This window comes from Geotrypetes seraphini, chromosome 3 (assembly GCF_902459505.1).
Source record: "Geotrypetes seraphini chromosome 3, aGeoSer1.1, whole genome shotgun sequence".
Classification (NCBI taxonomy): Eukaryota; Metazoa; Chordata; class Amphibia; order Gymnophiona; family Dermophiidae; genus Geotrypetes; species Geotrypetes seraphini.
The window spans coordinates 293,797,596-294,025,002 of record NC_047086.1 but is presented as its reverse complement, the minus strand read 5'-3'; the positions used below and the strand labels follow the sequence as shown (position 1 = coordinate 294,025,002).

The 227,407-nt window shown below is 43.8% G+C and overlaps 2 protein-coding genes across 9 annotated transcripts; one reads left to right on the top strand and one right to left on the bottom strand.

Moving 5' to 3' along the window:
- Positions 1-23,879: 23,879 nt before the first annotated feature.
- Positions 23,880-126,227, bottom strand: ERMARD (ER membrane associated RNA degradation). 7 transcript variants are annotated; one of them, XM_033937460.1, is made up of 19 exons: positions 126,129-126,227; positions 118,609-118,774; positions 115,711-115,794; positions 112,006-112,151; positions 101,843-101,944; positions 96,608-96,697; positions 88,805-88,902; positions 87,735-87,871; positions 70,867-70,981; positions 67,787-67,889; positions 56,421-56,450; positions 55,034-55,102; positions 52,701-52,871; positions 45,846-45,929; positions 45,689-45,768; positions 41,643-41,771; positions 38,654-38,872; positions 30,364-30,477; positions 23,880-25,755 (listed from the first exon to the last, which is right to left on the bottom strand). In XM_033937460.1, exons 1-19 carry the CDS (start codon positions 126,132-126,134, stop codon positions 25,611-25,613), a joined length of 2,088 nt encoding a protein of 695 aa, XP_033793351.1. In that variant the 5' UTR covers positions 126,135-126,227; the 3' UTR covers positions 23,880-25,610. The 7 variants fall into 7 exon arrangements, with proteins under 7 accessions (XP_033793351.1, XP_033793353.1, XP_033793352.1 ...); XM_033937462.1 differs by having other exon boundaries at positions 38,681-38,872; XM_033937461.1 differs by lacking the exon at positions 126,129-126,227 and adding an exon at positions 125,684-125,756.
- An 8-nt stretch (positions 126,228-126,235) lies between these two features.
- On the top strand, positions 126,236-223,418 carry TCTE3 (t-complex-associated-testis-expressed 3). 2 transcript variants are annotated; one of them, XM_033937458.1, is made up of 4 exons: positions 126,236-126,495; positions 139,176-139,400; positions 178,567-178,725; positions 222,801-223,418. In XM_033937458.1, the coding sequence occupies exons 1-4, from the start codon at positions 126,424-126,426 to the stop codon at positions 222,918-222,920; spliced, it is 576 nt and encodes a 191-aa protein (XP_033793349.1). In that variant the 5' UTR covers positions 126,236-126,423; the 3' UTR covers positions 222,921-223,418. The 2 variants fall into 2 exon arrangements, with proteins under 2 accessions (XP_033793349.1, XP_033793350.1); XM_033937459.1 differs by lacking the exon at positions 222,801-223,418 and adding an exon at positions 189,390-189,632.
- The last annotated feature ends 3,989 nt before the right edge of the window (positions 223,419-227,407 follow it).

The window sequence follows — 227,407 nt, the reverse complement described above, 5'->3', positions numbered from 1 at the left end:
AGCAACTGCTCCGGTACAGTGTTAAAACTCTAGTACAGGGCTGCCCAAGTCCGGTCCTCGAGATCTACTGGCAAGCCAGGTTTTCAGGATATCCACAATGAATATGCATGAGAGAGATTTGCCTGCACTGCCTTCTTGGTATGCATATCTCTCTCATGCATATTCATTGTGGATATCCTGAAAACATGGCCTGCCAGTAGATCTCGAGGACCTGCTCTAGTAAATGCTGTCTCTCATTTCCCTCAAGTACCGGAGCAGTTGCTGAGGAGTCACAGCCCGACCACCGCTAAAGATAAGCTCTACAGAAGAGATGGACTACACCTTAGCACAGCTGGGACGAGGATGCTGGCACGCAACGTCCAGAACGTCATAGACTTGGCTTTAAACTGAAGAGAAGGGGAAAGCCGATAGTCGAACTGACCTCGACACATCGGACTTCAGTACCTGACAAGGATACTGACCTGGGACATTGGGAAGGAAAGCTTGGGACTGAGTGTGTATGTTTTGAAAAAGGACCTAAGGACGCATTGCAGGGACCGAGGGCACAAATGGAACTCGTAAGAGACACCAACATGGAACAACAGGAGCCAGAGGAGCAAGGACCTTGTGAAATAGAGACTAGAACTGAGAGAAAATTACGACAACAAGTGGTGCAGGGGAAACAGGCTGAGGATGTCACAGACACACAGCAGCAGGAGGAGGATGAAGCTCGGGGGCTGGCAAACCATGAGGAGGACTGCAGGAGTACCAAAACACGAGGAGAACAAAAAGAGAGGGCAAAAAACTGGGTCTTAAACTGCCTGTACACAAATGCTAGGAGCCTGAGGGCCAAAATGGGAGAACTAGAAATCACTGCTAGCAAAAAGGACCTAGACATAATTGGAGTCACAGAAACTTGGTGGACTGAGGAAAATCAATGGGATGTGGCCATACCAGGGTACAAACTATACAGGAGAGACAGGGCACATAAAAAGGGTGGAGGAATAGCGCTGTACGTAAAAGACTCCATACCCTCAACCAGGATGGAAACAACAGTACAGGCGGATGGCTTGGAATCAATATGGGTTAAGCTACAGGGAGGAACTGGGGCAGACATTAAAATGGGTCTGTACTACCGCCCACCAGGACAACCTGAAGAAATCGACCAGGACCTGGAGGCAGAACTGAGGCAGGTATGCAGAAGCGGAAAGGTGATGGTGATGGGGGACTTCAACTATCCAGGGATAGACTGGAGTATTGGGCACTCAAACTGCGCAAGGGAGACCAAATTCCTAGAGGTCATGAGGGACTGCTTCATGGAGCAACTGGTCACGGAACCAACACGGGGTGACGCCACTCTTGACCTAATCTTCAACGGACTAGAGGGGCCAGCAAAGGAGGTGACAGTATTAGCCCCGCTAGGTAACAGTGATCACAACACGATCCAGTGCAGGCTAGAAATTGGATCATCAAAGGGGAAAAGAACCACAACGACGGCACTCAATTTCAAAAAAGGAAATTATGATGCCATGAGGGAAATGGTGGGAAAAAAACTCAAAGGTAACATAGGGAAGATGGATTCCGTAGAAAAAGCCTGGACCTTACTCAAGGGAACTGTGCACGAAGCGCAAAACCTGTGCATCCCCAAGTTCAGGAAAGGGTGCAAAAAAAATAGAACAAAAAACCCAGTGTGGATAACAAATGCAGTGAAGAAGGCGATAAGCGACAAGAAAGCATCGTTCAGAAAATGGAAAAAAGACAAAACAGAGGAGAACCAAAAAGTGCACAAAGAACACCAGAAGGAGTGTCACCGAGCGGTTAGAAAAGCAAAAAGAGAATATGAAGAGAGACTGGCAGAGGAAGCAACAAACTTCAAGTCGTTCTTCAGATACGTCAAGGGGAAGCAACCGGCAAGAGAAGAAGTGGGACCATTGGATGATGGAGACAGGAAGGGAGTGGTAAAGGAAGAGAAAGAAATAGCTGACAGGTTAAATGAGTTCTTCACGTCAGTTTTCACGAGGGAAGATATAACCAACATCCCAGAACCTGAAGAGAGCGTAAAAGGAGACCAAGATGTAAAACTGGTCAATTTAGAGGTAAGCCAAGAAGATGTACTCAAGCAGATAGACAGACTAAAGAGTGACAAATCTCCAGGTCCGGACGGCATTCACCCAAGGGTACTCAAGGAACTAAAAAACGAAATAGCGGAGCCACTTCGACAAATATACAGCCTATCCTTAAAAACCGGAGAGATCCCGAAGGACTGGAAAATAGCAAATGTCACGCCCATCTTCAAGAAGGGCTCAAGGGGAGACCCAGGAAACTACAGGCCAGTGAGCCTGACCTCAGTCCCAGGAAAGATGATGGAGGCACTGATTAAGGACAGCATCTGTGAACACATCGAAAACAATGAGCAGCTAAAACCGAGTCAGCATGGCTTCTGCAAGGGTAGGTCATGCCTCACAAACTTATTGCACTTCTTCGAGGGGGTAAACAGCCAGGTGGATAAAGGGGAATCTATAGACATCATTTACCTTGACTTCCAAAAAGCCTTCGACAAGGTACCACACGAAAGGCTGCTTAAGAAGATATGGAACCACGGGGTACAAGGGGTGATCCACCGATGGATCAAAAACTGGCTGGCGAACAGGGAACAGAGGGTTGGCGTAAAGGGCCATTACTCAGACTGGAAAGGGGTCACGAGCGGAGTTCCGCAGGGGTCGGTGCTGGGACCGCTCCTGTTCAATATCTACATAAACGACCTAGAGGCGGGAACCAAGTGTGAGGTTATTAAATTTGCAGATGACACCAAACTATACAGCAGGGCTCAAACCAGGGGAGACTGCGAAAATCTCCAAAAGGATCTAACGCAGCTGGAAAAGTGGGCCGAAAAATGGCAAATGAGCTTCAACATAGGGAAATGCAAGGTCATGCACGTGGGGAAAAAGAACCCGATGTTCACATACAGAATGGGGGGAACACCGCTAGGGGTCAGTAACCTGGAGAGAGACCTGGGAGTGATGGTAGACGCAACACTGAAGGCATCAGCGCAGTGCGCTACAGCCTCAAAGAAAGCTAACAGAATGTTGGGTATCATTAAGAAGGGTATTACGACCAGGACGAAGGAAGTCATCATACCGCTGTATCGTGCAATGGTGCGGCCGCATCTGGAGTACTGTGTCCAGTACTGGTCGCCGTACCTCAAGAAGGACATGGCAGTACTTGAGGGAGTACAGAGAAGAGCAACTAAACTGATAAAGGGAATGGAAAATCTCCCATATACCGACAGGTTGAAGCAGTTGGGACTTTTCTCACTGGAAAAGCGGAGACTTAGAGGAGACATGATAGAAACCTTCAAGATCCTGAAGGGCATAGAAAAAGTAGACAGGGACAGATTTTTCAAATTAAGGACCACCACAAGTACAAGGGGGCACTCGGAGAAATTGAAAGGGGACAGGTTTAGAACAAACGCTAGGAAGTTCTTTTTCACTCAGAGGGTGGTGGATACATGGAACGTGCTTCCAGAGGCTGTTGTAGACAAGAAAACATTAAATGGTTTCAAAGAAAGTTTGGATAGATTCCTAGAAGAAAAAGGGATTGAAGGGTATAGATAGGTATAGACCACTACTCAGGCAATGGGCCTGATGGGCCGCCGCGGGAGCGGACCGCTGGGCAGGATGGACCTATGGTCTGCCTCAGCGGAGGCAACTTCTTATGTTCTTATGTTCTTATGTTCTTAAGTACTATGCCAGTGGTTCCCAAACCTGTCCTGGGGGACCCCCAGCCAGTCAGGTTTTCAAGATATCCCTATTTAATATGCATGAGAGAGATTTGCATACCTATCACTTCCATTATATGCAAATCTCTCTCATGCATATTCATTAGGGTTATCTTGAAAACCTGACTGGCTAGCAGTTTCTAGCACGGGCCATTTAGCGTGGCTCTTGCTAAAAACTGCTAACACAGTTTAATAGAAGAGGGAGTAAGTCTTAATAATAATATTGTCATTTATAGCTAGAGAGACATATGATCAAGAAACTGTTTAATTTTATGTTTGTGATTATGATAAACATACCGAGGGCCTCAAAATAATACCTGGCGGGTCGCATGTGGCCCCTGGGCTGCGAGTTTAAGACCACTGCAATAGTTGAACCACCACACATGCACAAATTTGCTGAAGTAGTGTGCCTTGTTTCCACATAATGTGCACTATTTGCAAAGAATACACAACTGTTATTGACAACTGACAAAATAGCCAAATAAAATCAAATAAACTGAAAATTCCCATAAACAACATGTGAAATGACATGAAATTAAAATTTTATTTTAGAGAGAAAGAGAGGGTAGAGAGGAAGATTCTGGGCTACAAGTCATATGGACATAAGAGTAGCCTTACTGGGTCAGACCAATGGTCTATCAAGCCCAGTTGCTCGTTCTCACAGTGGCCAGTTCAGGTCACTAGTACCTGGCCAAAACCCAAGGAGTAGCAATATTCCATGCTACCGATCCAGGGAGCAGAGAGAGGGCGGATAGAGAGATGGACTATAAGTGTGAATGGAGAGAGACAGAGGAGATGCTGGGCATTTTGGGAGATGCTGGGCATTTTTAAACAATGTGAGGGAGGTCATGGTAGGTTGTCAAGGAGATCAGGAGATTGATTTAAGGCAAATGACAAAAAGTGGTGCAGGACTGGGCATGCGAAGATAATTCAGGCACACACACAAAAAACAGACAGCCATTCAATAACTTAAAAGATAAAATTCTACGTGCACTTCTATGGGCAAGCAATGCAAGGTCTTCAGAAATTATGTTAGTATCATATTTAGATTTCTTCAAATTTGTTCTTGCAGCTGAACTTTGTAGAAGCTGTAGTCTGATTACAAAAGATATTGAATCTCTCAAATAGGAACTCTGGAACAACCTCTCATCCCCGCTCAGAAATTCAAGCTCCTTCCAATCCTTCCGCAAACACTTGAAAACTTGGCTCTTTTCAAAAATCTAATCACCTCCCGTTCTCCAGTATCCTGTCCCTCTCTATCTCCTTAGTCCCTCTCCTATATCCCCTCATTATAGTTCCTTTCCTCTTAACTCTGTAAACCGTACCGAGCTCTGCGCTGCGGAGATGGCGCGGTATACAAACCCAAGGTTTAGTTTAGTTTAGGAGTACAAAAATCCACACTGAATACAAGAAACTACATGACATATCTGAGATTCACCTTCCAAATTAGAATCATTTCAAATACCCAAGCTTCGCACTTTAGACAGGAAGGGGGCATAAACACCACTTAATATTAGATAATCAAAAGGCACAGGGTTGGATTTACCTCCCACCCAAAATATAGTTGTCTTTTCAGTATTCAATTTAAGTAGGTGGTGAATCTCCCTGTGCACTTGAAACAGATGTTCATGAAATCTGCAGTTTTATTCACTGAGGAAAGTATGGGAAACCAGATTTGAACATAATCAACATAAATAAAGAATCAAACCCAAAACAACAAAGAAAGATATTCAACAGGATAGGGAGAGTAGTGAACCTTATGGGTCCCCACATCTTAGGGACCTTGACCTGGAAATTGCATTCTGCATTTTCACTGAATAGCTGTGGTTCCTCAGAAAGTTGGAAGTCAGAAGACTAGGATCAGACCGGACCTGTTATTCTTATGTGGTCCAATTTGAATAATAATAAGTCACAGTTCACTATACTGAAAGCTGCTGATAAATCTAGTCACATCAAAAAAGCTGAAATACCCTTTTCTACTAGCAGCCTCAGTTCTGAAACAAATAAGACAGGTTTCTGTAGTTTTTATGAAACAAATAGAAATTACTATCATTCTTAAGTCTGGTTCCTGGGTTATTGGGCTGGTTCCTAAATTCTAAGATTTTATGGTAGATATCTTGCAAACAGGATGGTTGGATAGGTTGGAGTGAGCTTGGATGGCAACTTCAGCATTTGGAACCTAGGACAATACCAGGTGGACTTTACAGTCTATGACCCAGAAATATCACAGAAGAGACAAGTTAATTTAATCATGTATTTTTAATGGGTATAACTAATGGGCAGACTGGATGGGCCGTTCAGGTCCTTTATTTGCCGTCATTTACTATGTTACTAAAAGAGCTTCTGGGGCTACATTATCAGTTCCTAGGGGAGACCCAGAGATTTAATGAGGGTGGAACCACATCCTCTCCACATTTAGATCCTTCTCAGCACCAGAATCGCCTCTCAAATCCCATTTTAACACAAGAGTATCTCCCACCAACAGTCCCCAATGGTAGCCTATAAAGTTCACTCAAAAATGGGTACTGAAACAAATTGGCACTAAGGCCCGGATTCTCTATACGTCACCAATATCGGCGACCACCTATAAAGCTGCTGCCAATCACATGTCGATCACAAGACGGTGCCGCATAAAGAATCGTGCCTCAGGGAAAGATAGGTGTCGGAAATGTAGGCCAGGGTTTTCTAGGCCTACGTTTCTGGTGCCTATCTTTGCCATGAATCGTGCTTACGGAGGTACCTTTTGACACCTGATGCCACTTCCAGCATTAGCCACACCCATAATGGCATTAAGCAGCAATAGGTGCCTCTGGAGACACAATTCCAGCACCTTTTTATTATTAATTGCTTTTTCAAATGGCATTTTGCAATTAACTTAGGCACTGGTAGGATGCCTAAGTTTAGGTGTCATTTATAGAATTACCCTCTCAGTGCTACTCTATAAAGGGCATGCTTGTTGATTCGGTGTCAGGTCAAAAGCGCGCCGGGACAAAGGCGCACCCAGACAATTGAGAGCAGCGTGTGCCGCCGCACCGCTCTAAATTACTGTTTTTAGTGCTCTGACGGGGGGGCGTGGGGGGGAACCCCCCCACTTTACTTAATAGACATTGCGCTGCGTTGTGGGGGCGTTGTGGGGGGTGTGGGGGGTTGTAACCCCCCACATTTTACTGAAAACTTCACTTTTTCCCTGTTTTTAGGGAAAAAGTTCAGTTTACAGTAAAATGTGGAGGGTTACAACCCCCCAAACCCCCCATAACGCCGGTGCGATGTCTATTAAGTAAACTGGGGGGGTTCCCCAACAAAACCCCCCCGTCGGAGCCCCTAAAAACTGTAATTTAGAGTGGTGCGGCAGTGCACGCTGTGCTCAATTGTCGGCGCGCGCTTTTGTCTTTCGCGCCGTTGTCTATGAACCGTTGATTCTTGTGTCCCAATTTTGGGTGCCAGACTTATACCTGCTGACACCTTCCAGAAGAAATTCAGTAAAAAGTTTCTGTATTCCCTCCAAAAGGAAAGGAGCTGGATATAAAACAGCAATTCTATGCCACAATATTTTAAAATTATCGTTTATTACTGTACTTACACCTGACACCCTGAAAAAGAGATTGGATGAGCGCCACCACCATTTCTGCAACTTTCCTTTAATTTTATCTAGGATTCCCTCCTAGTTCTGGCAAACAGCAGCATTTTAAAGCCTGCTGTATTCCATTTAAGTCCAAGTTTCAAGTTTTATTGAAATTTTGATGTATCGCAATATCGTGAATTCAAAGCGATTTACAATTAAAAACAGGGTTTTAGTTATTAACTACAACAGACATACGAATATTGCAGACTGATACATAAGGGAAGTGGGGAGAACTGCAATAGGCATAGTAAAGAAAACATGTAAAGTAAGTACAAAAGGAGGGTAAAAATTTTAAACGTATAATCAAGATTAAAAAGGAAAATTAAAAGTTTTTTAAAAAAAATTTTGGGGGGGAAACCTAAGACAGAGGAAACATGAGTTTCTATGGTGAATGGGGTCAAAAGAAAATCTGAAGATTAGGTCTCAAAGGCGTCCTTGAACATATTCTGATTGACTTTACTGTGGAGTCAAAAAGCAGTGTACTGTATACTCTGGCTTTCCCTAGTCACTCTCAAACTCTGCTGTGGGCCAGAGATTAGCCTGATTCTCTAGCCTCATTAAGCTGTTGTCCAATCAGGCAGATCAGTGAGCTGTACATTTTTCGAGTCTCAGTGCAGAAGTATTTCACATTTCTCCCAGTTTATTTGAGTGGAAAACTTTTTTTTCCAAAGATAATGAGATTCTGTTAAAAATAAGAAAGATGTAAAGCTTCTAAACAAACACTGTAACATTATCAGCATTTACTGGCACCTTCAAAATATTGTGCATTTGGATTACAATTGTTCCATAGATATCTGAGATCATTATCATTTATGATCGAGTATAGTAGGTAAGGCTCCAAATGATTCCTGTAATCTGAGACCAAGTATATTTGTACTTGCTATCCAATCTATATATCAAGGTGAGTAATAATCACAAATCTAAAAATAAAGACAGGGAAAGGAGATACCTAAAAATGGAATAAAGGAAATAATAGAGAGAACTAAGACAATAAAGTCCCACTGGCCTTGAGAAATATCCAAGTGCAGTAACAACAGCCCTATCTAGCAAACTAAAAGCCAGGTTTTGACATACAGGTTCTAGCCTCATGTAAAGCAACATGGCATTACAAAGAAAAGGGATCACAAATAAGAAGGTACCATGTCTGGTAGTATCCTTTCTAGCTCTTGATATGGATGGAACAGACAGATTGCACCAAGATTACCTACATGACAGGTTATGGCAAGTAGGGACTGTTATGGTTCACAATAGAGAGTGGAACGCCTGATGATGGTAGACAAGTAATGTTCAAAATCTTGAACTGAGAGGAGATAGAAAGCCAATGCTATTCCCTTAGTAATAGGATAACTATAATATCTGGGACCAACTTCCATGAAGTAATTCACACACAAAACAAAATACAGCTGGCTTACAAACACTGAAGTAATAAAATATTACTGATTAGGGGACAGTCATTTATCACAATTATAAACGTAGCCTCAAAGACTCATCGAGAACTGATCCAACTCAAAGTTGCCACAGCGGTGCTCTAATAGAATACAGCAACATTATCATTGGCCGGGTTAGACCAGAAAAAAACCCATGAGCAAAAAACAAATTTTGGGAGCAGCACTTGCCGAACTGGGCACTGTATTTATTGAATTTTGATTATTATTCATTGTCATGTCTTTTTTACATGCATATGTTAAGCGCACATGCAGTGAATTCCTGTGATGGTGTGACACTATCCCTGTAGGAAGGTTCTGCCTATTGGATACCTTTGGGGTTGTAGACTGCATTGGAGCTATTCTCTCATGGGACTAGTTCTCCTGTTTACAATATATCTCTCACTGAGGATTCATTTTACATTATAATATATTTCTGATATAAGATATTCATTTGCCCTATGCTCAGCAAGTGCATCTCTCTAAATATTGTGTTGGTGTCTTTCAAGTAATATATATTTTGGGGCTCTGCATTGTGTATAGTTAAGGTTATTGACATGTTTTTTGTTTTATATTATCAAGGCATATTTGTGTTTTTAAATTATGGATATATCAATTGTGAACCATTTAGAAATTTTGGATTTGCGGTATATCAGTATTAAAAGCATCTGAAAACTAGGCTATTCTCAAAAATGTAAATCTTGCTGTCCTCTTTATAATCACTAACTCATATTATGTTTTTCCTTCCTTATATTAAAGTTCCTGTAAACCGTGCCGAGCTCCATCTCTATGGAGAGGATGTGGTATATAAACTTAAGGTTTTGTTTAGTTTAAAATCAAATTACTGTAAATCAATCCTGTGCCTAACTTTATATGCATAAATTTAAAGTAAAACCAATTCGTACTGATAATTGCTTGTTAGTGCTAATTGGCTCATTATTCAATTGTTACAAATTGAGCATCCCCCCCAAAAAAATTTGTCCATGTAATTCAAAGCACCATTTTAAGAATTCAAGGGATAGTGATTTATATGGAGTTATTTAGACAAAACCAAAATATACATAGTTTTAAAATAGCATAGGCAGAAATTTTGATTTTTTGTTTTCCCACAGAATTCCCGTAGGAGTAATAAGGATAGGTAAGGACATTAGAACAGCCATACTGCGTCAGACCTATGGTCCATCTGGCCCAGTTTACTGTTTTCAACAATGGCCAATCCAGGTCACAAGCAGTGTCGTAGTAAGGGGGTGCGGACTGTCCCAGATTCTGTCTTGGTGTGGGCACTGACACCTCTCCTCATCTCCACCCCCTGGTCCTTCCCTGTCCCTCCCCCACTACACGCGTGCCTTTCCTTCCCATTGTACTTCTAACTCTTCACTGCCTGCTGCTCATGCTGGCTTTGGCTCTCTTTCTGAAGTCACTTCCTGGTCCCCATCCCCATAGGCTGTCTCCATGCCTGCTCTGTCCCCACAAGCTCTGTCCCTGACCCTGCTCCATCCTCATCTGCACAAGTCTCAAATACTTATGATTTTATATTTAAATCTTTTTATTAAAGTATAAAAAGGGACAATATTCCATACAACTGTTGTTTCTAAATCACAGAGACTTCCATTTTGATTTGGTTTTGGTAAAACCTTCCCAAAGATTCGGTTGCCTATATTTTTACATCATCTAGGAAGATAATTGGATTGTCTTTCAGATGTGGATGTAAAAGAGAACTAACACTGTGTAGTGGATGAACAGAAAAATAAGTGTCTATTAAATATTAGAAATGCTCCTTGATACTGATGGATGAATCTGTTGCAGTAAAAGATGCTTGAGCAACTGGGCACATGATGGAAAGATGCTGCAGATAGTAGAAGTCTGATCAGCAGACATGACTCTTGTTGCCACATCAAAGGCAGACCAGACACAAATAATGTCATTTAACAGTGCTTCATTTAAATCCAAAAGCAGTTGCTGCAGTTTTTTTAATCATTGAATTCAGTTGCCAGTAGTCTAAGATGTGTTAAGTTTTTATATATTGATACTAGCATTTTATAGATTCTGTTCCATTTAGTCGGAACACCCTGTTTAGGCTAGTCTTAAGGTTTTAGAGAATGGCACTGGGACAAGGTTTGTCCCCCATCCCTGCCTCATCCCTGTGGAGTTTGTCTCTGCCCCTTACTCATAGGTTCTGTCTCTCTCCCCATCCCCACAATTAACTGCAGGACCTCATCCCTATGCAATTCTCTATGGCTACAGGATAGTTTTATCAGTGACTTGAATGTATAGGATAGCATTTTAAGCAGATGCTTTTAAAATTATCCAGAATATATACACATTAAAGTAGGTGCTCAGAAGATAGAGAATTAATTTTTATACTATATGGAAGTAATTCTATAAGGGGACCTAAATTTAGGTATCAAAATGTCTCTATTTAGAACTTACAGTATTCTAAGGCCCTGATTCTATAAAGGGGCGCCAAAATCATATGTAATGCTGAGTGTGATTTAAATGGTTCATTATCCACTTATTTTGGACACCTAACAAGCAATAATTGACACTTAGGCATTCAAAGGACATGGATGCCGCTTTATAGACACTTCCAGAATTTTATAGACGCCCATGTTTAAAACTCACACCTAACTCAATAGGTGTGGGTGTGGTTTGGGCGAGGCTTCAATCTAGACGTCCTTTGATTCATTTACATAATGCTGAGTGACCTAGGGTGTCTATATCATGCCTATATTGTAGGCAAATGAAAACCAGGTCTACTTTTGAGCATAGTTTGGGCTTCAAAGAGATCTAATTTTAGATGCACTTTGCAGAATCAGGGCCTAGGTGCCTATCAGAAAGTAGGCATGGTTAGGGGCAAATTTTGGATGTGGTTTGACTTAGGCCAAGAAAACCTTAGCATAAATGGGAATGCATCTAAAGTTTCAACACCTACTGGTGCCTAAGACCACTTAGGAGCCACTAGCAGCGATTATATAAATGATGTCTAGTGAATGATTGAGAATTTTGCTCCTCAGTGCCTAGAAATTAGGCAGTTTACAGAATCAGGGCCTAAGGGAATCCATACTAATTGTAAATGGTCTTAACATGTGGTAAGGAACATTTCAGTATAGGAACTGCAAAGGATATGCAGGGCATATCCCCAACACTTACCACCACTGGTGTAGTAAGAAGGGGAGCAAGGGGGGTGCAGGCGCCATGTTGGTGGGGGTACCAACACCCCTCCTCCTCTCCATCCCTTCTGCCTCTTCACACTCCTCCCCTCCCACGTGCACACACCCCTTCCCTTCCCCGTTCATAAAATTGTGGAAGTGTTTATAAAGTGGCGCCCATGTCCTTTGGACACCTAAGTGCCAATTATTGCTTAAGGCTTTTAAATGATTCATTATCCACTTACTTTGGACGCCAAAGTCACACTCAACGTTAGGCGTGATTTAGGCACCCTTTATAGAATTAGGGCCCTAGAGTAGTGGTAAGCACCTATCGAGATAGGTGCCTAACAACTAATTAATTTTGTTAAATTATTTTATAATGGAGCTTTTCAATTAATGGTACGGATTAAGCCTAACTGAATAATTAAGTTAGGCAACTAGATTGGATAGGCATGCCGATCTAAGTGCCTAACTTTAGGCATCATTTATAGAATCAGGGCCTTATTGCATCCTCTTGAGGAGGTAGGAAAGTGACAGCATATAACTCACTCAATTCCCACCCCTAACAGAGCATGCAGAATGCATAAATTAGCATGTGCTTGTACAGTAACAGCATGCGCAGTGGTGTAGCTAGGATTGAAAGGCCCCAGGTGGAAAAATTAAGATGGGTCCCTATAACACCATCTCTCCCAGAACTCCAGGAAACAGATACTGTAAAAATCAAGACCATTTCAGATGGTACAGTAGCAAATAGAAACTGAAAAGCAAGATATTAGGAGATACACATTTCACAAAGCTGTCATATTACAATTAATTCAGAGAACAAAAGTCTTCCTTGTCTGAGCATATTCTACAGATGTTATTTCATAAATACAAAACCAAATCACCACAAACCCTTTATAATTATATTTAATGAGAAAATATTTGTGTGGTACCTGCTCATTCCTATCAACCCACCTGTAAATGCCTTCTTGGCTGTATGAAATGTTTGTTCCAATTTTGCAGCAGCATTTTCATCATTCAAACTATTGGAATATCTTCCAGGGAAGATTTCAGAGTTTTTGCGTTAAGGCAAAAGTTTGATATGTCTGCCCCTTAGTGGTCCATTTTTTAAATGTGTGGAAGGTTTACTTTTTTTCCCTGAATTTGCAAAGAATAGGCCTCTCAGCATTCACTTGTGGTAGTAAGATAACTCTGTTATTTTAAATTGAAATAAATGTTTTGCTCTTCTTGAATTGGTCCAATTCCTGTAATTACCTTCCTCTGGAGTAGCTCCAAACAAAATTTATATCAGCTCCTTTGCTATGGCTTATTGTTAAATGATTAATTGCAGAAAGAAGAACAGTCAAAATCTAGTCAAAATCTAGTAATCTAGTAATAAAGAACAGTCAAAATCTAGTAATAAAATCTAGTAACAGTCAAAATCTAGTCAAAATCTACAATCAGTCCAGATTGTAGACAAAGCAAACTTTGTGTTTTGGTCCAATATCTACCTCCTTCTTCTATTGGCCCTTTTACTAAGCTGCAATAGAACATGGGCATAGGGCTAGATTCACTAAGGCCATGGATCGGATCCAATCCATGAGCGATCTGATCCATTGCCAGGGAGCTGATTCACAAATCACCTTCATTCAAATGAGGGCGATCAGAATCACGCCCCCAACCGACTGCACGGATCGCTCTCCAGTAATCCTGATGCATGCACATACCATCTATAGATGGTCTGTGCATGCGCTAGTCTTCCATGCCCGGCAGAGCTGGAAAGAAAACTTTAATGTCAGCTCTACTGCTACTAATTTCTATAGTGGTACCAGATGTACGCAGCACTGCACAGAGCCCTGCTACCCTAAAAGAAAACGCACGTGCAGAGGGGGAACAGTTAAGAAGTCTAAATCGACAGCTGTTTGTTTGTTTTTAATTCGGTGCTCTAAAATTCTTATATGTAATAATTGCAAAGTCTGAATCCCCAGGAGCTGACGAGGGCCGATGCTTACTCACCCTCGCTACCAGTTACAACATTCCTCAGTGACAACGGAGTCTAGATGAGAACTCACTGAACAGCCAGTCAAACTTGCAGGCAGCACAGGAGGCAAACTAGTCTTTTCCTGCTTACAGATCTAGTCGTACACACCATGGACTCGCAGCTGCCAACCCGTTGCCACACTTTTTTGTTTTTTACTTTTTCACGAACCTGTGGTTTTAACCCATGGATTAAAACCACGGGCTTGCACTGCAGGAAAGGCGAGGAGAGTCGGGGGCAGAAGCAAGGTGGCGATCGGGGCAGAGAGCAGGAGATGCAGTCGGCAAGGATGTGAGCTTCTGGTCCCCAGCAGTTGCTTGTTTCTTGATTGGCCAGCCCAGTCAGTGTTTAAGTGTTTTGTTAGTAAATTGCTGCCTGCCTACTTTACATGCGCGGATCGGATTGGAGGATGATCAGCCACGAGGTTAGTGGTCGGGACATGATCAATGTCCTTAGTGAATCTAGCCCTTAGTGTTTTAATGTTGGACATTCCTGCGTGCTAAACCCATTGCTAATGGGGCAGCATTGCAAGCATCAGAATAGCCATACTGGGTCAGACCAATGGTCCATCTAGCCCAGTATCCTGTTTCCACAGTGGCCAATTTAGGTCAAATGTACCTAGCAAAATCTCAAATAGTAGCAACATTCCATTCTTCAGACCCCAGGAGAAGCTTTGGCCTCCACCATGTCTATCTCAACAGCAGACCATGGACCTCTCCTCCAGGAACCTGTCCAAACCTTTTTTAAACCCATCTAGGTTAATCGCTGTTGCCACATCCTCTAACAATGTGTTCCAGAGCTTAACTATTCTCTGAATGAAAAAAATATTTTCTCCTATTGGTTTTAAAAGAATTTCCCAACTTCAAGTGTCCCCCTAGTCTTTGTCATTTTTGATGGAATAAAACATTGATTCACTTCTACCAGTTCTACACATTAGCAAGTGTTACCTGGAAAAAGTTAACATGGGAGTACCTCATATTAAGGAGGTGCTAAGTGCTCCTGCATTAACTCTATACTACCCAGTTAGCATGTACTAACATGAACGTGCTAGCTGGTTAACACTTACATGCCCATCTTCTGCCCATTACCCTCTCCCATCAAAAACTATTGGAAAAAAAACCCTATTAATATGCTAGTTAGAGTGTGCTGAGACAAACTACTGCAAAATGCTGTTATGTATTTTGCAGTAAGCCTTTTTTCTTGTATTAAACTTCTTAGAGCTTAACATGATGTAGTAAAAATGCTAAACCACTTAGGCTATAAGTGGTATATAAATACTTAAATTAAATAAATAAATGGGCCCATTAATTAATTAAAGCGTGTCCTAATTTATACCTTGTAACTTTCTATTTGCAACTATTCAAGAGTTTTGCTTCCTTGTTCTCTTTATTCTTCCACCTTGCCAGATCTTCTTTTGGGTACATCCAATTTGCTGAAAAAAGTATAGGGCTGTCCTTAAGTCTTCTGCTTTAGGCCCAATCTTTGTCTATAGATTGCAAGGTTGCTGGTTTGAAGCCAGTCAGCCAAACTCCAAGAAAGTTGGGGTAAAAGCCTGCATTAGTCGGTTCTTTTTCTCTTCAGGTGTTTGTTTGTTTTTTCTTATTTTATTTCCCATATACCGCCTGCATATTTCTATCGCTGGAGGGCTCACAATCTGTATTGTATTTTAATTATGTATGTGTTGCTGTGATCTGCTTTGAACAAAAGCCAAAATAATAAACTAGAAACTATAATCTGAGTTTGTACCTGGGGCAATGGAGGGTTAAGTGACTTGCCTAAGGACCGCTGAAAATCATTATAGGCAAAGACTACCCCAGAAAGAGTGGTAGATACATCTTTAAAAGCCCTGAATGATGTCTGTAAAGAAAAGCATTATGAAGATAAAGCAAGGTGACTTGACACAAGCATTTCTTTCACTATACAGCCTCCTTAAATGTTCATTAAATTCAGTGAAAAAAACTTGAGGTTCAATAATACTGAAATGGATTGAGGCCGCTCTGTAGTTTAAACTTAGGGCTATCTGTCTCTGAAGAAGTGTTATGAACACAAGCAAGATGACGACGTATTTTTTTCTATCTACTTGAGATAAAATTGTTATATAGCTCCCTCCTAAAATGTTAGCGATATTCAATGGAAAAGACTTACATGGCTTTAAATGTGTTAATCATTCTTATGGTTCATTAATATTACATTACATTAGTGACTTTTATTTCGCCATTACCTTGCGGTTCAAGGCAGATTACATAAGAGGTTATCTGGACATTTCCAGAAGAGTTACATAGTTGAGCCTATCTGGGGACTGATAGGTTTCCTGTGGAGTTAGTCTTGATGGATTTTTGAATAGCAGGGTTTTTATTTATTTTCTGAAAGTTTTGTAGTCTGGTGTCATGATCAGTAGATTGGATAGTTGGTGGTCAAGTTTCGCTGCCTTTGTGGCAAGTAGGCCATCGTGCATTTTTTTGCATTTGAAGCCTCTGATTGGAGGGTGCGTGAATGGTGTTTGGGTTCTCTTTTGTCTGGTTGTGGTAGTTCGGATAAGGCGGTTGTTGAAGTAGGCTGGGCTGTCTGCATTCATGGTTTTAAATAGTAGACAGTAAAATTTGAAAAGTATTCTTGCTTGTATTGGGAGCCAGTGTGAGTCGAGGTATGCGGCGGTGATGTGGTCGTATTTCTTCAGCGGAATGGATTGAGGATCAGTAGTAGACCTGTTAACTATAAATCACTGAAAAAGCTTTTGCTATGAGGAAGCTTTACCTACATACCAGGATGTGAATCTTGATCTGAAGTCAAATGCTATGCTGTTGATTTCTGCTCCCAACATAAACATGTTAATTTATTTCTGAATGGATTATCCTGTATTGCACAGCTAAAATCCTGATGCTCACACAAAGGGCTACCCATAAGTCTTCTCCTTTGGAGATACAATTTTTGTCTCTGGAACACAGAATTGCTGTTTTGAATCCCAGCCATGTGTGTGTGTATTTTGTATTTGGGAGGAATGTGAAGGGTTGCTTGGTTTTTCTTATTACCTATTATTGGAAAATATGCTTGGATGGCCTCAGGAACTACACTAAGAAATATAATTTCTTCACAAACATTTGGAAGGGATGCAAGGAACAGCTTCCATCCAGTCAAAACAGAAACAGACCAGTAGATAATCAGCCCACAATAGTCAGTCTATCCTCTTGTTTGGCAACATGTTTTCATAATAAGATTGATAATTTGAGATCTTTATGGCAAGATGTTTAGAGTCTGATCAATATGGTTCATAGACAACCCCGCGAAAGACAAAGGTGCGCGCCGACAACTGAGCTCAAGACGGAGGCGCGTGCTGAAGAAAATTACAGTTTTAGGGGCTCCGACGGGGGGTTTTGTTGGGGAGCCCCCCCAGTTTACTTAATAGAGATCGCGCCGGCGTTGTGGGGGGTTTGGGGGGTTGTAACCCTCCACATTTTACTGTAAACTTAACTTTTTCCCTAAAAACAGGGAAAAAGTGAAGTTTTCAGTAAAATGTGGGGGGTTACAACCCCACACACCCCCACAACGCCGGCGCGATCTCTATTAAGTAAAGTGGGGGGGTTCCCCCCATGCCCCCCCGTCGTAGCCGTAAAAACTGTAATTTTCTTCGGCGCGCGCCTCCGCGCTGCGCTCAATTGTCTGCTATAATGATGGTAACATATGGCAATAAAACTTTTAACTTTGAAAATCCGGCAAAATTACAGGAATTCCTAGAAAACTGTGAACAACCAATGTCTTCATGAGCGTATATAATATTAGCCATCAATTTTTATATTTGGGTTTGTTATAAAGAAAAAGATCAAACAATATTTGTGCCTTTTATTTTGGCTTATTTTATTTTTCATATTTTATTCAATTGAAAATTTGATGATATCCCTATGTTACACATTTGGAACTAATTTAAATTAACTGTTTCAAACTGTTTTATTCAGAACGCAGTCTTTAGATTGTTTAGGTTATATGCAAATATTTATGATGTCTGACAAGAAGAATGGAATTGACGTTTGAAAGTCAGCCTGGTTATTCTATAACCATTAGAGGGCAGTGTCCTGTCAGTGTTTAATACAGGATAGAAAGCACCTTCTCTTGTGGTTATGTTGAGTTATTCCTACAGCTGGCGTTATACGTAAAGTGCGTTTTATCATTTTCCAATGTTTCCCTGCCACTGTCATTTCAAAGGATCAAAACATTGTATAGGTTTTTTCTGTGCGATCTCTTAACTGGATGCTTCGTATCTTGAAGAGAGTTGGATGTCAGATTTGTTGCAAAAGACTTGAATAGATCGGAGCATTGAGAAGTAATTTTCGTTCAATTCTCAGTGCCCGTGAGTGGATGTCAGTGATTTTGAATTTAGGTTATTAGCTATGAACAACTGTCATGACGATCCAAGTATGGGAATCGATATCTGACTATAGGATTCGAGGCACCAGATGGACTATGAAGAGGGATTGGTACTCAGCTTAAGCAGCGAATTCAAGAGGATCTCCGATAGTGCGTTTCTATTTACAACAGGACCTTGTATTTTAGAATACTAATACGTTGGGACTGGTGTCCTAGTTTGTAAGGAATTGAGAAAGGAAGATGGAAAACTGAGTCTAAAGTGATATAAATTACAGGTCTTCAGGAATTTAAGTAGACTGGACTTGTACTTTTAGCCATATAGGGTTACTGCCTAGTGGAAAAATTTGATATTTATCCTTTTAGAATGAATTTAAGGGAAAGGAAATTATAATTCATAATTTATCTGATTCTTAACAAGATTTATTTATTAAGTAGTTTATGAAGAGTCAGAAGTAAAAAAAAAAATTATTTTTAGAATGCATATACAAGTAATATGAACAAGTGAATGATTATAATATTATTAATTTAAGATATATGTTTTAAAGTGTAATGATAAAAATTGGATATTAATTATAGTGGTATAAGATTTATGGATTTCATAAGAATTTAAGATTTCTTTTTATTCCTGTGATTAATCTTAATTATAACTCAAGAATTATATAAGATCCATATTAAATATATAATTTAGGGTATATGATTTTAGATATTGTTTCATAATATGTATATTGTTTTTATTATTACTTTATGTAAATGAAATTCTCCAGATTCTTTTAAAAGTATGATTTTATTAGTTGATTTAATATTTTCATCATAGATATAAATAGATTTGGATAGCTTAAGATAGTTTCATGAGATTATGTTTTATTTTTATCCTGTTGGGGGGTTTTCATGACCTGAATCCATATGTGCATTTCCAAGTTTTCATCATTATCCAGGGAGGGATGGGTAAGGGTGGTTATAATGTTTTGGGGTGGGAGGATAGAAGGGGTAGAGAAAGAAAGGATTGAAAAGGGGAAATTTGTTTTCTTAAATTGTATAAACAGTGTAATGGTGTCTAATCATATTACTTTACCTAATTTGAAATATTATTGTTGGATTATCTATTTGGAATTAGATGGAGATTAAAATTTTTTCATTGAATGTCAATGGTCTAAACCAGGGATCTCAAAGTCCCTCCTTGAGGGCCGCAATCCAGTCAGGTTTTCAGGATTTCCCCAATGAATATGCATTGAAAGCAGTGCATGCACATAGATCTCATGCATATTCATTGGGGAAATCCTGAAAACCCGACTGGATTGCGGCCCTCAAGGAGGGACTTTGAGACCCCTGGTCTAAACCATCAAATAAAAAGAAAAAATAATGTTAGTTTTCCTGAAACAACATGCTGATTTATATTTTATTCAAGAGACACATCTATCAATGGTGGAGTCAGAAAAACTGGAAGGGGGTTGGATAAGGCAGAATTTTTTTGCCCCTGCAGTTGGCAAAAAAGCTGGGATTGCTATATTAATAAATAAAAAAAATATACAGCTAATTTTCAGTTGATTGATTCGGATCCTTTGGGTAGATGGGTACATGTGAGAATGAGCATGGGAAATAATACCCTGGAACTGTTTAATGTGTATGCCCCAAATACAAATCAAATGGGATTTTTAAAGAAATTACAACAACTACTTCTCCCACTGGCTACTTCTAATTTAATAGTGGTTGGAGATTTCAATGCTGTAATGGATCCATTATTTGATTTAAAAAAAACCGAGTAAAGTTATGAAGTCTGTAGGGTTAGATAATTTGGCACAATCTTGTAATTTAATAGATATATGGCGTATACTTCATTTTGATGATCGGGAATTTTATTTTTGTTCACAAGTCCATTAATCTTTTTCAAGAATAGATTATATTTTTGTCTCTAATCAAATAAGGTGGGAAGTTTATTGGCAAATTATCTTAAAGCAAAGAAAAGAACAAAAATTATTGCAATAAAGAATGAGAATGGAGAGAGACATACTAAAATTGGAAATATTTTAAGTCAATTTCTAAATTTTTATAAAGACCTTCTGAGCCTTATAGAGATAAGGAAAAAGATAGTTTAGCATTTTTTAATTTAATTATTGGACCGAAGGTTCCTGATCATATAAAAAGAAGTTTGGAAGAGCCTATATCACTAAAAGAATTAGAAACAGCATTGAAATCTCTTAGGAGTTGGATCCGCTTCAGGTGGTGATGGTTTCACAGTAGAGTTTTATAAATCATTTCAAAATACCCTATTACCTTATTTATTACATTTATATCAGTCCCAACTAACTAAAGATTGCATTACAGGTACTATGGCTGAATCATTAACAATCGTTTTGCCAAAGTCAAATAAAGATCCCACTTTGGTTTCAACCTACAGGCCTATCTCGCTAATCAATGTTGATGGAAAACTTTTAGCTAAGACATTAGCTTTACGCTTAGCTAAAGCTCTCCCTTTTATTATTGATATGCACCAAACGGGTTTTGTTATTAAGAGACATTCCTCTAATAATACCAGATTGGCTTTTCATATGTTAAATTTAACAAAAGCCATGAATGATCCTGCCTTCTCTGTCTCCTTGGATGCGGAGGAAGCCTTTGATTGGGTTGAGTGGACTTTCATGTATCAAGCTTTAGATTGATTTGGTATAGGTTCAGGATTTATACGAATGATTCAGACATTGTATAGCTTCCCTGCTGCTAGATTGTATATTAATAATAATTTATCAGAGCGTTTTACTTTGCAGAGGGGGGTTAGACAAGGCTGTCCACTATCTTCTTTGCTTTTTGATATTGTATTAGAACCCTTGTTATTAGCCATTCAACAAGCCATTCCTCATACAGATTGGGAATATAAAGTCTCTGCATATGCAGATGATATACTGCTTTATTTGAGAAATCCAGAAACTACCATCCCATGCTTGCTAGAGTTGATAGAGAAATTTGGAAAATTTTCAGGATATAAGATTAATTGGAGCAAATCAGAAATTCTTCCACTTAATGTACATTGTACTAAAGGCTTATTTGATTCATTCTCATTTGTATGAAAGGAAGATGGATTAAAGTATTTAGGTATTAGGATAAAAAATACACTGGAAGACACAATGGAGAATGAAAATTTTTTATTAAAAAAATAACAGAAATGTGTGAGCAATGGAATCCTTTACATCTTTCTTGTTGGGGGAGAGCCCAAACAATTAAAATGATGATATTGCCTGTGGTTTGTTATCAAATGAGTATGATACCAGTTTTTTTTCAAGGGTCCTTTTATAAAAAATTAAATGATATTCTCACAAAATTTGTTTGGCTGGGTAAAATACCTAGAATTGCTTTAGTATCTTTACAAAAACCAATTGTGGAGGGTGGGGTAAATTTTCCAAACTTTTATAGGTATCATCAAGCCTATATTTTACACCAGGGTATTGGGTCCTCCCAGAGCTCATGGAAAATACCCCAGATTGGTTGTATTTGGAATGGAAACTCATATTTCCTATAAATTTATCTCATGTTCTTAGTGTCAAGATGCCTAGAAAATATAAAGATAACAGAATATTGATGGACACATGGAAAACATTGCGTTATGTTAGTAATTTAAGTCCTAACCCAATACACAAATCAACAAATCAATCTTTATGGCTAAGCTCCAAGATTCAAATTGGCGGATTTAAAATCGTATGGAAGCATTGGATTATTGCAGGTATACAGACTTTAGGTGATGTTATTTTAAATGGTAAACTGCTTGATTTTTCACAGTTGCAACATAAATATGGTCTTAACAAATCACAAAGCTTTAAATGGTTGCAGCTGAAGCAGGCTATTCAGGAAGGGTTCCCTGAATGGAAAAATCTTAATGATCAATATAGTCTGGAGTTCTTATGCTTTCAGGCGGATTTCTTGGGACACCAGGCCACTCAGTGGTATAAATTGATATCTGGATTCATGAATAAAAACCCAAAGACTGGACTTAGAGACATTTGGAGCATTGAGATTAAGCATCAAATTTCTGCATCTCAATGGCCACGAATTTGGTCTTGGAGAATGAGATGTAGTGTCTGCATCTATGAGACAAACTTGGTTCTTTTTATTACATAGAGCATTCTGGATTCCAATTAGATTACAAAAGTTGGATAGTTCTAAGTCTAATAGATGCTGGCACTGTAATCTGGAAGCAGGGACTTTGGATCACTTAATATTCTATTGTCCCTACATCATGTTTTTTTGGAAATCAATATGGTCTCAAGTTAATTGTTTATTAGAGAACTATGTAGCTCTATCATATGATACAATTCTATTTGAGACGTCAATGAGAATAAAAAGTCAATTTTCATCAAGAAATAACAAATTTTTATTGATAATGACAGGAGTCGCCATTCAACATATCACCAAGAATTGGAAAAATTATACTAGACTTAATTACATCTTCTGGTGGAATTCGTTGTGCCATATATACAAAATGGAAAGAACAATTACCATACAAAAAGGAAATGATAATAATTTTAAAAAGATTTGGGGACCATTGATAACTTTTTGTAATGATTAGATGCCTTTTTACACTGAAAGTACATTTATAATTAGGGGAAGGGGGTGGTATATAGTTATATTAAGGATTTAATCAATAAGTATGAATGTAATGTTTACACTTCCCCTTCCCCATTCGTGGTTTCCCTACTCGAGATTTCACATAATCGCGATTTTTTTTTTTGGGGGGGAGGAGGAAAACCCCCCACATATTTTTGTCTTCCCCCCAGCATCCCGGCCTTACCTGGTGGTCTAGCTGGTTTTCGGGGCAGGAGCAATCTTCCTATGCTCCTGCCCCGTGCAGATAGCCATTAGGAAATGGCTGTGGGGAGTTCCTATAGTCGCTCAAGAGATTACGGGAACTCCCCACAGCCATTTCCTAATGGCTATCTGCACGGGGCAGGAGCGTAGGAAGATCGCTCCAGCCCCGAAAACCAGCTAGACCACCAGGTAAGGCCGGGATGCCAGGGGAAGACGAAAGGGAGGCGGGGTGGGTCAGAGCCGGATATTCGCGGTTTTTCGGTCCGGTCCGGCTCTGCCCGTATCCCCCGCGATTAAGGAGGGAGAAGTGTATATGTTATTATTTAATTACAATATCTGTGAGATGAGAGTGGTGGAGGGAGTAAATTTATGTTTTTAAGATAATAGGAAAAATTCAAGTGATGTTGTATAAATTAAATTGATGTAATATTGTTTACTTGATGTATGATGAAAAAATGAATAAAGAATTGGAAAAAAAAAATTTAAGCAATCACTCTCAGCAGCTAAGCTTGAAGCTTGGGAGGTATTCAAGTGGTTAGTGGAAAACTTCCTGGGCAACCACAAGTCTCCTTCATACAAGGAAGGAGTTCAGAATCTCCTTGACTCATATCAGAAACTTGGCTGTCTCATGTAATTAAAAATACACTTTTTTGCACTTACATCTTGACTTTTTTCCGTAAAATCTTGGTATGGTGAGTGACGAGCAAGAATATTTTCACCAGGACATTCAGTTAATGGAGCGTCGCTACCAAGGTTTCTGGAATGAGAGTATGATGGCTGACTACTGCTGGATGTTGTGCCGCGACAATCCAGACACAACTCATAAAAGAAATCATTTTTGAAGCATTTTTGAAGAAATATTGGTTGCTAAGTGACACAGTTCAGTATAATTATGTTATCCTGTGTGCTTATTTGACTTTGGACCGAAGATACTGCAACATTTCTTTAAGTTGATGCTGCAATTCTTAAAACCCTATATGCTAAAACGCTATAAACTAACATTAGTCATTACTTTAAAAGTTTATGTGACTGAAAAAACTAATAGCAGATCTGAAATCCATGAGAAAAACTGATTTAGAAAAATGTGCTCTGTTGTCAGATTTCAAAAAAAAAATTTTTGTTGCTTTGTTTTATTAGTCTCATAAATTTATTAAATAAAACTATATGTCAGTATTACCTAACCCCCCATTTAGGACGCTGTGGTAAGCCTTTTTTTTATCGCTGACAACAGCACTTACAGCATTTACAATATATCTGGATTTTCAGCATCCAACTAGTGATGCTGAAAATCGACAGAGAGATGCCTAGTACCATTATCCAGGTATCAATTACATGCAGCATCAGTATCTTGATAAATATCCTGTTAACTTAGGAAAGCAAAAAGGAACAAAATATTGCTGATAGCTGGATAAAATATGGCTCTGCCCTGGCACCACCCAGAGCGTTCTGGGGTGATCACATAAAATTCGCAGTGACATCATCTAAATAATGCTGCTGAAAATATAGGTGTGACCCTAGTAAGAAAGACTTAACCAGTAGAATATTAGGACCCAAATTTTAAACACTAGAGAGCACAACTGCCACCTCAACCATTTTTCCAAAGTCCAGGTTTAAACACTTAGCTGACACACAAGATTTGATAATTAATTTTTTTCAAAACATGTGTATTCTCATTGTAAAATAGGAAATATAAGTACATTTTTAAATTTTGTTCAAGCCGCTTGGAAATCTATTCATAAAATGGGGAATATACATGTAAAATACATTCTTTTCTAAAACTTATTTACATGTACATGTCCATTCACATGTGTAAATCAGATTCTTATATATGCAAATGGTGCTTAACCTTCCTAAATCACTTCTATAGACTCCCAGATTACTTCTAAATTGATAACCTTAACCATAGTCATCAAAAAATTCTGGCGGCTACTGCAGAGATTAGGTTGTTACTCTAAAGTGGGTCCCTCAAACACTGATAGGCATTTCATTGCCTTCCGTCACCTCCTAACCAAACTGCTGCTTTCCAAAATGGGCTCAGACATGTTCTTCCAGCTCCATGGTATCTTCTTAGGAACTCATCAGTGTCTTGCCCACTATGATGTGTAAACTCTTAGGTCCTACAAACTCACTGGTACTGATGCTATCTGCCATGAGGAGGTACAACTCGCAACTCTCTCCACAAGCCAGCTTCTAGAGAAAAGCACAATACCTAGAGCTAAATGTAGCATCGGAATCAGGGGATAATGGCAACATAGCTTCTCCTACCACAATTCCCAGTGACTGCGATCCTGAAGTTGGACAGCTGGCATTGCAAGACAGACAACATGGGCATCCACTGGTCTGAGCTGCGATGAATGGAAAGACTGAGCCAGATAAGCTTTGGGAAATCTTCATTGTATTACAAACCCTGGCTATCTGCCAGCCATTTGAGTTCATATGTTGTTTTGACATCATTTATGAGGTATGTAATTTGCATGGCAGATTTTCAACATATCTGCCTCTTCTCATTATATAACTTAATTTTTATTAATGCTCTTCGGGAAAGATCCAAGGTTTCGTCCCACTTGTTTTTTTCAGGACTAGTGTAAGTTGCTAGATTTTCAGTATATTGCAAAATGGACTTTAGGTACCTGTAAGGAAAGAGAGCATTAAACACAACTGGCTTCTTCTCTATTACAAATTAGTTCATCCTCAGGTCCTGAAAGAGGCATTACAGGCAATTTAGACAGACTGCTTTCAAGTTCAGTCTTCTAAAATCTGGCTTCTAGATGACATATTTCCATTTGTTTTTTAAACAAAGTAGTGCAGTCACTATTAGTTCAGTTAAATGCATGGAGACAAACCAGTCAATATTCAAAGGTACTCATTCAGCTTGCAGATGCTGATAACCAGACAAGTGCCAGTCAATAGAATATTCAGCAGCACTAACTGGGGAGGTTTGTGAGCAAAGCCAGAGATAATCTGGATGGCAGCAATATTCAGACTGCAACCAAATAAATGGTGGCTTTTACAAAGTCGCAGTAGGGGTTTTAACTAGGAACCAATGAGGTAAATGCTCCGATGTTCATAGAATTCCTTTGAGCATCGGAGCATTTATCTTGCTGGCTGGCAGGAGAAACCTCTACTGCAGTTTAGTAAAAGGAACCCAAAGTTAGGACAGCAAAAAGGCTGGATATTCCTGGATAGTCAGCATCCTGGTAACGGGACATCAGCACTGAATATCCAGTCATTTGATATTCTTAAAATACTGACTGCCAGAAGCTGATTATTAGCCCCATACATTATTAAATATAAAAAATGATATATGATACTACTATTATTTCTATATTGCTACCAGACGTACGCAGTGCTGTACAGAATCACAAACAAGATGGTCCCTTCTTGAAAGAGCTTACAAACTAAACAGACAAGTCAAACAAGCAGGATGTGATGGATACAGATAAAGGAAATGGTTAATCTGCTGGCTGGATTGGAGGGCAGTGGGAGTAGGGTTTGGATTGAAGGCTATATCAAAAAGGTGGGTTTTCAGTCTGCTTTTAAACAAGGTGAGGGAAGGGGCTTGGTGGACAAACTCAGGTAATTTATTCCAGGCATAGGGGGCAGCTAGATGAAAGGAATGAAAACTGGAATTAGCACTGGAGGAGAAAGGTACAGCTAAGAGCAGCTTATCTGAGGAACGGAGTTCTCTGGCAGGTGTGAGAGAAGAGAGGAGAGATATTGAGGGGCAACAGAATGGTCACAGATGAGCAATAGGAGCTTGAACTGTATGCAAAGGCGGATAGGAAGGCCAGTGAAATGATTTAAGGAAAGGTGTGACATGAGTGTAGCGAGGTTGGTAGAAAATGAGCCATGCAAGCAGAGTTTTGCATAGATTGCAGAGGGCAGAAGCGACATTGCAGGATTGCAGTAATCTAAGTGTGAGGTTATAAGAGTGTGGACAAGGGTCCGAATAGTGTGCTCAGAAAGGAAGGGGTGAATTTTGGAGATGTTGTAGAGATAGAAGTGACAGGCCTTAGCAGTTTGTTGGATGTTCGTAGAAAATAAGAGATCAGAATTGAAGAAAAACTTCAAAGTTGTGAGCAGAAGAGACTGGAAAGATAACAGTATTGGAGGAGAATGGAGAATGGAGGAGGAGGAGGAGCAAAGGGTTTAGGAGGAAAGAGGAGCAGTTCATTCTTGGACGTTTAGTTTCAGATGATGGCAGGCCATCCAGGCAGCGCAACGTCAACCAAACAGGCAGAGACTTTTTCTTGGACTTTAGGTGAAATTTCAGGTGTGATACCTTCTTAATAGATTAAATACATTTCAGGCTAGATTCCATTAAACGGTGCCTAGGTTAGGTGCTGCTAGGCACCTGTGGTAATTGACCACACCATTATAAGCTCATTAAAAAATTTTAAAAACAAGGATTGGCTCCATAAATTACAAGATTTAGCAGAGCTGGAGAAGTTGACGGGCAAACATCTTGATTGGTATGACCCTACACAGGAAATATGGACTCAATTAGACTTGATTTTGAATCATTGAGATAAAGGTATGTGGCTGAGTAATCATTCATGGAGTTTTTTTCTTACATGGCATCTATGGATATTTGAATACACTTTCTTTGAAACTCTGCACTTCTGCCAGATGGATGGATAGGGAGTACCTGGTGTGTGTGTGGGGGGGGAGGGAGAGGGTGTTTCTATTATGTTGCTCATTATTTTGAATATATTGTTTGTTTCTTTGTTGTTCCGGAATTTATGGAAAAATGATGAAACACTTTTTCAATAAAAATTTATTGATACTAAAAAAAACCCCGAAAACATAAAAACAATTAAATTATGTGTTCTGTGTGGAACTCAGAGCGGCGCGTACCGACACCTAAGTCAAGATGCCTACCAGTGCCTACACCACCTACCTCAAAAGTGGACATGGTTAGGGAAGGAGAATAGGCATCATTAGGTGTCTGCGTTAGGTACCGGTAAAATAGGCCAGGAAAATCCAGGCCTAATATACCATGCTTAATATTAGGACATCTAGCAGGGCCTAAGTTGAATTAGGGCTAGTAGGTGCAATTCTGTAAATGGTGCCTAGCAGCTGATTGACAACCATGCCAATTGGTGCCTAAGAAATAGGCGCTATTTATAGAATCAGACCCTTCTCGTCTAGTTTTTGGAAGCTAGCACTCTTTCATTTCGGTCAAACAGAATAAGCAGATTACAAGAAGCTTATAAATAGCCCGAGAAATATCAGTACAGCAAGCAATGGTTAGAAACAGCTCTTTGACCAACGAGCTTGGGGTGCTCTGATCTCAAAGGGGAACAGAGTATTACTCCAGGATAATACAGAGGTTGGAGAAATATGAAATAAGCAGGAAGAGATTCCATACAAGTTTATCCACGAATATGAACTTGAAGGAATTATAAAATAAGAGCTCCAAAAGGATTGTATAAGGTTGTACATTGAGATAATTTAAAGGTATTTATTTATCTGATGTTGAATAATACTGAAAATTATGTTTCTATAGGAGATGCTAACAGTAGATACACAGGAAGTAGGTACTTACTAGCTCACACAAAGACATCAGATTAATTGGGATCTATGGTACTCCAGCAGAAATGAAAGTGGGTCTTACACAGTTGCTTGTGGGCTGGCATCACTCGGTGATTCTTGGTAGAGAATGACACGGGGAAAAAATCTGTCCCTGTCACCGGACCACAGTCCCCTTCACCGCCCCATCCCCGAACCCGCCGTGTCCCTGCAGCATCCTCCCTTCCCTCTCACCACCCTTCAGCGGCCCGAGAATCTCCCTCCCTCTCCCTTACCTTCATGGTGTAAAGAAACTTAAGGGAGAGAAGGAGCGCAGTCACCGAACGCGCGTGCAGCCCCCTTCTTTCCCTTCCTAACTCCGGCCAAATCTATCTCCCTCCCTCCTTCCCTCCCCCTTACCTTCGCACCACTTTAGAAAAGAAACTGATGCCGGCAAAGCCTGCCTGTGCCGCCCTGGAGTCGCGTGTGTGTGGGTGGAAGCTTCTCTGACAATTGTCATTTTATAAACACAAATAAAACAGAGCAAGGTTTAACAAAAACCCATCTCCCCTCCCTTTCACAAATATCTCCTTCACTACTGTGAAAGCTGAACAAACCAAATTACTACAGAATGCTACATAGAAAAATTAAGCTAAACAAAGGAATACTTTAGTCACACATGGCAAGAATAATGTTAGGGGTGTGCAACTAGGGCAACTGCCCCCTGGTCAGAGAGAGAGCCCTAAGCCAGCTGGAAGCTAAAGAAGCACAGCCTGGACTTTGCGGTCCCCAGTTATGTCTAATACCAGCTCTAGCAGGATACATATTTCAAATCTGAAATATTCTAATCATAAAATATAAAATAATAATTATTTTTTTTTCTTTTTGTTGTCTAGTAATTTTATTCTTCAAATCAAATTGGTCTCAGGCTTTGGTTTTAGGTTCCTTCTGTCTTCATCATGGCATGGCTGGCTCCTGAAGCTAAAATAGGCGCAAGAGAAGCTGGGGAGAAGTTGCAGAGTGACACAGGCGCAATTTTTTTACCACAGGAGTAAGACTTTTCACCGCTCCCATGGGGCGGTAAAAGGTCTTGTCCCCATTCCTGCGGTACACCAGTTGCAAATGTCTCCATTCCTCTGGATTTACTGCGGTGACCCCGCGGTTTACCGTGGTAATCGGTCCCCGTGTCATTCTCTAATTCTTGGTCTACCCCTCTGCTGGTAGGAGGGCACATATCCACTTGTCTGTGAGAAACTCCCTAACACCCATTTGTCCCAATTGTCTGTATTGATTAGATTTAAGCTCTGTCGAGCAGGGTTTGTCTCTTGCATGTTTAATGTACAGCGCTGTGTATGTCTAGTGGAAAATTATGTATCATGTTTTTGATGGTTCATTTTTGCCAGTGGGTATGCGCATAGGCAAAGCGCTCAATATGCATGTAAAGTATAGTACAGAGTGCCCACAAAAACACTTCTTGATTTTAAATGGTTATAAAATCAAAACTTATTGGAATATGTTTATAAATAAGATGACAGCAAATACAAGTCTGAAAAAGCATGGTTACAAAGATCTTACACAATTGCTTGCACTTTCACCCTTATAAGCTGCAATTGGTGCAGAAGTTACAACTTTCATACAATGCAACATGAGAAAATGACCAGATGTTCCTCAAGTGGCCCTCGATATCACCGGACATTACTGTTTGTAACCTTCCAACAGACACTTACTTTAGATATTGCTGATATTCATAAGTTGTTTTCTCGCAGACAGTGAACAGGCTGATCCGATCTAGGGCAACCACCAGTAAAAGAAGTCTCAGCACAGGTGACAGAAATGTAATACTAGAAAAGTAGAAGAAATCTGCATCAGTGCTGCATTGTTTGCATCCCTTGATAGCCCAAGATGCAAACATGAATACAATTCACAATTGCTATTGATCCGTTCTAGAAGAGATTTTGAGGGGCAGTCATCAAAAGTGCTTTTTGACATAATATAGCAACACAGTTCCAGGAAACTACAATGTTCTAGTTTGATAAGTACTACAGTACAATCCCATTATACTGGACTCGCTTATAACGGAACCTCGCATATAGTGGACGAGGTACGCTGGTCCCGGCCGAGCGCCATTATAAACATACAGAAAATCATTGGATATAGTGGACTCGCATATAACGGACTTTTGGATATACCGGACAACTATTTTAGTCCCCTTTAGCTATAGTTTTATTTGGCTATAATGGACATGCAGGCTCCGCCTACAAGGCACGTGGCATGCCGGTAATATAGTATCAAAATGCATCCCAGAAAAAAAATGACAGAGTATTTTTCTTTCCAGTACAGAGTTCTGGTTTGCAATCATTTCGTGCCATACCAATATTTTGCTGAGTTTTGTTATTGATGTTGCTGATATGCTTCTGCAGTGACTGTTGTTCATCGATTTACGTTGTTTCAAGTTGCCATAAATAAAGTTTTTTTAAAAATGCAACTCTGGATATAACGGACTCTGGATATAACGGACTGGTTTTCCAGGTCCCTTGAAGTCCGTTATACTGGGATTATACTGTATTTTCTTTTTTTACTTTCTACAGTTCCACTGCTGTTACCCAATTCCTCACAGCACCTTCTCTGTAAATATTGCTCTTTCCTTCTGGATTGCACATTTTGTCATGCAGAGAGACCTCCCAAGCTGTCAGCATTCCCTAGCCACTTCTCCACATTTATTCAATCAATTTTCTAAACTCCTCTCCCAAGGGAGCTCAGAACGGTTTACACAAATTTATTCAGATACTTAAGCATTTTTCCTTGTCTCGGTGGGCTCACTATCTAATGTACCTGGGGCAATGGGGAGGGGGGGATTGAATGACTTGCTCTGGGTCACAAGGAGCAGTGTGGGTTTGAACCATAACCAACCCTCAGGGTGCTGAGGCTGTAGCTTTAACCACTGCGCCACACAAATTGTGCAATGGCAGCTTGCATGACATCATGATGCTACACCAGACAGGATAGAATCTTACCACTCTCATTGGGCCAGTCTATATAGTAAAGGAAAGCTGGTGATTAACTGTCCATCTGTTTTAGTACACAGTGGATTTTACTTTAGTAACACTTGCAAAGCAAATCCCATATAAGCAGGAGTCCTCAGCCTTTACAACACTTTAGGATTATAATCCTAAAACAAAAATAAAGGGCTCCAGAAACTTTATCCTTATTAATTTTTTTGATTCACATTTTGCAATTTCTTTCCTACCTTTAGCCCACTACTCTTTGGTTATGTTTCTGCAATCTCTTAAGAACATACTGCTACATTTCATCAGATCTTCTTCATTACATAAGCGCCTCCATCTTCACAATTTCCCTTCCTTTTGCCTCAAAGCTACATCTTTCGCATGTCCTTTCTTGTCAAGATCTTTTTAAAAGGATGAACAAAAAACTATAAAAGGTTGCCCAAAAACAGGTGCAGATCCCAGATTTGCACACAAAATAATTACTAAATAAGCTCCAATGATTTAATTATTGGAGTTAACAAGCACTTAATTGTCACTAATGTTTTGTGTGCAGATCTGGCCATGCACTATTCTAGAACAATGAGTGCCTAAACCAGTAGTCTCAAACTCAAACCCTTAGTGGGGCCACATTTTGGATTTGTAGGTACTTGGAGGGCCACAGAAAAAAATAGTTAATGTCTTATTAAAGAAATGACAACTTTGCATGAGGTAAAACTCTTTATAGTTTATAAATCTTTCCTTTAACAGTTAAAGGAAAGATTTATAAACTATAAAGAGTTTTACCTTATGCAAAATTGTCATTTCTGCGGCCCTCCAAGTACCCTATTTTTTCTGCAGCCCTCACATTTAAAGTTTAATATCTTTCCTTTCTCAAAACTGACACATTTCAATCACTATATTGAAAATAAAATCATTTTCCCTACCTTTGTTGTCTGGTGACTTTATTTTTCTGTGCATTTAACTATGTTTCCAGGGTCTTCTTGTCCTTTGACTGGTTTTCTCTCCGTCTCCATTTTCTGCCTTGCATCCATCTTTGATGAAAAATAAAGACTGACTGCATTGGTAATAAATATCAGCGGTAAGAGGGCTGATGACAACTTAGAAAAACGCTCAGAAAAAGTGAAACTCTGAGGGGGGTGAATACCTCCCCTTGGGCAAGAGTTTACAATCCAATCATTGCATTTGCTGTTTGAAGCATCACTCTCTGACCGCTGGTAAAGCTTAATCAATTCAATAATTTTGGTTGACAAAATTTTTGTTCAAAAATCTATCATACACGAACTCTCTTGCTCTTTAAACGATACTGTACACTTATCTGTGCAAGCTTGTAAGGATTATGGTAGTAAGGGCTCTAGGGGTCTCAACGTGGCAAAATTTTTGAACAAAAATTTTGTCAACCAAAATTATTGAATTGATTAAGCTTTACCAGCGGTCAGAGAGTGATGCTTCAAACAGCAAATGCAATGATTGGATTGTAAACTCTTGCCCAAGGGGAGGTATTCACCCCCCTCAGAGTTTCACTTTTTCTGAGCGTTTTTCTAAGTTGTCATCAGCCCTCTTACCGCTGATATTTATTACCAATGCAGTCAGTCTTTATTTTTCATCATAATCATCTTTACTGACTTGGACCTTTATATATTAGTCCCTGTATTTTTTCTTTAACGTTGCATCCATCTTTGGCATTAACTTAATATTCAATTTTTCTGCTTTCTTTTCAAAATCTACATTTCCATGTCTTACCTTCCCTTATATCTCTCTTCTTCTGTCCCTATTTCCATGGTCTGACATCTCTTTCTTTCCTTTCTCTCTCTCCCTCCTTCCTTTCTCCTGGTCTGGCATCTGTCTCCTTCCCTCCCCCAACATTTTATTTCTTTCACCCTCCCCCTTCTTTCTTTCTCTCTCTATGCATGCCCCCTTTCTTTCTATATGTCTGTCTTTCTCTCTCTCCGTGCCCCCTTTCTTTCTCCATGCCCGTCCTTTCTTTCTGTCTTTCTCTCTCCATGCCCCTTTCTGTCTGCGTCCCATCTCCCTTTTTTCTTTCTGTCTCCCTGTCCCCCTTTCTTTCTTTCTTTATTTCTCCCTGCCCTCCCCCAAGCCACCACCACTGGGGAACAGGCCGCCACCGCCACAATCGGAGAACAGGCCGCCGCCGCTGCAATCGGGGAACAGGCCAGCGCCACGATCTTAACTCTCCCTGCTTATCTTCCCCAGCGCGGGGCCGACCAATTCTCGCCACCCGACGTCAATTCTAACGTATTGACTGGCTGGCAATTGGCAATACCCGGAATTGGCTGGCCCGGAACTTTCTCCCCGACGTTAGAATTGACGTCGGGTGGCGAGAATTGGTCGGCTCCAAGCTGGGGAAGATAAACAGGGAGAGGTAAGACCTCGGGCGCTGGCCTGTTCCCCGATTGCGGTGGCTTGGGGGAGGGCAGTGGGAAGGAAAGCAGATTGGAGACCCCTGCTTTAGGCGAGGACAGATTACGGGCTGCAAAATAGTCCTGGGGGGGGGGCCGCATGCGGGTTGCGGGCCACGTATTTGAGACCACTGGCCTAAACTGAATCATGTGTAACTCTAAAACACAATCGGTGTTGAGGTAGTACCAGCAGTGGATAGTTTGAAATTTTTTTTCACACATTTGGCTCATTATTTTGTTGGAGAAAAGGGACACCACTATAGGCTCCTTTTACTAAGGTGTGTTAGGACCTTAACACGCAGAATAGTGTGCGCTAAATTGCCACGCACTAGACCTTAACGCCAGCATTGAGCTGGCATTATTCTAGAAGCGTACCGCGCGGTAATTTCATGCGTGCACTAAAAATGCTAGTGCACCTTAGTAAAAGGAGCCCTATGTTTTAAGCACTTGGGGATTGTCTGGCAGCAGTGACTTGAGTAATGGATCATCATCTCATTTGCCTAAAGGATTTTCTTCAAGACAGCTAAACAGATAAGTGTGATCACATTTTTTTTTTTGCAGAAATGGTTTCTGTATATGATTTTTGAGCTGACATTTAATATGTTAATAATAGATCATGGTAGGCAGGTGGGTGCTATGATGTTTATATTAACACCTTCATAGGACACTGCTGCTGCTGTGAGATTGGTGTTTTGAACTGAGCACTTTAGTTAATTTCATATAATTGGTGTGTTTGTTCACATATATTTATCATTTTTTAAATTCTCATATTTTTGATTAAACGTTAGAATTCCTATCTGATTAGTTGTGTTAACTCTAAAAGGGGGCATGGCAGGGTCAAGAGTGTGGAGCTGACAAATTTTCAGGTAGGTGTCGTTAGGGATTGGAGGGTGCCTCGTCTTAGGCATTGCTAGACTCCATGTGGATATCCGCACGCAACTCTATTTACCAATTAAAATATATTTTAATAATTTTTTAATGGCATGGTCAATTACCATGCCATTTAACCAATTTTAAAAAAATTAAGTTACACGCAAATTTAGGTTAGACATACACGATTAGGGTGCCTAGCTGCACCTCACCTAGGTGCTATTTATAGAATCTGGCATTAGCTGCATGTTATAGAATCTGTATATTAGCCGAATTTTAGTCTCTGTGTCTTTATAAAATAGTCTCAAAATAGTCACACATGGAGGGGCATTTTCAATAGGATGTCTAAGTCTGACCTTGGACATTTCCCACAAGATGTCCAAAGACGGGGGTGGAGAAACAGCCATTTTTGAAACCAGCAAAACTGCTAGACATTAAAAATATTTTTTTTTAGAAAATTGCCTATTTGGATTTCTTGGCCATCAGGACATCCACCCCTAGGATAATTAACTTTATTCGCCATTTTCAACCAATGGATTGGCCACAGAGACATACCAACAAAGCAGTGGGGCATTTTAGAGGGCACTGCTATGAACGTCACATAAGGCATGCCAGATGTAGATCTCACCATAAACCCCTTAAAATGTACAGTAAGCCCTCCAAACTCCCCCCCTAACCTACTATCCACACTTGTCTACCACTCCAATAGCCCTTATGGCTGCAGGTGGCAAATATATGACAGTATAATATTATTTTGATGGGCTCACACTTTCCACCATAAATGTAGTGGTTAGAGTGGCTTATGTGCCTGGGTCCTCCTCTCTATGGTTCACTAGCCCACCCACCAGGTTATTTAAGACACCTGTATGCTACTCTACTAGGCTTTCCCATACCAGGTGCTACTGTTCTAGAGACAGGTACCATATAAACTGTTTTATTCAGAAATTTGGGGGGTAGGAAGGGGTCAGTGACCACTGGGGAACTGTGAGGGGGTCAGGCTTACTTACCTCCAGTAGTAAGTTCCATCTATACATCTTGCAAAAAGGTTAAATTATCCCTGCAAGATGTCCCCAGTCTAAGCCTGCCCAAAACATGCCTCTTACACACCCCTTTAAAATTTAGACATCCTGGACGGCAAACATCCTGCAAGACACCTAGTTTTACAAATCAGCACTTGGACATTTTGATGAGAAAAACAAGCCCCTAAAGGTCTCTCAACCTGGCAACCTGTTATAAAATTATCTTACAAATAACCACATAAAATGAGGGAACACACTTAAATTTAGCAATTATATAAAGCAACTAGTGTGGTATTTTATTCTTTTCATTTCCTGCTGAATGTGTGACACACATTTATAACAATATAGAAGAATCAGCCTCAAAGACTCAACAAGCATAGAGAGCAGGACAACTGCCTAAATGAATTATGCTTTTCTGGAGCACTGGCTGATGTTGCCAGAAAAAAAAGAGCACAACTAAAAACCTACTTTCTTGTAGGAAAAAAACAGGGTGCTCTAAAAACAAAACAAAACAAAACAAAAAACAAAACAAAACCTGGAAGCATTATTTAAGTAGTTTGTTTTTTCTGGCAACACCAGCCAGTAAGAGTTTTCTGTGCTCCAGAAAAGCATAGTTCATTTAGGCAGTTGTCTTGCTCTCTATGCTTGTTGAGTTTTTGAGGCTGGTTCTTCTATATTGTTATAAATGTGTGCCACACCTTCAGTAGGAAATGTAAAGAATAAAATACACACTACCGTGTTTCCCCCAAAATAAGACTTACCCTGAAAATAAGCCCTAGCATGATGCTTGAGGTAGGTCTTAATATAAGCCCTACCCCAAAAATAAGCCTTAGTCCCTGGATTTGCCAGCAGAAGCATTTCCCTCTGCCCCCGCTGCGCAGCCAAACCCCCACTGACTCTCCCATCTTTCCATCTCTCCCTCCTGTCTGAACCCCACTGACCCTCCAACCGTGAGACCTACTACCTCCCTCCACAGAAGAGCACTCTAAACATGCTGTTTTGCAGCCTTCTCCTACTGAGGCATTCCCTCTGCTGCATCACTGATGATGTCATCAGCAACGCGGCACACGGAAGGCCCCAGCGGAAGAAGGCTGCGAAGCAGCCTGTTTAGAGTGCTGCTGAAACTGCTCTGTGGAGGGAGATAGTAGGTCTTGCAGTCGGCAGGGTTTGGATGGGAGAGATGGAAGGATGGGACGGTCATCAGGGGTTCTACTGTGTGGCGGCGGTGGGAGGGGACTGCTCAAGGGTTCTGCTGCAGCTGAACGGAAGAGAGGGATAGAAGCTGGGCAAGGGTTATGCTGCACAGGGAGATGGGAGGAAGGGATAGAAAGATTCTGTGGAGAGAAGGCACAAGGGGATGGGTGAGAGGGGAGGAAAGATGCTGCACATGTGGGGGAGAGAAAGGAAAGAGGAAGAATTGGGGTGGAGAGGAAGGGAGAGAAGATGCTGCACATGTGGGGGAGAGAAAGGAAAGAGGAAGAATTGGAGAACAGAGGAAGGGAGAGATGATCATTATACATGAAAAAAATAAGACATACCTCAAAAATAAGACCTAGTGTGTTTTTGGGCCCAAAATTAATATAAGACACTGTTTTATTTTCGGGGAAACACGGTAGTTGCTTTATATAAAATTATCTTCCACATGTCCACGTTAGCAGTTGCCTGAAACCCATGTTAACTAGTTGTTTGTCTCTGGGCCAGATGAATTGGGTTATAACCTCTTCCCACAGTGGTCCCCTCCCAAATAACATACCCTTCCTAAGTATAAAAGGGAGTTCCTGAAATCTTTCACCCCCTTCCACAGTGCATATCACCGCACTCCGTTTCTCCTTGGTGTGTAATAGGTCTCTACAGCACAAATCACCATGCTCCCTTTCTCCTTGGTGTATAATAGGTCTCTCTCCCCCTTGAGCTGGGCTTTTCCCCACCAGAGGTTTCTCAACAAGAAGATATAACCTCCTGTACAAATCTCCAGAACCAGGACTTGCAATTTCAGGGCAGCAGTATATTCACAGGCAGGAGGGTAGTAAAGTCCCTCTGTCAGCACTGGAATGAAGCAATTCACAGTGGAAAAGTGGGAGAATCATAGCAATGAAATCTTGCTGCTTTAGTGGAGAACAGCTAACTACATAGAACAGTAATCTTAAGAGACTTGTGCAGAAATTAAAGCAAGAGGAAGGTGGGGACAGGATGGGAAGAACATTAGGTAATGGAAATATGTTCATTCATAACAAAATCACAATTTTACAAACAAAATATAACAGGCAAAATAGCACAAACTATTTCAGCAAAATTGTGTTTCTGGTTTGGGACTGAGTTCCCTGGTATCATTTTAATGTAGAATGTTTGAATTATTCATTTAAAACGTGTTACTTCATAACACCCCATAAGCTTATAGTGAGGACAAAATCCCTGCATCTCTCAAAGGTAGCATGCCGATCTGTACTGTGGGAAAGTGTGTGGAAAGGAAGCAATTCCTGTTTGGCAGGAGAGAAAAAGGGATGGCTAGCATATTTTGAGATTAACTGTATATAATAAAATTTAATAACCGGATTGTGGCAGGTTAATTCTTTCAATGATAGGGGAACTTAGCTCCACTTTACTTCAAAGGATGACCCCTTTCATTTGTAGCAAACAAAGCTATCCTTTATTGTATGAAAACTCTTCCTCTATCCAATTATAACAGTGGTGCTCTACTGTACAAACCTCTTCAGCATTCGTATGTAGTTATACCTCTGGCGGGAGCGCAGTGCTTTGTCCACCCACTGTTGGTATCTAAGCTCTGCACTTACAATGATTTGCTCAGACACTAGGTGGCACTGTGCTGTTATTTTCCGGAGCACAGCTACAGCTTCAAGGACAGGTCGTGGGCAATACAGTGTGAGCATGGGTATGGTGCATAAGTTAGTCAGTAGTGATAACCACCTGCAAATATAAGGGAGGTCCACAAAATAATTATAATTCTAATAACTGAGCAAAATAAAGTTAAAATTATGAGCAGTGGCGCAAATTGTCAAGGCTTCAACAATACGTGCTTTCCATTTGCTCATTTTTCATATACTGTACATTCAAAATTAAATTATCTTAAGTGATCTACAAAAAATGTTTGAGAGAGTACATTCACATATCCCATACTTGGATCAGAAACGGATGTGTGTTCTGGTTTAAATATAAACTTGTTAACAGGTTTGTTGAGAGATGCTGATGACTAAAGAGGACAGGAAAGCAGGACTAAAAAGAAGCTAATTTTAAAAAGCAGCTGGGATACTGATTTGTAGGTTGAGGGTAAAAATCATTTACAAAATACAGCAAAAGGCTTACATGGTCTTTAATCCTGTCACAATCCCCATTTATTCCCTAAACAAACTTCAAACCTTGTTTAATTCTTTTAGGCTGACCACATTTTTCAATCGCTAATTCGTATCCATCAGATGACCAGAAATATGTTGTGATAGAGACATATCTGTTCACCAAGAATTGCTATTAGCTTCAAAGTGACCCAACTCATCACTGTTCTATTTGGCTAGAGACCAGTAACCAGTTCAACAAACAGAGGCAACTTTACTGTTTTTATAGGCTATATTCACTGAACAGAAATATTTAAGATGAAATGATCCACTGTTTGCATGACAAGGTTTGCATCAGCAAACTCCTGTTCCAGGTTTTCCTGTTTCATTTGGTTTACTGAAGAATCATCACTTACACCTTACTTCTGCTTGAACTTTTAACTACAAGCATCAGATGTAAGTAGGTAAAAGTAGTAAAAATTGGTGAAATTATTAGTTCAGTAAAAGTAACTAATGTCATCTTTTACTTCTTTACAAGTTAAAATAACAAAACTTTTACTTAAATGCATTAATTAGTTACATTTACTTAGTTACTATACAACACTGTTTAATAAGACCGTAAAAAACATCCTAAAAACTTTCACCTAGCGTCCATCTCCAGTCCTTTGGATCTGTTTTCTACCCTTTGCCTGTTTTTTCCCATTTTTTTCTACCTCTCCCTATTTCTCTTCGGCTTGTCTCCATCTGTCACCTTTTCTTTTCCTATCCTCACACAAAAGCAGGTAGCACAAAGGCTTCAGCTCTTCCTAGCTATGGGTCAAGGGGAAGGGTCAAGATTCCTGCTCCCCCTGCAGCGATAGTGAGAGAAAGAAGGAAGAGTATTCTTCATTCCTCTGGGATGACAAATGCCTATAATGTAAGAAGGAAGATGCTGACCACCCCTCCCCTCACTACAAGAGGATGGAAAAAGAACATAAGAATTGCAGCTGCTGGGTCAGATCAGTGGTCCATCGTGCCCAGCAGTCCACTCCCGCGACAGCCCCTAGGTCAAAGGACAGTACCCTGAGACCAGCCCTACCTGCATACGTTCCGGTTCAGCAGGAACTTGTCTAACTTTGTCTTGAATCCCTGGAGAGTGTTTTCCCCTATAACAGCCTCCGGAAGAGCGTTCCAGTTTTCCAACACTCTCTGAGTGAAGAAGAACTTCCTTACATTTCTATGGAATCTATCCCCTTTTAACTTCAGAGAGTGCCCTCTCGTTCTCCCTACCTTGGAGAGGGTGAACAATCTGTCTTTATCTGCTAAGTCTAGTCCCTTCAGTATTTTGAATGTTTCGATCATGTCCCCTCTCCTCTTTTTAAGGGAGAAGAGGCCCAGTTTCTCCAGTCTCTCACTCCAGCATTTCCTCCAGCCCCTTAACCATTTTAGTCACTCTTCTCTGGACCCTTTTGAGTAGTACCATGTCCTTCTTCATGTATGGCAACCAGTGCTGGACGCAGTACTCCAGGTGAGGGCGCACCATGACCTGGTACAGCGGCATGATAACCTTCTACGATATGTTCGTGATCCACTTTATCATTCCTAGCATTTTGTTCTCCCTTTTCGCCGCCACCATGCATTGCGTGTATGGCTTCATCGGCTTGTCCATCAGAACTCCCAAGTCTCTTTCCTGGAAGGTCTCTCCAAGTACCGCCCCAGACATCCTGTATTCATGCATGAGATTTTTGTTACTGACATGCATCACTTTACACTTATACACGTTGAACCTCATTTGCCATGTCGATGCCCATTTCTTGAGCTTGATTATGTCACGTTGCAGATCTTCGCAATCCCCGTGTCTTCACTACTCTGAATAACTTCATATTGTCTGCAAAATTAATCACCTCACTCATCATACCAACGTCCAGATCGTTTATAAAGATGTTGAAGAGCACGGGTCCAAGCACCGAGCCCTACGGCACTCTTCTGGTGACGCTCTTCCAGTCCGAGTATTGTCTATTTACCCCCACTCTCTGTTTTCTATGCTCCAGCCAGGTGGTGAAGTAGTCATATTCTATAACTTACATGTGCAACTAGCATCCAACTTTAGGCGACTTGCTACAGAATGAGGGGGTATACCTACTTAGGAACAAACATACACAGATATTTTACATACGTGCATAAATCACAACTCCACTCACAATCTGCTCAAATACCTTTTCTGAACATACGTACTATACATTCATTTACAAATATGCATCTAATTATACCATGAATGCTTTTAAGTGTGAGGTAATTTTATAAAAACCCTTTTATGGCATAAGAGTTTTCAGCACAAAAATAGTTTATAAAATTACCTACTATGTGTTCTAGTATAGACACAATGTTAATTTATCTCCTTCATTCATAATATCTATTCAAACACATACCTATCTGTTAGAAAAATATGTCCTATATCCTCCTGAAAGCAGTAATCTGGAGGCATGCGGTGCTTTAATAGAGACAGGACCTCCAAAGCTTCAGGGATGCTAGCACCAGATGCTACAACTCCTGTTGACCTTTAATAAAGAAATATAATCATTGTATTACTTTCAGCATTTGGAAAAAGAGGAGAAGGCAAATTTTCTTACCTGAGGTTTTTCTCCATGACAGCAGGATAAAATCAGCCACATAAAATGGGTGATGTCATCTGAGGCATCAGCATGGAACAGCGCTCTCAGAAATGAGAAAGATCCAGAAATCTTTCTGAGCAAGCATAGAATTTCCTGCATGCTACTCTTCAATAGGATATAAAAGCGTAAAGACCCCAACTCCTGCATGGTAGAATTGTATAGCTGATTGATCCTACTCTTACAGAAAATCTGTTACATTAGAGTAAATTTGCTTTCTCCATGGGTGTGCAGAGTAAATCAACTACTTGTTAGAAAACCAAACCCAAACTATTTGATGAGAAAATACAACCAACAATAAGTGCCCTAATTTTTAATTATGATGGCGAGTATGGCTGCCTTTCTCATGGACATAATTAACCCACACTGGATAACCTATAAAAGATAGAAGCCTATATTAACTAAACTTACCGATCCTTTAACGATGGTTGCAAAACCAGCTTTACTGGTTTTGCGATCGTTCCTGTTCCCCGACCTGATTCACTAAACTACTGTCCGATGAATCTCTGATCCGATCTACCCATGCAAATTAGTAAAACTCCATGTAAAATAGCTAAGCGATTGATTCACTAACAATTGCTTGGCTATTTTGAATCGTGTTTTACTATCCTAAAACCCAACTGCTGCAGACCTGTTGGTAACTGTGTTACCAACTGGTCTGCCTGTTGTTTTTTTTAAAATGGCACTGATATTTTACGTGTATTACACATAAGAACATAAGAAGTTGCCTCTGCCGGGTCTGACCTGGGGTCCATCGCGCCCAGCAGTCCGCTCCCGCAGCGGCCCATCAGGTCTGTGACCTGTAATTGATCCTATGTCTAAAACCCTTTAATCCCCATTTTTCTTCTATATATACCCTTTCATGGTCCTATCTCTACCTCTATCTATATCCCTCAATCCCCGTATCCTTCAGGAACTTGTCCAATCCTTCTTTGAATCCCCTTAATGTACTCTGTCCTATCACATCCTCCGGAAGCGCATTCCAGGTGTCCACCACCCTCTGAGTGAAGAAAAATTTCCTAGCATTGGTTCTAAACCTGTCCCCTTTCAACTTCTCCGAGTGCCCCCTTGTTTTTGTAGTTCCCAATAGGCTGAAGAATCTGTCCCTTTCTACCTTCTCTATGCCCTTCATGATCTTGTAAGTCTCTATCATGTCTCCTCTGAGTCTTTGCTTCTCCAGGGTGAAGAGCCCCAGCCTTTCTAACCTCTCTGCATATGAAAAGTTTTCCATACCTTTTATCATTCTTGTCGCTCTTCTCTGAACCCTCTCAAGTATCTCCATATCCTTCTTTAGGTACGGCAACCAATATTGGACACAGTACTCCAGATGTGGCCGTACCATCGCGCGGTATAGCGGCATGATGACTTCCTTCGTTCTGGTTGTAATACCCTTCTTAATAATACCCAGCATTCTGTTTGCCTTCTTCGAGGCTGCTGCGCATTGTGCCGTTGACTTCATTGTTGTGTCCACCAGTACACCCAAGTTTCTTTCAAGGTTACTTCCCTCTAGTACTACTAATCCCCCCATTTGGTAGCTGAACATCGGGTTCTTTTTCCCTATATGCATGACCTTGCATTTCCCTACATTGAAGTTCATCTGCCATTTATTCACCCACTCCTCCAGTTTGTTCAGGTCCCTTTGTAGGTCCTCGCATTCTTCCGCAGTTCTAACCCTGCTACAGAGTTTAGTGTCATCCGCAAATTATATAACACATGCTGAAACTGAGAGAAGACTGAGGTATATAGGGAGGACAGCTATTATGTACTATACCAAAGTTTGGTCTCAGTCTCCACCTGCTGGGCATGATGAGCTATTACCCATCAGTAAAGAACTGTACTGGTCTACCAGGCACTACAGAAATATAGAGGTTTTTTTTTTTATTGCAACATACATATCCAAAATAAAGCACCCCCTTTGCATAGCCTTGGGGTCTCTCTTCTTTAGCATACAGTTTTCTTACATCATCACAAAAGTATCTGCCCTCACAGCTTTAGAGTTATATTCTTTAACTCAAATATACCAGCACAAAAAGCCTTTATATTATTCTAGCTTCCCTTGAACATTCCCCAAGAGGATGCTACTTATCCTGGCATATTTTATGCTGAATTCTAACTAGTATCCCCATTCTCCTTTTTTACCAGCAGTTATGGCTCCATCTACTATGTTACTATGTAGAGATATCTTGATTTGCCATAGGTTACACTCCAAACCAGGTCTTAAGTGCCACACTAGCTTGAACTGTAGTTAGCAAAGTAGCTGGCCTTTGCATTGCAGACCCAGCTCCTTTTCCCCTAACCTAATACTTTCAAAGTTTTTCTTTCAACACAACATAGCCAAAACAGAAGCTAATCTTAAAAACACGGACACCTTTTCCCTACAATATACATTATTTTGCAGTTTATTTGCACGTGGCAATCCAGTCCACAGGGTGTGCACTTAAGTAGTATCGACTGTAGATGATATGTACGTCACATACACAAGAGTCAGTCAATGTTATGAGTGTCTGTATGTGTAAGGATACAACTGCCCAGACAAGCATCATTCTTTGATGTGATTGGTCCTTGAAAACTAACGGAAAGTAATTTTATTTTTATTTTTTATGCAGTACCTATCCTAACTTGAGCAACAAAGCAATCAAGGTTTTCTTACTATTTGGATCTTATCTTTGCGACCTTGGATTTTCAGCTCTAACAAATTAAATTAAAAAAAAAAAAGAACGACTGCAGATGATTGATGATGAAATGTGTGTTTGCTTGTCGACTATTGAGCCTCATTTTGAGTTAATTTTCACTGAAAAACAAGCACATCCATCGCATTGATTAGCAATTCTATTCTATCTACTTTAGTTTCACTGTTGTTAAAATTAATATGTTTATTTATTTGCAACGGCTTAATATACTGCCACACTATGAGTGCTGAATGGCTAATAGGAAAAAGGAGGTGAAAGTGCTGTTGGATAAGTCTTTGTTGAGGCCCCATTTGGAATATAGTGTGGAATTCTGGAGACCGCAACTTCAAAAAGACAAATAGGATGGAGTCAATCCAAAATTGCTACAAAATTGGTTAGTGGTATTTGGTCATAAAGAAAAGGGAAAGGGATTGGGACTTGTATACCGCCTTTTTGTAGTTTTACAAACACACTCAAAATGGTTTACATGCAGGTACTTCAAGCATTTTACCTATCTGTCACCTTGGGCTCACAATCTATCTAATGTACTGTACATGGGCAGTGGAGGATTAAGTGACTTGTCCAGGGTCACATGGAGATATTTAAATATCTCTGTGCTATTAATGTACAGGAGGTGAGCCTTTTGCAAATGAAGGAAAACTCTGGAATGAAAGGGCATAAGATGAAGTTAAGAGGAATCTAGGAAAATACTTTTTTATAGAAAGGGTGGCAGATGCATTGAATAGTCTTCCTGTAGAGGTGGTGGAGACAAAAACTATCTGAATTCAAGAAAGTGTGGAACAGGCATGTGCGATCTCTTTGGGAGAGGAGGAGATAGTGAATGCTGCGGATGGATAGACTGAATGAACCATTTGGCCTTTATCTGCCATCATATTTCTATGTTTCTAATAACTCAATGAAATAGGAGGTCAAAAAGAAATACTAGAGGCAAGGAGAAGGAGAGCAAGAGATGTAAATCCTATAAAAGGAGGATGGGGAGGGACAGGGATTGAGAATTATTTAACATGGAGACTAAACAAGCAGAAATTTATCAATTGCCCTAGGTTGTCTACCCTCTCTATTCAACCAGACAATTTCTTATTAAACTTTCTCATAAGACACTGGATTTAAACTCACCCTTTCAATTCCTGCATCTGCTCCAGGGAAGGTACAGAAAGATGAGTCCACCTATTAATGCTGCTCATACAGTCAAGCACCTAAAAGATTAATACAGACTTTACCATTGCTGTTAGAAGAACAACTGATTCACCTTACCAACACTGTAAATATATACCTGTTTTCCAAGACGGGCAACTGGATGAAACTGAGATTGATAGCAAACAGAACAGCTAATCAGTGGATCTATCAATGGATTGTCCTGGTGAGAACATAACAGACCTCATTAAGTTTCATTTGAACATATCTCTTCTGAAAAACTCAGAGCTATGAAAGAAATATGCAGATTTAATGGTCTATAGCACAGAGTATGAAATATTCCCTGAATCAGCTTGAATGTTGTTTCTGTAGTACCGGTATATAGAGTATAATAAAATAAAAAACCAGAGCTGAATTGGGTCAGAGTTGCAAAACTAGGCTCTGAAACCACCCACAGAGTCTACATCATAAGGAGAGAAGAGAAATAACTCCAGACTTGCCTGAAAAATGCAAATGGAAAAGCACTGCCTGTGTAATAATATTAGTATGTAAATTTAAACAAAGAAACAGCAGCAAAACAAATTAAAAGGCCCTTTTATTAAACCAAACTAGAAAATGGGCTTAGTGCATCCTAACACAGGACTTTCCTGCGCTCTAAGCCCATTTTTAGCTCAGCTATAAATTAAGCCTTTTTCAATCATTTCATTTTCTGTGAAATGTGGCCACTATAAAAAAAATTGTGAGACCACTTACTGCTTTATATATCAAGCAAGGTTTATATAATTTCTAAAAAATTTTGTGTCAAAATGAAGTCTACTCTCTTCTGGGGAGAGGCTGGGAACACACACACAATACTGGAAAAAATCAAAAACTGGTGGAGAAAAAGGCCTCAGTTAAGTCAATCAATGACTGGGGAGTGCTCCTATTCTTATAAACATAAAACAGACAATCCCATAACTATCATGGACCAAAATTATTATTATTATTATTATTATTATTATTATTAGGTTCTTATATCCCGCCATACCCAGAGAGTTCTAGGCGGTTTACATTCGTTACATTAGGATCCGGTCTGAACCCGGATTTACAAAAATTTTATCGGAATTGCAGGTAGCGCGGAAGGAGTCACAGGTTTATCGTAGTTGGGTTAGAGGATAAAATGGAGGGAGTGGGAAATCAGAAGAGGGGGGAGAGAGGGAGGTGGGGGTGGGGGGGGTTGGAGTGTATGCGGGGAGTAAGGACTAAGGGTCTTGTTCGCGGAAGAGGTGTGTTTTGAGAAGTTTTCTGAAGTCTAGGTAGGTCGGGGCCTCTAGCATCATTTGGGCTAGCCAAGGGTTCAGCTTGGCCGCCTGGAAGGCGAAAGTTTTGTCGATGAATCTTTTGAGCTGGCATGATTTTATGGAGGGGAAGGTAAACAACTGGATTCTGCGGGATTTCTTGTTGGTGCAATACATATTGAAATGTGGGGAGAGGTATTTTGGTGAGAGACCAAATACTGTCTTGTAACAGATGCAGGCGAACTTGAAGAGGACTCGGGAATCGAAGGGTAGCCAGTGCAGTTGGTGGTAGAAGGGGGTGATGTGTTCCCATTTGTTCAGGCCGAAAATGAGGCGGACAGCTGTGTTTTGAATCAGTTTTAGTCTTCTGGTGATTTTCTTTGTGGAGCTTAGGTAAATGATATTGCAGTAATCCAGTATGCTGAGGATAGAGGATTGAACTAATAGTCGAAATGCAGTGTCATCGAAATATTTCTTTATGGTACGGAGTTTCCAGAGTGCTGAAAGGCCTTTCTTGACAATGAGGTCGGTGTGGTTTTCTAGGGATAGATGTTTGTCAAGCGTGACTCCTAGTATTTTTAATGTTTGTTCGAGTGGGAAAACCAATCCTTTCACCTGGATTGTGGTGTCTTTGATTTTGTCTTTGGGGGTGGCTAGAAAGAATTTTGTTTTGTCTGGGTTGAGCTTTAGTTTGAAGGAGAGCATCCAGAGTTCTATCTGGCTGAGTATGCTAGTTATGTAGTTGAGAAGATCCTGGGATAGACTGGTTAGAGGGATGACAATTGTGATGTCATCTGCATAGATGAAGAATTTTAGCTTAAGTTTGTGAAGGAGGTTACTGAGGGAGGCGAGGTAGATATTGAACAGGGTGGGGGATAAGGGGGAGCCTTGTGGTACACCGCAGGAGTTCACCCAGCTGTAGGAGAAGTTGTCCTTTTTGTGTACCCTGTAGGATCTGTTTCGTATTTTCTTATTTGTGTTGAGTTACACCTCGCCAACCATAGGAAATGTAGAGACAAATTCAAATTAGAGTAGATCACACGTAGAAGCATAGAAAAACAGCACAGAAAAAAAAACTTTTAGCAAAAGTAAACTGCCACTTATCTTAGTGCTTCTTCAATCTGGCTGCCAAAAATGAGGACCTCTCTTAAATCCCAACAGGAGAACCCCATTTCGCCACAAGCATTTTCAGGAGAAGAAGTTGTATACATTCAGGTCTCAAATGCTCAGCATACAGCAGAAAAGTAAAAAATTTTGTGCTCATAATCGATTGAAATGATCACAGGTAGGACACCCCCAATCAGTCTCTATGTACACTTTTAATCACAGCACAGTTGAAAGTCACTGCATTTTTTTATATAAAACTCATCATCATCCAAAACACTGCTTATGTATCAAAAGTGAATCAACTTTATCTTTGTAGGGCCCTCAACGAGGACTGTGTTTCACGACTACTACTTCAGGAGGCCACAAATACCCAAATGGCCTATCCAATCTGCCCATCCACAGCATCCACTATCTTCTCCTCTCTCTAAGAGATCTCACTGTCTGTCCCATGCTTTCTTGAATTCAGACACGATCTTTGTCTCCACCATCTCTACCAGGAGACTATTCCATGAATCTACCACCCTCTACATAAAAAAATATTTCCTTAGATTACTCCTGAGCCTATCTTTCACCTCTTAGCTTCATCTTATTATGCCCTCTCATTCCGCAGCTTCCTTTCAAAGAATCGTCTCATGCATATTTATTTATGCCACGTAGATATTTAAACATTTCCATCATATCTCACCTGTCCCGCTTTCCTCCAAAGTATACATATTGAGATAATTAAGTCTTTCCCCATATGCTTTATGATGAAGAAAACAACCATTTTAGTAGCCTTCCTCTGGACTGACTCCATGCTGATTATACCTTTTTGAAGGTCTCCAGAATTGGACACAATATTCTAAATGAGATCTCATCAGAATTTATACAGGGACATCAATACCTCCTTTTTCCTACTGGCCATACCTCTCCCTATATACTCTAGCATCCTTCTAGCTTTCGCCATCAACTTTTCAACCTCAATAATCTTTATTCTTGTAGAAGTGTCTAGTAGTTCTGAATGCTATGGTTATGCATCTGAAACCACAAGTTGCTTGCAGAATACTGTCAATCATTTTTCAATTATCTCCTTCCCAGAGAGCTGCTCCTCCCCTCAGTTTGTACCAAAGCAATCAAGCAGCTCTGTAATGGAAGACAGAACTGGAAGGAGGGAAATGGGTAAAAAAATTCCCCAACACTACAATTCTGTTCTACTCTGTAACAAACATACCAATTAACATTATAATATTTAGTTAACATGATCAAAACAGATACAAAAACTGTGCAACCAGCATTAATATTTATAGACCTCCTAGCTACTCACATGTCCTGCTATCAAATAGAGACTCAGACCTAACTTACTTGCTTGAGTGAGGGTTTTTTTTCTCATTCAGCTTATCTGAGTCACAGAGAATTCTCTAAATCCAGACTGATCTTAAAGCAGAAGGAAGGCAAAGCCCTTGTATAGGGCAGGGCTTCAGGACTATTGGACACATTTACATGAAAAAAGATTATTGAGGTAAGAACCTAATCTTTATTTCTAGTGCAATGTGTCTAGTAGTCCTGAACACTAGGGACATACCAAAGCAGACTCCTGATTCTGGGGGTAGGGGGATCCACTGAGCATGTCTTCAATACAGGGGACCCAAAAGCAGCATCTTTCCTGGCTGCTTCGTCAAACCTGGTATAAGTATGAAGGGTAGGCCATGTAGCTGTACTACAGATATCCTTGGGCGAGAAAGACTGAGTCTCCATCCATTAGGTAGCAACTCCTCTGGTGGAATGTGCTTTCAATGCGATCAGTAGCTGCTTACCGCAGCCCACATAAAACGGAGGTAATTGCCATTTTAATCTATCTAAAAAAATTGAGGCCTTTAGTCACCAGCCTCCCTTTCTTAGCATGACTGATTAGATCTATTTTTGCCTATAGTCCCTCTAACATGAAATTCTCTTCAGTCTTTTGTTTCAAGGAATTCTCAGAAGTACAAACTTTCATTTCCTTCAGTGAAAGGGATAAAACTTGTTGGAACACTACCCCCTCCGAATCTGCGGTTTCAAAATCTGCAGATTCGGTTATTTGTGTTTTTTTGGCTATGGACCCCCCCCTAGTAAATGGCTCCGTCCCCGACCTTACCTGGTGGTCTAGCGGTGATGCGGGGCGGAAGCGATCTTTCTACACTCCTGCCCCGTGCAGAGCTATCATCAAAAATGGCTGCTGTGAGTTCCTATGGTCTCATGAGATTACAACAGGAACTCACGGCAACCATTTTTAATGAAGGCTCTGCATGGGACAGGCTTTCAGGAAGATCACTCCTGCCCCGTGTCATCGCTAGACCACCAGGTAAGGTCCGGGAGGCAAGAGGGAGGCGGGGATGGGTCAGAGTCGGCCCAAAAGTTATTCTCAAATTTTCCATATTTGCGGGCCGGCTCTGTCCCTAACCCCCACAAATATGGAGGGAGGAGTGTAATATCTCTTGCTCCTTTTCATATAGGTTTACAACGATTTGCAATTAAATTCCTAATTACATCAGATCTCTTTTCACTCTCCAGATTTCTCATAAATCGATGAAAACAATGCTATTTCAACAGTTTTTGGGAAATGGTACTAAGGAGTGTTAATTGTCTTTTGTTTAGTAATTCACATGCTAGTTAACCCAATTTCCCCATTTATTGAAGTCTTATGTAAAACGAGTCGAGCCCCTATTTCAGGAGATAATACGGTATATAAATCCAAAGCTTAGATTAGATTAGAACAAAAAGGTGATCCGATACATGAAACTTATTGGTAACTTCAAGGTACATCCAGGAAGTGCAACATTTTATCCTTGTTCTTCAACTCTGTAGAAAGAAAAGTGGACAAATGGATTTCCTGATTGATATGGAAGGCAGAGACTACTTTATGTAAGGAAAGCCCTGCTTCCATAATCTTTAGGAACGGTTCTCTACAGGATAAAGCTAGTAACTCAAGAGACTTGTCTTGTCAATGTAACCACTACCAGAAACACTGTAAGGGCTCATACGAAGTTCTACTGAAACTTTGCAATATGGTGTTAAGATTCTAGGATGGGAACGGGAGACACATTGGAGGGTGCAACCGAAGAACCCCTTTAAAGAACCGGGTGACATCTGGGTGAAGGCCAGAGACTGTCTTTCCCTCCCGAGCATGGAAACAGGAGAGGCCTGCTATCTGCACTTGACCCTTTTGAAATCCTTCTTGCAAAAAAATCTAAGACTACTGAAATCACGGCTTGTAAGGGATCTACACCAGTACTGAGAGGACTTCAGGTCTTAGCAAAGGCTGCCTTTGTCGACAGCTTTATAGCTATAAGCAGAGTGTGGTGACAACCATGTCCGAGTAATCTTTGCTCATCAGGGAAGCCTGCTCAAGAGCCATGCCCTTCAGAGAAAAAATTCTAGACAAATTCAGTAATAGTTTTTCTACAGTTTCACAGTAGCTCAACTCATTATACTGCATTTTGGCCCTGATTCTCCAAAGTGCGTCCCGATTTTAGGCAGCTGTAAGCGTCCTACAGCTGTCTAATCAGCCAATCGCGATGCACGTTTTTTAAAAAAATGCTCCCCAGGCAGGCCGCCTATATTGAAGGCGCCTCCGGGAGCCTAGGGAGACCCGCAAGACGCCTAAGCTCGCCTAAAGGCCTTAGGCGAACCTAGGCGGCCCTACGCGTCTCCCTAGTAGAGGAAGAGACGCTTAAAATGTAGGCCAGCAAAATGCTGGTCTACATTGTAAGTAGACGCGGCCACTATACTTATGGCAGCAAGGGATCTCCCTGCTGCAATAAGTATAGCGGCCGCGGTTGCGGCCGCCTGTCCCATCGCCGACAGGAGGATGCCCAATCCTCCTGCTGGAACCCCCCTCCCCCCCCAAACTGGTAATCGCCGACAGGAGGATGCCCAATCATCCTGCCGGAACCCCCCTGGATCCCCCCTCCCCCCAAACTGGTAATCGCGGGCAGGAGGATGCCCAATCCTCCTGCCGGAAAGCCTGACGACCCCCCCCCCAAAAAAAAAAACTAACCTCCCTCCCCCAACTAACCTTTACATGTTGGTCGGCTGGACGGGTCTTGCTGCCATCCAGCCGACGGGCCCGCCTCATGGAAATGAGACAGGCCCGCCCCTTCCCGGCCCATCCCCGCTAAATCTAAGGTCTGATTGGCTTCTAGAGCCTAGGCCAATCAGGCCTTAGATTTAGTGGGGATGGGCCGGGAAGGGGCGGGCCCGTCTCATTTCCACGAGGCGGGCCCGTCGGCTGGATGGCAGCAAGACCCGTCCAGCCGACCAACATGTAAAGGTTAGTTGGGGGAGGGAGGTTAGTTTTTGGGGGGGGGTCGTCGGGCTTTCCGGCAGGAGGATTGGGCATCCTCCTGTCGGTGATGGGACAGGCAGCCGCGGCCACGGCCGCTATACATATTGCAGCAGGGAGATCCCTTGCTGCCATAAGTATAGCGGCCGCGTCTAATTTAACCCGATTCTCTAACCGGCGTCTGTACCATGGACGCCGGTTACAGAATCGGGGTTTAGTGTAGGACCGATTCTGTATAGGACACCTCTCCTGGGCGTCTTATACAGAATCAGGGCCTTTATGTTTAAATCAAGCTCAACTTGAACAATACCTTAAGGGCCGTGTGCTCATCTCCAAGGAATCTGTGCAAAAGTACAATAGAAAATGCAAGCATTTGATTGGCCATTTCTTTTGGAAAAGCACCAAGATTAATTTCTCCATGGCTTAGATGATCTCGGACCCGTGGTCCTTCTTGATAGCTCAGGAAATCCCACAGAAACTCCTGCCACAAAGCACAAAATACAAACATTATGTAGTTTCCCAGAAACATGACCTGTATGATTATATATAGTGTCCTTTAAATGAAAGTAGAATACAAACAAACATATTACCAACACTGTTAACCTCTCCTAACCAAAAATAAAATTCTGAAGTCCTGCTGTTCTGTATAACACAGTACTATATATACTTCTGTGTGTGTTTGTTTCGCTATAGGGATGGTAGATTTCAAAGTAATTCCAACAGGCAGAAAGCATTTTATCAATGTACACTCTACATGTGCCCAGTGCAACAGCATGTGTACTCTAATCCACATTTAGGAGCCATTTCTATGGACAGGGATAGAAACTGAACAAAAACATGTATGTGGTGGCTTGGGAGCCTCAACAAATGCAGCAGCACAGGGATTTGAAGGTAAAACAAAACACTTCGGGGCAGATTCTCAAAATTAAAAACTGCCTTTAACATGCTCTCTAAACCAGTTCTAGCCGGTTTAACGTGCATGTATTTTAGCAGCAGATTATCAAAACAGTTTACAGAGAGTTTTCTAGCGGTCTCTGATATTGCCATGCAAATGTAGTACAATTAATACTAAAATGATCACTCTGAGTGATTCTCTAACCTCGTTGTACCACATTTGCAGCCAAATTTTCCGACAGGTCTGAGTTGTCATTGCCTTGCTTTCTGATCAGTGCCTGAGCGCTGATTGGCTCAGGCACTGACAGAAAAGTAAGGCTTGACCACTCAGACCCCCCCCAATGCAAATTAAAATAATAATAATAAACCAAAAACAATTGAAGATTGGCAGGAGAGATGTCCACTCTCTCCTGCCGCATCGCACATCACCTGACACTAACAACCTACCGGCTTCCCCCACAGCAGGAAAGATGCCAAGCAACCCCCCTCCCGACATACCCCCCAGGCAGCGGGAGAAATGCCCACTCCCCTCTGTGCCTCCGACAACCTCCGCCCCCTCACCTTACTTACAATGGATGGCTGGCTGGAGGGATGTCTACTCCCTCCAGCCAGATGGCCTGCTTCTTCAAAATGGGGGGCCTTCCCTTCCCTGGGAGGTACCAGGGAGGAGCCTGAGGCTCTGATTGGCCCACAGGAGGGGCCTTAAACAACTTGGGCCAATCAGAGCCTCAGGCTCCTCCCCGGTGCATCTCAGGATGCCATTTTGAAGAGGTGGGTTTACTGGCCGGAAGGAGTAGACATCGCTTCGGCCAGCCATCAACAGCGGCCCATTGGTTTTTAAACACAGACTTTTGAGAATCTAGCCCTTTATTACCATTTTCAAATAGGCAAAGAAGCTTTTTACTTCTCAGGCTGAATACTGTGACGATGAAGTCTCTTTCCCAATCACAGAGAACTATTTTATTAGGGCTGGTTTCTGGCTATGCCCAAATGCAATATGTAATTCCAAACCACTCACAAATAAACCCAGGCTGGTCTCCACTTGGACACCCAGGACCAGGGTTTTCACAGATAAATCAAAGGAACTTCCTACCCTGGCAATCTCCAAGACTGTGGAAACTAGGCTTGAGGCTGGTCTTCTCTTCCTTGAAACCCCTTCCTGGTACTGCAGCTAGCTTGGAGGATTCCTTCCTTGGGGCCTCGCTCTTCTGTTACCACTCTGGGATTTTAACTTCCTCCCTGCCTGAGCCCCCACTCTTCAGGCTAAGCAGGCTGGAGGTTGAATCTGGTAAGTCATTGGTTCTGTGCTTCATTAAATAAACCATACAACGTTTTTACCCGGAGGCCAATCTGGAAGACCATTGTCTCATCCTTACTTTATGTGTTGGTATTTTAATATTAGAAATGTGTAAATTGTCTACAGTGTATTTTGGATAGGCAATCTATAAATTGTGATAACCAAAGTAATTTAACTGACTCAAAATATTTCTGTCCTAATTTGACCTTAGAGTATTTACACTTGGGGTGGGTGGGAGAAAATGATTGGTTATGTATAATTATAAATTGAATGTGCGTATTATATGTTATATATTCATGTATTGCACTATTGAAGTAAGGAAAATCAATAAAGAATTACAAAAAAAAAGAAAGAAAGATTTTTTAAAAAATTTTCCACACAATGTAGTAACAGACTGCAAAGTACACTGACTAAGACAGCCTTCATTGTTAAACATTAAAATAAGATACTACCATTGCTGGCTCTCCAATGGTTAAAGGAAGCTGATTGAGTTCTTCATCATTTAAATATTTTGCTAATATCTGCAAAAGCAAAGAAATATTTTTAAGAAACAATATTTCTCTCTATTATATTAAATAAAGATTTAGGGTAGCTGTGTTAATCCACTTTTAAAGAAAAAAACAAAACAAAGAAAATAAGATGATGCCTTTTTTATTGGACTAATTTCTGAACTGAAGAAGGGTTACCTTTGAAAGCTCATCACAAAATGTATTTATTTATTGGGATTTATTAAACACAGAGATTTGCCCAAACCAGTAGTACATCAAGCACAATTCAACAAAAAACTTACAATTTTGATAGCAGCATAACAAAAGAAAAAAATATATGGAAATTGAAATTTAATAATCAGACTACCATGAAACAGTTTAAAAAATATACTTAACAGCACTGAAATTCAAATAAGAGAAATATAATACAATCTCAACATAATACTTATGAAAACACCTAATAAACACACATCAGAACATTCAAATAACAGATTTGATGCTAAACTAAACTAAACCTTAAGTTTGTATACCGCATCATCTCCATAAAGATAGAGCTCGACACGGTTTACAGGTATTTCAATAAATGAGGGAAGGACATAATAAGAAATAAGAGGTTATGAAGAGGATAACTAGCTTTACATTTTAAATAGATAGCTTTACGTTTTGGAGAAAAGCAAGGTTTTCAGATGCTTTTGGAATAATTGGAATGAGCCTTTTTCTACAGTACAGCTTATCATAGGGGACAAGATGGGTGGTACAGAGTCTGTTGAGATAAACAGATGGGAGGCTAAACGCAAGGCAAGTTGTTTGTACTCGTACAGATAAACACGATATAAGGAACTGATTTAGTTACAGTGTGTGGCAAGCTAGTCCTGGTGCAGAATGAGTGTATAGTGAATCACCCTATACATTAAAGCAGCATTTCTCAACTTTCTCAAGCCAAGTACCCCCCAAGTCTTTGGCGGAGGGAGGCTGGAGGAAGCAGGGTGGGAGACCCATGCTGTGTACCCCCACATAAGCGGTTCGAGTACCCCTAGAAGTATGCATAACGCGTGTTGATAAACACTGCATTAGGATTAGGGGAAGAGCCTGGCTTATTATTTAGTCCAATAAAAATATATATTTTCTTTTCTTTTTTTTTTGTCTATTTATTACCTTATATTAAATAGAAGCTGATATTCAAACACATGGGGCCATTATTCTAAACCTTTATGCATTATAGAATTGACCCCTATGGGGTATATTTTGACAGAGGCCAGCATGTACTGGCACAAGAACTACATGTTTGTTGCCTCCTTCTGTCCAGAAACAATGTTCAGTCGCATTGGATTTTACTTTAGAAGCAACCTACCTCATCAAAAGTGGTATAAAAAGCTGTGGACTTGAAAAGAAGACAAATTAAAACCTTCATCAATCAAGATCATTTTTCCCCTAAAAGAAAACAATTTACTTAAGTAAATTAAGTTTAAAACCCTTTCTGTTTTCACTAAACAAATACATTAGAAAAGCAAAAGATAATCTTCCAATGTATACAGATTCTACTGTACAGGATGGTATTATAATCTCTAGTATGACCGAAAAGGCAAAGCTATTTCTATCTATCTATCTAGGCCATGTTATATATAGATCGTTTAAATGAAAAAAATAAAATAAAAATATAATTTAAAAATAACAATCTTTCAGTTTTAAACTGTAGAACAAGCCAAAAATAGCGGGCAGTTGAAATAAGTACTTATAACATTGTTGCCTATACTGAATTTGCTTTAGGGCTGAGCCCTCTGTTACTATTTAACGTATAACATCTGTTTGCTGATCATTTACATAATTTTCAATAAGTATGGAGGTCAATATTCAGCCATAAGGAGAATGTATAATGAAAGATTAGGTTCTTACCTTTGCTAATCTTCTTTCTTATAAGTCCACGCTCTATTCCTGGACAAGTGGGTTATGCACCTGCAGTCACGAGAAACTGATTGTAGGAAGTCTCATTTACATAATTTTTTAGATCCTCCCCTCTTACCTCAGGACTGCCTTCATGTATTCAGTTCATAGAAAAGCAGACAATCACCTGTAAAAGATAGACAAAAGGGAAGAGTACAGGGAAACTCCCTGATAAATAAGTCTAATCTGCTCATAACATGAAACTTCATAACAACCATAAAAAACTGAAACAGGTTATTAAACAGCATAGACCTGAAATAAACCATGTTATATGGAGACACAGCCTGCACTAATGGAAGAGAGCGCTAGAACTAGGAACCCCCAAGGCAAAGTGTAAAACATATTCAGATGGTACCCTTAGAAAGGCCGGTCAGGAAACCAGAAGTCCAGCTTACTAGTACTCATTAAGGCAGACAATTGGCGAATCAGCAACTCCCAGGGTAGGTTCCAGGAATACTGTGTGGATTTAATAGAAAAAATTATTAGTAAAGGTAAGGGTGATGGGATAATCGCGCGCCAGACACCAGCACGCCGACAATTCGGTGCAAGAAAGAAGTGCGCCGCGGGAAAACTTAGTTTTAAAGAGCTCAGATGGGGGTGTGGGGGGGAACCCCCCCCCACTTTACTGCATAGTGTTTGCGCTGCCGTTGGGGGAGTGGTGTGGGGGGTGCAACCCCCCACATTATAGCGAAAACGGAACTTTTCCCGAAAAAAAAATCGGAAAAAGTTCCGTTTCCCCCAACAGCAGCGCGAACACTATGCAGTAAAGTGGGGGGTTTCCCCACTCACACCCCACTTTAGAGCTCTTTAAAACTAAGTTTTCCCGTGGTGCGCTTCTTTCTTGCGCTGGATTGTCGGCGCGCTGGTATCTTGCGCGCAATTGACTATGAACCAAGGTAAGAATCTAATCTTTCATTCTTGTACAATCCCACTCTATTCCTGGACAAGTGGGATGTAACAGAACAGTTCCGTAGAGTCAGGATGGGACTGAACCTGCTGCCAAAACAGAGGATTCAAAAGCAGCATCCTTCCTGTCTGCTACATCGATCCAGTAAAACTTGGTAAAAGTATGCAAGGAGGACCATGTAGCAGCCCTGGAAATCTCCTCCAAAGAGATCACCGATAACTCTGTCCAAGAGGAAGAAACACCTATAGTAGAATGAGCCCTCACAGAAAGAGGGGGGGGGGCTTCTTTCCAGCAGCAATATAGGCAGAAGACAGCCATATGGATCCATCTCAAAAAGGTGGTATTTGAAGCTGGCCTGCCCTTATGGGCAAGGACCCACAGGTACGGGCAGGTGATGGAGACCTAAAACTTGTTTATAACCTTCAAGTACCGCAACAAAATCCTGTATACATCCAGCAACCGCAACACCTAGTCCTACTCCTTCGAACCAGGACCCGAAGGTACTGCCAGGCAGGTGGGACTGGAGTTTCTAGAAAGTCCCGGATTAAATGGCTAAGCTTCTCCCGGTGCGAGATGGGCAGGAACACCTTCTTCTGACCTGTGGCAAAACGAATCTCCAGGCACTTCAAGTCCTGCATCGGCTTGAGGTGACTCTAAAGCTGAGTGATCAACTTCCGAAAGACGCTGAAGTAGATAGACAACTTGGTGAACTGACTAACGCCCCTGGGACTTCGACAGAGCCCTGATTAACCAGTTATCCAGACACAGGTGGACCAGAATTCTGAGTGTTTGCAGGTGAGCTGCCACCACCACCCTGGTGAAGATCCGTTGCCAACCCAAAGGGTTGTGCCGCAAATTGGTAATGCTGCTGCAGAACGTGGAACCTCAGGTATCTCCTGTGTTCTAGAAAGATGGGAATATGGAGAAAGGCCTCCGATAGGTCCAGTGAAGCCAAGAACTCCCCCAGAGCCACCAAGGTGATCACCGAGCACATGTTTCCATCCTGAAGTGGGGACCTTTGAGGGCCAAATTGACCACCTTGAGGTCCAGGATCAGTCCCCAGTCTTTGGAGTCTCACTTTGGCATAATGAAGTATATCGAGTATCTGTCCAAGCCAGAGTCGAACTGGGGAATGGGCTCGATAGCCATGCTGCTCAGCAGACTGTGGACCGTGGCCTCCACCTGGGCCACCTTCTCTGGTCTCCCCACAAGGAAGTCCAGAAAAAACTCTGCCAGAGGCTGAAGAAACTTGGAGTTTGTAGCCATCCCAAAGAACACCAGCAGTCAGATGTGATGGCCTTCCATTCTGCCATAAAGTCCAAGAGCCCCCCCCCCCCACCAATCTGCAGGGGAGCAGCCAGGGGCCTGGCACCAGAATTGTTTCTTAGAGGTCAAAGCTGAGCTGCTCCCTGTCGACTGCTGGCATCGGGAACCACTGATCCTCTGTTTCACTGGTTGAGAACGCTGCCCTGATGAGCCCCCATAGTACTGACGGGAATGTCTGAAGGGATGAAAGCTACAGCGCCCCAAACTCTTTGGAGGCCGGAGCCTATTTTCTGGCAAGGACTTGGGCTTACAGTCCTGTACAGTAGCTATAAGGTCATCCAGACCTTTACCGAACAGCAACTGCCCTCTGAAAGAGAACCTGATCAAAGTCGCCTTCGAGGATGAGTCACCGGACCACTTTCGAATCCACACCATCCTATGCATCGAAATGGAGTACGCCGTTAGCTTGCTGAATACTCTGAAGATATCATACAAGGTGTCCGCCATATAATTCACACCCAAAATTAGAAAGGGAATATTCTGGATCACGATAGATTCAGTATCATGGCGGAACATAGAATGACAGACTCTGGCCACAAAGGAAGCAGCTGCCGCCACTTTCAGCCCGGGCAGCCGCAGTCAAAAAGGCTTTTGAGGACAAAATCTACTCTATGGTCCTGTGCATTCTTTAGTAACACCCCACCCACCCCCAATCACTAGGGAGAAAAGTATGCTTAGTGACCTGTGCCACCAAGGAATCTACTTTTGGAGATGCAAAATACTGGTTAAAAGCATCTGCCATTGGGTAGAGCTTGGACATGGCTCTAGTCCATATCAAGGGACCCTCAGGTGCCTCCCAGTGATTCGTGAGCATCTTAATGTCCAGATGATCAGGGAAAGATACAGACTGTGGTTTCTCACAGCTCAAAGAGAATTCCACAGCAGCTGACTGCCCAACCTCCAACTCCTGTAGATCAAAGCGACCAAAGCCGGAGGTTTGAAAAATCTCCACACTGTAGGGTCCTCACCTAGATCCAAAATCTCATGAAGATCTGGATCCTGGAGATCCGCGAGCACCACAACATCCCCCGCGGTGGTAGTACCAGCCTGAGTAAACAAAGGTATGGTCAGGTTATCCTTGTCGTCTGTGTCATTAGCCAGCGAAGCATCCCTGGCAATTCAGGGAGACTGGACTTAAGGCCCATGTGTTGGGAAGGGGGAACCCCTGTTGCCAGCGAGGACGCCAGAGGAAGTGCAGAAGGCACCTTTTTCTTAACTAAATAAGCCTGATAGAGCATATTAATAAATTTCGGGGAAAACCCATTTTCTGAGGTAGCCGCTAGAGAATGACACGGGGAAAAAATCTGTCCCCGCCACCGCCCCGTCCCACCATCCTCTGCACCGCCCCATCACCGCCGTTCCCTTCACCACCCCATCACTGTCACCGCCATCCCTTTCATCGCCCCGTCACCGCCACTGCCATCCCATTCACCGCCCCGTCACCGTCCCCGCTGCATCCATATAAGCCTTAGTACTGTAATATTTAGCTTATTCCTTTCTTATAAATCAAAGTTCCTGCTGCTGAACTAGAGAAAGAGATGTTCAGCTGGCAGGGCTTTGTTTATAAATTTTTATCAACACAACTAATATACTACTTTATCCTAAAGCAAAAAATAAATAAATATAATTTTTTTTCTACCTTTGTTGTCTGGTTTCTGCTTTCCACATCTTCTCATTCAATTCCTTCCATCCACTGTGTGTCTTCTCTCTGCGTCTTCCATTTGCTGTTACTGTGCCTTTCCCTTCACCCCCCCCCAATTGGTCTAGCACCCATCTTCTTCCCTCCGCTCCCCATAGTCTGGCATCTATCCCATTCTGTCTTCCACATTTCCCTTCAGGGTCTGTTCCTCTCCACCCTCCTTCAATGGATCAAAAACTGGCTGGCAAACAGGAAGCAGAGGGTTGGCGTAAAGGGCCATTATTCAGACTGGAAAGGGGTCACGAGCGGAGTTCCGCAGGGGTCGGTGCTAGGACCGCTCCTGTTCAATATCTACATAAACGACCTAGAGGCGGGAACCAAGTGTGAGGTCATTAAATTTGCAGATGACACCAAACTATACAGCAGGGCTCAAACCAGGGAAGACTGCGAAGATCTCCAAAAGGATCTAACGCAGCTGGAAAAGTGGGCCGAAAAATGGCAAATGAGCTTCAACATAGGGAAATGCAAGGTCATGCACGTGGGGAAAAAGAACACGATGTTCACATACAAAATGGGGGGAACACCACTAGGGGTCAGTAACCTGGAGAGAGACCTGGGAGTGATGGTAGACGCAACACTGAAGGCATCGGCGCAGTGTGCCACAGCCTCAAGGAAAGCAAACAGAATGTTGGGTATCATTAAGAATGGTATTACGACCAGGACGAAGGAAGTCATCATGCCGCTGTATCGTGCAATGGTGCGGCCACATCTGGAGTACTGTGTCCAGTACTGGTCGCCGTACCTCAAGAAGGACATGGCAGTACTTGAGGGAGTACAGAGAAGAGCAACTAAACTGATAAAGGGAATGGAAAATCTCCCATATACTGACAGATTGAAGCAGTTGGGACTTTTCTCCCTGGAAAAGCGGAGACTTAGAGGAGACATGATAGAAACCTTCAAGATCCTGAAGGGCATAGAAAAAGTAAACAGGGACAGATTTTTCAAATTAAAGGGCACCACAAGTACAAGGGGGCACTCGGAGAAATTGAAAGGGGACAGGTTTAGAACAAACGCTAGGAAGTTCTTTTTCACTCAGAGGGTGGTGGATACATGGAACGCGCTTCCAGAGGCTGTTGTAGACAAGAAAACATTAAATGGTTTCAAAGAAGGTTTGGAAAGATTCCTAGAAGAAAAAGGGATTGAAGGGTATAGATAGGTATAGACCACTACTCAGGCAATGGGCCTGATGGGCCGCCGCGGGAGCGGACCGCTGGGCAGGATGGACCTATGGTCTGCCTCAGCGGAGGCAACTTCTTATGTTCTTATGTCTGTCCTATTCCTTTCCACCACCACCCTTCCCTCCCTCCTTTACCATCTGTTCCTTTCTACCACCCTTCAGCTCCTCTCGCGTGGACTATCTATCTACCTTCCTCCCTCTTATTTTCATGTAATTTGTGCAAGCCACTGGAGCCTGCGAACTCGGTCCCTGTCCCATCCCCACAAACCATCTCGCTTCTGTGCTCCTATTTTCCCCATTTCTAATATCTCCCCTATGTATCTGCCATTGCCCCCCCCTGTGTCCATATACCATCCCCATGACATGTCCCCTTTATGTCTCTGTCCCTATGCCCCATGCACATAATTTCCCCTCTTTCTGTTACCTTCCTGTGTCCAGATTTCCCCTATCTTCCTCTTCCATACCATTGTGTCTCTTCTTTTCAACCCCATCTAGCTTTTTTCCCTCTTTCTTCCCCCACCCCTGCTTCTAGCATCTGGCTCACCTGCCTGTCCTTCCCTTTCTTTCCTGCTGTGGGTTTTTCTTTCCGTTTTCATCCCCTTGGCCCAGAATCCTTTTCCCTTTCACTCCCTCCTTCTAGTTTGAGCCGGGAACACGGGAGATCGCACGGTCCTTGCAGCCCCCACCCGCCTGCCCAATCGATCGTAGTGATTAGCCAGCTCTCTCCCTTCTCCTCACCTTAGTTTGCAGGCTTTCTTTTTCGGCAACCTGCACGCTTTCCCAAAGAGCCCCCACCCGCCTGCCCAATCGATCGTAGTGATTAGCCAGCTCTCTCCCTTCTCCTCACCTTAGTTTGCAGGCTTTCTTTTTCGGCAACCTGCACGCTTTCCCAAAGAGCCGCGCACGCGCGGCTACTCAGTGTTCAATCTTCTGCTCTGCTGCAACTTCCTGTTTCCGGTTGCATCAGAACAGAAGATCGAAACTGAGCAGCAGCGGGTGCGCGGCTCTTTGATAGCATGCGGGTCGCCGAAAAAGAAAACCTACAAACTAAGGTGAGGAGAAGGGAGAGAGCTGGCTAATCACTAGGATCGCTTGGGCAGGCGGGTGTGGGCTGCGGGGACCGCGCGATCCTTCATGCCTCACTGCGGGGACAAGACCATTCACCGCTCCACGGGGCGGTGAATGGCCTTGTCCCCGTCCCCGCAGCGACTGCTAGTTTTCGTTCCCCGTTTTGGCGGGTTACCCGCGGCTAAATGCGGTGGCCGCGGGTAAACCGCCACCGTGCCATTCTCTAGTAGCCGCTATCTCCTAGGAATCCCTCTTACAACTTTTGGAGGACTTGTGCGCCTTAAATGGTGAATCATGGCTGTGTTTCAGTGGGGTCACCAGGGCGCTGTCTACGGGGCCAGCATTTGACTTTTTGGCTGCCCGCAGCTGGAGAGAGTGGCAGGACCCCCTTCAAGGGACAAAGGAATTTGGGCCAATGAGATCTCACCCTTTTCCCGTGCCACAATGCACATGGAACATGGCTGCTTGCCAGACAGTCATCCACCACAAAGAAAGCATGAATCCAAAAAATCCTGCCCTAAGGCGTCTGAGTGATTTTCTTGCAAAAACCAAGTTTGTTGAGGAAAAAAATAACTTTAAATTCAAGATAGCCACCATAGGTGTAATTTTCAGAAAAAAAACAGCCCAGGAAAAGCACAGAACCCCCAAAACACAGTGATTTTAGGGGAGGGGGACTAGGGCTATCTCTCAAATTGCCTAAAACTCACTTTTCAAGACCCCCTAAATCACTGAAATAGGCTGTCAGCCCTCTACTCACAGTGCAATGATGTGCAGGAAGCTGTAGGAAAGGAAGCTGTAACAGCTTACATGGAGATCCTCTGCCTCAACAAGCCTTGCAACTGAACTGTTGGTCTTCTGACTGCCCCTCTGGCCCAAATCCCACAATCAGGGACCTCTGCCACCCATGGAGCATTCCGCACATGCGACCTGGTGAGGAACGCAATTGGCCCTCAACCCAGACACACCTCCATGAAGCTATGCAGCCTGTACTCAAACCCACTAGTGGATGAGCTAGATCCCAAGGGAATGGTCCCTGAGCTTTGACCAGAGGGTGTCCAGAGGGTGCACTGTCAGGTAGCCAACCCCCTGGAAACAGACTTTTCCTCAAAGTCTGCAATCTCTCACAGCCAGAGCTGTCCCCAAGTGGAACCTCTGCAGCACAAAAGCATTAAGCATGAAAAAAAGACTAAAGAAAAATAAACAAGAGCAGAAAAGACTAGTTCCTACCGTCGCACTTGTAGGAAAGCAACTGAATACCTCAGGAGGGCAGTCCTGAGGTAAGAGGGGAGAGTCTAAAAAATTATGTAAATGAGGCTTCCTACAAGCAGTCTCACGACTGGAGATCCATAAACCACTTTTCCATGAAGACAGCAGGATTGTACAAGAATTTGCAATGTCCAACACAGACTGTTTCAAATCATATATATAATTCAGTGGTGTTACCCATCTAGGTGGTACAACGGAACAGTCATGTACAATATGAAAAGTTAAGCTACTAAGAAAACCATCTTGTCAGGTACTTCATAAAACAGATTCGAGTGAGGGAATTCTATTCAATTGTGCTACTTTTTGAGGAATGAGCTCCTTTATAAACTGCAGGGATAGTAAAATTATATGCAGCTTCGTAAGTGTGACAAGGTTATTTAATAGATCATATGGGTTATGATGCGGGGATAAATTGATGGGCAATTGTGTTGGGATAAATCTGATTTTTTTAACTTGATATTTTATGTTGTATTTTTCATAAGGTGAATTTATAGATTAATAAAATTTTCTACAATTAATTAGAGCAGGTGACACTGATACAGCATTAGTACCAATTGTGCAGCCTCAGGTAACATGATCCATAATTTGGGGACAATTCTATAAAAAGGTGCCTCCATTTAGGTGCTCCAATACTGTGTGGGGAGTGTCTTCTATAACCACATTTGGGTACCAACTCCATTAAAAAATACTAGCATAAAGCTATATTGGTACACCTAAATTTAGGTATGACCATTCACACCAGGTCACTGGCAGACATAAATGGATGAACCTGAGTGCTTCATGCAACACACATAGTTTACAGCATTCTATAAGTTGCACACGTAAATTGAAGACATGCTTATGCCTCCATGCAGTGGCGCAGTAAGGGGGGCAGTGGAATGCCCTGGGAGTCATCTTGATAGGGGACGCTGGCACCTCTCCACATGCTATGCTCACACTCTCCCTTCCTCACCCCCACACCTCTTTAAATATTTGCTAGCGCGAGCAACTTCTCCGGCTTGCTGCTTGCGTCGGCCTGGCTCCCCTCTAAAATCACTTCCTGGTTCCGAGGCCAGGAAGTGACATCAAAGGGAAAGCCAATGCCAGCGTGAGCAGCAGGCTGGAAAAGTTGCTTGTGCTGGCGAAGATTTAAAGAGGTATGGAGGGAAGGCAGAACACGAGTGTGGTGTGAAAGGAGCAGAGTAAAGAGAAGGATGTGTGGGGGGGAGGCACTACCACCCCAGACACCTCCTACCCTTGCTATGCCACTGCCCCCATGTAGTTATGAATTATGGCACTTTCATGCCAGCTTCTAGAATAGCAAGGCACTCTAACTACATAAATCCAGTTATAGATTTGCCTTTTTTACCTTTTCAATATTCAAAGAAAATTTCTTTAGGTAAGCAAATCTATTTTACAGTCCATATCCTCAGGTTACCACATTTTTGGAACTCTACAAGTGCTTTCACCAGTCTTGATGACCCACTGTAAACCTGACACATGGAGCAAGATTAGGATCCTAAGACAGCTCTTCAGGCAATATCAATAAACTAGTGTTTAAACCCGTTACATTAACGGATGCTAGAATATATGTCTGTCTTTCTTTCTGCGTCTCTCCCTGCCCGTCTCTTTCTTTCTTTCTTTCTTTCTATCTCTCTCCCTGCGGCTGTCTGTCTTTCTTTCTGTCTCTCTCTCCCTGGCCCTCTGTCTGTCTTTCTTTCTTTCTGTCTCTCTCCCTGCTGCTGTCATTCTGTGTGTCTGTCTTAAGTTCTCATGCGCTGCCTGCCTGTCTTTCTGTCTCTCTCCATGGCCCCCTTCTGTCTCCCACCCCCACAAAGCAAACCAAGATTGCTCCCTGGCCCCCTTTCCCTCTCCCCCCCCCACTTCCCTGTGCAGCAGCAGCAGCATTGGCCCCCCCTTCCCTGTGCAGCAGCAGCATTCCCCCACTTCCTGCGCTGCAGCAGCAGCATTCCCCCTTCCCTGTGCAGCAGCTGCATTCCCCCCTTCCCTGTGCAGCAGTAGCATTACCCCCATTTCCCTATGCAGCAGCAGCAGCATTCACCCCCAACTTCCCTGTGCAGCAGCAGCATCCCCCCCCACACTTTCCTGTGCAGCAGCAGCATTTCCCCCCCCCCCTTCCCTGTGCAGCAGGGTAGCAGCATTTCTGTTCCTCAATCCTGGCCGGCTCCCTTGCCGAAGTTATTTTTTAGTTTAAAGCTGCCACTGCGGTTCCTCTCACGATCAGCTCCTGCGTCGGAAACCTTCTCTCTGACGTGACATCAGGAAGGCTTCTGATGCAGGTGCAGCTCGTGAGAGGAGCCACAGAGGTGGCAACGGACTCAAGAATAATGTCAATAAGGGAGCCGGCCAGACCGCAGGCCATGGCCAGACCTGGGGGATCTGTGTTAGACGGAGTGAAGGCGGGAGGGGGGAGTTGCCGCCGTGGTCACCGCCTCCGTGGTACCACTGCTGGCTCCTTCTACTGCGCATGTCTGATACGGAAGCACATGGCGTTGTAAGTACGCATGCGCGGTTAGGGTTTTATTATAGAGGATATAGTCAAGATATGTACTACCTGAGGTCAGAGCTATGTCACCTATTACTATATAATGGCAACCATATTGGACAATTCTCAATCTCCCTTTCACAGTGCTCCAACAACAGCTGGTAACATTTGAACTCTGAAAACTGTAAACAGACAAATCTTTTTAAGCTAGTATTCAGGCCCTGGTGTTCCAATATGCCTTGCTTTCCTATGGCACCGCTACATACAAATATAAACAGACTTCAAACTCAAACTTTACCAAACCCAACAGTGACCCTTTAAAAGAGATGCAAGTGTTACCACATAAGATTTGCAATATATGCACAGGAAAATAATCTTATACTCAGTAATGTAATATCACTGCTGGGAAAGTCTGTTATGAAAAGAGTGCTACAAAGTTAATCATTGTGACAAAGGCAGATTTCTGTTTAAAATGATACTGTTGCCAACAGGATAGATCATGAAACCAACTCACATACAAAAGTTAAAACCATCATAGTTTTAAGGTGAAATTTATAAACATTAAAAAATAAAAATGAATTAAACCTTTCCAGAACAAATACATTATGGTCTTGTTATAAGCCTTCCAATAATTCTCAACATGTCAAAGCTTTACAAAATAAAATTGACTAGAAAGGAAAATAACACCAATCATCATGGCAGGAAAGCATTGACAAAGTCAGAGAATGATAAATTCTAGACTGATTTCTGACTGTTCATCCATCATTTTACGTGAATAATCACAAAAACAATATTGAATAGCATCCTCTGCAGTCATCACTACCTAACTGACAAGAAAACAGCTCTACCTCAGCCGTGAGAAGCCTGCTGGGACACTTGTTCACCCTGGTAAAGACAAGACGAAGTCCAGTTTCCAGCTGAGAGAGTAACAAGATCACGCAGTCAGCATACCTACAAAACCCAAACAAAAAGGCATTTTGCAAATTAAAGCTCCGTGAAATGTAATTTAACAGCGATAGGTCTTGATTAAGCTGGAAAAAAGCAAGAGGAAACTGTAGAGCCAGAATACAAACCCTAACACAAAATGTGCCACATAAAAGGAGAACATATTCCTCAAATTCTTTTTACTACAAAATCCACAAGATACATTAGTGAGGGCTTATTTTCCTAACTTTGAAAGTTAGGCTCCTGAATTAGCCCTTTTAAAAATTTACTAGAGTTGTGTTTCTAAATTTATGCTCAAAATTTCACTAAACTCCTACATATAAAAGCCTAAAAAGTATAAGAAGTGGGTGGTAACTGGGTGGATTTAGGATTGAGGATAAAATTATGCTCTTAGCACTTATTTTCTGTACTAGGCACCTAAATTGGGCAAATAAATGATTTTTTTAAGCTCCTAAATTTAAGTAGATTTTCAGCAGAGAATTTAAGCTATGCTTGACAGTCCTCCATGGAGTATGCCCTCATTTGTAAACATGGTTTTCTGTTGGGTGTTGTTTTTGTAGTGTTCTTTGTTTAATAAAAAAAAGGATTTCACGTAAGCTATGTTTGACTGAAAATAGGGGCAAACTTAGAGGTCCTTTTACTAAGCTGTAGCAAAAATAGGCCTTAGCACACCCTTACCTGGGTCTCTCTCATGTGGTAAGGAAATTTTTACCATGGCCATAAAAATTTTTTCTTTCATTTTTTGCATTAATGGCCATGCACTAATGCTGACTTTGGTGCATAGCCATTTTTTTTTTTTTTTAACATTACTGAAGGAACACTTATTTACACCTACTTTGTAAGTGGTAAGGGATCCTGCATTCAGTTGCTCGTCTTTGCACAAAGTGATGCCCAATTTGAATTGCAAATTGATACTGCTAGAAAACTGGTTGAGAGAAACATGATTTGATTTTAAATGTTGATAAATCTGTTGCTATGTGGCTATCTCAAAAACTAGGCCACTTCTTACTCAGCCAATTTTAATTTATTTATTCATTTGTATTTATTTCTAGGCTTATTATACTGCCTTTAACTGTTGAAACAGGACAAGGCAATGTACAGACTAATAATAGTATAGAAAGGAAGAGTGACCAAGATGTTAAAGGGGATGGGACTCCTCTCGTATGATGAAAGACTAAAATGGTTAGGGCTCTTCAGCTTGGAAAAGAGACGGCCGAGGGGAGATATGATTGACGTGAATAGAAAGGATACAAGTGGATCAATTTTTCACTCTGTAAAAAATTACAAAGACTAGGGGACGCTCAAAGTTACCGAGAAATACTTTGAAAACCAGTAGGAGGAAATTTTTTTTCACTCAGAGAATAGTTAAGCTCTAGAACGCGTTGCCAGAGGATGTGGTAAGAACGGATAGCGTAGCTGGTTTTAAGAAAGGTTTGGACAAGTTCCTGGAGGAAAAGTCCATAGTCTGTTATTGAGAAAGACAAGGGGAAGCCACTGTTTACCTTGAATCGGTAGTATGGAATATTGCTACTCCTTGGGTTTTGGCAAGGTACTAGTGACCTGGATTGGCTACCGTGAGAACGGGCTACTGGGCTTGATGGACCATTGGTCTGACCCAGTAAGGATTTTCTTATGTTCTTATGAATTACAATGGTTGATAAGAAAGAATTAAAAACTCACATAAGTGACAAGAGGATAAGAGTTCAAAGGTAGGAAAGGAGTAGGTACTGGCACAGTAAAACCCACATAGACAACCCAAAATCAGCTCGAGTATGCCTACTCAAAAAGCCATCTTAATATCTGCCTTAAAAAGTTTAAGACAGTTTATTCCCATGCACCCCCACCCCCGAATTGTAATTAGGAGCGAGTTCCATAAAGCAGAGCGGTAAAGAAAAATGTACAAGGAAGAGAAGACTCATCATGGGCCCACCAAGGGTTGGGTAGTAAAACCCAGTGATCATTAAGGCCCCCTTTTACAAAGCTGTGGTAGAGGTTTCTACCACAGACTGTTGAGGTAAATGCTCCGATGCTCATAGGAATTCTATGAATGTCAAGAGCATTTACCTCCCTAGCCCACTGTAGAAACCTTTACCACAGTTTTGTATGAGCCAACATAATTGAGCAGTGTTTATAGGAGGGTGTATGTATAATCAACAAAATGTAAATATGAGTACAGTGGGGTTTCTAATCATAAAGCCTTGAAAGCTAAGAGCAACATTTTGTTATTTAATCCTAAATGAAACAGGTAACCAGTGGTGATCTTTGAGCAGTGGCGTAACACGAGTTGTGATGCAACAAGAATGCCCCAAATCTCACCTCCTCTTAGGGTTGATAATTTTGCTCATACAGTATATCAATTTACATATCCTGAATGTTCTGTTCAAGTAGGCTGGATTTTTTTTTTGTTTTTTTTAAGATCTTATGCCATCAGTGCTAGTACCAATGACAAAAATGCTTTTGAATATCACCCACAATGTTGTAAAAATTTGCAGTTTTAGAGTAGAAACTAAAGATATCAGACTTGGGATCTTTGAGATTATTATTAGAATATATCATTCATTTATAACAATTAACCATTTATAAAGAAATATCAAAGTGGAAGAATAGCCTGATGGCTAGTGCATTGGGCTGAGACTGGGGAACTAGATTTGATTCCCACTGCAGCTCCTTCTGACTCTAGGCAAGTCATTTACCCTCCGTTGCCCCAGGTACAAAATAACTGCAGTAAGTATCAGATTATAATATGTGAATCGCTTTGATTGTAACCACAGAAAGGCAGTATATCAAATCCCTTCTCCTTTTCTATCAAAGCCAGTCAACTCAGGAAAATAAGCAAAGATAAGCCAAGCACATAAGTCTAATATGTGATAATCCAAAGACAGGCCAATTCTTCCAATATTACCCCCACAGTGTATGCTTTAAAAAAATAAAAAAGACAAGAAAAGCAGTGCCCAGAGCTGAAAATCTTTAGGGACCCTATTACCTGCATTCCTTAAACGCTGTTATTGATGCCCTCCAAAATGGTAACATGGGTTTTATGACAAAGCCGGATTTTTCTATCAATTCTTCAGTTACAGAAAGCATTTCAAGAGTAATATCTGTAAAATCATCAAACATTTTGCTCTTTAGAAAGTAATACACCAAGGCACACCATTCAAATAATTGTCAAGCAGAGACTGTCTCATAGGTCTAGTAGCACTATAGAAATAAGTGGCAGTAGCAGCAATACTACTGTTTAAAGCATATCTTTTTAACTGAAAATAAATCATCAATGAATAAAGGAAAGAGAACTGATGATATATTGGAATGGCTAGACTGCTCTAATCCTGCCACTTGGGATTCTATGATGTGGAGCAAAGCATGTAAGTACAGTGGTACCTTGGTTTGCGAGCATAATTCATTCCAGAAGCATGCTCGTAATCCAAAATGCTCATATATCTAAGCAAAGTTCCCCATAAAAAATAATGGCAATTGGATGATACGTTCCACTGACAATACAGTACATCTCTCCTCCTGACCCGACCCATATCCCTTCCAACACTTCTCCCACTGCTATCCTCTACTTTTGACACCCCCCGAAGCCACCCTGGGAACCGGCTTCCCCGAGGCCACCGGCACTGCTCCCTCCCTTCGCGACCATCAGTGCTGCTGTCCACCTCCTCCCCCACTGACCGGCCCTGTGCTTACCCGTGCGCCAATGCTGAAAGTGCCTGCCGCTGGTTCCATGCTGGGCTGCTGTGGGGCCTTGAGCATCTGCACATGCTCATGGCCTTCTGGCTCACACCCTCTCCGAGATTCTCACGAGATGGATCTGATGAGAATCTTGGAGAGGGTGGAACAGCGGCAGGCACTTTCAGCACCGGTGCACGGGTAAGCACAGCATTGGTGGCCTCAGGGAAGAAGCGAAGCCAGTTCTCGGGGTGACATGGTGGCAGCTCACTTATCGAGTCAATGCTCGGTTTGCAAGTTAAAGTTTGCTCGAGTGTTTTGCTCGTCTTGCAAAACACTCACAAATCGAGGACTGACTGCACTGCCCAGGGATGATCCTGTGGTTGGAGAGCAGCCTCTTGGTAGGATTACAGAAGTTGCCTTGTTTGCCAAACAGAACCTCTTCCAATAGGCACAGAGGGATTTAGCTCTGGGAAATGCTCCTTGGGGAAGGTAGTGTTTGGAATTTTGGTAGCACCACCACTACTGTCTCATTACATGTAAGCCTGAAACACTGAGGCTTATGATACAACTTATAATTTTAGGACCCTGTCTCCAGCCCCCTCCAATACATTCTTTAAATTACCACCTAAACCTGAGGGAGGAGATCTATAGAACACTATATACTAGGAACTGGGATGTGTGGCATGCTACACAACAAAACTGGTATTGTAGATAAGAACTTTAAGGTATAGAGTAGGTAGAAGGGATGGATGGGCCCATGGACAACAGGTCATTGTGAGCAGACTCCAATTTAATTCTTAATCTATTTTGATTAACAAAGAGACTGATTATCTTAATTCAGTGATGCCTAGGTAAAGGGAAAGGACTTGGCCAGCTGAATATAGAAAAAGAGCAGAGTCAAACATCAGCAGAAGTATAATAATAATAATTTTATTTTTTATATACCACCAAAGCCATGATAGTTCGAGGCGGTTTACAACAAGAGGTGCTGGACAATCAGCGAAGTGGTTACAATACAAAGTCATTGAATATAAGGTACAGGTTGGGAGTAGTGACACACTATAAGATTCTTAGGTTACAATCGATTAAACAAATTCATTTTTATTGATTTTTTAAAATTGAAGTAGGATGAGGAATGCATTATAATGTTACCCAGCCAGTCGTTCCATTTACCTGCCTGGGAGGCAAGAGTTCTGTCCAGGAATCTTTTGTAGCGGCAGTCCTTTAAAGATGGATAGGTGAACATATGAAATCTGCGTGTGGGCCTAATAGAACTGTCCAGATTAAATTGAGAAACCAGGTACATAGGGACCAGGCCAAAAATTGATTTATAACAAAGGCAAAATAATTTAAATAAAACTCAGACTTCCAGGGGCAGCCAGTGAAGTTTTTGATAATAGGGACTAAAGTGTTCCCATTTTTTCAACTCAAAAATCAGTCGAACTGCCGAATTTTGAATGACTCGGAGTCTTTGGAGGTTTTTTTTGAAGGTTCCCAAATAAATGATGTTACGGTAGTCAAGTATGCTTAGAATGGAAGATTGAACCACTAAGCGGAATGATACTGCATCAAAATATTTTCTGATGGTTCTGAGTTTCCATAATATCGAGAAGCATTTCCTAACCAATAAATCCGTGTGTACATTAGAGTAAGGTGTCTGTCCAGAGTCCAGTGTCTGTTCAGGTGCCTTTATGGCAAGGGGGATGAAAACAAAGGATCCAGCAACCATCATATTATTTCTCTACCCCCCCCCCTCCCCTGAGCATGGGTACGGGGACGCCAGCGCACTCATTAAGCAGCAGTGTGTAAAATAAAAAATATATGGAAATGACACATGACACAAGTTCTATATCAAAATTATAATTATTGCTTTTATTTTTCCATCATGGGACTTAAAAGATTAATTGTGTCATCGGAAGCTCCTTCCAGTGCCAAAATGCTGGCTTTCTGACAAAGAGCTCCACTTGATAATTCGTTGTTCTCTAATATATACCTTTTGTCCTACATGACATCATTGGCTGTCAGCCAATCCACTAACAGAGGCTGTCCTGAAATTAGGACAAAGAATTTTTCTTTAACATAGAATAAAAGTTCCAGAAATCTTTTTTTTTTTTTTTTTTTACATTCATTTCTGAATATACATTAACATTTTATTACAAATCCAATATTCTTTTTGTCCTTTTCAAAAAGGTATATTAAGACAACCTGCATTTGTTAAAAAGTGCTGAGAAATTCTCAGATCTCTCTTGCTCAAACTGTTAGTGTTAAATTAAATTAAATTAAGTTAGGGGCACGGGCAGTGTGTCTGGGAGGGAATGCATGGATGGGAGAACATCGCAGGGGAGGAGACATAGGCATCCTGGGACTGTCTGCCAAGTCTCTTCCCTGAAGAAGCCCTTTCTGGAAACGTCAATCGCTCCTCCTAAACTTACTTGCTCCACTTCATCACTGATGCTGAAACCGTGGATTGAAGACAAAGTTTTATTTTATTTTTCTTTCCAGCTTATGATTTATCTTTAATCTTATCTATTGTTTTGCCTTTTGTCTTTCTTTTGTTCTATTTCTATCATTTAAATTTCTCCAGAATTCTACTGTTCAACGGCTCCCCCTCCTGCTTCTATTCCTTTCTCTCCTCTCTTCTACCTTCCAAAGTATTTAGATCAATGCTGTCTTGTTAAAATGTTTATTTTATTTTTATTTTTCCTCTAACTCTACTTTTCACTTCTCTATTACCCTCCAGGTACTTTAGTTAGATTGTGAGCCTTCGGGACAGTAAGGGAATTTTTCAAGTACCTTTCTTATTTCTAATCTTAATGTATATTTTCTGTAAACCGCTTAGAACCTAACGGATGTAGCGGTATATAAGAAATAAATTACATTACATTACATTAAATTTCACTGATATACTTTCCTCAGGGTGGGCTTCATGTGCCCCCCCCCTTTCCTATGCTGGAGACTGCTACAGGTCTCTGATTCTAACTTAACTATTTCCAGATGTTGCTTTAGGATTTTTCCTTAGTGTTCCTTATATAAAACATTTCACTTTAAGTACAAATTCTTTTATATATAGCTTTCATATATCCATTCATTTGTCCGTTCGGTCGGGGCCCCTTTCATCTACATCCATACCATGTATTTCATTCATATTTAATGCAAGAAAATTTTCTCTATTATGCCCAGTATACCCAGCTCAAGCCCATCTGGTATCAATTAGACCACGAGGGAAGCTCAAGGTGGGCAAAAACCTGAACAAAGACTAGGGATATAGGCTGAACACAAAATGGAGTAAAGCCAAGCAGAAGATACAGAAAAACAGAGAACAAAATGGAGTCACTACCTCAAGATGGAGTTCATGTATATCCTGATTTCCTCTATGATCTAGCTTAATAGCAAAGTAAAAAGAATATTATTATTCTTTTCCTTAATATTAATCTGTAGTGTGTTTTTCTGGCCTTGGCTACATCCATATTCAGATTTTTATTCACCAACTTTTTGTACGCTTCTATTGGGCATGGCCTTAATTAACACATATGCTTGTATCTAACTAGAGTTACCCAGAATCATATGAAAAGCAGGCATTTTTGTAGAAAAACTCCACAAAATACTGCACCAATCATGTCCTGACATCCATTCCATTACCATCCCATAGACATCGTCCCCTACTGGCTACGAGCCACTATTCCTCACCCCAATTCAGTGGTGGACAAGAAGTGCTGATGCCATATATTGTAGTAAATGACAAAGGTGAAAAACATTGAGCAGCACCCCCAGCTGCAGGTTTACTCATGGTTACCAATTGTCTGCAATTATCTAAGAATATTTTAAAACTGTTTGAAACTGGTAGCTGAAATAGTTAGTATTTGGCCTGGTCTTCTGAGGAGGGGGTGGTTAGAGTGGCACAGATTGTAATGTGTGCTGACCCTGTAAAGAAGGGTTAGAGCAGTCATACCCAACCCAGTTCTCAGGATATACCAGCCCTATTGAGTTTTCAGGATATCCACAATGAATATGAATAAGATAATTTTGTGCAAATCTAAGGCAGTGCAAAATACTGATCGATAGCATCAATGACATCATCATTCAAAGAAAAGTTCTTCTCACCAAGGCAAATTTTTAAGTTCGGGAACAGGAAAAAGTCAGACAGGGCCAAGTCCAGGGAATAGGGAGGATGAGGAATCAATTCAAAACTCAATTAGTGCAATTTGACATTGTGACAGTTGACGTTTGGAACAGCACTTTTTTGTGTTCTAATCATGGCTGTTTTTACTTCACCTTTCAAACGATCCAACAATGCTGCATAATAGGCTCCTTTATTTGTAATCCTTTTCTAAGTATGTCAATCAGGATTACTCCTTGGAAATCCTTAAAAACAGTGGCCATCACTTTCCCAGCTTACAAAACAGTCTTTGCTTTCTTTGACATAATTTCACCAGTCACTGTCCATTTCTTTGACTCGGGTGTGTAGTGGTGGATCCAAGTTTCGCCCACAGTCCCAAATTGACACAAAAATTCTTGTGGATTGCATTAAACATTTCTAAACTCTCTACTGAAATGTCCTTTTGCATGAATTTCTGGTCAACAATCTTAGCACCCATCGCACACACAGCTTTTTCATTTGCAATTTTTCATGCAGGATTTTGTGCATTCATTCACTTGAGATGCCTACAGTCTCAGCAATCTTGTGCACTTTCACTTGGTGTTTGTGGTGACTCAACTAGGAGTCCAGAGCACGCTTCATCTTCAGTGCATGTACAGCTACGTTTAAACTCATTTATCCAGAAATTAATAGTCTTCATCGCTGGTGCAGAGTCCCCATGAACTCAGCTCTGATCTTAAAATAAAAATGTTTTATCATTGCATTGTTTTATCTTTTCCATTTTTGTTATAAATGCAAATGTGATTGACATATTTTGGATTAACACTGGCCTTTAACAAAGCAGAATTTTCAGAATGCAACAATATTTTAGGCTGATAAGTAATCATCTTACTCTTAAAATACCCTGGAATTGTACCATACAAAATCTGATGACAAATCATTGCAATCTTTCCAGTATCCTGCATGCCTGTTTCAGAGATAGTAGATCGTCTGTGCACCAGGGGTGTCTCTTCTGTTTGATATTTTCTTTATTATTTTTGGGTCTATTTTATTTAGTACTTCCTTCACATCTTCATACCATTTGTTGATGGCTAGCTAGTGTTCCGTCTTGCACATGCAGTACTTCAGTTTTTGCCAGAATAAAATTTTATCTATTTTTCCTCTTGGTTCTTTGGTGATTTTGTTGCCTTTCTTCAGTTTCTTCTGGTATTTTGGCTAGTAGATGGTAAAATGAGATAGGTAATGGTCTGACCATATTACTGGGGACCAATTTTGTTCTACTACCTACAGATCATTTTTTTGTTACTTATTAAGATGTCAATTTGATTACCTTTGTTGTGGGGTTTTTTTTTTTTTGTAAAACAAAACTAATAATTCTACTAAGAAAGAGAGAAATTCTATGGTATATTTGTCTTCTCTCTTATCCAGGTGTATAGTCAAGCCTCCCACTAGGAGGATAGTGTTGTCCTGTAGCATTAGATTAGTCAGGAAGGTATAGAAGTCTTTAGTTTCTGCCCATTTCCCAGGTGGGCTGTAGCAGATGATGTAGTTTAGCAAATCTTTGAGAGAGGAACCTTTTATTTCACAAGTTATGATCTCCAGTGATTTCTTAATTGTATCTTCTATCTTACAATTAAAAAATATAATTGTAAAAAAAAGTATGCTAGCTATATTATTTTGCTAAAAGTATGTTCATATCATTTCCAAAAACTTTCAGTACAGTTCTACATTTTAGAAGCAAGTTGGACTACAAACAATGCAATTCTACCATTCTGTCTGTATTTAAAAAATCAAAGGTAGTACAGGATAGATATATTCAGTATTCAGATGAGACTCCTACCTGCTTAAACCACACTTAGTTAGCTGGCCTCTGATATTCTGCATCAATTAAATAGTTACAGGGCAGTCCAAAAAATTATTTGGGCATTGGTGATATTCAATGCCAGTACCCATAAACCTAACCAGGTAAGTAGAGACATGTAAATAGCATACTTTGCCTGTTTAAATATGTAGGTATGGCACTCCTTACCACCTCATATTAGGGCCGAACAAAATTTAGATAAATTTAAGGGAAATCTAAAATGCTTCTTCTTCCAAGACGCATATGATAGCTGAATAGGTTTAGCAACTACCTGGGTTGTTTAATTATCTGATCTCCTTAACCTCCCTACTGTTGTTTTACCTTCTATGTCTTCTTTACTTTAAAATTGTAGTTCTCCCAACTTTCCTTTTTTTATGTCTGTCAAGTATTGTCTAGTCCAGGGGTGGGCAACTCCAGTCCTCAAGGGACGGAATTCAGCCGGAATTCAGGATTTCCCCACTGAATATCCATTGAAAGCAGTGCATGCAAATAGATCTCATGCATATTCACTGGGGAAATCCTAAAAACCCGACTGGATTCCGGCTCTCGAGGACCGGAATTGCCCACCCCTGGTCTAGTCGGTACTTATCTGTTCAATGTAAAACGCTTAGAATTTATGATTAGCGTTTTATCAAAATTTTATTAAATTTGAAATATTCTCTGTACTGTGTAACTTTCATGTATTGCTACAAATATGGCTATTCAACGTTGGCACTTGGATATGCCCTGGTATTGAATAACTGGTTCTATTTTATTTAATATCAGTCAGTATTCAAAATAACACTCATTGTCACAAGTGAAAAAGTGAAGAGTATGTTCATTTCCTGCTGTGTACTTGCTGAAATCTCCTGCTGAAGCATCCAGCCTGTACCTAAGAAAACCTTGACATGACAACAATATTGCTTTTTTATTCAGCTTTGAGACTTCTGCCTTTTTCAGCTGCATTCCATCTCTTAACACTGAAGACACTAGGGGGCTCATAATCAAAACAAAAATACATCTAAAAACCGGCCTAAATCAGCACTTGGACGATCAGTAACACAAGTCGTCCAACTGCCGATAATCGAACCGGGTTTTAGACGTATCTAAAAATGACTTAGGCCTCCACAGTGCTGCAGTAGGCCCAGAGCTAAAAGGGGCATTTCAGGAGGAGTGTCGAGGGTGGGATTTGGGCGGGACGTGAGCTGTCCTAGACTTAAGTCGTACTGCACGTATAACCGAAAGTTTTACAACATTGCCTTGACGGAACTTGGACATTGTGACTTAGGCCATCTAAAACCAGGTCTAAGTCACAAGAAGGTATCCAAAGTGACCAGATAACTACTGCAGACACAAAGTACAGACCCCCACACACTGCCCTAGTGATCACTGACCCCACCCCCATAAAAATCGTAACAACTTTACATATCTGCCTCCAGAACATCAGTACCTGGCAGCCTGGCATAGGAAAGCCTAGTAGAGCTGCACAGAGGTGGCTTAAGTGGTCTTGGGGTGGGTTAGTGAACCATGGAGAGGAGGACCCACTCTAATCACTGCATTCATGGTGAAGCATGTGCACCCCAAAACCCTTTTGTACTGCCATATAAGTGGCACCTACAGCCATAAGGGCTATTGGGATGGTAGATAGGTAGGTCTAGTAGGCTCTGTGGGTGTTTTGGGGGGCTCACCATGAACTATAAGGGAGTTGTGGCACCCTATTTGTGAAGTTCACAGCAGTTCCCTGTAAGGCACCCCACTACTCTGGTGCCATGTCTGGGTGTCCAGTCCCTCACTTTTCTGGCCCTTCCCATGCCCGAAAGTTCTTTTTCTAGGCGTTTTTGAATTGGACGAACTTTTGGTCAAAAATGGGGTATAAAGATGGACGACTTAGCGGTCTGGACGATCAGACGGCTGGACATACAGTTAGACCATTTTCGGAAAAAAAAAAAAATGTTGGACGTATTTTTCGAAAATGGACATTTTCGCATGTCTGACTTTTGTCCGACTTTGGATGACTTGCGACTTAGGCCCAAAACGGACTTAGACTTTTCTTTTGATTATGCCCCTCCACACATTTGACTTCTAGATGATATCTATGCCTGTTAACAGGGAGCTCCAATCTCATCAAACACAAAGACTGATTCCCGAGTTCAGGCATTGTTTGCACACAGCAATGAAAACAGAAAAATTACTAATTGTCTACAGACACAACCACTTTCCTTTTTTGCAATATTTATTTCTTGAGACTTGTCTTCCACAGGTTTTTCATCTTGTCCTGCCATCCCAGGCAACATAAACAAGCCTTTCAGATTTTACCACAAACTGGATTGTGTTTACTTATCCCTCTTTATGCCAAAAATGGGGCTCTCCAACTGAAGGATTGGGTTGGTTAGAGCTAATGTTATTAGATTTGATTCATCTTTCTTGTTTTTTTTTTAAATTCTTTATTCATTTTTATATTCTTACAACAAGTGAATTTCACATAATCAAACAATTTTCATATATCACTTGTATATACATTCAAATATTCCATTCTAATATAATAAGTACCCCCCTTTTTTCCAAGAATCTTTCTCCATATAATAAATATTCCCATCCCAACCACACCCCACATATATTCCCCATGTGCTAAGATATCTGATCATTAGAGTAATTAGTCAATGGTCCCCATATTTTCTTGAAATTATGAATATTCCCTTGTTGTAACGCTATCATCTTTTCCATCTTATATATGTGACAAACTGAATTCCACCAAAATGTATAATTTAATTTTGTATAATCTTTCCAATTCTGAGTAATTTGTTGCATGGCGACCCCTGTCAATATTAATAATAACTTGTTATTATTTGCAGAAATCGGACTCTGAGTTCTCATTGCTGTACCAAATAATATAGTGTCATATGAGAGTCCAACATGATTTTCTAATAATTTATTAATTTGGGGCCAAATTAGTTTCCAGAAAGCATTTATACAGGGACAGAAAAAAATCAAATGATCTAACGTCCCAACTTCTAATCTACAATGCCAGCATCTATTGGATCTAGAGCTATCTAACTTTTGTAAACGTGTAGGGGTCCATAAAACTCGATGTAACAAAAACATCCACGTTTGACTCATAGATGCTGATTTTGTAGACCTTAATCTCCAGGACCAAAATCGTTGCCATTGAGATGCAGAAATCGTCTGTCCAATCTTAATACTCCAAATGTCCCTAAGTCCAGTTTTCTTTTTTTTATTTAAAAATCCATATACTGTAATAATTTATACCATTTTGCGGCTTGGTGTCCCAAAAAATCTGCCTGAAAGCAGAGGACCTGCAAACTTTATTGAGTATTAAGACCTTTCCATTCAGGGAACCCTACCTGAATGGCCTGCTTCAATTGCAACCATTTAAAATATTGTGTTTTATTTAATCCAAATTTATGTTGCAAATGTGAAAAACTAAGCAGTGATCCATCTGAAATAACATCATTCAATGTCCTTATACCTGCAATTATCCACTGCTTCCAGACGATCTTAAACCCACCAATCTTGATCTTGGAGTTAACCCAAATGGATTGACTTAATGATTTTGCAATTGGATCTGGTGACAAATTACTAATAAATCTCAAGGTCTTCCAAGTATCAAGTAAAATTCTATTATCTTTGTATTTCCTAGGTAGTTTTATACTAACTACATGCTCTAAATGTAATGGGAACAGGAGCCGCCATTCTAAATATAACCAATCAGGTACATTCTCCATGAGATCTGGAAGGATCCAATACATACCCTGTCTTAGAATATAGGCTTGATGGTACCTATAAAAATTTGGAAAATTTACCCCACCCTCCATAATTGTTCTTTGTAATGATGCTAAAACAATTCTGGGTCTTTTCCCAAACCAAACAAATTTTGTAAGAACCTTGTTTAACTTTTTATAAAATGACCCCTGAAAAAATATTGGTATCATACTCATTTGATAGCAAACCACAGGCAGTATCATCATTTTAATTGTTTGAACTCTTCCCCATCAAGAGAGATGTAAAGGATTCCATTGCTCACGCATTTCTGTTATCTTTCTTAATAAAAGTTTTTCATTTTCTTTCACTGTGTCATCAATTGTATTTTTTATAATAATACCTAAGTATTTTAAACCTTCATCTTTCCAAATAAATGAATATGAATCAAATAATCCTCTGGTACAATGAACATTAATTGGAAGAACTTCAGATTTACTCCAATTAATTTTATATCCAGAAAATTTCCCAAACTTTCCTAGAAGATTAAGTAAACATGGAATGGTATTTCCCGGTTCTCTTAAATACAATAATATATCATCTGCATATGCAGAAAGTTTAAATTCCCAGTTAGAGTATGGGATTCCTTTTATCCCCTTAGTTTGATTAATTGCAATTAATAAGGGTTCAAGAACAACATCAAAAAGTAAGGGGGATAATGGACAACCTTGTCTAACCCCCCTTAGCAAGTTAAATCTATCTGATAAATTATTATTAATATATATTCTTGCACCAGGAGAGCTATACAATGTCTGAATCATTTTAATAAAACCGGGGCCTATACCAAACCATTCTAAAGCTTGGTACATAAAATTCCATTCCACTCTATCAAATGCTTTTTCTGCATCAAGAGACACTAGAAAAGCTGGCTCATTAATATTTTTTGCTAAATTTAAAGAGTGAAATGCTAATCTAGTATTATTTGACGAATGCCTTTTAGCAATAAATCCTGTTTGGTGAACATCAATAATAAAAGGAAGATCTTTTGCCAATCTTAATGCTAATACTTTAGCAACCAATTTACCATCTACATTTATCAAAGAGATAGGCCTGTAGTTTGAAACCAAAGTAGGATCCCTGTTTGGTTTTGGCAAGATGATAACTACAGAATCAGCCATAGTAACTGATATATTCCCATTATTCATTTGATACTGATATAAATTTAATAGATATGGTAAAATAATATTTTGAAATGATTTATAAAATACAACAGTATATCCATCACTACCTGGAGCGGATCCAACTCTAAGAGACTTCAATGCTGTTTCTACTTCTTTCAAAGATATAGGTTCTTCTAAACTTCTTTTTATATGATCCGGAACATTTGGTCCATTAAATGACTTTAAAAAATCTATCCCATCTTGTTCTTTATTTTCATAAGTATCAGAGGAATATAGATCCTTATAAAAAAATCAAGAAACTGCATTAAAATATCCTTAGTGTTAGTGTGTGTATTGCCTTGCACATCTTTAATTGCAATAATCTTAGATTTCCTTTTTTTTTGCTTTAAGAAAATTTGCTAATAATCTACCAGCCTTATTTGAATTACCATAATACTGAACTTGCCGAGAGAACATATCCTTCATCACCATTTGAGAAGAGATCGCATTATACTTAGCTTTTACTTTTAATAATTTTTGTAATATATCATATTCCCATTTCTCAATTAATTTCTTTTCTAATACTTTAATCTCTTTTTTCAAATCAACAAATTGCTTTTTAGTTTGTTTTTTAATAAATGCTGAATATGAAATAATATTTCCTCTCATTGTTGCTTTAAAAGCATCCCATAAAATCTCAATATTTATATTATCTGAATTATTAATTTGAAAAAATTCATTCATCTTTACATTAAGATCTTCCAAAAAGTTCGAATCCGCAAGTAAGGCATTATCAAATCTCCAAATTGATTTAGAATATACTAAATCGTCATACTGAAAGTCAATCCACACACCAGCATGATCCGAAATTACTATAGGATCAATAATTGCTTTCATCACACGCTGTGCTATCTTATTAGAAGCAAATATATAGTCAATACGTGAAAAAGACTTATGGACCTGAGAACAAAAAGAAAATTCCTGATCATTAAAATGAAGAATACGCCATACATCAACTAAATCACAAGATTGTACCAAATTATCTAAACCTAACGATTTCATAATTCTACTTGGTTTCTTATCCAAAATTGGATCCATTACAGCATTAAAATCTCCAGCTACCACTAAATTAGAGGCAGCCAGTGGTAACAAAATTTGTTGAATTTGTTTAAAAAACTCCATTTGATTCGAATTAGGAGCATACAAATTAAATAAATCCAGGGTTGTATTTCCCAGAACCATTTTGACATGCACCCATCTTCCTAATGGATCAGAGTTTACTAATTGAAAATCATCACTACATTTCCTATTTACAAGAACAGCTATTCCAGCTTTTTTCCCTACAGCAGGTGCAAACAAACATTTAGACACCCAACCCCCTGATAGCTTCTTAGATTCAATCCCTGAGAGATGCGTCTCTTGAATGAAATATACATCCGCATTCTGTTTATGTAGAAAAGCTAACATTTTTTTCCTTTTAATAGGGTGATTTAGACCATTGACATTAATAGAAAAAATTTTAATATCCATCTAATTTCCTGATTAAATTTTGACGTAAATCTCTATTATACCTTTTATGATCAGACATCAGCACAACTTTAACAAATATTCTCTTTTTTATTAATAGTGTCCCACTGAAACCCTTAAATTCCCCTCCCCACCTCCCAATCCCACCCCTATCCCTCCCCCCCAACATATATTAATTGTGTAAACTTGGCAACACACATATTAGATCAGGCCATAATAAGCTCCAGAAAGATCATCTTAAATCAACTTCTAATTTAAATCATAGGAATAATTATAACATTTACCTCCTTTTTCAATTTATATATTTAAGATGTAATTTTAATCCTATTCCTCTTTAATCACCTTTTACCCTTGAATTCCACATCCCAAGTTCTACTAGAATAAAAATCTAATATTTTCCTACCAATCTTAGTTTTAGTATAACACAAATTAAAATCATTTCAATATATATAAAATTTTTGAACCTATCCCATGTTCTTTTCTAAGAATCAAATTAATCCCCCCAAAATCATCATCACCATTAGATTATCCCAAACACCTCCCTTCTATTTCTTTAATTACATTTGTAATTACACATGTAATAAATAATTTTTAAAATCATATCACATCCTTTAAATTCAAATTATATAATATCACTCTCCTTTATATATAATTTTCCAGAATCCCCTATTAATATCAACCTTAAAACTTTGTAAATTAACTGATATTATAATGATCTAAGATATTTATTCAATCTTAGCTCTCTTTTTTTTTATATATATTTTCTTTTCTTTAAAACCACCAAGCTTTATATTATTACAATGTAAAATCTCATTGAAATAATAGTACTTGTATAACTAGATAGCCAAAGTATGCAGTATGAATATTATCAGAAAAAATGAAATATTTTCCTTAATCCTCCATATCTTATTGTCCTTTCCTTTTTCCATTCCGATTAACTAGGTATTCAATTTCCAGTCCAACTTCCCTTTAGATGTTCACTTTTACCGTCCATTCCTCTTCACCCGATGGCCATATAATCATCACTTCAGCAATACACAATAGTCCAAAAAAACCTTGTCCTTAAGTTCCATAACATCCGCACTCCTCTTCACCCGATGGCATTTTCAGTTTCCTCTTTTTTTTTAATAAATCCATTCTAAATTAGTTACGCACTAATTTATTGCCATGGTAACCAACTCGCTTCCCGGAACTGCGTAGTTCTTAATAATTCAGTTCCTCTCCTAGATACTTCTGGGAAAACGAGTACTCCATGTCACACAGTCATTCCTTTGCCACAGTTCTTCATATTGATCCTTTCCATCCTCACATCCAACTTGACATCCATGCAATTCTTTTCCTTTTGATTGGCACATCAACCCAAATTGCTGAAGAATCATACCAACTTGCAATAATCTCCACCATTGCGAAGTTAAGCATACTCTCATGTCCATGTATCCTCCTTAGCATCTGTCCATCACATAAAGTGAATTCCCCAGATTCTAGTCATTAGCTTCCACTTTAGAATGTTTATTCTCGCTTTATATTCTGTTTACCAGGACCGTTAAGATGTCCATTTTGAATAACTTTGAAGTGTTCTATCTCGTTATTTTGCAGTTCAATAAACATACTTCATTTGTAATCATATCACATTCCTTCAGCTATCAAATATATCAAAAAATTAACTCTTTTCACCCTTTTTTTTTTTTCCATAGTTCAACACTATTTAATTTCTCCCTCCAGGATTATGATGACATTGGCTGTTCTTGTTCATTAATGAATTTTGTTAATTCCTCTGGTTCACTGAAAGTGAAAGATTTATTACCCACAGTAACTTTCATTATCGCCAGGTAAACTAACCCAAATTTAGCTCCCATCTCTCTCAATTGGGGTCTTAGCTCCAGAAACCTTTTCCTTTTTAATGCAGTGTTTCTTGCAAAGTCTGGCACCAGATGTATTTGAGCGTCTTGATACTTTAAACTTTTATTTTGTTGAGCCAATTGAAACACTTCTATAACCCGTTGGTGTCTTAACAGTTTAAAAATTAGTGGCCGAGGTCCCCTTTGCTTTTCTAATCTTCTCGTAGGGACTCTATGCGCCCTTTCCACTTCAACCAGAAACTTTGATTTCAACTAAAGTAATTTAGGCAATAAATTTTCTATAAAGGAGACCGCATTTCCTTTTTCCGCCCCTTCCGGTAATCCTAGCAAACGCAAGTTACTCCTCCTCTGGCGGTTTGCACAATCTTCCAGTTCTCTGGTAAGTAATTCAATTTTTTTTCTGTCCGTTCTCCCAAGGCTAACTTCTGATTCCACCTCAACCATTCTCTCTTCAATATTATGTGCCTTCAATTCCAACATTTCCATTTTTTTATTTAATGTTGAAACCTCTACCGTCAAATTATTAACCTTTTTTTCTGTATTCAATACAATCTCCTTGATCTCCTTCAACTCCCTCATTACCTCACTATCACCATTCTTGGCAACCAACTCTTGATCCGTCTTCGCTCTTTTACTACTTCCCGGTAGCAAAAAGTCATTTTTATTTTGTTTTCCCGTCGCCATCACTTCTTCTTTTTACTTATACGCTATTAACTGTTCAATTTTAACAAATTTCCTATGACTTTTAAATCTTTCAAATTCTTTCACCATGGAGCTCCTTTACTACCCGACCTTTCTCATGTGTGCCCAAGCCACGCCCCTCATTCATCTTTCTTGTTGAAAAGACCTTCCTGGAATGTATTAGACAGCATACTTCTGCACCCGGAGGACTGTAGAACCTGGATTATGCAATACTATAAATTTTATCTACCTGTCCTACCTAGAAATTGCAACCACTCAGATGCAGTATTGATTGGTGGTATGTTAAGTGTATAATAAAGTTAGCATATAAGAAAGTAAGAGCAGTCATACTGGGTCAGATCAATGGTCCATCTAGCCCAGTATCCTGTTTCCACAGTGGCCAATCCAGCTTACAAGTACCTAGCAGAAACTCTCAACAGTAGCTACATTTCATGCTAACAATCCCAGGGCAAGCAGTGGCTTCCTCCATGTCTGTCTCAAAAGCAGATTGTGGAATTTTCCTCAAGGAACCTGTCCAAACCTTTTTTAAACTAAACTAAGTTAACCAGTTCTAAAGCTTAACTATTCTTTAAGTGAAAAATTTTCTCCTATTTGTTTTAAAGGTATTTCCATGTGATTTCACTGGATTGTTCCCTAGTTTGTGTACTTTTTGAAAGAGTAAAAAAATTGATTCACTTGCACCCACATTCTACACCACTTGGGATTTTGCAGACCTCAATCTTATCTCCCCTCAGCTGTCTCTTTTCCAAGCTGAAGAACTCTAACCTCTTTAGCCTTTCCTCATAGGAAATATCATCTTCCAGAAAGGATGTATGGTTGTTATTTAATTCTTCCTAGAACAGTATTAGAAATATTTTCCTTTGTTTTGTGAAGTTTGAATCAAGCTATCTTAGCTAGCTTTACATCCATGGCAGCATATTTCAATACAACCAGTGTTGCAGCAGGAGATTAACGCACTATTGTGCATATCAAACCAGCTTTTACCCTCATTTACACAATTTTATATGGTGCAGCACAGGATACAAGAACTACTGAGGAAAGTATAGGCTGCCAAAACTCGAACTGTGTTGGTCCTTAGTCATCTGAATTTTGCGGCTTTGTTTTTTATAGTATCTTTGATAAAGTGATTTAATTTTGAACTTCTGCTCTCATCCTGGTAATTTGTGACTTTTCCAATCTTTGCATGTTTGGTTTGATTTTTGTGGTTCGCTACCCCTTTGTTAAATTTTTGAGTGATATAGCAAACAAACAGGAAGACATCTCACTCTACAGACCTACCTGGAAACACGCTCAACTCCTTTAAGTTATTAAAAGTCACATAGGGTCGATGGGCCAATGTAATATTCATTTCCGAAAGGTAAGTCTTCAATAACTGCCCTAGTCCTGCAGTTAACAACAGAAGCATAGAGCAGTACCTGACAAAAAAAAATTATGCAGAACTATTTTAAAATTAAGACCCATTATAATATATATATATATATATATATATATATATATATATATATATATACACACACACACACACACAGTCAAACCTCGGTTTGCGAGTAATGTGGTTTGCGAGTGTTTTGCAAAATGAGCAAAACACTCCAGCAAACTATAACTCACAAACCGAGCATTGACTCAATTTGTGAGCCCCCACTTGACCCTACTCCACCCCCAGGAACCGGCTTCGTTGCTCCCCCAAGGCACCAGTGCTGCTCCTGCCCTTCGCGATCGTCTCCTCCCACCCACCCCCCACTGACCGGCCCTGTCCTTACCCGTGCGCCACTGGTATTAGAAAGTGCCTGCCGGCAGTTTTCTGCTGGGCTGCTTCTGGGCCTTGAGCATCTGTGCATGCTCAAGGCCTTCTGGCTCTCACCCTCTCTGAGATTCTCATGAGATCTCGAGTCTCCCTCCTTCTTCCCCCCCACCCTGGACAGTGATGACCCAACCCCCTCCTGTACCCAGTGGCAGGACCCCCAGGCCCACTGTGCTTCCATGGTGGTCTAGGGGGGACATTGGGGCAGAAGCAATTCTTACTCGCTCCTGCCTGTACTCTCACCATGGAGTGGAGGATACAAGACAAACCAGGGGAGGGTGTGAAGTACTAGAGGACGTGCTTTTTTAAAAGTGCCTATCTAATAAATACCAATTTGATTGTTGTTTTTTGGGAGGGGGGTTGCACACTGGGCATGTTTTATTGGAGTTTATTAATTAAATAAAATCAGAAGCTCTATGTATAAGTCATCTAGAATCACATAAAAAGGTATCACCTACAAATTGTCTGAATTTTAGTGGTATAATGCAGGAACCAGACTTTTTCCAGATAATGAAGAAATGGTAAAAACATGGAGTGCCTTCCTTACTTTGTGGGAATTTCCTGAGGTGATGCAAAACCATGCCATAAGATATTGCGAAGATTTAGACTTCTGGGAGATCCAAGAAACACTTTCAGCACATCCATCTAGTTCAGAGAGAAAAATCAGAGTATGCTCTAATTACCCATAACTGCACTGGAAATTGAGTGTCAGCTGATGGTCAGCTTCCACCAAACTTGCTTCCTATGTTAAGTCTTCAGTATCTTAAAAACAATTCAAATCAATTTAAAAGCATTTTGACATATGGAAGGTGTAAAATATGCAGATGCACATTCTTCTATTTGTATCTCTTTCACATACACATTGAGGGCCATTTTCGAAAAGGACGTCTAAGTCTGACCTGGATATTTCCTGCAAAACATCCAAATCAAAAGAACAGAAACATCCATTTTCAAAAGCCAACCTTCTAGACCAGTGGTTCCCAACCCTGTCCTGGAGGACCACCAGCCAGTCAGGTTTTCAGGCTAGCCCTAATAAATACGCATGAGGCAGATTTGAATGCTTGTCACCTCCATTATATGTAAATCTTTCTCATACATATTCATTAGGGCTAGCCTGAAAACCTGACTGGGTGGTGTTGGGAACCACTGTGTTACTCGTCCAAAAAATATATATATATTTTGAAAATCATCTACTTGGATGTTTTAGCCAACAGGATGTCCATCCCTTAGGATGCCTAACTTTATCCCCATTTTTGACCACAGAAACATCCAGACCATTTGGACATAGGAGTGGTCATTATGATGGACTGACCACATAGACATGCCAACAGAGCAGTAAAACACCTTAAAGCAGGGGTGCTCAATCTTTTGGCTTCCCTGGGCTGCACTGGAAGAAGAAAATTTGTCTGGGGTCGCACAAACACTAACACTAGCTGATGAGCAGAAAAAAAGGTCAAGAAGGTCCCAAATTTGCAATCACTAATATAGGAGATGTATGTATCTAATAATAAACCTTCATTAAAGGGACACTGTGGAGAGGAATCCAAAAAAGCAGTACTACTTACCCTGAGAGATCCTCCAAATGCGCCGCTGACAGTGGAAACCTGGTTCTCCCATTCACTTCTATTACACCTACAGTGAGCCTCTTCAGAGGTGAGCCTCATCAGAGCGGGGATGCTGAAGCAGTTGTCAGCAGCACACTTGGAGGATCGCTCAGTCAGGGTAAGTATTACTGCTTTTTTGGGGTTCCTCTCCACAGTGTCCCTTTAAAATCATCTTAGATATTTTTTACTTTTTTTTTTAAGTAACATCTCTTTTAAAAATAGATTTAACATACATAACTGAGGTCATTTATAATAAAAAGTCATTTCATAATAAAAAAATCTCCTGCAGTTGATTGTGATTTGTGATGGGGCAGTTCTGCGGATGAGGGGTAGATATTTTTTCCGCGAGATTAAGGGCTCCTTCTATCAAGCCGCACTAGCGGGGTTAACGCGCGTGACTTTTCATCACGCGTTAACCCCCGCGCTGGCCTAAAAACTACCGCCTTTGTAAAAGGAGCCCTAAGATTTTTATTTATTCTTTTACAAATTTGTAAATAAACAACAGCCTACTAGATATTCAGTAACACTAGAGCCATCATCATGCTGACCTTCAGCATTTTAATGAATATCTCATTGAAAAAAAATCTACTCCTCACCTGTATAACTGTCTTATCACAAATCACAATCAGCTGCAAGAGGTTTTTTTTTGGGTTTTTTTTAATTATAAATGACTTTTTTGCACTTTATTGGGTGTTTGGTTCACCAAGGCTCTCCAAACTCAGCCCTCACACCCTCTTAAAATCTTAATAAATTACCCTGGCCTAATAGGCCACACACCACAGGCCGCATAAGCGCAGTACAGGCAGTCCCCGGGTTAAGAATGTGTTCCAGTTTTTAAACTGTTCTTAAATTGGATTATGTAACTCAGATCCTAGTATTCTTCCCACCTTCTCCACCTCCTTGAGGCCCCTCTTGCATCCTTTTCCATCTATCCTACTGTTCCCTCTCCACCACCACATCCATTACTCGTTCTAATCTCTCACTTCCCCTTGCTTCTCTACCTCACTCCTCTCTCACTACCATGTCCAATAATTCTCTCTCCCTCCCTATGCCCAACAATTCACTTCTTTCTTTATTTCCCCATTTGCCCCATCTCTCTTTCCCTCTCTCAGACACCCAATTTTCCCTTTCTATTCTCTCCCTCACACCCTCCATTCTTCCATCCTATGGCTCATGCTCCCCTCCCTCCTTCCTTTCATTCTGTGTCCCAAGTTCATCCCCCTCCCTTCCATCATTTGTCCAAAGTTTGTACTCCCTCCCTTTCGAGTTCTGACACACACTTCTCCCTCCCTCCAATCTGTGCCTCAAGTACGTGCTTCCCTCTGGCGGGTGTTTACCTTGTGGCTGGCTCCCTCCTCCTCACTGCCACAATATTTTCTCTGCACAAAGCCAAGGACGGCGGCTCCTATGCACAAGCCGCAGCTGAGCCTGAAGTCTTCTCTTCAATAAGAAGGGGGAGCCCCAGTTGTCCAAAAGGATCTCTTTTTTTGCCCAACATACCCAGCTTTCTCATAAATTGATGGGGGCCTCAAGAAGGAAGGTGAAACACCTCATACTTATCCAACAATAATCCTGCCACCAAGAGTGGCAGGGAGCAGTGAAACAGATCTTCCGCAAATTGCAGAAGTCCACTCCAAAAATGCTTAACTTTCAGGCAGGACCAAAACGCATGGAAGAAAGAAAGAAAGAATGTGCTTTCTGGGAACATTTTTGACAATCCAAAGAAACAGCATAGCCTGAATGGTAGAGCTGCACCTGTGTAAAATATGCTTGATGTATAGTTTGAAATTGGCATTCTCGGAGGTCAGCACTTACAGAAATCCCCAGAATCCACTTAATTAAAGCTAAACGGTCTACAGATTCAAGAGGTATCCCCAAATCCCGGCTCTAGCGGGATCGCAATGCATCTCTGTCCGCCTGCCCCAGCAGTCATTGGAAACCCTTATACAATCCAGAAACCGTAAAACCATCTCCAAATACAGTTCCAGAAAGTCTTGTAATTTAACTTCAAATCGGAAATTGTAAATCAGCACGTGGCAGGGACTCAACATAGAAATCTCCCACTACTAAGTTACATTGCTACCTGAGGGCAGCCCATGAAGTCAGAGAGCCATCCTCATACAGCACATGGGAACTGTTGTGAATATGTAAAGCATGGACAACACTATTACCTCGACAGCATCAATGGGAAAATGGGATGAGTTAAGTAACTTGCCCAGAGACACAAGGAGCTGCAGTAGGAATCGAACTAGATTCTCCTGGTTCTTGGGTCTTTGAACTGACCATTAGACTTGAGATATTTACACTTTTCCATTGCTCTAGCTCAATCCAAACATTTTTTTTAAAAAGGAAGTAACTGGCTGTATAAATTCCCTGAGCAAGCTGTTAAATGTACTCTTAAATATTTGGCAGGCACTCTAGCTTACTGGAAGGGATAATAGCTGCTTAAATGCCTCTGAAGCCTTAAAAGCCTCTGAAGCTTTTCATGCGAAGTACCAAATGTCATCCAGGCGGCACTCTGATTATTACAAATGTAGGTGGACTTGATAGCTGCCTTGATCCACCTAGCAATGAAGGCTTTGGAAACCACCTGACCCTTCCAAGGGCTATGGAAAAGAAAGATTATCAGAGAGATGAAATTCAATCTCCTTCAGTAGTGCAGCAACGCCCTGTGGATGTCCAGCTTGTACAGTCTCCAGGCCAAGGCTATGGAACCCTTGTCCATGAAGGAAGGCAAACATACTTTCTGGTTTGCATAGAACAGAGAAATCACCTTAGAAAGAAAGGAGGGAACCTTGTGAATGGACACAAAATCCATAAGAAAGGTACAGATCCCCGCAAGACGGAGTCTGCGGCTCCAACATTCTTTGGGCTGAGGCAATTGTTAACAAAAAACTCCATCTTCAATTTGAGGTCCTTAATTGAAGGTCACAATCAACAGCTCAAAAGGAGTACCGAACAACACTTAACCAAATTCTGATACCATGAGGGAAAGGAGGGCCTAACCGAAGGGTGCACATGCACAACTCCCTTCAAAAACTGGTCCATATCCCCATGCGCAACCAGTAAGAGGTCCAGAATCTTGTCTTGAAAGCTGGAGAGCAGTCACCTGCTCCAGACCTTATTGCAAAAAGACAAGGATGGTAGGAACCTTTGTCCTCCAGGGGTACAGTGACCATTCAGCATACCAGCTCTCAAATACCTTCCATATCTGCATATAGATCAGGGATGTAGAGAATGATGCGGAAACAAATTTTTCCCATCCCTCAGAACTCATTTTCCTGTCCAGGCCCCGTTCCTGCAAGCTCTGTCCTCATCTGCACAAGCCTCAAACACTTTAAAAGCATAAGTGTTCGAGGCTTGTGCAGTTAAGGCAGAGCTTACAGGAATGGGGCAGGGACAGCAACAAAACTCACGGGGACGGGATGGGGAAATTGAGTTCCTGCGGGGATGGGGAAAAATTTGTCCCATGTCAGTCTCTAATGTAGAGGATTGTGGGACTGGGACAATGTAGAAATAATAGCAGGCAAACACCCCCATTAAGCGCCTCTTCTCAAGGGTAAGCTAGAATGGATTTGGGGGTCTTCCGTTTCCTGTCATAGGACACTGTGGCTTCTGGCAGGAGAAACAGATTGGCCACCACCTGCTGCACCAGGTCTGTTTACTACAGTTGATGGGGCGAGTCCAGAGCCACTAAAAACACTAGGTACAATCCTACAGACAGCCTATTAAGGGCCATAGCAGAGAAACATACCGAGATTCCTCCAGCAGTCAGGGCTGCACCAGGGCACCTAAACCCTGGAAGACCTGCTCTCTTCTGTGGCTGAAAATAAAATACAGTCAAACCTCGGTTTGCGAGTAACCCGGTTTGCGAGTGTTTTGCAAAACGAGCAAAACATTCTCGCAAAACTTGTCTCGCAAACCGAGTGTTGACTCGATTTGCGAGCCCCCCTCCCCGAGAACCGGCATCGCTCCCCCCACGCTTGCAAAGGCCCCCCCCTCGAACCAGCACCCCCTCAAACAACTTGAACTTACCCCTCCGTCTGGCACTGGCATGCAGCCCGCAGGATGTGCTGGTGCCACTTGAAGAACTTCCTACCTCTGCCGGGCCTTGAGCATGCATCTGCGCATGCTCAAGGCCTTCTAATTCCCCCTCTCGCCGAGAATCTTGGTGAAAGGGAGAATTAGAAGGCCTTGAGCATGCGCAGATGCATGCTCAAGGCCCAGCAGAGGCAGGAAGTTCTTCAAGCGGCACCGGCACATCCTGTGGGCTGCGTGCCGGTGCCAGACGGGGGGGGGGGGGGTAAGTTCAAGTTGTTCGGGCGGGGGGTGCTGGTTCGCGTGGGGGGGGCACATATCAAAGCAAGTTTCCATTATTTCCTATGGGGAAACTCGCTTTGATATATGAGTATTTTGGTTTACGAGCATACTTCTGGAATAAATTATGCTTGTAAACCAAGGTTCCACTGTACAGTACTCTGCTTTTAACAATGGAGCTTGTCACCATCAGGTAGAACACCTAAAGGCTTCATTAGTCCTGAACAGGCTGAAAGGCCACCGGCCCAAGCTTCCATTCCCCCGGATCCAAAATAGAGCAGCTGAGGAAGTCCACCTCAACATTGTCCTAGCCTGCTTTATGAATCACCAAAATGGCTTGCAGATGATAGTCACCTCCAGTGCCACTGCCTGTCACCTCATGCCGCTTTGCTTGTTGATGTAGGCTACTGCAGTCATTATCTAGTATCGCTCAAAGCAGGGGAAGAACTCTAGCAAGGTCATGTACAACTTGAGTCTCCAGGTGGTTTATGGACCAAGAAACCTCTCCAGAGGACACAAAATCCTTTGTACCACCCAACCCAGGTAGTGGGTGCCCCATTATTGTTCAGATAGGCTAGGGAAAATCCAGCGCTTGTATCTAAAATAAGAAGTGTAAAATCTGTTTTATTCTTTGTTATGCCTATGGCCAGGGGCCATATGCTGGAACTCAGCATACTACGTGACATGTCTCCTCAAGTCTGCTTATTTGCTATCATCCTAACCCATGTGAACTTTGTTACCAAGAGCATACTGTGGGTGCTGTTTCCTGTCTGTCCTTGACCTGGCTAAACCCATCAGCCGGGTGCACCCATCTGCTGGACTGCTGTCCTCAACCTTGTTTACCCTGAGACAACTTACTTCAGCATCTTGGTGTGTGTACTGTGATAAGAGCCCACCTGTGTGTAACAACTTAAGCATCTTGGTGTGTGTAAGGAATAAAGGTCAAACAGCAGTTAACCTCCCAGCTGGAAGATAAGAGGGACACGTGCTGTTTTTTGCAGAGACAGCAATGAGACAGGGCAAAGGTAGTGTGGGAAAAAAAGGTATATAAGAAACACTGGGAAAGTACCAAAATGGATCTTGCTGCAGCCTTGGGAGCTGTGTCTGTATCTTTCCCTTGATCGCCCTAGATTCCCCAATCAGTATTGGAGAGGAACCTGGCAGGCATGGTGTAGTATTCTATTTGGTGTATATAGATATTTTCTGCTTCTATCTTGTATATGCTCTGATGTTTATCTGCATTATTTGGTATTATCTGATGTTTATGAAAAAAACAAAACATATTACTCTGAAGCTTTGTTGGAAGTGACTTCTACATACCCTTGTTAGATAAATATGTGGCAGTATACTCTCTTGGGATCTTACCAGATATTTGTGACCTGAATTGGTTACTGTTGGAAACAGAATACTGGGCTTGATGGACCTTCAGTTTGTCCCAGTAGGGCAAAGCTGATGTTCTTATGAGGAGACTCACATTGGTAGTCATCACCACCCACTTTGGTGAGTCCAGCAAGACTCCCTGAAGGAGATGACTAGGCCAGACTGGACCTGGCCCTGGTTGAAGCAATTGACAACTGCACTCCTGAGAGACCACAGCCCTATGAGAGAAGAGGAATATTGAAGAGGGCCATATGTGCACCCAGGTATAAGATACTACCTCCAGAGTTGCTGCCATGGAGCCCAAGAGCTGCAGATAATCCCACACTCTCAGGACTGGCAGATCACATTGCATGCACTTCTGGGTGTGCATCTTGGCAGCCCGGTCCTCCAGAAGGGAAACAATCCCCCACGCCATGTCGAATCGAACTCTCAGGTCCTTTAGAACTTGGCTAGGAACAAGGTGACTCTTGAGGTGATTCAATACCTAACCAAGGGAAACTACAGAAGGGACATGATCTGAAGAGTCATCAAGTTGGCCTCCAATCTCTATTTTTTTCTAAATTTATAACCCATCCCTCTCTGAAAGGTCATAGGGCAGTATTCTATCAGTACAAAATATTTACAAATTCCACATAATAAAATACAGCTCCAATTTAATAAAACTTATACCCCAAAATGACAAGAAATCCCTGCAAAGGCTATTTAAAAAAATATAGGTTTTGAATATTTGAAGGAGACAGGTCCACTGATCAGTTGTGTGAGATCTATTAACACCTTTTTAGGCCCAAGAATGAAAAAAAAGGTTTCCTGACTGGCCTCATTGTACCCTAATGTAGTGTTTCTCAATTCGGTCCTTGCCAGTTAGGTTTTCAAGATATCCACAATGAATATGCATGAAAGAAGTTTGAATATAATGGAGGCAGTGTATGCAAATCAAGTTTATACAAATTCAATGTTGATATCCTGAAAACTTGACTGGCAAGGGGGTATTCCAGGACCGAGTTGAGAAACACTGCCCTAATGTACCCATTGCAGAGCAGTAAACTCACCACAGATTGCCCGAAGACTGTAGCCAGCTCCAATGATGCTAGCAAGTCTCTTAGAAGAAAGGGGCATACTTTGCCAACTAGCAAATATACCTAAAATAAAAGCAGAGTTTGAAATTACAACATGTTGCTGCACCCTATACTGTCTTGTTTTTGTAAATTCTTTGAACAAAAGCTTAAATAAAAAAGGAATGGGATACAAAAATATATATTCTCTTCCTATAAACAACAAATATACTGGGAGATCACCATCAAGAATGAATGCCAAACAAACAATAATAGTGAATGTTTACATCAATAAATTAATTAAATTATGGTGATGGGTCCTCATTTTACACAACTCACAATCAGGACCAGCCTATAATATGAAGTTGAGAGAGTGTAACCCAATAGGAGGAGAATATATATTTTTGTTTTTGTAAATGCCAGAGTAAGAAAACCTATTACTAGACAGAAGATGAAGGAAGAGGGTGAAGAAGGGGATCAAGAAGTGGGGGAAAAGAGGAGGAGGAGAAGAAATTGGAGAAGGAGAAAAAAAAGGTAAAAGAACGGATTTTAAAGAGCATATAGTGGAAAACAAAAAGAGAGGAAATGCAGGGGTCGCAGGAAAGAGAAAAAGGGGAAGGATATGTTACAGGGCAGAGGGTGGAGGAAGAAAGAAAAAACAAACAGAGAAGTTGTTGCAGAGTGGGCACGGTAAAGAGGAAAGGAGGGAAGTGAAATGATTGGGGTGGATAAAGAGGAATCAGGGAGTACCAGTAACCAAACTGCTCTTCTACTGTTAAACAATTATATAGTACTACACAGAAGGGACATTTCCTTGTCAGTGGAGGGCTGATGGACAGTAAGGATAAAATATTCATCTTGAAGTGTAGCCAGAATTTTAAAAAAATGTAAATATTTATCTATTTACATTCTAATGGAGTATCACAAAATGAGTCCTCATGCTGATTACTTCAATGCTATGATACTGCTCTATATACACATTCAGTTGGGCAGATTAACAAACCCCTGGTAAAGATGACCGATGAAAAGCAATGGCAAATCACCTTGCTAAGAGTCTGCCAAAAAATCATCATACAAATGGCAGCTCCCCCAAAAATTATTTAGTTGTGTCTTAGTAGTTACATAGAGAGGTCTACCTTTACCTTTCATTATAACAGTACAATTTTAAAATCCATTAATGTGCAAGATACAGCTTGGTTAATATAAGGAAATGGTTCCTTTTAAAAAACTGTCTGGACTATGACCTGGAAGCACTAAAGATACCAACTGTATCGCTGTTGACCGATTCCGGACGAGTGAGCAATTGACAGCTGCGCAGAGCCCTAACATCAGTGACAGGGGAAGTAGCCTCCTGTCACTGCTGTTAGGGCTTCTTTATTTTTAATGGCACAGATGTTGTGCATGTGTTGCACACGAACAACCTGCCCCATTAAAAAAACAGAAAAAAAGCCCCCTGCGCTGATGACTTTCCCCAACGACCCCCCCCCACCCCGAACTGGCACTGCAACACCCCCTCCCCAACAGCAGCAAAAAATGGCAGGAGGGATGCCTACTCCCTCCTACCTGGCTGAATACCCCGAACCATATCCCAGTCTTGGACACCCCCCATGCCATCAAACCCCCCCACAAACAGCCATCCCCTACCCTACCCCCTTCTTCTGGAAAAAAAAGGCAGGAGGAATTCCTGGTCCCATCGGTGATGGGAGACTTTTTTCTTTTGCATGTATAACACACGCTAAATATCTGTGCCATTGGAAAAAACCAGGCAGACCTATCAGTTTTTCCGATAGCTAAAACCCTTTTTTTTTTTGAATAGCCAAGGGATTTTAGTGTTTCGATTGCTTGGCTACTTTGCATAGCCAGATCAGAAAATGGGTGATCAAGGGGAAAAACACACAGTGGGCTGTTTTGTGCATCGGGTCGGTAAAAGCAATCGTCGCTAAAGCTGTGAAAACAGGTTTAGTGACTATCGCTAACTTTAGTGCATCTAACCTATATGCAAGTAAAAGTATAAGCAGGGCAGGATTAATCCTTTGTTAAGCCCTAAGCACACAAGTACACTGGGCTCCCTGGCTCCATCCCTCCCATAGGAGTTATTCATCTATGCTCGCAAGCATATTGCAGAAGGCAATAAATGGTGGGGCCGTAATGATATTTCCTATGAATGATATTTCCTATGAATTTCAAAAGAAACTCCCTTAAGCATAATTCAAATACTACAGTGAGCATCAGTAGTTAAATTTGAGAGACTAAGATCACACTCCACATGTCTTGGCTTAGAAGTGAAATTCACTATCACTACTGTCTAGGTATGCACAAAATTAAGAAATAACACTGCTAATTTCAATAATAGGATAACTGACAAGCTATCAAAACATATTGTAAAACTATTTAAATCAACAATCTTCTCTATACTTGAACACCAACTAGACACCAGTAACATTAATATCCTTTTGGAACTTCAAAAACTTCGCTTTAATTATAACTCAATTTTACGGAATAACGCGGCTCATTCTGTCTTCATTGCAGATGCTAATTACTACGCTGAGAACAACAAATCAGGTCATCTTCTAGCAACCTACTTGCAGAAGAAAAGCGAAAAAAAAATATCAATCGATAAAACTTATTACTTCTTTAGGGGATATCATTGCCACAACCACTGAGATCTTAAATGAATTTTAAAAATACTATGGAAATTTATACTCCTCGGAGTTGGATGACAACACAACCTTGCACACCTTTCTAGATGAAATTGACCTTCCACTATTACCCATTGAGGATCAAGACCAACTTTCCTCATCTAATACGCAAAGTGAGATCCTAGATTCAATTTCTGAAATGGCAAAAAACAAATCACCTGGTCCGGATAAATTCACAGTCAAGTTTTATCAGGCTTTCCAAAATACATTAGTACTATACATGCAACAATTTTTTGCTCATTTGATAATGCAAGGATCCGCTTCTGGAACGTTTACAGAAGCAACCATCATTGCAGGGAAGGATCCTTTGCACGTTACTAACTACAGGCCGCTATCTATGATTAACATGGATGCTAAAATATTTGCCAAGATACTTGCAACCAGACTAAAACGCGTTCTCTCACATTTGATCACTACGGATCAAACTGGATTTATCAATGGCAGGCACTCCTTCAATAATACCTGTACTCTACTGAACATAATTGCAGCATGCCAATTCTCTGGTTGTAGACTTGTACTTCTAGGATTAGATGCTGAAAAAGCATTTGATAAGGTTGAATGGCCTTTTATCTTTGCTACTCTAAGCAAGTTTGATATTCCTACACAAATTTACTAATATGATTTCTATATTATATTCTGAGTTGACCCAACTACACGAATATCTATTAGGAAAGATGCCAGACCTCCGGGGGAGAGAAGGGAAATGGAAGGGGAGGACAGAGATAGAAGATGGATGATTAGCACGGAGAAAGAAGAAAGAAGGAGACCCTGACAAGCAAGTTATCAAAAGACAACCAGAGCCTGGGACCAACAAGATTTGAATAATGACCATGCTGATTCATGCTAAATTAGAGAAACTAGAGAATTCTATAACAGCTAAAAACCTTCGTTTATTAAATTTTCCTATTACACATTACTTGTCTTCGTTAGAACTCTTGAAAATGAACTTGAGGGACATATTACATTATACTGAAGTGGATACCCTTGAATTAGATAACCTCTATTACATTTCAAGAGCTTCTAAAGAAATAGCTGGAGAAGGTGAAATGGATAAACTTGTTTCACCTGATAGTTTGAATGTATCACAGTTAATCGAATCTTCCAAAGATATAATAAATAAACAAGCAACTCTTCTTGCGGTCTTCAAAACAGAGTTGGAAAAACAAGCTATTTTGAAATTATATTTCTTGAAAAAACAAGACCTGTTTTGTGGACAACGTGTGACAATTTTTCCGGATGTCTCTAGACATACCTAGTTTAAAAGGAAGCAATTTCTCCAACTGAAGCCTAAGGTTTTGGCGGTTGGAGCTACCTTCTTTTAAAAATTTCCATGCAAGTGCCTGATCTCGTATGGAAGTGATAAATATATTTTTTTTGATCCAGCCCAGTTACAAGATTTTATTAAAGAAAAACTTTTGCTGAAAGTTTAATTTCTATTATTGACAATTTTATATTAGGAGGGTGTATGATTTATATAGTATAGCCAACCATGCCTGCCTACGATGATAGATAGATAGATGATAGATAGATAGATTTAATTTCCTATTTAAAATACTGGTGACCATTATAATGTGGACTATATCATGGTTGATTAATTACCTTTTTATGTTACAATGTATTTTATATACAGAATTTTGTGGATATTTGTTATTCATGTAATGAATAATCAAATAAAGAATTAAAGAATAACAACAAAAAAAAGATTACAATATGTCAGATATAAAATATGTATCCTGCCAGAGCTGACGTTAGGCTCCGCAAACGTGAATTGGGATTTAACAGAGAGAGGAAAAGTCTTTTTTGTTTATTTACACCACAGTACCAGTGTGGTTAGGAGAAGGCAAAGGGGGTGAAGAGGCTATAAAATAAACCCACCAGGATGTTTGAAAAAGTTGGGCAGGAAAATAGAAACAAAAAATTGATTCAATAGGCTGAATAGAATCTAATTTTTTTCCCCTGAATCGGGCAGGACTAGTAGACACATCTAATGGTAGGCATCCAGCTCCAAGGTATCCAACCAGCCAGCCCCCATCACCTTTTTTTTCCATCCCGGCTCCCAGCGCAATTTCTAAACTCCTGCTTCGGTTCCTCTGCTCTCTTCCAGTAGCGGCAGATGAGGCAGGCATACACTTTTTGCATGTCTGCTTGGTCCCGCACTACACTCCGAATGGCTGCCATCAGTTCTCACCCCAAGGCAGCCAGCCAGCCAACCCCCAGCTAGCTTCCCCATACCTTTTTTTTTCATCCCTGCTCCCAGCGCACTTTCCGCGCTCTTTCCTCATTTCCCCTGCTCTCTTCCGGCAGCGAGGCAGGAGCGCGGAAAGTGCGCTGGGAGCCGGATGGGAAAAAGAAGGTACAGGGGTTTTGGGTTTTTGGGGGGTATATTCCTTAAGATGCACCCTTATTTCCACCCCCTTTTTGGGGGTGGAAAAATGTGTTTTATGGAGTGAAAAATATTGGATTAAAATTTTCCCAAGTTGTTAAGTGCTAGAGATGTCTAAACCACAATTCTGGACATATTCTTAGTACTTACATTACCCAAGGCTCGCTCCACACATGACATTAACTTCATTAAGCCAAGTGCAATTGCTACAGTTTGTAAATTCTTCAGTATGTCAAAAGTTTCAATATATACCTAAAGAAAATATAAAAGAAAAGAGTAGCGATTACATACAAATTACAGTCAACTTAATTATGTTCTTACATTTGTAACTTGCAAAATCCTCATATCAGAGAAATATCAATTTTAAAAAGCAAAAACACAGCATAAAAACTATTACAAATAAAACAATATGTGACAGATAATAGAAAACCAAATAAACAGAGAAAATAAATCACATTAAACAACAATATCCAACTCAGTTAAAATGAGAACCACCATGCTTGGAGTATATATCACAAATGAGGCAATTTTATAACTTGGTGCTTAGATTCCATTACTACCTTTACGAAAACATTCCCGTGCTGGCCATCTCCTCCCTTACCAGGCTTATAAATTCTGCTTTACTATCGGGCCTGTTCTCCACAGAAATGGAACACATTGCCTTGTCCCCTCTTCTGAAAAAAGCCGATCTCGACCCTTCCTTACCATCTAACTACCGCCCAATAGCAAATATCCCTCTCCTAACTAAACTGCTAGAGGCCATAGTCGCCACCCAGCTCTCTTCTTACCTATAGAGATTCTCCATTGTCCATCCCTACCAATATAGAAACATAGAAACATAGAAAGATGACGGCAGAAAAGGGCTACAGCCCATCAAGTCTGCCCACTCTACTGACCCACCCAATTTAGTCTGTGTGCTAATGACCCAATTCTTTAACTTGATCTTCGTAGTGATCCTACGTAGGTGTCCCATTTATTCTTAAAGTCAGGTACGCTGGTGGCCTCAACCACTTGCACCGGAAGCTTGTTCCAGCGATCTATCACTCTTTCCGTGAAGAAGTACTCCATCCCTACCAATATGGCTTCAGCACTGAATCTCTCCTAGTTTCCCTAATTTCTAAGGTGCAACAACTACATTCTCGTAACAAATTCGCTGTCCTATTACAATTTGATCTCTCTGTAGCTTTCGATGTCATCCACCACGACATACTACTTTATCAACTTTCCGAGATAGGAATTGACTCCACCGTCCTAAAATTAGCATAGAATGGAAAATTTGCTTGTAGTGGAGGTATTTTGTGGATGGCAGGTTTAGTTGAATTCTGTTAAGGATTCTTCTTGATGTCGACCAAACAGTAGAGAATAGTTGAATGAGAGGGGCTGCTGAGTTTCCATACAAAATCTGGTGTAGGACACATGAAGTTTTGAAAGTTATTCAGGATGATATTAGGAGCCAGTGTAGTTGCCTGATGAAGGTTGTGATTTAGTCATATTTCTTTAATTTGTAGATTAGTCTAACGGCTGTGTTCTGGACTTCTCTTTTAGGAAATTATCTAAGGAAGCTCTGGATTGAGAGGGAATAGGATGAAGTTATGAGGTGATAGGCTCAGGAATAATCAAAGGAAATACTTTTTTACAGAAAGGGTGGTAGATGCGTAGAACAGTCTCCCAGAAGAGATGGTGGAGACAGAGACCGTGTCTGATTTCAAGAAAGCCTAGGATAGTCACGTGGGATTTCTTAGAAAAAGGAAAATATAATGGGCTGACTGGATAGGCCATTTGGCCTTTATCTTCCATCATGTTTCTATGTTTCTAAAACAAATGAGAGAAAATATATACAGTGGTGCCTCGCATAACGGACGCCTCGCACAGCGAACGCTGCGCACAACGAACTTTATGTCTTGATTCGTACAACGAACTTCGTTTCACACAACGAAGTCGCCCGAGCTGCATCCTTCCGCGCAGGCACTGCGCTTAACTGCCCTCTCTCCGCCTGGCTCCCTCTTGCCCCCCCGACTCCCCGACACGATCGGGGCAAGAGGGAGCTCAAGCCCTCTTGCCCCCCCGACTCCCCGACACGATCGGGGCAAGAGGGAGCCCAAGCCCTCTTGCCCCCCCGACTCCCCGACACGATCGGGGCAAGAGGGAGCTCAAGCCCTCTTGCCCCCCCGACTCCCCGACACGATCGGGGCAAGAGGGAGCCCAAGCCCTCTTGCCCCCCCCGACTCCCCGACACGATCGGGCCAGGAGGGAGCCCAAGTCCTCCTGGCCACGGCGACCCCCTAACCCCACCCTGCACTACATTACGGGCAGGAGGGATCCCAGGCCCTCCTGCCCTCGACGCAAACCCCCCCTCCCCCCAACGACCGCCCCCCCCAAGAACCTCCGACCGCCCCCCAGCCGACCCGCGACCCCCCTGGCCGACCCCCACGACACCCCCAACCCCCTTCCCCGTACCTTTCTGTAGTTGGCCGGACAGACAGGAGCCAAACCCGCCTGTCCGGCAGGCAGCCAACGACGGAATGAGGCCGGATTGGCCCATCCGTCCCAAAGCTCCGCCTACTGGTGGGGCCTAAGGCGCCTGGGCCAATCAGAATAGGCCCGGGAGCCTTAGGTCCCTCCTGGGGGCGGGGCCTGAGGCACATGGGCCCAACCCGACCATGTGCCTCAGGCCCTGCCCCCAGGAGGGACCTAAGGCTCCCGGGCCTATTCTGATTGGCCCAGGCGCCTTAGGCCCCACCAGTAGGCGGAGCTTTGGGACGGATGGGCCAATCCGGCCTCATTCCGTCGTTGGCTGCCTGCCGGACAGGCGGGTTTGGCTCCCGTCTGTCCGGCCAACTACAGAAAGGTACGGGGAAGGGGGTTGGGGGTGTCGTGGGGGTCGGCCAGGGGGGTCGCGGGTCGGCTGGGGGGCGGTCGGAGGTTCTTGGGGGGGCGGTCGTTGGGGGGAGGGGGGGTTTGCGTCGAGGGCAGGAGGGCCTGGGATCCCTCCTGCCCGTAATGTAGTGCAGGGTGGGGTTAGGGGGTCGCCGTGGCCAGGAGGACTTGGGCTCCCTCCTGGCCCGATCGTGTCGGGGAGTTGGGGAATCGGCGGGGCAAGAGGGCTTGGGCTCCCTCTTGCCCCGATCGTGTCGGGGAGTCGGGGGGGGGCAAGAGGGCTTGGGCTCCCTCTTGCCGCTATCGTGTCGGGGAGTCGGGGGGGCAAGAGGGCTTGGGCTCCCTCTTGCCCCGATCGTGTCAGGGAGTCGGGGGGCAAGAGGGCTTGGGCTCCCTCTTGCCCCGATCGTGTCGGGGAGTCGGGGGGGGCAAGAGGGCTTGGGCTCCCTCTTGCCCCGATCGTGTCGGGGAGTCGGGGGGCAAGAGGGCTTGGGCTCCCTCTTGCCCCGATCGTGTCGGGGAGTCGGGGGGGCAAGAGGGCTTGAGCTCCCTCTTGCCCCGATCGTGTCGGGGGTGCCAGGGACCACACGGAGTCACCCACCGTACCACCCGATTCGGGTAAGCGCAGGTATCGGTGGGTGGCTTATTTGCGGGGGGGTGCCTTATTTTACATTTTTTTCTAAAAAGGGGGGGCTGTCTTATTTGATGGCCCTGCCTTATCATCGGGGAAACACGGTAGAAAAAAAAAAAAAAATGAACAGTTAAGTCCCAGTTTTTGCCGCTGAGACTCTGCCCTCTCTCACTGTAAAATTAGACTCTACTTAGTCTGTCTTTAAATTTAAAAAATGTGTGTTGTTTTAAAAAACAATTATGTTTTTAGATGTATCTAAATAAAAATAATAACCAAAAATTTATCTTTTTTTATGTCATCTTAGCATATTTTATGCTGCAGAACGAATTATTTTTTTTTACATGTATTCTTATGGGAAAACGCGTTTCACATAACGAACGTTTCGCATAACAAACTTGCTCCTGGAACCAATTAAGTTCGTTGTGTGAGGCACCACTGTATATATATTTTTTTAACTCAATGCATAGTTGAGCTCTTGAACTCATTTTCTGAGGATATGGTAAAAGCAGTAAGTAGAGCAGTATTTGAAAAAGGTTTGGACAAATTCCTGCAATAAAGTCCATAAACCATTACTAAATGGTTTATTTCATTTGAAATATTACTCTTCCTTTAAGCAATAAGAGCAATACACAATACTTATTAGACTTGTTAAAAGCCAGTTATTCCTCCAGTGATAAGCAGCATAGAATTGTGTTACTTTTAGGGAGTCTTCCAAATACTTGTGATCTGGATTTGACACTATTAGAAACAGGAAACTGGGCTACAAGTGTCTTTGGGCTGACCGAGTAATGCAATTCTTGTGTCCTTATTTACACATTTGTAAAATTCAAAGCAATCCAGATAAGTCCTAGTATGTAGAGGTACAAAATTCCAAAAGACAGGCTCCAAACTGGTAAAAGACCACCTGAGCTTTAAAACAAACAAAAAAAGATGCCTATGATGACCAAACAGTACCAGTAGGCAAATATATCATCAGTGACTAAATAATCCAGCCAGTGCCTTTATATATCTAATATAATAAAACGGTAAGCCGCGCATGCGCACTTCCTATGCGTGCGTCCGTTTTCCGTGAGCTGTAGCTAGGAAGTGCGCATGCGCGGCTTACGGTCTGCCCTGCTCCCTGATGAAAGACACAGTGGTGGCTCTCACGATCCCCGCCTGCGTTCCCTCCCTCACTTCCTGTAAGTTGCACGTCCCCGCAGCCGTCGTTGCCTTGCGCACTGTACTCTCTCCGCTCTCTCGCTTCCTCCCCCTCCCCCCCGAGGCAGATGTACTCCGCGGCGGCCCGAGTCGGATGTCGGCTGCGGCGGCCTGAGTCGGACGTTGGCCGCCGCCGCGGCAGCTGGCCGCAGCAGCCAAACCAGGAAAACATTTTAACATGGAGTTCAGGAAGAAGGTAGGGGGGGAGGAAAATACTGCACAGGGGTGGGAGGGAAATGCTGCAACACACGGAAATGGAGGGGCAGAAAAGGGGTTGATGGACAGGGGAAGAGATGCTGATGAACAGGGAGGGGGCAGAAAAATGAAGACAGGCCTACTGCTGGACAGGGGGAGCAGGAAGGAGGTGATGATGGACAGGGGGAGGTAAAACAAAGGGAGAAGGGCTTCTGCTGAATAAGGTGAGCAGTGATGGGGTGGTGGAGGACACAGGGGAGGTAAAAGGAAGGGAGAATGGACAGGGGGAGCAGGCAAGGGGTGGTAGTGGACAGCCAAGGAAATAAAAAAAATGACAGACAGAAATACAGAAAGCGGCTAAGGAGAGAGAAAAAAAAATAAAGACAGACACACACACATATTCTAGCACCCGTTAATGTAACGGGCTATAAGACTAGTATTTGCATAACAAGCAGCAATCTTAGAAATCACTCACTGATTTATTAGTAACAAATGAAGGGTGTTGCGTAAAAAAAATAGTAAGGCCCTCTTTTACAAAGGCGAACTAAGCGTTTTAGTGTGGATTTAGCGCATGCTAAATCAACACGTGCGCTAACCGCTAATACGTCCATAGGATAACATTCACACATTAGCGTTTAGTGCCCACTAATATTTAGCGCACCTTTATAAATGAGGGGGTTAGTGAACCAATTTGAGAGTGCTTCTGAGATAGCTTCGTTTTTCCAGCAAAGTTTAGAATTAAATTCAAGACAATAATTTATAAACCATACAAGCTAAAAGGCTAAAATTCAGATAGCTTGGTAAAGCTTTGTGTATATTTAAATAATTGCACCAGTCCCATTCTGCACAAATCTAACTCTGGCATTTCCGAGTTCGAGGTGTTAGATTGAAGAAATGGCTTTGCGCTCTTCTGATTTGTGCGTTCACACTGAGGACACCTTTCGCATTGATGTATTTGTTTTGTCGTGGGTGATGAAATTGTGGTTTGTTGAGCCGGTCACTCTAGTTCATTGCATTTTATGTGGAGAACTTTCAGCCATGACACAAATATAGGGCTCTCTTTGCGAAGGTGCGTTAGGGCCTTAACGCATGAAATAGCGCGCGCTAAATTGAGCAGGTGGTAGATTTTCAGCTAGCATGCGCATGCTAATCCGGTGCATGCGCTAAAATGCTTGGCGCACCTTCGTAAAGGGAGCCCAGTGTTCTCATTGGGGTTTTTTTTTGTATTGATACTTCTCAGTGCCGACATTTTAGCACCATGTATAGAATCAGACCTTTATTGCCTTCTATTTAGGCAGAATTAAGTGAGCTCATGCTAACTACTGAGCTGCTGATTAGTACACGATGAGGTCCTTTTACAAACTACCTTAAGCACTAGCCTGCTCTTACTACAGCTTAAAATGGTATACCATAGTGTGCGCTGAGGCACCTGGAATTCGCTTCTGGAGGTTGTGATAGGACAGAGTACACTACGGGATTCCAAAGAAGGATTGGATAAATTCCTGAAGGATACGGGGATTGAGGGATACAGATACAGGTAGAGATAGGTTATGATAGGGTATATATAGAAAGATAAAGGGGACTAAAGGGTTTTAGACAAGGATCACCTTACAGGTCATGGACCTGATGGGCTGCCGCGGGAGCGGACTGCTGGGCGTGATGGACCTCTGGTCTGACCCAGCGGAGGCAACTTCTTATGTTCTTTTCTTTTTTTTTTTTAGTTTGAAAGGGGTTAGATTGACAAAAATTGCCTGGAACAATCTTTTAGGTATTTAAGTTAAGAATACATTGCCTGTTCAAATTAGAAGATCTAGTTCCTATTTACTATTTCAGAGAAATCTACATGCATATTTGTTCACTGTAAAAAGTATGGAATAGTTTGAAGTTTCCTATTGGTGTAAGTTGTAATATAATTCATATGTAGGCGGTTCTTATTTTAATCTGTGTGGAATCTTAAACAGAAAAATGCAGAATATAAGATATTTTGTATAGTATAATATAATATACGTAGTATAGTCCACTTTAGGGACAAACACATTTTCTTACTGATACATTCTTTCATAGGGCTGTTCATTATCTACTTATTTATTTTTGCTGAAAAATATATCAAGTCCTCGTATTAGAAAAACTCACACTACAGCGATCTACTTAAAAAAAAAAACCATTCGGTTTGGTTCACTGCCAAAAACTGTTTTCCAAGTCTGTAAATTTAAAAAACCCACAAAACAACCTTCAAAAAACAAAACAAAAAACCATCCACAAAATAAACTAAAAACATGGAGGAAAATAACCTCAGTATAAAATTTTCATAACCTTGGCTTCCAGCTCTAAGACTGCAAATTTTTTAATCATTGGTTAGAAAATAACTCTATTTTTCAAATATGTAGATTCAAATTTAGCAGTGTCCCAAAACATTTTTATATTTTCAGTATCCAACTACCAATCATATCTTTATATGTGTGTGTGTGTGTGTGTATATATATATATATATATAAGTATTTAATAACTAAGAAAATATATATCATTTGTGTAAAAGTGCAACTTATCTTGCTTATTTTTCAATAGTGCCAATTTCTATAGAACTCCCTGACAGGAGTACTTCCTATTTCACTATAGCTGCATCAGGAGATTTCGTCAGACTGCTTCCTTTCTGATAATGGCTAGTAAACAGGGGTGGAGGGAATGGACAGATCCCTTAAGGCCTGGCATTCATTTGCCTACTTTACGAACCTAGAACTGCAAATCAGTGCTAAGCTCATAACTTTCTTCCCCACTCTAATGCAGTCCCTTTTGCTACCCACGTTTTATGAGTTTATTGAGCATTTTAAGTATAAGGTTATATATTCAGCTGTAGTAAACTTTCAAAAAGGTCATCTTTATGAGCATAACTCTCAAATCCCCCCCCTTTTTACAAAACTGTAGCGCAGTTTTTAGTGCCGGCTGTGACGGTAACAGCTCCGACACTCATAGGAATTCTACAGTTTTGTAAAAAGGGGGGGGGGGTTGTTAGGCACATAAAACCTTTGAATGTCAAGCCCAACATTAACACCCCTTTAGCATAAAACAGATCATAACAATAAATAAAACAACAACAAAATAAAGTCAACAGATCATTCAAGCTTGAAGTCCAACTTTATCAAGTACAATGAGCACTGTCTTCAAGATAGCTAGAAGTAAACTACTAACTATTTATTTAAATGGGTCCATGTCCATCATTCCTAAGTACAGGGTTATATCTTGACTAGCAAAAACCAAGGAGGAAGGGAGTCACCAGGAGTCACCTCTGGATTTTGACTAGTAACACAAGAAATCAAAGTCTAGATCAGTCTCTCTCAAACCTTTTTAGCTCTGGCATACTAAATGAAGCAAAACCAACAAAAACTTAAATTTGAGAGTTATTTACTTAAAGTTCTTTAAGCTATATATGGGCAATTGTAACAACAGTTAAACTAAAGTAGGTAGAATAGAATCGCTAATCAATGAGATGATGTGCTTGTTTTTTTAGTGCAAATTAACTCAAAATGTGGCTCAATAGTTGACAAGTAAAAACGCATTTCGTCATCAACCATCTGCAGTCATTCTCTTTTTTACAATTTAATTTCTGTCAGAGCTGAAAATCCAAGTTTGCAAAAATAAGAAGATCCAAACGGTAATAAAGCCTTGATTGCTTTGTTGCTCAAGTTAACTACTACATAAAAAATAAAATTACTTCCCATTAGTTTTCAAAGACCAATCACATAAAAAAATGATGCTTGTCTGGGTGGTTGTATCCTTATGCATGCAGACACTGACAGACTTTTGCATATGTGATGTACATGTCATCTATTCTAGTGTATACTTATGAATGGAATTTTTAAAAATAAAGTAAAATTCTGGAATCTCTCGTGGCACACCAGGAATCTCTTCAGGGCACACCACTATGCCTTGGCACACAGTTTGAGAGACACTGGTCTAGATCCTGTCAGATCTGCTAGAGATTGCTGGATAAAGTTTGAGTTAATACTTCAGAGGGAGTATACTCATAAGAAAATTTAAAAAACCCCACAAAAAAACAAAACTCTTACAGCCTGAGCAGTAATTTATAACAACACTTTTGCCAGATCTATAGAATTTCAAGTTCCTGGATACAGAAGGTCCTTGAGGCCAAGCCTTTTTTAAAATAGCTCCTAGATTAGGTGCTCCACTGAGCCCTCACATGCTCTGAAGCTTCAAATTAGACTTTTCCATCTTCCACCGGTCATTAGTAAACCAATAGCAAAAATAGAATGCATAGTTTATTTGAGGATCAGCTCACTGGCCACCCTATTCTTCATTTAGTTCTACAGATTCATTGTCTCCTCAAATTAAAATGCCCTGGTCTATTTAAATGTTCAGGTCTAGCAATCAACAAAAATGAATCATGAATCTATTGTACATTGATACTTAAATTCTGGAGATCCATTTGGGATCAAGTGAATAAATTATTGGAAAATCCAGTGGCATTGATGTATGATACCGTGCTATTTGGCATGTTATTGAGGGTCAAAAGCCAACTATCTTCCCATAATAATAAACTTCTCTGTATTATAATAGGGATTGCCATACAGCTTATTTTGAGGAATTGGAAAAACTGGGATCGGTTAAATGATACTTTCTGGTGGGAATTTCTATGCCACATTTTTAAAAATGTAGCATATGATGGCCATACAACAGGGACATTATAAGAAATTTATGGATGTTTGGGAGCCATTGATAGAATTCTGTAAGGAGTGATTGTTGATTTTGCCCTATGATCATACACGTCCAGGGAGGGTGGGTGGGAGGGGGTGGGGAGTTACTTTTAATTAGAGTGCAATTGTTGGATATGTATAAAGAGGGGATGATATATGTATTTGTTATAAATATAATTTGATAGAATTTAAGTGTTGTTAAAGTGTAAAATGTCTGTAAAATATGTTGCACTTATTTTTGGCTTAAAATGAATAAAGATATTTAAAAAAAAAGAATCATAACACTCTAAAATTTAAACTATGAGCTTCTCAATGGCACCTCAAGTACTAGAGTGGATAATAAAAGATCATCAAACTGTGAAAAGCTTACATGCAAAGGTGCCTTTAATGGACAGTAAGACACCTATTCTATCAGACAGTGCTTAAGTGCCATTGCACCTAACTGCAAGGGGGGGCATACACATGGATAGGCCATTGACATCACTTGGCACACTAACATATACCTGCTACTGGCATGACATAAGAGGGTATGCCTAAAACATGAGCATGCCAATGCCAGCTAATGCTAGTAATCTACAACAGAATCTTGGCACCAAGATGTCATAGCACCAATTCTAAGTGCACCCTTTTGTAGTGCCTAAATTGAAGCACAACGTTATAGAACTGTCTCCTATATATACACACACACACAATTCCCATACCTCTGTATTATTTGTCCACTGGAACCATGGGCCATACATTTCTTCAAACTGTCTCCTGGTCAGTGACAGTAAGTGCAAATGAACAGCTTCACACAGCGGACCAAGAGATCTCACACTTGCTACGTAATCCACATCTTGTCCCTCACCTACACAGAAGGCAAGGGTTAGTCTTTCTAACACCATAGCTTAACAGTCTCGAACTCCAAATAAACAAAGCATTTTTCAGAATCATGCATCTTCAAATAAAGCTGATGCCACAGCTCTTTCCTTTTTATTCAAGCATTCTACATTCTCTTTTGTATTTCCTTTATCCGTCCTTGCTGCTTTATTCACTTCTCTATGGGGTCCTTTTACTAAGGCACGCTAGTGCATCTTAGCGCACGCTAAATGCTAATGCATGGCAACGTGTCCATAGGATATAATGGATGCGTTGCCACACATTAGCATTTAGCACACGCTAAGATGCACTAGCTCGCCTTAGTAAAAGGACCCCTATATTACTTAACAGATATGCCAAGAGTATTTATAGAAGTTGCTAGCACACATTATTGTCCACTCAACAGCTGGACAGTTTGGGCAATTAGTACAGCTATGAAGCATCTATTTTGTACATCAATGTCTAACAGTTTGAAAAACATTACATGAAAAATGTGTTACAATGCCAGTACACTGCTAGTATTGAAGATATGTTGACACCATGGGCTTGCCTAGCTGCTATTAATTAAAACTGAAAAATAAATTAAAACTGAAAAATTAAAGCATGCCTGGGCTGGGCCTTGAGCATCTGCGCATGCTCAAGAAGGCCTTGAGCATGCGCAGAACTCAAGGCCCGGCCCAGGCAAGAGGCAGGAGTTTGCTTTCACTCTTACAACCAGCAGAAGGGGTAAGGAGCGTGTCTGAGAGGAAGGGCGGGCGGATGCCGCTTTCAGCACAGGGGTGCGATGCGGTTCACACGGGGGGGTGTTTGCGGGGGGAGGGGGTGCGATGCCGGTTAGAGCAGGGGGGAGGTGCTCGCATATCGGAATATGCTTGGTTTGCGAGGCAAAAGTTTGCTGAGTGTTTTGCTCATCTTGCAAAACACTCACAAACCGGGTTACTCGCAAACCAAGGTTCCACTGTATATATATATAAATGTGTTGTTTACTGATTTGTTATCATTAATTCAGGATTGTAAGCTTTAACATAATAAACCCAAAGTATACCATCATTAAAAGGATAATAAAAACAGTGTACCATGTTTAAAAGGATATTTATAATATATTAGTTTCAGTGGGAGTTGATCTGGGAACATCAGTGTGCATATTAGAAAAATGTGACATGCTTACATGCCAACCTTTATTCTAATCCGCTGCACTAGACAATCAGCCATACAATAATAGCAATTCTGACTTGATTATACTACTCCTTATAGGTAATGCATGGCAGTTAATTCTGCCCTGTTCTCACTGCCCTGTTCTCTTCTTTTTCTTCATTATTTCAAAATTGTATACTTCAACAGTATAAAAACAAAAAAAGTAACAATGTATGCCATGTTTAAAAGGATAAGTATAAGATTACTTTTTGACTGAGATGTACTGATTGGGAGTTGAACTGGAAACATCAACGTAGAAGGGTGAAAGCTTCACTCCTGTGCTACACAGAAACTTGTATAGTAATGGTATAATTAGCTCCTATAAGATGTGTAAAGCATAGGGCTTTGAGCATCGTATAGGCTTTAGATAGGTGTGGTTTAAGCTCCAGAAAGGCTTTAGCAGGATACATGCTATTTAGGCAACCTAGGTCATCCAATGAACTTTCTCTGGCATCCCACAGATGTTATTTGAGAGATGTTTTTAGAAGTGATTCCTTGCTTTAAATAACACTCTCTTTCTCATTAAACATTGCTACAATCAGCTCATTCTTCAAAGCAAAGAGAAAGCCCAAAAACTTCATTAGGCCAAGCTTAAAAACAGAATAAAACACAGAACAGACCTGAATGTGGCTTCTAGTTCACTGCAAAGGGAGGTGTGCAGATGCACAATGCTAACCTCATTGTGACATCATCAAGGTGCACTTGCAAGGTAGAATGCCACAAGTAAAAGACAGGCCAGGAGTTGAACTCACAACTCTGCAAGATCAGTATAGCGCTTTTACTCATTTAGATACATCACCTTCCACTCCAGTTTCTCTGATTCCCCTGTCATATCATAGCTTACTGACATGCCTATGTATCATCTGCTTAGCTATCATATCACAGTTAGCTGAGACAAAAGACTGGTAGCTCACTGGCTTAAAGCACTGCTTTCATTGTCCCAAAAGCCAGAATCTCAAGTATAGTTCAATAAATGTGACATGGAGTCAAATACTGCTGTTTTTATCAAATGCAAATTCCACTTTTTTAATAGATTGCTTCTACTATTGCTAATGTTGTGCTATTTGAGATGAAAATTAGATGTGATTGATCTGTAGCTTGTAATTTTTATTAAAATGAGTACTGTGTCAGCTGAAGGACATGAGGGAGTCGAACCCAGACCAGGCTCACACCCCCAACCTTCATTCTAACCGCTGTGCTACACAATAAGCCATAAAATCATAGCAATTCTAGTTTGATTGTACTGTTCCGTTTATGCGTCGTTTGGGCTGTAGTTTCGGCATGCTTACAGTTCCATAACAGAGCACCCGAAGCATGCTGAAACAGCTGCAGTTAAGCATATCTCAAGTTGTCAGGGTAGGAAACCTCTCCCCTGACTGAAAGAAGACACCAAGGGCTCCTTTTACAAAGCTGCGTTAGCGGTTTTAGCGCACGCAGCTTTTTAATGCATGCTAAACCCGCGCTACGCGGCTAGAACTAACGCCAGCTCAATGCTGGCATTAGCGTCTAATGCAGCCGGCAGTTTAGCGCATGCTATTATGCGCGTTAAACCGCTAACGCGGCTTCATAAAAGAAGCCCCAAGTTAAGGCACCTTGTTCATCCTCTCCAACTCTCATATAATCTCATTTTCTCAAATATGCTGGTTGCAGGCTGTGAGGCAGGAGACATGCCAGCTACCCTGTTTGCCACCCCCCCCTCTTCTTTGCAGCCTGGACCTCATGGAACACTAGATAAGACAAAGGTCAATGTGACGAAGTAGCTGAAGTGATGCTTATTAAGGAAACATTAATGCCCAGCTACTACTCAATGTTAATAAGCACAAGGTGAAAAATGGTTTAAGATTTTTATTGCACAGTCCAGGAAAGCAGCATGCAAGTGTAATATCAGGCAACTGCAGTTCGATGAGATGGATGACAGGTCTGCAGACTCCTAAGTCCAAGTTGTTATTGTGGCAGAATTGTTAAGATCCCATAATCTGCTCCTGGTAGGAGAAGGCAGGCTAAAGAAAAAGGAAGATGGATTGAGACAAATTAAGAGTTTATTGGTGAGTTTTAGGATCTCTTTTATAAAGGTACGCTAAATCAACGTATGCACTAACTGCTAACGCTGCCACTTAAGAGCGTGGTAAATGTTAACGCGCGCATGTTATCCTATGCACGCGTTAATAGTGCACGCTTTGATTTAGCACACCTTTGTAAAAGAGAGCCTAAAACTCACCAATTTACTGTTTTCTCAGAAAATCATCAATAACTACATCCGTCAAAATGAAAAAAAGTGTGAAACATGTTAGTATTGTGAAAATGTATATAATTAATCACAAGGGTAAACAAAGGTTGCAGTACATCATTCTCACCTATTCTTTCTGTTTTGTTATTTGAGCTTTGGCCCGGTGCAAGCTGGTAAGCTGAACTCAGTTTGGACAGACCTGCTCTGGCCTCTGGGAAACACAAGGGGAGTCATTAGCCACTCTGGGAACCTGAAATCAGGGGGAAAAGGGGGAAATCTTAGACATTTGTGGCAAAAATAAGAAGCAGAAGTCTTGGGAGAATATGTCACAGCACAGTGTCAGAATAACATCTAGAATGAACAGAAGCATAAACACTGTTTCTTTTTTATAATAAGGATGCCTAACAATTATGACTCTCAAAAGAATTACCTTTAGCTCTATGAGTAAAAGCACTGCTTCCATCTTCCCAACATCATAGGTTCCACATATTCATGCAACTTGCATATTCAAGTTTATTCAATTTTTGTTATGTACGCAATATCAAAAGCTTCAAAAGCGTATAACATTTTCAAAATGGGGGATAGAAAAAACTCTTTAACATAATTACAATCAAATTCTATCCATTCTTATACATAACTGATACAGAAGCTGAAAGGGATGGCCTCCAGCGACCATAACATGGTTTGGCTCAACCTTCGGAAGGGTTTCTCCAGATCGACCACAACAACAAAGGTCCTAAATTTTCGTGGCACTGACTTCAAACGCATGGGAGACTTCGTCCATCGGGCACTGCAAGACCATGCCGAAACCAATAATGTAGAGGCTATGTGGGCAAACCTGAAATCTACCCTACATGAAGCAATAAATCGCTATATAAAAACAACAAGCAAATGACGGAGGAATAACAGACCCCAGTGGTTCACTACAGAAATCTCGGACCTCGTTAAGAAAAAGAAAAAAGCATTTGTTTCCTACAAACATTCAGGAAGAGGAGCAGTAAAAGAAGACTATTTGGCCAAGTCCAAAGCTGTCAAAACGGCAGTCAGAGAGGCCAAGCTTCAGATAGAAGAGAATCTAGCAAAGGACATTAAGAAAAGGGATAAATCCTTCTTCAGGTACCTCAGTGATAGGAAAAGAAACACAAATGGGATAGTACGCCTTAGGAAAGCAGACGGGACTTATGCAGAATCAGATTCCGATAAAGCCGAACTACTAAACGAATACTTCTGCTCAGTCTTTACCTGCGAGGCGCCAGGGTCCGGTCCACAGTTGCAAGCAAGGCATAGCTCAGATGACCCGTTCTGGAATTTCGAGTTTACACCCAGCAGCGTCTACTGCGAACTATCAAGACTCAAAGTGAACAAAGCCATGGGACCGGACAATCTACACCCCAGGGTGCTTAGAGAGCTGTGTGATGTCCTGGCAGAGCCATTGTCTGTGCTCTTCAATCTTTCCTTGAAGGCGGGAAAAGTCCCCTTGGACTGGAAAACAGCCAATGTAATCCCACTCCACAAAAAGGGCTGCAGGACAGAGGCTGAGAATTACAGACCGGTGAGTCTCACATCCATAGTGAGTAAACTCATGGAAACACTAATTAAGCATAAATTAGATACAATCCTAGACGAGAAGAATCTACGGGATCCCCGCCAACATGGATTTACCAGAGGCAGGTCCTGCCAATCCAATCTGATTAGTTTCTTTGACTGGATAACAAGGAAACTGGATGTGGGTGAGTCCCTGGACGTCGTTTACTTGGACTTTAGTAAAGCTTTTGATAGCGTTCCGCTCCGCAGACTATTGAACAAGATGAAATCAATGGGACTGGGAGAGACGTTATCTACATGGGTCGGTGATTGGCTAAACAGTAGACTTCAGAGAGTGGTGGTAAATGGTGCCCCTTCAAAAACGTCGGAGGTGATCAGTGGAGTGCCTCAGGGCTCGGTCTTGGGCCCGATCCTCTTCAACATATTTGTGGGAGATCTGACTCAGGGGCTTCAGGGTAAAATCACATTATTCGCCGATGACACCAAACTATGCAACATAGTAAGTGAGAACACTTTACCAGACAGTATGACGCAGGACCTACTTCTATTGGAACATTGGTCCTCGACTTGGCAGCTAAACTTCAATGCTAGAAAATGTAAGGTCATGCACCTCGGCAGCAGGAATCCATGCAAAACTTACACACTAAATGGTGAAACCTTAGTTAGGACCAAGGCGGAACGTGATTTGGGGGTGATCATTAGCGAAGACATGAAGACTGCCAATCAAGTGGAGAAGGCTTCATCAAAGGCAAGACAAATGATGGGTTGCATCCGAAGAAGTTTTATCAGCCGGAAGCCCGAAGTTATAATGCCATTGTACAGATCCATGGTGAGGCCTCATCTGGAGTATTGTGTACAATTCTGGAGGCCACATTACCAAAAGGATGTGCTGAGAGTTGAGTCGGTTCAAAGAATGGCCACCAAAATGGTCTCGGGACTCAAAGACCTCCCGTATGAAGAAAGGCTGAATAAATTGCAGCTATATTCACTTGAAGAACGTAGAGAGAGAGAAGACATGATAGAGACGTTTAAATATATCACCGGCCGTATTGAGGTGGAGGATGATATCTTCTTTTTTAAAGACCCCTCTGCCACAAGAGGCCATCCGCTGAAAATCAGGGGTGGGAAATTTCATGGCGACACCAGGAAGTTCTTCTTCACCGAAAGGGTGGTCGATCGTTGGAATGAACTTCCACCTCAGGTGATTCAGGCCAGCAGCGTGAAGGATTTTAAAAGGAAATGGGATACACATGTGGGATCTCTAGGGGGGTAAATTCAAGGGGGTAGGGTTGTTGGAGTGGGCAGACTTGATGGGCTGTGGCCCTTTTCTGCCGTCATCTTCTATGTTTCTATGTAAATAGGAATTTTTTTTGAGGATACTCTTACTTCAGCCAGTCAAACTGCTTCTGGTGGAAAAAATCATTCTAATTAGTTAACATTACTTTGCATTGGCATTTACTGGTCCAGTACAAATGCTGACCTGATTGCTCATAATGCAGGTGCTTTGTGATGGTCCTCCAGCAGATTTTACTCTCTTCACATACAATACTGTTAATGTCATGGCTTGCGTCATTCTCAAAACCAAGGTAACAAATCATGTTATGCACTGTCGGAGACAGACAGGTTATAGCTGGTTTAGCAACCATCTGAAACACAAAATGTTTGCATTTAATGTCAGAACAAAAGATGCATTTGAAAAAAATGAAACACTGGGTTATCTCCTCGCCACTTTCTACATCTTCCTAATTGGCCTTATTAAATTATATAGCTCAGATGCTTACTCTTAACTTATGCCTCCATTCTTGGTTCTTTCCTCTTGTGGACTATAATATATATTTGGTTTCTTATGAAAATTATTTCTGTTTTCTATGGGAATATTTCTGAATTTCCATTTCAAAGTTTATCTTTTGAGTGTAAAATATGAAATGCAAATTTAAAAAAAGAAAGAAAATACATGAAACACTGATGAAGCCCAGATATTTTAAATATTTTTCTGTTCCCTTTTTTCCCCCAAGAAAAAAAAGAATTGAAGGAGGGTGTAGAGTGCTATAAAAACAACCATTTGGCTTTTTTTAATGCTATTTTCTTTATGATATTTTCTTTCAGCTCTCTGACACCTTCTCTGTTTCAGCTAGTTGACCTATTTGTGTTTTCCTATTAACGTTCTCTTCTCTGTCCAAGGTAAAAGGCAATTGTAAGATGAAATGATTTTTAAGCAAAAGCTACATATATTCAGAAGTGCTCACATACCAACCCTTCCTTTTTAGTGCAACTGTTTGATTTGGCCTTATTCATATGGCGGGGGGAGGGTAAAGAGCCGGGGCATAACAGAAAGTACATAGGTAGGAAGAGAGAAACAGGAGGGCAAACACTGGAAAGAAAATGGGCGGAGGGGAGAGAGGACTAAAGAACCAGGTTAGATTAGGATCCATACCACACAAACCCCCTCTTTTACTAATGTATGATAATCGAATTAGCGAGCACTAAACACTAACGCATCCATAGACTAACATGGAACACTCCTAGATGCTGTGAGAAAAGGGAGATTGAAAACTTGATAGTAGTAAGAATAAATGAAATCTGACTAGATAGGCAAAAAAATAGAAAAATACCAGTGTTAGAGACGGATATAGTGGAGGAAGTGAAAAAACAAGAGAAGAGAGAAGAATAATGAATGAACAGGAGACCCTAGAAAACAATCTAAGGGCTCCTTTTATCAAAAAACATAAAACATTTTATCGCAGACCATCAAGGTAAATGCTCCAACACTCACTCAATTCCTGTGAGTGTTGGAGCATTTGACTCGATGGCCTATGGTGAAAAGCTGTACTGCAGTTTGATAAAATCCAGCGTAAGAGAAGAGAGGAAAGTAGTAACCAGAGACAATTAGAAACAAATAAAATGGTTCAGACAAAAAAGGTAGAGAGAATAATTTTATTTTTAATTTAGGGCGAAGAAGTGTTGTAGCATTGTTAGTCCTGTTTAAAAGGTTAATAAATTTAAATAAAACAAAAAAGCAGAATATAAGGTGGAATAATTCAATATCTTTTTGACTAGTTTTCAGATGACAAATCCATCTTCCTCTGGTCAGATTTTGGTCTCTGAAAGCCAGTAAAAAAATGTTTTGAATTAGTACAATGAAAAGGTATCACCTTATTTTCTATTTTTTGTTTTAGTTTGTAATGTAGTAATTGGAACGTGTCAGACTTTTAAAGTTACATCAGTTGTCTTTATATTCTTAACAGAATGCCATTGGATTTTCACTTTAAAATCATTGGCTCCGTATGGGCTTTATGACACGATAGATTGGTCTGCCTTCTATTGATAGAATTTCATTCATTTCTTTTTGTATAGTCAATAAGAACATAAGGTATCTTCACAATTAAGTTTAAATTCACTCTTATTGGTTCTTGAAAATTATGATGCAATTCAAATGCCCGCCAGACTCTACCCCCAATCAGGTTTGCGCATGTGCTACTTAATAGAATCCTGCTCCTTAGTTCGCTCCTTCGTTCGCCTCTCGAGGGCGCCCTCATTAACCTCCATTCCAACACTTTGTCAATGCCTTTTATATCCAATTTTTTGCGAGCTACTTACATACTTTTGGCATTTCTTTTTCTCTTTTCACACTCCCTAAATATATTCATAAAGATAAATGCTAGCATGGACTTGAACCACCAAAACATCCCAGTTCAATTAAATAATAGACTTACCATTTATAGATCCCCTAGATCAGCACCATGCACACTTTTACCAATAACTACCCTTACCTCTCAATTAAACGACTCAGTACCAAATACTACTTTATCACTTCAAACATTCATTACTTCTAAATCTTTGAATCTAAGATTAGGCTTAATCAACTCAAGATCCCTTAAATCCAAATACCACCTTTTAAAAGACGCCATTCTCCAACAAAACTTACACATCCTTTGTATCACCGAAACCTGGCTCTCCGAAGGTGAGGAAGCCTACCTTTCCTTTTGTTGCCCCCCTAATTATGATTTTTTATGGAACCACCGTCATAACCGTAAAGGTGGAGGATTAGCCATAATTTTTCTAAAAAACTTAATTAAACCTCAAGATCAATCCATCAATAACTCTATAATTGAATATCTTCATATTAAAATTAACCTAAAACAAAAAATTGATCTTCTCTTATTATACATCCCCCCTCCAATTGAATACTCAAAATTAACACTATTTCATAATCTGCTTTTCGACTTCTGTTCAACTGCCAATTGCCCAATCATAATGGGAGATTTCAATATTCATTTCGATAATGTTAATAACCCAAATACCTCAGACACTATAAAGCTTTTCAAAGACTTAAATCTGAAAACATTAATCCATGAACCCACGCACCAAGCTCAACACATACTAGATATGATCTTGATACCTATTTCTCAATCAATCTCCCACTCAGCTCCGAATATTCTTTCAGTTCCATGGTCTGATCATAATCTGATCTCTGTAAATTTTTATCTTACAGAACTTTTTACCCCAAATCTTCATTCAGAAAATAAAACATTTTCATACAGAGACTTTTCCAAATTGGAGAACTCTGATATTACACCATATTTCAGTCCTTCCATAAACATTCAAAAATTTAAAACCATGAAGAACAACTTCAATTCTGGAACTCAACCCTAGAATCCATTGTAAATACCAAAATACCATTAATTACTAAAACAGTATCCACTCGAAAATATAATAACCCATGGTATTCTAAAGAACTATCTCAACTAAAAACACAACTTCGGGCCTCAGAAAGGAAGTGGCGTTCCTCTAAAACTCCTATTAACCTCCAAAGATTTAAAGATAAAGCTATTCATTATAAAAATAAAATTATCCAGGCGAAAAAAATCCTATTACAATAATAAGATTCAAAAAGCAAAAAAACACTTCGGTCTTATTTAATATTTTAAAATCTTTTAATCCAGATAAAAAAAAGAATCTATCTACTCAAAAATCTACCCTAACAGCACAAGAACTAGCTGATTATTTCTGCCAAAAGATCATTATGATTAGACAAAACTTCAAAAATAATACAACAATCTCACCTGCATTGGAAAATTCAAACACAAATACTTTCATTTCAACAGCCAAATGTACTAATCTCAGAATACCATCCTTAAAGGAACTTGAAGGACATCTAAAATCAATCAATCTAAAAGGCTCTCCTTTAGAATTTTTTCCACCGTTCTATTTAAAGAAATTTTTTCATTACTTCGGTCCTTTTATTCTTTCCCTTATCCAAAACAGTTTTTCTTCTGTAACCGTCCCCATCTCGTGGAAAACCTCTATCGTTACTCCAATTATAAAAAACTTCAAAACCAGTCAAGACAACATATCCAACTACCGCCCCATTTCCAACCTACCTTTCTTAATGAAACTCTCCGAAAAACTTGTCTTTGAACAACTTTCAGAATTCATTGAATCATCCAATGCACTACATCCTAACCAAACCGGCTTTCGCAAACATCACAGCACAGAACATTCTATGATCGACCTCATAACAAATATCCACTATTATCTCGACCACCACAAATCCGTAGCTCTCTTTTCTTTAGACCTATCCGCTGCATTAGACACAATTGATCACGGACTCCTACTTAATCGAATGCAATCATTAGGCATAGAAGGCCAAATTCTTAATTGGTTAACTTCTTTTCTATCAGACCGTACTTCTAGAGTTAAATTTAATGACGTTTATTCTGCAAATTTCACCTCATCATATGGAGTACCACAAGGGTCAATACTATCTCCTCTTCTATTCAATATTTTTTAATCCCCTCTTATTACTATCTCACAGTCACTAGGTTTTACAGCCTTTTCCTACGCAGATGACATTCAACTCATTCAACCTCTCAACCCAGAAAACGCGGAAGAAATAAAAATTATCAATGAAAAACTAGAACTAATAAAAAACTGGCTAAGCAATAATAAACTAGCCCTGAATACTCAAAAATCAAAAACAATGCTTTTTACTTGGAAAGGAAACATAACTTCAAAAACACCATTCATATTAGACAATACTCCTCTTGAATCTGTACCCCAATTGAAAATTCTTGGAGTAATAATTGATATAGATCTTTCATTTCATAGCCATATTAGCGAAATAGTTAAATCTTGCTTTTACAGACTACGGCTTCTTCGTTCAATTTCCTCCTTTTTAGATCCCAAATCAATTAATATTCTAGTTCATTCTCTAATCATCTCAAAATTAGACTACTGTAATTCCCTTTTAATCAACATAACCCAGAAAGAAAAGAGACGGCTCAAAATTATCCAAAACACTGCAATTAAACTAATTCACAAAGCAAAAAAATATGATCATGTTACCCCATTATTTATTAAATCACATTGGCTTCCCATCTCTCATCGAATCACTTTCAAAGTTATATTTCTGGTTTATAAAACATTAATCTTTAACGAACCCCAATTTATATCAAAAATGATTGTCCCATACAACTCCTCTCGCTCTCTAAGATCATCCTCATCGAACTTGCTTTCAATAACCTCGTTGAGAATTATCGGCACAAGACGAAATGATATGTTCTCCGTGGTGGCCCCTTCATTGTGGAACGCCCTTCCAAATTTTATTAAAAACGAAAAAGACATTACTTCTTTTAAAAAAAATTTAAAAACATATTTATTTCAAGACGCATTTGATTTATGACAGATCTATTCTAAATTCTCGCATTCTTCTAATAATTAATCAAATTTCTACCTTACCTCACCCCATTTTTACCTAATGTGTTTTCCTTTTTATGTAAATTTTAACAAATATCATAATTGTAACTTTTCCCCTCTTTCCTACTCATTCATGTCTGTCCAAATTGTCTGTCTATTGTCTAGCCCATTTAAATTATATGTATTACCACAATCTGTTGGTTTTTAAACTGTACATCGCTTAGATATTGTAATAAGCGATTCATCAAATGTAATTAAACTTGAAACTTGAAATGTTGGCGTCCTCAGTTGACGGCACCATTTTGAAAGAATTTTTTGAGCCATGTAGTAACTCATGCTCCGTAAGTAGTTGTTCAGTTTATTTAGCACTAATTTTTAAAGTTTGTGATAAACAGTATATTACTGCAAGTTAAAATTGCAGTATTTCTAACATTTAGGTACTGCTAAAATACTATCCCCTGACGAAGCCTATCGAGGTGAAACAGAGGCCCCGTCGGGTTTCAGAGAGCAGTGCTGTAACTTTTCAGCGGCGTTTACAAAGATAAGTGCATTTTTAAAGTATAGGCACTATCTTTGAATGATTAATGATGCAAATTTAAATATTTATAAAACATATTTATATACAAAAAAGTTAAAATGTTAAAAATTTTTAAAAAACAATATATATTGAGTTGATTTGGGGCCAATGATTGAGACATAGACCTGCAAGTACATCTAGCAGTCCACTGCCTGACATTCAGGTCTCTGAGGCACATTCCTAGTGTCAAGTAAGATCTTTTTGGTGCATGATTCTAATCTATAGGGTGTGTTTTGGCTTCTGACAGACTTAAAGATCTCAATCTGTATACTTTGGAGGAAAGGCGGGAGAAGGGAGATACAGTATATGATAGAGACGTTTAAATACCTACATAATGTAAATGCACATGAGTTGAATCTCTTTCATTTGAAAGGAAATTCTACAATGAGAGGGCATAGGATGAAGTTAAGAGGTGATAGGCTCCGGAGTAATCTAAGGAAATACTTTTTTACAGAAAGGGTGATAAAAGCATGGAACAGTCTCCCGGAAGAGGTGGTAGAGGCAGAGACTGTGTCCGAATTTAAGAGGGCCTTGGATAGGCATAAGGGATCTCTCAGAGAGAGAAAGAGATAATGGTTACTGCAGATGGGCAGACTAGATGGGCCATTTGGACTTTATCTGCCATCATGTTTCTATATTTCTTGAGGTATTATTGTCTTTCTTGGATTATTCTTCTCAATCATTGCTTTGTCAGTTTCTTTTGTAATCATGGTAGAATCAGTGGCATAATGAGGGTGAGTGGGAGAACAGACTGCCCTAGGTGCCATCTTTACGTGGGGCACTGGCACCTCAACAACTCTCTGCCCTCCCTCTGCATACCTCTTTAAATGTTCCCCAGCTTGAGCAGAAACTTCCACCTGCTGCTCGCATCGGCATCAGCTCCCTTCTGACATCACTTCTTAGGCTCTGCATCTTTCCCTGCCATTTCTTGACAGGTGAAATAATATATATATTTTTTTTTTGTTGTTGGGGTTTTTTTTTTTGGGGGGGGGGGTTCTTGTTAGTGGCCCACAAATATGTTTGCCTAGAGTCCAATATAGTGTTAATCCAGCCCTATTCACAGCATGAGATTCTCCAGGAGAATCCCCTGCTCTAAAGAGAGAAAAAAAATCAAGTGGATGTAAACAAAGAATTAAATAAGCAAGGAAGCATGCACATAAATAAATGGAGGTGTGGACAGAGCTAAGAGCGGGGCCAGGGAGAAGGCAGGAGCAGAGGGTCCAATGTGCTCGTACTTGTGCCCCTAGGGCCCACAGAAGAATTAATCCTGCCCTGTTCATACCCTATGAGTTTATCTTGTTGGACAGATTGAATAGACTATACAGATCTTCCACCTGCCGTCATCTGCTATGTTACTATGTTAAGAAGATAGGAATGCACAAGAAGGGAAACATTTGCAAAAAAAAAAAAAAAGGGGGTGGAGGAAATCCCCCACTTGCTTTTTTAGCTCTTTTTTTCTGTAGCAGGCAGAGATTCGGAAAGCCTGCTTGCATTAACCCAAGCCATCTCTCCGAGGGTTCCCACCTACGGGAAAGCAGGAAGTTACCTCAGGGAGAAGAGGGAGGAGTTGACGAGAGCAGGTACAGTAGTCCGAAAAGGTTTGTTTCTTTTTTTTTTTTAGTACATTAACGTCGTTATCAAACGCAACATATAGCAAACAACAGTAAGAAAAAGACCAACCCCCCAAAAAGAAGCTTATATACATAGCACTGCCACAGATTTCCTACCTCCATACTTTCCTTCTGACCCGCCCCTGGATTACGTTGCTTGACGTGATAACCAAACTAGAGGCGTGTCTAGGCAGAATGTGGGAACTAGAAGGACGTATCTTGGCGGGGCGGGGTCTTGCTCATGGAGGGTGTGACCCAGCACTGATGAAGGCGTGTCTCGAGGAGAGAGGCGGGGCGCAGCTGGCGGCTTGTTTGAGTCAGTCTCGAGGCAGGGTTTACCGTTGCTGGTAATCATTTGGTGTAGTTGTGGGGCGGCAGGTGATTTTTATTACTCAGCTTTAGGAACCCAGACATGGAGAATGAGGAAACCACAGGCCGAGTGTCGCCGGCTAAGCGCAGGCCCAGCATGTTTGAGGTGGACGCGGTAAGTCGGGGACCCGCTATTCTTACCATGATGACTTCTGTTAAACATGATTGAGCAGCTTTGAAAGTTTTTGGTTTAATTTTTAGATGTAATTACTGTACTCGTCGGTGATGTGCTCCAACAAGATTTATTGTGTTAATCGGGCTTTTTATTTTCAAAGTATTTTTAAAATTGGTAAAATTTTAAGAAGCAGCTCCCCAAACTTTCCTCTGTCTTCCCCCAAATTATTTTCTCCTTTATCAACCCACACATTGCCATCGTATTCGTGCTTAGTTTATTTATCTTTGAGAAAACATTCATGCAGGGCAGCCTAAAACAGTAACATAGTAGATGACAGCAGATGAAGGACTTGAACGGTCCATCCAGTCTGCCCAATAGTTACTATCTGTGGACCTCTTTGTCAGTGGAGTGGTATAACTACCTCTAGATTTAAGTTGGTGCAAGTATCACGGTACCTAGCAGGGTTCCCAAATAACTCCACGCAACCAATGAATTCAACAAGAAAAGAAGTATAAAATGTATTGAGCAAAATTGGGAATGGGTAAAACACGGACCTCACGGATCTCGCGGATCTAAAACCGCAGGTCCTTAAAAATCCAAGATCCGCGCCACTTTTAGTCCCTGGCTCTGACAGAGCTCTATGACAAATTAACTCTGACGGATCCTAATGCTTTTCCCTCCCTATGCTAGGATCCGTCAGAGTTAAATTGTCATAGAGCTCTGTCAGAGCCAGGGATTGAAAGTGGCATGGACCTCAAAAGTGGCGCGGACCTCGGATTTTTAAGGATGTGACGTGCAGTTCAGATCTGTGAGGTCCGCAAGGGAGCCTGAGGCCTGAGCTGGGCTGCAGGGAAAGCGAAGGCGGACTTGTCAATGCACGGACCTCGGATTTTTAAGGACGTGCGGTTTTAGATCCGCGAGGTCTGTAAGGTCCGTGAGGTCAGCGTTTTACCCCTTCCCAGCAAAATTTTTGTGACAAGTGCTATGTAAGCTCTTCAGGGTAGCTATCAATTTTTAAGGCTGGATGGCATTCAGCGATTGGTTAGTAAGCTTACAAAGATAAACAAGATGTTGTATTTAATATTTAAAGTTCATTGAAACACAATGAACACAAACTATATCACCAGTATGGCTACTGAAACCCAGTGTTTCAACTGACCACATTTGGGGTTTCTATCTTCAGATAAGTTAAAGTTCCCCTTTTCATGTGCTGGTCACCCCTACACGCTTGGACAATGGTCCCCTGTCCACAAATACCCTCAATCACCCCCCTACAGGTGTAAGCAAATTCACATTCCACAGGTATCCCTTAGGACAGATGCACTTCAGATCTATGTATTTAAGTTAATGATAATGTATCTTGCTAGGATGAATGTGGCCTAGTACTACTACTATTTATCATTTCTATAGCACTGAAAGCCGTACGCAATGCTGTACACTTAACATACAATAGATGGTCTCTGCTCAGAAGAGTTGAAATCTAATTTTGACACAACAATAAGGCAGAAATAGTCAAAAAGGTTCACAAAGGGGGCGCTCAGGATCAAAACTGTGCACATCACGCAAACCGCGTGAAAACTAACAAGATAATTTCAAATTTTAAGGGTGCTCTCAGTGTGAACAAGCAGCAATGGGAGACAAGCTCCGACACTTCGTAACTTGAGGCAGTCTCTACCTGTGGGGCAATTTCTTAGGATTCGTCGCATGTGCTCCACGCTGCCCGAGTTTAAGGCTCAAGCTAAATTGCTGACTCAACGCTTTAAGGCTCGTAGTTACCCTGAGTGGACCATCAAGCGTGCGTATCGTAGAGCATGCTATGCTAATCCCGAGCTCTTGCTGACCCCTGCGGCTAGGGCCCCTATGGACCATCCAAGTGTGCGTGATCTCTTTCTCCAGTCAAGCCCACCAAATTGCTAAGATTGTCAAAAAACACTGGCATGTTTTAGACCACCATACAGTTTTCAAGGAAGCTCCGTGCATAGCTTTCTCCCGGCCCAGGAATTTAAAGGACCTATTATCTACCAAGAGTCGGGTCCGCTCTGGGGGCAGTCATAAACCCTGTGGCCACTGTGAAATGTGCAACCTGTCTCTGGCCATCTCATGTTGGCAACACCCTCGTACCCAACGCATTTACCAACTTAGGGACCATACTTCATGTGACTCTGAATGGGTGATTTACATCATCATTTGCCCTTGCGCATTGATCTACGTTGGACGTACCAGCAGAAGGATCGGAACTAGGTTGCAGGAACACAAGAGCCGGATTCATACTGTCACCTACTCTGCTCCCCTTGTACCTCATTGTGTGGAACATGGACACAAGTTTGTTGATCTATCGTGGTTTGTGCTTGAGCAAGTACCTAGGGATTTCAGGGGTGACAGACAGGCCCATTTGAATCTTCGAGAACAATATTGGATCTTTCAATTGCAGTCCGTTTTTCCTAATGGGCTCAATGAGAGTGTCAAATGGCATACTATAATTTAGCCTTATTCGTTTGGTTTTTTCTGTACTTACCCCTTCCCTTTTTGTCATTCTATGGTGTGATTGGTGTTTGTGAATCTGTGTGATTGGTGGATGTGTGCATGACGGTTGCTTGCTGTCTGCTTTTTAGCGTGGGTGCATTGCTCCTCGGCCGCCCCGCCCTCCAGCCTCCCTCATTTTTTTTTTTCGTCAGGTTCATGGGTTCCTGAAGAAGGGTTCTTCCCCGAAACCAGCTCGGTTGAACCTGTTATCCGGATGCGCTTTAATTTTGTGCTTCAGAGATGAGTTTCTTCTTTATTCTTCATTCTTCAGTTAAGTTATCGTTTTTCTGATTTTTGATTTTTTTGCTGGGGTTTTGGCTGGTAGGGTTCATTTAGGGGTCGCTCAGGTCTCACCTGTTACTCACTTTAGTTGATTCACTCGTTTTTGATTTGTGAACGTTTTCACCTTGATTTATTGCACACCCTGGGTGCTCAGTGATGGTGTGCGGGTGGGGGTATATTACCTCTACCTGAGTTACGAAGTGTCGGAGCTTGTCTCCCGTTGTTGCTTGTTCACACTGAGAGCACCCTTAAAGTTTGAAATTATCTCGTTAGTTTTCACGCGGTTTGCATGGTGTGCACAGTTTTGATCCTGAGCGCCCCCTTTGTGAACCTTTTTGACTATTTCTGCCTTATTGTTGTATCTAGTTTAGGTTGTGGCAGTAGTTTTTGGAGTGTGTGTTGTATCTAATTTTGACAGACAGGACATCTCAGGGTTGGGGAGATTCTGGTAGAAGAAATGATAGAATGGGTAAAGGTATCTGACAGCAGTGAGTGGGAGTTAAGAGTTGAAAGCAGTTTTTAAGTGGGCTTTTAGCTTGGATTTGAATACTGCTAGGGATGGAGCATAACATATTGATTCAGGCAGCCTGTTCCAGGCATAAGAAGCGGCAAGAAATAAGGAACAGAGTCTAGAGTTGGCAGAGGAGAAGAAGGGCCCAGATAAGAGGGGCTTGCCTGATGAACGAAGTTCACAGGGAGGAGCATAGGGGGAGATAAGTGATGAGAAATATTGGGGGGGGCTTCAGAGTAAATGCACTTGTAAGTCAGTAAGAGGAGTTTGAACTGTATTCGGAAATGGATGAGGAGCCAATGAAGTGACTTAAGGAGAGGGGTAATGTGCAGCTCTCACAGAATATGAGTCATGCTGCAGCATTTTGAACGGATTGAAGAGGCGAGAGATGGGTGCGTGGGAGGCCTGAGAGAAGTACATTACAGTAGTCTAAGCGTGAGGTGATTGTGGATAAGGGTTTTGGTAGTGTGTTCAGAGAGGAGAGGACAAATTTTGGTTATATTATATAGGAGAAAGTGGCAGGTTTTGGCAGTTTGTTGGATCTGCGCAGAGAAGGAGAGAGAGGACTCAAAGAGCACCCCAAGGTTGTGAACAGACAAGACAGGGAGGAGGATAGTGTTTTCCACACAAATAGAGAACATTGAGAGGGGGGAATTGAGTTTAGGTGGAAAGATAAAGAGTTCAGGTTTAGCCATATTCGTTTGAGATGGCAGTGAGACATCTAAATGGCAATGTCGGACAGGCAGGCTGCGATTCGGACCTGAATTCCTATAGAGATATCTGGTGTGGAGAGGTAGATCTGGGAGTCATCAGCATAGAGGTGATATTGAAAATCATGAGAGGAGATCAGTGTACCAAGAGAGGGGGTATATACGGAAAAGAGGAGAAAGTACGATGGGAGAGATAGGAAGAAAACCAGGTGAGAACAGAATCCTACTGCGGACAGCAGGTCGAGAAGGAGGTGGTGATCAACAGTGTCGAAGGCAGCAGACAGATCGAGAAGAATGAGGATAGAGTCTGAAAAGGATTCAGGTCCCAATTCCTGCCCCATACTTTCTCTGTCTCTGTCATTTGCAAGTCAGTTTTTTTTTTTTTTTTTTTTTTTTTTTTTTTTTCCAGCTCTCTCTTCTGCAGCCCCTGCTTCCAGCTGAGCTCTTTCTCTCCTCCCCTCCTCACTCCCCCCCCCCCCCCTAGCACAGTATCCCAGCAGCTGGGCTCTCTCTGTCTCCAATAGGCCCTCTCTACCTTCAGCTTCTCCAAAGGCTCACCTCTTGCAATAGCAGCTCCCCCTTTTTTTTTTTAAAGTCTGCAGCTTCTCTTCATTTCAGCCCGTGGCTCTTCTGTTTCCAGCTTGACTGCTTCTCTCCCACTTGCCTGGGTTGGTCCTTCTCATTCCATGCTGTTTGCTGATCTCTCAGGGCCTGCCTGCTCCCTCTCTCTCCAGACGCATGGCTCCTCACTGTCCTGATCCCTTCTCAGTCTCCTGCACCTCTGATTGGTGCAGGTTATTGTTACTAGGCAGTAGCATCTTTTCTTCAATTTGCTCAAATTTCACGCTGGTCTGAGTGACTGGCTGTCTGTCTCCTCTCCTATTGATTTCCTCTTCTGGCAAGCCCGCCTTGTCTCCTGATTGACCAGCTCCTCCTTCAGCACTGCCTTTTTCTTCTGCTGGACCCCTGAATTATAAAATCATGATTAAATTGAGTCATCTATTTTCTTTGATATTTTTGGGCCATAGATCATAGAAGTTCATTCGGTACTGTCCTTAGGTTCCAACTACAACAGTTGCTGTCAAAGCTCAGTACCTTAGGTTCCAATTACTAGAGTTAACGTCAAAGCTCCCTCTACCCTATTCAAACCATCTCATCATTTGCCTGATACAGACTAATGGGCTGCCTGCCATTGTCCTTGTGTTCCAAATTAATGGAGTTCCTGTCAAAGCCCTCCCTCAACTCATCCTAAACCAAATTGTCAAATAGGGGGCATAGACCATGCTGATATTAAAGGGAAGTCTTCTGAGTCAGCCTCAGACAGCATGTAGAAACCACTGCTTGCAGCTTTGTGAAGTGTGGCTGGAAGGAGGGAGCAGGCCAGAACAGGTAAACACCCACAGGAGGGAGGCACAAACTTGGGACACAGAATAGAGTGAGTGAAGGACGAAGAGGGGCGCACTGGGACACAGAAGGGAGAAGCAGGATCCTGGTTTGTAAGTATGAGTTTGACGCAAGTCAAAAGTTCTTAACCCAGGAACTGCCTGTATAATATATTCACTGTTGAGTGGGGTAACAGGAATATAGGCTTATCCAAGGTACAAGATCCATTATCTAAAATTCTTGGGCCCAGGTTTATTTCGAGTTTTGGAATGGTAATGTTAGTCAGAAAAAGACGTACCATAAAACAATACAATTGCCACCAAACCAGTTTTTTATTTCAAAATAAGGCAAACATTAAACATTTCAAGCACTTCAAACACAAAATTGTTCACTAAAATTGTTCACCAAAGAGCTTGCGTTGGTTGACATGTCCCTGCCTCAAATGTTCATGTATGACAGATAAAAAGAAAAAGACAAGACCATAAAATTGCCATCAAACCTTGGCAAGCATTAAAGTTAACACTTTAAGCACTTCAGACACAAACATGTTCCAAACTATGGGACTGGGGCATTACCTTCAAACATAAATTAAGTAATAATAATAATAATAACTTTATTTTTGTATACCGCAATACCACAAAAAAGTTCAGAGCGGTTTACAGGAGAAGAGACTGTACATATACAGCGAAGTTACAGAGTATCAGAAAACAGTTCAGAGTAGTTTACAGGAGATAAGAACTGTATTTATCCCAGGACAAGCAGGAAGCATATTCTCACATGTGGGTGATGTGGGAGCCCCGATGCGGACAGCTTTTCAAGCAAACTTGATTGAAGATTTAAAGTTTGCTAGTGCTGCACCACGCATGTGTGTGCCTTCCTGATCCATTAGAGGGCGCATCCCCTCCTCATGGTCTTCAGTTCTTAGTTTTCCGCGGAGCTAGAAAGCCCTGTCTCTCTTCTCTGCGTTCTTATAAGTGCCTTTCTAGCACTGCGGCTTCTTTATTTTGTTAGGGAGTCGCTGTGCGTTTCTTGATTGATCATGTATTTCTTTGTTTCAAAAAGAAAAAAGGACTTTATTGTGTTTCTGCTGGTTCCACCGGCAGGCCCTTCTTGGGCCTCAGCCATGCGGCTAGGCCTCATTTGGCTGCAGCTGTATTTTCTTCTTCCCTGGCCTCTCTCTGGGCTCACCTCGTGTGAGCAGGATGGCCAGGACCATTTTTCCTTCGTTGGAATCGGACTGAGTAGCTTCGATCCCCGGTAAGTCTTCTTTCTTTCTTTCTGTTCTTCTAGCTGCATTACCTCGGTAATGCCACCGGCTGAGTCTCAGGCATTCCAGGCATAGAGTGCGGTCTTGCCCGCCTCTACGAGACCTTCGAAGCGTGCCTCCTTTAATGGGAATACTCATCTCGAGGTTGCCCTTTATGGAGCGCACTGCTGCACCTTTATTACCAGTTTCATTGGTCGGTGCTGACTTCTGAATCTCGAGGTGCCTCGCCGTCGACTGGGGCTTCGTGCCTCGCCGTCGACTGGGGCTTCGTGCCTCGCCCTCGACTGGGGCTTGGTGCCTCGCCCTCGACTGGGGCTTGGTGCCTCGCCCTCGACTGGGGCTTGGTGCCTCGCCCTCGACTGGGGCTTGGTGCCTCGCCCTCGACTGGGGCTTGGTGCCTCGCCCTCGACTGGGACTTGGTGCCTCGCCCTCGACTGGGGCTTGGTGCCTCGCCCTCGACTGGGGCTTGGTGCCTCGCCCTCGACTGGGGCTTGGTGCCTCGCCCTCGACTGGGGCTTGGTGCCTCGCCCTCGACTGGGGCTTGGTGCCTCGCCCTCGACTGGGGCTTGGTGCCTCGCCCTCGACTGGGGCTTGGTGCCTCGCCCTCGACTGGGGCTTGGTGCCTCGCCCTCGACTGGGGCTTGGTGCCTCGCCCTCGACTGGGGCTTGGTGCCTCGCCCTCGACTGGGGCCCGGTGCCTCGCCCTCGACTGGGGCCCGGTGCCTCGCCCTCGACTGGGGCCCGGTGCCTCGCCCTCGACTGGGGCCCGGTGCCTCGCCCTCGACTGGGGCCCGGTGCCTCGCCCTCGACTGGGGCCCGGTGCCTCGCCCTCGACTGGGGCCCGGTGCCTCGCCCTCGACTGGGGCCCGGTGCCTCGCCCTCGACTGGGGCCCGGTGCCTCGCCCTCGACTGGGGCCCGGTGCCTCGCCCTCGACTGGGGCCCGGTGCCTCGCCCTCGACTGGGGCCCGGTGCCTCGCCCTCGACTGGGGCCCTGTGCCTCGCCCTCGACTGGGGCCCGGTGCCTCGCCCTCGACTGGGGCCCGGTGCCTCGCCCTCGACTGGGGCCCTGTGCCTCGACGTCGACTGGGGCCCTGTGCCTCGACGTCGACTGGGGCCCTGTGCCTCGACGTCGACTGGGGCCCTGTGCCTCGACGTCGACTGGGGCCCTGTGCCTCGACGTCGACTGGGGCCCTGTGCCTCGACGTCGACTGGGGCCCTGTGCCTCGACGTCGACTGGGGCCCTGTGCCTCGACGTCGACTGGGGCCCTGTGCCTCGACGTCGACTGAGGCCCTGTGCCTCGACGTAGGAGGCGGCTTGGTGCCTTGACGTCGTCTAAGGCTTTGTGCTTCGACTTTCTGCCTCGATGTCGACTGGGGCTGGGTGTCTCGACGTCGACGGAGGCTTTGTACCTTCGACGTCGGATGCGGCCGTGTGCTCCGCGTCACTTGACGTTTGTGCTTCAGCGGCGCCTGAGGCTTGTGCCTCGACGTCGACTGAGGCTGGGGGCCTCATTGTCGGCTGGAGATCCGTGCCTCGTCGTTGCCGAGGCTTCGTGTCTCGCCGTCAACTGGAGCTTTGTGACTTGACGTCGCTTGGGGCTTTGCCCTTTGGTTGGCGGTGGCCTTGTGTCTCGATGTCGACTGTGGCTTGGTGCCGCAACGTCGCTGGGGGCTTTATATCTCGGCAGCGGCTGAGGCTTTGGGCCTCGGCGTCGACTGCGGGTTTGCGCTCCGTTATCGACGGGGGCTTAGTGTCTCGACGTCGTCTGGGGCTCTGTGCCTCAGCGTCTCCGGCTCCTGTTCGAAAGGGTTCCCCGCTTTCTCTTCGGTTCATTCCGGGCAGCCGTGACGGAATCTTGTAGTATGGAGTTTGGTTGCCTGGAGGAGACTCTCTCCCTGCTCCGGCTCTATTGCTCCTGCCATGCGTTATCTCGCTTGGCGCAGAGTGTGGCTGAGGATCCGAACCTCCAGGATCGTCTCGCCACTTTTACTTGCGTGAGTTCTGCGCTTCTTGAGGTCTCTCTTGCGGTGGCCACTAACCGGCTCTCAGAACGCGACCGGTCCTTCGCCTATCGGGACGCCTTCAGCTGAATCCCGTCTGCCTTGGTGGTTTGGACTCCTTCTCCGGAGGGGCCCTCCGGATACCTTTCTTGTGTTCTCGGCCTCCTTCGCAGCAGCCGCAATAGCTGCAGCAGCGCCGGGTTATGGTCCAGTCGCCGGCTTCGGCAACTCCTGGCCGTCTTTTTGACTATTCTCGCATAGCCTCCGGGCTGCTCTCCTTCTGGGATTCCTCCCCTCCCTTCGGGAGGGGTGTCTCCGTGTCTACGCACCGGGAGTATAGCCTCGCTTCTGTCGGTTGGGCATTCCCATCCTCCCATCTGCGTCTGGTCCAGGCCCTTCGTGACCTGCACTAGTTCTAGTCCGGGAGTGGTTCAGACTCTGCCCGCCCCAGTCTCGGGAGTCCGTCGGGGCGGACCTGGACCCAGTTTGTCTGCGCTCCTTCTTGTCTCGGCCTCAGGGGGTGGCCCTTGTTTGTTTATGCCGGAAGGTGGCCCCTCTGTCCTCGGTCCGCCTCCGGTCTTTTCTGCCTCGGCAGGCCGCCTGTCTGCGCTTGAGTCAGCTGGTGTCTCCGCAGTCTTCGGCCTCGGCCGAGCTGATGCTGATCCTTTTGGGATCATGGGTCTCCACGGTTCATGTCCCGATGTTTGCCTGGTTTCATCTTCGTGTCCCCGCTGGACCCGAGCATCTCAGTGGTGGCAGGATCGGGATCCCGCTTCCAAGCACATTGTGGTGCCTCCCTCTTTGACACGCTTGTTTCGTTGGTGTGCCACCTCTTCGTATCCCCGCATCAGAAGGTTCTGCCGATGGACTCCTCGGCATAGGCTTAGGGGTGCACCTCGACGGCCTTCAGACTCAGGGTCTTTGGTCGGGTGCGGGCCGTCTCAGCCGCATCAATCTGCTGGAGCTCCGGGCCATTTATAATGCCGGGGTGGATTTTTGTTATTGGTTGCAAGATTGCGGGGTCCTGGTGCGTCCCGACATCCCGGTGGCGATGTATTCTGTGACCAAGCCAGGGTGTACAGGTTCCCTGTTACTTTGCAGGGGAGCCCTTCGTCATTGGCAGGGGGCGTTACTCCACTACTTATTTCTTTGGGCGGTGTATTTCCGGGGCGAGCAGCATTGTCTGGTGGACACGTTGAGTCGCCCTTCTCGGCCGCATGAATGGTCGCTCCATTCTCAGACTCTGCGGCATGTGGTTGTTCGGTGGGGAACCCCACAGGTAGTTCTGTTCGCTTCGCCCCTCACTCACTGGTTGCCTCGATATTGCTCGAGGATGTTCTCCCGGGTTCGCATCGAGGTGGATGCTTTCCTTCTCGATTGGATGGGCAGGTTCCTCTATGCGTTCCCTCCCTTTACTCTGATTCTCAGATCTTTGATACACCTCCTGTCGGGCTGCACCACCATGATCTTGCTGGCTTCTCTGTGGCCCTGACAGCTGTGGTTCTCCCTGCTCCTTCAGCGTGTCAGGGAGCCTCTGCTTCTACCTATGTTCCCTTCTCTGCTGTCTCAGTGTTGAGGTTTCTGTTGCCTCCCAATCTGCAGTCTCTACACTTATCAGCTTGGTTCCTCGCAACTTGCCTCCCTCTTTCTGTTTCTCTCAGTCGGTGGGGATATTCTCGAGGCTTCTCGTATGGGCTCCACTCGGCAATGCTTTTCCCAGAAATGCTCCTGATTTGCTGCGTGGTGTGCTGAGCACTGCATGGATCCACTCTCTGCCTCCTTCCCTTCAGTGCTGGATTTTCTGTTCCACTTGTCTCGGTCTGGTCTCAAATCGACATCTATCCGAGTCCACCTCTGTGCGATTGCTGCCTTTCCTTGGCCGCTGGATGGGAAGCTGCTCTCCGTCCATCCGACGGTTTCCCACTTTCTGAAGGGTCTCTTCAATGTTCATCCTCCGCTCAAGCCTCCTCCGGTGGTTTGGGATCTTAGGGTGGTCCTGGCTCAATTGGTGAAACCTCCGTTTGAACCCATTGATAACGCTCTTTTGATCTGTTTCACCTGGCGGGTGGTATTCCTAGTTGGTCTCACGTCTGTTCGTAGAGTCCGTGAGCTGCAACCTCTGGTTGCGGACCCGTCTTCTGCTGTATTTTATCAGGACGCAGTGGTCCTGCGTACTCATTACAAGTTCTTGCCCAAGAAGGTTTCGGACTTTCATCTCAATCGTTCCATTGTTCTTCCGGTCTTTTTTCCGAAGCCCCACTCTCATCATGGCGTGGTGGCGCTTCATATGATTGACTGTAAGAGGGCGTTGGCTTTTTATCTTCAACGCACTCAGTCTCATCGGACGGTTCCTCAATTGTTTTTGTCCTTCGACCCTACTCGGGTGGGACGCCCTGTTTCCCAGCGCACCTCATCCAACTGGTTGGCTGCTGGTTTGCTACGCTCAGGCTGCTCTCGTGCTGCATGGTCGAGTCCCGGGACATAGAGTCCGAGCGATGGCGGCTTCTGTAGCTTTCCTCAGGTCAACGCCTATCGAGGAGATTTGCAAGGCTGCCACTTGGTCTTCGGTTCATTCTTTCACCTCCCACTACTGTCTGGATACTCTGTCCAGGAGCGACGGCCGGTTTGGCCAGTCGGTTTTGCGTAATCTGTTTTCTTGAATTGCCAACTTTCCTCCATCCCTTTTTGGTTAGCTTGGAGGTCACCCACATGTGAGAATATGCTGCCTGCTTGTCCTGGGATAAAGCACAGTTACTTACCGTAACAGGTGTTATCCAGGGACAGCAGGCAGATATTCTCACAACTCGCCCGCCTCCCCAAGGTTGGCTTCTTTGCTAGCTATCTAAACTGAAGACCATGAGGAGGGGATGCGCCCTCTAGTGGATCAGGAAGTGGTGCAGCACTAGCAAACTTGAAATCTTCAATCAAGTTTGCTTGAAAAGCTGTCCGTATCGGGGCTCCGTGGATGACGTCACCCACATGTGAGAATATCTGCCTGCTGTCCCTGGATAACACCTGTTACGGTAAGTAATTGTGCTTTATGCAATGAAGGTACAGAGAATTAGTTATCAAGTGTATGGTATAAACCAGTGGCCATTACAAAATGATCCGATGACTGTTGCACAGAGGGGGGGGGGTGCGAACAATAACCGTGGAAGAGAGGGGGGGAAGAGTAGGGAGGGAGGCGAGGTTGAGATTAGTAGTTTGGTTGGGAGGGCGGGAGTTAGAGTATCTAATCTAATGCTTAGTTTTGTATACCGAGACTTCAATCCAGGAAAGCTCGACTCGGTTTACAACGATTAGGTTAGGCTAGTGAAGGCATATAGAAAGTTATCAGAAAGATTAGTTTCCAAAATGTTTAGTAAACAGAATAGTTTTCAAAAACTTCCAAAAATAAAGAAAGAGAGCCAGAACTTCTTAAATGAAGTGGAAGGTCATTCCAGAGTTGGGTAAACTTAAGACAGAGATTGGCTAAGAGTCTTGATTCTTTTAATACCTTTACTAGTTTTCGGAGCTTTTGGGTTTTCAGAATTTCAGATAAGGATTTTGTGCCTATGTTAGTGTGAGGTGGGGGGGTTCTTAACCCAGTCCTTGGGACACTCCAAGCCAGTCAGGTTTTCAGGATTAGACTATGAATATGCATGAGAGAGATTTGCATGCACTACCTCCCTTTTATGCAAGTCTATCTCATATTTATTGTGGGTATCCTGGAAAGCTGACTAGGTTGAGAACCCAATATTATGTTGTTTTATGATTAAGATTGTAGCTTTTATTGCTTTTTATTGGTTTTACTTTATTATTTGTTTTGTTTCCCTCATAGTAATGTTGCCGAGCAAGTTGATAGGACGCCAGCCTTTGTTTCTTTTCCTTTAGAGTTTGGTGTGATTTTTATGAATTACTGAATTTGTATTTTGATTTCACATGCAATAAGAAAAGATCATACTCAACCTCTGGAATGCATTTTGAGAGAAAAAAACTGAATAGATTTTCTTTTTAAATTAGTTTCCACTGCTTATGAAAGAGAGGATGCGAGGCGTCTCTCATGATATTGTGTCTGTTGAACCTGGTATCTTGGAAGAAGTTGGAGAAGATGATCCAACAAGAACTGAATCAGTTGTATGGAAGTCCAGCTTGCCAAAATTTAAATTTGCTAATTCTTACAGGATGGAGCCAGAAAATAAATTCACTGTTAGTATAGTAAAAATCAAGATTGAAAAGATACTAAAGGTAGGTTGGCAGTTATACAGTATATGAGAGTGATTTGAAAAGTTCGGTAAAAAATCAAGCTAAACATTTTTTTAATTTGACAAAACCATATTTTTCTGATGGGATGGAAAAACTGGAAATTTGCTGGCCTCAGTGTATAGCCCTCAAAGGAGACTGTTTAGAGATATAACTGATTTTTTTTTTAAACTTTATTTTTCACCAACAATTTTAAACTGCCCTTGTTTAAATTAACTTCTAGTATTTTAATGTTCTATGGCAAAATCTTTTGTTAAACCTTAAGATGTGATTTATTCACTTAGTAGATGCTGCTTACCTTAATACCTTTTCAGAAATAATAATCTTACTAGTGATACTCCAGAGTGGCCTAAACTAAGCTATTTTAGGACTGGGTCCATTAACCAGTCATCAATCGAGACTCCAGCAGTTCTGCAGCCAAGATAAAGGCCTTCAAAATGGCCCTCATTGTGTAAATGTTGGGAAACCTGTTGAGTTATGGAAACTAGAAACTGGATCTTGCAGGAGTGACCCTCCTTCAGTCCTTTATTTGATGATGCCCTCTTAGTTCCTGCCTTGCCCGATCCAGACTGCAGTAGTAGTAGTAGTAGTAATAAGAGAGTCTTGGTGCATTGGGCTACTTCCCCCCCTGTCGAGGTCCCACTTGCACTTTGATTAGTGCTTGATGTTATGTTGTTGTATGTACATGGTTCAAACCATGAGTTTGAGCTCAGCAGCAAAGAGTGGTGCACCAAATTCCTTCTATCTACTGGAGGTTCAATCAGCACAAGGGGGACTAATAGGGAGAAATGCTAGAAAGGGTAAGTTGGAACTTGGGGGGGGATTATATAAGAAAGTTATTGTGAAAATTAGAAGAAATTGAGGACATGAGAGAGGTGACTGGCTAGAGGATAAAGGGGATATTCTATTTTTTCTGTTACAGCTCCTCAAACGTGGAATTTACTCCCTATTTATATACGAGAAGAATCAGGTTTGAATAGATTTAAGAGCAAGCTAAAATGCTTTCTTTTTAAAGATGCATTTGATAGCTAATATAACTGGAATGTAGGGTTAGATTAGGGTTTTCTACTAAGCTCTGTGCATTAAATTCTTTGTTTTTATTTCTTCCCCCTCCCTAATGTTGCTTTGGCCTTATGTTTCCTTTACTATCTTTTAAAATTGTATTTCTTTTCCCACTTGCTTCCCCTTGTGTCATTTCTTTGTCTTGTCAGTCTTATTTACATTGTCTGTTTCCCTTTAATTATTGTAATTTAATATTTTATACATCGCTTAGAATGTTGAATAAGCGATTAATCAAATATTTAATAAACTTGGAAACTTGGATTGCCAAGGGGGTAGAAACTGAGAACACCAACCTGAATGACTAAAGGGTTGGGGAGAGGGGGGCATATGTTAGAGGGCTTCCTCAGCATTCTATCCACACCAAATTATATACAAGTTGGATTGTGTTCCCTTTCCTATTAGGCAGGTTGAGGTAGAGATTTGAGATTCCAAGCGACATTGCTGGGATATAGACTGGTGCTCTCCTAGAACGTTCCTGTATTTTCTGCCTGCCTCCAGCAGATGGTAAGGGTATTCTGGCTTCTGCTGGTCCTAGGCCCTTTGTAATCAAGCCTAATAGCCTTAGTCTTGCCCTGGTCCATCAAACAGGACCAGTCAAGTGCAAAGCTAGAGCACTGCAACATTCAGCTAGTACCGTATTTTCACGCATATAACGCGCGCGTTATACGCGTTTTTACCTACCGCGCATACCCCTCGCGCGTTATACGCGTGAGTGCGGTATACAAAATTTTTTTTACATAGTTCCCACCCCGCCCGACGCTCGATTCACCCCCCCCAGCAGGACCGCTCGCACCCCCACCCCGAACGACCGCTCGCACGCGCTCCCACCCGCACCCGCATCCACGATCGGAGCAAGAGGGAGCCCAAGCCCTCTTGCCCGGCCGACTCCCCAACTCCCCGACAATATCGGGCCAGGAGGGAGCCCAAACCCTCCTGGCCACGGCGACCCCCTACCCCTACCCCGCACTACATTACGGGCAGGAGGGATCCCAGGCCCTCCTGCCCTCGACGCAAACCCCCCTCCCTCCAACGACCGCCCCCCCCAAGAACCTCCGACCGCCCCCCCCCAGCCGACCCGCGACCCCCCTGGCCGACCCCCACGACACCCCCACCCCCCTTCCCCGTACCTTTGGTAGTTGGCCGGACAGACGGGAGCCAAACCAGCCTGCCTATTGCCTGGGCCTTGAGCATCTCCGAGAATCTTGGAAAGATCGAGAACCAGAAGGCCTTGAGCATGCGCAGATGCAAGAGGCAGGAACTTCTTTCACCGGTACGTCCTGTGGGCTGCCTGCCGGTGCCAGATGGGGGGTAATGTTGAATGCTATTCAGGCGGAGGGGTGCCTGTTCGTGCGGGGGGGAGCATTGCCGGTTCTTGGGGGGGTGCTCGAAAATCGAGTCAAAGCTCGGTTTGCGAAACAAGATTTGTGAGAATATTTTGCTCGTTTTGCAAAACTCGCAAACCGTGTTACTCGCAAACTGAGGTTTGACTGTATTTTGTGGACCGGCAAACTACTAGGAATAAAATTTAAAAACCCCGTTTCCGCCCCATCTCCGCGAACTCGGTCACCACAGTAACTATAGAAAAATAGACAAAAATAGTGCAAAATATAGACAGCAGAAATAAATACTCAAAACTGACATGTTTTGATCACTAAATTGAAAATAAAATCATTTTTCCTACCTTTGCTATCTGGTGATTTCATGAGTCTCTGGTTGCGTTTCCTTCTGTCTGTATATCCTTTCTTTCATTTCTTTCTTTCTGCACTCAGGCCCAAGAATTGTCCCTTTCTATTCCCTCCCTCTTTCCTTCCCATGTCTTTAGTGCCCCCGGTGCCTCCTTCCTATGTCCCTCTCACTGCCTTCCACACTGTCCCACCCCCACCTCCGAAGCCAGCCTGCCTACCTCTCTCCCTCCCTGCCGCTCAAAAAAAAAAAAAAGCCTCCCTCGGTTTGCTGCTCTTACCGCCCTGCCTCTGCTAAAGCCGTCGGAGAGGACGTTCTGGGTCAGCCAAGCAGCGAATGAATGGCCCAGAACGTCCTTTCAGACGTCAGAATTGACGTCGGAAAGAAGACTTCCTGTCGGCTTTAGCAGCGGCAGGGCGGTAAGAGCAGTAAACCGAGGGAGGTGAGGTGTTTTGGGGTTTTTTTGTTTTTTTTTGCACCTGTCCCTGGACCTTAATCTTGCCGGCCCTACGCGGACCGGCAGAAATTTCCTATGGACCGGCACCGGTCCGCGGACCGGCGGTTGAAGAACAGTGCTCTAGATAATTCAGGAACAGGTTTGTTTTTAGGCACTTCCTGAATTCCTCGTAAGTAGTGGGCGAGAGCAATTGTTCTAGGTCTTTACCCCATAATGCTACTTGGTGCGAGAGAAGGTGTTCATGGTGTTTTTTCAGTTTACAACCTCTAACTGGGGGGAAACAAAGCTCAAATGTGAGCTTCTCTTGTATCTGTTGGTGGAGAAGGAGAAAAGGTCCGTTAAGTATTTGGGGGCTAGTCCATATACAGTATTTTCATGCATATAATTCGCGCATTATACACGATTTTTACAAACCGTGCATAACCATGCGCGTTATAGGTGTGAGCGCGTTTTACAACTTTTTTTTTTCATTCCGATCCGGCATCCCCCCTGCAAACCGGAATCTTCCCCCCCCCCCACTCGCGTCACCCCTCCTCCCCCACGATCCTACAACCCCCTCAGCACCGCAAAACATCTCTTACCCGATTGGGCACCGGCACCAGCACCAATGCACAGGACGTGCCGGTGCCCGAAGATCCTCCCTCGTTGTGCTGGGCTGGGCTGGGCTGTGCGGTGCAGGGAGATCCTCCTTCTTCCCTGTGCCGGGCTGGACTGGGCTTTGAGCATTTGCGCATTCTCAAAGATAATAATAATAATAATTTATTTTTTGTATACCGCCATACCCAGGGAGTTCTAGGCGGTTCACAACAAATAGATGAATTACATAGAGTGTGATTGAACAAGGAAGAACATAGCAAGGCAATCGAAAGGTCAAAACTTGTTTACATTGAAAATTGCTAATACAGAGCATATACAGTAAGTACTGTAAGAGAATACAATTGGATTTAAGAGAAGGGGGAACAAAGCATATTAGATGAGAGGGGGGCAACAATCTTGGAAGGGTGGGGAGATCTCTGAGAGAGCGAGATCAGAAGGCTTTGAGCATGCGCAAATGCTCAAAGCCCAGTCCAGCCTGGCACAGGAAAGAAGGAGGATCTCCTTGCACAGCCCAGCCCAGCCCAATGAGGGAGGATCTTTGGGCACTGACATTGGCACGTCCTGTGCATTGGTGCTGGTGCCGGTGCCCAATCGGGTAAGAGATGTTATCCCAGGACAAGCAGGCAGCATATTCCCACACATGGGTGACGTCAGCAACGGAGCCCCGCAGCGGATAGCCTCGAAAGCTGTCTTGCTTGAAGATCTCGAACTTTCGAGTGCTGCATCGCGCATGCGCGCGTGCCTTCCCGCCCGAACTAGGGGGCGTATCTCCTGTGAGGTTCCTCAGTTCAACGTTTTCCGCGGAGCTGAGAAGACTTGTCGACTTAGTTCCCGTAGCGTTGTGCCTTCTCTTCACCGCGGCTGAGTAGTATTTATTTTCTGTTCGGTCGCTGTGTTTGTGATTGTTTCTAAAAAAAAAAAAAAGTTAATTTTCTCGTTGTATTTTTGCGTCGAGTTAGGAGATTGAGGCCTAGGCCTCTCTCCCTCGTTCTCGACACGGACTTTGTCCTTTCTATGTCCCGGCCTGTTACCGGGTTCAAAAGGTGTTATCAGTGCGGCAGGACTATTTCCATAACCGACCCCCATAGCCGGTATATGCTCTGCTTGGGGACGACCCATCGTCCAGAAGACTGTCTTCGCTGCCTCACTCTTCAACCTCATGCCTTTAAGCGCCGCTGCGACAGGTTCTTCGAGCTTTTCCCTCGAATGGAGCCCGAAAAAGCGGTGGCCTTGGCCGAGGCATCTTCGAAACCTTCCACTTCAGGACAAGCCTCGAGTACGAAGCCCTCGACTTCGCCTCCTCTGCAGGCCTCGGCCTCGAAAACCTCCGGGTCCTCGGCTTCAAAGGCCTCCTCGGTGTCCTCGAAGCCTGGATTGGGGGGTAAGTCTCCTGCTTCCTTTTCAGGTACCATTCCTAAGAAGTCAACGGAGTCTAGTTCCTCGCAACCTGGGGCTCCAGGTTCGGTTCCATCTTCTAAACCGTCCTCCAAACGTGCTTCCAAATCGAGGGAATACTCTCCTCCGAGGTCGCCCTCATTGGAACACACGAGGCCTCCGATGACTCCGAGTCCCTTGGTCTCTGTCCCCATGTTTGAGGACATGCTCAAGTCAATTTTGACGATGCAAATTTCCTCAATTGTGGCACAATTGGTCCCGACCTCGACCTTGTCTTCACAGGTCCAGCCTGAGCAGCAGTCTCTGCCTCGTCGGCGGTCACCTCGTCGCAGGTCTCAATCTCGAGTCTCTTCCTTGGATTCTTCGCCTGACCGAGCTTCTAAGCGGTCTTTGCCTCGATCGAAGCACCGCTCTAAGTCTTCGAAGGTCCCTTCCTCGAGGAGCTTGAGGCCTTCAGATTCTTCGAAGCACGTGCCTCGCTCTCAAAGTACTGTTGCCTCCTCTGTTTCATCGAGGCATTCTAGGTCGAGGACCCCACCTTCGAGACTTTTGCCTCGGGAGCTGTCTCCTCTTGCAAAACCTCGCACTCCGCGCACTTCTCTGTCTCGGAGTCTTAAGCGGAAACATTCCACCACTCCGCCTCTAACTGGTAGTGCAGCATCCTCCGTTACCCTGCGTCTCGGTTCGGAGCCAGTTTCCCAGTATTCGCGCGAGGCCTCCCCATCTTTTTCAGTGGCGCCTCGCTCTCGCTCTGCCTCTCCTCAAGAAGCCTCTACGTCGAAGTCTTCTTCCTTTGCGAAGTTTGTTTTCGATATGGGCCAGGCCCTTAACATCGACTTGCATTCTGATTCCAAGTACACACCTGAGTATTTGGCGGATATGGAGCTTTCCCATCCTCCTAAGGAGACTTTGCGTCTGCCCATGACACATGACACCTGTGCTGAAGCAGACTTTCCTGCAGAATATGGAAACTCCTTACTCTGTGACGGCGATCCCGTCCAAGTTGGAGTCTCAATATCGTACTGTGCCTTGCAAGGGGTTTGAGAAATCACAACTTTCTCACCAATCTTTAGTGGTGGAATCATCCCTGAAGAAAGCTCATCCTTCTAAAGTGTCTGCCACAGTTCCACCAGGGCGTGAAGGTCGCACTATGGATAAATTTGGGCGAAGACTTTATCAAAATTCGATGATGACTAACCGAATTCTAAATTATAACTATGTCTTCACTTCTTATTTTAATTATTTTTTGAAGCAGTTGTCATCCTTTTGCCCAGACTGGCTCAGAGAACGCCTTGCTGAGTATAAACAAATTATTCAATCTCTCTCACAATTGCGTCTCTTCATGTTGCAGGCATCTTATGATGCATTTGAGCTTTCTTCTCGGGTATCGGCGTTCGCGGTGGCCATGCGATGTCTCGCCTGGCTCAGAATAGTGGACATGGATCCCAATTTACAAGATCGGTTAGCAAACCTACCGTGCCAGGGCTCTGAGCTTTTTGATGACTCAATTGAGGCAGCTACTAAACGGCTCTCTGAGCATGAACGCTCCTTCGCCTCTCTTCTTCGCCCTAAACCAAAACCTTCTGCGACTAGGGCTTACAAGCCTCCGGCTCGTCGATACCCTATGAAGTCCACGCCAGCTTTCTCTAGGCCTCCACCTAGACGGCCTCAACAGCAGCGTCCTAAGAAGTCCCAGACGCCTGCTCCAACCAAACCCACTCCGTCTTTTTGACGGTCCAGTGGTGAGCATTCCAACCTCCTTGCATCCAAACTCCTCCCTGCCCATCGGAGGTCGCATTTCCCTTTTTATATCTGTCTAGGAAACCATTACATTGGACCTCTGGGTCTTCACGGTCATCCGCGAAGGATACTCTCTACGCCTGCTTCAGGTGCCTCCAGATCATCCTCCAGGAGAGTGTCTTTCCAGTCTCTCGCAACTCCCCCTTCTTCGGGAGGCTCGGGCACTTCTTCGCCTTCGAGCTGTGGAGGAGATTCCTCCTTCCGAGCAAAATCTGGGGTTTTATTCCAGATACTTCCTAGTTCCCAAAAAGACGGGGGATTTGTGACCCATTCTGGATCTCCGTGCTCTCAACAAATTTCTAGTCAAAGAGAAGTTTTGCATGCTCTCTCTTCCAGTTTTGTATTCTCTCATGGATCAGGGAGATTGGATGTGCTCACTGGACCTCAAAGAGGCTTATACTCACATTCCTGTCCATCCGAATTTTCGCAAATATCTCCGGTTCAAGGTGGGGAACCTTCATCTTCAATACAGGGTTCTTCCGTTTGGCTTGGCGACCTCCCCCAGGGTCTTTACCAAGTGTCTAGTCGTGGTAGCTGCAGCCCTCCGTGCTTGAGGCCTTCAGGTTTTTCCTTACCTCGATGATTGGCTTATCAAAGCCCCTTTTCTTCCAGGGGTTACTCAAGCGACCCTTCAGACAATTTCTTTTCTTCAAAGTCTGGGGTTTCATATCAACTTTACAAAATCTCAGTTGGTTCCAACTCAATCAATCCAATTCATTGGCGCCGTGTTGGACTCTGTTCATATGAGAGCTTTCCTTCCTCTCAATCGTCAAGAAACTCTCCTACACCTTTGTCATCGCGTAGTTTCAATGTCGACTCTCACGGCTCGCCAAATGATGGTCCTCCTCGGGCATATGGCATCTACGGTACAAGTGACTCCCTTTGCAAGACTCCACCTTCGCATTCCTCAGTGGACCCTGGCGTCTCAGTGGCAACAGGCCCTAGATCCGCCTTCTCGTCATATAGCGGTGACGCCTTTATTAAAGAAGTCTCTCCGCTGGTGGATGCTCTCTTCCAATCTTTCCAGAGGTTTGCAGTTTCACCATCTTCCTCATCAGAAAGTACTCACAACAGATTCGTCCGAATACGCATGGGGAGCCCACATAGATGGTCTCCGTATGGGTCATTCCATGTCAAGTGATCAGATTCTTGGAAAGTGCCCTGCATGACCATCACGGATTTTGATGAAACTTCATATGCAGAGTCCACCATGTCTCAAACGAACTTTGGTAAAGTTTTAGTTTCGCCTGTGGAATATTTGTGGAGATATAGCCATTTGTTTGACCCCATACCACAATGAAATACAGTACGACAATGACAGTACGACAATGACATTCTGACAACTTTGAGACACAATATCTCCCGAGCTGTGTTTCCAAAAAAACTGAAACTTAGCTACCCTGCACAACTTTTTGAGCTCTGTTCATTGCTACCAATAACAATTTTTGCCGAGCACTGATTGAATGCCTGAATTACAGTAAACTTGGCCGAAAAAATTAGTGCTCCAAAAAAGTCAAAGTTTGACATTACTTAGCTCCCACAATAATTGAGTAATAAATGCGAAATTTGGCGCATAATGTCTCAGTACAACGTTGTTTTCAAAAGTACAATTTCAACCTCCAAGCTCTTTCCATTAGTTTACAAATTAAGTGTAAAGTTGCTAATTTGTGTAAAAAGGCCAAAAATAGGGTATTTTCAGCCTGCTTTTACAGAAAAATACCTTTTAGAAACTCTTTCAAATCAGTCTCATTAGAAAGAGCATATTTCAAACCCCCTAGAAAAGTGGACTTCATTTTTCAACGCAGGTTAACAATGGCTGAAAAAGGGGGACAAAGTTGGGATACGTTGCCACGGCAACAACCTCTATTTCAACATAGTTCTGTCATTTTTAAAGTTACAGTTTTGTATTGACGTAGTATTACTACTACTCTATTGCGTTGGTCCATGGTGACATTGTCACTACCAGTTCAAGAGTTTGAACTGGCAACCCCATCGCCATAGGGGTCACGCCCGATAGCTGTGCAATACCAGCCACGGGTGGGCCACTTTGTCCAGGTTCCCAAGCCTCGCATTTGGTTTCTTTGTCAAGGTTCCAAAGCCTTTTGTTGGTATCTTTCTGGTTCCAAAGCCAATGATTAGGGTGTCTTATCCTAGGTTCCCAAGCCTAAATTGGGTATCTTATATGGTTCCCAAGCCGAAGTGAAGTCCACTTTGATTTTAACTGCCAGCAATCTTTATAACATTCTGTTAAATTTTTGAGCCACTTTCTTCAGTGCAGTTTCTGGAAATTGATATTGACGGCCGGATGATGTAACTGAAGGGGCACAAAGCATGCAGATGAGGTGTTGCTCTGGAACCCAACAAACGTCTTGCCTTTCTGGTCAATAAAACGAATGAGCTGGACCGTGAGGATGCATAAATTTTATCAATGCATCATTTTGTTCAATTGAGACTTCAACAACGTTGCCTATTGTGACCAGCCAGGTATTCTCCCTGCCAAGGTCCCAGTTAAGGCAAGGGAAAAAGTAAAAAGGAAAACCAGGAAGGGAGATTCCAAGGTCCCTCAGGTTCCTGAGTCTGATCACATCTCCTTTGACCACCAGAGGGAGCTCGAATTAACTGAGGAAGAGTTAAATGATATTTACCCATCCAGCCACAGGGGGAGCCCAAGAGGCCCCTGGAACATTGTCGACTGAGACAGAGTAGGGCGCGCCCTAAAGTATTTAAACCTGTAGTTGAGAACAGACAGGCAGGCCAGCTAGGGAGGAGGTTTAAGCTTTTTCTCCCTAGAGAGTCCCCTGAGCCAAGCAGGAGCAACAAACCCATTCCAATGGAGCTGTTAGAGGCTGGACAAGCTGAAGAGCTGCTATTTCCAGGAGAACAGCCCATGTAGTATGAGGAGAGTCTGGCAGAGTATGCTCCTGATGTTTCTGAAGCCATGCAGGTGGGCTGGGCTTTCACCTATGAACAGTGAGTTGTGATTTTTGCTCTGGACTGTTTGGGGACTATTTTTGTTGTGCAAGCTAGGAGGGTGATTTGTTGGGAGAGGTTTTGCTAACACCCTGGGAGGGAATTTTTGAAAGCCTGTCTAGAGGCTTTAATTTGCAAAACCTGACACTCTACTGTCCTGGCAGTGAATTGAACTGGCCAGAGGCTTTAATGAACTTTGAGCACTAGTGTTACTGAATAAGTGCCATGAACTGTTTTTTTTTGTGTGTTTTTGAAACTGCTTGCCTGGGAGCAGTCAGAACTAGCTCTGAGGAGAGCTGAACTCTCAGACACAGCTGTGACTAAATCATTGCTGAGAGCAAGCCAAGGACTTTATTGTATGCTGTTTGTTTGCTTGCTTATTTTGATATTTTGTTTGCTGCTGTTTGGGAACATTCTGACAAGTTTGGCAGCTGTATCATGAACTACTTACCTTCAGGAAGGAACGAGTAAAATTGATTTATTTCCTATGAACTTCAATTGTTGTGTTTTGTTTTGGGATTTTTTGTTCCTGCTGAAAACAGTTCAGTCCTGCAGGGTGACTCCATTTCGGGTCACACGCTGGTGTGCTATTTTGTAGTAACCACTGAGAGTGCTATTGAGCCCTGTCCTGGGCTACAGTGGGATACACTATCCACCATTGATTATCGTAAGTACAGGCAACGTAGCAACCAGGAAAGATTTCGGACACTTTCAAATTTGGAATGGCAGTATCAGAAATTTTGGCAACAAAATTTATTGTGTCATTTGAAACTTTGCTGACACGAACCGAGTTTGAGTTGACTGGTACAAATTGGTGATGCTCTCTGGTACCGGCTACTGTGCTGCTTTCATGCCATCTTTCTTCTTGAAACTTTTTGCTTTCTTCAATTTCTTCTTTTGGAACATAAATGTATTTAACTCCGTGTATATTTTGGTCACAAAAGTTAAATAGATCCTTTGACGTCAATATTTGATCCGTTGATGGTCTTTGGAGGCTAGCCCGGGCAGCCAGTCGTTTAGTTGTTCCACCAACTCCATCGCAGGGTGGTTTTCCGTGGCTAGTTCCAAAAAAATTCCATTCAGCCTCAATGTTGAAATCATTTATGTGATTGCACAAATTCACAAAGTTCTTGTAGTTTTTATATTGTGCAGCTGAGCCGTCACTGAAGTAGTATATTTTGGTAATGTTTGTTTGAGTTACCAAAAATTCGATCAACTTTTGAATAAACACGTGTACAGATATCGTATCATGTTGCATATGATCAGAAATAATGCAACATTTTACAACTTGCAATGTGCCCACTTCATTGAGGTAATATGCAACAAAAGGATGTACCGTAGCTTGTGAATTTTCCCAGTGAAAGCCTTGGGCGGCATCCTGTACAACAAATGAGTAATTTTCAGCAAAATCCATCAAAACGATCATTTCCGTTTCTTTTAAGCCTGTCTTCAACATCTTCATATATTCACTTTGATGTTTTGAAATGAAATGGTGGCTTGTCAACTTCCAAATCTTGCTTGCAAGTCTTTCATTAAAGTTGTCCATGGTTAGTACGCTTGTTTCTAATGTTTCACGGTCAGCGTGAACCCATTGCTTAAATTCTATTGATTCTTCTGGATCTAAATCCTTGAATATTTCTTCCAGGTATGCTGTTAGTGCTTCTTCACTAGGGCAGTTTTGACATCGTTGTAGCATACAGTCCTTGACATTTAGGTCGCACACAGTTTTTTCCATAAGAACTTTGTAGTTCTCTTTGACATTGGCGCCTTGTAGCATGAGCTTTACATTTTGATGTATCGTGCAGACACACACGGAGTGTGCACCTGATGCACCAACGGTTACACACCACTTTGGCCTGAGCTCACAGAATTTGGAAAAACCAATTTCAGTTCCGTATTTGTTACAGTACGCCACGTACAGCTCTTTTAAATTACACAACAGCAGCCGCTTTTGCTTTTGTACTTTTAAACCATTGAGGTGGACTGAAATGCAATCTTTTTTGCCAGGACATATTCTGCTGAATTCATCGTCTTCGTAAAAATCTTGAACTCTATTTGCAATTTCTTTTGGAAGGGACTTGCCAATTTTTGCATCAGGTATAGAACAAATGCCTTTCTCTTTCTTTACTTTTTGGGCTGTTCTGACCATGCACTCTGAAACGCCAAACTTCATTGCTTTTTCCTTTATTGACCAACTTTTTGGGGCCATCGTCAATAATTGAACTTTCATTGACCTGTTGGATATTGCAATTTTCGTTTTCATTTCTTCAATGAGGTCAGTGTAATCTTCACATAACTTGCATTCTACAGACTGACGAGACGGCCCAACTTCTTCAGCTGAAACTCCAGCAGCAGATGTAATCTTCTTGGCTATCACATTCTGCACACGTTCAATTTTTCGTATCACATAGCCGGCTTTATCTCTACTAGCTAACCTTCAAATTTTCAATGGAGAGGTTCCTAAAGCAGTCAAGCTTTGATCAACTGCATCGGAGATGCTGATATCAAAATCGTCTGAAGATGAAGATGCTGCAGTAGCTTCACTCATTGAAACGTATTGGGCTTTGCACCTACTGCAAAGTTTCTGACCTGGCTTGATATTTATTTTTGCCACTTTTCTAAAATCATTACACATGGCAAGATCGACTTTTAACAATCCACTTTGAACAATGTGATTTTTCTTTTCAAATGGATTACAACACGATGTTTGCTTTAATTTGTATTTGTCGAGATACTTTGCTTTGTGGTGGAGGCAGATTTGGTCTTTATCCATCAGTTCAACTTCAGAGCGCCGAGTGATAAGCAATTTTTCATCGGTTGACAAATTATGTAAAAAAATGAGCCCACATTTTTTAGAATAAAATGTGCCGTCATGACACTTTGACAACAATTTTTGCCCAATGGCACAGTCTGGCAGAAAAGGATTACTATTAGTCGATTCGTTGGCATCCATTTTAAACTAAATTAATAATAATGTGGATCTGAAAAAGAAAACAAGTTGTAATTTGTGATCTGCATGCAACAAAATTATCACCTCAATTTCTAGTTAGGAATAATCATTAATTAAGAACACTATAATTGTACCCAAAGCTTGAGTAAAAATAAACAGGGAAAAACAGTGTGAAAAGTGACATAATTGTAAGTTGAAACGTAGGCCGTTGCCATGGTGACATCTCCCAACTTTGTCCCCCTTGTTCGGGCATTGTTAACCTGCGTTGAAAAATGAAGCTCACTTTTCTAGGAGGTTTGAAATATGCTCTTTCTAATGAGACTGATTTGAAAGAGTTTCTGAAAGGTATTTTTCTGTAAAAGCAGGCTGAAAATACCCTATTTTTGGCCTTTTTACACAAATTAGCAACTTTACACTTAATTTGTAAACTAATGGAAAGAGCTTGGAGGTTGAAATTGTACTTTTGAAAACAACGTTGTACTGAGACATTATGCGCCAAATTTCGCATTTATTACTCAATTATTGTGGGAGCTAAGTAATGTCAAACTTTGACTTTTTTTGGAGCACTAATTTTTTCGGCCAAGTTTACTGTAATTCAGCCATTGACTCAGTGCTCGACAAAAATTATTATTGGTAGCACTGAATAGAGCTCCAAAAGTTGTGCAGGGTAGCTAAGTTTCAGTTTTTTTGGAAACATAGCTCGTGAGATATTGTGTCTCAAAGTTGTCAGAATGTCACTGTCGTACTGTATGTCATTGCAGTATGGGGTCAAACAAATGGCTATATCTCCATGAATATTCCACAGGCGAAACTAAAACTTTACCAAAGTTCGTTTGATACATGTGGGACTTTGTGCATAAAGTTTTATCAAAATCCGTGATGGTCATGCAGGGAGCCCTTGATCACTTGACATGGAATAACCCGTACGCAAGGGTTGTGGACCGCCACAGATCGTCGATGTCACATTAATCTGTTGGAACTCAGAGCGATCTTTCTTGCTCTCAAAGCTTTTCTTCACCTCCTTCACGACCAAGTAGTCCTTGTTCGGATGGACAATCAAGTAGCGATGTATTATGTCAACAAACAGGGCGGGACAGGCTCCCACTCCCTTTGTCAGGAGGCTCTGAGGTTGTGGCATTGGGCGATTTCTCACAACATCCTCCTTCGGGCTGTCTATATTCAGGGTCAACAGAATTGCCTTGCAGACAAATTGAGTCGTCTGCTTCTGCCTCATGAATGGACGCTCAACTCCCCTACACTTCATCAAGTATTTGCTCAATGGGGAACTCCTCGGGTGGATCTCTTTGCATCACCCAACAACTTCAAACTACCTCTGTTTTGTTCCCGCATTTTCTCGCCCCTTCGTCTAGAGGCAGATGCTTTCCTTCTGGACTAGAGGGGTCAGTTTCTTTATGCATTCCCTCCATTCCCTCTGATTCTCAAAACTCTGGTCAAATTGAAGTCGGACCATGCCACAATGATTCTCATAGCACCCCGGTGGCCCCGACAACCTTGGTTCTCTCTTCTTCTTCAACTCAGCATCAGGGAACCTCTTCTTCTACCAGTTTTTCCTTCTCTGCTCACTCAGTCAGGGGTCTTTACTTCATCCCAACCTGCAGTCTCTTCACTTGACGGCTTGGTTCCTTTCCACTTGACTGATCCTTCTCAATTCTCTCAGTCTGTTCAGGATGTCTTTCTGGCGTCCAGAAAACCGTCCACTCGTCAATGTTATGGTCACAAGTGGACCAGGTTCTCGGCTTGGTGTTCCACTCATAGTCTTCAACCAAAATCTTCCCCTTTGACTTCAGTTCTGGATTATTTGCTTCATTTATCTCAGTCTGGTCTTCAATCCACCTCTATTAGAGTTCATCTTAGTGCCATTGCTGCTTTTCATCAACCTTTGGATGGGAAACCCCTCTCGGCACATTCTCTGGTTGCTCGTTTTATGAAGGGACTTTTTAATCTCCATCCACCAGTTAAACCGCCTCCTGTTGTTTGGGATCTTAATGTTGTTCTGGCTCAACTGATGAAACCTCCGTTTGAGCCTATTGACTTGTCTCATTTTAAATATCTTACTTGGAAGGTTGTTTTCTTGATTGCCCTCACTTCGGCTCGTCGAGTCAGTGAGTTGCAAGCTTTAGTCTCGGACCCGCCTTTCACAGTTTTTCACCATGATAAGGTGGTTCTATGTACACATCCAAAATTCTTACCTAAAGTAGTATCTGATTTTCATATCAATCAATCTATTGTGCTACCAGTATTTTTTCCTAAGCCGCATTCTCACCCTGGTGAGACGTCTCTACATACTTTGGACTGTAAACGTGCGTTGGTGTTTTATCTTCAACGTACTCAACCTCACAGGACATCTCCTCAACTTTTCCTTTCTTTTGATCCAAATAGGTTGGGACGTCCTGTCTCGAAGCGTACCATCTCCAACTGGATGGCTGCTTGCATTTCTTTCTGCTATGCTCAGGCTGGTCTTCCTCTACAAGGTTGAGTGACGGGCCACAAAGTTAGAGCTATGGCGGCTTCTGTTGCTTTCCTCAGATCAACTCCTATTGAGGAAATTTGCAAAGCTGCCACTTGGTCCTCGGTTCACACTTTCACCTCTCATTACTGTCTGGATACTTTATCCAGGAGGGATGGCCATTTTGGCCAATCTGTTTTGCAAAATCTTTTTTCGTAAATTGCCAACTTCCCTCCTCCCTTTTTACTTAGCTTGGAGGTCACCCATGTGTGGGAATATGCTGCCTGCTTGTCCTGGGATAAAGCACAGTTACTTACCGTAACATGTGTTATCCAGGGACAGCAGGCAGATATTCCCACAACCCACCCACCTCCCCTGGTTGGCTTCTTGGCTTGGTATCTGAACTGAGGATCCTCACAGGAGATGTGCCCCCTAGTTCGGGCGGGAAGGCACGCGCGCATGCGCAATGCAGCACTCGAAAGTTCGAGATCTTCAAGCAAGTTTGCTTTCGAGGCTGTCCGCTGCGGGGCTCCGTTGCTGACGTCACCCATGTGTGGGAATATCTGCCTGCTGTCCCTGGATAACACCTGTTACGGTAAGTAACTGTGCTTTTTGCGGTGCTGGGGGGATTGTAGGATCGCGGGGGAGGGGGGGTGACGTGAGCGGGGGGGAGGATGCCGGTTCGCAGGCCAGAAGAGTAAGTGGGAGTGGGAGGAGGTTATAGCAGCATGCGCGGTATACGCGTATGCGTGCTATATAAAAAAATTTTTACAGACATGCTTTGGACCCGCGCGCTATACGCGTATGCGTGTTATACACACATGCACGTTATATGCGTGAAAATACGGTAGTACTTTAAAGCAGAGGCAGGCGAACTTAAACTTTACGCTTGTTTCCGTCGGTAGCCAGTGCAACTGCCGGTAGTAAGGTGTCACGTGATCGAATTTCTTTAGCCCAAAGATAAGTCTGACCGCTGCATTTTGCATTAGTTGTAAACGTTGCATATTTTTTTGGGAGATAGCTAAATAGGCGATGTTGCAGCAGTCAAGTTGACTTAGTATGAGGGATTGTACCAGGATTCTGAATGCTGTCATATCAAAATATGATTTAACGGATCTAAGTTTCCAGAGAGTGAAAAAACCCTTTCTGATTAAGGAGTCCACCTGGTCTTTCATGGTTAGGCATTGATCCAGAGTTACACCCAATATCTTCATGTTGGACTGAATAGGGTAACTAAGTTCATTGATGCATAGTGGGGTTTTGGTGTCAAGTGGGTGAGGAGAGGCAACGAAGAATTTCGTTTTTTCTGGATTAAGTTTGAGCTTGAAGTCTGTCATCCATTGCTCCATCACATTTATAGCTTCTGATGCCTTGGGAATGGATTCCGAGATAGTTAGCAAATGGGATGATGATCGTAAAGTCATCTGCGTAACTGAATAGTTTTATCCCCAGCTGGGTTAATTGCATGCCCAATGAGGACATGTTGACATTGAAAAGCAATGGGGATATCGGTGACCCTTGTGGCACACCGGATGAATTGCTCCAGGTATCGGAGAGATCGTAGTTGAAATGTACCTGATAGGTACGGGATGTAAGGAAGCCACGAAACCAGTTCAACACCTCGTCCCTGATACCAATGGCATCTAGGCATTGTAGCATTTTCCCACGGTCTACCAGATCAAAGGCAGAGCTCATATCGAATTGCATGATCAGGGCATTGAGGCCCTTTCTAAACAATAGGCGCAGATTGTCTAAGATAGCCGCAGTTACTGTCTCCATACTGAATAAAGGTCTGAAACCGGATTGAGTTTCATGTAGGAGAGAGAAGGCTGTTGATGCAACCTTAGGTGGTAGTATGTGACAAATGGTTCTTAAGGCCTACAACAGGAATTAGGGAGTGATAACCAAATGGGTGCAGGAGGATGGGCAATTTGGCAAAAGTGGGATAAGGTTACAGTCATTATTTTATTATTTTATTAATGATTATATTATGGTGCTTGCTTTTAATTCATGTGATGTCCTTGCCTTACATTCTTATATTTCTATTGTGAATTGCAGTAAATGAGGATTTAGGCTTTTGTGGTATCTAAATATCTTTAAATTAAAGGGCGCATGGCATAGGTCAGCAAATATTTCTACATGTAGATGTGCTAAGGGGCAGAAATTCAATTTCCAGTGCAAATAGGTGAGACATTCTACACAATAGGGTTATCCCAGGACAAGCAGGCAGCATATTCTCACATGTGGGTGACGTCATCTACGGAGCCCCAGCGCGGACAGCTTTTCAAGCAAACTTGATTGAAGTTTCAAGTTTGCTACACTGCACCACGCATGTGCATGCCTTCTCGCCCACTAGAGGGCGCATCCCACCTCGTGGTCCTCAGTTCAGTTTTTTCCGCGGAGCCAGAAGCCCTGTGGAATTTGAGCTCTGCTATTTTGCCTTCTGTCGCCGCGTCCGGTATATTTTATTCGGTCGTGGTACTTGATTTCTCTTTATTTTAGTTTTCTACGTCTTTAAATAAAAAAAAAACATTCGGCTCCGGGGGCTCCCGTGAGCCGCGACCCGGCCTCCTTGTCGGTCGGTTCGGTTTTCATGTCCCGTCCCTTGACGGGTTTCAAAAAGTGCACCCGGTGTGAGCGGTTACTTTCCATCACTGACCCACACCGGTGGTGCTTGCTCTGCCTTGGACCCGGGCATCCGACTGACTCCTGCGATCGGTGCTCCACTTTTCAGGCCAGAGCGCTCCGCTGACGCCGTGCCAGGATGGCGGAGCTCTTCGCGGTTGACTCCGCGCCCGGGAAGGCCTCGACGTCGGCCTCGGCCTTGACCTCGGCCTCGGCGTCCTCGGCTTCGCCGCGTCCCTCGACATCGAAGCCGACGCCTGCGACCAAACCTGCCTCGGGTAAGTCCTCTTTTCCATCCCCGACTCCAGGGTCATCGAAGAAGCCATCCTCGAGCTCCTCCGCGGCGGGTGGGTCGTCCTCGGCCCCGCCCAGGACTCCGGCCACTAATGCCCCGAGGGAATACTCGAGACCGAGGTCGCCCTCCAGGGAGCATCCCCCGGCCTCGGACCTGCCTACCATGGTTGGGATCCCGGCGTTCCAGGACCTGCTCCGAGCATTGATTGCCTCGGAGCTGTCTGGGGCCCTCGAACAATTGCAGCGGGCTTCGGCCTCGACTGCTTTGACCTCGGGGGCACCGACCTCGGCGACCTCGGTCTCGACTCCCTCGGTCTCGGGTACCGGGGCACCACCTACCTCGGCCTCAACCTTGCCCTCGGCCTCGGGGGCCCCGCCTGAGAGCAGCGTACGGCCCCGGGACAAGGTACGCAGAGTGAGGAGTGAGACGGATCTCCTCCTCCTCCTCCTCGAGGTCCTTCTGGGGCTCCTCGCCCTCGGGCCGGCCTCGGGCGAGGCGTCGCCCGAGGAAGCCTAAGCGTTCGCAAGGCTCTCCTCGACGACGTGGTCGCTCCTCGCCGCTCGGGGGCGAGGCCTTGCGGGTCTCGGAGCTCCGCCTCGATAACCCGAGGCTTCTCCGTTCCCCTGCGAGAGGGGGTTCGCGTGACTCCTCGCCGAAGAGAAGGGGGCGTGCCTCGGTCCCTCAGATGCCTGGGACTTCTCCCAGGGGTTCTTCGAGGCGGAGACATTCCCCGACCCCCTCGAGGCCATTGGATCTGGCCTCTTGGGGCTCGGGGTCAGGTAGGGAACCACGATATTCCCACGAGGCTTCCCCCTTCTGTTCGGCGGAGAGGTCGAGAACTCCCTCGCCGCCTGCCAGACCGTCCTCCTTCTCCAGCTTTGTGCAGGACATGGCACGTGCCTTGGGTCTGGACCTCATGGCTGGATCTCAATACACAAAAGAGTTCCTCGAGGAGCAGGACCTTCCCACTCCCCCATGGGAAACCCCTCGGCTACCCTTGAATAAGGTCCTTCATCAGACCTGGCTTAAGAACCTGACTTCCCCTCTTACAGTCACGGCGGTTCCGTCTAAGATGGAGTTCAAGTACAGGACGATACCACCCAAGGGATTCGAGAAGGCTCAACTCTCCCACCAGTCTTTGCTGGTCGAGTCTGCCCTCAAAAAGACACAACCCTCCCGAGTTTCTGTGGCGGTCCCGCCCGGCAGGGAAGGTCGGACCCTGGACAAGTTTGGTCATCGCCTCTATTCGAACTCCCTCATGGCTACCAGGGTTTTAAATTATGCCTTTACCTTCTCCTCCTATCTGCGTGGCATGGTGAAGGATCTGCCCCAGTATCGCGAATCCTTGCCGGACTCCCGCAAGGAAGGGTTTGACAAGTTTATGTCCAACCTGTCTCAATTGCGCTTGTACCTTTTTCACGCTGTGTACGATGCGTTTGAGCTGGTATCGAGGGTGTCGGCATTTGCGGTGGCTATGCGCCGTTTGGCGTGGCTACGCACCCTCGATATGGACCCGAACCTGCAGGAACGCCTTGCAGACTTACCTTGCGTGGGGTCCGAGTTATTTGATGAATCCCTAGAGGCGGCGACCAAGCGGTTGTCGGAGCAGGAGCGCTCGTTGGCCGTCTTGGTCCGTCCGAAACCTCGGGCCACGCCGCAGAAACCCTTCCGGCCTCCCCCGAGGCGGTACCCTCAAAAGTCGACCCCGGCTTTTTCTAGGCCGCCGCCTCGGCGCCCACCTCAGCAGGGAAGAGGGGAACAGGCGAAAGTTCCGGCGCAGGGCCCGTCCAAACCAGCGCCGTCCTTTTGACGGGCTGGGCGGATGGGGCCGGCCCCCCTCCGCGATCGCGCCGGACCCCCTTCCCATAGGGGGTCGATTCCGGTCTTTTTATATGGCTTGGACCGAGATAACATCCGACGCTTGGGTGCTCCGGACCGTCTCCGAGGGCTACTCTCTCAACTTTTGGTCGCCGCCACCGGAACAGCCACCGGGGGCTTGCCCATACAATCGGACCCAGCTCCCCATCCTCATGGCCGAGGCCAGGGCCTTGTTGAAGCTTCGGGCGGTGGAACCGGTACCCCCCGATCAGCGGGGGCGGTGGTTTTACTCCCGTTACTTTTTGGTTCCAAAGAAGACAGGGGACTTACGCCCCATCCTAGACCTCAGAAAGCTCAACAAGTTCCTGGTCCGGGAGAAGTTCCAGATGTTGTCTCTTCCGGTATTGTATCCACTCTTGGAGGAAGGGGACTGGATGTGCTCCCTGGATCTGAAGGAAGCGTACACCCATGTTCCGGTGCATCCCACCTTCCGCAAATTCTTACGGTTCCAGGTGGGTGAGCTGCACCTGCAGTACAGGGTCCTTCCCTTCGGCCTGGCTTCGTCCCCTCGAGTCTTCACGAAGTGTATGGTGGTAGTCGCTGCAGCCCTGAGGTTTCGGGGGCTTCAGGTTTTCCCGTACCTGGACGATTGGCTGATCAAGGCCCCGACCAGGGAGGGAGTTATCTCAGCGACCCGACAGTCTATCATCTTCCTTCAACGACTGGGGTTCGAAGTAAATTTTCCCAAGTCACAGTTGTGCCCGGCCCAATCACTTCAGTTTATAGGCGCAGTGCTGGACACTGTTCACCTCCGTTCATTCCTCCCTCCTCCTCGTTTGGAGGCGTTGGTTCGGTTGGGCCATCTGATCTCTCAGCTACCTGTGGTGTCGGCTCAGCGCATGATGATGCTTCTGGGCCACATGGCGTCTACAGTCCACGTCACTCCATTCGCCAGACTGCACCTGAGAATTCCTCAGTGGACTCTGACCTCTCAGTGGCGCCAGGAGCGCGATCCTGTCTCTTGTCGCATAGCAGTGACTCCTTCTTTGAGACGCTCGCTCCGTTGGTGGACCGACTCTTCGAATCTTTCCGGGGGTTTGCTCTTTCTCGTCCCTCCGCATCGCAAGGTTCTGACCACGGACTCCTCGGAGTACGCGTGGGGGGCCCACCTCGACGGTCTGCGGACCCAGGGCCTGTGGTCGGCGGAGGATCGCCGCTGTCACATCAATGTGTTGGAGCTTCGTGCCATCTTTCTGGCGGCTCGAGCGTTCTGCCACTTACTCCACGATCAGGTAGTCCTAGTGCGAACGGACAACCAGGTGGCCATGTATTATGTGAACAAGCAAGGTGGGACGGGCTCTTGGTCCCTCTGCCGGGAAGCTCTGCGCCTTTGGGAATGGGCGATCTCCCAGAACATCTTCCTACAGGCTGTCTACATCCAGGGAGAACAGAACTGCTTGGCAGACAAACTCAGTCGGCTTCTCCAGCCGCACGAGTGGTCGCTCAACTCCAGAGTCCTACGCGAGATCTTCCACCGCTGGGGAACTCCACAGGTGGATCTGTTTGCCTCCCCGAACACTCGCAAACTGCCCCTTTTTTGTTCTCGGATGTATTCCCCGGACCGTCTAGAAGCGGACGCCTTTCTTCTCGACTGGGGACGGAGGTTCCTTTATGCGTTTCCTCCGTTTCCCCTGATCTTGAGAACGTTGGTTCGTCTCAAATCATCCAGAGCCACTATGATTCTCATTGCGCCTCGGTGGCCACGTCAACACTGGTTCTCCCTGCTTCTTCAACTCAGTGTCAGGGAGCCTCTACTTCTGCCTGTGTTTCCCTCTCTGCTATCTCAGAGTCGAGGTTCGCTGTTGCACCCCAATCTTCAGTCGTTACACCTGACCGCTTGGTTCCTTGCCCCTTGACTTTGCTCCCGGTTTCTCAGTCGGTGAGGGAAGTTTTGGAAGCCTCGCGCAAGGCCTCGACCAGGCTTTGTTATTCCCAGAAATGGACCAGGTTTTCCTCCTGGTGTTCCTCGCATCATCTGGATCCGGATTCGGTTCCGGTGTCTTCGGTTCTGGACTATTTGTTACATCTGTCTAATTCCGGTCTGAAGACGACATCTGTTCGGGTGCATCTCAGTGCCATTTCTGCCTTCCATCGGCACTTAGAGGGACGTTCTCTTTCGCTTCATCCTCTGGTGGCGCGTTTCATGAAGGGTCTACTCAATGTTTGTCCCCCTCTGAAGCCTCCTCCCGTCGTTTGGGATTTGAATGTTGTCTTAGCTCAACTGATGAAACCTCCCTTTGAGCCTATCGACAAGTCTCTTCTCAAATTTCTTACTTGGAAGGTGGTTTTTCTGATTGCCCTCACATCTGCTCGACGGATTAGTGAGCTGCAAGCTTTGGTTGCGGACCTGCCTTTTACTGTGTTTCATCATGATAAGGTGGTTCTCCGCACCCATCCTAAATTTTTGCCGAAAGTTGTGTCTGATTTCCACCTCAATCAGTCCATTGTCCTTCCTGTGTTCTTTCCTAAGCCCCACTCCCATCCTGGCGAGACGGCGCTCCACACGCTTGACTGTAAGAGGGCGTTGGCTTTTTATCTCCAACGTACCAGGTCTCATAGGAAGGTTCCCCAGTTGTTTTTGTCCTTTGATCCTAATCGTTTAGGACATCCTGTTTCCAAGCGCACCTTGTCCAACTGGTTGGCTGCTTGTATTTCTTTTTGCTACGCTCAGGCTGGTCTTACGCTCCCGGGTCGAGTCACGGGGCATAAGGTCCGGGCGATGGCAGCTTCTGTGGCTTTCCTCCGTTCTACTCCTGTGGAGGACATATGTAAAGCTGCCACTTGGTCTTCGGTTCATACATTCACCTCCCACTACTGTCTGGATGTTTTGTCCAGAAGCGACGGTCGGTTTGGCCAGTCGGTGTTACGTAACCTGTTTTCCTAAATTGCCATCCTCCCACCTGCCCTTTTTTGGTTGGCTTGGAGGTCACCCACATGTGAGAATATGCTGCCTGCTTGTCCTGGGATAAAGCACAGTTACTTACCGTAACAGGTGTTATCCAGGGACAGCAGGCAGATATTCTCACAACCCGCCCGCCTCCCCGGGGATGGCTTCTTTGCTAGTTATGGAACTGAGGACCACGAGGTGGGATGCGCCCTCTAGTGGGCGAGAAGGCATGCACATGCGTGGTACAGTGTAGCAAACTTGAAACTTCAATCAAGTTTGCTTGAAAAGCTGTCCGCGCTGGGGCTCCGTAGATGACGTCACCCACATGTGAGAATATCTGCCTGCTGTCCCTGGATAACACCTGTTACGGTAAGTAACTGTGCTTTATTTCCCCATACTCGCATGCTGCAGAAGGAATCCACTCTGGATTTTTCACTCTGCCTCCAGGGTACTTCACAGATCAGTTTAGCACCCTCTACAGCAGGAGTAGGGAACTCCGGTCCTTGAGAGCCGTTTTCCAGTCGGGTTTTCAGGATTTCCCCAATGAATATGCATTGAAAGCAGTGCATGCAAATAGAACTCATGCATATTCAATGGGGAAATCCTGAAAACCCGACTGGAATATGGCTCTCGAGGACCAGAGTTCCCTACCCTGCTCTACAGTCTTTTCCACAAATGACTGCAGCTGTGTGTGTTCTACTGTCCTCATTTTATTGTTTTATATTCGATGTAGTTTTGTCCCCTTTGCTGGTATTTTCGCGTTTGAAACAAATTTGGAGCTCTAACTGTAGCTGACAAGCCGATCCCTTTTGGGTACCAGTTAGCCAGTCTGCTCAGGGCCATCCCCGCAGTAGTCTCACCTTCTGTTAAGCAGGGGTCAAGCGCAGGCTGTTAGGCATGCTTAGGGGGCTCAGCAGTATTCTGCAGCATGCCAACTGAATTTTAAAATTTATGGTGGAATAAAATGAGTTATTGAATAAATGATAATTATTTCTATAATATATGGTTTAAGAATATAGTACTCCTCCGATATTCGCGGGGGTTCTGTTCCAGGAACCCCTGCGAATATTGAAAAACCGTGAATATATTTTTTAGCGGGGGAGACAGGAGAGAGTAGCCGGAGCGCTGGCGAGTGAAGGAAATCGCTCGTGATATGCTCTGACCGCCTTTTCCTGCACTAAAGTCAGGCCTCACCAATCAGGAGCTGCATGTCAAAGCAGCTCCTAATTGGTGAGGCCCGACTTTAGTGCAGGAAGAGGTGCTTGGAGCATACCGCGAGTGATTTCTTTAACTCGCTGGTCCTCCCGCTGCCCTCTCCTGCCTGGTCATTTGTGGTCAGAAATGACCGGGGGAGCACTGTATAGCTTCTTTATCCCAGGACAAGCAGGCAGCATATTCTTGACTGATGGGTGACGGCACCGACGGAGCCCCGGTACGGACAATTTTAGAGTGATTGCACTCTAAGAACTTTAGAAAGTTCTAGCTAGGCCGCACCGCGCGTGCGCGAGTGCCTTCCCGCCCGACAGAGGCGCGCGGTCCCCAGTTTTCTTAATTCCGCGGAGCTAAGAAGACGCGTGTTTCCAACGGCTGTTGGAAGTTTTTTCCTTAACTGTTCACTTGCCTTCCCGCTTGCGCGTATTTTTCTCTTCATTTTATTTCTTTCTTGTTCTTTTACCGTTTGTAAAAAAAAAAAAAAAAAAAAATTGTTTTATTTTTTTCACTTTTTATTGACTACCCCGGCGGGGCCTGTTGGCACCATCGAAGCCTCCGGCTTCGATTTTGCTACAGCGGTTTTTCCCTTCATGCCCCCGTCACCGGGTTTCAAAAAGTGTCAGCGGTGTGCGCGCCCTATATCTCTCTCCGACCCGCACAAGTGGTGCCTTCAGTGTCTGGGTCCGGACCATAGGGCTGACACCTGCACCCGCTGTAGTTCTTTACAAAAAAGAACTTTAAAAAACCGACAAATTCAACAACGAATTCTGTTCGGCACCGACATGGAAGTTGCACCAGTATCGACATCGGCAACTTCCTCCAAATCGACACCGACTGTCTCGGCACCGACGGATACATCGCCGACGTCGGTCCCTGTAGGTAAGCCGGCTAAGAAGCCTTCCCCTACTGTCCTAGGGCCACCAGTCGAGCATGCAGTGAGCCAAGTCCTGCAGACTGAGCGCCGGCCCTGTAAACGCTCCGCTCCCATTGAAGTCACTGCCTCGTCATCGGCATCGACTTCACCCGAGCGTCGAGCGGCACCGAAGGTACCGAGCAAGAAAAGACCGGTACCGGTGCAATCGGGACCTACGTTGGATGAGCGCATTGCCTCTATCCTCCAGGTCCAGCTTAAACAGCAACTGCAACATTTGCTCCCGGCTCTGTTGACACCGAATCCTCCAGTGTCGGTACCCAGTGAGCCTTCGGTGCCGACCGTCGATCAACCCCTTTTATTGACATCGACTTTGTCGGCACCGCACAAATCCATGTCCATGCCTATTCTTTCAGCGGAGCCGAAACGACGTTCTGCTCCGGACACTTCTGAACCGGTACCGTTCTCTGAGCCCCGTACCGTTCTACACTCCCCTGGTACCGTCTCCAACCGTTCGGGGAAATCGGTACGCAAGACTAAACATGTTGGCACCTCGACTCCACTTTCTCAGGGCCGTCTCCAATCGGTACGGGACCCTGACTTGTGGGATGACTCGGATGATCACCTCGGTACCGAGGAAGATTATTCATCTGAAGAGGAGGATGTATCGGTGCAAGACCCTGCTACTAAGCCAGAGCACTCCTCATTTACCAAATTTTTAAGGGAAATGTCAGACACCCTTTCAATTCCTTTGGAGTCTGATTCTAAAAAGTCCAAGGCATTCTTAGATGCCTTGGACTTTGATCATCCTCCTAAGGAGTTCTTAAAGTTGCCCCTCCATGATATCTTGAGGGAAACTTTCTATAAGAACTTGGAAACTCCCTTAACCATCCCGGGAGCCCCAAGAAAATTGGAATCTCTTTATAAAGTCATTCCAATTCCAGGGTTCGATAAGCAACAACTTCCCCATGAATCCTTGTTGGTGGAATCAACCCTGAAGAAGTCTGTAGGTGCCAGTGTTTACGCCTCTGTTCCTCCTGGCAGAGAAGGAAAGGCCATGGATAAATTTGGAAAGCGCCTTTACCAAAACGACATGCTGGCCAACCGTTCAGGTAATTACGCATTCCACTTCTCGTTTTACCTGAAGCATCTCATTCAACAGGTGACCTCTTTTCAAAAGTACATTCCGGACCGTAAACTTCCTGCTTTTCAGCAATGTACTTCTAGTCTTTTGCAACTAAGGAAGTTTATGGTCCGTTCCATTTATGATACTTTTGAACTGACGTCACGGGCCACTGCTATTTCTGTAGCAATGAGAAGGTTGGCATGGCTACGGGTCTCGGAACTGGATGTAAACCATCAAGACCGACTGGCCAATGCGCCTTGTCTTGGGGATGAGCTGTTTGGGGAGTCCATGGATACCGCCACACAAAAGCTCTCCGCGCATGAGACTAGGTGGGACTCCTTGTTGAAAAACAAGAAGAAGCCTCCTCCTCCTCGTCCATTCAGGCAACAACCTTCTTATCAAGGAAGGTTTTCTGCTCGCCCAGCTCAGACTCATCCTCCTCAACCTCGCAGGCAGCGTCAACAGCAGCAACAGGCTCGTCAACAACAACAGCCTGCTGTAAAACCGGCTGTTCAACCTAAGTCTACACAGCCCTTTTGACTCTCTTCTCGAGAACATTGCCAGTCTTCCTCCCTCATGCCTTCAAACTCAGCCCATAGGAGGTCGACTCCAGGTTTTTCTGTCTCGATGGGAAGCAATTACCTCCGACCAGTGGGTACTTGCTATCATCGCTCACGGATATGCCCTGAACTTTCAGACTCCTCCACCGTTAAGTCTACCAAAAGAGTCTGCTTCCAACAAGGCTCAGTCCCTCCTTCTCGGTCAGGAGGTTCAATCCCTCCTCCTTCTCAATGCCATCGAACCAGTTCCTCTAGACCAGCAAGGCCTGGGATTTTATTCCCGGTACTTTCTTGTCCCCAAAAAAACCGGAGATCTCAGACCAATATTAGATCTCAGAGACCTCAACAAATGTCTGGTCAAGGAGAAGTTCAAGATGTTATCTCTTGCCACCCTATACCCTCTTCTCTCTCAGGAAGACTGGCTATGTTCCCTCGATCTCAAGGAGGCGTATACTCACATTCCAATTCATCTGATGTCCAGACAATACCTTCGCTTTCTTGTCAACCAACATCATTACCAATACAAGGTGCTACCCTTCGGCTTAGCCTCCTCTCCCAGGGTATTCACCAAATGTCTGATTGTGGTCGCAGCTTATCTCCGCTCCCACAATTTTCAAGTCTTCCCTTATCTGGACGACTGGCTCATCAAGGCTCCTTCTCCTCAGTCCGTTCACATAGCCACCAATCAGACCATTTCCTTCCTTCGACTGTTGGGGTTCGAGATCAATCTACCCAAGTCACACCTCATTCCAACTCAGCGACTTCAATTCATTGGAGCCATTCTGGATACTGTTCAAATGAGGGCGTTTCTTCCTCCAAACCGCCTTCACACCATCCTTCATCTCTGTCAGCAGGTTTTCCAGAGAACTTCCATCTCAGCAAATCAAATGATGGTACTTTTGGGGCACATGGCATCCACAGTGCATGTCACCCCCTTTGCACGTCTCCACCTGCGTACTCTTCAATGGACCCTAGCGACTCAGTGGTCACAAGCGACGGATCCTTGTTCACAGCACATATCTGTGACCTCGTCTCTTCGACAGTCGCTTCTTTGGTGGTTGAACTCATCAAATCTATCCAGAGGTCTACTGTTCCATCTACCTCCTCATCAACTAGTCATCACCACAGATTCCTCCCCCTATGCATGGGGAGCTCACTTGAACGAGTTCCAAACTCAGGGGTTTTGGACCACCCAGGAAAAGAAGCACCACATCAATTTCCTGGAACTCAGAGCGATATTTTACGCCCTCAAAGCTTTTCAACATCTCCTCTTTCCTCAGGTTCTTCTCATTTGCACAGACAACCAAGTTGCAATGTATTACCTCAACAAACAAGGAGGGACGGGATCCCGTCCTTTATGTCAGGAAGCTCAAAGGATTTGGACATGGGCGACCGCTCGTCACCTATTCCTGAAAGCAGTCTACATACAAGGGGAACAGAATTGCTTAGCAGACAATCTCAGCAGAATTCTTCAACCTCACGAATGGACTCTCGACCCCTCGACTCTCCAGTCCATTTTCTCCCAATGGGGCACTCCTCAGGTGGATCTCTTTGCAGCTCCCCACAACCATCAGCTGCCCCGGTTTTGCTCCAGACTTTACTCTCCTCACCGTCTGGAACCCGATGCATTTCTTCTGGATTGGACCAATCTCTTCCTTTATGCATTCCCTCCTCTTCCACTCATGCTGCGCACCTTATTCAAGCTCAAGAGGGAACAAGCCACCATGATCCTCATCGCTCCACGGTGGCCCAGACAGCATTGGTTTTCCCTTCTACTTCAACTCAGTTCCAGGGAACCCATACCTCTTCCTCTGTTTCCTTCACTACTTACACAGAATCAGCAAACGCTTCTTCATCCCAACTTACAGTCTCTGCACCTGACAGCTTGGTATCTCTCGGGCTGACTGCACCTCATGCTCTCCTTTCTCAGCCTGTCCGTTCTATTATTGATGCCTCCAGGAAACCGTCTACTCTTCAGTGTTACCAGCAGAAGTGGTCTCGGTTTTCTTCCTGGTGCCTGTTACATCACCATAATCCCATATCTACAGCAGTGGGATTGGTATTGGACTATCTTTTGTCCTTATCTGACTCTGGTCTTAAATCCTCTTCGATAAGGGTCCACCTTAGTGCCATTGCAGCTTTTCATGAGCCGATCCATGGAAAACCCCTCTCAGCTCATCCCTTAGTCTCAAGGTTCATGAAAGGCCTTTTCAATGTAAAACCACCTCTTAAGGCCCCTCCTGTTGTATGGGATCTTAATGTGGTTCTTTCTGCGTTAATGAAGCCTCCTTTCGAGCCTTTGGCCACAACGCATTTTAAATTTCTAACTTGGAAAGTGGTCTTTCTGATAGCTCTCACTTCTGCCAGGAGGGTCAGTGAGCTCCATGCACTGGTAGCTGATCCACCTTTCACTGTTTTTCACCATGATAAGGTTGTCCTTCGTACACATCCAAAATTTCTTCCTAAGGTTGTGTCTGAGTTTCACCTTAATCAATCCATCGTTCTACCTGTTTTTTTCCCAAAGCCTCATTCTAATCCAGGTGAACAGGCTTTGCATTCCTTGGATTGTAAACGTGCTCTGGCTTACTATCTTGATCGCACCAAACCTCACAGATCATCTCCTCAACTGTTTTTGTCCTTTGATCCTAACAAGCTGGGACATCCTGTATCTAAACGCACTCTGTCCAATTGGCTTGCTGCTTGCGTTTCTTTTTGTTATGCTCAGTCAGGCCTGACACTGGAGGGTTCTGTCACGGGCCACAAAATTAGAGCTATGGCAGCATCTGTAGCTTTCCTCCGTTCCACTCCTATTGAGGAAATCTGCAAGGCTGCTACTTGGTCCTCAGTTCATACTTTTACATCTCATTATTGTCTGGATTCATTCTCCAGACGGGATGGACACTTCGGCCAATCTGTTTTGCAAAATTTATTTTCATAATGGCCAACCTTCCCTCCATCCCTCTTTTGTTAGCTTGGAGGTCACCCATCAGTCAAGAATATGCTGCCTGCTTGTCCTGGGATAAAGCACAGTTACTTACCGTAACAGGTGTTATCCAGGGACAGCAGGCAGATATTCTTGCGTCCCTCCCACCTCCCCGGGTTGGCTTCTTAGCTGGCTTATCCTAACTGGGGACCGCGCGCCTCTGTCGGGCGGGAAGGCACTCGCGCACGCGCGGTGCGGCCTAGCTAGAACTTTCTAAAGTTCTTAGAGTGCAATCACTCTAAAATTGTCCGTACCGGGGCTCCGTCGGTGCCGTCACCCATCAGTCAAGAATATCTGCCTGCTGTCCCTGGATAACACCTGTTACGGTAAGTAACTGTGCTTTTTGTTTGGAATGATTGTATAATTAACTAAAGCTATTGAAGTTGAAGGTATTTTATAAATCCCGTTGGTGTTTGTGTTGAAGGTATTTTATAAATCCCGTTGGTGTTTGTGTATCAGTAAATATGCATGAGATCTATTTGCATGCACTATTTTCAATGCATATTCACTGGGGAAATCCTGAAAACCCAACTGGATTCCAGCCCTCGAGGACCGGAGTTGCCCACCCTTGGTCTAGAACAGTGGTCTCACACTCGCGGCCCGGGAGCCACATGCGGCCCTCCAGGTACTATTTTGCGGCCCGCGGTTTGTACTAGTGCTGCCCGCTCTTTGCAGCGTCCTCCGGCTTCCCCCCTGGCCTCCAGCTCTTACCTTCAGATAATTACAGTAGCATGCAGAGAGGATTGCCAGTGTTGTAGCGATCCTCAGCATCATGCTCCCTCTGCTGCGATCCTGCCTCAGACATTAGAGGAGGAGCAGGACCGCGGCAGAGGGAACATGCGGAGGCCGATGGCAGCCTGCAAGGAATGTTATAGCACCGGCGATCCTCTCTGCAGGCATGGTAATTAGCTGAAACTAAGACCGGGAGGCCAGGGGAGAAGCTGGAGGACGCTGCAAAGAAGGGGGAAACATGCAGGCCTTTGGGGGGGGGAGATTTATAAACGAGTTTTACCTCATGCAAAATTGTTATTTCTTTAATAAGACATTAACTTTTTTTCCTGCGGCCCTCCAAGTACCTACAAATCCAAAATGCGGCCCTGCAAAGGATTTGAGTTTGAGACCACTGGTCTAGAATGTCTCACCTATTGCACTGGAAAAAGAGATTATGTATTTACCCTGGTAAGCTCTTTTCCAGTAGATAGATGAGACATTCTAGGTCAGGGGTGTCAAAGTCCCTCCTCGAGGGCCGCAATCCAGTCAGGTTTTCAATGAATATGCATGAAATCTATTTGCATGCACTGCTTTCATTGTATGCTAATAGAACTCATGCATATTCATTGGGGAAATCCTGAAAACCCAACTGGATTGCGGTCCTCAAGGAGGGACTTTGATATCCCTGTCCTTGCTCCCCCGCCCTGTCCTTGCTGTGCCTGTTTCAGATTCTGATTTCATCCTCCTTCTGCTTATCCAGGCTGTTTCTTGAAAACCAGTCAACCCTTTAGGGTTAAGAACGGTTTGTACATATGTATAACCTGTTGTGGGAGTAGTTCTGAATTCCTTTGATGCCTCTGTTGGCGGTTAATGATACTGTTTAGTTGTTTGAGTAGAACAATAGTTTAGCCTGTCATTACAGGTGCCTCTACATCACAAATGAGTGTGTCTCTCTATGCTTGGGTACTGACTACTAGAGGGCGCTAAACTAGCCTGTGAAGGGTGATGGGACAAAAGCGCACGAGGACAAAGGCTCACCGACAACTGATCGCGGACAACTGAGCGCAGGGCTTCATCACGCCAAATAAAAATCGTATTTTAAAGGGCTCTGGTGGGGGGGAACCCCCCCACTCTACTTAATAGGGATCGCGCTGCCTCATGCTGCCATGTTTGGGGGGGGTAACCCCCCACATTATATTGAAAACTTAACTTTTTCCCTAAAAAACAGGGAAAAAGTTAAGTTTCCAGTATAATGTGTTACAACCCCCCACAATGCTACGCGATCACTATTAAGTAAAGTGGAGGGCTTCCCCACAACACCCCCGTCAGAGCCCTTTAAAATACACTTTTTCTTCAGCGCGATGAAGTCCTGGCTCAGTTGTCCGCGCTCGGTTGTCGGCACGCCTTTATCCTCGCTTTAGACTATGAACCCCTATGAAGTACACTAGAGGCAGAGTGAAAAATCTGAAATGGATTTTATCCCAGGACAAGCAGGCAGGTATTCTCACTAGTGGGTGATGTCATCCGACAGAGCCCTGATATGGACGTCTCACAAGCATACTTGCTTGCAGAAACTTAGAAGTTTCGAGATGCCCGTACCGCGCATGCGCCAGTGCCTTCCCGCCCGATGGTCCGGGTGTGTCTCCTCAGTTCTTTTCTTTCCGCAGAGCTGAGAAGTTTACTTCAATTCTGCTCTAATTGAACCCGTGTTTCTTGCCTTCTAATCGCCGCAGTTTTGAGTTCTTTTACTCTTTATCGTGTATTTTCTTTCTTTGGTTTCTTATTTTTTTTTTAAAAAAAATTTCTTCCGGTGATTCGACCGGGTCGGCCGCGTGGCTCAGGCCCCGCTCCTTCGATCTTGCGGCGGAGCTTTTCGGCCTATGTCCCGGCCAATTACCGGTTTTAAAAAGTGTAGCAAGTGCCAGCGCGTGATTTCGTTGACGGACCCGCTGCCTGCAGCGTCTTGGTCCAGAACATTTTCCAAAATCGTGCCGGCCTTGTTCCACTCTCACAGCACGTGCGTTTAAGCGTCGCTGTTTTTTGTCGGAGTCGATGTTCAAGATGGAAGCTGCTAAGGAACCTTTGGCTTCGACTTCGACCAGCGCTTCGCCTGCATCTGCGAAGCCTCCCACCACTCCTGCTGCGCCGGATCTCCTGAAGCCAGCTTCCTTCGTTCCAGCTTCGACCCCGCCTCCTGCTCCGGTGCCTTCCTCCGTCTCCTCGGATTAGGTACCACCTCCTCCCATTCCGCCAGTGGTTCTCAAAGTGCCAAAGGCTTCCAAGCCAAAGTACTCGACCACGAAGGAACGCGAAGACCGTTCAGGAGGTCCCACTTTAGGTGCGGCTCCCTCCTTGTTGGCTTCGTTACGATCCATTATGGAGGCTCAATTCATCGAGCTTATGACCACTGTGGGACCCAAGTTGCTGGCCACGATTCAGGGTGACCAACCGGTTCCTTCTCGGGAGGGCGAGCCGCCCCCTCCTCCTCCTCCTCGCCGTTCGCTCGCGCTGCTCGGCGAGGAGGAGCGGCGCTCGGTGGCTGGTCCCTCGAGGCGGGCCTCTTTTAGTGACATGCCCCCCTTAGAGCCTATTACGCCTCCGGACAAGGATATTTGGAATCCCCCTTCGAGTAATCGAAGCCCTGGGCATCGAAAACAGGAAGAGTTCTTCCGCATTCCTTATCAGGCCTGGGATGCATCTCGAGAGGCGTCGAATCTCCCGCCTCTTCGCTCTACTGCCTCGAGTCCAATCTACTCCATGGAGGCTTCTGGGGACCATTCTAAGCACCGCCGATCTAGATCCCCTTCCAGACATCGGGAGGGGCATCGGTCCAGGCATTCCTCTCGACACTCTACAGTCTCGCCTCAGAAGAAGCTACCTCGTGTAGGGTATTCCTCTTCGGATGTCTCTCCTCCTCCGGGACCGGAGTTCGAGGATCCCTGTGGCTCGTTCTCGCCCTGTCGGTCACAGGTCTCCTTGGATCCCGAGGCCTCGACTTCGTCCAGTCCATCCCGTCGGCCTGGGCTAGCGGACCAATTATCCTTTTCATCTTTCCTCCGGCAGATAGCGGATGACCTGGACATCACCTTGGACTCCGGTTCACGATACTCCAAGGAATACCTGGATACCATGCATTTGCCTCATCCTCCTGCTGAGTCTCTTCGTCTTCCTCTGCACAAACTCCTCGACCAAACTTTCATGAGGTGTTTTGAAACGCCGTACTCTATCCCTGCTGTTCCTGGTAAGTTGGATGCCAGGTACCGGACAGTGCATCACAAGGGATTTGAGGGCTCTCAACTCTCTCATCAATCCCTGTTGGTCGAATCCTCCCTTAAGAGGTCTCATCCGTCCCAGATGTATGCCTCGGTACCTCCGGGCAGAGAGGGCCGGACCATGGATAAATTCGGGAGGCGCATATACCAGAACTCGATGATGGCTTCCAGAGTTCTCAATTATACTTTTCATTTTGTAACTTATTTGGAGTTCTTCCTGCCTGTGCTTTGGAAGTTTACGCCTTACATCGAGTCTCAGGCTCACTTCAAATTTGAGGAAGTGGTCGCCTCGCTGTCCCAGCTGCGCCTTCAATTGATGCAATCCTCCTACGATGCCTTCGAGCTCTCGGCACGGGCTGCCGCCTGTTCTGTGGCTATGCGTCGCTTGGCGTGGCTTTGGACCATAGAAACATAGAAATAGACGGCAGATAAGGGCCCACGGCCCATCTAGTCTGCCCACCTTAATGTCCCTCCCCTTCCTTTGCCCTGTGAAGAGCTCCCATGTGCCGATCCCATTTGGCCTTAAAATCAGGCACGCTGCTGGCCTCAATCACCTGTAGTGGAAGACTATTCCAGCGATCAACCACTCTTTCAGTGAAAAAGAATTTCCTGGTGTCACCTCGTAGTTTCCCGCCCCTGATTTTCAACGGATGCCCTCTTGTTGTCGTGGGACCCTTGAAAAAGAAGATATCTTCCTCCGCCTCGATGCGGCCCGTAAGATACTTGAACGTCTCGATCATGTCCCCCCTCTCTCTGCGCTCCTCGAGCGAGTATAGCTGTAATTTGTCAAGCCGTTTTTCGTATGGTAGATCCTTGAGTCCCGAGACCATCCGGGTGGCCATTCTTTGCACCGACTCCAGTCTCAGCACATCCTTGCGATAATGCGGCCTCCAGAATTGCACACAGTATTCCAGGTGGGGCCTAACCATGGATCTATACAATGGCATAATGACTTCCACCTTACGACTGACGAAACCCCTTCGTATGCAGCCCATGATTTGTCTTGCCTTGCACGAAGCCTGCTCCACTTGATTGGCAGACTTCATGTCCTCACTGACGATTACCCCCAAGTCTCGTTCTGCTACCGTTTTTGCTAGGATCTCGCCATTAAGGGTATAAGACTTGCATGGATTCTGGCTGCCCAGGTGCATAACTTTGCATTTTTTGGCATTGAAGTTGAGTTGCCATGTCCTAGACCATCGCTCCAGTAGGAGTAGGTCGTGCATCATGTTGTCGGGCACTGAATCTTCGTCTGTTGTGCATTTGCCCACTACATTACTCAGTTTGGCGTCATCGGCGAATAATGTTATTTTACCTCGAAGCCCTTCTGCCAAGTCTCTTATAAAGATGTTGAATAGGATTGGGCCCAAGACTGAGCCCTGTGGTACTCCACTAATCACCTCCGTCATTTCGGAGGGGGTGCCGTTCACCACCACCCTTTGGAGCCTACCTCCAAGCCAGCTCCCAACCCATTTCGTCAATGTGTTACCTAATCCTATAGAACTCATCTTGCTCAGTAACCTGCGGTGTGGTACGTTATCGAATGCTTTGCTAAAGTCCAGGTACACGATGTCCAGGGACTCCCCGAACCTCCAGGACAGACTTGCCAACGTTCCTTGTGCGGGAGCTGATTTGTTTGACGAATCCATCGAGACCGTGACGAAGAAACTGTCTGCCCATGAGAAATCTTTTCAGTCCATTCTTCGTCCCGAGCCTAAGCCGACACAGTCTCGACCTTCTCGACCACCTTTGATCTATCAGCGGCGCTATGCACCCAGGCAGGCCCCTGCTGCGAGACAACCAGCGAAGAGACAACCTCCACAGAAGGCTCAACAAAAACCTCAGCCTTCTACTGTCCCCAAGGCTCCTCAGCCTTTTTGACTCTCTCTTAGGGAGCATAACCAATCTCGTTCTGCCTTTCCCTGTTTTTCCCATTGGGGGTCGCCTCCATCATTTTTATCATCGATGGGCGGCTATCACCACCGACCTCTGGGTCCTTACCATCATCAGGGAAGGGTACTCTCTTCAGTTCCATTGGGTCCCCCCGGACCACCCTCCAAGAGAGTATCCTTCCAACTTGACACAGACCGCCCTTCTTCTTCAGGAAGCTCAGGCTTTGCTCCGTCTTCGTGCCTTCGAGCCGGTCCCTGTGGACCAACACAACCGGGGGTTTTACTCCCGGTACTTCCTTGTTCCGAAGAAGACAGGCGACCTGCGACCTATTCTAGACCTCAGGATCCTCAACAAGTTCCTGGTCAAGGAGAGATTTCGCATGCTGACCCTTGCTTCTCTCTACCCCCTCCTCGAGCAGAACGACTGGTTATGCTCTCTGGATCTCAAGGAGGCCTACACTCACATTCCCATTCATCCGGCCTCTCGCAAGTTCCTCAGATTTCGGGTGGGACATCTGCATCTGCAGTATCGAGTGCTTCCATTCGGCCTGTCCTCGTCTCCCAGAGTCTTCACGAAATGTCTGGTGGTTGTGGCCGCTGCACTCCGGAACCAGGGGCTTCAGGTATTTCCCTACCTCGACGACTGGCTCATCAAGGCCGCCTCGGCTCCAGGGGTCATCTCGGCGACCCTAACCACGATTTGGTTCCTGCAGAGTTTGGGCTTCGAGATCAACTTCCCCAAATCTCATCTACAGCCTACCCAGTCTCTTCCCTTCATCGGGGCGGTTCTGGGTACCATTCAGCTCAGAGCATTCCTTCCGCCTCAGTGCTTGGAGACTCTTCTTCGTCTCTGCCAGTCTGTGTCTTCTCGCCCGTCCATCTCAGCGAGACACATGATGGTTCTCCTGGGCCACATGGCCTCTACAGTTCATGTGACACCTTTTGCTAGACTTCACCTCAGAATTCCTCAGTGGACCCTGGCTTCTCAATGGACTCAGGTGTCGGATCCTTTGACTCGTCACATCATAGTCACTCCTGCTCTTCAGCAGTCTCTACTTTGGTGGATGACCTCTTCGAATCTATCCAAAGGTTTGCTATTTCACACTCCTCCCTATCAGAAGGTTCTCACGACAGATTCTTCGACCTATGCATGGGGAGCTCATCTGGACGGTCTTCGCACTCAGGGATTCTGGACCAGTGCGGACCGGCTATATCATATCAACTTTCTGGAGCTCAGAGCGATCTTCAATGCTCTTCAAGCGTTTCAACATCTGCTTCACGACATGGTGGTCCTCATTCGCACGGACAATCAGGTCGCCATGTATTATGTCAACAAGCAGGGGGGCACGGGCTCGGCCTCCCTCTGCCAGGAAGCTCTCAGAGTCTGGGATTGGGCGATTCGCCACAACACCTTCCTCAAAGCTGTCTACATTCAGGGGAAGGACAATGCCCTGGCGGACAACTTGAGTCGTCTTCTCCAACCTCACGAATGGACCCTCCATTCCAGGCCCCTTCATCAGATCTTTTCTCAGTGGGGGACACCTCAGATAGACCTCTTTGTGGCTCCCCACAACTTCAAACTGCCTCAATTCTGCTCCAGGATCTACACTCCTCATCGCCTCGAGGCAGATGCTTTTCTGCTGGATTGGGGGAATCGCTTTCTGTATGCGTTTCCTCCATTTCCACTCATTCAAAAGACTCTAGTAAAATTGAGATCCGACCATGCCACCATAATTCTGATAGCTCCTCGGTGGCCCAGACAGCCTTGGTACTCCCTTCTACTTCAACTCAGCAGCAGGGAGCCATTCCTTCTTCCAGTGTTTCCTTCACTGCTTACTCAGCAACAGGGATCTCTACTCCATCCCAACCTGCAGTCTCTCCACCTGACAGCTTGGTTCCTCTCAACGTAACTCCTCGCCAGTTTTCCCAGGCGGTGAGGGAGGTACTGGAGGCTTCCAGGAAGCCTGCTACTCGACAATGCTACTCCCAGAAGTGGACTAGATTCTCTTCCTGGTGTATTTCTAATCATAAGGATCCTCAGCGAGCCTCCCTGTCTTCTGTTTTGGACTATCTTCTACACCTGTCTCAGTCTGGGCTCAAGTTTACTTCTATACGAGTCCACCTGAGTGCTATTGCGGCTTCCCATCAGCCTCTACAGGGGAAACCTCTCTCTGCTCATCCTGTGGTTTCCAGATTTATAAAAGGACTTTTCCATGTCAATCCTCCTCTCAAACCTCCTCCAGTGGTTTGGGATCTTAATGTGGTCCTTTCTCAACTTATGAAACCTCCTTTTGAGCCTCTCAACAAGGCTCCGCTGAAGTTTCTCACTTGGAAAGTGTTTTTTCTGGTTGCCCTCACTTCTGCTCACAGGGTCAGTGAGCTTCAGGCCTTAGTGGCAGATCCACCTTTCACAGTATTCCATCACGACAAGGTGATCCTTCGCACTCATCCGAAATTCCTGCCTAAAGTGGTCTCTGAATTTCATCTCAACCAATCCATAGTTCTTCCTGTGTTTTTTTCCAAAGCCTCATTCTCATCCTGGAGAATCAGTTCTTCACACTTTGGACTGTAAACGTGCTTTGGCATTCTACTTGGATCGCACCAAACCACACAGAACTGTTCCTCAACTTTTCGTCTCCTTTGATCCAAACAAGTTGGGACGACCTGTATCGAAGCGCACCATCTCAAACTGGATGGCGGCTTGTATCTCTTTCTGCTATGCCCAGGCTGGATTACCCCTTCCTTATAAGGTCACAGCCCATAAGGTCAGAGCAATGGCAGCCTCTGTAGCCTTCCTCAGATCGACACCGATTGAGGAGATTTGTAAGGCTGCCACTTGGTCCTCGGTTCATACTTTCACCTCTCATTATTGTCTGGATACTTTCTCCAGAAGGGATGGACAGTTTGGCCAAACAGTGTTACAGAATTTATTCTCCTAAGTTGCCAACTCTCCCACCATCCCATTGAGGTTAGCTTGGAGGTCACCCACTAGTGAGAATACCTGCCTGCTTGTCCTGGGATAAAGCAATGTTACTTACCGTAACAGTTGTTATCCAGGGACAGCAGGCAGCTATTCTCACGTCCCACCCACCTCCCCTGGGTTGGCTTCTCTGCTAGCTACTTGAACTGAGGAGATACGCCCGGACCATCGGGCGGGAAGGCACTAGCGCATGCGCGGTACGGGCATCTCGAAACTTCTAAGTTTCTGCAAGCAAGTATGCTTGTGAGACGTCCGTATCGGGGCTCTGTCAGATGACATCACCCACTAGTAAGAATAGCTGCCTGCTGTCCCTGGATAACAACTGTTACGGTAAGTAACATTGCTTTTTCTGTAGATCATGTGAGTAGCGGGAAATAACCCTATGGTCTCTAGAATGTTTCGCCTATCTACTGGAAAAGAGCTTACCAGGGTAGTACATAATCTCCTTTTTTTTCCCTCCCCCCCCCCCATTTTATAGGATGGAGTTAAAGATACTGTATATGAACCAGATCTTGGCAGAGCCCTAGCTCTATCATTGGCAACAGATATATTAGCAGCTGTGAAGGAAATGGAGTTTGATCGTTATAAGTATATAGTGAGGGTACTGTTGATTGAGAAGGCTGGTCAGGGAATACACGTGAGTATATAATTTATTCTAGTTCTGTTTCATATGAATAATAAGCTGAAAGTTTATTTTTATTACAGTACAGTGGTACCTTGGATTACGAGCATAATCTGTTCCAGGAGCATGCTCGTAATCCAAAATGCTTGTAATCCAAAATGGGGAAACTCGCTTTGATACGCTCCCCCCTGCTCGCAAAGGCCCCCCCCCCCGGCCAAACAACTTAAACCCCCCCCCCCCCCCCGTCTAGCGCAGGCACAGATCGTGTGCCTAGAAGATCTTCCGGCTTCTGCCTGCCTGCCTTGAGCATGCATCTGCGCATGCTCAAGGATTTCTAATTCTCCCTCTCGCCGAGAATCTCGGCGCTAGACAGGGGGGGGTAAGTTTAAGTTGTTCGGGCGGGGGGGTTCCAGTTGGAGCGAGGGGGCCTTTGCGAGCGGGGGGAAGCGATGCCGGTTATCAGAGGGGGGTGCTCGCAAATCGAGTCAACACTCAGTTTGCGAGTCAAAAGTTTGCTGAGTGTTTTGCTCGTCTTGCAAAACACTCGCAAACCGGATTACTTGCAAACCGAGGTTTGACTGTATAATAAAATGAAAATTGGAGCTGCACATTTAGGCAGTTTCCAAAGTAATACTATAAGTAGGGTAACCAGACATCCGGGAAAACCCTAACATGTCCTATTTTTAGAGGACTGCTAGGTACCCTTAAAGATTTTCAAAACCCAGCAATTTGTCCAGGATTTGGAAGGCCCCAAGCTCGGGGCTGCATCTGGAGAGCCTCCAAGCATGCACTGTGACGCAATGTCACACACATGCATGCTTGTATGTGACATTTTATTTATTTTTTTAATTTTATTTATTCAATTTTCTATACCGTTCTCCCAGGGGAGCTCAGAACGGTTTACATTAATTTATTCAGGTACTCAAGCATTTTTGCATCATTGCATCACATGCTTAAAGGCCCTCCAGATGCAGCCCAGACTTGGAGAGGAAGAGATGAGGTTTTTTTTTTTTTTTGGGGGGGGGGCAGAATAGGGCAGAGCCATGTGTCCTCTCTCTTTTTTTTTTTTTTTTTTTCCTTGAACATTTCTAGTCATATTATCTATAGATAAAAATTGTTCTCTGAGAACAAGCGGAAAAATGTCACTTAGACGTCTAAAACCGCCTGCACCACACATGCACTGTTGCCTTCCCACCTGACTTCAGCTCACGAGACCATCAGTTCTTAGTCTTCTTCGGAGCTAAGAAGTTGTGTATTTTGAAGTTGCCCCAAAAGCACTTAATCTTAATTTTTGTGCCTTTTTATACTAATTTTTCTTGTTTTCTAACATAACATAGTAAATGACGGCAGATAAAGACCTGAATGGTCCATCCAGTCTGCCCAACCATATATGCTCCATAAATTATTTTAATTTAAATGGTCCTTTTTCTTAGATATTTATGGGCCAAAAACCCAGAGCCCTGCCCGGTAGTGTGCTTAGGTTCTATCTACTGGAGTCTCCATTAAAACTCACTCCAGCCCATCTTAACCATCCCAGCCTTTACAGTCCAATTCAACAAGAGTCATCTGTCACCCAAACAGTCGCTGGATTTCCTGGGAGTGTTGTTCAATCTGGTGGCGGGCTGTGTATACTGCCTTCTTTTCCTTTGGACAGAACGTCATCTCCTGATGCTGACAGCGGTGCATGTGTCTGGAGTGGACTATATTTAAGCAGACTTCCTCAGCCATCAGACTCTAGCCACCGGAGAGTGGACCCTGTCGCCTTAGGCTTTTTGGGTGATTTTGAGGCGCTGAGGTCAACCCGACATCAACCTCATGGCCATAACCGGGGGGGGGAGGAGAAGGTGCCAAACTTCTTCAGCCGCAGATTCAAGCCCTGAAGCGAGGGGCTCAAGACTCGAGTACAGCCAAGGTCTCATGATGTTCTTTATGTCTTTCTGCTTGGGCTGAGGTTCGGCTGAGTCCTTGGGCGGATTGAGAATTATCCAGGCCATGTCTTTCTAGTATTTCCGGACTGGCCTCAACACTGTGGTACGTGGCTCTGATATGGTTGCGGGTTGGGCACAGCCTGCACCTGAGCATCTATCCGGTCCTTCTCGCTTGTACCCGGTTGTCACGGAAATTCCAGGTCACTTTGCTCTTCCAGGTTGGCTTTTAAGCGTGCAGCCTTGGAACATACAGGCTATTCAGAGTTTGTGTTTGATCCACTGCTCAAATCTAAGAAGTCATCCAAGGTGTCTGCCTACGCTAAGGCGTGGATCACTTTTTTCAATTTTGATGTGACCAGGCTCCTGTGGACCCTTGTTCAGCTCCAGTGTCACAGGTCCTTGCTTTTCTCCAAGTTGTTTGGATAAAGACTTCGCGGTGGTGTCTCTGTGTGCCCAGGGGGTCAGTCTGACCTGTTTTCCATCTCGGGATAGTTGGTTCTAGTTAGCATCGCATCCGTTTCTTACTCAATTTATGAAGGGGGCTCTTTGGACTGGCTACCCTTTAAGCATCTCTTCCCGGGCTGGGACCTTGTTGTGGTGCTGTTGGTCCTTGCCAGAGCTTCTTTTGAGCCTCTTCGGGATTTCTGATCACCATCACTTCTGCTCGTTGGGCTTCCGATCTACGGGCGTTTTCTTGTCAGGATACCTTTCTCCACATTTCGAAGACAGGAATTTCTCTGCGGACAGTTCTTTTGGCAGACGGTGGTTTCGGCTTTCCATGTCAGTCAGGCAGTGTGTTTGCATATATTTCAGCCGATGGGTTCCAAACTTCAGGATCAACTTCTGAGGAAGCTAGCCATGTGCAGGATGCTTCTGCAGTCTCTGGAAGGCACAAATGAGTTTCGTTTCTCTGGCCATTTGTTTATACTGACTCATTCTCTGAAGCATGGTACTCAGGCCACAATATCCGGGCGGATCCGTAGAGCCATTTTGTCCACCTTCCAGACTTTACATATAGCCCAGAAATATCAAAGAAGAGACAAATTAATTTGATCATGTCTTTTTTAATAGGTGTGACTTTTATGGGCAGACTAGATGGACCATTCAGGTCTTTATATTATGTTACATTCTTACAGGGAATCGGTCCCCTGTTTCTGTTCAGGCACATTGTACCAGGAGTGTTGCTTCTTCGTGGGCCAAAGCTAGATCTATTCCTCTTGAGGAGATTTGCAGGGCGGCAATGCGGTTGTCTCTTCACACGTTTGCCAAATTCTATGGAGTGGATGGTGCTGCCGGAAGGAACTCAGCTTTCGGGTTTGCGATCTTAAAGGCCAATGCAGCAAGCCCACCCTGACTAGTTGGGGACTGCTTTTGTACGTCCCTATGGTCTAGAATGCGTCACCTATTGCACTGGAAAAGGAGATTATTACCCTGGTAAGCTATTTTCCAGTAGATAGGTGAGACATTCTAGACACCCACCCTGTTCTTGCTGTGCCTGCTTGAAAATTTTAGAATTCAGTGTCAGATTTCTGTCTCCCTATGCTTCTATCTTTTTTGTGAACACTGGTCAGCCCTTTGGGGCTAGGGAGAGTTTTGTGATAGTTCTCAATGATATGGGAGTACTTCATGAGCTCCTTTGAAGCCTATGTTGGCTTTTAATGGTATTTTATTCGTTGTTTTGAGCAGAACACTAGTTTAGCCTGTCGTTACAGGTGCCTCTACTTCACAGATGGTTGTGCCTTTCTATGCTTGGGTACGGCCTAATGGGTGGAGCTAAGATAGCCTATGAAGTACTCTGAAGCAGTGGTTTCCAACCCTGTCCTGGAGGACCACCAGGCCAATCGGGTTTTCAGGCTAGCCCTAATGAATATACGTGAGAGAGATTTGCATATAATGGAAGTGACATAACATAAGAACATTAGCAATGCCTCCGCTGGGTCAGACCTGAGGTCCATCGTGCCCAACAGTCCGCTCACGCGGCGGCTCAACAGGTTTAGGACCTGTGCATTAATCTTCTATCTATATCCCTCTATCCGCTTTTCCAGAAGGAAATTGTCCGATCCTTTCTTAAACCCCCAGTATCGTACTCTGCTCTATTACGTCCTCTGGAAGCGCATTCCAGGTGTCCACCACACATTGGGTAAAGAAGAACTTCCTGGCATTCGTTTTGAAACTGTCCCCTTTCAACTTTTCCAAATGCCCTCTTGTTCTTTTATATTTTTAAAGTTTGAAGAATCTATCCCTCTCAACAGTCTTCATCTGTTAACCGCATTGAACTTCCATGGTATTGCGGTATACAAGAATAAAGTTATTATTATTACTCTCTCTATGCCCTTCATGATCTGGTAAGTCTCTATCATATCCCCTCTAAGTCTCCTCTTCTCCAGGGAAAAGAGACCCAGTTTCTCCAATCTCTCAGCGTATGAAAGGTTTTCCATCCCTTTTATCAGACGTGTCGCTCTCCTCTGAACCCTCTCGAGTAACGCCATATCCTTTTTAAGGTATGGCGACCAGTACTGGATGCAGTACTCCAGATGCGGGTGCACAATCGCCCAATACAACGGCAGGATAACTTCTTTCGTTCTGGTTGTAATACCCTTCTTGATTATACCTAGCATTTTATTCGCTCTCTCAGCGGCCGCTGCGCACTGTGCCGTCGGCTTCATTGTTATGTCCACCATTACCCCCAAGTCCCTTTCTTGGGTACTCATTCAATAAGATCCCTCCCATCGTGTAGTTGTGCCTCGGGTTTCTGCTTCCCACATGTAATACTTTACATTTCTCAACGTTGAACTTCATCTGCCATCTCGTCGCCCATTCCTCTAGTTTGTTCAAGTCCCTTTGCAATTCTTCGCAGTCCTCTTTAGTCCGAGCTCTCACACTTCGTCCCTGCTTCTAGATCATTTATGAATATATTAAATAGCAGCGGAACACCACTCGTGACCCTCCTCCAGTCCTAGTAGTGGCCCTTCACTTCTACCCTCTGTTTCCTATCCGCCAACCACTTTCTGATCCATCTGTGTACGTCTCCTTCCACCCCATGGCTCTTCAGCTTCCAGAGTAGACGTTCATGAGGCACCTTGTCAAAGGCTTTTTGGAAATCTAGGTATATGATGTCTATGGGGTCTCCTCTGTCCATCCATTTGTTAATTCCTTCGAAGAAACCATGTTGGCTGGTTATCAGAAGGTCATTTCTTTCAAAATGTTCATCGATGTTTTCTTTTATCAGTGCTTCCGCCATTTTCCCCGGAACCGAGGTTAGACTAACCAGTCTGTAGTTTCCCGGGTCACCTCTTGATCCCTTTTTAAAGATGGGCGTTACATTGGCCATCTTCCAATCCTCTGGGATCACACCTGTTTTCAGGGATAGTTTGCAAATTTGCTGCAATAGTCCCGCTATCTCCTCCTTTAATTCCTTCAGAACCTTTGGATGGATTCTGTCCGGACCCAGGGATTTGTCAGTTTTTAATTTTTCTATCTGCCTGCGCACATCTTTAAGGCTCACTTCCATGGATGTTAATTTTCCTGCTTGATTTCCATTGTAGAATTGCTCAGGTTCCGGTATGTTGGTTGTGTCTTCGTTTGTAAATACAGACGAAAAGAACATGTTAAGTCTTTCCGCAACTTCTTTCTCCTCCTTCACCATTCCCTTCCTGTCTCTGTCGTCCAGCGGTCCCACCTCCTCCCTTGCCGGCTGCTTCCCTTTAACATATCTAAAAAACGGTTTGAAATTTCGTGCTTCCCTGGCTAGCCTCTCTTCATACTCTCTTTTGGCTTTTCGAACCACATGGTGACATTCTTTCTGATATTTCCTGTGCTCTTTCCAGTTCCCCTCAGTTTTGTCCTTCTTCCATTTCATGAATGAATTTTTCTTATTGCCTATCGCTTCCTTCACTATTTTAGTTATCCACACCGGGTTTTTTGTTTGCCTCTTTTTGCACCCCTTTCTGAATCTGGGGATATACAGATTTTGCGCCTTGTTCACCATGTCCTTGAAAAAAGACCAGGCACGTTCTTCCGTTTGCCATTTTTTGGAAGTGTTCCTAAGTTTCTTCCTTACCATTTCCCTCATTGCTTCATAGTTTCCTTTCCTGAAGTTATGTTCAAATGTTTTTTATTGTTTCAGCGATAAACAAGCAATACAATCAGCAGCGTATATCAGTAGATAACAATGCAACTACCCCCCCCCCTCCCATCCCTCCCCATCCCAGGAGTCCAGTGTCGTATCAAAAACTGAGAGTCCAAGTCAAACTTAAATATTTAATAGTCTACTACGTGCATGTGGGGTGAGATCCTGCCAGAAACCGAAATCTACAACCCGGACCACGATCCAAGTCTCCTACCAGTCTCCGCTCTAGCGTTGCGTGGATTATCATCAAGGATCTCCATTGGGCATAAGTCGGGGGAGTACTAGACAGCCAGTTAGTGAGGATGGCTTTCTTCCCCATCAAGAGTACTCTGGTTATGAAAGCGGACATTCCCTTGGGTTTGGGCGTGGCTATATTGTAATACCCAAATAATGCTCTTGGTTGCAGTAGCCAACGTCTTCCCCCAAAGCATCGTAATATATTGTCCCAGGTGACTCCAGAACTGTAGTATTTGAGGGCAGGCCCAAAGCATGAGCATGGTCACATTTCGGGCATGAATGAGACAGCATAATCCCCATCCGGGCTGCGCTTTCCGGTGGGATATAGAGTCTCAAAACAATTTTCAGTTGCATTTCCCAGTGAGTGATATTATGAGATACCTTTTGATTAAGTTTCAATACCCGTTGTAACTGGTGGGCCGTAAGTGTACATTGCAGGTCCTCTGCCCATGCTGTCGCTAAAATGTCCAAGTTAGGGCCAGGTTGGCAGTCCCGGACCCCCACAATGTGAAAATGTAGAGGAATCCTCTGTTGTGCAGAAAGACTGAAGAGTTCCGAAAGGGCATCTCTATTATCCTCAGTAAGGTTGTCCACCGGTAGAGATTGTACATAATGTTGGATCTGGTAATAGGCAAACAAGTCATTAGGCTATAAATCAAAAGTCTGACGTAATTCCGCAAAGGTTGCTATTCTCCCCTCCTCCAAGAACAGGTGGAAAGATATTGAAGTCCCTGCACACTCCACCTCTGAAAGGAGGTATTTTGTAATCCAGGCTGAAAGGCTCCATTGCCCTGAATGGGTAAATATAAAGAGACCCCAGAAGACAACCTGGCAGTTTTACACACCCACTTCCAGGTTCACCGTGCCGTCGTAAATATCGGATAGTGGGACACCAAAGGACGTATCTGCAGATCCGCCACATGCAAAAAATAGCTTACATGGTAAGGAGCCAACAAAGATAACTCCAGTGGCGTGGCAGAAAAATCAGATGTCCCCCTAAACCAGTCATTAATATGTCTCATCTGACAGGCCATAGCGTACCAACGCACATTTAATAAGCCATATCCCCCCCTGTCCCTAGGCAGACACATCCTAAGAAATTGCATTCGGGGTCGCTTGCCCCCCCATAGGAAACATTGGAGACCCTTGATTAGACGTGCATTATGAGTATAAGATAATAGCAGCGGTAGGACCTGAAAACGATACAACCATTTGGGAAAGAGCACCATATTAAAGAGGGCTACCCGTCCTTTCCTGAAGTTAAAAGTTGTCGCTATGGTTCTCTTTTCTTTCGGTATTCCTACCTCAACCTTGAACTTGATCATATTATGATCGCTGTTTCCCAAAGGTCCCACTACTTCCACTTCTTTTGCAGGTCCCCTTAATCAATTTAGGATTAGGTCCAGAGTGGCATTTCCTCTCGTCGGTTCTCTAACCAGCTGCTCCATGAAGCAATCTTGTGTAGCCTCAAGGAATTCTGTCTCCCTAGTGCAGTTTGAGCTTCCAAGACTCCAGTCTATCCTGGGGTAGTTGAAGTCTCCCATAATGACTGTTACCACTTTTGCGCACTCGCTTCATCTCGGCTTCCATTTCTTCATTGATATCTCCGGTTTGCCCGGATGGACGATAGTATAGGCCCATCTTTATTTCAGGCCCTTTGCTTCCCAGTATTTTAACCCATAGCGATTCCAGCTTGTTGGTCATCTCTTCTGTGTCGATTCTTGTCGATTGTATGTTTTCTTTTATGTATAGGGCTATTCCACCTCCTTTCTGTCCTGACCTATCCTGGAGATAGAGCTTGTACCCCGGCAGTGCTGTATCCCATTTGCTTTCTTCATTCCATCATGTTTCAGAGATTCCAATGATGTCTATGTCCTTTGCATTGGCAATGGCTTCTAATTCATATTCATTAGGGCTAGCCTGAAAACCCGATTGGCCTGGTGGTCCTCCAGGACAGGGTTGGGAACCACTGCTCTAAAGGCAGAGTGAAAAAGCTATAATGGATCTTATTCTACAGCCCATGCAGGTAAAGGGAAATAACCCTATGATCTGGAACAGTATTCTTCAACCTTTTACACCTATGGACCGGCGGAAATAAAATAATTATTTTGTGAATCAGCAAACTACTAAGACTGAAATATCCCCTCTCCGACCCATCCCTGCACCTCGGTCTCCATCCCATCCCCATGAACTCGGTCCCCGTCTCCATCCATGTACAGGGAGTGGGGAAAGATATCCATGATGCATCTCTCCCACTCCCTCTACTGCCATATCTAACATTTTTCCCTCTCTCATCCCCCCAGATCATGTGCAGCATTTTTCACTATTACCGACCAGCCCCATGCCCAACATTTCTCCCTTCTATCACCCCTCTCCAGCATCATGCCACACCTCTCCCTCCATCACAATGTCCAACATTCCTCCCCCCCTTGCATCTCCTTCAATCCGTCCCTCTGCTCCCTCTCCATCACCATATCCAACATTTCTCCCTCTCATCCTTCTCTTCCCCATGTATCTCTACCTCACTCCTCTCTCTCTATAGAAACATAGAAATAGACGGCAGATAAGGGCCACGGCCCATCTAGTCTGCCCACCCCAATGACCCTCCCCTACCTTTCTCTGTGAATAGATCCCAAGTGTCTATCCCATTTGGCCTTAAAATCAGGCACGCTACTGGCCTCAATAACCTGAAGTGGAAGACTATTCCAGCGATCAACCACCCTTTCAGTGAAAAAGAATTTCCTGGTGTCCCCATGCAGTTTCCCGCCCCTGATTTTCCACGGATGCCCCCTTGTTGCCGCGGGACCCTTGAAAAAGAAGATATCTTCTTCCAACTCGATGCGGCCCGTGAGATACTTGAATGTCTCGATCATGTCACCCCTCTCTCTGCGTTCCTCGAGTGAGTACAGCTGCAACTTATCCAGCCGTTCCTCGTACGGGAGATCCTTGAGTCCCGAAACCATCCGGGTGGCCATTCTCTGGACTGACTCCAGTCTCAGCACATCCTTACGGTAATGCGGCCTCCAGAATTGCACACAGTATTCCAGGTGGGGTCTCACCATGGATCTATACAATGGCATAATGACTTCAGGCTTACGGCTGACGAAACTCCTGCATATGCAACCTATGATTTGCCTTGCCTTGGATGAAGCTTGCTCCACTTGATTGGCAGTCTTCATGTTCTCACTGACGATCACCCCTAAGTCTCGTTCTGCTTCAGTTCTTGTTAGGATCTCGCCATTAAGGGTGTAAGTCTTGCATGGATTATGGCTGCCCAGGTGCATGACTTTGCATTTTTTGGCATTGAAGCTGAGTTGCCAGGACCTAGACCAGCACTCCAATAGGAGTAGGTCATGCATCATGTTGTCGGTCATTGAATTTATGTCTGTTGTGCTTTTGCCCACTACATTGCTTAGTTTGGCGTCATCGGCGAATAATGTTATTTTACCTCACAGCCCTTCTGCCAAGTCTCTTATAAAGATGTTGAATAGGATCGGGCCCAGGACTGAGCCCTGCGGCACTCCACTGATTACCTCTGTCATTTTGGAGGGGGTGCTGTTCACCACCACCCTCTATGCCCAACAATTTTCCTCTGTATTCCTTTTCCCATGTGCACCATCTTTCTCTCTCACTTACACACTCATCTCCAACAATTCTCCCTTTCTATCCCCTCCCTTGTCCCGAGTTCATGTCCACCCTCCCCACCTTCCAACCTTTATCCCAAATTCATGCCCCTCCCATGTCCCCAACGCACTCCTCCCCACCCTTTTCCATTACTTGTTCAGGGCCATCCAGCTTCTCTCCCTTACTTGTTCAGGGCCATCCATCCTCTTTTAAAGCTAGATCAGTGTCCCCTGCAAGCACATGTCCATTGTCCTTATGGCTTGGCTTTTCCTTATCTTAAGTGCCAGATGCACTTTTTTTCTGGGATAGCGCATACCGGCTCTTGAATGCTGCTGACCCAGTTCTGGGTCAGCCACGTGCAGCATGATAAAGCCACTGTGTGCTGTCCTGGCAAACAAGTGCAGCTGGCACTGAAGATAAGGAGCATCCAAGCCGGAAGAAAGAAGAACATGCGCTTGCAGGAGACACTAATTTTTCACGGACTGGCAGGAATTTTTGTGGACCAGCACTGGTCCGCAGTCCGGCGGTTGAAGAACACTGGTCTAGAATGTCTCACCTATCTACTAGAAAAGATCTTACCAGGGTAAGTTCATGATCTCTTTTTTCCCCCCATCATTTTTGATAGCCTATATGCTAATATAAATAAGAAAAAATCAAAACTCATGTTTCGGAAAATGTGAATTTTATTTGGAATAGTTTGTGAAAAAAAAAATCAAAATTAACCATTACTTTTATAATCTTGTTTTCTTTCACAATCACAGGTATCCAGTAGATGTCTCTTGGATGACAAGTGGGACAACTGGGTTTCAGTTGTATTTGAAACTGCTACTTGTGTTGTGTTGGCTTCGGTATTTGCAATGTACTTTGAGTAATTTTCTAAAAATGGGGTTATTTACTCAAAATTAGCGTGTGCTAATGCCATTCACACATGCTAAACTGCCATTAGGGGTCCATATGAATAAAATGAACCTTGCAGCAGATAATACTCATTAACCATTAGCAAATGACCCTCATCGTGAACTTATTTTCTAAAGTGTGGTAAAGTTTTTAAAGTCAAAGTTATTGTATGATAACTACATAACTTCTGCATAAACAGTTGAGAGCTTGCCCAGCATCTACCCATACAATTAGGGCAGAAAAAATGTTAGCTATACCTGTTCAGGTAGCATTAATTGTACTGCTTTAATTACCATATTAAGTTAATGAATAGATAAGATAAGTCCTCACCCATTCACTATACCATTCCACTTTAGGTGGTTAATAACAAAAATCAGTGCTGTTATCATGTGCTAATTACTAGTGCTGCCCGATTCAGGAAAAAAAAATTCGATTTGATTCAGCCTATTGAATTGGTTTTACGATTCGATTCGATTTTTCTGCCCAATTGGGTGTGTTTGGTTTTTTTTTTTTTTTTTTTTTTTTCAAACATCCTGGTGGGTTTATTTTAAAGCCTCTTCACCCCCTTTGCCTTCTCCTAACCACACTGGCGCTGTGGTGTAAACGAAATAAACAAACAAAAAAGACTTTTCCTCTCTCTGTTAAATCCTAGCTCACGTTTGCAGTCTAACACCAGCTCTGGCAGGATACACATTTCAAATCTGACATATTGTAATCACAAAACAAAAAATAAAATTAGTTTTCCTACCTTTTGTTGTCTGGTCATTATTCAAATTTTGTTGGTCTCAGGCTCTGGTTGTCTTCTGATAACTTGCTTGCTAGGGTCTCCTTCTTTCTTCTTTCTCCCTGCTAACTATCCATCTTCCATCTCTGTCCTCCCCTTCCGTTTTTCTTCCCTCCCCAGGAGGTCTGGAATCTTTCCTTTTTTTTGTTTCCCTCCACAGATCCACCTTTTCTTAACTACCCTTTCATCCAGCATCTCTCCTTCCTTCCCCACCACCCCAGGGTCCACCATCTCTCCCTTTCTTTTCCCAACTACCCTCCTATCCAGTATCTCTATCCCCCCCTCCACACCATCCCTTGCGTCCAGCTTCTCTCCCTTTTTGTTCCTTCCCTCCCTAAATCCCATTATCCCAGGACAAGCAGGCAGCATATTCTCACACATGGTGACATCACCGATGGAGCCCTGCAGCGGACAGCCTCGAAAGCAGACTTGCTTGAAGATCTTTATAAGAGCTTTCGAGTGCTGCACCGCGCATGCGCGTGTGCCTTCCCGCCCGAACTAGGGGGCACATCTCCTGTGAGGATACTCAGTTCAACGTTTTCCGTGGAGCCAAGAAGTCCTCTTCATCTTCGCTCTGCAGCAAACTTCTTTGCCTTCTTTCACCGCGGCTGTTTTTTGTTTTATTTTCAGTCACTGTGCTCTTCTTCTGTTCTTTATATAAAATTAAAAAATATATATATATACTTTTTTTGTTTTGCTTTTTTCGTCCAGTCCATGGGCTTTAGGCCTAGGCCCACTCGCTCGTTTCGGTCGACACGGACTTTATTTTTTCTATGTCCCGGCTCCTTACCGGGTTTAAACGCTGTCGCCAGTGTAAAAAGACGATTTCCCTTACTGACCCTCATTCTCGGTGTTTGGGGCCTTCTCATTCCCCTGAAGAGTGTGCATCCTGTTGGACTCTTCAATCTAGGGCCTTTCATCATCGGTGCGACCAGTTCCAGCAACTTTTTGGCGGCATGGAGCCAGCCCCTGACAAGGCCTCGGCCTCGGGATTGGACTCGGCTTCGAAGACCCCGACCTCGGTCTCGAAGGCCTCGACCGTGACTTTGGCACCTGCCTCGGTCTCGGCTTCAGCTGGAGCTTTGGTCTCGAAGGCCTCGACCTCGACCACGACTTCCATTCCTGCTAAGGCCTCGACTTCGGTCTTGAAGGCCTCGACGGTGCCTCCAGTGAAATTGTCCTTGCTGGGTAAGTCTCCTGTCTCTCTTTCAGGTACCGTGCCTAAGAAGCCACCAGACTCTTCTTTGAGACCTCCTAAGTGTGCCTCCAAGAGTAGGGAATACTCATCTTCGAGGTCGCATTCTTTGGAGCGCACTGAGGCACCTACGAGACCAGATCCCTCTGTCTCAGTGCCTATGTTCGAGGACATCTTAACCACACAGATTTCCTCGATAGAGGCTCAACTTTTTCCGTCCTCAACCCTGCCTCCTAGGGACCAGCCTGAGCATCAATCTGATCCTCCAGTGATGTTGCCTCGAGGCAGGTCTCATAAGCCAAAGCGAGTCTCTTCCAGTGACTCTTCACCGGAGCCTCCATCGAAGTCTCTCCCATCTCGCCCGAAGCATCGCTCGAGGCACTCGAGACATTTTTCTTCGAAGCTTTGTGCAGAGGCGTCTGTGTCCCAGTCTCCTTCTATGGATACCGAGGCGTCTGTGTCTCGTTCTTCTACAGCGAAACACGTCTCGATCTCGAGAGGCCTCGACTCGGAGTTTCTCAGGATCAAGGACTCCTCCATCGAAGCCAACTGTACGAGCCTCTTCTCCTCCTGCATCGACACATTCTGTGCCTCGAACTCCAGGGATGTCGCCTGTGCGGAGTCTGAAGCGCAAACATTCGATGACTCCACCTCAGGTAGAGAGTGCAGCTTCTTCCATTACCATGCGTCTCGAGTCTGAACCTTTGTCTTAATATTCTAGAGAGGCATCTCCTTCTTATTCTGTGGCTCCGAGGTCTCGTACTTCTTCACCTGATGAGTCCTCCACTAAATCTACTTCTTTTGCTAAGTTTGTGTTTGATATGGGTCAGGCCCTCAAACTGGATCTTCATTCCGATTCTAAGTATACTCCAGAATACTTAGCCGACATGGAACTTTCTCATCCTCCCAAAGAGACCTTGAGATTGCCTATGACTCCAGTTCTTAAACAGACTTTCATGCGGAATATGGAAACTCCCTATTCTATTACGGCTATTTCTTCCAAATTGGAATCCAGATACCTTACGGTCCCCTGTAAGGGATTGAGAAATCTCAATTATCCCATCAGTCCCTGGTGGTGGAATCATCTTTGAAAAAGGCTCATCCTTCCAAGCTTTATGCTGCAATCCCACCAGGCAGGGAGGGTCGTACCATGGACAAGTTTGGCCGTCGTTTATACCAAAACTCGATGATGGCCAACAGGGTTCTTAATTATAATTACACTTTTTCTGCCTATTTCGACCAATTTTTGAAATTGTTGCCTTCCTTTTATCCTGACATTTCCAAAGCACGTCTTCCGGAGTTTAAGCAAATCCTCAAGACTCTTTCCGAGTTGAGACTGTTCATGCTGCAGGCTTCCTATGATGCTTTTGAATTATCATCTCGAGTATCTGCCTTCGCTGTAGCCATGCGTAGACTGGCTTGGCTACATATTGTTGACATGGATCCCAATCTTCAAGATCGATTGGCCAACTTACCTTGTCAAGGTAATGAATTATTTGATGATTCCATTGAAGTGGCTACTAAGCGTCTCTCGGAACATATCAATAATATCAATAATATAGTCAAAATTTGCTTTTACAAACTGCGTTTAATACGATCAATCGCCAAATTTCTTGAGCCAAAATCGCGTAACATTCTGATTCATTCGCTAGTTATTGCTAAAATGGATTACTGTAATTCTTTACTACTCAACATTTCTCAAAAAGAAAAGCGACGTCTTCAAATTATCCAAAATACTGCTATTAAATTGATCTATAACACTACAAAATATGATCATGTTACGCCACTATTTATCGATGCTCACTGGCTTCCCATCACTCATCACATTCTGTTTAAGGTCATGCTGCTTATATTTAAAACCTTAGTTTACAACGAACCCCAGTTTATAACAAGAATGCTAATTCCTCATAACCCTGCACGTTCACTCGGATCATCTTCTCAAAATCTACTAGCTATACCTTCTCTGAAAACAATAGGTACAAGAAGATCTGACATGTTTTCTGTAATTGGTCCTCAATGGTGGAACTCTCTGCCACAATACATTAAAAACGAAAAAGATCTCTTTTAAAAAATTCTTAAAAACGCACCTTTTTAAGGATGCTTTTAACACTTAATATTTTTAGACTTTCATAATACTTTTAAATTTTTTAACTACCCTGTTTCCTTTTGTTTTTCCCATATTTGTTTTTCTCGATATAATAGATGTAACTTTTACCCTCCTTCCCCTTCAACTAAAGTCTGTCTTTTCTTAAATTTAATGTTAATGAATTTGTATTTTTATAATCTTATTCTCTTTTATAATTGTGTACATCGCTTTGTAAACCGATTCAGCGATCCATCAAATATTAATAATAAACCTTGAACCCGTCCCTCCCAAAACAAAAAATTGCCAGATAGTCATCCCTACCACTGACCCTGGTCCCCCATGTACTTTTGAAAGGAGCAGGAGGGATGCATATTCTCTCCTGCCTCTGGGGACTGCCCTATTCAAATTGGTAGTATGCTACTCCTGCCTGGTGCATCATAGGATCACTGGAATGAGCCTCAGTGCTAGAAAAGGAGAAAGCTTCTTATCATAGGCACCTTCTAGTGCATCCCAAGATGCACTGAGTAGGGACAGGGTGCTGCCGTTTTTAAGAGGGCAGAAGGGAGTATGCATCCTTTTGCATCTTTGGGACATAAGGGGGTGGGGGAGGGTGCAGAGTCTGTGGTACAGGTGACTAGGATGTTGGGTCAGTGGATATGCTGGAGCACTATGCAATTTTTGGTTTGGGGAAGAATCAGGAGTGGTCCACTGGACTACCAACAATTTTTTATTTTTATTTATTTATTTTTTTTAAGGTGGGAGGACTGGGAGGGGTCTGCTGATGATCAAGCCAAGGCTGGAGCCTTGAACCGAGGGGCAGAAAGAATTCCCAGAATGCATCCCTTCTCCCAGAAAATGGGGGAAGGTTTCTAGTCTGCAATTTCAAATAATGCAGACACAAAGGCTTTATATCAATCAAATTCAAATTTATTAATAGCATTTATATTTAGGGAGAGAAATATTCCTTTTTGACCCCTGTCTTTCTCTCTGAAGGACAGCTCAAAAGTTTAGATATTTATACTTCATCTGACGTCATTCTGATAATTAGAATACAGTAGCATAGCTGATCACATGGCCTATGTTTTCTGGGAATACATTGCTGGAACATTGCATAAACAATAACTTTGCACACACACCTGTGCCTGATACACTTAAAACATATATTTACTAGTGCTGCCCGATTAACAATTTGAATTGGTTCACCGATTCACTTCGGGTGAATCAATTCAAATCGATTTAAAACAAAAAAAATCGGCCTCCCGATTTGGTAACTGACCCTCCTCCCTTGCCCCCTAAAGCAGGACCAGCAGCGCTGCCTCTTGCTGGCCGCTGCTGCACCTACTTTAGAGGGCGAGGGGGGAGGATCAGTTGGGAAGTGCTGGTGTCCAGCTTCCCCCCTGGCCTCCCACGCACCATTTACCTAATATCAGCAGCTGCAGAGAAGATCGCTGTTGCTAGCAATCTTTGCAAGTGCCATAGATCTTCAAAGCTGTTTCCTCTGCCGTGGTCCCGCCCCTCCTCTGGCGTCAGAGGCAGGATTGCGGCAGAGGAAACAGCTCCGAAGACCTATTGCAGCTTGCAAAGATTGCTAGCAACAGCGATCTTCTCTGCAGCTGCTGATATTAGGTAAATGGTGCGTGGGAGGCCAGAGGGAACACACAGGCCTTCCAGGGGGGTAGGTGATACAGGCCTTCAGGGATGTGATGCAGGCCTTTAGGGGGGGTGCAGACCTTCAAATGGAGGGAAACAGGCCTTCAGGGATGGTGGCACAGGCCTTCAGGGGGCGACAGACTTTCAGGGGAGGCGGGCCCTAGTGTAGAAGTACACGGAAGGAGGGAAGAAAGGGGTGGTTCAAAGAGACATGCATATGCCAGACTTTGGGGGGGGGAAATAAATAATGGGTCTAAAAACAGAGGAGAGGACAGAGATGGTGGACAATGGGATTTAGGGAGGGAAGGAAGAGAAGTTGGACACAAGGGATGGTATGGAGGGGGTATAGAGATACTGTATAGGAGGGTAGTTGGGGGGGGGGAAAAGGGAGATATGGTGGACCCTGGGGTGGTGGGGAAGGAGGGAGAGATGATGGATGAAAGGGTAGTTGAGAAAAGGTGGATCTGTGGATGGAGACAAAAAAAAAGGAAAGATGTGAGACCTCCGGGGGAGGGAAGGGGAGGACAGACAACCAGAGCTGGGGACCAACAAGATTTGAATAATGACCAGACAACAAAAGGTAGAAAAAATAATTTTATTTTCTGTTTTGTGATTACAATATGTCAGATTTGAAATGTGTATCCTACCAGAGCTGGTGTTAGACCGCAAACGTGAGCTAGGATTTAACAGAGAGAGGAAAAGTCTTTTTTGTTTGTTTATTTTGTTTGCACCACAGCGCCAGTGTGGTTAGGAGAAGGCAAAGGTGGTGAAGAGGCTATAAAATAAACCTACCAGAATGTTTGGAAAAAAAAAAACACCCAATTGGGCAGGAAAATCGAATTGAAAAATCGATTCAATAGGCTAAATCGAATCAAAATTTTTTTTCCTGAATTGGGCAGCACTAATGTTTACCAATGTAATTTGCAGTATAATAGTATTTACACTTTAAGCCCAGTAGATGGCAGTATTTTAGTTTTTTCTAATTTCACTATCATTCTGACCTCTTTGTTAACCTTTCCTGTCATCCACATACTGCATTTGCCTATCTATTGGAAACATTTATCCCTCTGGTTCCTCTGTAAAGGACTAAGAGAAAGATTCTCAAAACTTCATGATAAAATCTGATGGGCTTGTAACGATTTCAAAAAGGCAAGTCATTCTCAAATGAGATATGCGGATGTTCACATAGGCTCGCTGAATTTACTTGAGATGAGTCACTGATGGTAGTGATCAGCACATGCGCTGAATACACCTACCAAATCAAATCGAAGATCAGCAGGAGAGATACCCACTCTCTGCCACCGCGCTTGCACAACCTCAGGACATCCACCCCTGGCAGCGGGAGAGATACCCGCTCTCCTTTCATTGCACAATCCCCCAACACTATTACCCCGGCAATAATAAAGAATCACCCAGGGTGGAACTTTAAATATTAATGACCTCGTTGTAATACATTTGCATGGCAGAGTCAGAGACAGCTAGGAAGCTCAGAAATGACCACGGTAAACTGTTTTGATAATCCACCGCTAAAATACATGAATGCTAAACCATCTAGAACTGGTTTAGTGACCATATTAAAGTTTTGAGAATATTCCCCTAGGTTTCCTGTTTATCTGGGAAAATTATACCTCGCCTTTCCCATTTCCCTGCAGCTGCTACTTAACAATGGATTTTTATTATTTCCATCTTCCATGTACCAGTTACAAATTAACCCTTGGATTTCTTAACACAAGCTTGAGTGTGGTTTAAAAAATATATTCTGCAATCTCATCTCATGTATCCAAATTATTTTTCTTTTTAAATATTTACTTCATTTTCATTTCTTTGTTGTCTGCTATTTTTTAATCCAGTAATTCAGCTTTTATGCCTCATGTAACACCTAAAAATCTCAAAATTCTTCAACATTGTTCATGCACATGAGCTATGCCTCAGGAACACTTGGATCCTTTTACCAACTAATGCTTAACACCTAACAGTGTGCATATAATTTGCATGCTGTTAGTGTTGAACATTGGTTGCCCAAAAAAAGACTGCTATGTTTCTGATGATGTAGGAGCAAATACTTACACCAACCATAGTAAACAAAGTTTTTATTATGATTAAGAAAACATATGTGTGCATAAAACAAATCCCCAAAAAGATAGTGTAAATTCTGAAATTACTCAAGACTTGTTTTTTCTCTAGACACAAGCAGAGGAGATGCAGGCACACTTGATCGATCGATCTCTCTCACTCTAATACTCATTCTCACACTCACTCACTTATATAGATATACTAGTCGTTAAGCCCGTTACATTAACGGGTGCTAGAATATATATCTGTCTCTGTCCCCCTCCATTTCCCTGTGCAGCGCTGTCTCTGCTTTCTTCCTCACTCTGCCCTCTCCAGTTGTAACATTACTGCCTTGCTTTTTCTCCCTGCAAGCAGCTCTCTTTCTCATCCCCAGTCTCTTTGCTCTTTTTCTCTTCTTGCAGGGGTCTCTGCTTTCCTTTCTCTATATGTTTCTGACCTCTCCTGTTTTCTCTGTATGCTCCTGATCCTGTGTTTCCCTGTAGGTTTCTCTTCCTTTTTTTTTTTTTTATTCCTTCTTCAGTCTCAGTTATTATTTCTCTGAACATTCCCTTCCTCAGTCTGTACAACTGCAACTCTCTTGCCCTCTAAGCCCCTGCTGCAAGTGGCTGTGCATGTCGATCCTGCTCCCCTTTCACTGACCCTTGCGACTGCATCATTTCTGTTGTGCCGGCTGGGTTTCTATGGCAACCCTGCTCGCTAATGCCCCGAACTTGCGCTTGGTTTTCACTTACAGTGATCGTGGTCTCCTTGCTCCACCTTTTCATTACAAAAAGGACACAAAAAGGACCTTTGTAAGGGCGGAAGTACTGTGTAGGGCTGAAATTCAGTTCAGCTGCCAGAGCTGTTTGGGTCCGCGATTCACTTTTCGCTTGTTGGAGTAGTGTGTGGGACCTTAGTAAGGGCGGAAGTACTCCCTGTTCGCCTTGCCTTAGTGTATTTTTAAGTTGAAAGACGCAGCGGCGGAGAAAACAGTATGGGAAAGCATCACGCATGCGGTTTTGGAAGCTTCGGTCTGCCCTGCTCCTTGCCTTAGTGTATTTTTAAGTTGAAAGACGCAGCTGCGGCTCCTCTCAAGATCCCTGACTGCATCGGACTTCCGACGCAGGTGGGGATCGTGAGAGGAGCCATTGCCACGTCTTTCAACTTAAAAATACACTAAGGCAAGGCAAGGAGCAGGGCAGACCGAAGAACAGCATGGAACAGAACCCTAAGCGCGCATGCGCACTCCTGCCTGCGGGAGACTACAGCACACGGAAAACTGAACACGCGGCGCGAGTGCGCATGCACGCTTAGCGTTTTATTAGCTTCCTCCGCCCGACGCCACTCGAGCAGGAGGGATTTGCCCTGCCCTGCTTGGCTGCGAGCCTGCTCTCCTCCAGCCCATCCGAGGGCTGCTACAGGCTAGCGTGACCCGGCTTCTCTTCAGCCCACTACGGGCCGCCGAAAGTTTTTTTGTTCCGCCTCAGCGACTCCAAGGCAGAGGAAGGAGGAAGTTTCCTCCATCTTGTTCCTCCGCCCGACGCCACTCGAGCAGGAGGGATCTGCCCTGCCCTGCTTGGCTGCGAGCCTGCTCTCCTCCAGCCCATCCGAGGGCTGCTACAGGCTAGCGTGACCCGGCTTCTCTTCAGCCCACTACGGGCCGCCGAAAGTTTTTTGTTCCACCTCAGCGACTCCAAGGCAGAGGAAGGAGGAAGTTTCCTCCATCTTGTTCCTCCTTCCTCCACCCGACGCCACTCGAGCAGGAGGGATCTGCCCTGCCCTGCTTGGCTGCGAGCCTGCTCTCCTCCAGCCCATCCGAGGGCTGCTACAGGCTAGCGTGACCCGGCTTCTCTTCAGCCCATTGCGGGCCGCCGAAAGTTTTTTGTTCCGCCTCAGCGACTCCAAGGCAGAGGAAGGAGGAAGTTTCCTCCATCCTTCTCCTCCTTCCTCCGCCCGACGCCATTGTGCAGGACTGAACGGCCCTGCCCCTGCCCCATACTTGAACGCTGCCTCCACAGCCCACCCAAGAGCTGCCGAAGCCCCTGCAAGACAGTACTAGCACTTCTGGGCTCCTTTCTGCCTCACCTCACCGTCCCCCCCCCCCCCTCCTTAGCTCATCAAGGTCCACTGAGGGCTTCCAGACTCTCAGCTCCCCTTGCCCAACCCGGACTCTGCCCGTTGCCAAAGTTTACCTTTGTTCATATTCCTGTCTCTGTACCATATTTTATTATTGTCTATGCTTCTTATTTAGATGCCAAATTCCACCTTGTCTTTGCCTAGTTCAGCACCAAACTGTATTTCTGCCATACGGAAAGCGCTTAGCCGCTAACTGCTCTCACCGATATAGCTCCCCCTTTGATCTACCCCTAAAAAAAAAAAAAAAAAAAAAAATTATCTCTCATTCCTACTCTTGGCCCTGCACTTAGCCAGTTTAATCTAAGTTCCCCTGCTACTCCCTCCTCTACCTCTTTTCCCCCCCTGCTGCAGACTCTCACACATCAACCTCCCTGTCCTAATTCCCCACCATGAACCCATCCTTCTGGATCCTTCTCCTCCTACTCTGCTCACCTCTCTATACCTCCCTCTGTCTGAAACCTCCCTCTCCCAACCTACTCGACCCCGCCCACGCCAATAACATCTGCCCTGGACTCAAAATCCCCACACTGATTCGCACCAGAATTCCCCCTCTCAAGAAAAACCCTCGAAAAGTCAACCAAGATAATCTAAAACCCCTGCCCCCTGCCAATCTTCCCAACACTGCCTCAGACTCTCTCACCCCAGTCCCGACACTCTATTGCAATGCCAGATCTGTGTGCAATAAGACCCAAATCTTGAAAGACCTTCTAGACGAGCTCGACCCTGGATTCCTATGCATCACTGAATCATGGATCGCCAAAGACGATCTATTCACACAAAACGAACTCCTCCCCCACGGTTACCAAGGCCTCTTCTCCCCCAGATCCAATCGAAAAGGAGGTGGTCTAGCACTCCTCTACAAATCTTTCTTTGACGTCCAGCTCCTTGAGACGGGCACTCACGCTTCTCTAGAATATTTGCTTGCCTCAGTCAATGACGAACTCCGCACCCACCTATTGGGCATCCTGTTACTATACCGCCCACCCACCCCTTGGACCAAATCCTCCAATCTCGTCTTTGAGACCATAACAAATGCCTTCCTTAAATTTCAAAGACTTCTGATCGTTAGTGATATTAATCTCCACCTTGACGACACCAACAGCAAGGACACGACTGAATTCAACAACTTCCTCACCTCTCTAGGCTTCCCCCCACCCACCCCATCTCCAACCCATGAAAAAGGGCACACACTAGACCTCACCACTTTCCTTGATCTTACCGCCTTCAAAACTTCAACCGACGACACTCACTGGGAACAAGTCCCTTGGTCCGATCACTTCTTAGGGACTACCTGCCTCCCCATTTTCATGTCCCATCTTGACTCCCCACCCCACCCCTCTCATTCCATAACCTTTCGCAAAAAAACCTCGAGCAATCTATTCTGGTCCAAATTCCTCAACCAACTCTCCTCCAACCCTAGACCTACAGACCCCGAATCCCATTGGCGCAACTGGACCGCCCTCTCCGAGTCCACCTACCACTCCCTTGCTCCAATATCCACTAAAACCATCTCCTACCCCCGAAAGGCCCCCTGGTACTTACCTCTTCACAGAGAACTGAAACAGAAATGTCGCGCTCTAGAGCGCAAATGGAAAAAATCTAAATCCCCCTCTGATAGACATACCTGGAGGGTCAATATTAAACTTTACAATTCTACACTAAAAAAAGCCAGGAAGAACTTCTTCGGAGACAAGATCTCTAGATCCAACAATCAGATCAGTGCGCTGTTCAACATCTGGCGCTCCCTAACTACAAAAAAAGACCCATCCTTGCTCCCACCGTCTCTATCAGCCGATGCCCTCGCAAATTTCTTTAATGAAAAGGTTACCACCCTAAGATCCTCCTTCCCACCCACAGTCTCCTACAATTCCCTGACCTCTACTAACCTCAACTCTACCTTACCTATATCCACCCCCATTCCCGCCGACAGATCTTGGACCGTCTTCGAGCCTGTTTCCGAATCGCAAGTCTCCAAACTCTGCCTCAAACTAAAAACCTGCAAGTGCACTCTGGATCCTTTCCCCTCTTATCTATTCGAGAATATCCCTACACAGGCCATCGCTTCCCTCACCGAACTCATAAACTCTGCCCTAACATCGGGCCTTTTCTCCCCCAACATGGGACACATTTCATTGACTCCTCTACTGAAAAAGGCCGAACTTGACCCCTCCATGCCATCAAACTACCGCCCTATAGCAAATATCCCTCTCCTAACCAAGTTATTAGAATCCATCATATCCACCCAACTCTCATCCTACCTAGAAAGATTCTCTATTCTCCTACCCCACCAATTCGGCTTCAGACCCAACTTTAGCACCGAATCCCTCTTGGCCTCACTAATCTCTAAGGTGCAACATCTCCATTCTCGCAACAAATTTGCTGTTCTCCTACAATTCGACCTCTCCGCAGCCTTCAACGTCGTCCACCACGACATCCTAATTTTCCAACTCTCCGAAATAGGCATAAGCTCCACAGTCCTAGATTGGTTCTCGAAATTCCTACGCTTCCGCTCCTATACCGTTAACACAAACGGTACCTCTTCCCCCCCTGGAATCCGAAATGTGGAGTCCCGCAAGGCTCACCCCTCTCCCCTATCCTTTTCAACATCTACATGTCCTCTCTGAAACTCCTCCATCTATCCCCCCTAGAAACTCTCTACTCCTACGCTGATGACATCCTCATCCTCCTCGAGACCAACTCGAACCTCTCAAACCTTGCTGATAACATATCCACATGTATAACGAATCTCCAATCCTGGGCCCAATCTGTACAAATGAAACTGAATGAGTCCAAAACAAAACTACTCTGGCTCGGCCCAATTTTAGATCATTTACCTACCTCCATCCCACTACCATCCGGCCCCACTCTTCAGCTTGAGTTTTCAAGCAAAGTCCTAGGCATTGTCATAGACTCCTCTCTCTCCTTCAATAATCACCTCAACTCCCTGGTAAAAAAATGCTTCTTTAGCCTTCATATGCTGAGGAGAGTAAGATCCTGCTTTCATCATTCTCACTTCGCCGTCCTCGTACAGTCTATCATCCTTTCTAGACTGGACTACTGTAACTCCATCGACATAAGCCTAACTAAGAAAAACCTCCATAGACTTCAGCTAATTCAGAACGCCGCGGCCAAGCTTATTTTCGCAAGAGGCAAGTTCGATCACGTCTCCCCACTCCTCTCCAAGCTTCACTGGCTCCCAGTATACTCCAGAGTCCTCTATAAATGTGCCTGCTTAGCCTTCAAGATCCTACATGGCGTCCTTCCTCCCGTTATCCCACTCTTTTGGAACTCCTCAAACCCACACCCCACTAGACCCTCACAAAAACTGAAACTGTCTTTCCCCTCTATAAAAGGTATATCCCGCGCAGAAAATCTTGGAACATCCCTCCCCTTTAGAACCACAGAACTCTGGAACAACCTCTCACCCCCGCTCAGAAATTCAAGCTCCTTCCAATCCTTCCGCAAACACTTGAAAACTTGGCTCTTTTCAAAAATCTAATTACCTCCCGTTCTCTAGCATCCGGTCCCTCTCAATCTTCTTAGTCCCTCTCCTTTATCCCTTCATTGTAGTTCCTTTCCTCTTAACTTCTGTAAACCGTGCCGAGCTCTGCGCTTGCGGAGAAGGCGCGGTATACAAACCTAAGATTTAGTTTAGTTTAGTTTAGATATAGAGAGATGGTTTTTTTTCTTCATTACCTATTTCTTTCCAGACTCAGAACAACTTATCCTGATAGCTTCAAAATGGCCCAGACAAATCTGGTATCCTCTCCTTCTAGACCTTCTCGATGCCCCCCCCCCCCGCCCCCCATTTCCTGTGGGAGTCCATCCAACCCTCCTCACTCAACAGTACGGACAAATTCTCCACCCCAATTTATCCAATTGAGAAATTCTGAAATCAGTTTCAGTCCCTCAATTGGTAATGACTGTTCTAGCTGCTAGATGACCTTCAACCAGAAAGTCTTACTAATCAAAGTGGACATATTTCTCACATTGGGCATCTTCCCAACACCTGGATCACATATTGTGTCCACTCCAGTATATTCTGTCATATCTACTTCACCTGTCGTATGCAAGATTAAAAATGAATTCAGTATGTTATCATCTTTCAGCCATATCAGCTTACCACCTCCCAATAGATGGCAGGCTGATCTCTCACCAACCTCTAGTGGCATGTTTTCTTAGAGGCCTCACCAATCTTCGTCCTCTGTCTTGAGATCCTCCTCCATCCTGGGATCTCAACATTATCCTAGACAAGCTTATGAAGAACCCTTTTGCACCTCATGGCAAAGTTACTCTTACCTTTCTAATGTTGGAAAAGCACAGTTACTTACCATAACAGGTGTTATCCAGGGACAGCAGGCAGCTATTCTCACATATGGGTGACGTCATCAATGGAGCCCAGATGCGGAAGCCTCGCAAGCAGAATTGCTTGTAGAAACTCAGAAATTTTGAGACAGCCGCACCGCGCATGCGCGAGTGCCTTCCCGCTCAACGCAGGACGAGTCTCTTCAGTTCAGATAGCTAGCAGAGAAGCCAACCAGGGGAGGTGGGTGGGTTGTGAGAATAGCTGCCTGCTGTCCCTGGATAACACCTGTTACGGTAAGTAACTGCTTTATCCCAGGACAAGCAGACAGTCTATTCTCACATATGGGTGACCTCCAAGCTAACCAGAATGGGATTGTGGGAGTGTTGGCATTAAATTTTGTAATACTCTCTGGCCAAAATGGCCACCCGTCTGGAGAAAACATCCAGACAATAGTGAGAAATGAACCAAGGACCAAGTGGAAGCTTTGCAAATTTCCTCAATAGGTGTAGATCTGAGGAAAGCTACTGAGGCTGCCATTTCTCTGACTTTATAGGCTGTGACTCGACTCTGTAGTTGTAATCCAGCCTGGGCATAGCAGAAAGAGAGACAAGCAGCCATCCAGTTGGAGATGGTACGCTTAGAGATAGGATGTCCCAACTTGTTTGGATCAAAGGAGACAAAAAGTTGAGAAGCAGTTTTGTGTGGTTTGGTGCGTTCCGAATAGAAAGCCAAAGCACGTTTACAGTCCAGAGTATGAAGAGCATGAGAATGAGGCTTTGGAAAAAAACACTGGAAGAACAATGGATTGGTTGAGATGAAATTCTGAAACCACTTTAGGTAGGAATTTAGGATGAGTACAGAGGACCACCTTGTCATGATGGATCACAGGGAAAGGTGGATCAGCAACTAAAGCTTGCAGCTCACTGACTCTTCGAGCAGATGTGAGGGCAATAAGAAACACCACGTTCCAAGTGAGATACTTCAGATGAGCCGTAGACATTGGTTCAAATGGAGGCTTCATCAATTGAGAAGAAACCATATTGGGATCCCAAACTACTGGAGGTGGTTTGAGAGGAGGTTTGACATTGAAAAGTCCTTTCATGAATCTGGAAACCACTGGATGAGCAGAGAGGGATTTCCCTTAAATAGGCTGATGGAAAGCAGCAATTGCACTGAGATGGACTCAAATCGATGTAGGCTTGAGACCAGAGGTGGATAAGTGCAAAAGAGAATCTAGCACAGAAAATGAGGAGGAATGTTGAGGCTCCTTATCGCGAGAGATGCACCACGCAGAAAATCTAGTCCATGTTTGGTGGTAGCATTGTCTAGTGGTAGGCTTCCTAGCAGCTTCTAAAATGTCTCTTACAGGTTGAGAAAACTGAAGAAGAGTTATGTTGAGAGGTACCAAGCTGTCAGGTGTAGAGACTGCAAGTTTGGATGAAGTAGAGATCCCTGACTCCGTGTAAGCAGAGACGTAAAAACTGGCAGAAGATAAGGCTCCCTGCTGCTGAGTTGAAGTAAAAGGGAGTACCAAGGTTGCCTCGACCACCGAGGAGCAATCAGAATCATGGTGGCATGAGCGTTCTTCAGCTTGACAAGAGTCTTGAGAATGAGAGGGAACGGAGGAAATGCATACAGGAAGAGATCCGTCCATTCCAGTTGGAAAGCAGCTGCCTCGCGATGAGAATATATCCTGGAGCAGAACTGAGGTAGTTTGTGGTTGGGAGCTGCAAAGAGGCATTCCCTACTATGAAAAAATGTGATGAAGAGGCGAGGAATGGAGTGTCCATTCGTGAGGTTGCAGAAGGCGACTCAAGTCCGCTAAGCAATTTTTCGCCCCTTGAATGTAGACAGCTTTGTGGAAGGTGTTGTGGCAGATTGCCCAGTCCCAACCTTCAGAGCTTCTTGACAAAGGGAGGAAGATCCTGTCCCTCCCTGTTTGTTGATATAATACATGCAACTTGGTCCGTCCAAATGAGGACTACCTGGCCATGAAGAAGATGTTGAAAAGCTATGAGAGTGTTGAAGATCGATCTGAGTTCCAGCAGATTGATGTGACACCAACGATCCACATTGGTCCAGTGGCCTTGAGTACGGAGACCATCGAGATGAGTGCCCTAAGTGTAGGTCGAGGAATCTGTTGTGAGGACCTTCTGATGGGGGGGCGTTTGAAACAGTAAGCCTCTGGAGAGATTGGAAGAGAGCATCCACCAGCAGAGAAAATTGGGTCGCAAACCTGCGTCCACTGAGATACCCAGAGTCCACTGAGGAATTCTGAGGTGAAGTCTGAGAAAAGAAGTCACGTGTACTGTGGAGGCCCTGTGATCTAGTAATACCATCATGTGTCTCGCTGAGATTGAAGAGCGGGAAGACACTGCATGACAGAGTTGAACGAGAGCCTCCAGACGTTGTTGCGGAAGGAATGCTCCGAGTTGGATAGTGTCCAGAACAGCGCTGATGAATTGTAGATTCTGAGAGGGCTGAAGTTGGGACTTGGGAAAGTTGATTTCGAATCCCAAACTTTGTAGGAACCACGTAGTCCGTTGGGTCGCTACAATAACCCCCTGTGATGTGGAATCCTTGATGAGCCAGTCGTCTAGGTAAAGAAACACCTGAAGACCATGGTTCCTTAGAGCTGCTGCTACCACCACCAGGCACTTGGTGAAGACTCTAGGAGATGAATCCAGGCCAAAGGGTAGCACTCTGTATTGAGAATGCAGATTCCCCACCCAAAATCTAAGATACTGACGGGAGGTTGGATGATTAGGGATATGAGTAGAAACCTCCTCGAGATCCAGAGAACATAAGCAATCATTCTGATCTATATTGAAAATGGGTCTCAGAGTGCCTGTCTTCGTTGGAACTTAGGAAGATACGGGAGTAAAAACCTCCTGCTCTGCTGTCTCATGGGAACTTCCTCGATGGCACAGAGACGAAGCAGAGCTTTAGCTTCCTGAAGAAGAAGGGTGGTCCGGAATGGATTGGAAGGATACTCTCTTGGTTATTGAGGAAGGACAGAGGCAGAATGATGGAGGTTATGCTCTGTTTAGACAGTTAAAAAGGCTGCAAAGCCTTAGGTGCAGCAGAAGGCTGAGGTTTCTGTTGCCTCTGTTACTGTGGTTGCTTGGAAGGGGCTCGAGTGTAAGGAGCTGCTTTGGAGCATAATGCCTCTGGAAAACCAGAATAGGGCGTGAAGGTTTTGCAGGAGCTGACATTGGCTATGGTCTGACAATGGAAGCAAAAGATGATCTTTCAGCAGCATTTGATACGATTGATCATCAACTTCTTCTTAGCAGACTCCAATCTATTGGGGTTATAGATGAAGTACTTGCTTGGTTTACATCTTATTTCGTTGATCGCACATCTACTGTTCTTTTAAAGGAATCTTCCTCCAAACCTACACAGATTGCAAATGGGGTCCCCCAAGGATCTATTCTCTCACCTTTACTTTTCAATATTTTTCTTGCACCACTAATGACCTTATGCCAATATGTAGGCTTTCATGTTTTTGCCTATGCTGACGATATACAGCTACTACATCCTCTAATAACAATTCAATTGAAATCTCAGCGATCAATGAAAAACTTGATCAAATTTATCATTGGCTGGATTCAAACAGATTGGCACTTAACGTCAAAAAAACTAATGTCATGCTTTTTCCGTGGAAGGATAGTTTCCCTCTTGTTACTCCTATTTCTATTCAAAATGTCCCCCTGCAATTAGTTAAAAATATTAAAATTTTAGGGGTAATTTTTGACAACAAACTTAATTTTCACGACCATATCAGTAACATCATGAAAACTACCTTTTACAGGTTACGTAAAATTCGATCTATTTCTAAATTTCTATGTCCCAAATCACTAAACATCCTGATTCACTCTTTGGTGATGTCTAAAATTGACTATTGCAACTCTCTTTTTAAAGGAATTGCATTACATGAAATAAAACGTCTTCAAATAATACAAAATGCTTCAATTAAATTAATAACTAAATCTAGAAAGTTTGATCATGTAACACCACTTCTTAAAAACGCTCACTGGCTTCCAGTTATTCATAGAATAACGTATAAACTATGTATAATTACTTTCAAAACCCTCTATAATATGACCCCTGCTTTTTTATTTAAGTTATTAATTCCATATTCTACTAGGAGAACATTAAGATCTAACGAACAAAACTTATTGTCTATTCCTTCGTTGAAAATTATAAACACTAGACGACAATTTATTTTTTCTTGTACTGCTCCGCAAACTTGGAATGCCCTCCCAATTTTTTTAAGGGATGAGAAGGACTTTGGAAAATTTAAAAGTAACTTAAAAACATTTATTTTTAAGGATGCCTTTACAAACTAATTTTATTATCTTATTACTCTACTTTTTATTATATTTTTTAATTTGTTACCCTTTTGTATTTTCCCTTAATGTCTTTTCTTTACTTTAATGAATTGTATTTCATCCCTCCGTACCTAATGTTAAGAATATGTTAAATTGAGTGTAAGTTTGTCCTTTTAAGTATTTTATGTATTGTATTGTCTCCCAACAAATGTAAATTTTAATATGTACATCGCTTAGAAGTCTGATTAAGCGATTAATCAAGAAACCTAATAAACTTGAAACTTGAACTTGATGTTTTATTGTCCAACACTTCCTAGAGGCAGCCTCTATAGATTCATGAAAGAGGCCATTGCTCTGGCAAGGAATGTTGGCCAGACGGACCTGAAGATTAGGATCTATGGTAATGGTGCGAAGCAAGGCCCAGTGGCTCAGTGCTACAGAGAAACAGTGGCCCTAGACGACAGTTCAAGGCAGCATAAGATGACTGGAGAAGATGCAATCCGAGTTGTGACATAGTAGTGACGTCTTGGAACTCGAAATGTGTATGAATCTCCAGGTTCTTCAGGAAACCTGGAAGAAGATCAAGAAGGAACTTGATATAGACAGCGTCCAAACTTGTCTATAGTCTGACCCTCCCTTTCAGAAGGAACAGTAGGATAGACCTTTGAATGATGGGTTCTTTTCAAAAGGGACTCCAGAAGGAGGGATTGGAGAGATAATTGTGAATTCCCAAACCCTTTGCAATGCAGAGATCTATACCTTGAGACCAGTTTGCCTGGAACAGCAGGTATAGTACAAGGAGTCTCCAGACAACAGTTGAAAGCTTGAGATAAAAGCTTGTTAAGAGGAAGCTTAAGTGATTCTGCAGGAGGATCAGGTAGATGCATGACCTCAAAATACTCCTTAGAGTATGTAGAATCAGCATCGAACTGAATTTCCACATCATCAGCTGATCCGCCCAGGCCTTGGCTCGATAAGGGCTCGATGACCTCGAGGTGCCTCAAGCGGAGAACGAAGATGAAGCCTCTCTGGAGAAGTGACAATCCAGAGAATATGAAGACTTGGAGGAGGCAATGAAAGCAACTGATTCCTCCGGGTCCGGAAGCGGTGACCTGGAGCGAGGAGTTTGCGCCTCGAGGGATGTCTCAATGAAGGCTTCAATCGGCAATGAGAGTGATGCTTGAAAGCAGGGCTCGAGGATCGAGGAAACTTCGCCCTATATGGAAACAGGCAACGCTACTGGTGAATGGATAGAGCTCGAAGCAATAGATCGAAACTCAGTAGTTTGGCTCGAGAAATCTTGAAGCACTCCCAAAGACTCTGCTCCTTGTATGGAGTGTGAAGGTTGCAATCGAGACACTCGCAAAGACTCTGCACCTTGCATCGAGTGTGAAGCTTCAGCCTGGGGCAACAGCAGGGACTCAACCTCGCGGGAGACTTCTGTTTGCCAGGCTGAATTACAAGAGGCATTGTCGAGGAAGAACCATATTTGCTCAATAACTGAACAAATTGCTGCTCCAACATGGTCTGGAGAGAAGCCTGCAAAGGTGGATCCGCGTCGGAAACCGGACCACTTGCTGAGGCTAAAGACTCCAAAGTGGCAGTGGAAATGTGCTTGGACTTGGAGATCATGGAAAGCTTGAGGACCACCACAGGAACCTTCTGCTGAGGGAGCTGACCTGAAGGGAGTTCAGGGGAAGATAAAACGGGTGTTCTCGAGGCTAAAGACAATCCAAACGAGGACAGGCTGATGAGGCTCAATCGGTGGAAGCAGGAGGACCCTCGCTGGAAGGCAGGACCGAGGTAGCACTCGAGGTCGAGGATGTCACCGAGGAGTTCATGCTGAAGAATTTCTCCAAGAAAACTCGATGATGTTTAAGGGCTCCAGGTTGAAGAGTAGCCCAGCGCTCGCATGACTTCGGATAATAGACAGGCCCTATTCGTGAGAGAAATCGCACGCTGGCAGTGGCTACACCTCTTGAAGCCCGTGACCGGCTGGGACATAGGAGGGAAGAGAGCTGCTGTGAAGTTGAAGCCCGCAGGCTGCGGTCGCACGGCCTGGCCCGCCAGTCAGTGACTGAAGAAAAAAGTAGAAATTAAAATGTCTTTCTTTTTTTTAAAAAAAAAACTGTAAAGAAAGAAAGTAACAGCGATTCATGAAGAAAATAAACACAAACCACGGTGAGAGAAGATATGAAGTAATAAAGTTAAACACAGAGAGTCAAAGACAGATTTCTCGGCTCCACGGAGAACTGAGGAAACTCGCCCTGCATTGGGCGGGAAGGCACTCGCGCATGCGCGGTGCAGCTGTCTCAAAACTTCTGAGTTTCTACAAGCAAGTCTGCGAGGCTTCCACATCTGGGCTCCGTCGATGATGTCACCCATATGTGAGAATAGGCTGCCCGCTTGTCCTGGGATAAATGATATTTGTGATAGCCATCACCTCGGCACAAAGGGTCAGTGAACTTCAGGCTTTGGTTACCTATTACACTTAAAAATTCTTTCGTAATCGTGTCCAATTCTGAACACACCCAAAGTTCTTGCTGAGGGTGATTTCAGATTTCCATCATAACCAAACCATTGTTCTACCCTCCTTTTTTCCACCTCTGCATGTCACACCAGTGGAGCAACTCCTCCATACCCTAGATTGCAAAAGAGTGTTTCTCTTTTACCTGAAAGCTACAGAACAAATATGTCACACTAATAAACTCTTTATCACTTACAATCTGGCCGCCTCGGGCAAGCCAGCTTCCAAAGGTACTATTTCCACATGGATTTCTTTTTGCACTGACTTTAGCTATAAAAAAGAGCTAATCAGCTCCCTCCTGGCAACATAGGGGCACATAAACTGCGTGCAACAGCTTCTTCTTTAGCAAGCTTCTGAACAGTCCCGATACAAGATATCTGCGAGACTGCAACATGGACTTAAATTCACACCTTTATAAAACATTACTGCTTGGACCAGTGCTCAGTGCAGAACATTCAATTTGGTCAATCTGTCCTCAGAAATCTATTTGCTCCCTAACTTCTTTCTTCTTCCACTTTTTTTTTTTTTTTATTGCTAAGGACTCATAGAAACATGACGGCGGATAAAGGCCAAATGGCCCATCTAGCCGGCCCATCTGCAGTAACCATTATCTCTCTTTCTTTCTCTGCGAGATACCACATGCCTATCCCAGGCCCTCTTGATAGAAACATAGAAACTCGCCATCAATTGTATCTGCATCTCCCCTCCTTGTCACCGGAAAAAGTGAAGTTGCATACCTGTAATATGGGTTCTCCGTAGACAGCAGGGAAATGCAGCCACACTTCCCCTCTACATCTATTCTTCTCTAATTCCTGCTAGTAACAAAACTGACGTCTCAGGGGGAGGATCCTGGAGAGGCAGGAGACCCTGCACATGCTTAGTAAGCTAAAAGGCTTACCACAGCTAGGGGAGAGCACCATCACATAGAATCAGTTTAGGACTTCACCGTCAAGTGTGGCTGCATTCCCCTGCTGTCTATGGAGACCCCATGTTACAGGTAAGCAACTTTGCTATACGCATTTTAAATACATTCTAAAAATGCTTTTAAAACGCCTGGAAAATTGCAGTTTTAAAGCTACAGTACATAGGGGTCCTTTTATTGAGGTACACTAATGAAATTTGTGTTCATTAAGGGGCTGATTCAAAAATGGCATGGTAGATAAGCGGCAGTAGGCACCCTACTGTCACCTAACTCAGTTGTTTTAATCAACACGGTAATTGACTGTGTCATGTAAAAGCAATTAAGTGGAATCACGTCTACAGAGCCACCTAGCATTGCCTAAGGTAAAAGTAGGTGTGGTTTCAGCCAGAACTGGTCTTGGGTGCCTCTAGTCACCTCTGTAGATTCAATTCACATCAAACATAGGTGCCGGTAATATAGGCCTTCAACCCCCTGACCTACATTACCAGTGACTATCTTTATTGGAAGCTGCAAGTCTGCAAATGGTGCCATGGTGTGATTGGCAGCATTTTTGTAAGTAGCCACTGATTACAACACCATTTGCAAAATCTGGCCCTAAGTACTAGTGCTGCCCGATTCAGGAAAAAAATTTCGATTCGATTCGATTTTCCTGCCCAATTGGGTGTTTTTTTCAAACATCCTGGTAGGTTTATTTTATAGCCTCTTCACCCCCTTTGCCTTCTCCTAACCACACTGGCGCTGTGGTGTAAACAAAATAAACAAACAAAAAAGACTTTTCCTCTCTCTGTTAAATTCTAGCCCACGTTTGCGGTCTAATACCAGCTCTGGCAGGATACACGTTTCAAATCTGACATATTGTAATCACAAAATGGAAAATAAAATTAGTTTTTCTACCTTTTGTTGTCTGGTCATTATTCAAATCTTGTTAGTCCCAGGCTCTGGTTGTCTTCTGATAACTTGCTTGCCAGGGTATCCTTCTTTCTTCTTTCTCCCTGCTAACCATCCATCATCCATCTCTGTGCTCCCCTTCCGTTTCTCTTCCCTCCCCAGAAGGTCTGGCATCTTTCCTTTTTTTTATCTCCCTCCACATATCCACCTTTTTCTTAACTACCCTTTCATCCAGCATCACTCCCTCCTTCCCCACCACCCCAGGGTCCACCATCTCTCCTTTTCTTTTCCCAACTACCCTCCTATCCAGTTTCTCTATCCCCCCTCCACACCATCCCTTGTGTCCAACTTCTCTCCCTTTCTGTTCCTTCCCTTCCTAAATCCCATTGTCTATCATCTCTCTCACTCTCCGCTCTATTCTTAGACCCATTATTTCTTCCTCCCCCCAAGTCCGGCATATGCACGTCTCTTTAAACCCCCTTCCCTCCCTCCGTGTACTTCTCCGTGTACTCCGTGTCCCTGAAGGCCTGTCCCCCCCCCTGAAGGCCTCTGCCACCATCCCTGGCCTGTCCCCTCTTTGAAGGCTTGTCCCCCCCTTAAAGGTCTGCACCCTCCTTAAAGGCCTGTTCACCCCTTAAAGGCCTGCACCCCCCCCAAGGCCTCTCCCACCCCTTGAAGAACTGCCCCCCGAAGGCCTGCCTGTCCCCCCTGAAGGCCTATGCCACCATCCTTGGCCTGTCCCCCCTTTGAAGGCCTTTCCCCCCCTTAAAGGCCTGTTCCCTCCCAAGGCCTGTCCTCCCCTTTGAAGGCCTGCACTCCCCCAAGGCCTGTCCCACCCCCTGAAGGACTGCCCCCCGAAAGATTGCGCACCCCCCCTGGAATTCTTATGTTCTTATGTTAAAATCTATCAAGGAGCACTTAACAGTGAAAAAATGTCTGCGGTTCTTCAGGACAGGAGGAGCAAGAAAAAAGCCATAAGAGATGTTAGGAAGATAAGGCCACCAGGGCTCCTTCCTGGTTTTCTGTCTACCTCTCCACTCCTGAGAGCCACTTGTGAACCCAGGGAGGGACACTGGGGATCGTTAAGAGGAGAGAGGGTTTGGTGGCAATATCAGAAGGGGCATACTTGCAATGAGCTTGACACCCCTGCTTTAGACCGGGGTGCTCAGGGGTACGCAATACGCTGGGAATGTGTTTGTGGTAAGAGGGTTACTCAGCGCAGGGTTGGAGAGAACGAAATCCCCACTTCGGACAACCAGGTCTATCCTCCGAGAGAATTCCTAGAGTTCTCCAGAAGCTCCTGTGCCTGGCACATCATCAGGCTGTTTCTAATTACCATTATGCAGTTTTCCATTAGGGAGGGAAGCAGGGAATTTGCTTTATCTTGTCCCAAGGAGGTCAAAAATTCTAAATATTTAAGTAAGAGTATTTTGCTTCCTTCATATCTCACCAGGGTGTTGCTCCTGGCCTCCCCAAACCGTTTACCTTATTGCTGGAGCCTGCATCTGAAGATCGCGGTTACAACGTCTTTGTGCTCTGAGATGTTTCCTCCACTGCGATCCTGCCTCTGACGTCAGAGGAGGGCGGGACCACAGCAGAGGAAACAGCTCAAAGCACAAAGACGCTGTAACCGCAATCTTCAGCTGCAGGCTCCAGCAATAAGGTAAACGGTTCGGGGAGGCCAGGAGTAACACGGAGGCCTTCCCGGGGGGGGGGGGGATCATTCCTTCGGGAAAGCCAGGAGGGAAGCCGGACTGCAGTAGAGAATGACACGGTGACAAAATTCATCACCGTTCCCGTCCCCGCGGATAACCGCGGGAAATAATTCCATGTCATTTTCTAGTGTCTATTTCAACCTCGGTCCTTCTACACCAGCATTCTTCAAAGCAAAGCTTGCGGGTCAGTGGTTGTGCCCAATTATACTCTGATTCTTCCCTCTCTCCTTAAAGAATGACATGAAGATGATTTCCCGCGGTTATCCACGGGGACGGTGATGAATTTTGTCACCATGTCATTCTCTAGACTGCAGCACTTCCCAACTGACCCTCCCTCCTCGCCCTCTAAAACAGGTGCGGCAGCGGCCAGCAAGAGCAGCGCTGCCGCTCCTGCTTTAGTGGGCAAAGGGAGAGGCGAATCGGGAAGCTGATTTTTCAAAAATTTAAATCGATTTGAATCGATTCACCCGAAGTGAATCGGTGAACCGATTTGAATCGTGAATTGGGCAGGGCAGCAGTACCATGCAGCCATTGGTATATAATAGGCTGTGTGATATTTGTGCTGATCATTAGCGTGCAGCTTAATAAAAGGATCCCATTGTGCGTACCTTACAAAAGTAAGAGTAAAAATGAGAGCAAATTATTGCTTTAAAAATAATAAAAACGTGTTTTCCTTTAAAAGATCACCAAAATTACTTATTTGGCATAAAACTTCAGCATAGCTTCTGTTTTTAAAAAAAAAAGTATTAAATTAGTATTGTGACTTCGTGGGGGATCAAATTTTCAAAATGAACCAAAAATGTTTTAAACTTATTAAATAGAGGGAAAAAATAAAAGGAATAAGAACCACTAAGACGACTATTTGTTCCATCATACTACATAGGAATTTGCAATGATAAAAGAACTGATAATGGGATGTATACTTTGTCTCTTTAATGGGTTTTATTCCTTTTATTTTTCCTCTTTAATTATTTATGGCTTTGTTTTTTAAATTTATTTATTATGACCTGTGCTATTTTAGTCTCTTCTTTCAAAATGTGTTGGGATTTTATGATTTTTGGCTTGTTTTGGAAAATTTGACCCCCCACATGTGGTTGCAGTGTTGTTTTTTGGTGTGTTATGGTTTTGATTTTTAAAATCTTTTAGGGTCTGATATTCAAAATGAATGAATTAGATAAGAGAGCCTCCTGCCTGGTTAAATCACTAGTCTGCTTGCCTATCTGTTGATTATTCAGCGGCACTTCAGCAACACTGTCTGGTTAATACCAGTATTTATCGCCCTGCACTGGTTAGTCTGGTTAGTGCAGGGTGCCCTATAGACAGAGTTTGGGAAACTGGTTAGCAGCAATATTCAGATCACTAACTGGTTAAGTAAGTAGATAAAATTTGCCATAACTTTATGCCAATTTCCCTCTCTCACAGGACAAGAAGCCCTTAGCCTACTTTTTCTAGCCCTAATGAATAGCAATCAAGTTTCAAGTTTGTTAGGTTTTTATATACCGCCTATCAAGATTATCTAAGAAGTTTTACAGTCAGGTACTCAAGCATTTTCCCTATTTGTCCCAGTGGGCTCACAATCTATCTAACGTACCTGGAGCTATGGAGGACTGAGTGACTTGCCCAGGTTACAAGGAGTAGCGCGGGGTTTGAACCCAAAATCCCAGGGTGCTGAGGCTGTAGCTTGAACCACTGTGCCACTCACTCCTACTTGGTTCTGTTTTGTCATAGCTCTGGCCTCAAAATGGCCACTGCAACACCTCATACCATAAGGTTGCTGCTAGAGGTTGAGGTGGCCATTGTGAAGCAGGAGTAGCAATGGGCAGGAACTAGCGGCTATCACTTTTCTCCTTATGACCCCACTAGAGCTAGATAAGTTAGGTCTGGGGAGGCCTAATTGGGGTCTTGTTTTCAGGGGGAGAGAGTGATTTAGGGCAGTGTGTCTCAACTCAGTCCACAATGAATATGCATGAAATAAATTTGCATATAATGGAGGCAGTGTATGCAAATAAAGTTTATGCATATTTATTAAAACCTGACTAGCAAGGGGGTATTCCAGGACCGAGTTGAGAAACTGGTTTAGGGCATCTGCTTCTCCTTATGTGGGTCTTGGCCAATATTCTTTTGTAGATCCTATCAGCCAGAGCCCACACAAGAGCTTGTGACTAGCACATGTAGGCATGAGCCAGAATTGAATACCTAGACCTAATTCTGCTGTGATCTGCATTTTTTTAAAATGCTGACTGACACTGGGTGAATATTGACTGGTTAGTTATTCAAGATATTTTATGTATGACTTTTGAGCCACTTGACTCTTGTCAGTATCTAACCTGGAAAGCTTTATTCCTGATGGCAGCAACATCAGCCCGCAGGGTAAGTATGTTTAGGTTCTAATACTTGTAGCTGATCCAACTTACTCAAAGCTCTTTCACAATAGAGTACAGTCAAACCACGGTTTGCGAGTGTTTTGCAAGACGAGCAAAACACTCTCGCAAACCTTAACTCACAAAACAAGTATTGACTTGCTAAATGAGCTCTCAGCTATGGTGGCCCAGGGGTGAGTACCTGCCTATGGGTGCCGCATCCCATTCAGCAGGGTGGCTTTCTTCCCTCAGGTTCCCTGTGCGGCTGCCCTCCCACTTCAGCTTATGCCTCTGCCGTCCGCCAGCGCCTCCTGGCTCCCAATTCAAGCCGGCAGCCATCCTGCAGACGCATGAGCAGGACCTCTCAACTCCCTAGCCAAGCTGGCCGATATGCGTGCTTGAACGTGGCGCGCGCGTTGTCGGGGCAGCAGCTGGCTTGGCTCAGGAGTTGACAGGTCCTGCGCATGCTTTTGCAGGATGGCGACTGGCTTGAATCGGGAGGCGCTAGCAGACTGCAGAGGCATTGGCCGTAGCGGGAGGGCAGCCGCACGGGGACCCCAAGGGAAGGAGGCGCTAACAGACTGCAGAGGCATTTGCTGTAGCGGGAGGGCAGCCGCACGGGGACCCCAAGGGAAGGAAGCCACTCCGCTGAAGGGGCTGCGGCACCCATAGGCAGGTACCCACCCCTGGGCCACCATAGCAAACTTTGTAGAACGAATCTTCTGAGTTTGCATTATGGCCTATGGGGAACTTTGCTTTGATACGAGTGCTTTGGCTTACAAGCATGCTTTTGGAACTAATTATGCTCATAAACCAAGGTATCAGTGTAGTTCTCTGCAGGGTCATGTGATGCTAAGATTCTGAGAGGATTGTAAAACTCTTGCCTCTGAGGCACTCCTGCCCTTTTCATTGTTTTTAAAAGTGATTTCAGCACTTATCTCAGCACGATATGCAAGAACATTTGGGTGACTCACAGCACCTAGCAATGACTATGAAATAATGCAAAGGTAAGGAACATAACAAGCTGGGTGAAGTTAAAATTATGAAGGTATCGTTCCATCCTTGCTGGCAACAAATGCCAAATAGACAGCTGAGATCACTGCAGAAATCTTGGTACTAGTGGAAGCATCTTTAAAGCAAGTTGCAAAAATTACTAGACACATAGGAGTGGCTAGAAATAGAGAATGACATGGGAACAAATTTTTCCATGTCCCCACAGGAACTCATTTTCCCATCCTGGCAAGTTCTTTTCCTGTCCCTGCCCCATTCCTGCAAGCTCTGTCCTCATCTGCACAAGACTCAAACACTTTAAAATCGTAAGTGTCTGAGGCTTGTGCGGTTAAGGCAGAGTTTTCAGGAATGGGACAGTGATAAGACTTGCAGGGACTGGGAAATATTTGTCCCCCCTGTCATTCTCTAGTTAGAAACTGTAACGCGGGAATTTCACAGGGTAATGACTGGACACTATGGGGCTCATAATCAAAACAAAAAAACATCTATAAGGTGGCCTAAATCGGTACTTGGACAATCAAAAAGCCTGATCATCCAAATACTGATAATCAAAGCTGGTTTTAGACGTTTCTAAAAGCATCTTAGGCCTTTCCCCTGCCTCTAAATGCATAGAGCAAAAAGAGGCATTTTTAGAGGGAGGGCCAACTTAGACATAGTCGTACAGCAGGTATAACCAAAAGCTTAAACAGGTTACCTAGTCGGCACTTAAACATTTTGACTTAGACCAAGTCAAAACAGGTATAATTGCTGAAAAGGGGGCCACTGAGCTGATCATGGCTGCTGCGATCAGCTCAGCGGCCCCAGAAACTTGCCCACCCCCATCGCATCGATCGCAGCAGGAGAGATGCCTCACGATAACGATTCCCTGAAGTACCGCCAACTGCAGCACTTCAGATCGCTATCGCAGCAGGAGAGATAGCCAATCTCTCCTGTCACAATCCTCCCACCGTAACGATCCAGGCAGCAGGGATCCCAGGCTCTCCTGCTCCGATGCAGCCTCCCACCCCCAAACCGATATGGGTAGGAGGGATCCCAGGCCCTCCTGCCCTGGTGACACCTCCACCCCCGATCGGATTAGGCAGGAGGGAGCCCTGCTCTGGCGATCCCCCACCCCCACTAAGATATGGGCAGGAGGGATCCCAGGCCCTCCTGCCCACGACAAACCACCCAACTGCTGACCCCGTGACATGCCCCAAGTCCGGCAGGCCCGCCATCTGCAGAATGGCGGACCTTAGGGCCTGATTAGTCCAGGTGCATAAAGCCCTGCCCACAGGAGGGGCCTTAGGTGTCTGGGCCAACCGGAATTGGCCCGGTTGCCATAGGCCCCTCCTGTGGGCAGGGCTTTAGACGCTTGAGCCAATTGGGCCCTAAGGCCTGCCATTCTGCGGATGGTGGGCCTGCCGGGCGGCTGGGTTTGGGACCTGTCCATCCAACTTCTTTGAGGTAAAGGGGGGGTTCGTCGTGGGCAGGAGGGCCTGGGCTTCCTCCTGCCTGATCCAATCGGGGGAGGGGATGGGGGCTTTGCCGGGGCAAGAGGGTCTGGGATCCCTCCTGCCCAAATTGGTTTGGGGGGGGGGGGGGGTTGGATCACGGCAGGAGAGATTGGCTATCTCTCCTGCCGCAATAGCAATCATCCCTCTACCCGAACTGCCACAAACCGCAGCAGGAGAGATTGGGCAGCTCTCCTGCCGCGATTTCCAGCAGTTCGGAGGTGGGCCGATTGCCACAGCAGAAGGGATGATGAGCCATCTTTCCTGCCACGATCGTTGCTGGGGGGAGGATTCTGTAACCAGTGTTGTTTTTGACAGACACCAGTTACATAATCCAGCTTTTAGATGAAGGACTGGTCCCTCCTTTGCCTAAAAGCTTTTGTTTTGGGCGTTTGGGACTTAGGCTGTTTTGGGGTTGATAATGTGTTGTAAGTGTAGACGTAGTGGGGGTCTGGATGTTTAAACAGCTGAACGTAGAGGCAGGCCATTCTCAAAACAAACCTCATTTTGGACATTTGTTTTGAGAATGGACATTTTCCCTGCTACTTTCAACGTTTAGAGACTAGGCCAAAAGGGGACTAAGATTTTTTTTTTTTTTTTTAATTATGCTACTCCATGGAATCTAATATCACACAGCTTAAGAAAATGTGGTGTTAGCACCGCACCTTGAGGATAAAATCAACAGCCTTGAGAAAAGGTGAAATTTTATACTATTTCATACTCTACACTCGAAGGTTTAGAAACTTGGCTATCCTAAATTTTGAGTCTAACGCTGCTGGGCCATTGGGTATTGAATAAGCACAAGATCAGGCCTAAGCATGACCAACATTTGCAGCCATGTACAACTCCCCAATTTTGTTCATAAGATGAGTATTATTAGAGTTCTCTATAATGAGGAAAAGCTTGAATATTTGGAATGAAAAATTTTATGCTTCCAGGACTATCGTGTAAAGTTACTGCTCTAGACAAGGAATTTGCACCACTTTTGTCCCAGCTTGCTCAAAGAAATAGCCTTCACCCTACTGTACCTATCTAGCCAAGCTGAGAATTACACAGCAGGGAGAAACTTGTGTTTTTTTTCCTCAGGGTTCAGGAGGCATGGCATTATCTAAAACAACATATTATAGCAGATTTGGGGGACACTTCATAAAAACCAGTCTTGAAGACTATGGTAATCTTGATGGTTATGTCATGCTTTAAGATGGCATTCAATTATTATTATTATTTTTTTTTTGTCTTTGCATCATCTGTATAAAGTATATTAAAGGAAAATAAGTGGTATTTGAGGTAATAATGGAGCCCTACGCTTGGCTTGCCTTAGGGCTGGATGCACAAAGCTGTCCAATCGTGTACCAATGGTTGCTAAACCAGTCAATTTGGTTTAGCGACCAATGGAATTTGATGACCTGATGTTGAAAACTGCTCATTGTGTGTTTTTTCTGTGCGGTCGTACATTCTCCAATTCTGGCATGCAAATGACCTCATTACTACTAAAATTAGATTGTTAATATTAAAACAAAAAATGACCCAAGTTTCCACAGGGAAAATGGTAAACTAAACAAAACCAAAAGTATGGAAACCAACAATGTTAAAAACCTTTTTTTCTTCAGAAAGGGCTTTAAAACACTATCCACAGTTTGTGTTCCACAGACCCAACATGTGCCGTGTTTCGGTGAAACACCTTCCTCAGGGCTCCAATAAAAGTAGATGTAATGGAAAAGCTTTGCTAACCAAATGTGGAAAAGGGTAAATGCACCATTAAAGCTTTGCTGAAAAGTAAGTAATACAATATCTGCTCCATAAAAAAAAAAAAAGTTGAGCTGGCTCCCCCAATGACCCCCAGAAGAAAAGTAGATGCAGGAGGGGTGCCAACTTATTCCTGCCTTTGTGAATCCCCTCCCCCTACATTTGAAAGAATCAGCAGGAGGGATGCCCACTCCTGTCACTGGATGCCCCCAGGTCTTCCCCCAAACCACCCCTGTACAGAAAGATGATAGCAGGGAGGATGCCCAGTCCCTCCTGCTCGCAGACCCACTACTCCAAAATGGTGGGCCTTCCCCTTCCTAGTGTATTCTAGGATGCACGGGGAGGGGCTAAGACCCTGATTGGCTCAGACGCCCAAAGCAATGCTCACTCCCTCCTGCCTCTGTGAACCCCGTCTGAACTGATTGATATCTCCTCTTAGGACCCCACTCCCCCTACTGTAGAAAAAATTGGTCAGGAGGGATGCCCACTCCCTCCTGCCATCAGATGCCCCGAGGCCCTCCAAACCACCCCTGTACCTGTACAGAAAAATGACATCAGGAGGGATGTCAAGTCCCTCCTACATGCAGGCCCGCCACTCCAAAATGGCAGGCCGCCTCTTTCCCAGTGCATCCTGAGATGCACGGGGAGGGGCCTAAGGCCCTGATTGACTCAGATGCTTAAGACCAGGGGGGGGACCTTAGGTGTCTGAGCCAATCAGGGCCTTAGGCCCCTCCCTGTGCATCCCAGGATGAACTGGGATGGGGAAGGTCTGCCATTTTGTCCTGGCGGGCCTGCGAGCAGGAGGGACGGCCTCCCTCCTGTTGTCATCTTTCGTACGGGAGTGGTGTGGGGGGGCATGCGGTGGCAGGAAGAGTTGGGCATCCCTCCAGCTGATTCTAAAGTAGAGGGAGGAGGGTCCTGCAAGGGAGGGGGTCATGGAGGGAGTGGACATTCCTCCTGCCTCTTTATTTTTTTTTCTTCCTGGTTGGGGGGGGGAGGGAGGCAGTAGCTCGACTCGCTTTTTTTTTTAATGGGGCAGATATTGTGAGTGTGTAACACATGCACATCTGTGCCATTAAAAGAAAAAGCCCCAACAGCTGAGTGGCAAGAGGCTGCTTTGGGGCTTCCCCAAACTGGCTCTATGTATATGTAAGAGCCAGTTTCTAAACGAGCAATTGATGGAATTACAACTGCCCTCCACAAAGCTCATTTGCATGGGCAGCTATTTGAATATTGCTGTTTCGAAATTGGCCCAAAGCGACCCTTATGGTCTTAACTGTTTTTAGTGCATTTAGCTCCTGGTATTTCATGATTTGGAGATTGGGATCTAGACTGTTTGCGAATTTGATCCTTGCACTCTGATCATGCTGACTTATAATTATACAGATATGAGCTAAGGAGTCGAGCTCACTGGAGTAGTTATATATACACTGACATATTGGTAGATCTTCCAATCTGGCAGAAAAACTCTGGTATCGTCTACGGTGCCTGTAGAATATTTAGTTGGTTCTGGCTAATATGTGGACTTTTTTTTATTTTTGGTTGCTAGTGTTACATGATATATCAGTAATGGCAGGTGGAAGAAAGCAAGAGTGTTAGAACACTCTCTGTGATATATTTTACGGTAGGGGTGGAAAGGGGAGGAAGGTGGATTCTGGGGAGGGTTAGAAATAGTTAAGGAATTACTAGGGCTGTTACTTAGGGTAATATTACATGTATTAATAAACATTCTACTTCATTTGGAAAATACTACAATATCTGTATGGGATATTACAATATGAAATATGTTTCGGGGGCATTGGTCAAGATGGCAGTGGTGTGAGAAGCTGTGAAGGAGAATTGGCGATTTCTGACACTCTCAGCAATCTTTTCAACTGCCACATTCTAAGAGGAAAGGGGTGACTAGGGTCATGCCCTTGCCAGCCCTTTCATCTACCCCTGTCCAACAAACCACCGATAGATTCTGTACTGCACTGCTTTCAAGTGCAACCGGAGAGGTTGACCTGACTTCAGGGAGAGGCTTTGGAGAGCATTCTTCCCCTTTGGCATTTGAAACATCTCTTTCCCCTCCAGCACCTGTCAGTCCTCCATGTCCAGCCACCACCGGGGCTCTGGAGCAGGAGATGCACAATCCCAGAAGTGGATACACAGGATCTCCTAGTGAGGGCACAGCATCAGTGCTGGAGGAGCTGAAGATCTCAGCCAAGAGACTGGGAATTCATCCCACTCGTATGAAGGCTTCTTTGACTGATATCTGGTCACTGCTTCAATGTTTGGAGACCACAATGGCAGTCAACTGAAGAGGTAACAAATATTACTACCAAACTTGATATTCTAACTAAAACTGTTCACTGTTAAAATAGATTTTACTGACTGTATCAGGCAAACTCAGGAGGATATTCAGCAGCTTCATCAATTTAAAGTAGCAATGATTAAAGATAATATCTCAATACATAGAAAATTGGAGCAAATGGAAAATTTTAATCAACGATTAAATGAAAATTCTTGAACTTTCCTGTGACCTCTGAAACACTTCCTATAGATCTTCTCAAATGATATTTGAATGAGAATTTAAAGATTTCTTCTAATAATATTCCTCCATTAAACAAGGTTTATTACCTGACTAAATGTATCTTTATTGTAACCCACCTGTATCCCATGTACTGTCAAATGTATCTTTATTGTAAACCGCTTCAAACTTCACAGTATAGCGGTATATAAGAAATAAATTATTATTATTATTATCAAATAAAAAGATTCCTCAAACTAATTCAGAAGAAAAAAAAATGAATAGAAAAGTATCCAGATTGATTTTGAAAATGTATCTGCTCTTTTTGAACAAACTATAACTGAATTAACTCAGAGAGCTACTCAGAGATCTAAATATGATCATAAAATGTGTTTCTTGGAATTTAATAGTGGGAAGGAGGAGCTCTGTGCTGGTGCAGATTTACACTCATGGAGGAGTTGGATATGATTCACTTGTTTTTTCATTTTAAGAATCTGTCTTTGAAAATTATGTTATGGAATATATGGGGATGTCCTCCCCATTAAGAGGCACAAAATCTTGCAAACCCTGCACAGCAAACATACTTTAAAAATGTATTTGAATCATGATGATCACTGCAAACTTCAAAGGTGGTGGGTGGGAGAAATTAGTGATCTCCCCAGCTGCAGAAGGCAGAGTTCATGATTATATTAAGGAAAAGATTGATGAATGAAAAACAGAAGAGTATAACAGATTCTTGCACACCTGTTGATTAATTGTCACTTGACGTTCTATGTAATTTATACGCTCCCAGTGGTTACAGTATATCATTTTTTTCAACATCTGATAGCATTTGTATGACTTTCTGCTCTTATAGAGGGAGATTTTAACAAAGTACCTGACCCTACACTTGATTCAACATATAACCCACAAAAAAATATGGATCATTCAAAAGAGGTCCCATTATTAAATACTAGTGCTGTTCGATTCAGGAAAAAAAATTTTTTGATTTGATTCAGCCTATTTGAATCGATTTTTCAATTCAATATTCCTGCCCAAGTGGGTGTTTTTTTCAAACATCCTAGTGGGTTTATTTTATAGCCTCTTCACTCTCTTTGCCTTCTCCTAACCACACTGGCACTGTGGTATAAACAAACAAAAAATACTTTTCCTCTCTCTGTTAAATCCTAACTCACGTTTGCGGTCTAACACCAGCTTTGGCAGGATACACGTTTCAAATCTGACATATTGTAATCACAAAATTGGGAAAAAAAAAAATATTTTTTCTACATTTTGTTGTCTGGTCACTATTCAAATCTTGTTGGTCCCAGGCTCTGGTTGTCTTCTGATAACTTGCTTGCCAGGGTCTCCTTTCTTCTTTCTCCGTGCTAACCATCAATCTTCTATCTCTGTCCTCCCCTTTCTTTTCTCTTCCCTCCCCCAGAGATCTGGCATCTTTCCTTTTTTTCGTCTCCAACCACAGATCCACCTTTTCTCAACTACTCTTTCATCCAGCATCTCTCCCACCACCCCAGGGTCCACCATATCTCCCTTTCTTTTCCCAACTACTCTCCTATCCAGTATCGCTATCCCCCCCTCCATACCATCCCTTGTGTCCAATTTCTTTCCCTCTCTGTTCCTTCCCTCCCTAAAACCCATTGTCCACCTATCTCTCCCTCTCCTCTGTTTTTAGACCCATTATTTCTTCCCCCCCAAAGGCTGGCATATGCACCAGGGCCCCCCTCCCCTGAAGGCCTGTACCACAACCCCTAAAGGCTTGTCCCCCCTAAAGGCCTGCACCCCACCCCTGAAGGCCTGCCTGCCCCCCCCCAAAGGACTGCAAACTCCCCCCCCCCCCCCCGGAAGGCCTCCCACACTTCCATTTACCTCATTTCAACAGCCTGCAGAGATCACCAGTACTAGCGATCTTTACAAGCTGCCATAGGTCTTTGGAGCTGTCTAACCTCTGCTGCGGACCAGCCCCTCCTCTGACGTCAGAGGCAGGATCACGTCAGAGGAAACAGCTCCGAAGGCCAATGGCAGCTTGCAAAGATCGCTAGCACTGGCAATCTTCTCTGCAGGCTGCTGATGTTAGGTAAATGCATGCGTGGGAAGCCAGACACCAGCACTTCCCGACTGACCCTCGCCCTCTAAAGCAGAAGCGGCAGCGGACGGCCAACAAGAGGCAGCGCTGTGGCTCCTGTTTTATGGGATGAGAGGGGGAGGGTCAGTCACCGAATCGAGAGGTCTTTTTATTTATTTATTTTTTAAATCAATTCAAATTGATTCACCCAAAGTGAATCGGTGAATCGATTTGAATCAGGCAGTATTATTAAGTACCACTGTTGGAGTGACTGATATTTGGAGAACCCTCCATCCAGGGAGCAGAATTTAACTTGTTTCTTTAGGACCCATGCAGTGGTGTACTAAGGGTGAGTGGCACCTGGGGTGTTGGCGCCTCTCCCCTGCCCTCTGCTGCACGTGCACCCCCTTCTCTTTCCCCATACCTTTCTAATTTCTCCAAAGTGAACAGCATTCCCATGTCAGTGTCTGCTCGCCCTTTGACATCACTTCCTAGGCATGGGTCCCGGAAGTGACTTCAGCAAGAGCGCTGATGCTGATGCAGGCAGCAACCTTGCGCTGGGGAAATAAAAAAAAAAAAATAGATGCGGGGAAGAAAGGGGTGCATGGATGCGGCAAGGAGAGGGGCGGAAGGAGGGGTTTCCACGCCCTTAGGAAGGCCGCACCTGGGAGGACCGCCCCCTTCCATGCACTATGCCAATGGACTCATGCCACCCATTTCCATATTTATATCTTAGGGACCTAAGGATTATTCGCTAAAAACATTGATGCCTTCATAGGACCCATAGAAATTTCAGACTATGCAATCTTATGGATAAAATTCAGGCTCATTCTGTATTACTAGAGGTCAGAAATGGATTTTCCTCCTAAAATATAAATCTTGATAAAAAAAAATTTGGTGCATATCTAAAAGATAAATGAACAGATTATGTTGTAGGTAATCAGTCACATAGAACTGACCCCATCCTTTTTTTAGGAAGACATCTAAAGCAGTCGTGAGAGGTGGTGATATCATTTATACCAGTCTTGTAAAGAAACTTGGGGATAGGGCCATCCTTATATTGGAAAAGCAATTAATAAAGGAGAGATGCCTATGGCCCCTGCCCACACCACATAATAGGGCCCAGTTAATAGCTACCCAAGAATCGCTTAAGATTTTCTGTTACATCCCTTCCGGATTCATTATGCTAGGTGTTCAATCCCTTCCCACAATACAGGAGTTGCAGAAATCCAAACTTTTTCTGAGCACATGCTCCTTTTATGAGCCAATGTAAGGTGGGATGGCACTTGTGTGGTGCAGGCAGTCTTGAAGATTCTTAACAAATTTAAAGTGACAGTACAGTTTTAGCACTGTCCGTATTGGGCTCTATGGATGATGTCACCCACATGTGAGAATATCTGCCTGCTGTCCCTGAATAACACTTGTTATGGTAAGTAACTGTGCTTTTTGTGATAATCTTAATGAGATTATAGAACAGTCCCAACCCAATTCTTTAAAAATAGCACAATTAGTAGTATTCCCTAAACTAGGTAAAGACCTGAGACAGGCTGAATCTTATCATCCCATATTGATTTATGTTAAGAGACTAAATTATTTGAGGAGTTTTTTACTTTATTATAATTTTCAAAATTATTCATTATATAAAGTATAGGAATGGAGATTTGAACAAAACAAAATATATCCATAACATTATAACATCATAATTTCCATCTAGCCCACATTAAGGGAGATTACCATCAAGGATCAAAAGAAAATTTTAATCAGTAATTAAGAGATTCAAATAGTAATAAATCTTAATTAAATAATCTTTCAAAGAAACTTTTAGAATTCTCAATTCTTACTGGTATCTTTAAATTAACTCCAAAAGAACAGTAGTTGTCAGTTTATGATTTATGGGTTTCTTGAACTAATAAAAATTGCTCTAGCTGTAAAGGATCCCAGAAGATGTAATCTTTATTCTGATGTCTAATCAAACATTTACAGGGAAACTTTAAATAAAAATATGCTCCAATTGCTAAGACACGAGGTTTTAATAACAAAAATGCCTTCCTTTTAAACTGAGTTGCCTTGGCAACATCCGGAAACACTAAGGGCTCCTTTTACAAAGCA

Bases quoted from the DNA above. Each gene is read 5' to 3' on its own strand.
- ERMARD (XM_033937460.1), bottom strand. The intron at 115,795-118,608 runs GTCAGCATTTGT...TGTGTTTCCCAG, and splicing joins CCTGCATTATGAGCAATCAG to AGGCCAGAGCAGGTCTGTCC. The intron at 25,756-30,363 runs GTAAGTGTCTGT...CTTTCCTTACAG, and splicing joins GAATATCAGCAATATCTAAA to GTACCTAAAGTCCATTTTGC.
- TCTE3 (XM_033937458.1), top strand. From the start codon at position 126,424: ATGGAGAATGAGGAAACCACAGGCCGAGTGTCGCCGGCTAAGCGCAGG. The intron at 139,401-178,566 runs GTAGGTTGGCAG...CCCATTTTATAG, and splicing joins AGATTGAAAAGATACTAAAG to GATGGAGTTAAAGATACTGT. The intron at 178,726-222,800 runs GTGAGTATATAA...TTTCCCCTCCAG, and splicing joins AGGCTGGTCAGGGAATACAC to CACCTGTCAGTCCTCCATGT.